We start from the raw sequence: 288,358 nt of genomic DNA, 5'->3' as shown, positions 1-288,358 counted from the left end.
CACACCCGGGACAATTTACAATGATACTAAGCCAATTAGCCTACAAGCCTGTATGTCTTTGAAGTGTGGGAGGAAAACAAAGATCTCGAGAAAGCCCACACGGTCACGAGGAGAACGTACAAACTCTGTGCAGACAGCACCCATGGTCGCGATCGAACTCCGCTCTCTGGTGCTGTAAGGCAGCAACTCTACGCCACCGTGCCACCTCATAGTTAATGAGAACGGGGAGAAAGTAAAAATAGGTTGAATGTAGGATTAATGTTCATAGTTAGTTAATGGTCAACTCATAAACCCAAGGGCCCGTTTCCATGTTGTATATCTCTATAAGTAGGAGTCTACTTGCCTCCTTAATCTACCTTGCTATAGCCATCGAGCCATAGGGCCATAGGGCCATAGGGCCAGAGACCATACAGCGCGGAAACAGGCCATTCAGTCCAACTAGAGACTAGTCCGTTCATCTACACCAGTCCCTTGTGTTAAATTGTGTTAATTGTGTGTTTTGTTGCTTTTTTTCTGTCATGACTGCAAGGTACGCAATTTCGTTCAAATTATTGTTTGAATGACAATAAAATTCAATTCAATTCAAATATCATGATAGTCCCTGCCTCAACTAACTCCTCCGGCAGCTCGTTCCATACACTCACCACGCATTGTGTAAAAAAGTCACCCATCAGTTCCCTATTAAATTTTTACCCCCTCACCTTAGATCTATATCCTCTGGTTCTTAACTCTCCTACTCTGGGCAAAAGAGTGTGCATTTACTCGATCTATTCCTCTCATAGCCTTGTAAACCTCTGTAAGATCACTCCTCATCCTCCTGCGCTCCAAGGATTAGAGTCCTCGACTGCTCAACCTCTCCCTATAGCTTGGACCCTCAAGTCCTGCGGTGCACAGAGGACTAGCTCGGTTGGCTCAGTTGTAGTGTGGATAGCCAGGCACACGTTTGAGCAATGGTTTGGGTATCAGACTAGTCAGTTCATTGTGAAGAGTGGAAAGCAAGTCAGCCACACACATGACAATAGTCTTGATGCTTAAGATCGACATTCGATGAGAGTGCTGCAGGAAAACAGGGCAGAAAATCTGTATGGGCATTTGATTTCGGTGGCTTGAACCCAATGATAATTGAACAGCTCATCAGTGAATTATAAACACGTCTTTCTCAGTTTTCAAAGAATATGAATGATGGAGACCAGGGTTCAGGATCATGAATAAAACAGTCCAAGAAAGTATATGTGAGAAATTTTCAGTCTGAATATAATTGCCAAGGCTCAGTCTGTAAATAATTGGTCTCAGAAGAAAAAGCTTCAGCATGTAAAAATCATCAGTCATTTGGGAAGAAATCACAGATCCTATGCTTGTTTGTGAAACGTTCACTGATAAAAGGGGAAGATAGAGAATGCAGAATATAGTTCTCAGCATTTGTAGCGCAACATTCCCAGAGACAAAGTGTAATGTCCACAATGGTGTAGAAGAGAATAAGGCTGCGCCCTAGCTTATGGAAGAACTGTTCAGAAGCCGGATAACAGAGGGGAAGAAGCTGTTCCTGAGACTGGTGGTGTGTACTTTCAAGCTTCTGTATCTTCTGCCTGACACGAGTGACCAGGGTGCGACAAGTCTTTGACGATGCTGACTGTTTCACCGAAGCAACTTGATACTTTTGTGGCCCCGCGGCCGAGTTGCAGCCTCACAATGCCAGAGACCCGGGTTCCATCCTGACTACGGATGCTGACTGTACGGGGTTTGTACGTTCTCTCCGTGACCTTGTGGATTTTCTCCGAGTTCTGGTTTCCTCCCACACTCCAAAGGCATACATGTTTGAAGGTTAATTGACTTTTGTAAAATTGTAAATTGTCCCTTGTGTGTAGGATAGTGCTAGTATGCGGGGCGATCGCTCATTGGCGCGGCCTCAGTTGGCCAAAGGGCCTGTTTCCGCACTGTATCTCTAAAGTAATGTCTTTTCATGATCCCATCGACCCTGCTCAATTTCACAATCACTGACACTTCAGATTCAGATTCAGATTCAATCTTTCAGTCATTGTGCAGTGTACAGTACAGAGACAACAAAATGCAGTTAGCATCTCACCCAGAAGAGCGAACATAGAATAATGAGCAGTAAAATATATATATGTATAAACTTGAAGTGTAATCCACAGTAGCCATTGACTTACTGACCCTTTGGGCGTGGGAGAAACTTGGAGAGCCATGTCAAATCCACACAGTCACAATGAAAATCTGCAAACTCTCCACAGAATGTACCAGAGGTCAGGACTGAATCCGAGACACTGGATCTGAGGCAGCACCTTTTAGATGCAGTTTAATTTAGAAATACAGCGATGAAACAGGGCCTTCAGGCCTACCGAGTCCTTGCCGACCAGTGATCCCCATCCACTAGCACTATCCTACACACTAGAGTCAATATACAATCTTTACTGCACCGCACTTTGTGAGTATATTTTGTTTTACTTAACTGTGTACTAAAAGCTATGAATATTCTCAAAAGGAATTTGTGAAAATATTCTTTACTTTAGCACTTCACTTTCGAGATGCATCGTGACATCAGGCCCACCGAGTCCACGCTGACCAGCAATCACCCCGTACACTAACACTATCCTACACACTATGGAAAATTTACAATTTACAGAAGCCAATTAACCTACAAACCTGTAGGTCTTTAGCGTGTGGGAGGAAACCAGGGCACTCACGCAGTCAAGGGGAGAACGTACAAACTCTGTATAGTCAGCACTCGTAGTCAGGATCGAACCCAGGTGTATCACTGCGCCATTATGCCACATAATGTGAATCCATACAACACAATAAGTTATCGAAATATGAACCATTAATGAATAAGAGAGTTGTGGGCCAGTCCCACTGTACGAGGTAATTCAAGAGTTCTCCCGAGTTTCCCCTGATTCGAACTGAGAATTACGGTAATAGCCGCTCGTAGGTACTCGGGGGCTCTCGTGGACACTCTCCGCACTGTTGAAAAAACTTCACGAGCTTACCGCGTTTCCCGAGTACCTGCCATTAGCGTTACGAGCCACTAAGAGACGCCCCGAGCTCCGACGTACCCGCTACGTACATTCTACGTACTTACCACGAGTTCGATTTTTTTTTAAACTCGGGAGAGCTCTTGGGTAAACTCGTACAGTGGGACAGGCCCTTTAACCAAATGCATAATTGATACATTGTATATGAACAGGATTACAGCAATGTCAAAGAGTCAAAGAGTCATGCAATGTGCAAACAGGCCCTTCGGCCTAACTTGCCCACACCGATCAACATGTCCCATTTAAACCAGTCCCACCTGCCTGGGTTTGGCCCATATCCCTGCAAAGTGTTAAAGTTAATTTTGGATGCTGTTCTACAAACTGACTGCCAAGATATTAACTCCACACTGATAAACTTATTATAAACCTGCTGCCATCTATAATTGTAATTATTAGGACATTAAAAGTACTATGTTGGCAAACATATGGCAGGTGGCATTCCTTACTGTTGAGTGCTAATGATCCACATCCACAATCATCGGATTTGTTTGCCTTTATTTTTCTTAGAGTTGCAAAGACCTGAAATAGATTCCACAGCTTCATCTCTATATCCCATCCCTCGAGATTATCGAGCTCTGTACTCTGGTGTGCAATTAAAAACATGACACCTGTTAAAGGAAGCAAAGCCCGTGTTTTGACACCTGATCTCAGTCACAAACAAGTGCTGAGGCTGGGAAGTTTATCATTCCGCTTTCTGGGAATAGGTGCTGCCTTCTACCTGCCCAGAATCCAATAATCCTTGTTATACAGGCCAAAATTACATTTGTCTTCCTCATAACCTGCTGCATCTACATGTTTAAGAAGGAACTGGAAGATGCTGGAAAAATCAAAGGTAGATAAAAAATGCTGGAGAAACTCAGCGGGTGAGGCAGCATCTATGGAGCGAAGGAATAGGCGATGTTTCGGGTCGAGACACATCTTCAGACCTGTATCTTCATGGTCACTTCCTGTGCTCCATGTACTGTTTGTGGACAGCCGGACAATGGCAATTGGACAATGGCATTTAATAGCCTCACAACCTTTGAGATTAGAAAAGATAATATTCGTGTTCATAAATCATAGGAGCAGAATTAGTTCATGTCCATAAATGAACGCACCAGAATTAAGCAATTTTTCCCCATCGAGTCCACTCCGCCATTCAATCTTTTGACTTTAGAGATACAGCAGGGAAACAGGCCCTTCCGCCCACCAAATCCGTGCAGAAGAGCCATCCTACACACTAGGGACAATTTACAATTTTCTTACTGAAGCCAATTAAGTTGAAAACCTGTACGTCTTTGGAGTGCGGGAGGAAACTGAAGCGCCCGGGGAAAACCCATGCGGTCATGGGGAGAACGTGCAAACTCCGTCCGGACAGCACCCGTAGTCAGAATCGAATTTGGGTCTCTGGTGCTGCAAGGCAGCAAATCTACCTCTGTGCCATGCCAACGTGCAACAAATTCTCCTTCCTGCTTTTCTAATCTCCCGTTTTCTGCATGGTTCACTTCCATCACCCTCGCCAACTTAGATCATAAATAATCCCTGTAAAAAAAAAATCTTTCTTCACCATTTCCTTGTGTTTTTGCATGGGCGTTAAAATTGGTGCCTGCTTCCTGACCTTAAAGCAGCCACCAATGTTCCCTCTATTGACCTTATCAGTCAGAACTTTCACACCTCTATCGAATCTCCTCCCTGTCTACTTTGTTCCAAAGAGGTCAAACCCCAGATTATCCAATACAATTTGTAGTTGAAATCCCTCGTCCCTGAACCAAGCTTGGAAATCTTTCCTGTACCACTTCACATCTTTCCCTTAGTGTGGAGAGCGGACGAGGATTCTTTACATGAGTTGGTCTCAACCAGTGTTTCATGCAGGCCCAACATGACTTACCTTCTGTACTCTGTCCTTCTACACATGAACTATAGAATCCCATATAACTTGCTAACTATTCTCTCAACAACTGTATCGTTGGAGTCTGAAGAAGGGTCAGTCTGAAAAAGGCCTGAAGAATCAGTTTGAAGAAGGGTCCTGACCTGAAACATCATCTATCCATGTTCTCCAAAGATGCTGCCTGACCTGTTGAGTTACTCCAGCACTTTGTGTCCTTTTGCGTAAATCAGCATCTGCAGTTCCTTGTTTATACCTCTCAACAACCCTTCAGACTGTTAAAGATTTATGCACATGTAGACCCAGGTCACTCTATTCCCGAATCCTGTCCAATTCTTCCCCAAAGTCCATATTATCTCTCATTATTTGGGCTGAAGAGTATCACTTCATACTTCTCTCATTAAATGTCACTTGTTTACCCATTTTGCCCGAATATCTTTGACTTCGTGCTGTCTGTTACTAATCTGATTCTGCCCGTCATTTGAAAATTTGTACATTTTACCTGCACCTAAAAGACTGACAGAATTATCGGTTAATAGGCTTGGCAAAATTGTTAATTGTTGCTTGTGTGTGTGGGATAGTGCTAGTGCGTGGGGATCGCTGGTCGGCGCGGACTCGGTGGGATGAAGGGCCCGTTGCCATGCTGTATCTCTAAACTAAACACTGACCAGTGATCCCCACACACTAACACGATCCTACACTCACTAGGGACAATTTTACATTTATACCAAGCCAATTAACCCACAAACCTGTACGTCTTTGGAATATGGAAGGAAACCGAAGATGTCGGTGAAAAACCCACACAGGTCACGTGGAGAACGTGCAAACTCCGTACAGACAAGCACCTGCAGTCAGGATCGAACTCAGGCCTCCTGCGCTGTAAGGCAGTAACTCTACCACTGCGCCACTGTGCCGCCCTACAAGTTCTTTATATTGCAAGACTATCAACATGGAGCATGGCCACAAATGTCTCTTTATGTGGCCGCTCTTCATCGCTTTATCTTTTTATCTCTAAACTAAACTAATCTAGGAAGAAATCATTAATATTTATCACAAATTGAGAGGGTGGATTCGGCAAGTTGAGAGCATTGTGTCAGCAGCTGTGAATCTTGAGCATACCTGGATGGGCATCTTTTAATGGATACACTCTGATGGAGTGGATGCGCCACAGATGACAAACACTGCTGGGTGATCTATGGATGCATCTATGGATGGATATCATTGCCATCTGTGCATTGACTGCGGCACCGTGCCGAGAGGAAACCAGATGCAGCTGCAAACTCGAGCACCCGCTCATTCTGACTGATTACGTAACGCAGTTACTACCCATCAGTCACCTAACCCGTGCGCGAGTGTCACTGACTAATGTGTAGGAAGGAACTGCAGATGCTGGTTTCAATTGAAGATAGACACAAAAAGCTGGAGTAACTCAGTGGGACAGGCAGCATCTCTGGATAGAACGGATGGATGACAGTTTCGGGTCGAGACACTTCTTCAAGACTGAATTCCTCTAAACCCAGTGCCTACAAATGCTCATCATAGGTTAACCTCCTCATTCCTGGGATCATTCTTGTAAACTTCCTCTGGATGACTTGTAAACTTCCTCAGATATGGTGGCCAATTGCTCACAATGTCCTACACACACCCTAGTGTGTGTAGGATAGTGTTAGTGTGCCCAAAATTGCTCACAATATTCCAAATGTGGCCTTACCAGCACCTTATAGAGCCTCAGCATTACATCCCTGTTTTTGTATACAAGTCCCCTTGAAATAAAAGTTGCTTTCTACTATTTCTACTACTACTGATTACTGCTAAGAATTTCATCGTTCCGTTGCGGGACATATGACAATAAAACAGTTTGGAGGTACTAATTAGGTCAACGTGGGTCACTTCTGAGAGAGATCAGTATAAACTCAATGGATTAAACATGAACAACTTATCTCTTCTCATTAAGGTTATACCATCCAAAATATTGCGCCACTCCTCCTTAACATTAATTGAAGGATTGTTAATAGTATCTGCAAAGACAAACACACACATATAGACATGTGGATGGATGAGATTTTAGGATGAGATGGATAGATGGACGCGGTCTCCACATTGGAGACCTTCAGACTATCTTTAATTGAACTTTACTGGACTTTATCTTGCACTAAACATTATTCCCTTTATCCTAGAAATGCAACAAAAAAGATTTTCACTGTACTTCGGTATACTTGACAATAAACTAAACTAAACTAAATTTAGTCAGAGCGGTACAGTGGCTCAGCGGTAGAGTTGCTGCCTTACAGCGCCAGAGACCCGGGTTCGATCCTGTCTACGGGTGCTGTCTGAACGGAGTTTGTACGTTCTCCCTGTGACCTGCATGGGTTTTCCCTGGGAGCTCCGGATTCCTCCCACACTCCAAAGACGTACAGGCTTGTAGGTTAATCGGCTTGGTATAAATGTAAATTGTCCTTAGTGGGTGAAGGGTAGCGTTAATGGTCGGGGATCACTAGTCGGCGCGGACTCGGTGGGCCGAAATGCCTGTTTCCCTGCTGTATCTCTAAACTAAACTAGTTCTGTTTGAGGCATGATTTAAAGATGGACAGGAATCCAATTTAACATCTTGCCAACCAACATTTTTAGGCATGATTCCTAGGTAAAAAAAGGAAGGTGAAATGTTGCAATATTGGGTTAAGGAACAATTAGTTGTCTGGAAATATGATATGCTAAAGAATTATCAAAAAAAGGGTTGAAATAAAGAACAAAATAGTGCCAGTTCCAGTGTTGGTAGTTTGCTCAAGGGACCAAGGAATCAGAGGGAGTTTGGAGAGTGAATATTTAGAGACAGTTTTCAAAATGTGCCGATGATAATAGCGGAAGATTCAACCTCTCTGAACAATAATTGTGATAAAAGCATTTATGACAGATGGGCAGGATAGAGAATTCTTAAAAAGTACACAAAGTGACATTTTGGTACATGGCAAGCGAAAAAAGAGATGGGGCTGTTTTCGAGAACATATGTTGGGCAGACGATGGTGGAACTAATTGCACGGCAAAGATAGACTCAGAAAGCTGGAGTAACTCAGCGGGTCAGGCAGCATCTCTGGAGAGAAGGGATAGATGACGTTTTGGGTCGAGACCCTTCTTCAGACATGAAACAGCAATCTGTTGGAAGAAATCATAATTTAACTCAACTTGACGTAGTTTAGTAAAGTGGTAACAATATATCAGAATTGAGAGCTCTCAACTGAGGAATCACTATTTATATTAAAGTGCTGTGATTAGCAAAAGACGAGAGTAAGCAGCTACTTCAAAGTAATCCAGAGAGGGATATTGAGGGTTGCAAAGAGATACTGTATGTTCACTCGAGATACAAAGAAATAAAAAAGCTTTTTTTTCAAAAAAGATGCAATCTGCTAAGGAGAATTTTATTCCACTCACAGGATGTTAGGGCTCTGGATCACACTGCTTGTAGGAATGGTGGGAACAGAAACTTTACTGTGTTTAGAAAGTACATTGAGATACACTTGAACTTCTTTATGCCCCTGTCCCACTTAGGAAACCTGAATGGAAACCTCTGGAGACTTTGCGCCCCACCCAAGGTTTCCGTACGGTTCCCGGAGGTTGCTGGAGGTTGCAGGTAGTGGAAGCAGGTAGGGAGACTGACAAAAACCTCCGGGAACCGCACGGAAACCTTGGGTGGGGGCACAAAGTCTACAGAGGTTTCCGTTCAGGTTTCCTAAGTGGGACGGGGGCATTAGGTTGCAAGACTACCAATACAGAGCTGGAAAGTAGATTATGATGAAAGGTTTTGTCTTCAGTCAAAATGTGATGAATATTTCTTTGATAACACCTGTCTGTAATTAAGAGTGGCACAGCGGTAGAGTTGCTGCCTTACAGCGCCAGAGACCCGGGTTCCATCCTGACTACTGGTGCTGTCTGTATGAAGTTTGTACCTTCTCCCCGTGACCTGCGTGGGTTTTCTCCGGGAGCTCGGGTTTCCTCCCGCAGTCCAAAGACGCACAGGTTTGCAGGCTAATTGACTTGGTAAATTGTAAATTGTTGCTGGTGTGCGTAAGAATATTGTTGGACAGACACAAAAAGCTGGAGTAACTCAGCGGGACAGCCAGCATCTCTGGAGAGAAGGAATGGGTGACGTTTCGGGTCGAGACCCATCTTCACCCTTCTTCAGGAACCCCACGAGACCCACTAAACTAAACTAAACTAAACTAAACTAATCTAAACTAAAAACTAAACTCACAAGAAACTGCAGATGTTGGAATCTGGGCAAAACATAAAGTGCTGGAGGAACTCAGCGAGTCAGGTAGCATCTGGAGAGGGAATGGGTGAGCAACATTTCAGGTCGGGATCTTCAGACTCAGTTATTCTGTCATTACCCACACACCACAGTTGCCTCTGTGATCTTTGCCTTCACCAGGAAACTTCAGTCTGATGTACACTCAGCAAAGATGAATGCTTCTCACTGCAATGAAACAAAGTTTGAGTTTGCTTTGCCACCGTACCTCAGGACCTTGTTGCCAACCTAATGCATAACCAAAGACCCTGTCCATTTTCCATCTATCACAAACAACCTCCAGGGCCTCTCACATACTGATTTACAAGCTGCCATTGCCAGGTGTAGCACCCATTGGAACTAATCAGTGATAATTAACCCCTGTTGGATCCATTTAGTCATTCACTTTCTCAAACCCTAGCGTTTGGCTGTATATTTAAGACCAGGTGGTACACCGAGTGCTTGCTTATCCTATTACCTCAGGTGTTGTTGCCACAAATCATTTTCTCTTTGAGATTCCTTGCAATATTCTTCGAATGGTTTCTATTATTTTACCAAAGCGCCTTCTTCTTTAAAAAAAAGAGAAGCCGTTTCCACTCTAATTTTCTTTTTAGTCACTCCCTCGGGAGCAAAGAACGCTCGCTTCCACTTTGGTTTTGTGGGTTCTGAGGTGGCTGAAGAGGCTGTCGTGTTATAAAACAGTAGCTGCACTGTTTGGGTTTAATGCTAAGCATCTTTTTCGACCACGATCTGAAAATATAAAGAGGCCGGTATGATGGTGCAGCGATGGAGTTGCTGCCTTACAGCGCCCGGAACCCGGGTTCGATCCTGACTACAGGTGCTGTCTGAATGGAGTTTGCAAGTTCCCCCCCGTGAACGCGTGGGTTTTCTCCGAGGTGTTCCGGTTTCCTCCCACACTCTAAAAAGGTCCAGGTATGTAGGTCAAATGGCTTTGGTAAAGATTACAAGTTGTCCCTAGTGTGTAGGATAGAAACATAGAAAATCGGTGCAGATGTAGGCCATTCGGCCCCACGAGCTAGCACCGCCATTCAATATGATCATGGCTGATCATCCAAAATCAGTAACCCCGTTCCTGCTTTCTCCCCACATCCCCTGATTCCGATCGTGCTTGTGTACGTGGATCGCTGGTCGGTGCGGACTTGGTGGGCTAAGTGGGGCCAGTTTCCACTCTGCATTACTAACTAACCTCTCCCAGAGATGCTGCCTGACTCATTGAGTTACTCCAGCATTTTGAGTCTACACTCAATGGGACCTTTGCACCGCCTCAACTAAACTTGCTTTAAAGCAGAGCACGTTGGATTCTCATCAACAATGGTTGATCAACTTCAGCCTCATGTTTATTTAACTGGAGTGGAGCATGGGCTGACGGTAGCTGGTTCACATCAAAAAGAAGTAATCTAAGGATTGAACAATGTTACATTATGTCAAAACCTAATTTTGTTTTTACAGCATTGATGTAGTGACCAAGCATGCTGTAGATTCATCGTATCTCCTCTATAAGTAGGAATAAGGCCACCTGTGGGATAAAGTATTTTTTGTTCCCCTGGTCTGTAAGGAATACGGTTGTTTTCATCATCCACTAATTAACGATCCAAACAATAGTGACAAGAAATTGGTCGAATACAACATTGCAAGCTGTATTATTAGTGGAGATGCTTATTTAGATGAATTAAGGCGATGGCAAAATAATAATCAGAAAATGTAGGCCTATATTCTTTGCCTTTTTTTAAGCAAAATAGACTGAAATTATGCATGAGTCGCAAATCTTTTTTTAATTCAAAACTGCATAGTTAAACATTTGTTTTGGTTTAGTTTAGAGATGCAGCACAGAAACAGGCACTTCCACCCAACGAGTCAACGCCAGCTAGTGATCCCCGCACACTAACACTAGCCTACACACTGGAGGCAATTTACAGAAGCCAATTAGCCTACAAACCTGTACATCTCTGGAGTGTGGGAGGAAACCGGAGCAACTGGAGAAAATCCACACAGGTCACGGGGGAAACGTACAAACTCCATACAGACAGCACCCATGGTCAGGATCAAACCCGGGTCTCTGGCCCTGTAAGGCAGTAACCCTTCCGCTGCGCTAGAACATGTTCTAATAAATAAAATGTTTCAGAACAAAATCTCTCTTTGCCCTCAACAACTAAAATTATTCAAGTAATCTTTTTCTAAAACAAACGATCGCTTCGCCCGACACCTCCGCTCAGTTCGCAATAACCAACCTGATCTCCCGGTGGCTCAGCACTTCAACTCCCCCTCCCATTCCGAATCCGACCTTTCTGTCCTGGGCCTCCTCCATGGCCAGAGTGAGTCCCCCCGCAAATTGGAGGAACAGCACCTCATATTTCGCTTGGGCAGTTTAAAACCAAGCGGTATGAACATTGACTTCTTCAATTTCAGGTAGTCCTTGTTTTCTCCTTCCTTCACCTCCCCTTCCCAGCTCTCCCACATCCCACTGTCTCCGCTTCTTCCTTTCTTTTTCCCACCCCCCTCCCCGGCCCCCGACATCAGTCTGAAGAAGGGTCTCGACCTGAAACGTCACTATTCCTTTGCTCAATAGTTGCTGCCTGACCCGCTGAGTTTCTCCAGCTTTTTTGTCTCCCTAAACTATAAGGAGTGCACCCTAATTTGCTCTATCTAGAAATCAAAAAATGATTTAATCAAACAGATAATTAAATTGTTCACTACACAGGTTCCCTGACTAAGTTGTGATCCAATATATCATAGTGATGTTAAGACCATGATTGTACAAGGTTATGCCCCTGTCCCACTTAGGAAACCTGAACGGAAACCTCTGGAGACATTGCGCCCCACCCAAGGTTTCCGTGCGGTTCCCGGAGGTTTTTGTCAGTCTCCCTACCTGCTTCCACTACCTGCAACCTCCGGCAACCTCCTGCAACCTCCGGGAACCACACGGAAACCTTGGGTGGGGCGCAAAGTCTCCAGGGGTTTCCGTGGAGGTTTCCTAAGTGGGACAGGGGCATTATCCTCTTCACCTGAAAACTAAAATAGGCCTGAACTACTATCTACCTCTTTGCTGATCTAGGACTATCCTTGATCGGACTTAATCCTTAATCTTGCACTAAACGTTATTCCCTTATCGTGTACCTATACACTGCAAATGTCTCGATTGTAATCATGTCTTGTCTTTCTGCTGACTGGAGAGCATGCAACAAAAGCCTTTCACTGTACCTCGGTACACGTGACAATGAACTAAACTAAATTGAATTTTGTTAAGTTTTGCAAGTTTGCAGCTGACAGATTGCCAAGGCTTCTATTGTGATGGGATCTGCTGTGAAATGCCAGAACTAAATTATTCTCCAGACAGCAAAATAAACACACAAAAGAACAGTCAAAGAAGCTACTCTTTACTGCGTTCAATTTGTTCTCTCCTTGGAAAAAGGAACAATAGAAATATAATTTCGTTTTGACATTACTTTTTCTTTAGCAACTCCGGTTTGACAGAATGGTTTCCAGGATTGGGCTTTGAGCTGGTGCAGGCTGGGGGGGCGGAGGTGCAGAGGTCCCACTGAGTGTAGGCACAAAATGCTGAGGCAGCTCAGCGGCTCAGGCAGCATCTCCGGAGAGAAGGCATAGGCGACATTTTCGGGTCGGGACCCTTCACAAGTCTACGAGTTCACAAGTTATAGGAGTAGAAGGCATTCTTTGGAAAGTTCGACCAAAAACATGTCACACACGTGACCACATGGCATAAAGTAATACATTAAAAAAAATCCGTGTGAGAGATGAATCTTATTCGTTGCTATTTTCCTGCCTACAGACCTACAATGCAAGTCTGCTACAGGTATGAACATTCTAGCATTTTGAAAATTCTCGGAGTTTGTAAGATAAAACTGTGTTGTGAAAAAAATGCTTCCATGTGAGGTCACACATGTTTGACCTCTGACCCTAAACAAACATTGTCAGCATAACATAAAAATTTCACTTGATAATCTTTGAATAAAATATGAATCATGTATATAGTACAAAAATAAAACACCTGTAATGCTTTCAGAATTAGAAGACTTGTAATCCACAATTTTTCTCTTTTTTTGGGTTCACACACGTGACTAAGAATGGGCCAGAATTAGGCCATTCGGCCCATTGAGTCTACTCCGCAATTCATTCATGGCTGATCACATTTTCCTGCCTTCTCCCCATAACCCTTGACACCCGTTCTAATCAAGAATTTGTCTAACTCTGCCTTAAAAATATCTACTGACTTGGCCTCCGCAGTATTCCATGGCAATGAGTTCCATAGATTAACTACCCTCTGACTAGGCGAGTTCTTACTCACCTCCTTTCTAAAAGAGGGCCCTTTAATTCTGTGGCTATCACCTCAGGCTTCAGACTGAGAGGCAAGGGAGAGGGAAACTAGAGATATGAAAAGTATCAGAAGATCCTCTCTCACAGTGAGTACAGATGGATCTTAAAGTTAACGTTAGCCTACATGCAAAGGGTTTCCAGAACCTGTTTGGGATCTGCTCTATGATGGTCTATTTTAAATAGAATTATCTCAGGAACAGCTCCTGAGAGCCAAATGACCCGATATCCAGGATAAAGGTGATTTCCTTTGGAAGACCTCGGTCAAATTTCCGATGCGGTGCAAGTGACTGAAAAACTATCACAATCATGTTCAACTACGTAAAAGGCCAGCGTTGAAACAGTACAAGGTGGCTCTCTACGATGAGCAGCGGTAGAGTTGCTGCCTTGCAGCACCACAGATCCTGGTTCGATCCTGACTACAGGTGCTTGTCTGTACGGAGTTTGCACATTATTCCCGTGACCTGCGTGGGTTTTCTTCGGGATCTCCAGTTTATTCCCACACTCCAAAGAAGCACAGGTTTGTAGGTTAATTAGCTTGGTATAAATGTAAATTGTCCCTGGTGTGTGTAGGATACCGTTAGTGTGCGGGGATCACTGGGCAGCTGAAGGACCCGTTGCCGAGCTGTATCTCTAAACTAAACTAAACTAAACTAAGCTCCATATGGTAACTCCCAAATCCATATTATACACCGATATTACAAATAAGCCACTGCTCTTTGGCAATTCAATATCAGTTAGTAACCGGGGTGATGTAAAATCAGATTCAGCTGCTTTATGGAGTACAGAGCATCTCCTTAAGTCAGGTGCCTTCCTGATTTTAACCCAGATAAAAGAAGGCTTATTGAGTGCCATTTTGTAAGCTTTTAGGAAAATTGGCTAAGTCAGCAAGCAGGTGAGCGTACAGCATCTGCCTGTTAAATTATGACATTGTGGAATTAGGTGACAAAGCAAGGGGCAAACAAAAAGCCATTAAGGAAAATCCTCTTGCTTTTAATAAATCTTGCCCGGGCAGGTGTGATGCTGTGTGAGGGATTGAAGAGACAGATGCATAATTAAATATAGGAGCCATGAGACTAAATAAGATTTCAGCAAAGAGGTAGAAAATCACTCTCAATTAGAACTGCACAAAATGGAATTAAATCTTGCTGTAATAAATATTTCTGAGATGAAGTAAACGTTATTTCTTGCACTAAACATTATTCTCTTGCGCTAAATGTTATTCCCTTTATCATGTATCTGTACAGAGTGGACGGCTCGATTGTAATCATGTATTGTCTTTCCGCTGACCCATTAGCACGCAACAATAGCTTTTCATTGTACATCGGTACATGTGATGATAAACATAACTCAACTAAAAATAACATTCAACTGTGGCGCTCGGATTTCACCATCTGATTAGTCAAAAATCCTGATGTTTTGCTCCAGTTCACATTTAGGTGTTCCCATCCACTATCCTTCCCCTTGGCTCTATCTTCATTATCCACCTTTCTTTCTTATCACATTGTACAATATGCACAATGCTGTCTTTGTCTTCTCCACATCACCCCCAGCCTCCCTTACTATCCCCACCCTTCTCTCTCCCACTTGACTCACCTGCCCAGCATCCCCTCCTGCCCCAGATAATGCATGGGTCCTTTGGAGTCTTGGGAAAAATCGCTGAACCTCTTTGGTTTTATAAATCAAAGAGTTGAGTTTTTTGTTTGAGTTTTCCCCTCCCTGACTCTCAGACTGAAGAAGGGTCTTGGCCAAAAACGTCCCCTATTCCTTTTCTCCAGAGATGCTGCCTGTCCCGCTGGGCTACTCCTGCATTTTGTGTCTGTCTTTGAGTTTTTTTGTCATATGCACAAGTGAGGTAGAGGCCCAGTGAAAACCATGCGTGCAGCAGCACCGCAGGCACCTTGAGTCCGACGAACCCACGGAATCCTACATTGTACATAAGTTAAAGATAAATGACACATAAAACTCGGCAAGACAGTAAAGTGAAGAAAGACTGTGCAGAACAGAACAAGACATCAACGCAAAACACAGTTACAAAAAAAAATGTAATCCATGCTAGTACAAGAGTTCAGAAGTGGTTGGAGCAAAATTAGGCCATTCAGCCCACCAAGTCTACTTCGCCATTCAATCATGGCTGGTCTATCTTTCCCTCTCAACCCCATTCTCCTACCTTCTCCCCATAACCCCTGACACCCGTACTAATCAGGAATATGTCAATCTCCGCCTTAAAAATATCTATTGACTTGGCCTCCACAGACTTCTGTGGCAATGAATTCCACAGGTTCACCTCCCTCTGACTGAAGACATTCCTTCTCATCTCCTTTCTAAAGGTATGTCCTTTTATTCTGAGGCTATGGCCTCTGCTCCTAGACTGGAGAGGTGATGTGTAGAGTTCAATTGTAGGTACAGGTCAGTTCAAGAACATGATAGTTATAGGAAAGTAACTGTTCTTGAACCTGGTGCTGTGCAACTTCAGAGTTCTGTATCTTCTACCGGACAGTGGCGGCAAGATGAAGGAATGTCCCAGAGGGTGGTGATCCTTAATGATAGTTGCCACTTTCTTGAGGAAATGCCTCGAGTGGATGCTTGACCTGTCAGTCTCATTTTGCAATGTCCAAATATATCTGCAAACTTATTTTTTTTGGCTCCGTCTCAGTTTCAATCCATTTAATTTATTGTCACGTGTACCGAGGTACAGTGAAAAGCTTTTGTTGTGTGGTTTTTCTTCTTCTTTTTCTTCTTCTTTTTCTTCTTCTTTTTCTTCTTCTTTTTCTTCTTTTTCTTCTTTTTCTTCTTTTTCTTCTTTTTCTTCTTTTTCTTCTTTTTCTTCTTTTTCTTCTTTTTCTTCTTTTTCTTCTTCTTTTCTTCTTTTTCTTCTTCTTTTTCTTCTTCTTTTTCTTCTTCTTTTTCTTCTTCTTTTTCTTCTTCTTCTTCTTCTTCTTCTTCTTCTTCTTCTTCTTCTTCTCCTTCTTCTTTTTTTTTCTTCTTCTTTTTCTTCTTCTTTTTCTTCTTCTTTTCCTTTTTCTTTTTCTTCTTCTTTTTTTTCTTCTTTTTTTTTTTTTTCTTCTTTCTTCTTTTTCTTTTTCTTCTTCTTCTTCTTTTTCTTCTTCTTTTCTTTTTTCTTTTTCTTCTTTTTCTTCTTTTTCTTCTTTTTCTTCTTTTTCTTCTTCCTCCTCCTCCTCCTCCTCCTCCTCCTCGTCCTCGTCCTCCTCTTCCTCCACAGGGTAATACGCAATAGGTCAACTTGTTCTATTTGATCTTATTTGATTGTGCACGCCAGGTTGATTGCATTCATCGAAACAGGGCGGACCACGTGAAGGTTGCAATCTCCCACCCCTGTTGTGTGCTAACCCGGCAGCGGAAAAACATGATTACAATTTAATGCAGAGATACATGATAAGGGAATAGCGCCTAGTGCCTAATAAAGTCAGTAAAGCCCGATCAAAGAGAGCCTGAAGGTCACTAATGAGGTAGGTAGTAGTTCAGGGCTGTTCTCTCGTTGTGGTAGGATGATTCAGTTGCCTGAAAACAGCTGGGAAGAAACTGTCCCTGAATCTGGAGTCTATGATTGTTTTTTGTATTTTATTCTCCTTAGTGCAACGTGCTGTGATCTCTGCCTTACTGATTATCTTTTTCCCACTTCTCCTTTGCTGTGACTTGGGGCTACACCTGGTCTGGGACCCCCATTAGGGAATGGAAACATTCAGTCACTCCGTCACTGGCATAGAATGTGAACGCTCCACATTGCATCACAGATACTCTCTCAGGCTACTCTGAAAGCTCGGGAAACCACCACCAAGAAGGCTAAGGGCAGCATGAACATCAGAGCACCAACACCTCCATGTTTTGTTCCACCTTGATGGATATACATTGCTGGTCTTTCAACACCACTGGACCTAAACATTGGAATACCTTGACCAACTGCATTGAAGGAGTGCTTTAAACCAGAAGGATTGCAACAGGTTATATTCCCTTTATCTTGTATCTGTACACTGTGGACAGCTCGATTGTAATCATGTATAGTCTTTCCACTGACTGGATAGCATGCAACCAAAAGCTTTTCACTATATCTCGGTTCATGTGACAATAAACCAAACCAAACTAAACTGAACTAAACTAAACTAAACTAAACTAAACTAAACTAAACTAAACTAAACTAAACTAAACTAAACTAAACTAAACTAAACTAAACTAACTAAACTAAACTAACTAAACTAAACTAAACTAAACTAAACTAAACTAAACTAACTAAACTAAACTAAACTAAACTAAAGACAAACACAAAAAGCTGGAGTAGCTCAGTGGATTAGGCTGCATCTCTGGAGAAACGTAATAAGTGAGGTTTCAAGTCGAGACCCTTTTTTCAGATTGGACTTCAAACTTCATACTTCAAACTGAACTATATTCAAGGAGATAACTTACCACAACCTCAAAGCCCTCCGTTTCTTCCTCGACCGCAGAATCAATCCCTGTCTACTAATACTCTCCTCCGCCTAGCGGAGCTGGTACCTACCCTCAACAACTTTTCCTTTGACTCCTCCCATAAGAAATAAATCCTATTCCTTCTCTCCATAGATGCTGCCTCGCCCGCTGAGTTTCTCCAGCATTTTTGTCTACCTTCGATTTTTCCAGCATCTGCAGTTCTTTCTTAAACAACCTTGTCGTGGGCAGTTTGACTTGGGACAATAAATGCTGCAAAGAGTCAAGAGTTAGGAGAGCCAAGTGTGTTTAATTGTCATCTGTACTGACAACAGAACAACATTTTTACTTTCCCTTGCCAGTGATGAGAAGATCCCAAAGATGAATTTGAAAGTAATTGCTCCTTGCATTAATGGCTACAATCCAAATTCTAAGCAAGGTTAATCCCAAGATGTAGCTAATTGTCAGGTGGCAGTAAGGGGTGTTAAGATTACTGGTAGCACAGAGCTACAGCTGTTCATTGCCTTCCAGTGACTGCTGATGTACAGTGCGCTCATTTGAGTTTATTTCAGTTTTGTTTATTGTCGCGTATGCTGAGGTACTGTGAAAAGCTTTTGTTGCGTGCTGTCCAGTCAGCAGAAAGACAATATATGATTACAATCGAGCCATTTACAACGTATAGATACATGATACATGATAAGGGAATACATTTTAGTGCAAGGTAAATCCAGTAACATCTGATCAAGTGTTCAAGAAGGAACTGCAGATGCTGGAAGATCGAAGGTACACAAAAATGCTGGAGAAACTCAGCGGGTGCAGCAGCATCTATGGAGCGAAGGAAATAGGCGACGTTTCGGGGCTCATATTCTGCCTGGGTTCCTTGCGTCCGGATGGCATGAACGTTGAATTCTCTCAGTTTTGCTAGCCCTTGCTGTCTCCTTCCCTTCCTTAACCCTCGAGCTGTCTCCTCCCAGCCCCCCGCCCTCGGCCTCCTCCTCCTCCCTTTTTCCTTCCCTCTCCCCCCCTTCCCCCATCAGTCTGAAGAAGGGTTTCGGCCCGAAACGTCGCCTATTTCCTTCGCTCCATAGATGCTGCTGCACCCGCTGAGTTTCTCCAGCATTTTTGTGTACCTAACATCTGATCAAGGATAGTCCGAGGGTTACCAAAGAGGTAGATAGTAGTTGAGCCCAGCACTCTGGTTGTGGTAGGATGATTCAGTTGCCTGATAACAGGTCATTTACGCGTAATTTATGGATTGGATGCTGTGTCGATGCATTGCCTTCGTGGTGAAACAGCCTCTAGTCAGTCAAAGTGCATTTTGTACCTGTCAACTCTGGGCAACTCAAGCCATCCTAAACCAATTCCATCCCAAAGTTGCAGCAGCAATGTACATACTGGCACTTGTCATAAGTTCATAAGTTCATGGGCGGCGTGGTGGCGTATCGGTAGAGCTGCTGCCTCACAGCGCCAGAGACCCGGGTTCAATCCTAACTGCGGGTGCTTGTCTGTTTGGAGTTTGTATGTTCTCACCGTGACCTGCGTGGGTTTTCTCCGGGATCCCTGGTTTCCTCCCGCGCTTCAAAGACGTACCTGTTTGTAGGTTAATTGGCTTGGTATAAATGTAAACTGTTAAATGTAAAATGTAAATTGTTCCTAGTGTGTGTAGGATAGTGTTGGTGTGCGGGGATTGCTGGTTGGTGCGGACTCGGAACTAACTCGACACTCTAAACTAAACTAAACGAAAAAATAAATGATCGGAGCAGAATCAGGCCATTCTGTCCATCTTCGCCATTCAATCATAGCTGATCTATCTTTCCATCTTGACCCCATTCTCCTGTCTTCCCCCTTATAACCCCTGACACCCGTACCAATCAAGAATCTATCTATCTATCTCTGCCTTCTAAATATCTATTGACTTGGCCTCCACAGCCCTCTGTGGCAATGAATTCCACCGAATTGTCAATACCTCTAATTAAAGCTCACACGGGAAGAATGTTTGCTTGTGCAAGGCGTCTGCGGAATTGCGAACATCTAATGGGAACAGCAGGAGAAACTTGCTAAAAAGAGATCAAAGCGCAGATGAAATAACTGCTTGGTGGAAAGTATCTGAAGTGTGAATCAACGATCAACTCATCCAAAACTTGGTGCACGATTCAACTTATTTATATTTGTTCCTGCAGGATGAATTGAGGTGCATTTGTAATCTTGGACTCATTTGAGGACCACGTACAAAAGCTTTGACTCCCTGGGCAGATTGTACATTGTCCTTTCTTACGTTCGCTGGCTGGAGTCCAGCGTCTATGTACCAGCTCCCTGTGTTTGCATGGCTTAATCCTGCTCTCTTGTTTCAGAGGTGTTAGCTGAAGACTTTCATCAGTACTCCCAGCTAAACAAGCAGAGTCCTGAAAGTACTTTTTGATAAGTGCGCAAATACAGAAGAGTGGGCCCTGGTATTTTCACCATTCCTCTGTTCGAAGTTAGCTGGGTGCAAAACATGTAGGAGGGAACTGCGGATGCTGGTTTAAGCCAAAGGTAGACACAAGGAAACCTGAGTAAGTCAGAGGGTCGGACAGCGTCTCTGGAGAAAAGGAATAGGTGAAGAAGGGTCTCGACCCGAAATGTCACCTTTTCCTTTTCTCCAGATTCAGATTCAGATTCAGATTCAGATTCAATTTTAATTGTCATTGTCAGTGTACAGTACAGAGACAACGAAATGCACTCCAGAGATGCTGTCTGGCCCGCTGAGTTACTCCAGCATTTTGTGCCTATCTTGGGTCCGAAACATGGTCCCTGGCGATACCTGTGGGAGGTGGGCAGAGGATGACAATAGTGATGAAGACCCTGATTTCAGTGAAAGTCAAAACTGCTGCAGGTGGTAAAAATTGCACAAGGTCCTCCTCTGCTTCCTACCATCCGCCACATCATCCCCTGTATTCAACAGAGGGTGATACGGTGGCACAGCGGTAGAGTTGCTGCCTTACAGCGCCATTGACCCGGATTCAATCTTGGTGACGGGTGCTTGTCTGTCAGAAGTTTGTACGTTCTACCCGTGACCTGCGTGGGTTTTCCCCGGGTGCTCCGGGTTTGTCCCACACTCCAGAGACGTACTGGTTTGCAGGTTAATTGGCTTGGTAGAACTGTAAAGTGTCTCTCGTGTGTGTAGGAGAGTGTTAGTGTGCGGGGATCGCTCGTTGGCCCGGACTCGGTGGGCCAAAGGGCCTGTTTCCGCGTGGCATCTCTAAACTAAACTAAACTGAAGACCATTCTTCGCAATGTCCAACAATTTCAATGGGGTTCCACCACCGGACACATTTTCCCATTCAGTATTCTGAAGCCACCGACCCCTTCATGATAATGACTTCCGTCCCCAGAAACAATTCCCCATCTCACTTCACCACCTTCCCACACAAACTGCAGAAAGTGCAACACCTGTCTCTTCACCTCTTCCCTTGTCACCATACAGGGACCAGAGGGTATAGGTTTAAGGTAAAGGGGGAAAGATTTCATAGGAAAACGAGGGTCAACTTCTTTACGCAAAGGCTGGTATGGAAAGTATGGAACGAGCTGCCAGAGGATGTACCATCACCGCGTTGAATAAACATTTGGACAGGTACCTGGATAGAATAGTTTGAGTTGAGTTCACTTTGCAAAGAGCGGGAGAGGTTGAACAGAGTGCAATTGTCTGAAGAATGCCCGAAGAAGGGTCTCGACCCGGAACATCGCCTTTTCCTTCTCTTTTCTTTTTCTTTTTTATTTATATAGCACATTTTTAGTCAACTTGCATTGACCCCAAAGTGCTTCACATAATTACATCCACACAGACAGGCAAAGATGGGTGAAGTGTCTTGCCCAAGGACACAACGACAGTATGCACTCCAAGCGGGATTCGAACCAGCTACCTTCCGGTTGCCAGCCGAACACTTAGCCCATTGTGCCATCTGTCGTTCCTTGTCTCCAGAGATGCTGCCTGACCCGCTGAGTTACTCCAGTTTCTTGTGTCAGTCTTTGGTTTAAACCAGCATTTGCAGTTCCTCCCGTTGCAATTGTCCACGTCAGCTGAAGGTTGGACAATTTGAAGGTAATTTGGGCAAGTTTGAGCCGAAGGGCCTGATTCCATACGATATGACTCTTTGACAGAAGTTACTCTTCCAGGTGATCGACTTGCAATCTTTCTAATCTATAATACTACAGTCGGTGCTCACAATGTGACCGCCTCGATAATGGAGAAAGCAAGTAGGCAAGTACGCAAAGTTCTACCTTGAGGAGAACTGGCATTGAACCAGTAGGTTGACCCTGGGCTTTCTGCTGCTTGGCCACTTTCATTCTCTCTCCCACTCCTACTCGGACCTATCTGTCCATGGTCTCACTGCAATGCTGACCTTACGATGCAATACGATACAATATAACTATGCTTATCCCAGGAGGGAGATTGATCTGCCAACAGTCACAAAACACAAAATTCATGAAACATGAAATTAAAGTGTCGAGAGGAAAGGATTGGGGATGTGCAAAGATTGGGACGTGGCGGGGGGCGGGGTGGGGGGGGAGGGGAGTCAGTCTACCCCACGTCAGAAGGGGGAGGAGTTGTACACTTTGATAGCCACAGGGAAGAAGGATCTCCTGTGGCGTTCACTGCTGCATCTTGGTGGAACCAGCATCTAAACCACACTACCAGAGATTTTTTTTATGCCCTATCCCTCCCTCCGTCTTCTTTGCAAATTGAAGCCAACATGTTTTTGATCTTTTCACGTACTGTCAAAGTGTCCTTGACCATCATGCAAACCAGCCTCCCTTTCATTAACTCCATCTACACTTCACCCTGCCTCGGCAAGGCCAGCAGCATAATCAAGGACCGGTCTCACCCCGGTCACTCCCTCTTCTCCCCCCTCCCATCGGGCAAAAGGTATAGAAGTGTGAAAATGCACAGCTCCAGATTCAGGGACAGTTTCTTCCCCTGCTTCTCCCATCTAAGACAGCACCTGAAGTCAGGATCGAACCCAGGCCAGGCCTCTGGTGCTGAGAGACAACAGCTGTGCCATCCCTTTGTGGCACATAAAATGTTCATATTGCTTTATCAAGGTTTTGTTTCTCTTGTACAAACGATAGTAACCTAAAATTCTTGGTAGCAGACTTGGTTACAGCACCCGAGATCCGGGTTCGATCCAAACTACGGTTGCTGTCTGTATGGAGTTTGTACGTTCTCCCTGTGACCGCATTGGTTTTCCCCGGGTAATTATGTTTCCTCCCACATTCCAAAGAGGTGCAAGTTTGTACTTAGTGCGTAGAGAAAAACATTTTTCACACAGAGAGTGGTGAATCTCTGGAACTCCCTGCCACAGAGGGTAGTTGAGGCCAGTTCATTGGCTATATTTAAGAGAGAGTTAGATGTGGCCCTTGTGGCTAAAGGGATCAGGGGGTATGGAGAGAAGGCAGGTACGGGATACTGAGTTGGATGATCAGCCATGATCATATTGAAGGGCTTGAAGGGCCGAATGGCCTACTCCTGCACCTATTTTCTATGTATCTATGATAGTGTCAGTGTATGGGGTGATCGCTGGTCAGTGTGGGCTCGGTGGGCCGAAGGGCCTGTATCTCTAAAGTAAAAAAATGTTCAGGGTTAAACAGAAAAAGGGGGCAAGCTTAGGTTTTCATTGTATCAGGTTTGACCCAGGTTAATCCTGACTACGGGTGCTGTCTGTATGGAGTTTGCATGTTCTCCCCATGACCACGTGGGTTTTCCCCGGGTGCTCCGGTTTCCAAAGACATACAGTTTTTGCTAATAATTAGCTTCAGTAAAGATTGTAAATAATCCCTAGTGTGTAGGATAGTGCAAGTGTGTGGGGATCACTGGCCGGCATGTACTCGGTGGGCCGAAGGGCCTGTTTTCCAGCTGTATCTTCAAAGTACTAAAGACATTTTTTTTCAGGGTTAAACGGAAAAAGTGGGCAAGCGTTGGTTTTCACTGTATCAGGTTTGTTGGTTAAATGGTATCAGTAAAGGTTGTAAATAGTACTTAGTGTGTGTAGGATAGCGTTAGCGTACGTGGATGGCAGGTTGGCGCGGACCCGGTGGGTCGAAAGGCCTGTTTCCACGCTGTATCTCGAAACCAAATATAAAACTAAGAATAACAAATTTTAAATAAACGTAGCTGGTGAGGAATTCAATGCAAACTTTCATCATCATGTATTCTAACTCTGTGGCGGGGGATATAAAGAGGTCGATCAGTGGCGTTGGTGCGGTAGCCAGTGAGTACTCATCCCACGACTCCCTTTCATGTGATTATCTTTGCTGAAAGCCAGGCCCCAGCCAACAGCCAGGAATTTGTATGCGAGCTTTAATGACTCAGATGGTGGTCTTTGGAAGGAGAAATGAAGTAAACAAAAAGCTGAAGTAAAAGAGGGTTACGCAAGTCAATGCCGCTGCTTTCTTTGCCTCCACTGAGTGGAGGGAGATAGAAGGGGAGGGGGGAGGGGACCTGGAAGGTTTTATTTTGCCTCCTTTTTCCTTCAGTTTCCCTCCCAAGCAAGAAAACAAAGCAGCTTTGATAGACAGTTGCTGATTACTTAACTCAATAGTGGTTTTGTTTCTGTGGCTTTTCACCTCTGGGGGTTACAAAGAACAGATTAGGTTTAAGTAATAATTATTTTTAACCGTTTGGTGACGGGAACGTTCTTGGCACCAAGCGCTTGCCTCGGTGAAACAGGCGGATGGACGGCAATCCTCGCCGGACGGCATCCTGGTGCACCGGAGATGGAAGTCAAAGGGGGAAGCCATTTTCCAGCGCACCTGCCCTTCCTCGGTTCCTCAATAGCAGAGTGAAGGAGTTTGGAGTTTACGGGCTACTCTGCGTGCGGGGAAGGAACTGCAGATGCTGGTTTAAACCGAACAGACTCAAAAACGGGGGGGGCACCTCGTTGAAATTTGTGATGGGGGAACCACATTGAAACATACAGAATAGTGAAATAATTCAAGAATAAAGAATAAGAATAAGGAGTAAGCCATTTAGAACGGAGACGAGGAAACACTTTTTCTCACAGAGAGTGGTGAGTCTGTGGAATTATCTGCCTCAGAGGGCGGTGGAGGCCGGTTCTCTGGATGCTTTCAAGAGAGAGCTAGATAGGGCTCTTAAAAATAGCGGAGTCAGGGGATATGGGGAGAAGGCAGGAACGGGGTACTGATTGGGGATGATCAGCCACGATCACATTGAATGGCGGTGCGGGCTCGAAGGGCCAAATGGCCTACTCCTGCACCTGTTGTCTATTGTCTATTGTCTATTGAAAGGCTTGGATAGAGTGGATGTGGAGAGGATGTTTCCATTCGAGGGATAGTCTAGGACTAGAGGTCTTAGCCTCAGAATTAAAGGACATCTTTGAGGAAGGAGATGAGGAGAAATTTCTTTAGTCAGAGGGTGGTGAATATGTGGAATTCTTTGGCAGGAGAATGGGGTTAGGAGGGAGAGATAGATCAGCCATGATTGAATGGTGGTGTAGACTTGATGGGCCGAATGTCCTAATTCTACTCCTTTCACTTATGACCTCGCGAAAAAGTTGGAGTGACCCAGCAGGTCAGGCAGCATCTTTGGAGAGAAGGAATAGGTGACGTTTCAATTCTGAAGAAGGATCGCGACCATCGTGAGCTTCACCTTTCCTTGGTCATCGGTGCCAGCTCTGATTTGTACTGCACCTTCTCATTCCCCTAGTTTCCCTCTCCGCTGACTCCCAGTCTGAAGAAGGGTCTCGACCCAAAACGTCACCTTTTCCTTTTCTCCACAGATGCTGCCTGACCCGCTGAGTTACTCCAGCTTTTTGCATCCGTCTTACACGCGACTCTACTCCTGCGCCGCTGTGCAGCCCTCGATCTTTGTCTTATAGAAAGGAACCATTCTCAAAGAAGGAGCTATTGACCAAAATCCAACATTTCCATACATCTCGTGGATCTATTCCAACAACGACTGGTCTCCCAAAAAAAATAGAAGCCTTATTGAGCAGCTTCCAGCTGGGTAGTTGGGAAAGGAACAACACGAGGGAAACAGAGAGCACCTCATTCCATTCCTAACATGTTCAAACATGATAGGAGCAGAATTAGGCCGTTCAAGTCTACTCTGCCATTCAATCACAGCTAATCTACTTTTCCCAATCTTAATCCCATTTTCCTGCCTTTTCGCCGTAACCCCTGACTCACATCCTAATCAAGAATCTATCTATCTCTGCCTTCGAAATATCCATTGACTTGGCCTCCACAGCCTTCTGTGGCAGAATTCCACCGATTCACGGACTCGGTGGGCCGAAGGGCCAGTGTCCACGCTGTATCTCTAAAACTAAATCTAAAACCAAAACCAGGAGGAGAACAAATCCCCAACACAATTCGAGGGCAAGATAAATGAGTCCCGTGGCAGAGAAATCCAAGGAAATTCAGGCCCATCTCTAAGAATAGCTTATCCATCGTTACCAGAGAACCACTCTAATGCAGCCTCTTTGTTGTCTTTGCACATATTTGGTTTGCCCTCCAATTCTCTCCGCTATTATTGTTGTCTCGCTGTCCTTTCAGGTTGTTCCTGCTTGTCCCTCCCCCATGTTGTTTAACGCCTGCATTACAATAGATTGTGTGCCCACTCTCACCCTTTTGAAAAGCAGCGCAGCTTTAACCAGAATGTGCCTGTAATTCATGTTTATGACGGTGAGGAGCGTATAATGGGAGAGTGAGCCCGCCGGTGAATGCCCCAGTGTTACCATGGCTCTCTTCGCTGCAGGCACTGGTGTTCCCAACTTGGTCCGCAGCTCCCCCAGTCGCCTGACTAATGTTCTCACTTTGTCAGTGAGAGCATCGCTAAAGGCCGGCTACGGTGGCTCAGCAACACCTGAGAGCGCTAGGTTCGATCCTGACTGCGGGTGCTGTCTGCACGGAGTGTGCACGTTCTCCCCGTGACCTGCGTAGGTTTCCTCCGTGTGCTCCGGTTTGCTCCCACACCCCAACGACGTACAGGCATGGGTTCAAGGTGAAGGGGAAAAGATTTAATAGGAATCTGAGGGGTAGCTTTTTCAAACAAAGTGTGGTGGGTGTATGGAACGAGCTGCCAGAGGAAGTAGTTGAGGCTGGGACTATCCCAACATTTAAGAAACAGTTAGACAGGTACATGGATAGGACAGGTTTGGAGGGAAGAGAACAAGCGCAGGCAGGTGGGACTCGTGTAGCTGGGACATGTTGGCCGGTGTGGGCAAGTTGGGCCGAAGGGCCTGTTTCCACACAGTATCACTCTATGACTATGATTGTCGGTTAATTCTCTTTGATAAAAAATTGTGAATTGTCCCTAGTGTGTGTAGGATATTGTTAGTGTGCTGAGCGATCGCTGGTTGGCGCAGACTCAGTGGCCCTGAAGGGCCTGTTCCCACGCTGTATCTCTAAAATCTAAAGTAAAGTCTAAAGTTTTTTGGTCTGTTTGATTTCCTGTGATCAATGTTTTCAAATGATCTCAGTTCCATTTGCTCCTTCTTCTCTGGTCTGAAGAAGGGTCCTGACCCAAAACATCACGTATATTGCCTGCCCGAAGGCTCGTCGGTGGGTGGGACCGGGAGGGAGTTGCTTGAGACGTCGGAGACGAGGAGCAAGGGCCTGTAGGAGGGTGAACCGTGGCTAATGACTCCTAATGCCTTCAAGATCAGCTGCAGGAGGGGGGCCCTGGGACACAAAGATGGCCGGGCGAGGAGAGGGCAGTCGGTTCGCGGGAACTGCTCCCAGTACATCGAGCATTCGACAAAGGCCGAGCGGACTTTGGAATTTTGGAATTGGCGCCAAGACATGACGGTGCCCGCATGTGTAATATATGCAAAAATAATTTCACTGTGCAGTTACATATGTGGCAAATCGAGCACTATTAACCCATTGAAGCGATCCCTCTTGAACCACTCTGTTGCACTGACACAATAAACCCCTCTCCACCCACCCGCCCACACACACACACAATGTACAACCATGTTCATTCTTTTGAACATCATCGGCTCCGTTCAATCATTTGATTCATCGATTGATGATAGACACAGCACGAAAACAGGCCCTTTGGCCCACCAAGTCCACGATCACCCGCCCGCACTACTTCCATGTTATCCCATTTTTGCATCCACGTCATATACACCCAGGGCCAATTGTGCAGAGCATGCGGGTCAAAGGGAGAACGTGCAAACTCCACACAGACAGCACCTAGGGTCAGGATCGAATTTTGGTCTCTGGCGCTGCGAGACCCAGATCTACCGGTTCCACCTATGTGCCGCCCACAGGAAGCCATCATTGATAGCCTCCTTATCCCAACATTGGCATCTCTTCATCAGCCCCCAATCCATTGATCCTCAGCCCTTAGACCAGAAGGAAAAATTACCTTCCCATGGCCTCATCTCCCTTTTATGTGTTCATTCCACCAGGTACTTCATGAGATCCGATTGCACCACTGTGCCACCTAGGGTTGCCAACTGTCCCGTATTAGCCGGGACATCCCGTATATTGGGCTAAATTGGTTTGTGCCCTTGTCCCGTATTTGACTGCTACTATTCGGGTCGAGGGGACTGTCGGATCGGAGCGCCGCGTCCGGCCCAACCTCACGCGTCCCGACGTAGTGCAGCCCATGGAGTGCAACAGCATCGCCTCGCCCGTATCCCGCCAGTTGGCAGCCCGGCCAGCTGTCCGACCTTCGGACCTTCGCTTACCACCGACACCACCACCCTTCCTTCTCACGGCCGATCATCGGTTCATGAGTTGGATGGGGTGCTGGGCCAAAACTTCTCAGCTAGCCCACCGGCTGGGCTTTGTGTGCGGTCCAGCACCCGGGCCAACTCATCAATCACCCAGCCACGGCCGAGTCGGTCAACGAATTGCCGTCGGGAATTTGTAATATATTTTTTTATTAAAGGTAATCAATTACAATGCTTCAAACAACTTTATATCAAATTAATTCAATTTGCATTAAGTAAAACACTAGTAATACTTATCTACTGTTTTTTTAGAAATAATGATAGAGAAAGAATAGAGGAAGAATAAATCATTAAGAGAGTGATTAAATAATAATTTGATTATATATAGGAAAGAAAAGAGAAACGAAAAAAAAAAAAAAAAAAAAAAAAAAAAAAAAAAAAAAAACATTTTTAGTAACCACAATATGTATTATTAATAACACTACTACAAGTGATAGTATCAATAAAGACATATATGTAATTCCAATATAAAAATGAATTATTCTCACCAAATCCCGCAGGGTGCACGTCGAGCTGTGTTGCCAAGAACAGCTACTTCTCTAAATACTGTATATATGGAGACCATATCTGTTCAAAAGAATTATACTTGTCCAATAGGACAAATCTAATTCTTTCCAGATGTAACGTCTCCATCATCTCTGTTGCCCACATTTTGGTTGTGGGGGATAATGTTCCCTTCCAAAATTTCAATATGATTTTTTTTCCAATTATTAAACAGTAATCAAAGAAATTTCTTTGATTTACTGTAAGTGATAGATGTAAATCCGGAATTCCAAATATTATTAGCTTTGGGTTAGGGTCCAATTTAACTTTGATGACTTCAGAAATAACTTTAAAGATTTCTGTCCAGTAATAATTCAATTTAGGACATGTAACGAAACTATGTATTAAATTTGCCTCTGCTTTCTTGCACTTATCACAAATAGCGGAGAGATTCGGAAAAATACTATTTAATTTAGTTTTCGAATAATGTAACCTATATAATACTTTAAATTGTATCAGTATATGTCTGGCGTTTAATGAACACCGGTGTATTCGTTGTAGACTTTCTTCCCAGTTTTCTTTTGTTATAGCCAATCCCATTTCATTTTCCCATGCTTGACGATATACTTCCGTTATTGGATTCTCCTTATCCAAAATGATGTTATATATATAGGCTATTAATTTTTCTGTATTTGGATATAAATTAAACAGATCATCTAACAATCCTGCTTCTTTATTTTTATAATCTTGTGTATTGGATTTAATATAATCTCTAATTTGTAAATACCTAAACAAATGTTGTGGAGACAATCCATAAATATCTTGTAACTCCTGGAATAAAAGAAATTTTCCTTTTCTATACAGATGTTCTATCCTTGTAATTCCTAAATCATCCCATTGTTTAAACCCCCCATCTAATATAGCAGGTTTAAACGATGGATTATTCATAATTGGTAATCTAAATGAGAGATTATCCAAGTGTAGAGTCTTAACTATTTGTTTCCAAATACGTCTATTATTATATATTATTAGGTTGTCTTTATAATATTTTTTTTGTACTTCCGTTGGTGCAAAAATTATCGAACCTACATTGAAAGGTAGACAGTCCTCCTTTTCTATATTTAACCATGTCGGTTCATGATCCATATTTACCCACCAGAAATTCATATTCTTAATCTGAACAGCCCAAAAATAATATAAAAAGTTTGGAAGTGCTAATCCTCCATTTATCTTAGCTTTACATAGATGTTTTTTATTTATTCTGTGATTTTTATAATCCCAAATAAAGCTATTGACAATATTATCAATTTTTTTAAAAAAAGTTTTCGGAAGAAAAAAAGGAATAGCCTGAAACAAATATAACAACTGCGGTAGAAATACCATCTTTATGGCACTTATTCTACCAATCATGGATATAGGCAGTGTTTTCCAATATAAAATATTTTTTCTAAGTTTATCTAATAGTTGAGGATAGTTGGATTTTATTAATGCGTTATGAGTTTTAGTTACGTTAATCCCTAAATATTTAAGTTTGTCTGTAACTACTTTTAATGGGTATTGTTGTAATGTATTAAGATTTATTCCTGTTATTGGCATAATCTCGCTTTTATCCCAATTAATCCTATACCCAGAAAATGCACCAAACTTAGTTATAATGTTTAGCAGGTTGGGAATACTAATTTCCGGTTTTGTAATATAAATCAAAACATCATCTGCATATAAAGAAATTTTATTAATTGTTGTATCAGTATTATAGCCATATATTTCAGGTTCAGATCTAATTTTTTCCGCCAATGGTTCTATCACCAATGCGAACAATAAGGGTGATAACGGACATCCCTGTCTGCATCCCCTAGAGAGTTTGAATTTGGCTGATAAAATTTGGTTAGTCAAAATTCTTGCCATAGGATTCGAGTATAAAATTCTTACCCATTTACAAAATCTATCCCCCAATTGAAACTTTTCCATTATATTAAATAAATACATCCATTCCACCTGATCAAACGCTTTTTCTGCATCTAGTGATATAACCGCTAGTTCCGTATCTCGTATTCTTTTTGAATATATAATATTAAACAAACGTCTGAGATTATGGGATGAGTAACGTTTTGGGATAAAACCTGTTTGATCATAATGTATTAATTTAGAGATCACTAAACTTAATCTCCTAGATAAGACCTTAGTTAATATTTTTTGGTCTGTATTTAAAAGGGCAATCGCTCTATATGATCCAGGATCTTCCAAATCCTTATCTACTTTAGGGATGAGTGTAATTGTGGATTCATTTAAAGATTCTGGTAATTTTCCTTGGTCATATGCATATCTATACATTATTTGTAATCTTGGGGAAATCAGATCTTGAAATTTTTTATAAAATTCTGCACTCAGGCCATCTGGGCCCGCTGCTTTTCCGTTCTTAAGCGAACTAATTGATTCTATAATATCTTTTACTGTTATTTCAGCATTTAACAATTCTCTACCTTCCTGATCTAAGCTATTGATTTGACATTCTTGTAAAAATATTTCCATACTATCTGTTTGTCCTGTTAGTTTTGACGAATAAAGGTTTTTATAATATTGTAAAAATCTATCATTAATATCTTTTGGAGTAATTAATATATTTCCATACTCAGATCTAATTCCGTGTATCATCTTCTCATCTTCTAATTTTCTAAGCTGTCGTGCTAGTAATTTTTGTGGCTTATCTCCAAATTCAAAATACACTTGCTTAGTTTGTTGAAAAAGTTTAATCACTTGATTAGAATATATTTTATTTAATCTATATTTTACTGATGCAATTTTATTACTTAACTCTTTGGAAGGCTGTTTTATATTTTCATTATCTAGACGTTTTATCTCATTTTCTAAATTTTGTTCTATTTTTCGATTTTCTTTATTGAGATGTGCTTGTGCGGATATTATTGCGCCACGCATGAATGCCTTAAATGTGTCCCAAAATAGTGATGGAGAAGTTTCAGGATTATCATTAGTTTCAAAAAATAATTTAATCTGATCCATCACATATTTACAACAGTCATTGTCCTTTAATATCTGAGGGTTAAATCTCCAGGTAGTAGATTTATTAGATATATCTTTTAATTTTATCTTAAATGTTAATGGCGCATGATCCGAGATGATAATATTATGATATTTTGCATCATACGTAAAGGGAAGTAATTTAGAATCTATTAAAAAATAATCTATCCTCGAATAGGTTCCATGTACGGGCGAGAAAAAAGAATATTCTCGTCCGGATGGGTTATCTAACCTCCAGATGTCTTTAATATTAGATGTATTGATAAAAGCATTTATGAATTTACTTGATTTCGAGGCAGCTTTCCTTTTTGCGGATGATCTATCTAGATAATTATCTAAAGTACAATTTAAATCACCTCCAATTATTAAATTGTGTTGAGTGGATATAGGAATATTATTAAATATTTTCTTAAAAAATAATGGATTATCAAAATTAGGGGCATATATATTCATTAAAATTACCTTTTTTGAATATAATTCCCCTGTAATTATTACATATCTGCCTTCTTTATCCTCTATAATAGAACTTTGTATGAAAGGTATACCTTTGCGAATAATTATTGCAACTCCTCTAGATTTATGAATAAATGTAGAATGATACACCTTAGAAATCCATTTAGCTGTTAATCTATGTTGAGCATCTTTTTTAAGATGAGTCTCTTGAAGGAAAATGACATCTGTCTTCAATCTGTTCAACTGAGCTAATACCTTTCCCCTTTTAATTGGTTCATTAATGCCTTTTACATTCCAACTGCAGAAGGTTACTCCATCACCCCCAGTCTTCACCTTTATATCATGCATTTTACTATTAGGGCGGCTTTTTTTGGAGTAGCCTTCTTGACTCACCCAGCTCCCCGTTGCACCCGGACATCAATCCAATGAGAATTTCTTTCCACCTTAATCCACATCTATGTCTTCTTAAACTAAATACACAATATCCTTCACATCTACATTCAAATAATATATAATATAAGATCAATAAAAAACAAAAACAATAAGAAATATCAATAATAAAAAAAAAGTAAAGGGTGTTAATAGGGTGCTCAGAAAAAAAAGAAACTACACTTGTATAGTGTGTAGTATGTGAAGGTGAAAGCCACACTAACGTGGCCATTAATCTACAGACTTCCGTTTTTTTAATAAAAAAAAGATGTTGATTATACCAGCTCCTATCTCAAATGCTATATATATTGGGGTGGGGTACTAACTTTATATACTTAGTACTTAGTAATTATTTCTATTATTCATATTACTATTAGCTAATTACTAATATCAATTGTATTTAATACTATAATATGTAATACTATTATCATGGAATAATTAAATATTTTCTAATAATTAATACAGAACTACTATTAAATGCCCATTATTCCACTTCCTTCTAAGTGAGTATTTCATAACCACAGGTCGATGATAAAAGTTCAGTCCTCTCCTTCTCCCTCGGGTTCTTCCTCCGCATCTTCTCTCTCTTCATCTTCTGGCTTCTGCTGTATGCCTCGGGCGAATTTCAATGCTTCAGTATGCTTAACGAAACGATATTCCTTGTCATCATAAGTTACTCTCAGTATTGCTGGGTACATCAAGCCATATCTCAGATTCTTAGTATTCTGTACATTCCTCAGAATACCTTTTGTTTCTTTAAATAGAGCTCTTTTCTTGGCCACTTCTGCAGGAAAGTCTCTAAAAATACTGATGTTGTCTCCCTCGTATTTCAGGTTTCTCTTTTTTATTATTATCTTCATCATTTCTTCGAAGACATGGTCAAAGGCCACTTTTACAATCATTTGTCTGGGCGGTGAACCTATCCCAGGGGCCCGTCTTAGAGCCCTATGTGCACGGCTCAACAGGGGTTCATGATCCAAATTCAAAATATCCATTAAAAGTTTTGCAACAAATTTTCGAGGATCTTGACTCCCCTCACGACCTTCGCTCAGACCAACTATACGCAAATTTTACGGCGTTGGCGTCCCTCCAGATCGATACATTTCTCGTTTGTTTTATGTAATAATTCTAAGAGGCGTTTGTTCTCGGCACGGAGTTTTTCGGTCTCCTTAGTATTCACTTCAGCAATTTTAGTTAGCTCTTTAATTGCTTCGCCTTGTTGGTCTAGCGAAATTATAGTAGGATCTATCTTGTCATCCAGCTTTCTTTCCATCCCAGCAGCTATTTCCTTTACATCCTCAATTTGAGTTTGTAACTCGGCATTAGCCTTTTCCTTCCACTCATCCATCATACTTTTTACCGTCGTTATAACTTGTTTTATTAAGTCTTCTTTATCTTCTTTATTTTTCTCGTGAGACACCAGCATATCCGCTTTTAAACTTTTTATCTCCTCCATATACTCCTTCCTCTGCTTCTTTATCTCCTCCATATACTCCTTCCTCTGCTTCTTTATCTCACCTAGAATGGTAGTCTTAAGTTCCTCCATTTCAGCTTTCCTCTGTGAGATATCTTCTTGAGAAGCAGAAGCAGCAGCAGCTCCAGAGCTGAGGCCAGTTTCCCTTCTCGTAGATTTTTTTCCAGCGGTGGGGGTGGGGGAGCGCTGGGTCATAATTTCTTCTTAAAATCGCGCGCCTGATGACGTCACGCACCTTTTAAACGCTACCGGAGCCGTTCACAATCGATCTCCTGTGGTAAGTGCGTTTGTTTGACCCTTTTACCCCCGTTTTAAATACAGTTTTTTTCGGAGCTGTAATGGCGCGATTCCACTCACATCGTGGCGCCAACCGGAAGTCGCCGTCGGGAATTTGGCCCTTATTTTGACCTTTTGTCCCTTATTTAGGAGCGAGAAAGTTGGCAACACTGGTGCCGCCCCGAAACGGTTTCTCGTCCCACTGATACGGCCTGACCTGCTGAATATTTCCAGCCTTTTCTGCTCTTATTAAAGTAATAACCATCATCTGGTAACTGTTGTTTATGGATATGTTCGGGGTACATTTAAAAACTGGTTTGGATTATGATATGCCGCTCGACAAGTTCCACTGCCCTGTTCCCAACCCCATGCTCTGTGAGGAGAATGCTACAGACTCAACTGCACAACAGAATCACAGACCCACTTGTTGACTTGCTGAAACATTTCAGAGAGCAATCAAGAGATAAGAAGGCAGCTTTAAGACTGGGGTCATCCCCAGGGCAAGCCAGGGAAGGTTAGAAGATTTCCTTCCCACCAGACAGAAAGACTTTAGAACAATCAGTACTTCTCCCTGTTATCCACCTGCAGAAGCCAATTAACCCACAAACATCCCTTATGTCTTTGGGATGTGGGAGGAAACCGGAGCACCAGGAGGAAACTCACACTGTCACAGGAACAGCATGCAAACTCCACACAGACTGTCCCCGAGGTCAGGATCGATCCTCCTGTTGCAGCCTGACCTGTTGAATATTTCCAGTCTTTTCATAAGGTCAGAAGGAATAGGAGTGGAATTAGAACATTCAGCCCATCAAGCCTACTCTGCCATTCAATCATGGCTGATATATCTCTCCCTCCTAATCCCATGCTCTTGCCTTCTCCCCGTAACCTCTGATACATGTACTAATCAAGAATCTCTCTGTCTCTGCCTTAAAAAATATCCACTGACTTGGCCTCCACAGCCTTCTGTAGCAAATAACTCCACAGATTCACCACCCTCTGACTAAGGACATGTTTCCTCCTTCCTATTTAATTCTGAGGCTATGACCTCTGGTCCTAGACTCCCCCACGAATGTAAACATCCACTCCACATCCACTCTGTCCAAGCCTTTCACTATTCTGTATGTTTCAATGAGGTCCCCCCTCACTCTTCTAAACTCCAGCGAGTACAAGCCCAGTGCCGACAAATACTCATCATAGGTTAACCTACTCATTCCTATTCTGCTCTGGTAACTGTAGTTCATGGCTATGTTCAGGGTCCATTTAAAAATGGGTTTAGATTATATGACATGACCCATGATAGATTCTTCTACCCAGACAGCACAGTTGAGTTGAGACTGACTGCCCTTGATAAAGGATATTCTGTCATAGATCCACATCTATCTATTTGCCTTTGCAAGAAGCACACAAAAGAATCTATGAATATTGCAGAAGTGAAAGGCTCTTTTCAAAATTATGTCTTTTTTTTTTTGCAACAAAACACTTTCTGTGACATTCATCATTACTTTGTTATATTAAATAATTCAAGCTTCCATCCATTGATCAAGCAATTAAGGTTTAGGGAACATTTGAATGGTACTTGGAATTGGAGCTACTGCAGAGCATATTAGGAGGCAATTTTACATTGTATTGAATATGGAGCAATGTACTTTAACTGAGTTATAGGGTCATAGAGTCAGAGAGTGATACAGTGTGGAAACAGACCCTTCAGCCCAACTTGCCCACACCGGCTAACATGTCCCAGCTACACTAATCCCATCTGCCTACGTTTAGTCCATATCCCTCCAAACATGCCCTATCCATGTACCTGTCTTAAATGTTGCGATAGTCCCTGCCTCAACTACCTCCTCTGGCAGCTTGTTCCAGCACCCACCACCCTTTGTGTGAAAATGTTACCCAGCAGATTCCTATCAAATCTGTTCCCCTTCACCTTAAACCTATGACCTCTGGTCCTCGATTGACCTGCTCTGGGCAAGAGACTCTGTGCATCTACCCGATCTATTCCTCTCATGATCTTATACACCTCCATGAGATCACCCCTCATCCTCCTGCGCTCCAAGGAAAAGAGTCCCAGCCTACTCAATCTCTCCCTACAGCTCAGACCTTCTAGTTCTGGCAACATCCTGTGGATTGGTGGGTAGATAATGTTATCCCACTTTTTAAGAAAGGCAGGAGAGAGAAAACAGGGAATTATAGACCAGTTAGCCTGACTTCAGTGGTGGGGAAGATGCTGGAGTCAATTATAAAAGATGAAATAGCGGCACATTTGGATAGCAGTATCAGGATAGGTCCAAGTCAGCATGGATTTACGAAGGGGAAATCATGTTTGATTAATCTTCTGGAATTTTTTGAGGATGTACCTAAGAAAATGGACAAGGGAGAGCCAGTGGATGTAGTGTACCTGGACTTTGAGGATGTACCATCTCCACTGGCGGGAGGTTGGGGGTCATTTTCCTACACAAGCCATAGGTGACTGGGCAATCTGAACCCAAGCACCAAGTTGTAAGCGGCTGAAGGTGTGCATCCCTCGGGACAGCCCCCACTCTCCCACGGCCACTCTCCGAGGGCGGTGGGTCGGGTGGAGCGGAGGTGTGGGACAATGTTCATCCCTCCACAGTGATGTGATGGACGCGGGGGTCTGGACTAATCGCTGACAAGTCCAGCCCCCCGGGAACGTCATGTCCGTTATTTAAATTTTTGTTGAGCGGCATTCGGTTCGTTAGCTAGCAGGCGACGCCGCCTTTTGGGTAGGTGGCGTTTCAGCAGAGCGGCCATTTGGTGAGTTTGCTTTTAGGCGACACAGCCTTTCGGTTAGTTGGCATTTTGGCTTTGTTTCCATTCGGTTATTTGGCGTTTCGGCTTCGTTTCCATTCGGTTATTTGGCTTCCAATTCTTTGCTTCGGCTTCTCGTCCTTCGGCGCCACGTCCGCACACGTTTCGGCCCATCGAGTCAGTGCCGACCAGAAATTAACCCGTACACTAGCACTATCCTTCACAATAGCCACAATCAACAATTTTACCGAAGCCTATTAACCTACAAACCTGTACGCCTTTGGAGTGTGGGAGGAAACCGGAGCATCCGGAGAAAAATCCGGAGAACGTAAAATCTCCATGCAGACAGCACCCATAGTCAGGATTGAACCCGGTTCGCTGGCACTGTGAGGCAGCAACTCTACCGCTGCACCACAGTGCCAGCCCAAATATCAGATTTCCAGCAAGCCTAATAATTTACCAGTCCTGACCCGGAAACGTAGCCAAGCCTTTTTCTCCAGAGATGCTGCCTGACCCGCTGAGTTACTCCATCACTTTGTGTCTATCTTAGGTATAAACCAGCATCTGCAATTCCTTTCTACACATCAAAATTTGCTTTCCGATTATTAAAACTCTTAGCTGCTTTTATTTTTGGTGTGATGCTAATTTGTTTTGTGTCTTGTGGCTACACAGACTGAAACAGGCGGTATAATTGTAGGGCGTCTATTCGCCTTGCTGCAGGGAGTATGCAGAAGTTACAAATCTGTGCAGTTAAATGAAAGGCTGTTTCTACTGTCAGATTCGAGACTAACTAGCGTTTTGTCCCCTTTCACAACAGAGAGAGAATCGGGGCCAAGTTGGCAGATGAATGGAATATCTGTTTGACCACTCAGACACATCTCAGATCAGACCAGTACATTCTTTCGTTTTTACTAGCTGAGAAAGTAAACTGTACAATTTTGGTTGTCTGAATTTTGCTTTGTTGTGTCGAAGACATTTTGCAGGTGCCGTCATGTGAAGCTCTGCACAAAGCCAAATCTGATCATCCACTTCTCTGCACACAGAACAATACGCTAACCCTCATGTAAAGAACACATTTAAACCCACGTTTTTTTTTTTAAGGTGCAGATTCCTCAGCCTTTTTGCTGGCTCGAGTATTCTTGCTTTGATTAAGTGGGGTGACCTTTAGTTTAGTTTCATTTAGAGTTACAGCGTGGAAACAGGCCTCACGGCCCACCGAGTCCACGCCGACCATCAATCACCCACCCACGCTCGTCCCGTGTTGTCCCATTTTCTCATCCTCTCCCTGCGCACAAGGAACAACTTACAGAGGGCCAATTAACCTACAAACCCCCATGACTTTGGGATATAACCATATAACCATATAACAATTACAGCACGGAAATAGGCCATCTCGGCCCTACAATTCCGCGCCGAACAATTTTTTTTTTCCCTTAGTCCCACCTGCCTGCACTCATACCATAACCCTCCATTCCCTTCTCATCCATATGCCTATCCAATTTATTCTTAAATGATACCAACGAACCTGCCGCCACCACTTCCACTGGAAGCTCATTCCACACCGCTACCACTCTCTGAGTAAAGAAGTTCCCCCTCATGTTACCCCTAAACTTCTGTCCCTTAATTCTCAAGTCATGTCCTCTGGTTTGAATCTTCCCTATTCTCAAAGGGAAAAGCTTGATCACATCAACTCTGTCTATCCCTCTCATCATTTTAAAGACCTCAAAGTGATGTGGGAGGAAACCGGAGCACCGGGCGAAAAAGCCCACATGGTCACGGGGAAAACGTAGAAACTCCTCACAGACAGCACCTGAGGTCAGGATCGAACCCGGGTCTCTGGCGCTGTGAGGCAGTAAACTAGACCGGTGCCCACTGTGTCACCTTGTTCACACAATTCTAGTCATAAGTGGCCAGTTATTTGGGATACCAGGAACTGCAGAAGCTGGTTTACAAAACAAGACATAAAGTGCTGGAGTAACTCAGTGGGTCAGGCAGTATTTCTGGAGAGCGGTAACACGAAAAACGGTCACGACCCGAAATATCCCCTTTGCTTGTTCTTCAGCATGAATAATCCCAGCACTTTGTGTCATTTTAACCATTCACTTTCCCATCTTGGTCCTCACTTCCAATCCAATTTGCAAGCCCAAACTACTAACAAGTGTCTCGACCCGAAACGTCACCCGTTCCTTCTCTCCAGAGATGCTGCCTGTCCCGCTGAGCAAGTTCCTTCTATTGTCTGCCACCTTGTGTGGCTTTTAACGATCTTAAGCCCTCTATTCCCATAGGTAATGCGTTGTATTTGACTGTTGACATGCATCTATCATTTGACAAGCTGAATCGTAAGGCAAATATTGAATCAGATTAGCAATGCAGAACAAACACTTGGAAACAAATGAACTTCAGGTGGATAGGAACTGAAAATGGCAGCACTACGGGGCTGGTAATCACCTGAGCCTTTGAACTTCCAGAGGAATGTGCACTCCCAGAAATATATCCTCTGCAGTTCCACTTGGGGAAAGGTCAGGAGGAAAAGGGGTGGGTGGGTTGGAAAGAGGTGATTTTAGTTATGAATGCAATTCCAAAATGGCTGTGTTGCCCCTCGTACATCTTTCCCGAGCTTGCTCCAATTCCACAATATGAAAACGAAAAATAATGGAAAAGGCACCGTCTACGGCACGAGGAACAGTTCCACTCCCTCTTCCCTCTTCTCCCATCAGGCAAGAGGTGCGGAAGTGTGAAAACGTGCACCTCCAGTTTCAGGGACAGTTTCTTCCTAACTGTTTTCAGGCAACTGAACCATTCGAACAACTACTAGAGAGCGGTCCTGGGCTACTATCTACCTCCTTGGAGACCTTCAAGACTATCTTGGATCAGACTTTACTGGACTTTATCTTGCACAAAACATTATTCATGTTATTCCCTTGATCCTGTACCTGTACACTGTGGGTGGTTCGGTTGTAATCATCGCCGCTGAATTGATAGAACACAACAAAAGCTTTCACTGCACATGTAACAATAAACTAAACCAGATCTGAAAATGAGGAGGCACATTGGTCTAAGTAGCAGGTGGACTGGGGGGTGCAATGGGTGGAAGATAGGGAACAGCCAGCGTTGGGCTGAAATTATATCTCTCTTTCCACAGATGCTGCCTGATCCGCTGAGTTTTTCCCAGCATTTCCTGTTTTAGTTTTGTATTTCCATCATCTGCAGGTTTTTTTGTATAGGTACTCCGACTGATGGTTCAGCACCTCATTTAATCCGGACAACATTACGAGAGTATTTGTGTGTGTGTGTCTGTGTGTGTGTCCGTGTGTGTGTGTGTGTGTGTGTGTGTGTGTGTGTGTGTGTGTGTGTGTGTGTGTGTGTGTGTGTGTGTGTGTGTGTGTGTGTGTGTGTGTGTCCATGTGTGTGTCTGTGTATGTGTATGTGTCTGTGTGTGTGTCTGTGTGTGTTTGTGTATGTGTCTGTGTGTGTGTCTGTGTGTGTGTCTGTGTGTCTGTGTGTGTGTTTGTGTGTGTGTCCGTGTGTGTCTGTGTATGTGTCTGTGTGTGTGTCTGTGTCTGTGTGTGTGTGTGTCTGTGTGTGTCTGTGTGTGTGTCTGTGTGTGTGTGTGTGTCTGTGTGTGTGTGTGTGTGTGTGTGTGTGTGTGTGTGTGTGTGTGTCTGTGTGTGTCTGTGTATGTGTCTGTGTATGTGTCCATGTGTGTGTCTGTGTCTGTGTCTGTGTGTGTGTCTGTGTCTGTGTCTGTGTGTGTGTGTCTGTATGTGTCTGTGTATATGTCTGTGTATGTGTCCATGTGTGTGTCTGTGTCTGTGTATGTGTCTGTGTATGTGTCTGTGTATGTGTCTGTGTATGTGTCTGTGTGTGAGTTCATAAGTGATAGGAGAAGATTAGGCCATTCGGCCTATAAAGCCGACTCTGTCATTCAATCATTGCTGATCTATCTCTTCCTCTCAACCCCATTCTCCTGCCTTCTCCCCCATTCCCCCTGACACCCACGTCAATCAAGAACCTAACTATCTCAGCCTTTAAAATATCCGCGTGTTTTGTGTGTATGTGTATCTGCGTCAGTGTTTAGTTTAATTTAGAGATACTGCACGTAAACAGGCCCTTAGTCCCACCGAGTCCGCACCGACCAGCGATCCCCACACACTAACACTATCCCACACACACTAAAACAATTTACATTGTTATACCAAGTCAGTTAACCTACAAACCTGCACGGAGTGTGGGAAGAAACCGAAGATCTCGGAGAAAACCCACGCAGGTCACGGGGAGAATGTACAAACTCTGTACAGACAGCACCCGTAGTCGGGATGGAACCTGGGTCTCTGGCACTGTAAGTGCTGTAAGGCAGCAACTCTACCGCTGCGCCACCGTGTGTGTGTGTGTGTGTGTGTGTGTGCGTGCGTGTGCGTGTGCGTGTGCGTGTGCGTGTGTGTGTGTGTGTGTGTGTGCGTGTGCGTGTGCGTGTGCGTGTGCGCGTGTGTGCGTGTGTGCGTGTGTGCGTGTGTGCGTGTGTGCGTGTGTGTGTGTGTGTGTGTGTGTGTGTGTGTGTGTGTGTGTGTGTGTGTGAATATAAATTGAGGACAGAAATGGGCTAAAGAGTGACTTTCCTTGTATAAAATAATTTTCCAGGAAACAAGAGATACAATTGTGCCCCCATCCAAATAACAGCGAACTTGATTCCAATACTGGGTTGATGTCACACTTGTTAGAATAATATGTAATGTCCATGATTAATTTAAACAGACGTTGAATTTTACTACCAGACCTAAATTTCTGGATAATAATTAAAATGGCAAACTAACAATGCATCAATATCAGTTTAGTTCAGTTTAGTTTATTGTCACGTGTACCGAGGTGCAGTGAAAAGCTTTTGTTGCGTGCTATCCAGTCAGCAGAAAGACAATACATGATCACAATCGAGCCGTTCACAGTGTATAAGGGAATAACGTTCAGTGCAGCAAAGTCCGATCAAGAACAGTCCAAGGGTCACCAATGAGGTAGATAGTAGTTCAGCACTGCTCTCTGGTTGTGGTAGGATGATAGTTGCCTGATGGCAGCTTATATAGCTGTTATGCAGCTTATATAGCTTATCGCAATATATAGCTGTACTCTTCACGATTTACTGGCAATGGGATTTGATGGATAGACCATCCTCGGTATTGAGAGCAGAGCCACCTGTGGTTCGGTAACAAGATTGTCTGAAGGATTAAGTGGCTTGAAATGCTCAGCTGGGGCTAAACCAAGTGGAACAAATACCCAGCGCCATGAAGGAAAGAACTAAACTGCTTCCTTGTTTAAAGCAAGTAGCGACAGCGGTGATCACCCCAGGTGTTTCACAAATATCTGCAGCAAACTTCTCTTCACACAAGAAGATAGACAGAAAATGATGGAGTAACTCATGCGGGACAGGCAGCCTCTCTGGATAGAAGGAATGGGTGACGTTTTTCGGGTCGAGACCCTTCTTCAGACTGAGAGTCAGGGGAGAGGGAGACACGGAGATAAGGAAGTGCAAGGTGTGAAAAGGATACATCAATGGGGATGAGGCTCAAGGAAAATGCAGAATAGGTCGTTGTTATCTAGGAGAAGCTGACAACGAAGCATACAGAGATAAAATTTAATCAGGGGGACAGTCAGGCTGGACCGGAGAACTATGAAGGGGGAGGGATGGAGAGAGAGGAAAAGCAATGGTTACTTGAAGTTAGTGAAGTCAATATGCATACCACTGGGGTGTAAATTCTTGGAGGGGAGGTTGCTCCTCAAACTGCGGAGCATCCTGGACAATACAGCTCACCCCCTCCGTGACACACTGGTCAACCTGAGGAGCTCTTTCAGCAACAGACTGGTTCCACCAAGATAGCCACAGGAGATCCTTCTTCCCTGTGGCTATCAAACTGTACAACTCCTACCCCTTCTGTCATGGGGTAGCCTAACTGCCCCCCCCCCCCCCCCCCCCCCACCTCCTCAATCTTTGCACAACCCCACTCGTCACTTTAATTTCATATTTCATGTATTTCGTGTTTTTATGACGGTTGGCCGATCAATTTCCCTCCTAGGATAAATAAAGTTCTATTGTATCGTAGCGTAAGCTGCCCACACAATGCCTGTACGTTGAAGGACACAGCATCGTAAATAAAATGGTAAATCATTCTTCACTTACCTCTAACCTGGCAATGCAATGATATAAACTATGTCAAAAGAAATGTTGCAATATGCTATTTTAACCGTATGTCATTTTAATAAAAATGAGCCTTAATACATCCTATTGTTGTCCAAGCAAATAAAGTCTTACCGCATTTTTTTAATCAAGCAAACACTCTTTATGCAAATATTTTCTTGGATATCTGAGATGTTCTTTCAATGCTTAGTTCTTTCCAACTGAGCAGTTGATGAATTCTTTGTGTGCTGAAAAAGTGACTGCATATCACAGAGTTCAAATAAATCGCTTGGACTTTCGAAGGGGCAAATTCTTTCTTCGCTTTCCCTTTGCTGCCTTGGTACAGAGCCTGCATCATCGAGGCTGTTGGAGGTCCTTTCATTCAGAGGCAATAAAAACGTTATTTACTAACAGCAACGCCAGCTTTGACGTGATTCCATGCCCTCTGGAACAGAGGGAGCTGATAGAATTCATAAGAAGGACAGAATCCTATTTTCTGTGTGTGTAACTGTTAAACCCGTTACATTCAAGTGGGGAATAGCAACCCTGGACAGGTTGGTGATCAGAAGGAGAGAGTGAAAGTGAGAGGGAGGGAGAGGAAGGGGAGAGGGAGAGGGAGAGGGGAGAGGGGGAGAGGGGAGAGAGGGGGAGAGGGAGAAGGGGGAGAGGGGGAGAGGGGGAGAGGGGAGAGAGGGAGAGAGGGAGAGGGGGAGGGGAGAGAGTGGGAGAAGGGGGAGAGAGGGAGAGGGGGAGAGGGGAGAGGGGGAGAGGGAGAGAGGATGGGTGAGAGGGAGATAGGGAGAGGGGTAGAGGGGGAGTGGGGGAGTGGGGGGGCGGGGGAGGGAGAGAGGGAGAGAGGGGGAGAGTGGGAGGGTGGGAGAGAGTGAGGGGGAGAGGGAGAGAGGGAGAGGGAGAGAGGGAGGGGGAGAGGGGGAAGGGGAGAGGGTGATAGGGATTGAGGGAGAGAGGGAGAGAGAGAAGATATAGTAAGTGGGGAGAAAGAAAGAGAGGAGGGGGAGAGAGAACGAGAGAAGAGACAAAGGAGTGAGAAGAAAGATATGAGAAAGAGAGGGAAGATAGGAAGAAAGAATAAGAGAGTGGAGAATGAGAGAGAGAGAGACAGATAGAGGGGGAAAAAGAGAGGAGAATGATATTTGGGAGAAAGATAAAGGAGAGAGAGAGAAAGGGAAGAAAAGTGAGAGGAGAGGGAAGAAACAAAATGAGAAGAGAAAGAGAAAGGAGAGACAAGAAAGATAAAGAGAGAGAAAATGGAGAGAGGGGAGAGAGAGAGTGACTGGCACAAGAGTTTACAAAGGGCATGAGCTTTGCTCCCCTTCAAAGCAGAGGATTTTTTCTTGTGATTATTTTTGTAATTTAACAACAGTACCAATAATATGTATTCTAACCCAGGGGGACAACAAGTACTTCTATAGAACAATAATTCACAAGTTTACAGGAGTGGTGCCTGAGTGGATAAAGGTGCTGGCAGCAATGAAAGCCAGCCTTACTAACCAATCATAAAATAAAAACAGAAAAGGCTGCAGACACTCACTAGGTCAGACAGCATCCATGGACTGAGTTAACATGTCAGGTTGGCTTTCTATTTCTTGCTTAAGCATTTCAAATTTTGTTTTAATTTTCATAGTATTGAATAGGCTCCAATTGTGTCTGTTATCTATATGGAGTAATCATGGAGGCTGATTGGTCATCTTATGGTGATTGGAGGTCTATAAACTCATGAGAGGGGGGGGGGGGGGAGATGGATAGGGTGAAAGCACAGAGTATTTGTACCCAGGGGGGGGGAATCAAAAACAAAGGGACAAAGGTTTAAATGGAGAGGGGCAAGGACTAATACAAACCTGAAGGGAAACCTTTTCAGAGAGGGTGGTGGGTATATGGAAGGAGCTACCAGAGGGGGCAGTTGAGGCAAGTACGATAACAGTATTTGAGCCATATTTAGACAGTATATCGATAGGGAAGGTATAGAGGGATATGGGCCAAAAGCAGGCAAATAGGACTAACTTCGATGGGACATCTTGATCTGCATGAACGGGTTGGGCTGTAAGGTCTGTTTCCAAGCTGTCAAATCGCGGACTATATGACTCTGTACTCATGTCATATTGTCAGTAAATTTTATTTCTGTATTTCAAGGTTTGTATGATAATCGGCCTCTGTAAATTGTCCTTAGTGTGTAGGATGTAGATGTGAAAATGGGATGACATAGAATTAGCGTGAATGGCTGATTGAGGGCCGACATGGACTCAGAAGGGCTGAAGGGCCTATTTCCAAGCTTTATCTTTCAATTCAATTCAATACATTTCCTATTATTTGAGTGATTTTTCATGAGGCTGTGGAGGCCAAGTCAATGGATAGATTTAAGGCAGAGATAGATAGGTTCTTGATTAGTACGGGTGCCAGGGGTTATGGGGAGAAGGTAGGAGAATGGAGGGAGAGATAGATCAGTCGCGATTGAATGGTGTAGACTTGATGGGCCGAATGGCCTAATTCTATTCCTATCACATGACCTTATGAACTTGTGAAATTGCTTACAAAAGGTGTTGCAATATTAATACAAAATGGCGTGACTCTAATATCCACTAACAGGAAAGTCCGGGCAAAGGAGTGTTCGCCTTTCATCTGCTGAATTCAGGCCTTTCGGAATGGATGAGTCCCCATTGTTGCCCAAAGAAAAATAGGTTTGTTGAGGTCGCAAAGTAATTACAATTGGACATTCCACGATCGACTGGTGCACATAATTCAACATTGCACCAGCAGTTTCCCCCGGAGAGGCCTCAGGATGGCTTGGAGAAGGAAATGTAAACGTTACTCTTGTGGATCATGCCACATTATTCCTGTGCTTCTCAGTTCCCGCGGCAACACCACATCAAAATGTCTGCCCAGACCTTCACGAACAAAGGTATGTTATTTAACTCTTATCCTCTTTAAATGTACACAAAGGGGAACAAGACACCCCATCAAGTAAACATTTCATTACTAATTGTAAATATGTTACCCATGGATGTCTGTGTTCTGCGCTTCCACCATGGTGGAAACAATAGCATTCCATTTGAGGCAATAAAAAGTGACACATATGCAAGTTACAGCCAGGGTCTCCCAATCATTTCAGATGTGCGAACTCCGACAAAAAAAAGTGCCGACTCTTTCGCCTCCAGCTAATCAAAATTCGCCCCAGAATCGATCTAAATTTCATCTACGCTTCCGATCAATAAATGTGTTTGTGAAATATCCATGTAAGCACCATACTCATTATCCACAACCGAATTTCAATGAGATTCAGAGCTAGTCTAGTTTAGTTTAGAGATACAGCCAGAAACTGGCCCTTCGGCCCACCGAGCCTGCGCCAACCTGCCATCCCCGTACACCAGCACTCTCCTACACACTGGGGACAATTTACAATTTTTGCAGAAACCAATTAACCTACAAACGTCGCCTATTTCCTTCGCTCCATAGATGCTGCTGCACCCGCTGAGTTTCTCCAGCATTTTTGTGTACCTTCGATCTTCCAGCATCTGCAGTTCCTTCTTGAACAACCTACAAACCTGTACGTCTTTGGAGCGTGGGAGGAAACCGGAGCACCCGGGGAAAACCCATGCAGTCACGGGGAGAACGTATAAACTCTGTGCAGGCAGCACCCATAGTCAGGATTAAACCCCGGGTCTCTGGTGCAGTAATGCACCTGTCCCACTTAGGAAACCTGAACGGAAACCTCTGGAGACTTTGCGCCCCACCCAAGGTTTCCGTGCGGTTCCCGGAGGCTTTTGTCAGTCTCCCTACCTGCTTCCACTACCTGCAACCTCCGGCAACCGCCTGCAACCTCCAGGAACCGCACGGAAACCTTGGGTGGGGCGCAAAGTCTCCAGAGGTTTCCGTTCAGGTTTCCTAAGTGGGACGGGGCATATTAGGCAGTAACTCTACCGCTGCGCCACCGTGCCGCCCATTTCTGACCATTTGTTATTTTATATAGAAGAGAGATTAGGAAAGCTGACAATTACATTTGCCGAAAATTACTGAGTATAATATGTACTGTCAATCTATTGAGGGACTTTCAATAGCATTAGTTATGAATACCTCAGGATTATCAGCAAGGCTCTGGGCCTGTACTCGCTGGAATTTAGGAGGATGAGGGGGATCTCATCCAAACCCACTAAATAATGAAAGGGCTAGATAGAGTGGATGTGGAGAGGATGTTTCCAGGAGTGGGAGAGTCTAGGACCAATGGTCACAGCCTCAGAATACAAGGATGTACTTTTAGAATGGAGATGAGGAGGAAGTTTAGACTTTTACTTTAGACTTTAGAGATACAGTGCAGAACAATGATCGCCCATGCACTAGTTCTATCAACACACTGGGGACAATTTACACCGGGGGCAATTAACCTGCAAACCTGCACGTCTTTGGGATGTGGGAGGAAACCGGAGCACCCGGAGGAAACCCAAGAGGTCACAGGAAGAACGTGCAAACTCCGTACAGACAGCACCCCTGGTCAGAATCGAACCCGGGTCTCTGGTGCTGGAATGTTCAATGGTTGTCACGTGTACCAGGTGCAATGAAATACATTTTGTGTATACAGATCCACAAAACTATCCCCGTACATGTACTCGCTAGAATTTAGAAGATTGAGGGGGGATCTTATAGAAACGTACAAAATTCTTAAGTGGTTGGACAGGCTAGATGCAGGAAGATTGTTCCCGATGTTGGGGAAGTCCAGAACAAGGGGTCACAGTTTAAGGATAAAAGGGAAATCTTTTAGGACTGAGATGAGAAAAAAAAATTTACACAGAGAGAGTGGTGAATCTCTGGAATTCTCTGCCACAGAATGTAGTTGAGGCCAGTTCATTGGCTATATTTAAGAGGGAGTTAGATGTGGCCCTTGTGGCTAAAGGGATCAGGGGGTATGGAGAGAAGGCAGGTACAGGATACTGAGTTGGATGATCAGCCATGGTCATATTGAATGGCGGTGCAGACTCGAAGGGCCGAATGACCTACTCCTGCACCTATTTTCTATGTTTCTATGTTTCTACATAGACACAATCACCCCTGTTGGTGTAGTATGCACAGAACAGCATACTGAGTCCATATACAAGAGGCGCCATTTTGCAATCTTCTTTTGTGTCCATCTTCCATGTTTCAAATGTTGACATCGCTTTCATCGTCTGTCCTGAAAATGGACGCAAGCTTCCGACGACAATCAGTGCGAGCCATCACTTGTTGCAATAGATGATGGTGGTAACAGAATTAGCTCGGGATACTTCCGATTTCCAGCCCCGCGACGTGGACGCCTCTGCTATGGGGGGCCGCCATTTTGCAATGTATATGTGATATCATGAGAGATGTCTAGTTTTATGGCCTACTATTCTTTGACTGTATTGAAGACGTGTGTGGAAAAGCAACATCTTGCCTCATGACAGCTTTGTTTTGTAGCAGTTTCATTGTCCGGGGAATTGTATTTAGTTTACATAAACCAATATGTTGTTACACAACCTCTCCTCCATCACGGGGGAGATTGGTTGTAAGCTTTTGCGTGGGTGAGGCTCAGTAAGATGAAGAACAGGTGTTGCATCGAAACTCAGTTATCTGAGATTACTGAATGTCATGATGATCCCTTAGCCTTGAGTGGTATTTGCGATGAAGCCACGACCAAATCCATCAAAGGTGCAGCCTGATTGCAAGAAGATATCCAGGTAATTTGTTATTTGAGTGAGAGGAGGACATCGGTGAAGGTTGAAACGACTCCACTTATCATGTAATGCCCCTGTCCCACTTAGGAAACCTGAACGGAAACCTCTGGAAACTTTGCGCCCCACCCAAGGTTTCCGTGCGGTTCACGGAGGTTTTTGTCAGTCTCCCTACTTGCTGCCACTACCTGCAACCTCCGGCAACCACCTGCAACCTCCGGGAACCGCACGGAAACCTTGGGTGGGGCGCAAAGTCCTGAGTCAGGCAGCATCTCTTCATAAGGGTCTCGACCCGAAACGTCACCTAATTCTTTTCTCCAGACATGCTGCCTGTCCCTGCCCCACTGAGTTAGTCTAGTTTTTTGTGTCTAACAATAGAATTGTTGTTGATCTCAGCCTTGACTTCAATGGTCACTATTTTCAATATTCACATTGGTTGGATCTAACACAATGGATTTAGTGAAATACAAACTTTTATGAAAGCATTGAGTTTTCCACATGACTTGCACTGTTGTTCCTTAACAGGGCATTTTGCTTCGTAGGCATGTTTGCCAGCATGCTAAAACCACTACCTGCCTTACACACACTGTCAATTGTTACTTTACTTTAGACTTTAGAGATAAAGTGTGGAAACAGGTCCCTTTGGCCCACCGAGTCCATGCCAACAAACTATGGTCCCTTTGGCCCACCGAGTCCATGCCAACCAACTATGGTCCCTTTGGCCCACCGAGTCCATGCCAACAAACTATGGCCCTGCACACTAGCACCATCCTATACAGTAGGGTCAATTTACAATTTACAGAAGCCAATATTGTGAGTCTGTGGAATTCTCTGCCTCAGATGGCGGTGGAGGCCAGTTCTCTGGATACTTTCAAGAGAGAGCTAGATGGGGCTCTTAAAGAGAGCGGAGTCAGGGGATATGGGGAGAAGGCAGGAACGGGGTACTGATTGGGGATAATCAGCCATGATCACATTGAATGGCGGTGCTGGCTCGAAGGGCCGAATGACCTACTCCTGCACCTATTGTCTATTGTCAATTGTCTATTGGGAATACTCAGAACTGCATCTAATCAGAGAGAAAATACATACAACATTTTAAAAAGAAGATGCATTAACAAAGCATACAAGCCCATTCATAAATATCAATCATGTCAACATCATCAATTACCTTAAACTCTTCATTTGTATTAGTTTAGTTTAAAGATACAGATGGGAAACAGGCCCTTCGGCCCACCGAGTCCGCACAGACCAGTGATCCCCGCACACCAACACTATCCTACACACACTAGGAACAATTTACATTTATACCAAGCCAATTAACCTAGGCTTAATGGCCTACCCCTGCACCTAATGTCTATTGTCTATTAGTAGTCGGGACCTGCGTGGATTTTCTCCTTGATCTTCGGTTTCCTCCCACACTCCAAAGAAGCACAGGTTCGTTAGGTTAGTTGGCTTGATAAATGTAAAAATTGTCCCTGGTGTGTGTAGGATAGTGTTAATGTGCGTGGATCGGACCCGGTGGGCCGAAGGGCCTGTTTCCGTGCTGAATCTCTAAACTAACCTAAAGACGTTTCAGGTCAGGAAGGTGTGCAGATGCTGGTTTACGACATCGATAGACACAAAATGTTGCAGAAACTCAACGGTCAGGCAGCATCTGTGGGGAAGAGGTATAGGTGATGTTTCGAGTCGAGACACTTCTTCAGACCGACATTGTCATCTCCTCTTCGCTAAAAATCGCTAACATTTGTTTTGTCATTTGACCTGGTAATTGACTGCAGAAGCATATGGTGACATTAGGATCCTACATCCATAATCTTGAGCAGAAGGTGCTCTTTATAATAGATGGATATTATCTGGAATATTGCCTTGACCGCATGGGCTTTATCTGCCTTACACAAGCTTATCACAATGACCTTCATTAAATAAATTGAAAAAGGTTTAAAATATCAGACAATAATCAGACTCTACTCGGGTGAAGATGAGACCTGTTGTATAATCTGTCACAAAACATGGCTTATTTCTGTACATCTGTTAATAGACACAAAAAGCTGGAGTAAAAAGAAGGGTCTCGACCTGAAACGTCACCCATTCCTTCTCTCCAGAGATGCTGCCTGTCCCGCTGAGTTACTCCAGCTTTTTGTGTGTATCTTCGGTTTAAAGCGGCATCTGCAGTTCCTTCTTGCACATTTCGTCTGTCGACCTGGTGATTGATATAATACGATGTGAGCGTGAGAGCATTACCCATCTCACCGACTGACAACCACCTGCATATCATCTATCTCCCGCAACCCCGCTCTGCAAGGTGAAAGTTCAGCAGCCCGGCAGGTGATCATTGTTGCCTTTCACCTGTTGTTATTTGAGCCGCCTCGTTTGTTTATTGACCGACTCCAAGGCTCGTTATTTATTCACCGCTAACTCTCAAGGGGTTTCCATTCTCCATGCAGGTGAACCCATGCTAACTGATGCCAACCCACCTGAGAGCTAACACTTTAATAATATTACCTTAAAGGTAAATACGGGCGGCGCAGCGGTAGAGTTGCTGCCTTAAGGGCCTGTCCCACTGTACGAGGTAATTCAAGAATTCTCCCGAGTTTAAAAAAAATCAAACTCGTGGTCAGTACGTAGAATATACGTAGCGGCTACGTCGGAGCTCATGGATGTCTCGTAGCGGCTCAAAGGGAATGCAATAACTCGTGACGTTTTTTCAGCACTGTGAAAAATGTCCACGAGAGCCCCGAGTACCTACGAACGGCTATTACCGTAATTCTCAGAGTTCGAATCAGGGGAAACTCGGGAGAACTCTTGAATTACCTCATACAGTGGGACTGGCCCTTTACAGCACCAGAGACCCGGGTTCGATCCTGACTGCGGGTGCTGTCCGCACAGAGCTTGTACCTTCTCCCCGTGACCTGCGTGGGATTTCTCCGGGTGCTCCGCTTTGCTCCCACGCTCCATAGACGTACGCCTTTGTAGGTCCATTGGCTTTGGTAAGTTTAACATGTGCAGGATAGTGTAAGTGTGGTCGGCGCGCACTCGCTGGGCCAAAGGGCCTGTTTCCACGCTGTGTCTCTAAAACTAAAAACTAAACTAATAAGCAGAATAAAGAGCGTGGCAGGATATGAAGGATTATCACAGGCAGGTTATGCCAACCCACCTAGTTAAGGATCTGTGTGCGGTAATTTTTTTCTCAAAAATAAACTTTATTCAGAATAAAATATATGTACAAAACAAGAATGGTGCAGAAATGCTCACGACATTCTCAGCGGCCAAACACACATTCATTAGCATTGTATTTGGTGGTATTCGCAACACTATCATTATACCAGGCACTCATGTGCCCCCCTGGGGAGATATCCCTTCCCTTGTTTGAGGGGCGTCTCCACCACACCCTGCCCCCCCCCCCCCCCCACCCTATATCCAGCATCGGAAGGACCCTAGACTGTGGTCTTCACCCACTGAGCCTTGCCGTTGGCTGCACCGAGCTTCAGTGCGTCCCTCAGCACGTACCCCTGCAATCTGCAGCGGGCCAGTCAGCAACATTCCCCGATGGACATCTCGCTCCACTGGTAAAGATTGTGTATTGAATGGTGGTGCAGGCTCGAAGGGCCGAATGGCCTACTCCTGCACCTATTTTCTATGTTTCTATGTTTCTATGTCCCTAGTGTGTGTAGGATAGTGTTAGTATGCGGGGATTGCTAGTCGGTGTGAACTCGGTGGGACGAAAGGCCTGTTTCTGAGGTGTATCTCAAAACTAAACTAAATTAACCTAAACTAAAGGATGAATGCCAGTCTGCTGCCCTTAGGAATGGTTTCTACAGTATGCAATGCTTCCAGACAATAATACTACTGCTTGGTCATTGTAAGGGTGGATAAAACTAAGGTTCAAACTAAAATCAATAAATAACTTCACAAAGCTGTATTAAAGATGCCCAGTACATCAAACATTCACTCCAATAAAGTTCGGTCATATCGTATCGGAGGGATAATTAGAGTGTGGGAGGAAACTGGAGCACCCGGAGAAAACCCATGCAGTCACCCACAGAACGTGCAAACTCCATACAGACAGCACCCGTAGTCAGGATCGAACCCGGGTCTCCGGCGTGGTGAGGCAGCAGCTGTGACACTATGCAGCGATTGGGCAGATCAGTGGAATATTTTGGTGAATTGATTGCTGGACTGATCTGAGAATTTGTTAATATATGGATCACAAAAAAACACCTGCTCATTGTATTAAAAGGCTCTTGTCAGATTTTGAATTACTGCCTAAATGCACGAAATGTTCTCGTGCCAAATGAGCAACCTCCGCTCAGCCAAAAGCACAACACTGAGAGACGTGGGTATCTAAAGCAAAAAGGGGAAGTGCTGGAAACACCCAAGCTGTGAGTCAGCACTTGTGGTCAAAGCACACGTAGTCTTGTGTCGAATACAGACCCTCCCACACAACATGTTTCACTAGAGGGTCCACACCTGTAACTGCGACACGCGCCTCTTCTCTGCCAAGATTATCTGATGAGTACCCAACATATTTCTTTCTTGAAGATAGACACAAAAAGCTGGAGTAACTCAGCGGGCCAGGCAGCATCTCTGGAGAAAAGGAATTGGTGACTTGTTGGGTTGAGACCCTTCTTCAGACTCGACCCGAAATGTCACCTATTCCTTTTCTCCAGATGCTGTCCGACTCGCTCAGTTACTCCAGCTTTTTGTGTCTACTTTCGGTTTAAACCAGCATCTGCAGTTCCTTCCAACATACTTCTTTCTTGTCTTGACTCTCAACCTTCTCGTCTAACGTAGCAATTTCCAGCTATTAGTTTACCTCGTAAATTATTTGCTATAACACAATGGTTTCTCAGTATTCAGCACGCGCACTATTTATCTTTATTTACCGAGTTTTGAATGACGGGCTCGAAGAGGGCAGTGCACGCTGGTAACCGGGTAAATGGGCCCACGAAATTGCAGAGATTTGTGGATGCAGCCCAGACCATCACGCAAACCAACCTCCGTTCCATTGACTCCATCTACACTTCACCCTGACTTGGCAAGGCCACCAGCAGAATCAAGGAGTGATCTCACCCCGGTCACCCCCTCTTCTCCCCTCTCCCATCGGGCAAGAGGCACAGAAGTGTGAACCTCCAGATTCAGGGACAGTTTCTTCCCAGCTGTTATCAGGCAACTGAACCATCCTATCACCAACTAGAGTGCGGTCCTACCATCCACCTCATTGGAGACCTTTGGACAATTTTTAATTGGACTTTATCTTGCACTAAACAGCATTCCCTTTCCCCTATATCTGTACACTGCGGATAGCTTGATTGTAATCATGTACAGTCTTTCCGCTGAATGGATAGCTGGCAACAAAAAAGATTATCACTATAACTCGGTTGGATGCACGTGATCATAAACTAAACAAATCAAAATTAAAATGGTTCAGGTTTGTTATCAATCCAGCGGGCTCTTTTGCTGTGACTTATTTATCTGCAGAGAAGACCTCGGGAATACTTAAGGGTCTGTCCCACTTGGCCGTCATTTGCGCGTCACGCAGATGGCGAGCGAAGATTTTGTACATCACAAAATCCTGCGACGCCGAGCGCGGCCACGCGTCACAGCCTATAACATCATGCAACATGCGCACGTAATACGCACGTAAATGATGTCGCGTAAATTACGCGCAAATGATGGCCAACTGGGACAGGCCGTTTACATTGTGGTTTCCCATCTGATTGATCAGTTTTCATAAGGATTCTATCCGTAAAGAAGAAAAATATTGCAACTACTTAGTACCCATCATAACCTCATTTCAACAATGATGATCAACGAAAAGCACTTTTAAAGTGTGGTCACATTTGTAATATGGGATTAGCAGTTAGCAGTTTTGGCGGAGAAGATGTTACTCTTTTTCGGGGCACAAGCGTCCCGATGCTTTGGCCCGAGCCCGTCATACTTGTACGGGGCGAGTTCCATCCCCCATGCCGGTTTCCAGTATAGTTCATGCTTGCTGTTTCAGTAGCGGGTTTTGGGTTTTACGGGGTAGGGGTGCTAGCCCTACGCCTTGTCCTGTATCCGGGCTTGGGACTGGAACTGGTTTGGGGTGTCCATAACCAGAGGTGGATTAACGGTAGCCAATTTGTACAGAACAATCTGAAGAAGGGTTCCAACCCAAGCGGCCCACACCGACCCAACAATATCCCAGCTACATTAGTCCCACCTGCCTGCACTTGGTCCTTATCCCTCCAAACCTGTCCTATCCATGTACCTGTCTAACTGTTTCTTAAATTTTGGCATAGTCCCAGCCTTAACTACCTCCTCTGGCAGCTTGTTCCATACATCCACCACTCTCTGTGAAAAAGTTACCGCTCAGATTCCTATTAAATCTTTTCCCCTTCACCTTGAACCTATGTCCTCTGGTCCTTGATTCCCCTACTCTGGGCAAGAGATTCTGTGCATCTACCCGATCTATTCATCTCATGATTTTATACACCTCTATAAGATCACCCCTCATCCTCCTGCACGCCAAGGAATAGAGACCCAGCCTACTCAACCTCTCCCTATAGCTCACACCCTCTAGTCCTGGCAACATCCTCATAAATCTTCTCTGAACCCTTTCAAGCTTGACAATATCTTTCCTATAACATGGTGCCTGGAACTAAACACAATACTCCAAATGCGGTCTCACCAACATCTTATACAACCGCAACCGCTGCACCACAGAGAGCATACTAACGTATGGCATCTCTGTGTGGTATCTCAGCTGCACGGAGGCGGAGAGGAGAGCTCTTCAGCGCGTCGTCAACAGAGCGCATCGGGACAGAGCTACCAGCCTTGGAGGGCATCTACCACACGCGGTGCCTCAGGAAGGCCCTCAACATCCATAAGGACTCATCACACCCCTGCCACGGTCTGTTTCAACTACTTCCCTCCGGCAGACGTTACAAGGCCTTCTATGCCCGAACCTCCAGACTCAGGAACAGTTTTATCCCAAGAGCTATAGCGGCTCTGAACCGGCCCTAATGAGTGCCCCCCCACCCACCCCCTTTGGACAGTCTCCCTCAGATGGTCATGTCAATCAATTCAGCTTGCTTATTTATGTATTGTATTTATTTACCTTTCTTGTACATCGGTGGAGCTGCACACTAAATCTCGCTGCACTGACGTGCAATGACAATAAAAGATATTATTATTATTATTATTATTATTATTACATGACCTCCAAACTCGATACTCAAGTTTAGAGACTCACGAATTGTCAAGAATTTGGTTTCATTTCCTCTGAATGAATGAATGAATGAATACGTTTATTGTCAATAACTCTGTCCCTGTTGTGATCAACTATCAGACTGGGATTAGAATTTGGGACCTTTCTAATCCACTCACTCATAAAAGTCACTGGACCATAAACTAACGTCCACCATCATCATAGAATTAAAAAATAGCTGGCATTAATTTCACATTCCAATACCCCAACATGATTGCAGTTAAAAAGAATAGGTCCTGGTTTCTTCCTCTATTTCCTGAAACTTATCTTTCGGCCAGAAATAAATGAGCTGTTTGATAAGCGGAATAAAAGAATGTCACACTGTTCTGACTAACCCTTCTGTGCCATTATATCAGTCAAAGACTGCATGTGCAGGCATGTCAGAGCGATAGGTGTAGGATTACTAACTGTATTTAGCATACAGAAGATTACTGCTTGGGGATTATAGAACTGTCAACAAAATCAAAATAGTTGGCCTGACTTTGTGGAATTCTACCGTTCAATCTCAATTCTGAACTGTCCAGAAACTTTATTGAATCAGTCCTACCATGAGTTCATAGGTAACAGAGTTATTACTCTTTAACATTTAGTTAGCCTAACTAGTCATATGAAAACTCCATTAATTTCTCCCCCGGGTTCATTTTGTTGCCGATGAAGGTCAATCATTAAATGTTGTTAGTTAAGTGTAGTTTAGTTTAGAGATACAGCGGGAAACAGGCCCTTCGGCCCACTGAGTCCGCACCGACCAGCGATCCCCGCACACTAACACTATCCTACATACACCAGGGACAATTTTACATTGACACCAAGCCAATTAATGTACAAACCTGTACGTCTTTGGAGTTTGCGAGGAAACTAAGGAGCTCGGAGAAAGCCCACGCAGGTCACTGGGAGAACGTACAAATTCCATACAGTCAAGCACCCGCAGTCAGGGTACCCCCTCAGATTCCTATCAAATCTATTCCCTTTCACCTTAAACCTACAGTACGTCCACTGGCCTTCGATTCGCCTACTCTGGGCAAAAGACTCTGTGTATCTACCCAATCTTTTCCTCCCATGATGTCTCTCAGATGGTTATTAATCTCTGCGACCCTTCCTCAAAGTGGATGGTAGCAGGGTGCATCAATATTTTTAAGGCAGAGGTAGATAGATATTTGATAAGAAAGAATGTAAAAGGCTACTGTAGGTATACAATAATATGGAATTGAGTTTACCACCAGACTTCCCTTCTTCTTCTTGTGTATGGCGTGCGCAGCCTAAAGTTGTAGGTCAACTTGTTCTATTTGATCTATTTGTTTGTGCAGGTCAGGTTGATTGCATTAGTCGAAACAAGGTGAACCATGTGAAGGTTGCAATCTCTCACCCCACTTCTTCCCTCATATCAGGCTTCTGAACAGTCCTTCCATGAGCCAGGATACTATCTGATTCACCTCTACTCCATTATGGACATTGGACTTTGTCTGTCGAACTGATGCGCTACAATGCTGAAAAATATAGTGTGCACTCTGTATCTTCCCTTTTGCTCCATCTATTGTCCTCAATGTATCGATTATATTTGATTATGGCATATCTGATCTGTTTGTATAGCAAGCAAAACAACCCCTTTCACTGTACCTCATTACACATGACCTAAGTAATAAACCTAAACGAATGTATACACTGACTGATTACTACTCCAGCATTTCCGACTGCCATGGTGCTATGGATTATAATTCATTTGGATATCCCAATGGAAAATACTTATTGAAATATGATAATATCGCCTACATCATTTGTGAAAGAAGATATGCTAATTGACACAGTCATTAAAAGATTGAAGTAAATGAATACTGAGAAAAACTCTGCACTATTTCAAGCTGAACAATGACTTTAGGACAACAGGACACAGGTATAAACTAGTAACAGTCGAGTTGTTTACTGCTGTGGGGTAGTTGTTATAGAGTGACACAGCGTGGAAACAGGCCCTTCGGCCCAACGGCCCAACTTGCCCACACCGACCAATATGTCCCATCTATACTACTCCCACCTGCCTGGATTTGGTCCATATCCCTCCAAACCTGTCCTATCCATGTATCTAAATGTTCCTTAAATGTTTGATAGTTCCTGCCTCAACTTCTGCCTCCAGCAGCCCATTCCATACGCCCACCACCCTTTGTGTAGACTCTTGACTCACTGGTGTTTCCTTGAGTTAGGCCCATATGTGAGGTCATGTGTTTTAGGAAATCAAACTCCCGAAGGAGATATAGGGTACATGGCAGGCGATCTTGGGGTGGAAGTTCATAGCTCCCTTTGAAGACACAAGTGGATAGAGCAGTCAATTGTACACTTACCTTCAACGGCCTAGGTAAGGAGTATAAGAATTTGGACGTCATGTTGCAGCAGTACAAAAACATTGGTTAGACCATGCTTGGACAGTGTTGTGTACAGTTCTGATCACCACAGTACAAGAAGCATGTGGTAGCAATGGAGAGAGTGCAGAATAGATTCACGAGGATGTTGCCTGGAATGGAAGGCTGTCGTTACAAGGATAGATGGTTATTTTCTTACTGGGATGTAGGAAGCGGAGAAGTGATCCTTTAGAGTTTTTTTTAACAAATATTTTGAGGGTCTCAGATTAGATAAATAGTCAGTCTTTTTTCTAGGGCAGAGAAGTCTGGATCTCGAGGGCATAGGTTTAAGGTGAGCGAGGAGATAATTGAAGAGGATCTGAAGAGTATCCACGCAGAGGGTGGTGATTAGATGGATCCAGCTACCAGAGGTGGGGCAGCACGGTGGTACAGCGGTCGATTTGCTGCCCAGAGATCCAGGTTTGATCCTGACGACAGGCGCTGCCCGTACGGAGTTTATATGTTCTCCCCGTGACCTGCGTGGGTTTTCTCCTTGAGCTCCGGTTTCCTAACATACGCCAAAGACATACAGGTTCATAGGCTAATTGGCTTAGTAAACATAGAAACATAGAAACATAGAAAATAGGTGCAGGAGGAGGCCATTACGGCCCATCGAGCCAGCACCGCCATTCATTGTGATCATGGCTGATCGTCCCCTATCATTAACCTGTGCCTGCCTTCTCCCCATATCCCTTGACTCCACTAGCCCCTAGAGCTCAATCTAACTCTCTCTTAAATCCATCCAGTGACTTGCCCTCCACTGCTCTCTGAGGCAGGGAATTCCACAAATTCACAACGCTCTGGGTGAAAAAGTTTTTTCTCACCTCAATCTTAAATGACCTCCAATTTATTCGAAGACTGTGGCCCCTGGTTCTGGACTCGCCCAACATTGGGAACATTTTTCCTGCATCTGGCTTGTCCAGTCCTTTTATAATTTTATATGTTTCTATAAGATCTCCCCTCATCCTTCTAAACTCCAGTGAATACAAGCCTAGTCTTTTCAATCTTTCCTCGTATGACAATCCCGCCATCCCAGGGATCAATCTCGTGAACCTACGCTGCACTGCCTCAATCACAAGGATGTCCTTCCTCAAATTAGGAGACCAAAACTGTATGCAATACTCCAGATGTGGTCTCACCAGAGCCCTATACAACTGCAGAAGAAATTGTAAATTGTCCCTAGTGTGCGTAGGAAAGTGTGAGTGTGCGGGGGTCACTGGTTGGCGCAGACTCGGCAGGCCTCTTTCCACGCTGTTTCTCTAACCTAAACTAATCTAAACAGAGGAAGCGGCAGATGCAGATACAATTAAATCAATTGGACAGGTACTTGGAAAGGAAAGGAGCAGAAGAATACGGGCCTGATACAGGAAATAGCAAGATTAAACGAGAACTTACCAGTTTGAAGTTTGATCTGTATTTTATGAGGAGTTACGATGAGGGATTACGTGAAGAACCCGCTCAGTGCGCAGGCGCGGCATACTTCCAAGCAGCGGTGTGGAATCACAGATAGACACAGTTATTTGAAGTAAACATAGTAAAGATAAGGAGACATCAATTTATTAGTTTGATCCATATAATGAGGGTGGGAGCGGAGGGCACGTAATCCCTCATCGTAACTCCTCATAAAATACAGATCAAACTTCAAACTGGTAAGTTCTCGTTTAATCTTACTATTTTACTTCGGAGTCACGTGAGTGACTACGTGAAGACTTCAAAGCTCTGTGATTTCAAACCGTGTAACAGTTCATACTTCACTCGCTGCCGAAGTCATTCGAGGGAGGAAGTATGTTATCGTAATCAACCATGAATCTGTTTGTAAAAACAATAATGGTGTTATTAACAACAACAAGACCAATTGCTCCCCCGGGCTTAAATTATATATTTTTTGCAGATTCTTTTTCTGCAAACGATACAGGTTCTGTCAGTGGTTTGTTATAAAAGTTTGGAACGTATACTCCCTAGACCACCCTGCAGTAGCCAGGATGTGGTCCATAGGCTCGTCCATCCTCTTAGTTACTGACGTGGAAGCTGTTCTGGTGGAATAAGATTTTATACACGTTAGTATTTACTCCAACAACTCCCAGTACCTGCTTGAGCCACTAGAGATAGTTTAGCTCGTCACCCGACCATGAGGTTTCCTGTGGCTGACCCATAAGGCTTTTTCCTCTCCCTCGGTATTCCTTATTGTGTCGATCTCTAAGTGGGTCATGACACATAAAACGTGGTTCAGGTGGGTATGCCCGGAATTTCATGACTGGACCTGATGTTCCTGGTCTGTTCTGTTTGGCCAACCCTTGAATGGGCATGTGACACTATCTGGTGTTATAACCATGTTGTCCCATCGCAGTAGATGGGAGAGCTGGCTCTTTGTGTTGATGTAAGGCCACCAGCATGTCCATCTTCAGGGTAGGCTGTTCCAGGGTGAGTGACCTGGCTGGTGATCATCCCCTAAGGTATGTCAGGATTTCACTGACATCCCAATTTGGGTGTACCTATTTCTGGGGAATGGATTGATATACCTCTCCTGTATCTGATCACCAGTGAGCGGTACCCAAGTTGAGTAGGCTAACAGAACATGTCCTTCATTGTGGTGAAGACCTGCCAGGAGCTCCAGTACAGTTTTTTGTTATAGTTGAATGTGTAATTCCTTTTTTGGAAACAGTGTACCATTTCTTGATGCTCCTCAGGTATGTTCCCTAGGATATGCGACGGAATGCTGTCATCAGGTTGATAGTGCTCCTGATCCAAGCACAGCAATGGTCTTCCCAATTCTGCAATTCTTTTAATGACCATGTCGAGGATCACTGGGAACCATGCTTGTGGACTTGGTCCACTGTAATTTGCGTAGTACCCGACTGATGAAGCCGTAGTACCTATTGAAGAGGTAGAAGGAAAGGAAAACATAGAGATTAGGTTCCCCCCACCCCTCAATACGCGGTAATGTCTCCATTGCCGCTGCCTTGAGATTGGTTTCATGTGACGTAAGTTAGTACGTGGTGATTTAATTGGATATAAGGAATCGATATCTGGTGTCCATATTGCTTAGTGATTTCAGCAAATATTTTTGGTTTAAATGTATGTTTACAGTATTTAGCTCACCTGATAGGTGAGTTACTGATGGTCAAACATGTTTGACGACATACGGTTTCCAATTGTTAATAAATTGTCCCCTAATATCGATGTTCTCCGCCCAAGTGGTTTGGTATATGCCACCACTGATGTTGTTATCTTATAAACGAACATGCAAATTTGGTGGATTACTGAGCAAATGCTTCACTAGAATTAAGTAAGTTAATATATAACATGTTTAAGTCAATTCATATTGGCATTAAGTATTACAAGCTCAGTAACACATCAGGACACATAAGATGTTACTCAAAACAGGTGGAAGTGTACAACCATAATCCTTCCTGCCGATAAATTCCATGATAACACTACAGATTAATCCATTTGCCCCCATATTACAGGTATGGAGATAGTTTTGAACACTAGTATCTCAGCTCATAGGAAAGGTACAAAGTTCAGTAGCTGGTAATGCTGCTATATCCCAATTACTTTGCCACGTAGTTGATTGGTGGTTAATGCACCATGACTGATAGTCTTAATGAATACCAGATAACAACGTTGTGGATGGTCAACGTAAATATCTGGATATATATTTTGTGCACCGTTCCCAGAGGCACTGCAATACTGGGTCGATGCGTGGAGTGGACGGAGCAAGCCCCTATTCCATCTCCCTGTTCCAAAATTCAATTTAATATATGGTCCCTAGATAAGGGACGTATCAGATTATTAAACTGATAAGAACAGATACTACACTTGATCTTAGCCAAAAGGCCGAGAAGCGATGCAGCTAAAGCTGTATCCAAGGATAGTTTGTCGTTAATATATAGACATGCCATGACGGAATGTTTCTAAGTGTCAGGGCTAGTTGATTCTGGATAACTTTGACTTAAATGCCGCAACGCTCATCATGGTTACTCCATCCAGGTAATTGCGGTATATCCGAAACTTATATGAGAAGGTACTGATAGTGTGCATCTTCAAGGTCGATGTCTACCATAAAGTATCCTTGGATCCATGGTAGTAGTTACAAATCCCATGAATGGGTATACCTGGTGAAATACTCAAGTGGTTTATCAACGATGGTGCGACATTCACCATCGTGGGAGGGTAGACCACTTGGGGTGCTTGCTGAATTGGTGGCAAGATATTATTCTATTCCCCTTGTATTTATTTTTTGGTATATAACTACCAAGAGTGATAGCTTCCTAACCAGGCGTGATTCATCCACCCCTTGTTAGTACAACCCTTAACCTTTATGTGATGGTAGGAACCATACTTATCTGTCTTCATTGTTGTTTTCTTCGGTTTCTGGTTCCTTGTTCTTGTAGGGACGATGTTTGTTGGGGGGTGGCACATTTTCCCCTGGGGCCTGCTCTGGGCCGTGGCCTAAAATGCTACAGGTTTGGCATGCAGGCCCCGAGCTTTCACCAGTACCATGAGGTAGACGCCCCTGGTGGACACGTAGAGGTACTGCTGTCTGGTTTAGTGTGGTGCTCATTCCAGACTCTGCCCTCTTGTGCCGAATAGTTTGAACACTTCGTCCAGTTTTTTAGGACTGGTTTGGTAAGTGCCAGGTAGCAGGATCTGTGCTTATGAGGTCGGCGTTCTCATAGTCCTGTTAATTTCATAGATTGAGGGCAGGTTTGTGAGTTCATTTCAGAAGTTATGAGGTATACCGTTGAACAGTAGGGTCAGGTGTTTTGCCATACTACCCTGCCCTTCTAGAATGAGCAGGTGGACATGATAGCCGACGTCAGGGTACCAAATGCATTTTTAAATATTTAGGTTAAATGCGCTGCTCAATGTATCCCCCAATAATGGCGGGCACTTTGAGTAAATGCAATTTAGGGGAGGCGTGATAAAACCAACGCCTCATGGCTACCTGTCTTGGAGAGGTTTTTTGGAAAAGACAGGTAGTAAGCTGGCCATCAGTTGAGACTGAAAAGCCATCTCGCTAGTGGTGGAGCCACATAGCGGCCACACCCAGCAGCTCTTCCTGATCCTGTACCTCAAGCATACTCCCGATATTGTTCAGCCAGTGACCCCTCTTCATGACCAGCCCAGCCACTGGTCACCCCAAAGCTAACCACACTAAGGAGGAAGCGATGGGCAGTGCCTAGGCACTGTGGAGGGTATGCCTGAACCCTCCAGCGAGACTGCCCCTCACGTAGCGTGTCTCGCAGGAGCTCCTGCTCCAGGAGCCGCTCCAGCGGCTCAGGCGGCTGTCTCTCTCCCATGCGGGTGGAGAGACGTCCCCTCCGACAAGTCGGAAGCCACCGGCCGGATGCCTCTTCGGATGGCTGAACATCCAGCCCGCAGCTCAGGCACTAGCGGGACTGGCTTCGGCGCGGTGTGGGGATAGCGGAACGCCCGGTTAAATGTTCCTACCGCCTTCTTCTGGAGCTTTTGTGCCTTGTAGTAGCGAGAGCGCCCCTCAAGCAGCGCGTCTCGCAGGCACCTGCACCGAGAGCCGCTCCAGCGGCTCAGGCGGCTCTCTCTCCCCCCGTGCGGGTGGAGAGACGTCCCGTCCCAAATCGGGAACACCTGCCGGATGCCTCTTCGGGTGGCTATACATCCAGCCCGCTATCGGGCTGGGCTCGGCACGGTGTCGGGGAATAGAGGAACACCGGGTCGCTCCTACCGCCTGTTGCTGCCCCCCTTCCCCCCGACGGGAAACGTTCCTCCTCGAACGGGGGACAGTTTTGTTCCAGAGCCTTTTTCTCTGCCTGTAAAACACAAGCAGAAAAAGGGGCTCCCCTGTAAAAGAAACCCGACCTCAGGATACTTACCTGACGGTCCGTTTCTCTGTTGCGGGAGTGCCTAGCTCCCGCTGCCGCTGTTGCACTGCTGGCGTAATGCCGCGCCTGCGCACTGAGCGGGTTCTTCACGTAGTCACTCACGTGACTCCGAAGTAAAATCAGCACCATCATTGATAGTCACCATGTCAGAATGGACAAGGTGGGATGAAAGTGTCCATTTCTGCACAATACCTTTCCATAATTCTCCATAAGTCTGAAGAATGGTCTCGACCCGAAATGCCACCCGTTCCTTCTCTCCAGAGATGCTGCCTATCCCGCTGAGTTACTCCAGCATTTTTTGTCTATCTTCCATAATTCTATCATTCAGTTATAACTGAAGGAAACGGTAAACACTGCTTTCGTAACAACAACAAATCCTTCTTTCTCACGGCTGGTAACGGCGCTGAGGGGGAAGGGCACAAAGTAAAATGATCAGAGCAAAGGTTGACTAGACTCCGAGGGGTTGGTGTTGGTCTGCATGCAAACTGGAGGAGCAGCACCTCATATTCTGCTTGGGTAGCTGACAACCCAACGGTATGAAAATTAATTCTCCAATTGTAGGTAACCTCTAACAAACACTGCCCCCCCTCCCCCCCCCCCCCCCCCACCCGCTTCTTCCCCACCTGGAAATGCAACCATTTCTCCCCTCCCCCTCTCCCTCCCCTCCCCCTCCCCCTCCTCCTACATTCCCTCCTCTGGCTTCACAAACCACAACTCTTCGATCTCTTCCACCTTCAGCTTTGATCTCGGGTCTATGTTCCAAGCATCTGCCTATCAGCCCCCTCCTCCGCTCATCCTTGCCCACTTATTACCCACCATGCTTTGCCCTGCCTCTCCTCTCTCCCAGCTTTCTTCCTCCCCCTACAATCAGTCTGAAGAAGGGGCAAGACTTGAAGCATCGCCTACCCATATTCTCCAGGGATGCTGCCTGACCCGCTGTGTTACTCCAGTACTTTGTGCCCTGTTGCTGAGTTGGACCAGGCAAAGAGTTAATATTTTAAAAGCCCCAGAGTCAAGCCCTGTCCGCCCGGAGACTGTACATTTGCAGGTTTAAAATGAGGGGTCACAGGCGAAGGTAGCACCTTAAATTCATTAATAGCAGCCTAAAATATTCCCAATGCTAGCAGTGACTGAGTGAACCAGCTGCTCAGGCTGGCTAATCTGGAGTCACATAGATAAGATGAGGCAGGGATGGCAGATTTTTATGTGTACTTTTGGAGATACAGGGTGGAAACAGGCCCTTGGGCCCACCGAGTCCGCGCTGACCAGTGACCCCCAAACACTAGCATTTTCCTACGCACGCTGGGGACAATTTACAGAAGCCAATTAACCCACAACCTACATGTCTTTGGAGTGTGGGAGGAAACCCGAGCACCTGGAGGAAACCCACGCAGGTCACTGGGAGAACGTACAAACTCCGTGCAGACAGCACCCGTGGTCGGGATCGAACCCGCGTCTCTGATGCTGTGAGGCAGCAACTCTACCACTGTGCCACCGTGCCGCCCTCTGGATACATCCCTGTCCTTGAAGGTCATTAGTAAACCAGATGGGCTTTTACAACAATCCACTCGCTTCATCATTAACATCGCTGACAATGGATTCTTAAATTTAATGACCCAAGATTAAATATCCCAGCTGCTGTAATGGGGGTTTCAAATTCATGGACTTTTAAAATTGATCATTGCAACAGCTAATCCCTGGGTGACAATGGATATCCACAAGAATGCTCTTCTAAAATTTCAGGAAACGCAGTATAGGATAGTTCTTTACCAAACAGATATAAATATGAAGCTGTTTTCCTACGTTGACAGGGACATTTCTAACACTGGAACTGCAGATGCTGGTTTCAACCGAAGATAGGCACAAACAGCTGGAGTAACTCAGCGGGACAGACAGCATCCCTGGAGAGAAGGAATGGGTGACGTTTTGTGTCTGGACCCTTCTTCAGACTGAGAGTCAGGGGAAAGGGAAACAAGAGATATAGACGGTGACATAGAGAGATATAGAACAAATGAATGAAAGATATGCAAAAAAGTAATGGTGATAAATGAAACACGCAATTGTTAGCTGTGTGCTGCGGAAAATAAGTAACATTTCCAACACTGTTGTTCCTTGGCCTCGCAGAACAGGTAGCTGGTGCTGGAAATTGTAAAAAGATTGGGATGGGAATGTACTGTAACAACGGTGATAATTGAACTTGATTTAAGTACATTTCAGTTGTTTTTTAGTTTAGATACAGCTGGACTTATGGACTGTGACTTGGATACAGATCAACTATAGAAATGGGTGGAAAAATGGCAGATAGAGTTTAATCTGAGCACAGGAGGATGAGGGGTGATCTAATAGAGGTGTATAAAATCATGAGAGGAATAGATCGGGTAGATGCACAGAGTCTCTTGCCCAGAGTAGGGCAATCGAGGACCAGAGGACATAGATTTAAGGTGAAGGGGAAAAGATTTAATAGGAATCTGCGGGGTAACTTTTTTACACAGAGGGTGGTGGGTGTACGGAACAAGCTGCCAGAGGAGGTAGTTGAGGCTGGGACTATCCCAACATTTAAGAAACAGTTAGACATGTATATGGATAGGACAGGTTTGGAGGGATATGGGCCAAACGTGGGCAGGTGGGACTAGTGTAGCTGGGACATATTGGCCGGTGTGGGCAAGTTGGGCCGAAGGACCTGTTTCATTGCTGTTTCACTCTATGACTCCATGAGTGTGTGGTGTTGGACTTTGGGAGGTCAAATGAAGGAATATTGGTGATGGCATGACTCTCAACAACATTGGTGTACTCGGGGATCTTGAGGTTCAAGCCTATAGTTCCTTGAAAGTGGCAACGCAAGGAGATAGAGTGGTTAAAAAAAAGGCATATGGTATGCTATCCATCATTGATCGAGGCATTGAGTTTCAGAGTCAGGAAGTAAGGATGCAGCTCTATAAGACTTTGGTTAGGCCACATCAGGGGTATTGCACGCATTTTTGGTCACCCTATTAGAGTAGGGTTGGTGAGGGTGTGGAAGAGATGACCAGAATGGTGACACAAGGAACTGCAGATCAAGTTGGACTGAACCAAGGAATTGTAAGATGAGATGAAGCCACGGAATTGTGGAACGCTGCCTAGAGTAGGAGATATTAGCCACAACGGAAGATCCGACAAACTTGGATTGCTTTTTCTGGAATGCCGGAGATTGAGGGAAGGTGTGTAAAGGGCCTGTCCCTCTTGGCGGTTTATTTCACCGACTGTCAGCGTCATTTCAGTGTTGCCAAAAGATTTTGAACATTTCAAAATCCAGCTGCTACAAAGAAAATGTTGCGACATTTGAAAAAAACACCGCGCGCCATACGTCATCACGCCGCAAATTGTTCGGTGACCTGATACGTCATTCAATGATACCGCCAGTCGCTGAAAAAAATCGCCAAGTGAGACAGTCCCTTTACAATTATACAGAATCACGTGCGGCATAGATGGGATAGACAGTCAGGACCATTTTACCCAGAGAGGAAATGCCAAAGGCTAGAGGGCAAAGTTTAACGGAGATGTTCAGGGTCAAGTTAGAGACAGGGGATGGTGGGTACCTGCAACTCCATTGCCAAAGAAGGTGATGGAAGTCGATATGATAGTGGCATATGGGAGGATTTTAAATAGGCGCACGTATATGCAGGGAATGGAGGCGTTCAGAACATGTGCAGGCAGATGAGATTAGTTTATCTTGGCATCATGTTCGGCACAGACACGGTGAGCTGAGGTGCCTGTTTTTGTGCTCTAACTGATGAATGAAATAAGCGATGAAGTCTGAATTTCATATTTGGACAGTTCAGCACATTGCTAGGAATATATTGTACTTTGTACGAGACATCGAGCGGCAAGGTCACATTGAGGGTATTATGTTCAGTTTTGGTCACCTGCTATGGGAAAGATGTTCGATTTACGAGGATGTTGCCAGGACTCGAGGTCTGAGCTACAGGGAGTGGGTGAGTGAGCAGGCTAGGATTATATTCCTCGGAGCTCAGAAGGATGAAGGGTGATCTTACTGAGATGTGAGGAATAGATAGAGTGAATGCACAGTCAAAGTAGGGGATTCAGGGACATAGGTTTAAGGTGAGGGGAGAAAGATTTAACAGGAATCTGAGGGGTAACTTTTTCACACAGAGGGTAGAGGATATATGAAATGAGCTTCCAGAGGAGAAAGTCGAGGCAGGTACCATCACATTTAAAAAAAATTTGGACAAGTACATGGATATGATCTGTAAGTAGGATATGGGCCAAACGCAGGCCGGTGGGACCAGTGTAGATGGGGCATGATGGTTGGCATGGGCAAGTTGGGCCGAAGAACTTATTTGCACAATGTATGACAAAGTACAACCACTGCAGATTATTCGTCTCCAACTTCCTTATTATTATAAACAGTAGCAAAAGAATTGAATAACACCTCACCGTGCGTGAGAACAAGATGCCACACGTGTAGGTAACACCTCAGTTGGTCTGTTTGCACATTGTAATTTTCAGTGTGTTGGAAGGAACTGCAGATGCTGGTTGACACCGAGGATAGACACAAAATGCTGGAGTAACTCAGTGGGACAAGCAGCATCACTGGGGAAAAGGAATAGGTGACGTTTCGGGTCGAGACCCTTCTTCAATTTTCAGTGCTTTTTTTTTGTTAACAAAAATTGTCGGCAAAATTAATAAACATATGTGTCATGTGGCAGGAAAAAATAATCATGTTTAATTTTCTAGAGGTACACTGTACCTTCACAAAAAACACTGGGAATTTAAATGTAAACCTTCATAACTGAAAAATAAAATAACTGCAGATGCTGGGAAACTGAAATTAAAATCTCATGAAATTAAAATCTCATGAAATTAAAATCTCATTTGGGCGACAGATGGCACAATGGGCTAAGTGTTCGGCTGGCAACCGGAAGGTAGCCGGTTCGAATCCTGCTTGGAGTGCATACTGTCGTTGTGTCCTTGGGCAAGACACTTCACCCACCTTTGCCTGTGTGTGAATGTGTGTGAATGTGTGTGAGTGACTGGTGGTGGTCGGAGGGGCCGTAGGCGCAGATTGGCAGCCACGCTTCCGTCAGTCTGCCCCAGGGCAGCTGTGGCTACAGAAGTAGCTTACCACCACCGAGTGTGACTGAGGAGTGAATGAATAATTCGATGTAAAGCGCCTTGAGTATTAGAAAGGCGCTATATAAATCCCATCCATTATTATTATTATTATCTCATGCACATATTTGCACTTTAGGCAGTTTTAGTTTTGCTGTTCTTTTTTACAAATCATGTTTCTCGGGGTATCTAAATTTTATCTAAATTTTATTAGTTGTTTAAGTTATGACATCGGATGGAAGCTGCATACCAAATCTCGTTGCATCTATGTGCAATGACAATAATACATATTATTATTATTATTAAAAATAAATGATAGACACAAATAGCTGGAGTAACTCAACTGGACTGGAAGAATCTCTGGAGAGAAGGAATGGGTGACATTTTGGGTCAAGACTCTTCTTCGTTCAAAAACTTCTTCAGTCTGAAGAAGGGTCTCGACCCGAAACGTCACCCATTCCTTCCCCCCTAGAGACGCTGCCAGCCCCGCTGAGTTACGCCAGCTTTTTGTGTCTATCTTCCGTTTAAAACCAGCATCTGCAGTTCCTTCCTGCACATTAACAACAGATGGGAGGGATTATCAGAAGGCCAGGGAGCATCTGAGGAGAGAGGAACACTGTGTTTGATGACCTTTGCTCAGTACTGAGGAACAATAGGGCAGCAAGGTGGCACAGGTGGTAGAGTTGCTGGCTCACAGCGCCAGAGATTCGGGTTTGACCCTGACCTCGGGTGCTGTCTGTGTGGAGTTTGTACGTTCTCCCTGTGACCGCGTGGGTTACCTCGGGATGCTTCCTTTTCCTTTCCACAACCCAGATTCTTGCGGCATTGTAGTTTAATTGGCCCTCTGTAAATTGCCCCTAGCGGGTAAGGAGTGGATGAGAAAATGTCATGACATCATTGGTCGGCACAGACTCGGTGGGCTGAAGGGCCTGTTTCCATGCTGTATCTATGAACTAAACTAAAGGAGGCAAGCCAATGAAGCTGTTTATTTTGGAAGGGGTCAAAGAGGGCTTATTGAAAGCCCTCTTTTAAAATGTACGCTACATATTCGGACAATGGTCATGACAGGATATTTGCAATGGCACAAGCCATCTACTTAGATTTTATTTGCAAAACATTTTGTACGTGTACAGGAGAATGGAGGGCAATGGGTAGCATTCTAGAATAGAAACCGGCCGGATATTCTTCTTGACCTTTCATTAACAACTTGCGCTTATTTAGTTTTTTTTGTGATATAGCACCGTCATAGCAAAGGATACCCCAGCAACATAGACAATAATCAATAGACAATAGACAATAGGTGCAGGAGTAGGCCATTCAGCCCTTCGAGCTAGCACGCCATTCACTGTGATCATGGCTGATCATCCACAATCAGTACCCCGTTCCTGCCTTCTCCCCATATCCCTTGACTCCACTATCTTTAAGAGCTCTATCTAGCTCTCTCTTGAAACATAATCAAACTAAGTTTATATTCCACTATAGAAGGCCCAATGACCAAAAAATCTAGTTGGAGTTATAGATTTTTAATACACATTTTAAAGGAAAATATGTAGGAATGAACTGCTGATGCTGGTTTCAACCGAAGATACACACAAAAAGCTGGAGTGACTCAGCGGGACAGGCAGCATCTCTGGAGTGAAGGAATGAATGGGTGACGTTTTGGGTCGAGATCCTTCTTTAAGAGGGAGAAAGATGGGGATGGAGAGGCAAAGATGCTTCATAGTAAATTCTTGGCATATATGAACCAGTGGTTTGCACGTTGTCTCTGTGGCAACATGGATTTCCACCCAGTGTCCCATGTTGGTTTCCAAGCACCTGTTGGTCAATGGGGCCATTCCAATATGCAGGTGAGAGGTAACAGCGATGGATGTTGAGGGGAATAAAATGGGCTTCACATAAATAAATGGGTGCTTAATGATCAGCGCTGACTTTAACAGAGTATGTATCCTTGCTAATCCCGAAGAGATAATCTGAAACACAAATAATATTTTAAATGTTCATTAGTAATTTTGAGTGGAACAAGAGAAAAACTGAATCTGGCTAAACATGTTAACTGATGGTGCGGCACGGTGGCGCAGCAGTAGAGTTACTGCCTTCCAGCGTCAGAGGCCTGGGTTCGATCCTGACTACAGGAACAGTCTTCATGGAGTTTGTACGTTCTCCCCGTGACCTGCGTGGGTTTTCCCCGGGTGACCCGGGTTTCCTCCCACATTCCAAAGACTTGCAGGTTTGTAGGTTAGCTGGCTTCAATAAAAATTGTAAATCGTCCCCAATGTGTGTGATCGTGTTAGTGTAAAGGGGATCGCTGGTCAACGCAGACTCGGTGGGCCGAATGACCTGTTTCCGCACTATATCTCTCTCATCTCTAAAAACTGATGGCACTACCCCTTTCAAGGCTGCCTTTGAACTGAAGGAAAAAATGTGTTTTTTTTCCTTTGTAGCTTTCTCATCGCTACCTGCTTCCCAGTGCGTTGTTTGTCCATCGATGATACTTTCTGAAATAAATATATTGAAAAATAATTGTTATGGATATGGAGAATGGGAGCAAATAGATGGAACGGCAATGCAAGATTTAATCATTAAAAGGGAGCAGGCAAACGCTCAGTCAAATTATAGCTCAGATACTAACAGAATCAGGAATGAAGGCAAATAAAATTTAAATTTCTTTATTTATATAGCACATTTTTAGTCAACTTGCATTGACCCCAAAGTGCTTCACATAATTACATCCACACACACAGGCAAAGGTGGGTGAAGTGTCTTGACCAAGGACACACACAGGCAAAGGTGGGTGAAGTGTCTTGCCCAAGGACACAACGACAGTGTGCACTCCAAGCGGGATTCGAACCAGCTACCTTCCGGTTGCCAGCCGAACACTTAGCCCATTGTGCCATCTGTCGCCAATAGCATAACGAAGGGTACACACTGCAGAAACAAAGTGATTTACATTCCCAAACAGGTTTGCTATTTAAAAACAAAATAGTTTCTGAATTGCTGTAATAATGCTGGTTTTCCGCTAACTTTTTAAATTGATTTGAACGTATTTCATTAACAAAAACACATGCTTGTCATAACATGTGTTGGAAGGAACTGCAGATGCTGGTTTTACACCAAATATAGACACAAAATAAGACAATATGAGTCTGAAGAAGGGTCTCAACCCCGAAACGTCACCCATTCCTTCTCTCCAGAGGCGCTGCCTGTCCCGCTGAGTTACTCCAGTATTTTGTGTCTATCTTGAGTGTAAACCAGCATCTGCAGTTCCTTCCTACACAAGGAAAGCATGAGACTGTTAGAGAGGGAACAATAAACACACTGGTGTTACTAGGAAGCTAATTGCTTTGCACCCGTCTAAAAATAACTGGTCTCATAGCAGGTGAGTCACCCTGATGACTCCTTCACTAAGTCCCATGAAGTTTGTTGTGCTCGGGCATTGTATATGGAGGGCTAAATTGTACACTCTGTTTATGCATCATAGAAACACAACAACATCTTAGAGACACAGTCAGATACTAAGCTAATGTGACTTCATTTTACACAACCCTTTGGGTTTAAGTACAGGAAGGAACTGCAGATGCTGGTTTAAACCGAAGATAGACACAAAATGCTGGAGGAACTCAGCGGGACATGCAGCGCCTCTGGAGAGAAGGAATGTGTGACAATAGACAATAGGTGCAGGAGTAGACCATTCGGCCCTTCAAGCCAGCACCGCCATTCAATGTGATCTTGGCTGATCATCCGCAATCAGTACCCCGTTCCTGCCTTCTCCCCATATCCCCTGACACCGCTATCTTCAAGAGCCTTATCTAGCTCTCTCCTGAAAGTATCCAGAGAACCGGCCTCCACCGCCCTCTGAGGCAGAGAATTCCACAGACTCACAACTCTCTGTGTGAAAAAGTGTTTCCTCATATCCGTTCTAAATAGCTTGCCACTTATTCTAAAACTGTGGCCACTGGTTCTGGACTCCCCCAACATCGGGAACATGTTTCCTGCGCAAACGGAAAAAGGGTCTCAACCCAAAACGTCACCCATTCCTTCTCTCCGGAGATGCTGCCTGTCCCGCTGAGTTACTTCAGCATTTCGTGTCTACCTTTGGGTTTAAAGGTGGCTTGCTGCCTCCCTGTTCTGTGGCTTCTGAGGTGACTGATGTGGCCCGTGTGGAACTTGCAGACCATGCAACTATTGGGGAAACGGGTGCTTGGTAGGCTGTTTGGGTAGTTAGTTGGGTAGTTAGTTGGGTGTGTATATGTATATGCAGATGCATGCATATATGTATATGTGTGTGTGTGTATGTATATGCATGCATATGTGTGTATATGTAAATACACACACACTGAACTTTTTTTCTTGTTTATTATACTGTTTACAGTGCACTATGTTCACATTTTCTGTTGTGCTGCTGCAAGTAAGAATGTCATTATTCTATCTGGGACATATGACAATAAAACACTCTTGACTCTTCTGATGCTCAACAATGCTGAGTTTAAATAAAGGCCATTGACTTGTCTTGTTGTCACCAGCCTTTAGAGCTGCTGATTGTAAAGTTGTAAAGCCGTAACACTCCCAGGACACCAACCTTTAACTGAGGTTTCAATTGACCACAGTGGTGCAATTGAAAACAAGTTTACATTGCCAAGAGTAGTAGGTTCCAGGCATGGGAATTGGTGCCCAACCCAGGCGACTATTTGTGTGCTGGCCACAGAAGCAGAACTACAATCACATATCACAATCGCCCCACATTTTAAAATCTCTACTCCTACAGCAACGTTTCTTACTTTAACTATGACATTCCCTTATCGTGTACCTGTCCACTGCGAATGGCTCGATTGTAATCATGTATTGTCTTTCTGCTGGCAGGTTAGCACGCAACAAAAGCTCTTCACTGTACATGTGACAATAAACTAAACTGAACTGAATTGAAGAGGTTTGGTTGCATTGGCCATTTTAGCTATCAACCCAGTCAGTTTCTGCTGGTCAACCAAGTTATCAAAGAGTCAGAGAGACATGGAGCAGGAAACAGGCCCTTCAGACCAACGTGCCCATGTTGACCCATCTGTCCCATCCAAGCCGGTCCAATTTGCTGCACATGGCCAATATCCAACGCAACCTTTCCTATTCATGCACCTGTTCAAAATGTCTCGTCAATGTTGTTATTTTACCTGCCTCAAATACTTCATCTGGCAGCTCGTCCTATAAACTCCCACCCTCTGTGTGAAAAGGGTTGTCCCTCAGGTTCCTTTCTCCTCTCGCCTTAAACCTACATCCTAATATTGTTAATGGTCTTTAAGTGGTTAGAAATGATCTCACTTAAGTCATAACAACAAGTCATGTTGCAGTTGTATAAGACGGTGGGGAGGCTGCATTTAGAGTATTGTGTTCAGTTCTGTGCACCATGTTACAGAAAATATGTTGTCAAGCTGGAAAGGGTACAGAGAAGATTTACAAGGATGTTGCCAGGGATAGAGAGTCTGAGCAATATTATACATCAAGTCTACATTGAGGTAACATTGTTATACATCACATCTACATCGAGGTAACATTGTTATACCTCAAGTCTACAGTATTGGTATTAAGTACCTCTGTGAAATGAAGGTCATTTATAGGAATTAACACAGTGAATCCAAGATGATATATATAGGAATCCTCAACCCAGTCAAGAATCCAAAGTCAAAATGATATCTAGCCTTGCTGTTTCAACTATAATCAGCAGTTATTAATTTGGGCCAAAGTTTTGGTCGCTGTCTAGGAATATTACACAAAACACTATTGCTGAGACAAACCCTGTATTTTGTTTCTAACTAGACCTGCAGGCTGATTGCACCTTTAGACATTATATTTGTCCATTGAAGGAAGTTTGAGGCTCTATAATTTTTGGCGACCTTATATTTTCGCTTGTTGCCCGTTGTTTACTGGTTGCTGGGATGCTGAGGGATTGCAGTGAATATGATACACTCGGCAATCTCTAGCAAATGAATTGAAGGTGTTTGTTCAGTATGTTGACAGCTTGCCTATTGGCATTAAACACTGAGTCATATCAACCAGGAAAGTCCCAGGGTAAATCATCTATCTGCTCTGCATTGATGGAGAGAGAAGGGGGCTAACTTGGCTTTGGTGCTCCTACATTGTTTTCAAGAATAATATAGGTGTGCGATAGGGGCTGAAAGGTGTGCCTAATAAAATCAATGTTTCAACAGGTTTCAATAAGGTCTTAAGTGATAGGAGTATAATTAGGCCATTTGGCACACCAAGTCTACTCTGCCATTCAATCATAGCTGATCTATCTCTCCCTCCTAACCCCATTCTCCTGCCTTCACCCCATAACCTCTGACACCTATACTAATCAAGAATCTATCTATCTCTGCCTTAAAAATATCCACTGACTTGACCTCCACAGCCTTCTGTGGCAAATAATTCCACAGATTCACCACCCTCTGACTGAAGAAATTTCTCCTCATCTCCTTCTTAAAAGAACCTCCGTTAATTCAGAAGCTATGTCCTCTAGTCTTAGACTCTGCCACTAGCGGAAACAACGAGAAGAGGGTTAATTGGATAGAGTGGATGTGGAGAAGATGCCCTAGATAGGGTGGATGTGAAGAGAACATTGTCACTATGGGAGAGTCTAGGACCAGAGGCCATAGCCTCAGAATAAAAGGCCATACCATTAGAAAGATGAAGAGGAATTTCTTCAGTCAGAGGGTGGAATTCAGAATCTGTGGAATTCATTGCCACAGACGGCTGTGGACGCCAGGTCGATGGAGATTGACAGATTCTTGATTAGCACGGGTGTCAAGGGCTATGGGGAGAAGGCAGAAGAATGGGGTTGGGAGGGGAAGATAGATCAGCCATGATTGAATGGCGGAGTAGAATTTAGAGAAAATACATTTACTAACTTGGCACAAATGTTGGCACAAATGTCAAACATTAAGGCTGAAAGCCTCATTGTCCTAAATGTTTGCGTATTATATAGAGAAGCTTAATTAGGAAATTCAGGAGTGCCTGGACATTAGATGGCACAAATATGAAATTACTCCTGAGGTAAAATGGCACGAGGGTGTCTAAGGGGAAAAGACAAGCATCTGTGTGAGAGATAATACATTTTCAGGGCACAAGGAAAGGGCAAATGGGATTGCTCCTCTAGTACCTGGTACAGATTTGATCAGCCAAACGACCAACTCCTATGTTTTATAGGTATAAGTTAAAGACACAGTTCTTTTTTTCATAAATCTAGATGGAAATGCTGCTGAATTGTTTCCAGGCCACCATTTATGTGCACTTAAAGAATCATCAATGATCAATGAGATGCCCAAATGCTGATATTGATTGTGATGGAGCCATTGAGGATTAATGTGCAGGAATGAACTGCAAATGCTGGTTGACACCGAAGATAGCCACAAAATGCTGGGGTAACTCAGCGGGACAGCCAGCATCTCTGGAGAGAAGGAATGGGTGATGTTTCGGGTCTTAAGACGGGTCTCGACCCGAGACGTTGCCCATTCCTTCTCTCCAGAGATGCTGCCTGTCCCGCTGAGTTGGTCCAGCATTTTGTATCTATCTTCTATTAATCGCAGAGATACACATTCTGTACCTTGTGTATGACAGAGAGACACCTGCACTGATGGACCCCGTTTTTTCCAGGGCATCCACAGTTGTTGCAGAAAGGTGCCTTGAAATGCTCTACAGGAATGAAAGATGTTGCTAGGTCCCTATAAAGATGTTTGAGGATGATTCATAAATTAGTGCATGGGACGGAGTCGTGTTGCACCCAATATTATGCACCAAAAATAGTGCAAACCGATTTCTCTCCCATCGCCTCTTGGACTGACCCAATGGAAACCATTTCTGATGGCCGATGAAGGCAAATCACCCCCAATCAGTCCACCCACCTTACCTCTCACCTTCCTGCAAAGAGCTTACTCAACTATGTCCTCAATAACATCAGCCCTAAAGGAAAGAAGAAAAAGGGATTTGTAATAGTTTGAGAAAACTCATGAAGTTGAGAACTTTCTCAACAGGAATATTTTTCAGCGTTTACCAACTTTGAAACTTCATCATCTTATCCTCTTGTCCGTCTCTGATATCTCAGATGTCCTCACATTGCATACATAGAAATCTCTCATGCATCCTCCTGTTACACATCTCAGTTTTTTCGGTGGCCAATATTAACCTGTTCACTGCCAAGTAATTTTTTTCACTATTGGCCATGACCCGACTATACTCAGGGGTGGCACTGAACAGGTTAAATGCCCGCTCAGAACTTAATTCCCTTCCCTCCCAGCAGGCAGAAAAAGAATCAGAAGTGGATTTACAACACAATCTTATCCTGCAAGATGAGCGAGGGCTTTTTAGTAAATTGTAACGGGTTACAGTGCATTTAACCTGGTTGTGTTTCTCCTCAGCTGCAAGCCCACACTGGGGGAAGAATTCAGCCCTTCTACACTCATGTACGATCTGTAGCATGACCTTTTATTACCGCTGGATGTTGACTTTTAATAAAAACAGATTCGTGGATTATTCCCCATGTATATTGACCTATTTATTCTGCAGCTCGAAAAACCTTAAACCAGCATAAGAAAGCTTATTCATTTCCTAAAAGGAAATGACAAGAACAAGGATGTTTAACATGACCAAGAGCAGTGCGCAGCGGTGGCACCAGAGACCCGGGTTCCATTCTGACTACGGCGGGTGCTGTCTGTACGGAGCTGCGTGGGTTTTGCCCGGGAGCTACGGTTTAACCTGCAAACCTTGACGTCTTTGGAGTGTGGGAGAAAACCAGAGCACCCAGAGGAAACAAGGAGAGAGTACAAACTCCGTACAGACAGCATCTGCAGTCAGGATGGAACCCGGGTCTCCGGCGTTGCAAAGGCAGCAACACTACCTCTACATTGCCTCCCTAATCCAGTCTATCCCAGCACCAAGGAATTTCCAGATTCACTGGCTTGTGAAGTGATGAGAAAAATAGTTTTTGTATCGTGTTATAAATGAGTGCACTCTTAAATATATTGGAATCTCCTGCAATCAGATGGCAGCTTTGCTGCACTTGCAGCATATGGAGTGTTTTGTTTTAAAGTGCCGTCGTTGCTGTAACGTGGGCTGCAGTTGATGTGAGCAAAGCAAGCTCTCACAAACAGCGAGGCACTAAAGATTCAGCGGGGATTCAGTGCTTGTGAATCATGTAGTGTGACTGTGAGGGATAAATATCAGGGCCATGAAATCTCTCAATCAAAGAGGGTTTTCCTTTACCATTGCATCTAAAAAGGCTGTATCCCCCCCCCCCCCCCCCCCCCCCCCCCTCCAATAGCGCCAGCTTAAGTGTTTGGAGATGTATCACAATTTACTGACTAAAAAGCTTTGAACAGAGCTGAGACCAGACAGGCTGCTTTTCTAAATAATCATCGATTTGCATGCTGAATTTGAAACGGGTTTGACAGAATTAGCTTGCAGGTCGAATATCCACATTTTTTATTTTAATATCAATTATCCGGTGCTTTTAAACCCTCAGCTGTCAACCTAAATCTTTTAAATATTAAATGCCACCACCCTGACGGATACCACTTCCTTCAGCGCACATTGATATTTTCATAACCTTAACCTCTGCCATGGATCAACTGTTAATTAGAATCAGTTCAATGAATTGGAAAGGTTCTGTGGGAAAGACCTTGCTACGTTTGGGAGGTTTCTGTAATACCAAAGGGGAGAAGTTAGATTGTAACAGAGTAACAGAGTAATGACGGGCGAGCGTGGCACGGTGGCACAGGGGGTAGAGTTTTAAAGACATTTTAAAGACGTACAGGTTTGTAGGTTAATTGGCTTCGGTAAAAATTGTAAATAGTCCCCAGTGTGTCAGTGTGCGGGGATCACTGGTCGGCACGGACTCGTTGGGCCAAAGGGCCTCTTTTGCTGCACTGTTATATATCTAAACTAAATTAAACAAAAACTAAACAAGTAACTAATAGGCCCCTCTGACAGTAGGTCTTGCATGTAGATCTTTATGGGCTGTTATAGGTCTGATGAACATGGTCACTCTTATTCCACTATTTGCCCGGTATGGAATTACAACAGTCTCAGCACACTTTTAAACCACATAAAACATGTCCCCTGCACCATATTGCACCACAACAAAGAAGGAGGCCATTTTGATCCATCTAGTCCATGCCTGCTCTCAGAACAATTCCACTCCCCACTAATCCCCCAGTGACCTATTCCCGTCCTTTACCCAGCAACTGCCCCCAGATTCTGTCACTCATCAATACACCAGGGACAATTTCACACCGGTCAATTGACTCACCAAACCTCACGCCTTTGTGATGACGGTGAAAACCAGAACATGCGGGGAAATCCATGTGGTCACAGGGTGAACATTCGGACTGTGTAATATGTTGTTTTATACCCACCTCAACTGCCTTCTCTGGCAGCTCATTCCATAGACCCACCACCCTCTGTGTGAAAATGTTACCACCTCAGGTTCCTCTTAAATCTTTCCCCTCTCACCTCCTTTAGTTCTTGATTTCCCTACTCTGGGTAAAAAACTTTGAGCATCTATCCTGCTTCTTCCCTCATGACCTTATACGCCTGCAGAAGATCACTCCTCATCCTGCTGTGCTCCAAGAAATAAAGTCCTAGCCAGCCTAGCCTCTTCCTACAGCTCATGCCCTTGAGTCCTTGGATGCCCTCATCACTACTCATGTCTTTCCAGCTTAATAACATCTTACCGACAGTAGTGTGACCAAAACTGAACACAATGTTCAAAATGTGGCCTCACCGACATCTTGTACAACTGTAGCCTGTGTCAGGTTCGTTACTTAAAATTGGAGAATTCAATAGATAATAGACAATAGGCAATAGACAATAGGTGCAGGAGTAGGCCATTTGGCCCTTCGAGCCAGCACCGCCATTCAACGTGTTCATGGCTGATCATCGCCAATCAGTACCCCGTTCCTGCCTTCTCCCCATATCCCCTGACTCCGCTATTTTTAAGAGCCCTATCTAGCTCTCTCATGAAAGCATCCAGAGAACCTGCCTCCACCGCCCTCTGAGGCAGAGAATTCCACACTCACCACTCTCTGTGAGAAAAAGTGTTTCCTCGTCTCCGTTCTAAATGGCTTACTCCTTATTCTTAAACTGTGGCCCCTGGTTCTGGACTCCCCCAACATCGGGAACATGTTTCCTGCCTCTAGTGTGTCCAAGCCCTTAACAATCTTATATGTTTCAATGAGATCCCTTCTCATCCTTCTAAACTCCAGAGTGTACAAGCCCAGCTGCTCCATTCTCTCAGCATATGGCAGTCCCGCCATCCCGGGAATTAACCTTGTAAACCTTGTAAACCATCCAATGTGCATACCATTGGGTGGTAAGTTACCCAAGCAGAATATGAAGTGCCTTTCCACTAGCTTGTGTGTGGCCTCATTCTGGCAATGGAGGTGGCCCTGGACTGAAAGGTCAGTACGGGAATAGATCGGGAGTTAAAATGGTTTTAGTAATCGGGAGATTCAACAGGCTCTTCAAAGAACGAGCACTGAAGAGGAGTCTTGTCCCGAAACGTCACCTATTCCTTTTCAACAGAGATTCAGCCTGTCCCGCTGAGTTACTCTAGCTTTTTGTGTCTGTCTTCAGAGCAAAGTTAAGTTCCTCCTGCACTGCACCTGAGTTTATGGTTGTTTATCGTTTCCTTCCCAGATATGTAACAGTCTTCTGTATTCAGGATTTTATGAACCTAAACATCATCCAGCCCAGAAAGATAGGCCATCACTGGCATGTTTTCATCATAGTTTCATAATAACTGGATTATTAGTACGTTCAGCAGACCTCCAAGAATGAGGAAAGGAAATTAAAAAAAAGACATCTTGAAATTCCTGAACCCCTGAACCTACGCTCAGGATCACTTTACAATAAAATTCTCTATGTTTCTATGTTTCTAAAATTCTATTGCTTAATACATCTAAATCAAGAGGCTGAACAAAAAGTCAGACCCCATCAGCAAACTTAATAAAGCTCAATAATTTTATGTTAAATAAAAAAAGAAAAGTCTTTTTATCTCCTCTTCATGCTTTACTTTTCTACGGGTCTCTCTCGATCACGCTTTCACGCACTTACTATCCTATCTAACTCTCTCTACTTTCCTTCTTTTTAAGGTTTAAAATAAGAAGTGGTACAGGAATTGTATTATGTTATTTTTGGCTTATATCGCTGTAATGTTCATGACTTCTAATAAATAAAATATTAAAAAAAAAAAAAAAAATCTATCTTGAAGGTTCACCCCAGCCTTTTTACCCCAGTTTTACCCCAGTTTTACCCCAGCCAAGATCATATTGAATGAGGCACCACCTCCTGCACCTACACACAACTGACTGACTTCATCCACTTCACCACCAACTTCCATCCGGCACTCCAATACACCTGGACGATTTCCGACACGTCCCTACCATTCCTTGACCTCACCATCTCCATCGCAGGGGACAGACTCCTGACCGACATACACTACAAACCCACTGACTCACATGACTATCTGGACTACACGTCTTCCCACCCTGCCCCCTGTAAAGACTCCATCCCCTACTCCCTGCAGGCTCGAAGGGCCGAATGGCCTACTCATGCACATATTTTCTATGTTTCTATGTTTCTGGCTTATCCGAATGGTTGGGATTTCAGCAGCACCTTGTGTGGTACGCGGCTAAATAAACAGTTAGCCTGCTGAATGCAAAACTTTATAACCCATTGCAAAAGCATGCCATTGGATATCGGCGAGAGTTGCACAGTAATTAGCAGCGTTACAAGCGGTTGTTCCTCTGAAAAGGCATGCGGGCAGAGATTAATAGTTGGCAAGGTCTAATTGTGCTGAGTTATCCATTAGCACTAACCAATGGCTTCCACCTCATTACCGGGAGGCTACTTACGTCCCGTGATGTCACCAGGGCAAGTGTAGACTTGCCAGTGGGAATGTGGCAACTGTTCAACACGCACATTCTGTGTATTTAATGATTAAAAGGGAGCAGGTAAACGCTCAGTCAAATTATAGCTCAGATCCTAAACAGAATCAGGAATGAAGGCAAATAGCATAACAAAGGGTACACACTGCAGAAACAATGCGCTTCACATTCCCCAAACAGATTTGCTGTTTAAAAACAAAATAGTTTCTGAGTTACTTCAGAGTTGTTGCTATAATAATGCTGGTTCTCCGGTAACTTTTTAAAAATTGGTTTGAAAGTATTTCATTAAAAAAAAAACACTCACTTGTAATAAGGTAGTCAAATGTGCTGGAGAAACTCAGCGGGTGCGACATTTGTCTACCTTCGCTTTTCCAGCATCTGCAGTTCCCTCTTAAACAACTCACTTGTAATAATATGTGTCGGAAGGAACTTCAGATGCTGGTTTTACGCCGAAGATAGACACAAAATAAGACTAAATGAGTCTGAAGGGTCTCAACCCCGAAAGGTCACCCATTCCTTCTCTCCAGGGATGCTACCCGTCCTGCTGAGTTACTCCAGCATTTTGTGTCTATCTTCGGTGCAAACCAGCATCTGCAGTTCCTCCCCACACATAGACATGAAATGCTGGACCCGCTGAGTTACTCCAACATTTTGCCCATAATAATGTGTAACATTTGACTTAATCTGTGAATTTTACAGCTCACTGTTCTATTCCGCTTGGTGAATATAATAACCATGATCTGATGTAGGTAAAATTGTACAAATGAGCAGATTACAGAGACTGGATTAAGAGAAGGGCTAGTGTAGTGCCTGCCTGTTAGGCAGCTCATCACTTCCCCCTTGTGGACGGAATAGCAATTCTCTCTCTTATTCTAATTTAGCAATCCATGTGAAGTATGAAGTTCAGCCTTTTCCACCTCCTGAGCATTCTCAAGTCCCAGTGACACTTTTCATACCGGCTGAAAATGCAGCTGATCAGATGAATAGGAGCGTATAATTATGAGGCAAAGGGAGACAGACACAAATCTGAACAGTTCCAAGATTCCTGCAAAAGGTTAAATCAGTCTGGCCGAACCCCTCTACAAGATTAAATAAATAGTAGCTTTTGGTAATCAAATGAGTAGAAACATAGAAACATAGAAAATAGGTGCAGGAGTAGGCCATTCGGCCCTTCAAGCCAGCACAGCCATTCATGGCAGATCATCCAAACTCAGTATCCTGTACCTGCCTTCTCTCGATACCCCCTGATCCTTTTAGCCACAAGGGCCACATCTAACTCCCTCTTAAATATAGCCAATGAACTGGCCTCAACTACATTCTGTGGCAGAGAATTCCAGAGATTCACCACTCTCTGTGTAAAAAATGTTTTTCTCATCTCGGTCCTAAAAGATTTCCCCTTCATCCTTAAACTGTGACCCCTTGTTCTGGACTTCCCCAACATCGGGAACAATCTTCCTGCATCTAGCCTGTCCAACCCCTTAAGAATTTTGTAAGTTTCTATAAGATCCCCCCATTGTCGATAGGAAAATCAATGTTGACAGTTTACTGTGCAAATGTCTGGTTTATGCTTGTTTTCAAGCTTATCTGAAGGGTCATTATGACAGGTTTCAGTATAGGCCTGGTTTCTTCGGTAGTTAAGAAGGGGATCTTATTGGAGGCCTCTCAAGTGCATGATGCAATGAATATAGACTTTGCAAAGAACCATTGGGATTATTTTACATCAGCGTACAATCAAGGTCGTGATATGATTGAACATGGTCCAAGTGAAGCTCTAGTTTTGAACGTGACAAAGGCGTGTTTTTGCCACGGCAGGTTACGTATCGCGTTCATTTTCAAACCAACCCAGCGTTTGTCCGACTGATTCTGCATTTCGTGGGTTGTTTTCGCAGCTGGATCCGACTATTTAGCAGCATTTGACACAGGCCAGACCTGCCAGTCGGCGGTCAGTCGACGAACCTGAGCGGATGAGAAAAATATCTGTAGCACCCAGAAATGAGAGCGGGAGGTAACGGCATGTGTATGCCCAGCAAGAGTCTCATTCTACCACAGGCAGTGACTCGACACAAAATGCACCAACAGACTTTCACTCCTACGACAAAAAAAATGCCTCAAGATTTACAGCTTAAGTCACCGGCGACCTCTATAAATAAATCATTCATAGCCGAAAACCTACCAACCATTTTGTGCCACTTCCTAGAACAGGGATCTAGTAGTCAGGACCCACTGTTCCCGATAAGTAAATAACGTTGGGTGCAAAAGGTTAATTGTACTAATCAAAGCAAAATAATGGTTGTTTACAACATCCAAAATACAGTATCCCTCAGCCCTTCGCTAATCCTGTCTGTTCCACTAATGGAATGCAAAATGGATCTCGCAATGATTATCTTCTATAATGAAACTTGAAAAGCATGCTTTTACTGGTGATAGGTCACTATACAGACATCATTAGTAGTATCAGTTGGGATCAATGCATGTAAATCGTTTAAGGAACACATTTTAAAGTTATATTTTCATATTGGTGAACGGAGCTAGGCGATTGGTAAGCAATCTATTGAAATAACCATAATCATTGGAGCCATATTTCCAATTTGTATGAAACCAGCAGAATACAATTTTGTTAGTGGTGATAAATGTAACATTGATCCCGGAAGTCTAGCAAACCACCTAACTTGTCACCGACGTCGGTTTTGTGGGATGTGGATGTGTTGAAAAGTATGTGCATTTACAGGCCTGAATCAAGCTCATCTTTTAGCTAAGAACAAGCAGATTCTGCTTCTGCTGGCAGAGCTGCTAACTCACATCACCAGAGAACCGGGTTCGATCCTGACCTCGGGTGCTGTCTGTGTGGAGTTTGCACGTTCTCCCCTGTGACCAGGCTCTGTGGGTTTCCTCCGGGTGCTCCAGTTTCCTCCCACATCCCAAAGACTTGCGGGTTTGTAGGCTAATGATCCCTTGGTAAATTGCCCCAAGTGTGCAAATAGTGGGTGAGAAAGTGGGATAACATAGAACTAGTGTGAACGGGTCGATGGTCAGTGTGGACTCATTGGGCTGAAGGGCCTGTTCTATGTTGTATATCTAAGCTAACAGGTGACACTGTGGCGCATCCATTGAATGCATTGCTGCCTTAACAGAACCACAGTCCCGAGCTCAATCCTGGCTACGGGTGCTGTCTGTACGGAGTTTGGATGCTCTCTCCCTCTGACTGCAAGGGTTTCCTCTGGGCTCAACTGGTTTCCTCCCACATCCAAAGGACGTGTGGGTTTGTAGGTTAATTGGCCTCTGTAAATTGCCGCTGGTGTGTAGGGAGTGGATGAGAAAGCGGGATGACATGGAACTAGTGTGGGAAGGAGCTGCAGATGCTGATTTACACCGAAGAAAGACCCAAACTGCTGGAGTAACTCAGCGGGTCAGGCAGCATCTCTGGAGAGAAGGAATAGGGTGACCTTTTGGGTCGAGACTGAGTCAGGGAAGTGGGAGACATAGAGATATGGAAGGGTAAGATGTGAAAACAAGAGATCAATAGAAGGAATAGAAAGGTCGAGACCCTTCTTCAGACTAGTGTGGACGGGTGATCGATGGTCAGCAGTGGGCCGATGGGCCTGTTTCGATGCTGTATCTCTAAAATAAACCAGTACTGGAGAGGAGAAGAATAAGTAAGCACAGTCTGAAGAAGGGTTTCGGCCCGAAACGTCGCCTATTTCCTTCGCTCCATAGATGCTGCTGCACCCGCTGAGTTTCTCCAGCAATTTTGTGTACATTCGATCTTCCAGCATCTGCAGTTCCTTCTTGAACAAGTAAGCACAGTTGTTGTGGAGGAGGAGAGTAACAAATTTACAAAGACAATCAGGTGATAATTTATTACAGCCAGTCCTTTGAGTGTCGACAACTCCAATGGCTTGGCAGGAGGTCAGGAGGAAGCTGCATGATTTGAGCACAAAAGCAAAAAAACTTGAAGGTAAGATGTGAACGTCCCCGTAAAGTGACAGCATAAATGTGCATGACAAGAAAAGTGGCAGCTGTTAAAGATTAAGACTAAAACCAAGAAAAGTTTTACCAGGATGCCAGCCTAGAATGGTCATAAAAGTGAAAAGACTCGTTATACAAATTTAATGAGCCACTGATGGGAAGGGGAATGTGTTGCTGAAGTTAAATTTACACGTGAGAATCACCTCTGATGTTGTGTCTGAGGTTACATTCAGCGTACAGCTGGCAGGCAGAGCAGCAAACAATATCGTGCTGTAAACACATGAAAACACTCAGAATGGATGAAGAATAATCGGTCAAAATGTTCTGAAGGGCAATGTTGCCGTCGGATTTCTGAACGAGGCTTTAATATTATTATTTTAACTGTTAGTATTATTGTTTAGGGATTCAGTGATTTTTAACTTTTGCCCACACATGGCTGATGAACCTGTTCAGCTATCCATTGCATTACTCAGTAGAGGGATTTAGTTTAGTTTAGTTTAAATAAGACAGCATCTCTGGAGAAAAGGAATGGGTGACCTTTCGGGTCGAGGCCCTTCTTCAGACTGAGTCAGGGAAGAGGGAGACATAGAAGTAGCTTACCACCACCGAGTGTGACTGAGGAGTGAATGAATAATGCGATGTAAAGCGCCTTGAGTATTAGAAAGGCGCTATATAAATCCCATCCATTATTATTATTATTATTATAGAGATATGGAAGGGGAAGATGTGAAAACAAGAGATCAAGTTAGAGGGAAATGTAGAATGGATCATTGTTAGTAGACAAAAATGCTGGAGAAACTCAGCGGGTGAGGCAGCATCTATGGAGCGAAGGAAATAGGAAATGTTTTGGGTCGAAACCCTTCTTCAGACCCGAAACGTTGCCTATTTCCTTCGCTCCATAGATGCTGCCTCACCCGCTGAGTTTCTCCAGCATTTTTGCCAACCTTCGATTTTCCAGCATCTGCAGCTCCTTCTTAAACAATGGATCATTGTTGGCTGAGGGGAAGGTGACAACAAGGCACAAAATCAGTCAAATTTAATCAGGAGGACAGTGAAACTAGTCGGAGAACTAGGATGGGTGAGGGATGGAGAGAGAGGGATAGCAAGGAGTTAGAGAAGTCAATATTCAAACCACTGGGGTTTGAGCTGCCCAATTGAAATATGAGGTGCTGTTCCTCCAATTTGCGCTGGGCCTCATTCTGACAGTGGAGGAGGCCCAGGACAGAAAGATCATTGTGGGAATGGGAGGGGAGTTAAAGGGTTTAGCTATGTGTTGGGTCAGTTTGGGACAGTTTAAGTAGAGTCGAACCGTGCTAATCGTTGGGTTTCAGCCCAAGGACAAATCACTCAGCCAGTTTTTTCGTAGAGATACAGTGTGGAAACAGGCCCTTGAGCCCACCGAGTCCATGCTGACCATCAATCACCTGTACACTAGATCTGTTATCTTGCATTCATATCCTACACACTAGGGGCAATTTACAGAAGCTGCACCTCTTTAAAATGTGGGGGGAAACTGGAGCTCCCGAAGAAAACCCACGTGGTCACAGGCAGAATGTACAAACTCCGTTGGACAGCAGCCGTGGTCAGGACGGCATTTTGTGTCTATCTTTGGTCTAAACCAGATTCTGCAGTTCCTTCCTACACATAAATAATAAGGAACTGGGGGAAGGATTAGAGGGGAGATTTGGAAAGCTTTTTTTTTGCCCCAGATAATGAAAAGGCTCTAGAATTCACTGCCTGAAAACATGAGAACTCCATTTAGCCTATACTTGGCAGTGTATTTAAAGAGCTGTGACCAGTCTGTGGAATTCTCTGCCTCAGAGGGTGGCGGAGACAGGTTCTCTGGATGCTTTCAAGAGAGAGCTAGATAGGGCTCTTAAAAATAGCGGAGTCAGGAGATATGGGGAGAAGGCAGGAACGGGGTACTGATTGGGGATGATCAGCCATGATCACATTGCATGGCTTGAAGGTCCTGCACCTATTGTCTATTGTCTATTGTCTATTATGGCGGGGACGACAGATGGCACAATGGGCTAAGTGTTCGGCTGGCAACCGGAAGGTAGCCGGTTCGAATCCCGCTTGGAGTGCATACTGTCGTTGTGTCCTTGGGCAAGACACTTCACCCACCTTTGCCTGTGTGTGAATGTGTGTGAATGTGTGTGAGTGATTGGTGGTGGTCGGAGGGGCCGTAGGCGCAGATTGGCAGCCACGCTTCTGTCAGTCTGCCCCAGGGCAGCTGTGGCTACAGAAGTAGCTTACCACCACCGAGTGTGACTGAGGAGTGAATGAATAATGCGATGTAAAGCGCCTTGAGTATTAGAAAGGCGCTATATAAATCCCATCCATCATTATTATTATTATTCGGGGCTGTAGATCTAGTGTTGGAAGGAGGCATTAGAACAGGTCGCTTTTTTCACTGGGCCAAACAAGATGGACCAAGTGACTTCCAACCCGTACATTTTCTATGTTCCAATGACTAGATGGAGAAGTTAAATGAAAAAGTTGAAAAGAGAGATTAGGAATTGACTGCGTAAAATCCACGCTTTCCCACGTGAACTTGTCTTCCTGTGATCACAGGAACTCCTCTTCAAGGTCAATATTTTTCTTTTTCAGAGTTCAGCGGCACTCTCACCTTTCCCCGCAGCTTGCGTGACGGTTGTCCTACGGGTGATCGAGCTTCCCTCGACTCTGCCACCGTGAAATGAAGCGTCGAGAGGAAAATAGTAGGAGGGGGATTGTGGTATGCACCAGCTCCAGTGGTTAATCAACCAGAATGCCTTCAAATTAATTGCAGCCTCTCAATAAATCTCTCAATGCCGTAACTGCAGCTGGAAAAATGTCCAGTAAAGGAAAAACACAATAATCATTTGTTACGTGGATAGATTTTTTTGATAGAATTCATTTTTTTACGAGACGATTGCTTTCCAAACCATATAATGTTGTACTTACTCTGCACCGATGATTCCAACCAATCAATCAATCAATCAATCAATCAATCAATCAATCAATCAATCAATCAATCAATCAATCAATCAATCAATCAATCAATCAAAAAAAACATTTAGGCACAGTGGCAGAGTTGCTGTCTTATGACAATAAAACGTTGGATAATCAGCCATGATCATATTGAATGGCGGTGCAGGCTCGAAGGGCCGAATGGCCAAATGGCCTACTCCTGCACCTATTTTCTATGTTTCTATGTTTCTAAACACTCTTAATTAGAGTCATCAAGAGTGTTTAGAAACATAGAAACATAGAAAATGTTTACAGATACAGCACAGAAACAGGCCCTTCGGCCCACTGATTCTGCACCGACCAGCAGCCTCTGTGCACTAGCACTATATATAGCATTACATAGCACTATATACACACACACTCACACAGGTTTGTAGGTTAATTGGCTTATATAAATTGCAAATTATCCCTAGCGTCTAGGATAGTACCAGTGTATGGGGCGATCGCTGTTCGGCGGGTCACGGTGGCCCGAAGGGACTGTTTCCACGCTGTATCTCTAAAGTCTGAAATCTAAATACCATACGTACATAGAACAATTGACGCTTCACTATCGAGGCCAATGGAGAGGTTTGCTTTGCAGTGGCACTGTGGAACAACTGATAGTAGATTTAACCATTACTTCTGGTGACACAAGGAATGTGCTGGAATCTTGGCCAAAAGCACAAATTGCTAGAGGAACTCAGTGGGTCAGGCAGCATCTGAAGAGGGAATGGACAGATGGCGTTTCGGGGTTTGGGACCCTTCTTTAGACATGTCGCAGATCTCTGGAACTGTCTGTGTGAAGTTTGCATGTTCGCCCAATGGGTTTCTTTCAGATGTTCTGATTTCCTCCTCACATTTGAATCACTTTCCCTCTGGAAGGCGACTCCGGACCGTCAGAGCCTCCACAGCCAGACATAAAAACAGCTTTATTCCACGAGTCGTAGCTCTACTCAATAACCAAAGGTCTGCATCCTCCTTTTGCTCTGGTTCTTTACATGTTTAATCAATAATGTTTTATTATTAATGTTTAATGTTTCATGTGTCATTCCTAACTGTCTTACGCAGGGATTCTCCCCCTCTACATCGGGGATCTGGGGTGGACGGCACTTCACCGAGGAGTCCCTTGCAACCCGTTTCTCTCGCGGTTCACAGACTCGCCAGCCGCCTGCCACTTTTGCGGGCCGGAAGAGTCTGTGTACCACGTGTGTACATGGAGTGCGTGAGGTTGCAGCCCCTGTTCCATTATCTAAAGGGGCTGCTCCTTGCCTTCTGGCTGCACTTCACACCCAATCATCCTCATCGGACACCCTGTGCGTAGGGGAGTGGGCAGGGCCGAGGATGTCCTGGTTGGGTAGCTCCTGGGCCTGGCCAAGCTGGCCATCCGCGAGTCACGACGCCAGGCGGAAGAGGGCTCTGCCCGAGCCGGCTGCCTGCCCCTTTACCGGGGTCATGTCCGTGCCCAGGTGGTGTTAGAGAGGGACTACACGCTGCCCACGGGCGCCCTGGAGGATTTCCGGGACCGCTGGGCACCGCGGGGGGGGGGGTGAATGAATGCATCCTTGACAAGGATTGTAAGATAGTTGTATAGAAGTGTATCGTTTGTTGTGTATCATGGGGGTGGGTTCTGTTTATTTTTTACTGTACTGTATATATTATTTTAATATTTAAATAAATATTTTTGATAAAATTAAAAAAAAATTAAAATGCACAGGCTTCTTGACGTTCATGTGTAGAAAGGTGTAGGAAACGTCACCCATCCCTTCTCCCCAGAGATGCTGGCTGTCCCGCTGAGTTACTCCAGCATTCTGTGTCTATCTCAATTAAATTTACATCTGCCTATGAATAAACGTGACAGGTCTATAATATTTGCATCTTATAGTTTAATAAATGGTGACAATTCTTGAAGTCACAGAAGGTTTTGGTGTGGTGTAACTAAAGGTGAAAAGGATGCACTTTTAATAATGGAGATGAGGAGGAATTTCTTTCGCCAGAAGGTGGAGAATCTGTGTTCATTGTCACAGAGGGTGGTGGAGGCCATCTTAAAGCGGAGATTGATATGTCCTTGATTAGTAAGGGCGTCAAAAGTTGGGTTAGTTCAGAGATACAGCGCGGAAACAGGCCCTTCGGCCCATTGAGTCTGCACCGATGAGCAATCCCCGCACATTAAACTACCCGACACACATTAGGGAGAATTTTACATTTATACCGAGCCAATTGACCAACAAACCTGAACATCTTTGGAGTGTGGGAGGAAACCAAGGATCTCGGAGAAAACCCACGCAGGTAACGGGGCGAACGTACAAACTCCATACAGACAGCACCCATAGTCATGCTCAAACCCGGGTCTCTGGCGCTGTAGGGCTGCAACTCTACCGCTGTGCCGCCGTGCCGCCCTGTTGCATGACGTTACACTAAGAAGGCAGGAGAGGGAAAGATAGACCAGCCATGATCGAATGGCGGAGCAGACAAGATGGGCCGAATGGTCAAATTCTGCTCCAGCAAGCGAGCGGGCCAAGATCATCTCTGACCCCTCTCACCCTGGCCACAAACTCTTCGAATCAATTCCCTCTGGAAGGCGACTCCGGACTGTCAAAGCTGCCACAGCCAGATATAAAAACAGTTTTTATCCACGAGTAGTTGCTCTACTCAACAGCCAAAAATCTGTAGCCTCCCCTTTGATCTGGGATTTTGTTGGTTCACATGCTTGATCAATGGTGTTTTATCATTAATGTTTTATTATTATTAATGTTTAGTGTTTTCTGAGTCATTCGTAACTGTCACTGTATGTCATTGTTAGGCGTTTCCCCCTCCTGGTGAATGCTATGTACTTACTTCTCTGTTTCTATCCCAAGTACAGGCCTCGTGGCTGTGAGTCTGGAATCGAGGGGTTAAAGGCTCCTGTACCCGATTGGCCCAGCTGCGTCAGGTGACGGGTGACTCATCTGAAGTATAAATACGAGAACTTCCCAGGATTCCTCTCTTCGTCGTGGACTCTGACTGATGAGCAGACTGTTGGTGGGGGCCGAGGAAGCCTGACCACATGGCATAGAACTTTGTGTATTTTCACCATTCCTTGTTATCAGATATTGTATTGGGACGGATAAGGGCTGACCTTAGAGTTTTCGTGTATTTTGGTTTCAGGGTTGTATCTCTTTGGGCAGGTTTTGGAATCTCCGGTTCGACGGCCCATGGTGTGGCTGGCTGGAGCATTGTTAAATTGTTTGTCGGTTTATCCATATCCCTGACTGGGTTGTTTAAATCAGGTTTGAGTTTTGTGTTCCAATGAACAATTAAAACTGTTTTTTGAACCTGAACCTGGTTTTTGACTTGTGTTACGTGGCTCTGAAGTACTTGCATTCGGGAGTCGTAACAGTCATGTTGTTACTTGTGGGCGGAGCACCAAGGCAAATTCCTTGTATGTGAATACTTGGCCAATAAACGTACTTACTTACTTACTTACTATGTATATGGTCTTTTGACAAACTACTTTTAACACAATGTGCTGCAATTTCTTCACAGGAGCTGCGGCTTACAGGAAACAGTGATTCGCCTGAACTTGTTCCAATTTAACGCAGTGTTCACAAATGTGGTCTCCTCTACATTGGACCCAGTCACAGATTGGGTGATGTTCGCTTTGATGAACAAATGTGTTCAGGAGCAAAGGTGACCCTAAGTTTAAACGCTCCCGTCATCTTAATCCTCCAGCCCATTCTGATCTCTGTGCATTTGGCCTCTTGCAACAATCCAATGAAATTTGTGTTAAACTTGTGGAGCGTCATATCATCTTCCAACTTGGCGTGTTACCTCGGGACATGAAAGCAACTTCAACTCGCCTTTCCAGCCTCGTATCTCATGTTTCCAACATTGTTTCTCCTCTTTCCTCTTCTGGTTTTTCAGGTTTCATTCATCTCCTGCGAGTTCCACCTCCTCCAGTCCCGCCTTCCTCCCACTGGCTACACCAGCACTCCTGTCTTTCAGGTGGGTCTCTGCCGATCTCCACCCTCTCACCAAAACCTTCCCCTTTTGTTCTCTTTGCTTCCACCACCCCCTCAGCTCTGCCAACGCAGATTTGTCTGATTCCCAAATTGGTCCCGGTTTTGAATGAAAAGTCGGAGACATGAAATATGAACTTGTGTTTCCCCTGCCCTCTCCGCTGAGTTTTTCTTGCAAAAACACGCAACGTGCAGTATCTCTGTAGGAGAGAACTGCAGATGCTGGTTTAAACCAAAGATAGACACAAAAAGCTGGAGTAACTCAGCGGGACAGGCAGCATCTCTGGAGAGATGGAATGGGTGACGTTTCGGGTCAAGACCCTCCTTCAGACGGTCTGCTAAGTTGCTGAGCTACTCCAGCACTTGGTTTAAGAAGGAACTGCAGATGCTGGAAAATCGAAGGTCGATAAAAATGCTGGAGAAACTCAGCGGGTGAGACAGCATCTATGGATCGAAGGAAATAGGCAGCGTTTCGGGCCGAAACCCTTCTTCAGATTTCAGCCCGAAATGTTGCCTATTTCCTTCGCCCCATAGATGTTACTCCAGTACTTTGTTGTTTTTGCTCAAGATTCCCCAGCATCTGCAGTTCTTTGTGCCATTTTTTTTCCCCAATTTCTAACGCCTGTAGATTTCTTTTCACAATATACAGCATGGAAACAGGCCCTTTGGCCCACCAAGTACAGGCTGACCATCAATCACTCATTCACACAATTTCAACGTTACCCTACTTGCTCATCCACTCATTGCACAATAACGGCAATTTTACAGGGGCCAATTAACCTACAGCCCTGCACGTCTCTGGGATGTGGTGGGAAACCAGAGCATCCTGGAAGAAACCTACATAGTCACAGGCAGAACATGCAGACGCCACAAAGACAGCACCCAAAGTCTGGATTGAACTGGGTCTCTGGTGCTGTAACCGGATGCTCTACCAGATACATCACTGTGCCATCTGCATTGTGCTACTGAAAGGCATTTCGATGTGCCAAGCTCGACATATACATAGGAGCAGAATTTGACAATTCGGCCCATCGAGTGTGCTCTGCCATTCAATCGTGGCTGATCTATCTTTCCCTCCCCTGCCTTCTCAGAGCCACGGCACGAGACAGGGCGGCGCGGTGGCGCAGCGGTAGAGTGGGCCGAAGGGCCTGTTTCCACACTACATCTCCAAACTAAACTAAACTAAAATGGAGTTCTTGACTAAACATTGGAAAGTGTGGGATTGGGATTGGTGGGCGTGTATAACCAGCAGCTGGTCGTGGTATAGCAGCAGCATATTAAACTGGTGTAGCCTTTTCATTTGAGTGTTAGTTATTGGCCACCAGTACTCCACATCCTGCCAGTGATTGCACTAATCAGCAGAGGCCTACATTGAGACTGGCCTGTGCTGCTTAAATTGTGCCTGTGCGATTTGGCAGAAGGATTTCAAAAGGAAACAGCTCTACAGATCACCTCTCCAGTCTTGGACCAGAGGCCATAGCCTCAGAATAAAACTTATCGAACAGTGAAAGGCTTGGATAGAGTAGATGTGGAGAGGATGTTTCCACTAGTGGGAGAGTCTAAGACCAGAGGCCATAGCCTCAGAATATAAGGAGGTTCCTTAAGAAATGAGATGAGGAGAAATCTCTTCAGTCAGAGGTTGGTGAATCTGTGGAATTCATTGCCACAGATGGCCAAGCTAATTGATATTTTTAAGGTAGAGATTGTGACAGCTTCTTGATTAGTACGTGTGCCAGGGGTTATGGGGAGAAGGCAGGGGAATGGAGTTAGGAGGGAGAGGTAGATCAGCCATGATTGAATGGCGGAGTCGACTTGATGGGCTGAATGGCCTAATTCTGCTCCCAGAATTGATGAAGTTATGAACTTGATCGCATTAATGATTTGAGCAATACTCAAGCTTTCAAAAGACCAAACACCAGAGGTTTCAGGCAGTGGATTGGAGCTCAGTTGGAACATGTGGAGCATAGACACATCCAGGGTCCACAGAAGGGCAGGGGGTGCCACAGACAGATGATCAGTAGTTTGTGGAACAACGAACAGCTGAGGCCAGTGGTGCTCTGAGAACATTGAATCAACCCACGAATAAATGTAATGATCTGACGCACTTTGTTACGATGCTTGGATGCGTCTCCCAATGATATACAGCACTAGCCTCATTGGCCTGCTGTTCTCCTAGAACCCCATTATCCAACTACCAGTGACCTCTTTGTCAGTGAGCAAGCTTATGTCTCTCTCTTTGCCCGCACATGCTCATGCTATCGTGGACATTTTTCATCGGGCTAGAAAAACGCCCCGACCTACTTGATGCCTCGAATACCCACGACTAGCATCACGACCTCCTACGTCCTACATACGACCTCCTATGGCCTACATACGACCTCCTACGACCTCGTGATGACCATGCTGCGAGTATGAGTCAAGGGCAAACTCGGCAGAGATCGTGAATTAGGTCGTGAAAGTGGGAGTCAGCAACTCTACCGCTGGGTTTGAATAATGCACTCTACTTGGTAGAATTGCAAATCATCCCTAGTGTGTGCGTCGGATAGTGTTGGCGTGCGGGGATTGCTGGTCGGCGCAGACTCGGTGGGCCGAAGGGCCTGCCTCTGCTGTATCTCTAAACTAATCTAAAGCGGTAACTGAATAACTCCACACAATATTAAACAATGATCACACTGGAGACAGACACAGAATGCTGGAGTAACTCAGCGGGACAGGCAGCATCTCTGGAGAGAAGGAATGGGTGACTTTCCGGGTCGAAAGACCCTTCTTGTTACTTCTCGACCCGAAACGTAACCCATTCCTTCTCTCCAGAGATGCTGCCTGTCCCGCTGAGTTACTCCAGCATTTTGTGTCCAACTTCAAAGTAGATCAGCGTCTGCAGTTCCTTCCTGCAATTAGATCACACTGTAGTTGTACTTGCAGGTTGGGGCCATTTTCAAGATATTGAAAGTAATCTAAGGGACATGCAGCAAATTCTCGCCCTTAGAAGGTAGACACAAAATGCTGGAGTAACTGAGCGGGACAGGCAGCATCTCTGGAGAGAAGGAATGGGTGACGTTTCGGGTCGAGACCCTTCTTCAGACTTAGAATCTAGCCTTCAGAACATTTTATTTTGGGAATCAAACAATTAATAAACACACAATATGATGATCCTCTCTCAGGGTGTAATAGATCTTGCCTCATATGCTTCATAATTAATCAGTTGCCTGAAAAGAATGTAACTGTCACAGAGTCATTAGCGAAACAATGGGTATTTATTCAATAGCTGATTCACTGAACCGCCCAACTACCATAAAAGGCAGAGGCAAAGCAGGCATACTGCACCCCCCCCCCCCCCCCACCCCCCCCCAACACTGACCCAAGACATGCAGGGCAGGACTAATATTACACTATCTGCTTACGGAAAGAGAACCAGCCTTACAGAGCATTAATTTTTCCTCTGTCAACGAGAACAATGGGCAAACGTTGGGAAAGAAAGACTTGCATTTCTGTACTACCGTTCCTGTCATCTCGCTGCGCTTTACTGCCGATGAAGTGCTGCCGAGGGACGTGGTCACCGTTTTAGTTGGAGGGAAACACAGCAACAATATGCACACAACAAGCTCCCACAAGCATCCGATGATAATAACCAGATGCATTTATGTGACATTGATGGAAGGGCTGAATGTTGGCCAGAGCACTGAGCCAGAACTCTTTGTGAAAGGCACGGTGGCGCAGCGGTAGAGTTGCTGCCTTGCAGCATTTACAGCGCCAGAGGTGTATGGGTTCAATCCCGACCACGGGTGCTGTCTGTACAGAGTTTTGCACGTTCTCCCCGTGACCTGCATGGGGTTTTCTCCGGGATCTCCCACACTCCAAAAATGTACAGGTTTGTAGGTTAATTGGCTTGGCATAAAAGTAAAATGATCCCTTGTATGTGCGGAATAGTGTAAATGTGCGGGGATTGCTGGTCGGTGCGGACTCTGTGGGCTGAAGGGCCTGTTTCCGTGCTGTATCTCTAACCTAAACTAAACTAAACACGAACAAGTCTTTTTTGCTTTCCACTCAGAGAGCAGACTGAGCCTTTGTTTTATCAAACAAAGCCACAAAGTGCTGAAGTAACTCAGCGGATCAGGCAGCATCTGTGGAGGACATGGACAGGCGACGCTTCGGGTCGGGACGTGACCTATTCATGTTCTCCAGAGATGCTACCTGACCCACTGAGTTACTTCAGCTCTTTATGTCTTCTTCTGTAAAGTCTGTTCCTGGTCCTAGACTCTCGCACTAGTGGGAACATAGAAACATAGAAAATAGGTGCAGGAGGAGGCCATTCGGCCCTTCGAGCCAGCACCGCCATTCATTGTGATCATGGCTGATCATCCCCTATCAATAACCCATGCCTGCCTTCTCCCCATATCCCTTGACTTCACTAGCCCCTAGAGCTCTATCTAACTCTCTCTTAAATCCATCCAGTGACTTGGCCTCCACTGCTCTCTGTGGCAGGGAATTCCATAAATTCACAACTCTCTGGGTGAAAACGTTGTTTCTCACCTCAGTCTTAAATGACCTCCCCTTAATTCTAAGTCCCCTGGGGGGGGGGAGCGGGGCGGCCTGGCGCGAGGGAGGAGCGGCGGCCTGGCGCGAGGCTGAGACGGTGGCAGTACTCACGTGAGGGCGATTCGGCTCGGGGCTGGAACGATGCTCCAGGGGCTGGGACGGCAGTTCTGGTGGCGGTGGCCTGAGACCGGGGGTTCGGCCGCGGGCCAGCGGCTGCGTCAGCAGGTCTGGTGAGCGGCAGCTTCGACTACCCCGGGCCGCGGTGTTTGAGCCGCAGGACAGGTTTTAACATCGCCCGGGGGGTATCGCCTCAGCGCAGAAGGAGAAGAGGAGGGAAGAGACTGCAGCCCTAAGACTTTTGCCTCCATCACAGTGAGGAGATGTTGGGTGGACTCACTGTGGTGGATGTTAATATGTGTTTATTGTTGTTTTTTATTGTATTGTATTATATGTAATGACTGCTTAAATTTCGTTCAGACTTCGGTCTGGATGACAAATAAAAGGCAATTCAATTCAATTCAATTCAACATGCCTGTGTAGGAAGGAACTGCAGATGCTGGTTTGTACCGAAGATAGACACAATGTGCTGGAGTCATTCAGTGGGTCAGGCGGGTGGGGGTGGGAGGGGGGGGGGGGGGGGGGGGGGGGAGCGAATTTGGCTTTAAATTAGCTTTGCAGAGAACCTTATGTCATAAGTTCATAAGCTCTGGGAGCAGAATTAGGCCATTTGTCCAATCAAGTCACTCTGCCATTCAGTCATGGCTGATCTATATTTCCCTCTTAACTCCATTCTCCAGTCTTCTCCCCATAACCCCTGACACCATGACTAATCAAGAATCTGTCAATCTCTGCCTTAAAAATACCAGATGATTTGGCCTCCACAGCACGGCAATGAATTCCACAGATTCACCACCACCCTGACTAAATAAATTCCTCCTCATCTGCTTTCTAAAGGTACGTCCTTTTATTCTGAGGCTCTGGCCTCTGGTCCTAGACTCTCCCATTAGTGGAAACAGCCTCTCCACATCCACTCTATCCAGGCCTTTCACTATTCGAGCGTCTATGTCACCATCATACTAAGCTGCATAATAACACGACTGCACAACCTCATTTACATGAGTGTGTGAGCCGTGTTAATGAGTTGAGGTGTTTTATGTAGCAAATTAGAAAATTACGAGCTCCGTAGCCCAGTTTTGCAAGTATTTAACGGGTGGAATTAAGGTGAAGAAAGTTTCCAAGGAGAAGTTACACAGGAGAAGACTCAATGGGCTGAATGGCCTAATGCCACTCCTATGCCTCATCATCTGAAAATACTGCACTTTGAGTGGATAGGCGACCTCAACTCTTCAGTAGACACAGTGGGGCGGCACGGTGGCGCAGTGGTAGAGTTGCTGCCTCACAGCGCCAGAGACCCAGGTTCGATCCTGACTACGGACGCTGTCTGTACAGGGTTTGTACGTTCTCCCCGTGACCTGCGTGGGCTTTCACCGGGGAGCTCCAGTTTCCTCCCACACTCCAAAGACGTACAGGTTTGTCGACTAATTGGCTTGGTATAGATGTAAACGGCCCCTCGTCTGCGTGGAATAGTGTTAGTGTGCGAGGATCGTTGGTCGGCGCGGACTCGGTGGGTCGAAGGGCCTGTTTATGCGGTGTATCTCTGAACTAAATGAAGCTAAACCAAGCGAATGTCAAATGGATTGCTTTTTAAAATCTGGTTACGAACTGGATAAATAATGCAGTAGTTAAAAAATATATAACCTTGAGCTGCTCTTTAACAAAACCATTCCATTATGTACGAAATAGCTTAATTTAAGGCTGGTAAAATGGTATTTACGTGCAGCGAGTTATAATCTGTAACGAGCAAACATCATTAGGCTGAGTAGCAGCTTTGTTTCAACTTGTATGTGCCATTTGCTCTTGGAACTTGCCACATTTTAGTTTCTATCTTTTGCAACGACAGATAAACCTGTCCAAAGGTTACATGTGGTGCAAGTCCTGGACAGGCCTGGCTCTGCTTTTATACTGCGTTTCCAGCAGTGTCCACAAACCATTTAAATGAATTGCTGTGCCCTGAAACTCGGATAAGATTAATAATTTATCATGAGACCTCCTGATGGAAGCGTTCCCTTGGAGAAGAATGGATTGGAGAGCTGTATTGTAATCAACGGCTGCAGGTGAGATAAACAACTGAATGGCTGAGGACTGAGTGTTTGTCATCTGAGCACTGCAACCTTGGCAAAGGTCTATGTTAATTTTGAAATATGTATTAGGTAAGTTCATGTTCTAAGGGCAGGCACGGTGCTGTTGCCTTACATCCCTTAAGGGCCTGTCCCACCAGCATGCGACTGCATGCGGCAAGCGCGACCAAACCGGAAGCAGGGGCCGCGCGGAGGTCGAGTAATCCTGTACGAGTTGACGTGAAGTTCGAGCGAAGTCCACGGGAAGTTCGCGCTAGGCGTGCGCAGTCAAGACGGTGCGTACGCCGTCAAGACGCTGCGTACGGTGTCGAGACGCTGCACACGCCCGTCGAGGGGTGCGTACGGCCTCAATGCGGCTGCGGGCCGGCAGGCCGTTGCTCCTCCGCACAACTCCATACGGTTCCAGTGATCGAAGTGGGACCGGCTCCGCGAGGCCGTACGGCTCAAGCGACCACGTTAGGTCGCGCTTGCCGCATGCAGTCGCATGCTCGTGGGACAGGCCCTTTACGGCACCAGAGACCCGGGTTCGATCCCGACTACGGGTGCTGTCTGCACGGAGTTTGTACGTTCTCCCCATGACAGTGTGGGTTTTCTCCGAGAATTTAGGTTTCCTCCCACACTCCAAAGACGTGCAGGTTTGTAGGTTAATTGGTTTGGTATGAATGTAAAAAATTGTCCCTTGGATAGTGTTATTGTGCGAGTTGGTGCGGGCTCGGTGGGCCAAAGGGCCTGATTCCCCGCTTGTATCTCTAAAACATAAAACTAAAACATCCAGGATTTGGCCCGACAAGTCTATTCCGCCATTCAATCATGGCTGATCTATCACTCCCTCCTAACCCCATTCTCCTGTCTTCTCCCCTGACACCCATACTAATCAACAATCTGTCAATTCTCCGCCTTAAAAATATCCACTGACATGGCCTCCGTAGCCGTCTGTGGCAATGAATTCCACAGGTTCACCACCTTCTGACTAAAGAAATTCCTCCTCAACTCATTTCTTAAGGTACGTCCTTTTATTCTGAGGCTACGACCTCTGGTCCTAGCCTCTCCCACTAATATAACCATATAACCATATAACAATTACAGCACGGAAACAGGCCATCTCGACCCTTCTAGTCCGTGCCGAACACGTATTCTCCCCTAGTCCCATATACCTGCGCTCAGACCATAACCCTCCATTCCTTTCCCGTCCATATAACTATCCAATTTATTTTTAAATGATAAAAAACGAACCTGCCTCCACCACCTTCACTGGAAGCTCATTCCACACACCCACCAGTCTCTGAGTAAAGAGGTTCCCCCTCATGTTACCCCTATACTTCAGTCCCTTAATTCTCAAGTCATGTCCCCTTGTTTGAATCTTCCCTACTCTCAGTGGGAAAAGCTTATCCACGTCAACTCTGTCTATCCCTCTCATCATTTTAAAGACCTCTATCAAGTCCCCCCTTAACCTTCTGCGCTCCAAAGAATAAAGCCCTAACTTATTCAACCTTTCTCTGTAACTTAGTTGCTGAAACCCAGGCAACATTCTAGTAAATCTCCTCTGTACTCTCTCTATTTTGTTGACATCCTTCCTATAATTAGGCGACCAAAATTGTACACCATACTCCAGAATTGGCCTCACCAATACCTTGTACAATTTTAACATTACATCCCAACTTCTATACTCAATGCTCTGATTTATAAAGGCCAGCACACCAAAAGCTTTCTTTACCACACTATCTACATGAGATTCCACTTTCAGGGAACTGTGCACAGTTATTCCCAGATCCCTCTGTTCACCTGCATTCTTCAATTCCCTACCATTTACCATGTACGTCCTATTTTGATTTGTCCTGCCAAGATGTAGCACCTCACACTTATCAGCATTAAACTCCATCTGCCATCTTTCAGCCCACTCTTCCAACTGGCATAAATCTCTCTGTAGACTTTGAAAATCTACTTCATTATCCACAACCCCACCTATCTTAGTATCATCTGCATACTTACTAATCCAATTTACCACACCATCATCCAGATCATTGATGTACATGGACAAACAACAGTGGACCCAACACAGATCCCTGTGGCACCCCACTAGTCACTGGCCTCCAACCTGACAAACAACCATCCACCATTACTCTCTGGCATCTCCCATTCAGCCACTGTTGAATCCATCTTGCTACTCCACCATTAATACCCAACCATTGAACCTTCTTAACCAACCTTCCATGAGGAACCTTGTCAAAGGCCTTACTGAAGTCCATATATACAACATCCACTGCTTTACCCTCATCAATTTCCCTAGTAATCTCTTCAAAAAATTCAAGAAGATTAGTCAAACATGACCTTCCAGGCACAAATCCATGTTGACTGTTCCTAATCAGACCCTGTTTATCCAGATGCTTATATATATTATCTCTAAGTATCCTTTCCATTAATTTGCCCACCACTGACGTCATACTAACAGGTCTATAATTGCTAGGTTTACTCTTAGACCCCTTTTTAAACAATGGAACAACATGCGCAGTACGCCAATCCTCCGGCACTATTCCCGTTTCTAATGACATTTGAAATATTTCTGTCATAGCCCCTGCTATTTCTACACTAACTTCCCTCAATGTCCTAGGGAATATCCTGTCCGGAACCTGGAGACTTATCCACTTTTATATTTCTCAAAAGTGTCAGTACTTCCTCTTCTTTGAATCTCATAGTATCCATAGCTACTCTACTTGTTTCCCTTACCTCACATAATTCAATATCCTTCTCCTTGGTGAATACCGAAGAAAAGAAATTGTTCAATATCTCCCCCATCTCTTTTGGCTCTGCAGATAGCTGTCCACTCTGACTCTCGAATGGACCAATTGTATCCCTCGTTATCCTTTTGCTATTAATATAGCTGTAGAACCCCTTTGGATTTACTTTCACCTTACTTGCCAAAGCAACCTCATATCTTCTTTTAGCTTTTCTAATTTATTTCTTAAGATTCTTTTACATTCTTTATACTCCTCAAGCACCTCATTTACTCCATGCTGCCTATAATTATTGTAGATCTCCCTCTTTTTCCGAACCAAGTGTCCAATTTCCCTTGAAAACCATGGCTCTTTCCAATTTTTACTATTTCCTTTCAACCGAACAGGGACATAAAGATTCTGTACTCTTAAAATTTCACCGTTTAAATGTACTCCATTTCTCTTCCACATCTTTCCCATAAAACAAAATGTCCCAATTTACTCCTTTTAAATCCTTTCGCATCTCCTCAAAGTTAGCCTTTCTCCAATCAAAAATCTCAACCCTAGGTCCAGTTCTGACCCTCTCCATAATTATATTGAAACTAATGGTATTGTGATCACTGGTCCCGAACTGTTCCCCAACGCATACCTCTGCCACCTGTCCCGTCTCATTTCCTAACAGGAGGTCCAGCACCGCCCCTTCTCTAGTAGGTACTTCTATGTATTGCTGCAAAAAACTATCCTGCACACATTTTACAAACTTCAACCCATCCAGCCCATTTACAGAATGTGTTTCCCAGTCTATGTGTGGAAAATTGAAATCTCCCACAATCACTACCTTGTGCTTACTACTAATATCTGTAATCTCCTTACATATTTGCTCTTCCAATTCTCGCTCCCCATTTGGCGGTCTATAATAGACCCCTATAAGTGTTGCTACCCCTTTCCCATTTCTCAGTTCCACCCAAATAGCCTCCCTAGACGAGCCCTCTAATCTATCCTGCCAAAGCACTGCTGTAATATCTTCCCTGATAAGCAATGCAACACCTCCACCTCTTGCCCCTCCAATTCTATCACACCTGAAGCAACGAAATCCTGGAATATTTAGTTTCCAATCACAGCCCTCCTGCAACCATGTTTCACTGATCGCCACAACATCATACTTCCAGGTGTCAATCCAGGCTCTAAGTTCATCCACCTTTCTTACAATGCTCCTAGCATTAAAATATACACATTTAAGAAACCCACCCTCTCTTATTCTCTGTTTATTGTCTTTTTCTTCTCTCTCCCCTACATTTTGGGTCAGTGCTACCATTCTCTGCCTCCTGCCTCGCACACTGACTGCTAGCTTTCCCAATTTGAGTCCCTCCCCCCAACCATGCTAGTTTAAAGTCTCCCCAGTAGCCTTTGCAAATCTCCCCGCCAGGATATTGGTCCCCCTCGAGTTCAAGTGCAACCCGTCCTTTCTGTACAGGTCGCACCTTCCCCAAAAGAGGTCCCAATGATCCAGAAACTTGAATCCATACCCACTGCACCAGTCCCTCATCCACTCATTTATCCTCCACCTCGCTCCATTCCTACTCTCACTGTCGCATGGCACAGGCAGTAATCCTGAGATTGTTACCTTTGCAGTCCTTCTTCTTAACTCTATACCTAACTCCCTAAATTCTTCTTTCAGGACCTCTTCTCTTTTTTTACCTATGTCGGAACATCCTCTCCACATCTACTTGATCCAAGCCTTTCACTGTTCGATAAGTCTGAATGAGGTCCTTCCTCATCCTTCTGTGTTGTACCAGTAGTACATTTGTTCATGTAGTAGTGTTGTTTCTTGCTACCAAGGCTATAATCATATCTCGAGGCCCTTGATTAGATTGACTGAAATTTCTTTGAAACATTTTATCAAAATGTTTGCCAGTCTGAAGTTCTCATTATGTATAATTACATAAATCTCTTCATTATCATTGCACAAAGCGATGATATGTTACTCACATTTGTACAGGTTGCATTAAGATTAGCCAAGGACAAGTGCAAAGGGCCTGTCCCACTGTACAAATTAATTCAAGAGTTCGCCCGAGTTTCCCCCGATTCGAACTCGGAGACTTACAGTAATAGGTACTGGGGGCTCTCGTGGACATTTTTCAACGTTGAAAAATCTTCACGAGTCTTCACGAGCGTTTCCCGAGTACCTGCCGTTAGCGTTACGAGCCGCTAAGAGACGTCCCGAGCTCTGACGTACCCGCTACGTACATTCTACGTGCTTACCATGAATTTGATTCTTTTTTTAAACTCGGGAGAGCTCTTGAATTACCTCGTACAGTGGGACAGGCACTTAAGTAAGTTCAAGCCTTTTAATAAGTTTGGCATGTAACAGTCATTCAACAGTGGAACAGCAGGCAGAGCTGCTGCCTCACAGCGTCAGAGTTCACCCGTTCACATGTTGTAGGAGTATGAGGCCATTTGGCCCATCGAGTCTACTCCGTCATTCAATCATGACTGATCGCTAATTCTCAGAGATCTCAAGAGTTCCCGGGTTCGATCTTGACCTCAGTTGCTTTCTGTGTGGTGTTTGCACGTTCTCCCTGGGTTTCCTCCGGGTGCTCTAGTTTTGTCTCACATTCCAGTTAAGACATGCAGGTTAATAGGTTAATTGGCCTCTGTTAAAGGGTGTAGTGTGGGATAACAGAACTGGTGTGAATGATGGTCAGTGTGGAGTCGGTGGGCTGAAGGGCCTGTTTCCATGCTGTAAACGGCTCGATTGTAATCATGGATTGTCTTTCCGCTGACTGCTCAGCAGGCAACAAAAGCTTTTCACTGTACCTCAGTTCATGTGACAATGAACTGAACTATGTGGCTTCATCGATTGGAAGGATTAAGCAGTTCTCGGCCAGTCCTGGAGGTTCAGGTTGTTCTGAAAGATTAATTCACAACTCTGTTAGATCCATAACTTTAACTACCCCCTCAAAGGTAATGACACCCAGCATCCAGGCAGCAGTGGTAGAGTTGATGCCTTACAGCACCAGGAACCCGGGTTCGATGCTGACTACGGGTGCTGTCTATACGTAGCTGCGTGGGTTTTCCCCGGGAGCTCCGGTTTCCTCGACCACTCCAAAGACTCACGGGTTTGCAGGTTAATTGGCTTTGATAAAATTGTAAATTGTCCCTAGTGTGTGTAGGATGGTGTTAATGTGTGAAGAGCGCTGGTTGGCACGGACATGCCGGTTCAAAGGCATGTTTCCACGCTGTATCTCTAAACTCAACAAAAATATAAATACTGCTGAGCAGGCTAATTCCATTTTATTTACTGCACAATTTGAAAATAAACTTTTAAAAACTTACATATATCATATCCATCATCATTACGGAAAGATTTAATCCGAATTCTTCTGGCAAAAAATCCCTCCATTTATTTTCAAACTATCCATGATTCACATCACATGTAGATTTCAATATTTTTTTACCCACATGAAGGAATCATAAGTTCATAGGTTCATAAGCGATAGGAGCAGGATTAGGTCATTCGGCCCATCTACGCCATTCAATCATGGCTGATCTACCTCTCCCCCCTAACCCCATTCTCCTGCCTTCTCCCCAGAACCCCTGACACCCACACTAATCAAGAATCTATCTATGTCGGCCTAAAATATATCCACAATTCCACAATCAATTCCACAAAATGTATAAAATGAATTAGACTTTGATTGCTCTATGAAGAAAATATTCGGCATAATCCTCTAATGACTGTAATTAAATCAATGAATAGGATCATTGATATGCTAAAGTTAATTCAGAAAAATACACCTTATCCTTTAATTACTTTGTGATTTCCACTTTCCTTTCATAAAGTTCATGACGTGCCCATAAAGAGCCTCAATGGCGCAGCGGTAAAGTCGCTGCCTTACGGCGCCAGAGACCCAGGTTCAATCCCGACTATTAGAAAATAGGTGCAGGAGGAGGCCATTCGGCCCTTCGAGCCAGCACTGCTGTCTGTACGGAGTTTGCATGTTTTCTCCGGGCGCTGCTTGTTTCCTCGCACACGCACAGGTTTGTAGGTTAATTGGCTTCCGTGAATTGCCCCTCGTGTGTAAGGAAGGCAGTGTTAGTGTGCGAGATTGATCGCTGGTCCACCAGGGACTCGGTGGGCCCAAGGGCCTTTTTCCACACTCGAAATGCTGGACTGTGGAAACTGAGCACCCGGAGAAAACCCACGCGGTCACTGAGAGAACGTACAAACTCCATACAGACAGCACCAGTAGTCAGGATCGAACCGGGGTCACTGGCGATGTGTAGTAGCAATTCTACCGCTGCACCACCATGCCGCCCAAAATGATGAGCCACTTAGATGAATAAATGCAATTTGTGATAAGAACTGCGACGCTCTCATCTAATACCATCTTGCAGCTATGTTACACTGGCCTGACCTACACTACAAGGGGACTCATCCTTTCCATCTGAAAACCTGGCTTGTATATACTAATTTTTGTTATTCCATGGACAAGGTCTGCCACCTAGTGGCCGGGAAATTCTGTTAAACTTGGTTAAAATTCAAACTCTTCTTCACAGTTCACAATATATCTCCCCACATCCACATTTGGACAATAGACAATAGGTGCAGGAGTAGGCCATTCGGCCCTTCAAGCCAGCACCGTCATTCACTGTGATCATGGCTGATCATCCACAATCAGTACCCCGTTCCTGCCTTCTCCCCATATTCCATGACTCCCTTTAAGAGCTCTATCTAACTCTCCCTTGGAAGCTTCCAAAGAATTGGCCTCCACCACCTTCTGAGGCAAAGAATTCCACAGACTCACAACTCTCAATGTGAATAAGTTTTTCCTCATCTCCATTCTAAATGGCTTATCTCTTATTCTTAAGCTGTGGTCCCTGGTTCTGGACTCCCCCAACATCGGGGACATGTTTACTTCCAATTGGGTACAACTGCTTGCAATTTAGAAAGAGCAGCCAACTCTGTAACAATAGAGGGATCAGCCATGATCACATTGAATGGTGTTGCTGGCTGCAAGGGCTGAATGGCCTACTCCTGCACCTATTGTCTATGTATCTATGAAAACTCTATTACTAGAAGAACTAGGGGCAAGATGGTGCCTTGGTGGTAGAGTTGCTGCCTTACAGCGCCGGAGGCCCGGGTTTGATCCTGACAACGGTGCTGTCCTTACGGCTTTTGTGCGTTCCTCCCGTGACCTGCGTGGATTTTCTCCGGATTTTTCTTCCCACACTCCAAAGACGTACAGGTTTGTAGGTTAATTGGCTTCGATAAAATTGTAAATTGTCCCTAGTGTGTAGAATAATGCTAGTGTATGGGGTGGTCGGCATGGACACAGTGGGCCGAAAGGTGCATCTATAATGCAAAGTCTAAAGTAGAGTAAACTAGTTCTTTAAAAAAAAAATGAGATACAGCGTGGAAACTGGTCCGTGAGCCCACCGAGTCCACTCCGAGCATCGAGCACCCGGTTACTCTGGAGTTGCTGCCTTACAGTGCTTGCAGCGTCAGAGACCCGGGTTCGATCCCGACTACAGGTGTTGTCTGTACGGAGTTTGTGCGTAACCTGTGTGGGGTTTCTCCAAGAACTTCAGTTTCCTCCCACACTCCAAAGACGTACAGGTATGTAGGTTAATTGGCTTGGTGTGCGTGCAAATTGTCTCTAGTGTGCGTAGGATAGTGTTAATGTGCGGGGATCGCTGGTGGGTGCGGACCCGGTGGGCCAAAGGGCCTGTTTCGGCGCTGTATCTCTAAACTAAACTAAACTAAACATGTGTAGGGAGGAACTGCAGATGCTGGTTTAAACACAAGACAGGCTCAAAAAGCTGGAGTAATTCAGTGGGTCAGGTAGCATCTCTGGAGAAAAGGAATAGGTGACATTTTGGGTCGAGAAGCGGTCGTCTGAAGAATGGTGTCGACCCGAATCGTCACCTATTCCTTCTCTCCAGAGATGCTGCCTGACACGCTGAGTTAGTCCAGCCTTTTGTGTCTGTTTAAGGACACATACATCCTATATATCGACAATAGCTCTGCCCTCAACATTACAATCCCATCCAAACTCCTTGTCCTTGGACCTCCACCACCGGATCCTTGCCTTTCTCTCCCACACACCATAATGTGAGAATCATTGACAACACCCCCTCCACAATAATGCTCCACATAAGGATGCGTTCTCAGTCCACTACGCATTCACGAGCGTGTGGCCAAATTCAACTCCAACTCCATCGACAAGTTTGCAGATGACACCACCGTGGCGGGCCAGCCAAGAAAAATGATCCCCACTAGATCCCCACTAGATGGAGTACAGGAAGGAGATGGAGAACTTCACACCATGGAGTTAGAACAACAATGTTAGCAAGGCGAAGGAACCAGTTATCAACTTGGGGAAGCGTGGTGGAGTAGATGCCCCGATCGACATTAATGGTGCCAAAGTGTTGCCAAAGTGGAAAAGGTTGAGAGCTTCAAGTTCATAGAAACATAGAACATAGAAAATAGCCTGCACCGCCATTCAATATGATCATGGCTGATCATCCAACTCAGTATCCTGTACCTGCCTTCTCTCCATAACCCCTGATCCCTTTAGCCACAAGGGCCACATCTAACTCCCTCTTAAATATAGCCAATGAACTGGCCTCAACTACCTTCAGTGGCAGAGAGTTCCAGAGATTCACCACTCTCTGTATGAAAAATGTTTTTCTCATCTCGGTCCTAAAGGATTTCCCCCTCTATCCTTAAGCTGTGACCCCTTGTCCTGGACTTCCCCAACATCGGGAACAATCTTCCTGCATCTAGCCTGTCCAACCCCTTAAGAATTTTGTAAGTTTCTATAAGATCCTCCCTCAATCTCCTAAATTCCTTGGCATAAATATTACCAGTGATCGGTCGTGGGCCAACCGCATCGGAAATGTCCGTGATGTCCAGCAGACCCTGCAGGAATGGCTCGTGACTGGAACAGCTTCCACAACATTGATGACTCCTGCCTTTGACTTGAAGATGGAGAGAAAAACTCTTACCGTCAATTACTCACCTGAAGCCCGCACTTTGACTTCACGACATCCCCTCTCAAAATGGCCAATCCTGCTACAACCTGTCTTCCCTTTTACATGCAGCCAGTGAAACTAAGAAAATTGTGTTTTGTTTCCCCCCCCCCCTCCCCCTTTTCAAACTCCCACTGCCGCTTTGTAAACTGATCCTTGCCGCTTTGTCTACAGATAAAAAAGAAAGTAGGATCATCTCTCATTCGTATACAATCAGGTGAGTGTTGGCCCAATTTGCTTAATCTTATCTCATGTGACAAACTCATCGTCCCAGGATCAATCCCGAGAACCTTTGTTGTATTCTCTTCCATTGTAAAGAGAATAGCATATGATATATAGGTGTAGGAAGGATGCTGGTTTAAACCGAAGATAGACACAAAATGCTGGAGTAACTCAGCGGGACAGGCAGCATCACTGGAGAGAAGTAATGGGTGATGAAGGGTCTCGACCCGAAACGTTGCCCATTCCTTCTCTCCAAAGATGCTGCCTGTCCCGCTGAGTCACTCCAGCGTATAATTCTTCTTCTTGCGTATGGCGTGCACAGCCTAAAGTTGCAAGACAGCTAGCCCTTGCTGTCTCCTCCCATCCCTCAGCCCTCGGGCTCCTCCTCCTCCTTTTTCCTTCCTTCTCCCTGCCACCACCTATCAGTCTGAAGAAGGGTTTTGGCCCGAAACGTTGCCTATTTCCTTCGCTCCATAGATGCTGCTGCACCCGCTGAGTTTCTCCAGCATTTTTGTGTACCTTTGATCTTCCAGCATCTGCAGTTCCTTCTTGAACAACTTGTTCTGTTTGATCTTCTGTTTGTGCACGCCAGGGTGATTGCATTCGTTGAAACAGGGTGGACCACGTGAAGGTTGCAATCTCCCACTCCAGCGTATGAGTTATAGGTCTCAATGTGGACCTGTACAATTAGAGCAAGACATCTCCACTCTTGCGATCAAATCCTCTCGCAATGCCCTGTGTCTTCTTCAATAGTTAACTTGCTCACATCAGTCCACTCGAACATAGTGAACGCCCAACTCGGTGTCTCGGATGCAGACAACGGATGCGCTAAGCAAGTTAAGCGAATGCGTGATGGACATTATTTGACACTATCGAGCACGGTGCAGTACGGTCCATGGGCCGAATGGCCTAATTCTGCTCCTGGAACTTATGAAGTAACAGGATGTTCAGGGTTTTACTTTTGTGCAAGAATATAGATATATGCCGGAAAGATGAGATCCGCTGCTCAAATTAAAGTTCATCTTTTTACTTCTCTCATCAATTCCTTCCGCCTACTTTCAGAACCTTCACGACATACACATTGAAGTCAATAAATGAAGCCATCATCACCATTCTGAATGCCCCCTTCAAGATAAAGTACAGCAGGTCAAGGAGACACTGGTCTCTTGAGCACAAAACAAACTGCTGGGGGAACACAGCAGGTCAGGCAGCATCTGTGGAGAGAAGGAATGGGTGACGTTTTGAAACCTTTCTTCAGTCTGAAGTTTGGTTTGGTTTAGTTTAGTTTAGAGATACAGTGCGGAAACAGGCCCTTCGGCCCACCGAGTCCATGCCGACTAATTATCCCCGCACACACTAACACTATCCTACACACTCGGGACAATTTACAAATATACCCAGAGAATTATGAATCTGTGGAATTCTCTGCCACAGAAGGCAGTGGAGGCCAATTCACTGGATGTTTTCAAGAGGGAGTTTTGGATGATCAGCCATGATCATATTGAATGGCGGTGGTGGCTCGAAGGGCCGAATGGCCTACTCCAACTATTTTCTATGTTTCTATGTTGTTAACCAAGCCAATTAACCTACAAACCTGTAGGTCTTTGGAATGTGGGAGGAAACCGCAGCCCCCAGAGAAAAACAATGCAGGTCACGGGGAGAACGTACAAACTCTGTACAACCAGCACCCGTGGTCCCTGGCGCTGTAAGGCAGCAACTCTACCGTTGCGCCACCGTGCCGCCCCGGCCTTAAGAAGGGTCCTGATCCAAAGTATTATCTCTCCATTGCCTCCCACATAGGCTGCCTGGCCCATTGAGTTCCTCCAGCAGTCTGGAGAGTTAGATTTAGCTCTTAGGGCTAAAGGAATCAAGGGATATGGGGATAAAGCAGGAATGGGGTACTGATTTTAGATGATCAGCCACGATCATATTGAATGGCAGTGCTGGCTCGAAGGGCCGAATGGCCTACTCCTGCGCCTATGTTCTATGTTTCTACGTCTGTTTTTAGCTTATTGCAATTTTTCTAGGTTTTTATTTAAATTCTGGAGGACACAGCTATCTTTGTCTAATTGATTCAACTTTCCGCATGTTATTTATACATAAATATTGAAGATCTATTTTAGCCTCACGCCATCATCATCATTATCTTCAGCAGCTTTCCCTCGCCACTGAAAGTAGTTGGTCATTTAGAAAAATCTCATTAGTAAGGATTAGATTCAAACAATGGGCAGCATGCAAGTCTACTTAACATGAAGCCATTTTTTTTTGCAGCTCTCTGTGATATTAATATGCTAAATATTTGTGGCATCAAATGCGGAGATGCTCACAAGAAAAAAGTCCCTATTACTGAAATTGAAATGAGTTTGAATATAACATAAGGGCTGGAAGTAGGAAATTACATGGTAGACAAAAGTGCTGGAGAAACTCAGCGGGTGTAGCAGCATCTATGGAGCGAAGGAAATAGTCAACGTTTCGGGCCGAAACCCTTCTTCAGTAGGAAATTACATATTGTATATTATGTTTGTATATTAATGATTTGGACGAGGGGATTGAAGGCTTTGGCAAAGTTTGTGAATGATACGAAAATAGGTGGAGAGGCAGGTGGTGTAGAGAAAGCAGGGACTCTGCAGAAGGACTTGGACACGTTGGGAGAGTGGGCAGAGAAGTGGCAGATGGAGGATAGTGTGGAGTCATGCATTTTGGTAGTAGGAATAAAAGCGGAGACTATTTTCTAAATGGGGTGAGAATCCAGAAATCGGAGGCTCAAAGGGACTTGGGCATGCTGGTGCAGGATTCCCAAAAAGTTAATCTGTAAGTCGAATCGGTAGTAATGAAAGCCAACTCAATGCTAGCATTCATTTCAAGAGAGCTTGTATACAAAAACAGGGATGCAATGTTGAGGCTCTATAAGGCGCTGGTAAGGCCACATTTGGAATATTGCGAGCAATTTTGGGCACCATATCTGAGGAAGGATGTGCTGGCCCTGGAGAGGGTTCAGAGGAGATTTACAAGAATGATCACAGGAATGAGGAGGTTAACCTATGATGAGCGTTTGTCGGCACTGGGCCTGTACTCGCTGGATTGACCAGTCCTTGTTCAAAACACAGACTGGCACCATTATCCAACTCGAGGCTGAGGAGCGGTCCCAGCCTGAAGTGTCGTCAATCCTTTCACTCCACAGATGCATTCCACAGACCCATTGAGTTCCTCCTGTATTTCATTTTTTGCTCAAGATCCCAGCATCGACAATTCCTTCCATCTCCAATAAGTACATGGCACTACTTTTCATCACAGATGCTACGTATATTGATTCCCTTAAGTTAGCCACTGCATTGATGTGAGCCCATTAATACTTTATCTGGAAGATAGACACAAAAAAGCTGGAGTAACTCAGTGGGACAGGCAGCATCTCTGGAGAGAAGGAATGGGTGACGTTTCAGGTCAAGACTATTTGCTTTGGTCGGGTGGAGAGGCTTGGACTTTTTCTCCTGGAGAATCGGAGGCTGAGGAGTGATCTTGCAGAAGTAACTAAAATCCTGAGGGATGGAGATGAGATTTTTTTCCCCATAGGGTAAGGGAGACTATAACTAGACAATGTAGACTTAAAGTGAAAGGGGGAAGAATTGAAAGGGAGCAGGGAGGGGCAACTTTTTCACGCAGAGACTGGTGGGTAAATGGATCAAGCGGTCAGAGGAAGCTGTCGAAATAGGTACATTATGTTTAAAAGACCCTTAGTCACAGTCATTCAGCATGGAAACGGGCCATTCAGCCCAACCTGCCCGTGCCTACCTATCTAGATGTCCCATCTACATTAGTTCCACCTGCCCACAGAAGACAGGTTCATGGATAGAAAAGGTTTAGAGGTATCATGACCAAATGTGACTAGATACAGATATGTAGATATCTTGGACAGATATCTTGGGCAGCAAGGGCTTTGTAACTTGACTTGAAATGGTCGTAAATGTTAGATGGTAGAAAATCTAAACTTTGCTACACGCCCAAGAGGGAATGAAAACAGGGTCTTATTGAGACTTGTCGGCGGGACTTAGACAGCTTCATTTGAGAACCCTGAAATCAGTTTTAGACATTTCAAAGGATCCATTCAACTCGACCGACTTCGGGAACTACATCTGCAGGAGCTTCGACCGCACCCGATCGCGGGAACCTTGATCACCCCATTGCGAGGGCTTCGGTCGCCGACTGCGGATATTTCGATCACCCCAACCGCAGAAGAAAAGTTCAAGTTCAAGTTCACATTTATTGTCACATGCGCCATTAATGTACAGTGATATTTGAGTTACCATGTAGCCAGACAATCAAAAACAACACAACACACAATAGAATTTAACATAAACATCCACCACAGTGGAATCAACATTCTTCACTGACCGAAAACAATAACGTTCAGTCAATCTTCCTCCTTTGTTCACCCGTGGTCGGGGCCATGAACCCTCTGTCATCGCCGCTACAGACGGCCTGGTGTACAAGCCCTCTAGTCGGGATGCTCCAAACTCCGACGTCGGAACGGACGCAGCACGTACTCCGTGGCTTGGAGTTCCCGAATCGGCCACTTTCTTACAAGAGACGGAGCGATGAATGAGCGTGTGTGTGGCCCAGACATTGGACCGATGGCTGTGGGTCTCTGCTCTTGTTGTGTGCCCTAGAGATTCTCACACGCTGCTGTGGCGGATTTTTATATTTAATCATATTCATGTAGTTTTGTATCATGGTGCTTTTCTTGGTATGACTTTATGGTCAAATCAAATTTGACTGTACCTTAGGATACACGTGACAATAAAAAAACTATTAAACACATTAGGAGTGAGGGAGCTTCAAGGTTCTCGTACCTAACTGGACACCTCGCCAGACTCCGTGAGGCCACTGGGAGGAGATACCAAGTCCAAAAGGCAGGCCCTTGCACAGACTGTGGCCAAAGTCAACCAACCCATCGTTCAGTTCCAACAGCACCACCAATCACAGTTTTTGTTTTAGAGATACAGCGCGGAAACAGGCCCTTCGGCCCACCGAGACCTACCCGCCCAGCGATCTCCACACACCTACACCACTCTACACACACTAGGGACAATTCACAATTACATCAACAACCCTCTACGTCCTTGGGGGGGGGGGGGGGGGGGGGGGGGTAGGGGGCACCCGAAGAAAACCCACGCGGTCACTGGGAGGATGTACAAACTCCGCACAGACAGCACCCGAGGTCGGGATCGAACCCGGGTCTCTGGCGCTGTAAGAAAGCGACACTACCGCTGCGCCACCGTGCTAGTTCTGCGCACCATATCCCCATCAGCCATTCCCCCATAATCTTCATGAACTGCAAACACTCTCAGACGTCCAGCACTGATGTTAACCTCGCACTAAGAACACCAAGTGCTGGGGTAACTCAGCAGCTCAGGAAACATCTCTGGAGAACATGGATGGATGACGTTTCAGTTGTTCAGACTGAAGAACAGTCATCTGGAAGAGGTCCTCCCCACTCCCAGAAACGGTGGAAGGAATGCACGACCCTAGCTCCACATAACCCCTCCCGCCCCGACCGTGGGGGCAGGGCCTGGACATTCCGCATCCGCCTCATGAACCAACTCGGCCTGCTGGGGTCAAACTGCAGAGGGATGAGAAAATAGACACAACATGCTGGAGTAACTCAGCGGGTCAGGCAGCATCTCTGGAGAACAGGGCTCGGTGACGTTCCGGGTCGACACCCTTCTTCAGACTGAGAGTCGGGGGGAAAGGGAAACGAAAGATATTACAGCGATATGGAACAAATGAATGAAATACAGGCAAAAAGTGGTAAGGGCCGGCATGAGGCTGCAGATGCTGAAATCTTGAGCAAAACACGAAGTACGCAAAGATTTCAGAGTGATACAGTGCGGAAACAGGCCCTTCGGCCCAACTTGCCCACACCGGCCAACATGTCCCAGCTACATTAGACCTCCATAGGAATCTTCTTCACACTAAGGGTGGTGGGTGTATGGAACAAGCTGCCAGATGAGGTAGTTGAGGCAGGGACTATCCCAACGTTTTAGAAACTGTTGTACAGGTGCATGGATAAGACAGGTTTGGTGGGATATGGATCAAACGTGGGCAGGTGGGACTCGTGTAGATGGGACCTGTTGGCCGGTGTGGGCAAGTTGGGCCGGCGGGCCTGTTTCCATACAATATCACTCTATGACTATGACTATGACTACTTGAGGAACTGCACGGATCAGGCAGTATCTCTGTGTCCCAACCGGAAACGTCACCCATCCCGTTTCTCCACGGATGCTGCCCGACCCGCTGAGTTTCTCCAGCACTTGTGTTTTCTTTTAATGGAACAGAAAGCATCGGTCACAAAGTAAAATAGACCTGGAGAAAATCACCAATAATTCGCTCCAGCAACGGCAGGCAAGCAAAGAATTAAGTGTATATGAAGGAACTGCAGATGCTGGTTTATACCGAAGATAGACACAAAATGCTGGAGTAACTCAGCAGAACAGGCATCAACTCTGGAGAAAAGGGATAGTCTGAAGAAGGGTCTCGACCCGATACGTCACCTATTCCTTTTTCTCTCCAGAGATGCTGCCTGTCCCGCTGAGTTACTCCAGCATTTTGTGTCTATCTTCGGTATATACCAGCATCTGCAGTTCCTTCCCACACATAGGATCGATTGTAATCATGTATTGTCTTTCTGCTGGCTGGTTAGCACGCAACAAAAAACTGTTCACTGTTGCTGAATAAACTGAATAGGCAAATGAACGCCAGACATAAGATAGCTGGAGTAACTTAGCGGGGCAGGCGGTATCTCAACAGAGAACGAATAGGTGACGTAAAAGCAGGAACGGGGTACAGATTTTAGATGATCAGCCATGGTCATATTGAAGAGTTTAAGGAAGAACTGCAGATGCTGGAAAAATCGAAGGTAGACAAAAATGCTGGAGAAACTCAGCGGGTGAGGCAGCATCTATGGAGCAAAGGAATAGGTGACGTTTCGGGTCGAGACTCCATCCCCACATCAGTCTGGAGAAGGGTCTCGACCCGAAACGTCACCTATTCCTTCGCTCCATAGATGCTGCCTCACCCGCTGAGTTTCTCCAGCATTTTTGTCTACCTGTGATCATATTGAATGGCGGTGCTGGCCCGAAGGGCCGAATGGCCTACTCCTACACCTACTTCTATGCTTCGGGTGGAGACCAGACATAGGCGTCGGAACAATTATTTGTTTTTAAATTGCAGATTTGATTTGAATTTTCCCAATGTACAACTTATAATGTGACTAATGGTTCTGTAATGCCACGGGGAGCGTTGGGTCAGTTTGGGAGCTGGAATTAGTGTGTTTTCATGCATATGCATAGGTTCGCTTTGTTTTGCCCTTCATCCAAATAGGTCAGCGAAAGTAGCCTCGCCGGGGAAAGGAGCGCTATATAAGTTTATTAGCAGCAGCGTGCGTAAACAGTGTGAATGTTCTAATCGCTTTTGTCATCCAGGCAGTCTGCGTCTCCCGCTGAGTGTTTAAGCCGATTATGAATTTCTTGTGCACGGGAATCAGCTCTTGCTTTTATGAGAACGTGTGCCCGTGCGGACAGGCAGAGTGTGCGGGCATCCAGCACGTCTCGGTCAACGCCGCCTCGCAGCCTCAGCCGCAGCCCCAGCCCCGCCGCGCCGCTCCCATGGCCCCAGCCTGCGCCTCGCCTTTCCTCAAACCCTTCGCCCTGCGCTACTCCGTGGCTTCCAGCCCCCGCGGTCGGAGACGCCACACGCTGCCGGCCAGCGAGTTCCGCAACCTCACCCTGGAGGATGCCATCAGCGTGTTCGAGATCGAGAGAGAAGGTGAGTTGGGAGCAGCGGACCTGTGGCATCTCCGTTCATTCAATTTGTTCAAAGTGTCGTCTATGTGAGAGGAATAGATGCAGAGAGTCTCTTGCCCAGAGTAGGGGAATCGAGGACCAGAGGACATAGGTTCAAGGTGAAGGGATAAAGATCTAATAGGAATCTGAGAGGTCACCTTTTCACACAAAGAGTGGTGGGTGTATGGAACAAGCTGCTTGAGGAGGTAGTTGAGGCTGGGACTATCCCAACATTTAAGAAACAGTTAGATAGGATCATGGAAGGACAGGTTTGGAGGGATATGGACCAAGCGCAGGCAGGTGGGACTAGTGTAGTTGGGACATGTTGGCCGGTGTGGGCAAGTTGGGCCGAAGGGTCTGTTTCCACACTGTATCACTCTATGAGGTACAAGCAGGGGCATCAGAAAGGCAGCAGAGTTTCGGCTACCACAGGAGTGGATAATTCTGATATATACTAATAACGGAGCAATGGAATTCTTACTTGCACGGGCAAAACAGGCTTTTAAAGAGTATTCACGTGGATATTAGTGCCGGCAAGTTGGGACGAACGGCCTGTTTCCACACCGTATCACTCTGACTCTATGACTATAATATCTCTCGTTTGCCCCTTCCCCCTGCCTCTCAGTCTGAAGAAGGGATTCGACCCGGAACGTCACTCGTTCCTTCTCTCCAGAGATGCTGGGTTACTCCAGCTGCTTGTGTCCATCTTCGGTTTTGAACCAGCATCTGCAATTCCTACGTGTGGACATTTAGACGGGTACATGGATAGGACAGGCTTGGACTAGTGTAGATGGGACATGCTCCCACACTGTTCATAACTTCTAGGAGCAGAATTAGGCTATTCGGCCCATTCGGCTGATCTATCTCTCCCTCTCAACCCCATTCTCCTGCCTTCTCCCCACAACCCCTGACACCCATACTAATCAATAATCCGTCTATCTCCGTCTTCAAAAATATCCATTGACTTGGTCTCCACCGCCGTCTGTGGCAATGAATGATTCTACGGCTCTATAACTCAGCTGGTCAGGCAGCGTCTGTGGAGGGGAATGGACAGGCGACCTTTCGGGTCGGGACCCTTCTTCCTGAGTTCCTCCAGGGTCTCGACCCGAAACGTCACCTATTCCTTTTCTCCAGAGATGCTGCCTGACCCGCTGAGTTACTCCAGAATTTTGTGTCTATCTATCCTCCGGCAGTTTGTTCTTTGCTCAAAATTTCAGCATAAACAGTCTCTCGTGTATCTAGTCCCGTTCTTGCCCCGGGATAGATACCTTCATCCATTAAAGTTAGCGCCAATTCCACGGGCGGGCCGTTTCTCTCTCTGTTTCTCTGTTTCTCTCCGTGTCTCTCTGTTTCTCTCTGTTTCTCTTTGTTTCTCTGTGTCTCTTTTTGTCTCTCCGTGTTTCTCTGTTCTCTCTGTGTCTCTCTGTTCTCTCTGTCTCTCAGTCTCTCTGTCTCTTCCTCTCTCTGAGTTACTCCAGCATTTTGTGACTATTTTCGCTGATAATCCTCGACAGCTGTCTCTGTCTGTGTTAGCTGGCTTTAAATTAACTTGGAGACGTAAGGAACTGCAGATGCTGGAGTGCTCAGCAAAATACAAAGTGCTGGAGTAACTCAGCGGATCAGACAGCATCTGTGGAGGGAATATGAAGAGGAGGGGACAGTTCGGGTCGGGATCCCTCTACAGTCGCCTATCCATTCCATCCACCGATGCTGCCTGGTCCGCTGAGTTACTCCAGCACTTTGTGTTGCACCTCACATTAACTTCAACCTTTGCTTGGTGTTAACGGCTTGACTGTCACTGACTGGATTCATAACGTTGAGTAATATCCAGCGGATCCAGACCTCGCAAAACTCAAACTACCCCAGCATCCGTGGATGGAGAAATGGCGCGCCCACATTTCACCAGAACTTCACATTTGCAGCAGGGTCTATTTCGTGTTCATTTTCTCGCTCAAGTGAATAACCCGGTACATTATCTTGCATGATGATGCCCCCACTGCTCTATCATGGAGCACGTATATGGGCAAATTACATTAATGCCGAAATGGGTCGGCAGACAGGCGTTGGTTCGCGTGTTGTACAGTTTTTGTTTGACGGCAATGCTCATGTAGTTAATCCCCGGTTTAAAGACAGGGATCCGCTCCCGAGAATTGCTCGTAACCCGAACCGTTCCCAAGTCGAATATGTGGCCGCCGGATTATACCAATTTTTTTTAAACTAGGGCGTTTAACTCAGTCATGTAGACATCGCCGTGAATCAAGTCCCCGCACGGCACAAACTGCCGGTCGCCGACCCAAACCAGCATTCAAATGTAGCTCCTGTCCTTAAATCGGGTGTTCGTAAACACGGTGGCGCAGCGGTAGAGTTGCTGCCTCACAGCGCCAGGCACCCGGGTTCAATCCCGACCACGGGTGCTGTCTGTACGGTCTCCTCCCCGTCAACTGCGTGGGTTTTCTCCGGGTGCTCCGGTTTCCTCCCACACTCCAAAGACGTACAGGTTAGAGTGGGTCTGTGGAATTCTCTGCCTCAGGGGCAGGTTCTCTGGATGCTTTCACGAGAGAGCTAGATAGGGCTCTTAAAAATAGCGGAGTCAATGGATATGGGGAGAAGGCAGGAACGGGGTACTAATTGGGGATGATCAGCCATGATCACATTGAATGTTGGCTCGAAGGGCCGAATGGCCTACTCCTGAACCTATTGTCTATTGTGGGTGTTTGAGTGTGTGTGTGTGTGAGTGAGTGAGTGAGTGTGAATGTGCAGGGATCGCTGGTCGGTGCGGACTCGGCGGGCCGCGGTGTATCTCCGGAAAATAATAAACCACGGTGAAATGTTGCACTATGAAATATACCAACGTACCAACTCTCACTGTCTCTGTTTTCCTGCCCTCAGCTTTTATCTCTGTCTCTGGAGAGTGTCCTCTGCACATGGACGAAGTGAGACATTTCTTGGAGCTGTGCCCCGACTTGTCCCTGGGCTGGTTTGAAGAGGGGAGGCTCGTCGCCTTTGTAATCGGTTCAGGATGGGACAAGGACAAACTATCGCAGGTCAGATAATTGAATTCCACCACCGTCTTGCCCTGTTCATGAATGTCGCTGTATCGTGTATCAAAGCAGAAATGTTTAGCGCATCAGGTAACTTTGCTCAGACTCAGTGAATAGTATGTGGGGGAGAGGGGAGGGGGGGGGGGGGGCAAGAATTTTACAAAACCAGAGACCCGGAGTCGATCCTGACCTCGGGTGCTGTTTGTGTGGAGTTTGCACGTTCTTCCTGTGACCACGTGGGTTTCCTCCCACATCCCAAAGACAAGCAGGTTTTCCAGAAGCAAAATAAAAAGCAAGTGTTTGTTAATGCCTAATATAGACACAAAGTGCTGGAGTAACTGGGTGGGTCAGGCAGCATCTCTGGGGGAAGAGGATAGGTGACGTTACAGGTCTAAACTAAACCTGGAGGAGGATGGTGATCCGAGTCGTCGACTACCCTTCCCCCTCCACACACGGTGCCTGACCCAGCGAGTTCCACACAGATGCTGCCTGTCCCACTGTTCCGGTGCCAAACCCAACAGTTTGTGTCCATCTTTGGTGTAAACCAGCACCTGCAGTTCCTTCCTACACAGTTCCCCCTGAAGTTTGTTTTAGTTCCTCAACATAGAACGACGTGCAGCATCCCAGGAGCAACGCAGCAGGGGGCAAAAGCGCAGATCTGATGGCAACAAAGAGAAAACTGGAGTAAAAATAACACGTGCTCAACCTCGATGGAAATAAGTGAAGGCGATGGGTTTGGTGTTGAGGCAATTGGTCAGTTGGCGACATTTAAGAGAGAGTTAGATAGAGCTCTAGGGGCTAGTGGAGTCAAGGAATATGGGGAGAAGGCAGGAACGGGTTATTGATAGGGGACGATCAGCCATGATCACAATGAATGGCGGTGCTGGCTCGAAGGGCTGAATGGTCTCCTCCTGCACCTATTTTCTATGTTTCTATGTGGAAGCACAAGTAAACTTGAATGTTGATTGAGTAACGAGCCTAGGAAATGGAGGTGGAGCCATCAAGAGGGTACCCCCCTTCTCCCCTCCCCCATCAGGCAAAAGGTATAGAAGTGCGAAAACGCACACCTCCAGATTCAGGAACAGTTTCTTCCCAGCTCTTATTAGACAACTGAATCATCCCACCACAACCAGAGAGCAGTGCTGAACTACTACCTACCTCTATGGTGACCCTCGGACTATCCTTGATTGGATGTTGCTGGCTTTACCTTGCACTAAACATTATTCCCTTACGTATACACTGTAAATGGCTCGGTTGTAATCATGTATCATCTTTCTGCTGACTGGATAGCACGCAACAAAATAAAACATTTACACTGTACCTCAGAGCACGTGACTATAAACTAAACCAAACTAATGGTGGAGCTATGAGGGTGAACCCCCATCCCAAAGCACCAACCTCATCTCTCTCCCTGCCGTAGATATCCAACTGGCTCAAGATAGACACAAACATCACCCATTCCTTCTCTCCAGAGATGCTGCCTGTCCCTCTGAGTTACTCCAGCATTTAGTTTCTATCTTCAGTGCTAAACAGCATCTGCAGTTCCTTCCTACGCATTCCAACTTGCTCAAGGGTGGACATAAAATGCTGGAGTAACTCAGCGGGTCAGGCAACATCACCAGAGAAAATGAATAGGTAACGTTTTGGGTCGAGACCCTTCTTCAGACTGAATTTTGGGGAGGGGGGGGGGGTGATGGGTGGGGGGGGGGGGGGGGGGGGGGGTGAGGGGGGGTACTCGAAGCAAGGAAAGACCAGAATATATCAGAAGCAGCAACAGATTACCTCAGGCAGGGAGTTGTTTAATGGTTCCTGCAGCATCCATTTGCTTCAGATTTCCAACATCTAGGTTAACTTAGTGCAAACAAGGAGCTACTGATTCTGATTTGCAAAAGAAGACAGGATGCTGGAACAGTCCAGGAGACCATAGATAGGCGACGTTTCGGGTCGGGATGTCTGTAAAAGGGTCACCACCCCAAACGTCGCCTAGCCATCTTCTCCTGAGATGTTGCCCGATGGTGTTTTCTCATCTAGGTTTGTATAGTCTTTATTCTGGTGTTAGTTTTTAAGCCTGCATTTCTAGCAATCTTTACCTTGTTCTGAATTCCACGTTTGTATGTGCCAAAGCTGTTAGAGTTGTAAAACTAAACATACTATCTTGCATTATCTATTCATTCTATTGCATTATAATTTGCAACTTTTGGGAAATAGAAAGCACTGATGAGAAATGAGTACAGAGCAAGTAACATGATGGAAATTAAGTAGTTAGAAACTAGTACTCAGAAATATTACATTTTGGATGCTAATCTAAAAGAAAACTAATACAAACATCGGGAACGTTTCCTGCCTCTAGTGTGTCCAAACCCTTAATAATCGTAGGTAGACAAAAGTGCGGGAGAAACTCAGCGCTGAACATACTGAGCAGCATCTATGGAGCGAAGGAAATAGGCAACGTTTCGGGCCGAAACCCTTCTTCAGACTGATAATCTTATATGTTTCAAGAAGATCCCCTCTCATCCTTCTTCTAATAGAGCATGACAGAAGCATTTGTTTCATGATTAAACCACTTACGTTTGAAATGCACTTAACCCGAGCTACTGACATCATTGGGGATCAAGGATACAGTGTTTTTGACAGCATATCCCCGATGTTGGCGCAAAGCTGAGCAGCTGTAACAGTGCTGGGACCAAGCATTGGCTTACAGGGCTCCTGTTGCATGCATCGGGAGCCCTATCTTTCTGACTATCTACCATGGTCTAGCCAAGATCAGGACTTTGCAGGGTGCTAGGTGCATGATTTTTTAATTCAATATACCACAGCCATCAGGTAACCTGCTCCAGGTACTATGTTATGCTTTCGTATATTCTTAGTCAACTTTCAGATTGGCATTAATTTTTAGAATTTTCTCCTTGTTAAATTAAAAATAGTCAAAATACATCAGGTGTAAAATCACTCATTGACGGTTTTTTTTAATACAGAATAGACTCGATGGCTTAATTCTGCTCCCAGAGGGAGTTAGATGTGCCCCTTGTGGCTAAAGGGATCAGGGGGTATGGAGAGAAGGCAGGTATGGGATACTGAGTTGGATGATCAGCCATGATCATATTGAATGGTGGTGCAGGCTCGAAGGGCCGAATGGCCTACTCCTGCACCTATTGAATGTTTCCATCGGAGGGAGAGTCCAGAAGCAGAGGGTGGACACAAAATGCTGGTGTACCTCAGCAGGACAGGTGTCCCACTGTGTCCTACCCCGCTGAGTTACTCCAGCATTTTTTGACTATCTTCTGTGTGAACCAGCATCTGCAGTTCTTTCCTACACACTAGGACCAGAGGGCACAACCTGAGAGTGAAAGGACATACCGTTAGACAGTCGATGTGAAGGAATTTCTTTAGTCTAAGGGTGGTGAATCTGTGGAATTCATTGCCACAGACACTGCGGAGGCTAAGTCAGTGGGTATTTTTAAGGCAGAGATTGACAGATTCCTGATCAGTAAGGATGTCAGGGGTTATGGGGAGAAGACAGGAGAATGGGATTGAAAGGGAAAGATAGATCAGCCATGACTGAATGGCGGAGTAGACTCGATGTGTCAAATGGCCTAATCCCGCTCCTATGATTTATGGATCAATGTATTTCTGGAAAAAAGAGAGGAAGTGCTGGAGTAACGCAGTGGGCCAGGCAGCATCAACTATTAATAGGTTGCTTGCTATAGAAATATAAATATACGCATAATTGCTCATTCTTGGCATGGTAGAAATTAACGTGAAGTATTCCATTGAATGCAGGATGCCATGACTATCCACGTTCCAGGAGGTTCGACTGTCCACATCCATGTCTTGGCTGTTCACCACAGATGCCGCCAGCAGGGCAAAGGTCCCATCATATTGTGGAGATACTTGCAATACCTACGCTGTCTACCCGCAGTCAAACGAGCTGTTCTCATGTGCGAAGACTTCTTGATTACATTCTACCGGAAAGCAGGATTTAAAGAGCGTGGACCTTCTGACATCGCAGTGGGTTCCCTCACATTTACGGAGATGGAATACGTTCTCGGAGGTGGCGCTTACCTGCGGAGAAACAGTGGTTTCTGAGTCATGTCCAGTCGAGTCACATAGATTAGTCTTTCTCTCCCTCGAAACGGCCGTCTTCAATTTCTCCACATTATTTTTGCCGTTCACATTAAACTTCAGCCTGTAACTTCAACTACGAACAGTCGGTATTCCAGTTTATTTTAGATAGATTAAAACCTGCAAAAAAATCGCAATTAACTAAAATTGTTCATCTGGAGGTGGGTGTTTCTCAACTGTGTCAGGTGTGTATACAGGCAGCAAAATCTAACTTAAATAAGCCTGTCCAATTTATTCCCTATTAAATCTTGCATTAAGTCGCACCTGGCCTCATGAATCATTCCAGCAACTGGAAATTTATATGTTAATTGGCCACTGTAAACGGTCCCAAGTGTGTAGAGAAAACAAGTGAATGAGAAAATGGGATAGAATGAGAAAATGGGATAGAATGAGAGTGATCCAGTGATCGATGGTTGGCATGGACTCAATGGACTGAAAGGCCTTGTTTCCATGCAGAATTACTAAACTGGACTAAACTGCCAAAGAAAGACACAATGTGCTGGAATACTCGGCAGGTCAGGCAGCATCACAGGAGAACATGGATGCGCGACGTTTCAGATCAGGAGCCTTCTTCGGACTGAATGTAGAAGAGGGGAGCATGTTGGAAGAGGCATGGGACAAGGCTTGGCAAGTGATAGGTGGATACAGGTGAGGGTTTTGATCGGCAGATGGGTGGGCATGGGGGGTGGGGGGTGGGTGGAAGGGAGGCAGGATAGTCAGAGAATTGGGTGTGCACCAGAATAGGACACAGAAAACAGTGGTGGTGGTGCGGGGGGGGGGGGGGTTAAAAAGGATGGGGACGCGATGTTACCTAAAATTGGAAGATTTTCAATGTTCATGCATTGGGTTGTAAGATACACAAATAGAATTGCAAAAAAACACTCACATCCTTGGACAAACATTTTTAAATATGGTGTAGGAAAGAACTACAGATAATTATTTTATACGGAAGATAGGCACAAAGTGCTGGAGCAACTCAGCTATTCAGGCTGCATCTCTGGAGAATAAGGATGGGTGACGTTTCCGGTTGTCCATCAAATACAATGAATGTGTAAGAAAGGACTGCAGATGCTGGTTCAAATCGAAGGTAGACACAAAATGCTGGAGTAACTCAGCGGGACAGGCAGCATGGCTGGAGAAAAGGAATGGCCGATGTTTCGGGTCGAGACCCTTCTTCAGACTATGAATAACAAATATAATGAATTATTGGTTCAGGGATTTGAATATTAATCATTGGTTAATGGAGCGGAGTGTATTTGTCTCTCGGTGATTTCTAACGAAACATAGGGGACTAAGGGAAAGTAAGTGTTTGGCACGGACTTGAAGGGCCGAGATGGCCTGTTTCCGTGCTGTAATTGTTATATGTTATATGGTTATATAGGAATTCAGGTCGACATTATTCAATGGTAATGCTCAGTACTTTCAACTAAAACCTTTGATTCCGGCTATTCATTCTACAATGACGTTCCATCAATACAATATCTGAACGCAAGAAACTGCAGATGCTGGAACTTTGTCCAAAAACACAAAATGCTGGAGAACTCGGCCAGTCAGGTAGCATCTATGGAGGGAATTAAGGGGCGGCATTCTGGGCCAGGACCCTTCTTCAGACCGAAGATAGACACAAAATGCTGGAGTAATTCAATGGGACAGGCAGCATCTCTGGAGAGAAGGAATGGGTGTTGTTTCAGTCTGAAGAAGGGTCTCGACCCGAAACGTCACCCATGCCTTCTCTCCAGAGATGCTGCCTGTCCCGCTGAGTTACTCCAGCATGTTGTGTCTATTTTCAATTTAAACCAGCATCTGCAGTTCCTTCCTACACTTCTTCAGACGTTTTCCACTATGTGTGTTTTGATACTTGCTCAAATCCTAGATTTAGTATGGTACCTTTCAAGAAAAGCTTAATAAATTCAGGCTGCCAAACACAGTAGGGTAATGTTAACCTCATCAGTCCAGCCTGAAACCTTTAGAACAATTAGTCAACTATACTATTCCTTGTAGATACAAAAAACTGCAGATGCTGGTTTGTACCAAAGATAGACAAAGTGCTGGGGTAACTCAGAGGGTCAGGCAGCATCTCTGGAGATAAAGGATGGGTGATGTTTCAGGTTGGGACCCTTCTTCCACAAACATCATCCATCCTTTTTCTCCAGAGATGCTGCCTGACCGTAGCGGCGACCTCAAATTGGCCCTGACCACGGGTGAACATGGAGCAAGTGGACTGAACTTTGCTGCCTTCCCTCACAGTGGGAAACATTGATCCCGCTGTGGGTGGATGGTTTTTATGTTTAATGTTAAATTCTATAATGTTGTGTTTATTTATTGGTGTGCTGCAATGGCAACTGAAATTTCACGACACCAATCGGTGTACGTGACAATAAATGTCCTTTTGTCCTTTGCCTGACCCGCTAAGTTACACCAGCACGTTGTGTCTATCTTTCATATTATTCCACGTGTATTTCAGCACTGTAGAATGCTCTATTAACAACCTGTTGAGGTTTAAATAATGTATAATTTGCCTTGATTCAGTTGTGGTAATCATCATATTGCCAAACGTTCTTCTCCGTTTCTTGGTGTTATATGTTGTCTGTGATGTATTCTATACTTAGTGAACTGGTGTATCTCTGTACTTACAATATTTTCAATAAAACAGTTACAATATTACCAGATTGAGATGCTTCGCCTCTACCTTCCTTCCAATTCATAGCATTACATTATTAAAGAAGATTTAATAATGAGATGTTAGGCAAGTGTCCAGAACGGGTCGACATCACATAATTCTCAATTTAATATTAGAGTATAATTTAAACACAGTCAAAATGAATAAGTAGTTAATACATCACCATCAGTGCTTTTTAATAACACAATTTTTGTGAAAGTTTGCAATTTAGTTTGTTCCAGCCTCAATAATACGTGACATCCAGACCTAAAAACACACAACCTTTAAATTAGCACGTCCGTCCCATACTGGAGGCTAATCATACGTGGGCCTTTATTACACTTTTGCTGGTAATAATAAAAGTCCAGAACAAGACCAAATTCTAATATAGACTCAAAATCCATGTAAAGATGCTCAAACAAATCATAGCTATAAACCCCTGTCCCACGGTACGAGTTCATTCCAAGAGCTCTCCCGTTTGCCCTGATTCGAACTCAGAGATTTACGGTAATGGCCACTCGTCGGTACTCGGGGCTCTCATGGACATTTTTCATCATGTTGAAAATCCTTCACGAGTCTTCCCGTACTTACCTGCCGTTAGCGAATCTTCCCGAGTACCTGCTGTTAGCGCTAAGATACGTCCCCGAGCTCCGACGTACCCGCTACGTTCATTCTCCGTGCTTACCACAAGTTTGATTTTTTTAAACATTCGGGAGAGCTCTTGGAATGACCTCGTACCGTGGGACAGGGCTAATACAGATTTCGACCTGTGATTTCAACAGGGAGAATTAAATACACAGGTTGAACAAGCAGTAAATCTATGATGAAATGTCATCAGCTTCCCTGCTGAGTCAAGGTCATTTAAAAGGCAAGTATTTTGAAAAGACTGGGAAAAAAATCAAAAGTATAAAAACACGAACAAAAACACAGGGAGCAAAAAAAAAAACTTCAGATAAAAAAAGGTTTCAAACTTTAGCACACAATTGACGAAGAGTCCCGACACGAAGCGTCACTTGTCCATGTTACTCCAGAGAAGCTGCCTGACCCGCTGAGTTACTCCAGCACTTTGTGTCCTTTTGTGTCAACCAGCCTCCGCAGTTCCTCGTTTCTACATTCTAGGTTTCAAAGATAGGTGGCAATTTATTACACATGAACTGTGGTTTCCTCACAGATGTCATGATAGCAAGGAAAAAGCATAAATATTTTAACTCATTTCTGGTTAATTAATATTTCCAGTGGCTCAACTATTCAGCCGGTCAGTACTTTTCCATCATGTTTTCAAACCAAGTGATCAGAATGATTCTAATCAGAAGTATAGCGGCATGAAATGATCTCAGCTGCTCCCAATCATGTTTTTGACTTCTTGAAACCATAATGCAATTTCTATAGATATTATAAGTCATGATAAAGCAGGAAGCCTGGACTTCCCCAAACGAATGTGCATCTTAAAATTAGCTGTTTACACAGGTATTAATCTCTATGCTTTATGATAGTCGAACAATAATAAGTACATTTGAACATCCAAATACTCTAAACACTGAGTGGTACGGTGTTGCAGCTGTAGAGTCGCTGCCTTACAGTGCCGGAGTCATGGGTTCGATCCCGACTACAGGTGCTGTCTGTATGGAGTTTGTACGTTCTTCCTGTGACCGCATGGGTTTTCTCTGAGACTCCAAAGACGTACAGGTTTTTAGGTTAATTGGCTTGGAATTAAAATAATTAATTGTCCCTTGTGTGCATAGGATAGTGTTAATGTGCGTTGATCGCTGGTCAGCGTGGGCTGGAGGGCCAGTTTCTGTGCTGTATCTCCAGACTAAACTATTAGGAACTAGATGATTTTGGACTCTCAAACTGCGCGGCAGGCCTGGTTCGGCCTCTGTGGAACAGAGAAACCCACCTGAAGAGGGAGGCCACCGTGCCATGGTCAGCCATGATCACATTGAATGGCGGTGCTGGCTCGAAGGGCCGAATGGCCTACTCCTGCACCTATTGTCACATGGGCCTCCTCCTGTCAGAGCGAGGCCCAGCGCAAATTGGAGCAAAGCACCTCATATTTTGCTTGGGTAGGTTGCAGCCCAGTGATATGAATATTGACATTCTCTAACTTCAAGTAACCTTTGCTCTCCCCCTTTCTCCATCCATCCCCCGCCCCTAGTTCTCCGACTAGTCTTACTGTTTCCATGATTAAATTTTATCTTTGTATGCCTCGTTGTCACCTTCCCCAAGCTAACAATGATCTATTCTACATTTGTCTCGAACTTCACCCCGTTTGATCTCTCATTTTCACCTTACATTCCATATCTGTATCTCCCTCGACTCTCAGTCTGATGAAGGGTCTCGACCCGAAACGTCACCCATTCCTTCTCTCCAGAGATGCTGCCTGTCCCGCTGAGTTACTCCAGCATTTTGCGTCCATCTTCGGAGTAAACCAGCATCTGCCGTTCCCTCCTACTCATTCCTGCTTGGTGATTTTGTGGAGGCGAAACTTGAGTTGGCATGCTTCAAAGATGCATTGTAACCTTGAAGGCATTCTAGACTTCATGACATGTCTTGACAATCTCACAATTAAGTGTAGGAAGGAACTGCAGATGCTGGTTTAAACCGTAGATTGACACAAAAAGCCGGGGCAGGCAGCATTTCTGCAGAGAAGGAATGGGTGACGTTTCGGGTCGAGACCCTTCTTCAGGCACTTCAGATCACAATTAAGTGATCACATTCGTAAAATGTTGCACCTTAATACCCAAACATCAAAGGAGAACCTTACCTTCTGGTTGGCTTCAATAACCCACCAAATAATAGCCAATGAACCTTTATTGTTGTCAGAGACATGGTTAGTGTTTATAAATCATCAATTTTAATCACAGATCCAATTTCTGCTGCTTGCAACAGATTGAGTCCCTCAGAATACATCATGATTGGAGTGGTAAACAAGAAACAATACATAGCTAGGATATTTTTTTTAGTTCCATTATTCTGATATTGGGTGCGAAGGTAAATTTAATCCTGATCCATTACGGTTTGAAATTCCATGTCTTTTGACATCTCTACCTGAAACCAGCAGTACAATAATTGTCGGACATTCCAAAGTCAGGAAAACGGCAGATTTCACAATAGTTGGGGAGGGCGTGACAAGGATTAGATTATTTTGAAATAAGAATGATATATGTCAACTTTCATGTGCTTTACAGCAATCTATCCTGGGTGGATGGGGGGGTGGGTGCGTCTTGTAATGTCATCATACCATTTCAAGAGCAAGACAAGAGAAAGATAATGACAATGTTCAAATTTAAAACTGAAGATTCAGTAAGGCTTCCATAATGTATCCTGCAAACCTGCAGTCCAGTCTAACGGTAGCTAAAACACTACCGGCAATCCATCACCACTTTAGCAGTAGTAGACAATACAAGATTTGATTTAGTGCTAAAACTAGTGTAATACAAAATTGGCAGCACAAAACGTTGGTTGAAAAATAATGGGAAAGGCACATAGATCATAGTTGGAGATGGTGTCCACAGTCCCGAGATGTAAATTGAACATCAAGTGCTAAATTCAATTTTTGATTTTAGAAAAGGCAACATCAGGCGAGGATCTGAAGGACGACTTGAACATCACCGCCAATGTGTTGGTGGAGTATATTCTCCGTAGACACCCCGTGATGTAAATACTGCTGACAACCAAATCTGTAACATTGATTGAAGCGCCTTGCGGACCGACTAGTGTAGATGTGCGTTGAGGTCATATTTTTCACAGAATTTATCCGTGAAGGGAATACAAGTCAGGTACTCGCACCACTCGCAGGTTATTGGGTAGACGTAGAACAAGACCACCAGCCCTGCAAACAGCCCCACGAAGGTGACGAGGAAGATCATGATCTGACATCGCTTGCGGTACAAGTCAAATCTCCCAAAGCTGATGTAGGGGAGGAATGCAAACGACAGGAAGAACCCGCTGATGAAGCCGGAGATGTGGGCAAAGTTGTCGATCCACGGGAGGAGGCCGAAGGCAAAGAGGAAGAGGACGAGGCCCACCAGCTTGACGAAGGCCTTCCAAGGCCGTGCGAGGATCTGCCAACTCTGGAAGAGCTCGACAAAAAGGCAGGCGAGGATGCCAAACTGTGATCCCGCTGGTCCAACCTTCAAAGAAAATTGGAAAAGATTATTACTTTACCGTCTTGGCTGATCCGACAATTTAAAACTCTCTGTTTTTTTCACACAGAGAGTGGTGAATCTCTGGAACTCTCTGCCACAGAGGGTAGTCGAGGCCAGTTCATTGGCTATATTTAAGAGGGAGTTAGATGTGGCCCTTGTGGCTAAGGGGATCAGAGGGTATGGAGAGAAGGCAGGTACGGGATACTGAGTTGGATGATCAGCCATGATCATATTGAATGGCGGTGCAGGCTCGAAGGGCCGAATGGCCTACTCCTGCACCTAATTTCTATGTTTCTAAAAAGCAAAACAACATATTGTTAATTTAGCTTTCTGCACTATATGCTTCTTTCCAACAACTTTACATGAGTTCAAACTCAATATGCACTGTTCCAACTCAATTTAATGCCTCCTTACAATTCTTTACACCATAGAGATAGTGTGGAAATAAGCCCTTCAGCCCATCAAGTCTGCGCCGACTATCCTAGACACTAGGGGTAATTTACAATTTACAGAAGCCAATCAACCTACAAACCTGCACGTCTCTGGAGTGTGGGAGGAAACCAGAGCTCCCTGGGAAAACCCACACTGTCACAGGGAGAACGTAAAAACAAACAGCACCTGAGGTCAGGATCGAACCCGGGTCTCTAGTGATGTGAGGCAGCAGTTCTACCGCTGTGCCACCGTGCCACCCAGATGGCCATAAAGGCATCAATGCAAGGTACACAAAAAAGCTGGAGAAACTCAGCGGGTGCAGCAGCATCTATGGAGCGAAGGAAATAGGCAACGTTTCGTCCCGAAACGTTGCCTATTTCCTTCGCTCCATAGATGCTGCTGCACCCGCTGAGTTTCTCCAGCTTTTTTGTGTACCTTTGATTTTCCAGCATCTGCAGTTCCTTTCTTGAACACAAGGCATCAATGCAGTTGGGCAAGTAGACTGTGAGTGAGAGCAGCGATGACATTTTCCATCCCATTAACGCAAGATGGATCAGAAAATCATTCAAGGATAAACATTTAACCTGCTGAACCTGGTGCCCAGGAGGCTTAGTTGTTTACCAGCTTGTAAGTACCAGCCCAATCCACAAAAGGCCAAGAAATCAAGGCTCATTATAATGTTCCATGTGAGAAACAAAACAACCAGAGTAGGTAGCCGATCATTACCGGAGATGACTGCAATATAAAGATGTCAATTTACAGGCCACTCCATTTCTCCTCTCGTTTTACTAATGTCAGATTCAATTAGCCAAATTTGGAGTGCTGTGGGGATAACTACAGTGCACAAAGCCACCAGCCTATTTCAACCTCAGTAGCCTTTGACGTAATCAGCCGTACTGGTGTCAAAGCAACACAATCTAACAGCCATTACAAAATACATTAACAGATGTAATTAGAAGGCAGAGGTTACAAAATTGCGGGGCTCTAGTTTGAAAATTACTCAGACAGCCTCCACCTTACAAAAACGCAGTATGTTGTTGATGTTTACTACCAGCGATTTGCCTTCACTTGCGTAAATAGATGACTCTTTTGCTATTTATGGACTCGGACCGCATTAGAACTAACTTAAAAAAAAGTTCCATTCAAAACCACCTTGCGTGCCTTTTGGTTTCTCTTCCAATATTTTCCACTTAATAAAGTCCAGTTTAGTTTATTGCCACGTGTACCGAGGTACAGTAAAAATCTTTTGTTGCGAGCTAACCAGTCAGCGAAAAGACAATACATGATTACAATCGAGCCATTTACTGTGTATAGATACATGATAAGGGAATAATGTTTAGTGCGAGGTAAAGCCAGCAAAGTCTGATCAAAGATAGTCCGAGGGTCATAGCTGAAGTGAGAAATGTGGCTGTAGGCGTAGAGATTGTAAAGTGTGGAGTGATCGTAATATGTGATGATAGATCTGCTTCTGTGGCTAGCGTGCAAATAATCACCTGGGATGGAAGCAGACACTTAGAATACAGACAGCAAGCGAGCAATTACAGAACAATTAAAGAGTTGCTTTGCAGCTGGGGGTCATCATTAAAGAATTTGGTCTTTGAGCTATGAAGATAATTGCAACAGGAGTCACAGATGAAATTGCTGGATTGCAATGAATGTGGGAGGTGCTGATGGATTGTGAGTATGAATTGCCGTTATCCACGTAATATGAATAGGTGTCATTTTTGTGCATAAACAAGCATCGTCCCCGATATGAGCGGTATGGTTATACTTTAGGGGGAACTAGATGTATTTCCCTCAGTTCTGGTGAGCATATATTTGATCTCTGTGAATTCATCCCTGGCGCTTCATGCCTTTGCAGGTACGTGGTTTCCTGTCATAAAAATACCCTAATCCTGTACTTGGCATAAATCTTAGGTGGTTAAAAGATGCCCAAAGACTACAGCCGTGCTGTGAAAATTTCATCAATTCTACTTCAGCTCGTATTATAATCGCATTCCATAGAAGTGCATTAGAGCCAATCTTACAGCACGGAAACAAGTCCTTTAGCCTAACCCATCCGTGCTAACCAAGATGCCCTTTCTAAGTTAGTCCCATTTGCCCATGTTTGCCCTGTATCACTAAATTTCCCCTATCCATGCACCTGTCCAGGTGCCTGTGAAGTGCTGTTCTATTATCAGTCGTGTAACCAGGGGCACCCACCCGAAGGCCCGTCTGTTGGCGGGACCAGGAGGAAGCTGGAGACGGCGGACGCGAGGAGCAAGGGGCGGTAAGGAGGGTGACCCGGGGTAATGCCCGCAGCGCTGTAAAGGTCGGCTGCAGGAGGCAACCCCGGGACTCAAAGATGGCCGGGCGAGAAGGGGAGAGGGACATCGGTTCGCGGGAACTGCTCCAGTACATCGAGCGCGCGGGCCGACTGGTCTAATGGCGGCAAAAGTGGCGTCGCCTGCAAGTAAAATATTCTTCATAGGCCCCCTTCGGTCATGGCTGTCCATGGGTGTCTCCAGGGTGCTACTCCCTATATGGAGGACGCCTGTGCGTGACTTTGTTTAACGTGGGGAGACTGGTGCACAGACAGCCACCCCATGGTCCTTGACAGATCTGGATCAGGATCCAGTGGCATGGAGTCCAAGACGACCGGAGACCCTTTTCTGCTGCAGCCTTCATCCGCCTTCCCAGCCAATGTGAAGCTCCACTAAGGTCAGCCATCGTCCTCCGCCTGTTCCACCGTTGAGGTCTTGGTTGGATTGCACTTTGTCAGAGACCTCCCCCCTCGACCTTGCCGCCACGGGTGGCCCTACCAGGACCATAGCTCCAGACGGCATCGCTCTCAGGATCACAGGTCCATACAAACTTATCCACCACAACAAGGTGACAATCCACGGATATATATATATATATATATGCACCAAGAATGTCACTGTGCAGTTGCATGTGCGACCAATTAAGCACCAGTGAACCCATTGATCAGCCTCGACTATCTCCTCTGGCAGCTCGTTCCATGCACCCACCACCCTCTGAGCGAACGCCACCAGCAGCAAGGATTTACCAACCTCCGCTCGATAAGGCAAGAATATGGCACTGGCCAGGTTCCCCGTGATCCCACTCAGGATGTAAATGATGGAAATCCGAAGCCACCCTGCCAATTTCTCCAGGTCCCTAAGGATGGTCATTTGGAAGCAGATGGACACAAGGCAGTGCAGAATCCTGTGGGATGAAAAAATAGAAAGGAGTCTGATCACCAAATTATACATTTTGAACATGAAAACAGGATTCAGCTGCTGCCTCTCAAAATCACATATCTGTCTTTGAAGTCGATAAAACAGTACATCGATATTATCAAATTATTGCACATCACGCACACTTACTGAAAACAAATGAGCTAAAGCTCTCCTGAGTCGTCTTCTTGCAAATGAAACATAAACCAAAGGAATAGTTAGATCACGTGGGCCATAATAAGTGGCCAATGCCAGCTCCCAACAAAGTTATCATATTGCCCCTCACCTTACTTTCCCAGAACCATGCAACCCATTTTGTCTCACAGAACCATCAACTCCCTTTTGATTAGTTTGTCATTTGCCTACACCAAGGAAATAATTTCAGGCTTGTTAATTAACCTTCCAGCACAACTTTGGGATGTGGGAGGAAATTGGTACAGCCAGCAGATATTCAAAGGGAGAATAATGAGCAAACTTCGACAACCGAGGTCAGAAACGACCCTGGATCCCTGGAGATGTCTGCTATCTGCATCAGCCCTTGGCCCGCTACCATGTTCGACAGTTATTAGAATGGGGCGGGCATGGTGTGGCAACTGAACCATCCTACCACAGAGAGCAGTGCTGAACTACTATCTATTTCTTTGATGACCCTCGGACCATGTTTGATTGGACTTTGCTGGCTTTACCTTGCACTAAACGTTATTCCCTCATCATGTATCTGTACACTGTAAATGAATCTATTGTAATCATGTATCTGCTGACTGGTTAGCATGAGGCAAAAGCTTTTCACTGTACCTCGGTCCACGTCAAAATAAATTAAACTAAAAACAACTAAACTGTGGTCGACTGTCAAAAGCAACGTCAACCTCAAATTAAATCAAATCCTGCTCAATTAAAAACAAGAAACGGTGGAAACACATAGCTCATCACATAGCAACAGTGGCGATAAAATCCTATTGTCTGAAATCAATCCCTGGCTTTAGTTTTGACTTTGATATCTGGTTTTCAGGGGAATTTTGCGTTAAAATTAATCCTAAACTTCAAAGTTTTAGAACTGGACAGTATTTTGCTCAAATTATTTTCCATGACAGATTAGCATTCTTTAAATAGGGATAATTAATAATTGGATTACAAGCGCATTAAACGTTTCTGTGCGATAGGATGTAAGCCAAGGGTTCTAGGTCAGCCATTGATGCAATAAGTGTGGCGCCAATTTGTATGAAATTAATTACCGAATCAAATATTTTCTATTTATTTGCCTCATTCAAATATTCTCCCAGCAACCGTCCACGTGTAGTTCAGAAGTAGGATCCGTGCTACTAACTTTTGAGTGCATTACACGATGAGAACTCCGTAACGATCAGAATAAAATAACTATCTATTCTTTTCTTCCTTTCATAAGCAAATCCCTCACACAACAATTCTACTGTTAGAAAACACTTAACACCCAACTCTTGGGAGAAGGCTTAATTAAACTTCAAACTTATTTTTCCCTTCGAAATGAAAACTGATTACAAGCCTGCATTTATTTTCAGGTCCCTGTAACCAAAATATCCCATTAGACAGTGAAAGGGTGAGTGGAAGATATTATGATACTCAAGAGCGAGTTAGATACAGCTCTTGGGGCTAACGGAAACAAGGGACATGGGGAGAAAGCAGGGACGGGGTACTGATTTTGGATGATCAGACATGATTATATTGAATGGTAGTGCTGGCTCGAAGGGCCGAAGGGCTGAACGGTCTACTCCTGCAGCTATTTTCTATGTTTCTATGTCTATGTTTCTTTAGCTAGAGCCGCACAGGGCAGCTGAATAGAAAGTAACTGGAGCGCTGCTAGATTTAGTGTTGCTTTTCCATTTACCAAAGAGGTTTACCTTGCCATAAGCTGTGCAAAGCTGATTTTACTTGTGGGTGTGCAGACACGTGCAGGTGAAGCTGATGAAGAAATGCAGGAATTAATAGCCGGGTTGAAGATGACAATTAGACCCACTCTCTGTGAAAGTTTCACGTCACTGACCACCCCAGGATTATCTCGATAGTTTGTGATAAGGCCAGAGAGGTCTGGAATGACAGTGATCTAGCCCCTGGGTTTTATTTACTTTCAGTTTACACAACCATGTGGCAGAAATGCTGTGAATATTATATTTGCTTTCTCGTTACAGTTGCCAGAACAAATCTGTCCATAGATTGTTTAGACCGAAGATAGACCCAAAATGCTGGAGTAACTCGGCCAGACAGGTAGCATCTCTGGATAGAAGGAATGGGTGACACTTCGGGTCGAGACCCTTCTTCAGACCCTCCTATGCATATGGATTGTTTAGATAAGTTTATTGTCACGCGTACCGAGGTACAGTGAAAAGCTTATGTTGCGTGCTAACCAGTCAGCGGAAAGACAAATACAATGCGAGTCTGAAGAAGGGTTTCGGCCCAAAACGTTGCCGATTTCCTTCGCTGCATAGATGCTGCTGCACCCGCTGAGTTTCTCCAGCACTTTTGTCTACCAGCGGAAAGACAATACATGATTACAATTCAGCCGTCCACTGTGTACAGATACATGATACAGGGAATAACGTTTAGTGCAAGATATAGTCCAGTAAAGTCCGATTAGAGATAGTCAGAGGGTCTCCAAATTGTCTCTGGATCTGATGCGTTACAATGCTGAGAACTACATTCTGCACTCTGTATCTTCCCCTTTGCTCTACCTATTGAACTCAAGCTCAATTTGATTGTATTCATGCATGGCACTATCTGACCTGATCAGATAGCATGCAAAACAAAGCTTTTCATTGTACCTCGGTACACGTGACAATAATCCATCTAAACCCAAAATAGGCTTTGTCTCCTCCATGACAAATAAGACCGTAATAACATTGAGCCCATATGCTATCAGCAATTCTCCACTGTTTATGGTACCATTTCTCCAATTTAATTTTATTCTCAGTGTTAAAGGAATGAACACACGAGCAATTTTCATCGCTCTATATTCAACTTTAATTTTTTTGATATTTTAAAAACTACTTTAATGATATCTCAGAGGTGTGGTGGAATAATCCATACTGTTGATAATAAAGGTGTGGATGGGATTTCCAGACTGACGAGCTGAGGCAGGCACGGGGTTGACAAGGTAACGAAAGGTGGAAATAAGTGTCTTGGAAAGGTGTGGCATATGGTGCAATAGTAGACTCAGGAGCAAACATGATGCTTAGGTTGCAACTGGCTCGCTCAGCTTCAAACTCCTGCCAAGGAGAGGCATTGAGGTGCAAGACCAAGGAACGCACTTTACCCTCGAACTCCTGGATCGCACCTTTCGCTTTACATTCAGTTACAGCAAATTCTGCTTGTGTAAACTGAGAGCCGGACAACCGGCAACCGAGGGAGCGCAGCAGCAGAGTTCCAGCGCCTGAGACCCGGCTTCCATCCTGACTATGGGTGCTTGTTTGTACGGAGCTTGTACGTTCTCCCCGTGACCTGGATGGATTTTTGTCTGGCATCTCCAGTTTCCTCCCACACTCCAAAGAAGCATAGGTTTGTAGGTTAATTGGCTTGGTGTAACAGTACATTGACCCTCGTGTGTGTAGGATAGTGTTAGTGTGCGGGGGGATCGCTGGTGGGCTGAAGGGCCTGGTCCCGCACTGCATTTCTAAACTAATCGCTAAACTAAACCGGAATGCCGATTTGGAAACATTTGGAGATACAGAGTGGAAACAGCTGTATTGCCCCGACCATCGATCACCCCGTACACTGACATTATCCTACACACCAAGGACCATTTACAGTGACAGAAGCCAATTAGCCTACAAACCTACACGTCTTTGGAATGTGGGAGGATACCAGAGCACCCGGAGCAAACCCACACGCTCACAGGGAGAACGTGTAAACTGCGTGCAGCCATCACCCGTAGTCAGGATCGAACCTGGGTCTCGGGCGCTGTAAGGCAACAGCTGCACCACTGTGTCACCGTGTTGCCCCCAATTTAAGTTTGTAACTGAGTCTATGTATCTATGATGATGCTGCATGCTACATATTCATTGTGGCTGTACCTTATGCTTATGTATGTGACAATATATCTTGATGTTGGGCCACATGGTCATGGCTTGATGAAGGAAAGCAAGGGGGCAGAACACAAGACACTGCTATCAACAACATTGAAAGGAAGCAGCATGGATAACCAGGAGGCCACAATTGAAGGGACGCTCTCAAAAGGACTGCAGGAGGTTTAGGAGAAGGACAGGAAGAATACAAGGATAGGAATTGGAACTGATCGGGCATGAGATTTCCATCCTTATAACAGTCGATGTGTCCTTGATTAATGTTTATGTTTAAACTATATGTTTAATAAACCCATCATTTCTTAACCTCCTTCAGGTTCATGCAACCTAGTAGCATGTGGTTACTTTAACTAGGACAGTGATCCAGAGATATTGATTATTGGGCTAGAGATATATTCAAATATCAAAACTGCAGAATAGAAATGCAGCTAATAAAATATACTCGGCAACTGGTGAAATGACCAGAAAGTCACAAAGAGCAACAAGTCAATTGTACACTTTCAGGGGAAGGAATATCCACCGCAGACTGGTCTCCATCCGACTCCAGTCCTACAGCAGGCATACAGCGGGCAGCACAGCAGTAGAGTTGCTGCCTTACAGCTCCAGAGACCCGGGTTCGATCCCGACTACGGGTGCTGACTGTACGGAGTTTGTACAGTACATTCTCCCCATGACCTGCGTGGGTTTTCTCTGGGTGCTCCGGTTTCCTCCCACACTCCAAAAGGCGTACAGGTGTGTAGGCTAATTGGCTTGGTAAAATTGCAAATTATTCCTAGAGTTTTAGGATAGCGTTAAGTGCGCGGGGATCAATGGTCGGCACGGACTCGGTGGGCCGGAGTGCCCGCTTCCCCGCTGTGTCTCTAAAGATTCACGACTACGCTCGAAGAAGCTACTTAATTCAAAACAGAGTTCTGAATGGACATTGACATTGCCCTTGCATACAAAGCACATCTCTGGGGATAGAGTGAAATACCTTCCAAAGCTAAAAATATTATACTCCATGAACAGTCAATTGCAGCTTTAGATTGCAGCCTTTCACCAATAACTTTGCCTTTTTTACAAAACTACAGTGCAGAATGAAGTAACAGCAATGTAGAGCTGTGATTCGAAACATTCAAAGCACCTACCCTGCGTGTAGAAAGAGTGAAAGCCAGAGTCTGTAAAACTGATCAGGCACTTCAGGGTTAAGGAATGGTAGAAGTCCACATACATCATCCATACAGGGCACCTGTAAAAACAAGGATACAGTACTCTCAGCTACGGTAAATTAGCAGTAACATAATGTGGTCGCACACCACATAAAACACTCCTCAGGCATAGCTACGTTACTGTTCAATGACAAGAAAAAGAACTAGGAGAAAAACCAGGGCAGAAGGGCCTCATTTTTGCTCTCCCGTTGGCTCAGCCACCATTGCAGGAGCTGGTGGGTAATAAATGTTCTCCCCCCCACTTCAGCGGCTTAACTGCCCACCCTTTACTTACTGATCAAGGGAGCGGCACAGTTAGTGCTTCTCTCTCACAACTCCAAAGACACAATTCAATGCTGACCTTGGGCACTGACTGAGTGGAGTTTGCCTGTTGAGACTGAACAAGCTGCAGGGGACCGGGAAACAAGAGGAGCGATTGAACTAATGGAGACACAAGCAACTGCAGATGCTGGTCTACCCCCAAAATAGAGCTAGTGGGATTGCTCCCCAGGTGTCAGCATGGATTGGAAGGGTCAAATATCCTGCGTTATCATTAGATCAGCCTAACGACTAGCGAAAACCTCTTCCTTTGCATCAATTAGATCAGAACTAAGGAGGAAATTCATCTTATGATGTAATGTGTTTAGTTTTAGTTTAGAGACAGTGTGGAAACAGGCCCACCAAGTCCGCAGCGACCAGCGATCCCCACACATTCACACCACCCTGCACACACTAGGGACAGTTTTACATTCATACCAAGCCAATTTACCTACAAACCTGTACGTGTTTGGAGTGCGGGAGGAAACCGAAGTTCTCGGAGACAACCCACGCAGGTCACGGGGAGAACGTACAGACTCTGTACAGACTAGCATCCGTAGTCAGGATCGAACCCAAGTCTCCGGCGCTGTAGGGCAGTAGCTCTACCCGCTGCACCACTGCCAGTGTTTTATTTATGTCAAATTCAGTCAAAATCAAAACTATCGAAATAACTTTACCAGCACTGACCGTGGGGTTTGGTCTACTGCTTTATTTTTTCTCTTTTCTTGTAAAGAAAGTGGGAAGTGAAGTTAACCAAGTGAGAAAGACCAGTACAACTGTTGCTCTGTATGCTTGTTTGTCTATTAAACAAAGTAGCTTAAAGATTTGGATTTATTTCTGTCTACCGCAAGATTAATTCCAGGCTGCACATTAAGGACATGTGCAATAGTCAGCTCAGACCATCACAGAGATATTGGACACGCCACCAAGGTTGGGTCCTTGATTGTGTAGTGTTTGCAAACCTTACCGTATATTTAAAGTGGGCTTGAAACCTGAAACAGGTTTAGTTTAGTTTATTGTCATGTGTACCGAGGTACAGGGAAGGTTTTTGTTGCTGCGTGCTATCTAGTCAGTGAAAAGACTTTACATGTTTACAATCAATCCGTCCACAGTATACAGGTACAGGATAAAGGGAATAACGTTTAGTGCAAGGCAGAGTCCAGTAAAATCTGATTAAAGATAGTCCGAGGATCTCCAATGAGGTAGATAGAAGGTCAGGACTGTCCTCCAGTTGAAACTAGGATGGTTCAGTTGCCTGATAACAGCCAGGAAGAAACTGTCCCCGAATCAGAAAGTGTGCGTTTTCACACACTGTAAAATGTTCCTGATGGGAGAGGGGAAAAGAGGGAGTGTCCGGAATGAGACTGGTTCTTGATTATGCTGGTGAGCTTGCCAAGGTAACGTGCAGCACAGAGCCACCAGCATTAACACTGATGGGAGATTTTGATCAGTTTGGGCTTTTTCAGTCCAAATTTATCTCCACACCAGATTAGACCAGGCAAGCTTGATAGGAAGGGTGAAAAAAATGACCTATATATCATAGAATCATAGAGTGATACAGTGTGGAAACAGGTCCTTCGGCCCATCTTGCCCTCACCAGCCAACATGTCCCACCTGCACGTCCCACCTGCCCGCGTTTGGACAATATTCCCCAAACCCGTCCTATCCATGTACCTATCTAACCATTTCTTAAATGTTGGGATAGTCCCTGCCTCAACTACCTCCTACCACCCTTTGTGTGAAATAACTGTAGGTCTTCAAGAAACAATGAAAATTATCAATCCAATAAAATGAAAGTTGGCACTGATCACCAGTCCAATGACAATAAAATAAAGCAACTTTAATAAAAATGATTACATATATTTAGATTAGGTTAGTTGAGAGATACGGCACGGAAACGCTTCCTACAGCGGTAGAGTTGCTGCCTTACAGCGCCAGAGACCCAGGTTCGATCCTGACTACGGGTGCTGTCTGTGTGGAGTTTGTACGTTCTGCGTGAGTTTTCTCCGAAATTTCCAGCTTCCTCCCACACTCTAAAGACGTACAGGTTTGTAGGTTAATTGGCTTGGTATCATTGTAAATTGTCCCTAGTGTGTGTAGGATAGTGTTAGTGTGCAGGGATCGCTGGTCAATGCGGACCCAGTGGGCCGAAGGGCCAGTTTCCACGCTGTATCTCTAAACTAAACAAAAGCCAGGAATTCATTGTAGATACAGACCTGAGAGCAGAGAGTGGCTTCTTCATGGAAATAACCTTGCATGAACTCGCAATATTCTCTTGATGTAATCTCACATCTGCAAGAAAAATCTCAATGTCAAAATATGACAAAATGTACTTAAGACCACCCACTGATTTTCCGGCATCTTTGGTTCCAGAGCTTCCTGGATTATCCATTTCTCCGGACCAACAGACGTCATGGCCTCCGAAAGGAGTAAACGGTACTGGGACGGTCCGCCCAGGCCACCGAGGGGCCGAGATACCGGCCTGCAAAGTTGGACTCGGAAACCGGCTATGGGAATGGATCTAGCCGGCTCAGGCTGGGTCGGAGTTCCGGAGTCCCGGCCACAGGGGGTGCAATCCGACCCGCTGATCAGCCGCAAAAGTCCCGATGAGGTTGAGATTGGCCGTCTCACCCAGAAATAGGCGACATATTTTTGGAGTGACCTCTGGGTTGGATTCCAAGTGCACCCTCATAATCTTGTCTGGATTAAATAAAGGAGGTGCCGGTCGGATCACCAGTTGCCGGAAAATCGGTGGTGGACCTGCAATATTCTTCCCAACCAGAATTATACCAAGCGAGTGTTTTAATAAAAGATAAATGCCGATGATATTGGGTTTCCGCGTCCAGGCATCGGTGATGTGACTGGGTTCACACTCACCTCCCCTTTGTGCCGATACAGCAGGGCCGGCCAGTCATGACACAATCCAAGTGTGGAAGGTTAGTGTGGTTTCCAGCAGTACTTTTAGTGCAAATCTGAAAGACAGAATAAAGTTAGAAACGTTCGAAGACCCAGACGGTGCTTGATCTTGAACCTTTAAAGAACATGCCCTGGCTGGGGTGTGCCATTCCATGGGACTGGAATCATCGCCTGGTCACTTTAGACTAGGGTTGTCAACTATCCCGTATTAGCCGGGGCATCCCGTATATTGGTTTGCCCAATACGGGACCTCCCTGATCCCGCATTTGATGGCTACTATTCGGGTCGAGGGGACTGTCGGGTCGGAGTGCCGAGTCTGGCCCCGCCTCACCAGTCCCAACATAGTGCAGCCCATGGAGTGCAGCAGCAGCACCTCGCCCGAGGCCCCGTCAGTCGGCAGCCCGGCCAGCTGTACGATCATCGGACCATCGCTTACCGCTGACACCACCACCCCTCCTTCTCATGACCGATCATTAGTTCATGAGTTGGATGGGGTGCCGGACTTTGCGTGCGGCGTGGGCCAAAACTCTACAGCTGGCCCGCTGGCTGGACTTTGCGTGCAGTCCAGCACCCGGGCCAACTCATCATTCACCCAGCCATGGTCGAGTCGGTCAACGAATTGCCGTCGGGAATTTGTCCCGTATTTTGACCCTTTGTCCCTGATTTGGGAACGAGAAAGTTGGCAACCCTACTTCAGATCATCACAAAACCCACGGCCCACCTTATAACCATCATCAGTAACCTTTGTAAAAGACGATGGTTAGATAATGGGAGTAGCCCGGTAACACCTAGATCACAATGAAGAGGAACATGAGCACATTGAGAAGGTATCCACCACAATTATGGGAACATTCTGACATGAGTCCTTACCTGCCATTTGGTGATGTCATCAGGCCACACATGAGGGGCAACAGAGGCAGGTTCAACACAAACCCTAAAGAAAGAATAAGACAAAGGAAGCAATTGTTAAAGTATACTGAAACAAATATCACCCTTCCAGTATGATGCTGCATATTGGGAGCAGTGCATGGACTTCGGGTGCTGTCGATACGGAGTTTGTACGTTCTCCCCGTGACTCCATTCACTTTCTCCGGTTTCCTCCCACACACCAAAGACGCGCGGATGTGTAGGTTAATTGGCTTCTGTAAATTGGCCCGAGCGTGTCGGATGAAACTAATACATGGGTAATTGTCGGTCGGCGCGGATTTGATGGGGCCATTTCCACGCGTAGGGCCCATTTCCACGCTGCATGCTTGAACTAAATTAACCAAAGTGTGAACAATGCTTCATTCCCATCTCAGAGAACTGAAGTATCCTTCCTTCTACACAATGAACCTTTGCAACATTATGCAGCGGCATTTGAGATGGTGGATTGCGTCAGTGACTGAGGGCAACTTAAACAGAGACTTATCCCCAGTGATCCTGATGCACGGAATTAAAGAATTCTTAGATCTGTCGGAAGGAACTGCAGATGCCGCTTTATAGCGAAAATAGACACAAGATGCTGCAATAACTTAGCGGGTCAGGCAGCATTTCTGGGGGGGTGGTGGGGGGGGGGGGGGGGAAGGAAGGGTGATGTTTTGGGTCGGAACCCTTTTTTGGATTGAAAATAGGGGGAGGGAACTGGAGGTTAGAAAAGACCAGAACAAAGCAGTCTGAAGAAGGGTCCTGACTCAAGACGTCACCCACCCATTTTCTCCAGAGATGCTGCCTAACCCGCTGACTTATTCCAGCTGTTTGTGTCGAGTCTCAGGTCTTTAACTCATTTGTTGCCGTTATTTGATGCAAGCTGCTAAGTTGGAGCTGTGGGTGAAGAATAATTTGTAACCAATTATTTTCAAAGAACGCAGAACCAATACATCACAGAACCTTGTTGTTAGATTTGACATTGGAGCTCAGTCCAAAGAAAAGGGCGCATCTTCTGAGAGGCGTTCTACAATTGGACAACGTAGACCATAGTGATTGGAAGGAAAACAGCAATAGGTTGAGATAAAGAACGTTGGTGCGTGCACAAGTGTTCTGCTGGTTCCTTGAGAGGTAGCACAGGGAATTCCAGAGGGAGAACCAGGGATAGAGCTGAAGTTTAGACGCGTCTTGTTATGGTTGAAGTAACCTCCTGCCTTTTCACCCAGAGAGTTGTGAATCTGTGGAATTCTCTGCCACAGAAGGCAGTGGAGGCCAAAGGAATCAAGGGATACGAGGAGAAAGCAGGAGAAAATCATACTGATTTTGGATGATTCCTCCATGATCATTTCGAATGGCGATGCTGGTTCGAAGGGCCGAATGGCCTAATCCTGCGCCTATGTTCGATGTTTCCACGTCAAATATTATCAGAGCAGGGCAAGAGATTTATGGAGCCGTGAGGTCAGGTCTGCCTCTGATGGGATTCAGTGCATCTCTGCAGGATCGTACATAGACTTGTTCATGGAGTAGCATGCACCAGGTGGGTCAAAGTGTGGTGTGGTGGGAACTAACTAGACCTCTAAAGGAAACCAAGACATTTAAAAAATGGCCATCCACCTTAAAATGCAGGCATAGAGTTTACAGCCTTGAGCCACCATGGCCACGGCCTTGGCAATGAGTGGAGGTGAATGATGCTGGAGGTTGGTGTTTCTTTGTCATTCTAGAGGGAGCACAGATGGCTGACAGGGACATCCTTAAAGTCATAGAGTCATATAGTGTGGAAACGGGCCCTATGACCCAACTTGCCCACGCCATCCAACATGCCCCATCTACACATTTGGTCCATATCCCTCCAATCCCATCCTATCCATGTACCAGTCTAAATGTTTCTCAAATGTTGCGATAGCACCTTCAACTACCTCCGCTGGCAGCTTGTTCCATCCACTGACCACCCTTTGTGTACAAATGTTAAATTCCTCAAATTCCCATTAAATTTTTCCCTTCCTCAACTTAAACCAATGCCCTTTGGTTCTCGATTCCCTATATACTGGGCAAAAGTCCAAGATCGTTTACCCGATCTATTGCTCTCATGATTTTGTACACCTCAAAAAGATCACCCCCTCATCCTCCTGCACTCCAAGGAATAAAGGTTGAGCCCGCTCAACTTCTCCCTATACCTCAGCCCCTTGAATTCTAGCAACATCCTGGTAAATCTTCTCTGAACCCTTTCAAGCTTGACAACATCTATCCTGTAACATGGTGACCACAACTGAACACAATACTCTAAATGTGGCCTTCTTCTGCGAAACTTTGTTACACACTCCTTTAATACCTTGTTATGCCCATGTCCCACTTAGGAAACCTGAACGGAAACCTCTGGAGACTTTGCGCCCCACCCAAGGTTTCCGTGCGGTTCCCGGAGGTTTTTGTCAGTCTCCCTACCTGCTTCAACCACCTGCAACCTCCGGCAACCACCTGCAACCTCCGGGAACCGCACGGAAACCTTGGGTGGGGCGCAAAGTCTCCAGAGGTTTCCGTTCAGGTTTCCTAAGTGGGACAGGGGCATAAGCCTTCAAGCTCTGCACTGTCATGCAAACAGCAGTATTTTCTTATCACGTCATAATTACCTGGGATCCTGATGGCACACCGAGCCGTGACTGCGGGGAGTCCCGTCGCCCAGTAATGGAGCACTAGTGTGATGCGGCCACTTTACCCAGACAGCGAGCCTTGACTGCAAGAGGCCATAGATCCCATTAGTGCATGTCTTGCAACCATCCAAAGTATTAATAAGGTCAACGGGAGAACGCTCCCTTTATTACAGTGTGATCACATTGAGTTTTGGCGGCACAGTAACGGAGCAGTGTGGTAGCTGCCCCACAGCGCCAGAGACCGGGGTTCGATCCCGACTACGGATGCTGTCTGTACAGAGTTTGTACGTTCACACCATGACCTCGTGGGCTTTCTCCAGGTGCTCCGGTTTCCTCCCACACTCCAAAGACGTGCAGGTTTGTAGGCTAACCGACTTCTGTAAATCGTCCGTAGTGGGTAGGATAGAACTCGGAGGGCCGAAGGGCCCGTTTCCACGCTGCATTTCTAGAACTATAATCTACATGTGTGATACACAGCCCAGCTGCATCTGTCTTGACAACAGTGCTTGATACCTCCTCTGTAACCATTGCTAAGGATACACCACAAGGACAGTGACGTCACACACACTCATTAAGAATGTTATATTGCTAGGGCAACCTCACCTTCAGCTCATTAACAAATATGAAATGAAGATTATAACACCCACATATATAATATCCTCCCTCAAAATACTATTCTGGAACTGAAATAGCAAGTCAATGTCAATATCATTTGGAAAAAATAAGACAAAGTGCTGGAGTAACTCAGCAGGTCAGGCAGCATCGCTGGAGTGCGTATAGTTTATGTTTTGGGTCAGGAGCCTTCTTCAGCCTCACCTGCTGAGTTTCTCCAGCACTTTGTCTTTTTTTGTTAACCAGCATCTGCAGTTCCTTGTATCTCGATATTATTTGATACAATTGATAAATGTGAATGCGTTGAAAGCAGCTTCCACACCAGATTACAATATTTACGTTGTACGCCAATTATAATGGCAACTTCATGACTCTCCCCCTCTCCCCCCCTCCCTCTCTCCCCCTCCCAACTAATTTACAGATACCCACACAGTGCACATTCAGACTGGATTTTTATCTTGAAATACTGTGCAATGGGTCAATCATCATTGTCTAAAGGGATTCAGGACCCTTCCTGGTCTGGCATTGCCCGATTGGACATTCACACATCTCACTGACCCCCGCTGGTAAGACTTAAGTAGAAACAAGGAACTATGCAGATGCAGGCTAATACACAAAGAGACACATAGTGCTGGAATAACTCAGGTCAGCATCTCTGGAGAATATGGTTATGTGACGCTTCGGGTTGAGTATGAAGGATCTTGAACCAAAACGTCACCTACCCACGTTCTCCAGAGATGCTGCCTGACCTGCTGAGTTCCTCCAACACTTTGTGTCCTTCTGGTAGAACTTATGCTGGCATTCTTCAGGAAAACAACTAAAATACCGTCTTAACCAGTAAAGAAGCAGCATTGTGCATTCTTACCCTCCTGCTTTTAAATATAATTTTTTTCTGGGAAACATTCACCTACCGAGCAATCTTTCTCTGAGGTTTGAACGCACCCTGACTTGTCGTTTCTCACGCAGCACGCCGATTTATTCTCCTCTTGCCTCTTCTGCGTAATTAAACTGTGCACTTGCGAGTCCTGCCTCATGCACGGAGAGAACTTTGCTCCAAGGTGGATTAAAGACTCCTGCGACAGGAAGAACACACCAGAAATAAGGAACAGACAAAGAAGGAGCTTCGGAGGTCGGCTTACTCGAAAGGACAACGAGCGCTCGAGCAACACAGCAGGTCTGGCATTATCTCTGGAGAACATGGAGAGATGACATTTGGGGTTAGGACTGAAACGTCACCCATCTATGTTCTCCATAGATGTTGCCTGACCCGTTGATTTACTCCAGAACTTTGTGACCTTGTACATATCATAAATAGTCCTTGAATTCAGTACAAAGAGAATTGGAGAGGTTACAAGTGTGGAACTCAGGACTACCAATTTAAAATAGGTCCTTGGGAAAAATAATCTGGAGCATTCCATTAAATCTTCAAGTTTTGTAAGCATACTATGAAAAATGCTTCTTAGTCAGATGACTATAACATTCAACATGTATTTATTTTACTTTACAAAAGAGAGATTTGTAATATTCTTTGTGTTTGATGGTTAACGCACGGACAAAAGAAGGGTCTCGACCCAAAGCATCACCCATTCCTTCTCTCCAGAGATGCTGCCTGTCCTGCTGAGTTAATCCAGCTTTATATGTCTATCTTCGGTTTAAACCAGCATCTGCAGTTCCTTCTTACACAATAAGATTGTTCTCTGAAGAGTGGATGAACTACAAGGAGAGATTAGGAGGAGTTGGGTTTTGTTCCCTGATGATGGTCACAGATGATGGGAGATCACTGGGTTGTGGATTTTGCAACAGCTAAGCCCAGAGGGACTGGGCGTGGATGGGGGGGGGGGGGGGGGGGGGGGGAGAAGGAAGAGAAACTGTCCCGCTGCGTTACTCCAGCATTTTGAGTCCATCTTCAAGTAGAGGAACTATGGCGAAAGTTTAGCTCCAGACATTTTGCAAGTTTTAGTTCATAAGACAGGCAGCTAGGAAGGACTGTTTCTTCAAAACCAGCTGCATTTCAAAGCTGGTCTTCTCACAGAAACATAAAAACATAGAAAATAGGTGCAGGTGTAGGCCATTCGGCCCTTCGAGCCTGCACCGCCATTCAATATGATCATGGCTGATCATCCAACTCAGTATCCTGTACCTGCCTTCTCTCCTTACCCCCTGATCCCTTTAGCCACAAGGGCCACATCTTACTCCCTCTTAAATATAGCCAATGAACTGGCCTCAACTACCTTCTGTGGCAGAGAGTTCCAGAGACTCACCACTCTCTGCGTGAAAAATGTTTTTCTCATCTCGGTCCTAAAGGATTTCCCCCTTATCCTTAAACTGTGACCCCTTGTCCTGGACTTCCCCAACATCGGGAACAATCTTCCTGCATCTAGCCTGTCCAACCCCCTAAGAATTTTGTATGTTTCTATAAGATCCCCCCTCAATCTTCTAAATTCTAGCGAGTACAAGCCGAGTCTATCCAGTCTTTCTTCTTATGAAAGTCCTGACATCCCAGGAATCAGTCTGGTGAACCTTCTCTGTACTCCCTCTAAGGCAAGAATGTCTTTCCTCAGATTTGGAGACCAAAACTGTACACAATATTCCAGGTGTGGTCTCACCAAGACCCTGTACAACTGCAGTAGAACCTCCCTGCTCCTATACTCGAATCCTTTTGCTATGAATGCTAACATACCATTCGCTTTTTTCACTGCCTGCTGCACCTGCATGCCTACTTTCAATGACTGGTGTACCATGACACCTAGGTCTCGTTGCATCTCCCCTCTTCCTAATCGGCCACCTAGTGTTTGCCAAGCAGTGTGTATACCATAGGTACACACTACGAGAATAGTGATAAGCAAATGTAATCAAATACATGATTGCACCAGAAAAAGGAAAATTCAAAGACATAAGGCAAAAAATTAGTACACTTAGAATAAACTCAAAGAATGTGCTTATTTCTCATTAACTGACACTCTACTATTCCATCACACCATACAGAAATTAAATTAAAAGCTTGAGCAGAATTCAAACTCACTTACAGAGTTTGGTCCAATCCAGAAGTTTTCTTGCTGCACAAATTTAACATTTTCATAGACACCTTTATTTCGTAAAATCTGGAGAAAGGAAAATAAAACAATGGACTCCACACACAAAATGGACGTACAGTAAAACCAAGCCAAGAACTAGAACTAACAGTGACAAAAGACGGGTGGAGACATGGACGGTCTTCAACGGCGGCGTTGCTGTGGAGTGGGTAAAGGGAGAGAATCCATGGACCCGGCAACTTTCCACCACCGAGGCTGATCCACACGTTTGTGTGGGGAAGATGTGGCGCAGAACCACAAGTGTCATAGAGTGATACAGTGTGGAAACAGGCCCAACTTGCCCACACATGTCCCATCTACATTAGTCCCACCTGCCTGCGCTTGGTCCACATCCCTCCAAACCTGTCCTCCTATCCTTGTACCTGTCTAACTGTTTCTTAAACGTTGGGATAGTCCCAGTCTCAACTACCTCATCTGGCAGCTTGTTCCATACACACACCCAGGAGAAGACCAAAGGCGCAGGAAAACCCGATTGGTCACAAGTTCACAAGTTATAGGAGTAGAATTAGGCCATTCGGCCCATCGAGTCTACTCTGCCATTCAATCTTGGCTGGTCTCTGCTTCCTAATCCCATTTTCCTGCCTTCTCCCCATAACCCTCGACACCCGTTCTAATCAAGAATTTGTCTACCTCTGCCTTAAAAATATCCACTGACTTGGTCTCCACAGGCCTCTGTGGCAATGAGTTCCACAGATTAACTACCCGCTGACTAAAGAAGTATCTCCTCACCTCCTTTCTAAAAGAGCACCTTTTAATTTTGAGGCTATGACCTCTGGTCCTAGACTCTCCCACTAATGGAAATAACCTTTTGGACCAGTACACGGATAGGACAGTTTTAGAGGAATATATGGGCCAAAATGGACTAGGCATGCGGGACATCTTGGTCAGCATGGATGAGTTGGGCTGAAGGGCCTGTTTCTGTGCTGTATGACTCTCTGGATCTAACCCCGAGTTGAACAGAAGCCGAAGGTAAAGGGTGCAACAGGGAGCAGGCTGCTGAGGTCTGGATTACCACAACGTATACCACCAATCCTGGCTTGAAGAGGAAAATGGAATCGGGTGTACTTCTGGATCTGGATACCAGGCCAATTTTAGAGTCATGTAGAGTCAAAGAGTCATATAGCGTGGAAACAGGCCCTTCGGCCTAACTTGCCCACACTGACCAAAATGTCCCCTCTACACTAGTCCCACCTGCCTGTACTTGGTCCACTTCCCTCTGAACCTGTCCTATCGATGTACCTGTCTAATTGTTTCTTAAACATTACAATAGTATCTGCTGCAAATACTGCTGCTCCGACAGCTCAGTCCATACACTCACCACTCTATGTGTGGTGAATGTTACCCCTCAGATTCCTATAAAATCTCCCCCCCCCCCCCCCCGCAAACCTTTGTCCCCTGGTTCTTGTGTCCCCTACACGGGGCAATAGGCACTGTGTGTCAACCCCATCAATTCCTCTAATTATTTTGTACACCTCTATCACCAGGTTAATTCCCGGGATGGAGGGACTGACATATGATGAAAGAATGGGTAGACTGGGCTTATATTCACTGGAATTTAAGAGGATGAGAGGGTCTCTTATAGAAACATATAAAATTCTTAAAGGATTGGACAGGCTAGATCCAGGAAAAATGTTCCCGATATTGGGGGAGTCGAGAATCAGGGGTCACAGTGTAAGAATAATATGTAGGCTATTTAGGACTGAGATGAGGAAAAACCTTTTCATCCAGAGAGTTGTGAATCTGTGGAATTCTCTGCCACAGAAGGCAGTGGAGGCCAATTCACTGGATGTTTTCAAGAGAGAGTTAGATATAGCTCTTCGGGTTAACGGAATCAAGGGATATTGGGAGAAAGCAGGAACGGTGTACTGATTTTGGATGATCAGCTATGATCATTTTGAATGGCGGTGCTGGCTCGAAGGGCCTACTCCTGGACCTATTTTCTATGTTTCTATAAGATCACCCCTCATCCTCCTGCGCTCCAAGGAATAGAGTCCTCGCCTGCTCAACCTCTCCCTATGGCTCAGATATTATACCAGACAGAAGAGGTAGGGGGCGGTGTGATTGGAGTCTGTGGTTCAGTGCTCTTCAATTCCGGCCTTTTTTTAAATTTTATGTTGCTAAATTATCCAGAGAAGAAAGGATTCTTTTGTTTATGATCAATTACTTACTGAATCTACTGTTTCATGCTGAGAAAATCCTATTGGAGCAATTCCATAGATACACACTGCTAGGATAGTGATGAGAATATGCACAAATGTAACCCAGTACGTGAAAAAAGGCCTGGAAAAGGAAACAGCCGTGAGTAAATAAACCCATTGATTTGAAGCAACAGTCTAAACATTTATCATCATTGCTAATGTGTAAGTTAGCTTCGCATCAAATTAACACAAGACTAGGATGTAGATGAACATGAGGACAATCAATGGATATTTTTAAGGAGGAGATTGCCAGATTTTTGATTAGTAAAGGGCCTGTTCCACTTGCCGATTTTTTTCGGCATCATTGACTGACTTATCAGGTCACCAAAAAATTTGCGCCGTGACTGTTTTTTTCAAGAGTCGCAACATTTTTTTTGGCGCCGCTTGATTTTAAAATGTTCAAAATCTTTTGGCAACACTGATATGACACCAGCAGTCGCCAAAAAAAATTGCTACGTGGGACAGACCCTTAAGGGGATCAGGGGTTATGGGGAGAAGGCAAGAGAATGGTGCTGAGAGGGAAAGATAGATCAGCCATGATTGAATGGGGGAGTAGACTTGATGGGCCGAATGGCCTAATTCTGCTCCTAGAACTTATGAATCGGGGAGGGTGAGTTTAAGAGCAGGACCTCAATATACTTGTGTAGGAAGGAAGTGGAGATGCTGGTGTCTTCCAAAAAGAGACACAAAGTACTGGAGTAACTCAACGGGTCAGGCAGCATCTCTGGAGAAAAGGAATAGGTGCCGTTTCCAGTGTGAACACTTATTTAAACTGAAAGTAGAGGGGGGGAGGGGGAAGAATGAGGTAGGTAAACAGGGCTGACAAGAGATGACAAAGGAAGGATAAAGCCCATAATGGTACATTGTTTGCAGGGGAAGAGATGCTGATTATACTTGTTTGCTTATGATTCACATCAAACGGCAGCTAAATAAAAGACATACTACGTCATGTCAAGTTTATTGTCAATTAGCTGGGATTGGGAGAAAAGAGCCAGTGGAATGTTGCTCCAAGGAGAGAAGAGGATTAGACGTCCTGTTTGGAGACTTCAATCTCTTCCGCCCTGACGTGAGCTATTTGATAATAGTTTGTTGAACAAATAACAATTTAGTTACAATGTACCTACAATTTTGCGATACAGCATGGGAACAAGCCATTCGGCCCACTGAGTCCATGCTTGAAGAACTGCTGCCTCACAACGCCCGATGACCCTGACTGGGTGTGCGATCTATGTGGAGTTTGCACATTCTCTCTGTGACCACATGGGTTGGTTACCTAATGTGCGTAGGGAGTGGATGCGATAGTGGAATAACACAGAGCTAGCGTGAATGGGTGGTCGATGGTGGGCGTGGACCTGATGAGCCGAAGGGCCTGTTTCCATGCTCTCTCTCTCTCTCTATCTAAACCCGTTAGCTTATATACAACATTACCACAAAGACAACTAGCAATGAAGTTAGGAGAATGGTCACTGGGATTACATGGAAAATTAGAAAATAGGAAAAACTAATGTAGAACACTGATGCCCGAGGTAAAATCTGCACTAAAAAAATAGAAGGAATGTCAAGGAATACACCCTTGGATCTATAACAATGACTGTCAGCTGAAACAATAGTCGGTCATGGTTCGATCCTGACTACGGGTGCTGTCTGTACAGAGTTTGTACATTCTCCCCATGACCTGCGCGGGATTTCTCCAAGATCTTTGGTTTCCTCCCACACTCCACAGACGCACAAGTTTGTAGGCTAATTGGCTTGGAATAAAAGTAAATTGTCCCTAGTGCATATAGGGTAGTGTTAATGTGCGGGGATCGCTGGTCGGAGCGGACTCGGCGGGTTGAAGGGCCGCCGAGTTCCGCGCTGTATCTCTAAAGCAAACCTAAACCAAAGTTCCATTATTTACAAGCTGGTGAAACGAGGCAAAACTACATCATCACTAAAATCCGCTATAAATCTTTGATAATTACTATTTACAAACCCAATCCAGAAGGCCCTTACCGATGGTCGTCCATGTTGTCTATTTGTTTCTTCACGTAACTGTCTATTCGCTTGCGGTACGTCCGGTTCGTTAGCTTGCCCACCATCCCCAGCCCGTAGGGTCTCTTTTCCTTCGCGAGCAGCTTCTTGACGGGTATTGCGATGCGCTGCCCTCTTCTCTGGCCATTCACACTGACCACCTCCTGCCTTAAACGTACCTTGGGCAGAGGAGGGGCTCCTTCTTTCTGCTTCCGCCACCCTCGTCCCAATGGGCTGAAGAAGACAATGGATCAACGATTATCCCCTCCGAGTCACCGCTAACGTTTTACATTACATTTACTGGACATGAAAATGGACACAAAAAGCTGGAGTAACTCAGTGGGCCAGGCAGCATCTTCTTCAGACCTTCATGTCTTACATCATTTAGATGAAGCTATTAAAGATAGCGGAGTCAAGGGATATGGGGAAAAGGTTGGTACTGATTGTGGATGATCAGCCATGTTCACAGTGAATGGCGGTCCTGGCTCGAAGGGCTGAATGGCCTACTCCTGTACCCATTGTCTATTGTCTATCATTTGTAGAGTGGCGATTTATCATTTTCATTCTGTGTTAATTTCTACAGCAACTCAATAGTAAGGATTAAAACTCATGGAGTAACTCAGCAAGTCAGGCAGCATCTCTGGAGGACAGGGATAGGCGATGGTTCTTGTCAGGACCCATCTTCAGAGACTGAAGGTCCCAATCTGAAACATCAACTATCCATTCCCTCCAGAGATAGACACAAAATGCTGAAGTAACTCAGCAAGTCAGGCAGCATCTCTGGAGAAAAGGAATAGGTGACGTTTCGGGTCGAGACCTTTCTTCAGACTCTTTTCCTCCAAAGATGCTGCATGGCCCACTGAGTTACTCCAGCACTGCGTGTTTTACTCAGGATATCTGCATCTGCAGTTCCATATGCCTCCATTAGTTAGGTTTGGTCTTTCTCCCTCATGCAGTCACAATTCTCTGCCTCGGAGGCAGGTTCTCTGGATACTTTCAAGAGAGAGCTAGACAGGGCTCTTGAAAATAGTGGTGTCAGGGGATATGGGGAGAAGGCAGGAAGGGGGTACCGATTGTGGATGATCAGCCATGATCACATTGAATGGCAGTGCTAGCTCGAAGGGCCGAATGGCCTACTCCTGCACCTATTGTCTATTGTCTAAGACTGGTACAAAAGCTGCAACTTACAGCATGAGGTGACTTTTCTCGAGTTCGCTTTTGTCCAAGGCGCTGCCGGTTAGATCGGTCTGATCCAGAGAGTTGCTCTCCATCTCCTTGGCGGTAACAGTTTCCGCGGGCTCAAACACCTCATCGGGATACGTGGAGAGCTCTTCGTGTAGAACTCCTTCCTGGCCAAAAGAAATGACAAAATTCAGAGAAAATCTCAGCAAATACAAGGTGATGTGGTAACTGACTGTTAGTTACCACATCATTATGGTCATGTTGAGTTGCATTTCTAAACCAGCTGGTAGAGCCGTTGCCTCACAGCACCAGAGATCCACAGTCGATCTCGACAACCGGTGCTGTCTCTGTGGAGTTTACATGCTCTCCCTGTGACCGTATTGTTTTCCTCTGGGTGCTCTGCTGTCTCCCACTTCCCAAAGATATGTCACAGAAGGTAGTAGAGGCCAAGTCACTGGATGTTTTCAAGAGAGAGTTAGATTTAGCTCTTAGAGCTAATGGAATCTCGGGATATGGGGAAAAAGCAGGAACGGGGTACTGATTTTGGATGATCGGCCATGGTCATATTTAATGGCAGTGCCGACTTGACGGGCTGAATGGCCTACTCCTGCACCTATTTTCTATGTTTCTATATGGGGTTTGGAGGTTAATTGGTCCTCTGTGCATTGCCACTAGTCGATGCAAAAGTGGGATAACACAAAGCTAGTGTGAACAAGCGACGGATGGTTGGTGTGATCTCGTTGGGTCGAAGAATCAGCTTCCATGCCGTATCTTTCATTCAAACCACCTATTTGACCAAGCTTCTTGTTACCTCTGTGCAGTTCATCGTTACATTTTGTTTGATAACAGTACAAAATCCAAAGTGCATCACATCTACTTTACAGGTACCCTATGAATAAATTGACGTAGTACAATTGCACACATTCCAGCACAACATTGCTCGTTCTTGCACAACATTGCTCGTTCTTGCACAAAGCCCACCAGATGGAGACAAACTATGGCTAACGTCAGTGGTATCGTTCCTTTACGCTAACCAGCTGCCAGTCTCAATAAACTGCTCTTCGAAAGATTAACTATTCTGAGAAAGGGAAACTGAAAGGCATTCTGATAAAAGGCACGACATCTTGATGTTACCAGGACTTGAGCTCGAGGGAGAGGTTGGGCAGTCGAGGACTTTATTCCTTGGAGCACAAGAGGCGGAGGAGTGATTTTAATGGAGCGTATAAAATCATTAGAGGAATAAATAGGATGAAGGCACAGTCTTTTAGGGTGGGGTGGGGCGGGTGGGAAGAGAGAATCAAGATCCAGAGGACATAGGTTTACGGTGAGAGGGGAAAAATTTAATAGGAGAGGCAAATCTTTCACACCAGAGAGTGGTGGGTGTATGGAACCAGCTGCCAGAGGAGGTGTCTGGCAGGTACTACAACAATAAGAAAAAGGCATTTGAACAAATACAGAGCAAAGGTTAGAGGGGTATGGGCCAAACACAGGCAGGTGGGACTGGCATATATACTTGGCGTCTTGGCTGGCATGGACAAAATGGGCCGAAGGGCCTGTTTCCATGCTGTACCACGATCTTAGAGTCATAGTCATACAGCATGGAAACAGACCCTTCGGCCCAACATGCCGCATCTACATTAGTCCCACCTGCCTGCGTTTGGCCCATATCCCTCTTGCCCTGGAGACTGCTTGACATGAGCAGTCTGTGCCTATGTAAACTTAAATTAATGTCGACCGCTACTATTAACAATAATCATCAAGGAATGTAAAAAAATCAGTACATTGTTAGGAGTTGAACAAGGTTACATTTGTAGCTTCTATTTTTCAGCATCTCCCTAGTCCAATGCACACAGAGGTTAAAATGCAGGTTGAGAATAAAGCTCTTGCAGAAAGATGAGCTCTTGGGATCGAAACAAGATTATATTCGTTGCTTTTAATTTCTCAGCGCCTCCCAGTCCTACACATCAAACAGTGACGTCGTGGCATGCGTGCAATGGAATTCACCGCAAATCAGGCTATGGTACGCAACCAATCAGTGGAGTATTCCTGACAGTGCAGTCATCTGGTCTGACAAAGCTGCACGCCTAACAAGTGGAATCCATGGTGACTACCTCAGGGCTAAAACACTGGGAAAATCCCCGATATGTTGATATTGAGCATTTCCATGGTAACACACAAGCACTGTGTGTCTCTCTGCAGCTTCGATAAACAAAGTTAAAAAACAACGAAGACTATGGCTTTGGTTTCGATCCCAAGGCACGTAAGGCTGCTGGCCCTGACGGCATCCCCGGGCGCGTGCTCAGGGCCTGTGCTGCGCAGCTGACAGACGTCTGGACTGACATCTTCAACCTGTCACTTGCCCAAGCAGTTGTCCCCACGTGCCTTAAAACCACCTCCATCGTGCCAGTGCCAAAACACTCCACTGCGGCAAGCCTCAACGACTTCCGCCCAGTTGCACTTACCCCTATCATCACCAAGTGCTTCGAGAGGCTGGTCCTGGCACAGCTCAAAAGCTGCCTACCCCCCACACTGGATCGCTATCAGTTTGCCTACCGCAAGAACAGGAGTACGGAGGATGTCATCTCAACGGCACTTCACTCCGCCCTCTCCCACCTCGACAACAGACACTTACGTAAGAATGCTGTTCATCGATTACAGCTCAGCATTCAACACCATTATACCATCTAAACTGATCACCAAACTCGGTAACCTGGGCATTGATCCCTCCCTCTGCAACTGGATACTGGACTTTCTAACCAACAGACCACAGTCTGTTAGGTTAGACAAGCACACCTCTTCAACCCTCACCCTGAACACCAGCGTTCCACAGGGCTGTGTGCTGAGCCCCCTCCTCTACTCCCTCTTCACCTATGACTGCACACCTGTACATGGTACTAACACCATCATCAAGTATGCAGATGATACAACGGTGATTGGCCTCATCAGCAACAACGATGAGTCGGCCTACAGGGAGGAGGTCCAGCACTTAGCAGCATGGTGCGCTGACAACAACCTGGCCCTTAACTCCAAGAAGAACAAGGAGCTCATTGTAGACTTCAGGAAGTCCAGGGGCGGCACGCACACCCCCATCCACATTAACGGGACGGAGGTGGAACGTGTTTCTAGCTTCAGGTTCCTGGGTGTTAACATCTCCGATGACCTCTCTTGGACCCACAATACCTCAACTCTGATCAAGAAGGCTCACCAGCGTCTCTTCTTCCTGAGGAGACTGAAGAAGGTCCATCTATCTCCTCAGATCCTGGTGAACTTCTACCGCTGCACCATCGAGAGCATCCTTACCAACTGTATCACAGTATGGTATGGCAACTGCTCTGTCTCCGACCGGAAGGCATTGCAGAGGGTGGTGAAAATTGCCCAACGCATCACCGGTTCCTCGCTCCCCTCCATTGGGTCTGTCCAAAGCAAGCGTTGTCTGCGGAGGGCGCTCAGCATCGCCAAGGACTGCTCTCACCCCAACCATGGACTGTTTACCCTCCTACCATCCGGGAGGCGCTACAGGTCTCTCCGTTGCCGGACCAGCAGGTCCAGGAACAGCTTCTTCCCGGTGGCTGTCACTCTACTCAACAACGTACCTCGGTGACTGCCAATCACCCCCCCCCCCCCCGGACACTCCTCCCACAGGAAAAACACTATGTCTGTATATATGCTAATGTAAATATTTATTCAAATCATATGCTATGTCGCTCTTCCAGGGAGATGCTAAATGCATTTCGTTGTCTCTGTACTGTACACGGACAATGACAATTAAAGTTGAATCTGAATCTGAAGAGCCCATCTTTCTGCAAGAGAACGGTTTCAGAAGATTCTCAGCAACCTACTTAAAAAAAATAATTGATATTGCTCATTTTATGTGGACAGAAGAGATCGTAGATGTGGGAATCCGAGCAAAATATATGAACAGCTAAAAAAAAAACTCAGTCGGACAAGCAGCATCTGCAGGGGCAAAAGGTTGGTGGAAGTTTTGGGGCGGCAGGGTGGCGCAGTGGTTGAACTGCCGCCTTACGGCACCAGAGATCTGGGTTTGTTCCTGATTACGGGAAGTTGTCTGTGTGGAGTTTGTACGTTCTCCCCATGACCCGCGTGGGTTTTCTCCGGGAGCTCCGGTCTCCTCCCACACTCCAAAGACGCAAAGGTTTGTAGGTTAATTGGCTTTGGTAAAATTGTAAATTGTCCCCAGTGTGTAGAATGGTGCGAGTGTACGGGGTGATCGCTTGTCGGCGCGGACTCTACCGTTGCGCCACTGCCGTCTCCCAATTCAAACCAGTGAGCCTGGGCATGCACAATACAGTTAGTCCCATTTGGCTTTTGGACAGGCACATGGATATGCAGGATGAGAGGGATGTAGATCATGTGCAGGCAGAGGAGATTAGTTTCATTTGGCATCATGTTTGGCACGAACATTGTGGGCCAAAGGGCCTGTTCCTGTGCTGTACATACTCTGTATTCTCTCCCTGAAAACCTGTTTCTATCAAATAATTTAAAACAAGATTGGATCTGTATTTGCCAGCAATTAAGGCAATGCATTCTAAATATTAAGCAAATGATACACTTCAATTGAAAATCTTTCAATGTTAAAAGATTACATAATTGAACAAAAATCATATGCTGGATGTTTGCAGGGGTTCCCAACCTTTTTTGCCCCGTTTACCCCTGGTAACTTTAACAGCACATAACAATGTCATTTCACTTATTTATGAACAACTAAAGATGAACAGATACCGGTATACCAGACGCAAACACAGTCAGTCAATGAGAAAAAAATATGTACAAATCCAGAATCAACAAATTTTTTACCCCCCAGGTAGGTGAAATTTACCCCAGGTTGGGAACCCTTGACTTAGAGGAACCCAATTCCAAATTCCATCTGAGTTTAATTAACATGAACATGATTCCACCAGTCAGTGCTGGGTCGCCATTGCTGCTTAATTTCCGTGCCGAATTCACATCAGATGTTCCTCAAACTTGTTAAAACAGCTGCAAGCGAGAAATGAGGCCTTGGGCCACACGGGGCCTTCGGCCAGCACTAAAACAAATGATGCAATGCTTGTGTTTTATTACATGTAAGGCGGCTCACTCACCCTTGCAAAGAACGAGGTGTCCAACTCATCTGGAAAATCCACTGTTTCTTCTTCCGCAAAACTGGCGGGGGTGAAGCTGCGCCTCTGAGCCCGCCGCGTCGTACCTTCCCTGAGAGAGCGCCCCTGCAAGAGTGGTTGGAAACTCGTGAGTTGCAGTTCAGGTGGGAGGCACGGTGGCATAGCGGTAGGGCCACTGCCTGATCGTGCCAGATACCCGGATTCGATCCTGACTACGGGCACTGTCTGTACGGAGTTTGTACATTCTCCCCGTGACCTGCGTGGGTTTTCGAGATCTTCAGTTTCCTTCCACACTCCAAAGACGTACAGGTTTGTAGGTTAATTGGCTTGGTATAAATGTTAAATTGTCCCGATTGTGTGTAAGGTAGTGTTAATGTGTGGGGATCACTGGTCGATGCCGACTCTGTGGGCCGAAGGGCCTGTTTCTCTAAACTATATTAAGTAACTCATGATTGGGGATACTTCAGCAGTGCTTTCTGAAACCACGTCAAGTTCAATTCAGTAATGTCTGCAAAGGACAGAACATACCAGAGTGATTCAGCAGGTCAGACAGCATCTCTGGAGAACGTGGATGGGTGATGTTTTGTGTCGGGCCCTTCTTCAGACTTCAGGACCATGAAAACCAGAGGACATAGGTTTAAGGTGAAGGGGGGAGGAAAGATTTAATAGGAACCCGAGGAGTAACTTTTTCACACAAAGGGTGGTGAGTGCATGGAACGAGCTGCCATAGGAGGTAATTGTGGCAGGTTTACGAAACATTTAAGAAACATTTTTATGGGCACTTGGCCCATATCCCTCTAACTGGTCCAAATGTTGTGATAGTTTCAGCCTCAACAATCTCCTCCGGCAGCTCGTTACATACACCCACCACTCTTTGCAAGAAAAAGTTACCCCTCAGATTCCTCTCAAATCATCCCCCTTCACCTTAAACGTACGCCCTCTGGTTCTCTATTCCCCTGGGCGTTCACCCGATCTATTCCTCTCATGAATTTATACACCCCTCCTCCTTCTGCGCCCCAGAGTCCTGGCCTGCTCAACCTCTCCCTATAGCTCACACCCTCCAGTCCTGGCAACATCCTTGTAAAATCTTCTCTGCACCCTTTTCCAACAACAACATATTTCCTATAACACGGTGCCCAGAACTGAACACAATACTCTAAATGTGGCCTCACCAACGTATGTTTCATCCCTTTTTAAATTCCAATTAGACAACAAAAAAAAATTTGACAGCACCCGATCCAATTTCTGAGCGTAAGTGTTGAGAGTTTGTTCTCAATTTACTGGAGGTGTGAGATATTAAGCTTGCAATTTATCACAAACACATACAGCTCCAAATCTACTAGACCAAGAACAGGCTGGTTTGGATTTCACAATGCTCGTTGACCCCTTAAACCTGTTCAAATGTCCTGTGCATTAGAAGCACAGGACATTGCCTGATGCCTACTCTGTACGGCTGTATTTCTTTTCCCCCTGCAAGCTGGGATCTGGTTGCAGGGCAGGAATAACAAGGTGTGAACACTTCAGCTAATATTGCGCACATTAGGCTGTGTGCAGGGATCGTGTATACATTGGCACGGGTCCTGATGTATGATGAAAACATCAGGGAAGGATATAAATACAACATAAAGCAGCGTGGTTCCGAAAGGGGGAAAAAGAAGGCATAACACGTAGTCTATGCACACACTTCTCCTTTTAATGGAGACAAGAGGCTGCAGATGCTGCAGTTTGGAACAAAACACAAGGAACTGGAGGAACTTGGTGGCCCGAGCAACATCTGCGGAGTCAAAGGGCCATTAATTTGCACCAGCAGTTTGAATTTTTGTTTCAAAAAGTTGAGTATAGGAGCAAGGAGGTCCTTCTGCATTTGTACAGGGCCCTGGTGAGACCACACCTGGAGTATTGTGTGCAGTTTTGGTCCCCTAATTTGAGGAAGGACATTATTGCTATTGAGGGAGTGCAGCGTAGGTTCACAAGATTAATTCCCGGGATGGCGGGACTATCATATGCTGAGAGAAAGGAGTGGCGTGACTTGTATACTCTGGATTTTAGAAGGATGAGAGGGAATCTTATTGAAACATATAAGATTATTAAGGGTTTGGACACGCTAGAGGCAGGAAACATGTTTCTGATGTTGGGGGAGTCCAGAACCAGGGGCCACAGTTTAGGAATAAGGGGTAAGTCATTTAGAACGGAGAAGAGGAAACACTTTTTCACACAGAAAGTTGTGAGTCTGCAGAATTCTCTGCCTCAGAGAGCAGTGGAGGCCGGTTCTCTGGATACTTTGAATAGAGAGCTTGATAGGGCTCTTAAAGATAGTGGAGTCAGGAGATATGGGGAGAAGGCAGGAACGATCAGCCATGATCACATTGAATGGTGGTGCTGGCTCTAAGAGCCGAATGGCCTACTCCTGCAACTATTGTCTATTGTTTCTCAAATCAAAGGGAAGAATGGAAGTTATATCAGTATTGGTCAATTTAGACACAAAACGCTGGAGTAACTCAGCGGGTCAGGCATCGTCTTTGGAGAACATGGGCATGGGCATGGGCATAAACAATTGTCCTCAGACTGATTGTTTATTTTGGTTTAGATATGCAGCACATAAACAGGCCCTCCGGCCCATCGAATCAGCACCGGCCAGTGATCCCCGCACGCTAACTAACACTATCCTACACACTAGGGACAATTTCCAATTTTTACCGAAGCCAATTAACCTACAAAACCTGCACGCCTTTGGAGTGTGGGAGGAAACCGGAGCACCCGGAGAAAGCCCACACGGTCACGGGGAGAACGTACAAACTCCGTACAGGCAGCACCGGTTGTCAGGAATGAACCCAGCCCGCCGGAGCAGTAAGGCAGCAACTCTACTGCTGTGCCACCGTGCCGCACTGGGTGTTGGGAGTGGAGGAGGGGAAGGAAGAGAGGAGATGCAGGCCAAAGCCTGGCAGGTAATAGATGAATGGAGATGGGGGGGAGAAGGGGCTCCAATTGGTGGCTGGATATATCATCTATCCATATTCTCCAGAATGCTGCCTGACTCGCTGAATTACTTCAGCACTTTGTGTCTTTCATTGTAGAAGGGTCCAGCCTGTCGAAGGCCAAAAGATCACCTATCCATGTTCTCCGGAGATGCTGCCTGACCCGCTGAATTTGCATTACATGCCAATGTGGCAGCAATAATGACTGCATAACCTGAATATTGCTGTCATTATGAATGCATTTAACAAGAATATCGCCATTTCAGACCCTGAACATCCAGCAGCTGAACACCTTTTAAGAATGTTCCTGGCTACCGATCTAGATAGTACAATACTACCAGGCTAATGGCCAGGAAGCGAGCGGGCAAGATCATCTCTGACCCCTCTCACCCTGGCCACAAACTCTTTGAATCACTTCCCTCTGGAAGGCAACTCCGGACTGTCAAAGCTGCCACAGCCCAGACATAAAAACAGTTTTTATCCACGAGTAGTTGCTCTACTCAACAGCCAAAAATCTGTAGCCTCCTTTGATCTGGTATTTTGTTGGTTCACATGCTTCATCAATGGTGTTTTTAATGTTTTATTATTATTAATGTTTAGTGTTTTCTGAGTCATTCGTAACTGTCACTGGATGTCATGTTGTTACTTGTGGGCGGAGCACCAAGGCAAATTCCTTGTATGTGAATATTTGGCCAATAAACTTACTTACATATTCAGATAGTACAATACTACCATTACTTTATCACACAAATGTACAGTAAATGCTCTTGATAGTTCAGTTTAGTTTATGGTCACGTACACCGAGGTACAGTGAAAAGCTTTTGCTATCCAGTCAGCAGAAAGACAATACATGTTTCCAATCGAGCCATTTACAGTGTATAGATACACGATAAGGGAATAACGTTTAGTGCGAGGTTAAGCTAGCAAATGCGGGCAAGGATTGTCCGAGGTTCACCAATGAGGTAGATGGTAGCGCAGCACTGCTCTCTGGTTGTGGCAGGATGATTGTTGACGGATGACGGCACAGTGAAGCAAGGCATTGTAACAAGTTCCACATTGTACTAACCTTTACCAGGGCCGCTGCTGCCCTGAAACTCATTTTGGCCACGGATTCCCTCTTCCTGCGTTTGGGAACACGGTTGTGTCCTGAGCGGGAGCTGGTGAAGGAGCAGAGGGAAGCGGCGCCAGGCGTGATGGGAGTGTGGGGAACGCTGTAGCCATCATTCTCGTCTGCCATCCGGAATGCTCGTCCCCTGGCCAGCGGGTCCACGATCTGCATCAAGTTAAACAGGAATCATGAGCTCAGTGTAGTTGAGAGATACCCACGCGGATATAGGCCCTTCGGCCCACCGAGTCGGCGCCGATCGCCACATACACTAGCACTACCCTACACACACACACACGAGGGATATACTGAAGCCAATTAACCTGCAAGCCTGTTAAGAGTCTTTGGAGTGCGGGAGGAAACCGGAGCACCCGGAGAAAACCCACGCGGTCACAGGGAGAACGTGCAAACTCCATACAGGCAGCCACCTTAGTCAGGATTGAACAGGATGAAAAATCTTTCATCAAACGAATCAGAACCTCATGCACCTGATAATCCCAGTTGATCAAGGCCAATGGAGCCCAGTACCTGAGAGAGCAAAATATCAATGTGCTGGACTTTGCCCGTTTTGTGTTTTCATCCCTGTCTGATAATAATGGTGTTAGCCTTGTATCTAGGAGCAGAATGAGGCCATTCGGCCCATCTAACCTACTCCGCCATTCAATCATGGCTGATCTATCATCTTGACCACATTCTCCTGCCTTCTCCCCATTACCCTGAAACCCATACTAATCAAGAATCTATCTATCACTGCCGTAAAAATATCCTATGACTTGGCCTCCACAGCCTTCTGTGGCAATTAATTCCACAGATTCACCACACAAGTACACCATAAATTGTTCCTAAAGTCACATAGATAAGATACTGTTTCTAGTTTCTCTCTCATATTTCAATTTGCTCTTCCGTACTTGCATGAAATGCCACTTCTCGTGGATCTAAATAGATCTTCCTTCTTGAAAACTGCACAATACTAATTGCAGTCTGGAACTATTAGCAGCCTGACTTGTTTTGAGTTCAATCTTTAAACAAGGTGGTGACAATGAGAACCAAAGATGTCCAGAAGACAACCCAGATTCCAAAGGCAAAACACAACAAACAAAATGTTGCTCAATTGCGCTGTTTAGAGAGACAGCGTGGAAAGAGGCCCTTCGGCCCACCGAGTCTATGCTGAAAAGCTTTCCACTGTACATCGGTACACGTGACGACTGACCTGACCTCTCGATCACCCTTACACTAGTTCTATGTTATCCCACTTTTGCGTCCTACACACTAAGGACAATTTACAGACACCAATTTGCCTACAAACCTGTACATCTTTGGGATGTGGGAGGAAAACAGAGCACCCGGAGAAAACCCACACGGTTACAGGGAGAGTGTACAAACACAGCCAGCTCCTGCAGCCAGGATCGAACCGGGGTCTCTGGCGCTGTGAGGCAGCTGTTTTAACCACTGTGCCTCCCCTTTAAAACAATGTTCAGCTCATCTTGGCACTCAATACAATGTAGACACAAAATGCTGGAGTAACTCAGCGGGACAGGCAGCATCACTGGAGAGAAGGAATGGGTGGCGTGTCAGGTCGTGACCCTTCTTCAGACTCATTGCAATGTTTCAATTGGAAATTCAGGAATCTATGGAAAATCTGAACAGAGGCCATTGGTCCCACTAACCTGTTCATATCTGAGTTCCAGTCTGGGTACTCCCCCTTCTCAACTAGTTATCAACTTCTATTTTTAAAACTAAAAGTTTACTTCCACAAAACTTGTAAACAGTGCAAATCACCTTTCAAAGTTTAAACAAAAATAACGCTCCTTACACTGCCAATTAATTTGTCAGTTGTCCACAATCCATCCCTTTTGGCAACTGAATCAAACAAAGAGTACAACCCTTTGTTTTTCTTGCCCTCATACTTGTTTAGCCTCTTATTTATATTTGTATAAAGGATCTGACTCAACAAGTCTATGTGGAAGCAATTTCCACATTCTTTACATTCTGGCTTAGTTTGGTTTAGTATAGAGATACAGCGCAGAAACAGATCCTTCGGCCCAGGGTTCCACGCCGACCAGCGATCCCCGTGCACTAGCACTCTCCCACAAGCTAGGGACAATTTACCATTTATAGAAGCCAATTAACCTTCAAACCTGTACGTCTTTGGAGTGTGGGAGGAAACCGGAGCTCCCGGTGAAAACCCACGCAGGTCACGGGAAGAATGTACAAACTCCGTACAGACAAGCACCCGTAGTCAGGATCGAACTGGGGTCTCTGGCGCTGTCGGGCAGCAACTCGACCACTGCGCCACCATGCTACCACTGGGTGAAACAGCTTATTTTCTATATACCCTATTTGAGTTATTGTTGACAATCTTATTATTTTAGCTCAAATTTTACTCTGGGGGTGGGGGGGGGGGGGGGGGGGGGGGGGGAGAGGGTTAATAAAAAGGACCATCTTCCTATTCTATTACAATCTTGAACAATTTTAAATATTCCCACCAGTGGCACCTTACCGTTCCTGCCTGTTCACCCTGTCCTGAGACTGTCCCAATTGGGCATCATCCTTACAAATCCCTCATGCTTCCCCCTCTGGTGCCTCTACATTTTAATAAACAAGGTGGCCAAAATGTACACAGTACTTGGAGAGGCTAATCAAGGCCTGAGCCAAGTTCAACCCTCCCTCCAGCAATAAGCCTCAGAGTTTGGTTTGCTTTAGCCCGCGCGGACACTTTAAACTATTCCTTCTAGCTTGTCTTTTCTCCTCGTCCGACTCATTCAGATTCTCTCTCCTCCCCATTCCCCTGCCCTCCAATTAGTGTGCTTGCAACATGGAGGGGATTAAAGCGAGCTGCGACTCTTGTTAACACACTAAACAAAAAGTATGAGTGTTTAAGTGAACGAAGAACAGTCTCACCAGCATGTAATTATTCCTATCTCTCGAGTCCACCGCCCACCTCCCCCATTCTAACAACAATCCCCCTCTTATATACTGCAGCCAGATGATCTCTTATGGAAAGCAGAACCAAGTGATAAAGGCAACAGGAAAGTGATTGCATTGTTCCTGCAGTGCCACAAGATTACACTCTGGATTGAAGACTTCATTCCAACGTATTGACACACTCCGGGGCGGAATCTTTCAAATTGCCAGCAGATAAACACATCACAATCGCCTTTACTTCCCAATTTCCCGCTTCAGAATCGGCTGTAGCCTTAGATACCTTAAGGAAGATCGTATCAAGTGGACGAAAGATTTTTCAGTCATTAATTACCGACTGTTCTTTAATGCTGAAAGCCTGATACACTCACAACCGTTGGAAAATAGGCAGCTATTCGCAGACAGAGAGGAAACATGCTTACAGCTAAACAGTTAAATTGTTAAAACATAACAGCTGGCCAGACTAAAATAAGTGCAATAAAAGGATAGTATGGAAACTATTAAGATTTTTTCTATGCACAAAATGTTCTTATTTAAAGGAAATCATTACTATAAATTAATAGGGCAGAGCAAAGAGCAGCACAAGTCACTGTGAGGATTACTTACAAGTTACAAGTCATTAAAGGATCGCAATAACAAGAAAAAGAGAGTTTAAGAAAAGAAAACAGGATTCAAGACAAAAATGCGCTGGGCTGCAACAGCTTTCCGTTCCCAAGCTGGTCACAAAAAGCTGGTAACTCAGCAGGTCAGGCAGTATCTCTGGAGAGCATCACTTAATGAAAGTAAGCATGCAGGTACAGCAGGCAGTGAAGAAAGCGAATGGATGTTGGCCTTCATAACAAGAGGAGTCGAGTATGGGGGCAAAGAGGTCCTTTTGCAGTAGTACAGGGCCCTAGTGAGACCACACCTGGAGTATTGTGTGCAGTTTTGGTCTCCAAATTTGAGGAAGATCATTCATGCTATTGAGGGAGTGCAGTGTAGGTTCCCAAGGTTAATTCCCGGGATGGCGGGAATGCCATTTGATGAGAGAATGGAGCAGCTGAGCTTGTATACTCTGGTATTTAGAAGGATGAGAGGGAATCTTATTGCAACATATTAGGGTTTGGACACGCTAGAGGCAGGAAACATGTTCCCGATGTTGGGGGAGTCCAGAACCAGGGGCCACAGTTTAAGAATAAGGGGTAAGCCATTTAGAACGGAGATGAGGAAAAACTTTTTCACAGTTGTGAGTCTGTGGAATTCTCTGCCTCAGAGGTCTGTGGAGGCCGGTACTCTGGAAGCTTTCAAGAGAGAGCTAGATAGGGCTCTTGAAGATAGCAGAGTCAGGGGATATGGGGAGAAGGCAGGAACGGGGTACTGATTGGGGATGATCAGCCATGATCACATTGAATGGCGGTGCTGGCTTGAAGGGCAGTATGGCCTACTCCTGCACCTATTGTCTATTTTCTCTAAAGATGCTGCCTGACACGCTGAGTTACTCCAGTTTTTGTGTCTGTCTTCGGTTTAAACCATCATCTCCAGTTCCTTCCTACACAGCTTTCCTTTCCCAACGACTAACCCAAAGCCCTGCCAAGTTTTAGGTGTAGAGGCAACCCTTTAAAAATCCTTTGTTTAAGAAGGAACTGCCGATGCTGAAAAATCGAAGGTAGACAAAAATGCTGGAGAAACTCAGCGGGTGAGGCAGCATCTATGGAGCGGAGGAAATAGGCAACATTTCGGGTCGAAACCGAAGGGTTTCGACCCGAAATGTTGCCTATTTCCTCCGCTCCATAGATGCTGCCTCACCCGCTGAGTTTCTCCAGCATTTTTGTCTACCTTTAAAAATCCTTCTTGTTTAACGGAAAAGATTTGGTGGTTTAGGTTTCGGAAAAAATGAATCCATGGGGGGGAGAAGGGGGCGAGATGGGAGAAACCAAACCACACAAAAACAAACAAACCCTTAGGCAAGAGCAGCAGCAGTAAAATGCAAGGTTTTTGTTGTGTAATCAGTACATTGGCATTATTACAAGCACGTGTAGGATGGAACTGCAGATGTTGGTTTACACCAAAGACAGACACAAACAGCTGGAGCGACTCAGCGGGTCAGGCAACATCAACACAACACTGTCTGTATATGGCATAGCGGTAGAGTTGCAGCCTTACAGCGCCAGAGAACCCAGCTTCGATCCTGACTGCAAGTGCTTGCCTGTACGGAGTTTGTAACATCTCCCCGTGACCTACATGGGTTTCCTCCCACACTCCAAAGGCATACAGGTTTGTAAGTTAATTGTGTAGGAAGGAACTGCAGATGCTGGTTTAAACCAAAGCTAGACACAAAATGCTGGAGTAACTCAGGTAGAAGGTACAGGAGCCTGAAGACTGCAACAACCAGGTTCAGGAATAGCTACTTCCCCTCAGCCATCAGGCTATTAAACCTGGCTCGGAACAAAACTCTGATTATTAGCAACCACTTTCTGTTATTTGCACTACCAGTTTATTTATTCATGTGTGTATATATTTATATCATGGTATATGGACACATTTATCTGTTTTGTAGTAAATGCCTACTATTTTCTGTGTGCTTAAGCAAAGCAAGAATTTCATTGTCCTATACAGGGACACATGACAATAAACTCACTTGAACTTGAATAACTCAGCGGGACAGGCAGCATCTCTGGAGAGAAGGAATGGGTGACGTTTTGGGTCAACTCGATTCTTGTAGGTTACTTGGCTTGGTATAAATATAAATGATTCCTTGTGCGTGTAGGGTCGTGTTAGTGTGCTGGTCGGTGCAGACTCAGTGGTCCGAAGGGCCTTTTTCTACGTTGTTTCGCCAAAATTAAAACTCGTTATCACCTGCCCCACAGCCAACAATGGAACATTGTGGGCTCCATCTTTCCTTGTACATTGCTACTTATAGCACATCTTTCATTCATTTGTTCCATTTACTTTCCATATCTCACATTTCCCTTTCAAACCGAAACGTTACCTATTCTTTTTCTCCACAGATGCAACCTGACCCGCTGAGTTACTCCAGTGTCAACTAAGACACGCATACATTTAGTGTCTATAATTACAAGCCCCACAGTAATAGACAGCTGTAAAACTAGAGCAGAATGCACAGGAATGGACTGGATAGGATTAAAACTGACTGACTGTACAAGGGTGGCAAAGGGCAGAATGATTAGTGTAAAGGTTCCCCAATGGCAGCTGCCCGAGTTGGCTTTGGATCATCAACACACAGAGATGATCAACTACAAAATGCAAACTGAAAATGACACTGCCGAGACAACTTTGCTTTAAAGTTGTATTTTGGTGCAAACAAACTATTTTGAACAGCCACATCCAAATCCCAATGGATCGTCTTTTACATCTTTTTTCACACTGACGCAACAAGGTTTTTCTTCCTGACCCACTGAGTTACATCAGCAAGTTTGGTGTAAACCAGCTTCTGCAGTTCCTTCCTACGCAATGTCTTTCAATAAAATGGCAATGCCTGTTTACACAGAAGCTTACGCCATGTTGAGAACATTAATGTAGTCTCTGATCTGAAATATTAACTGTTGGAATGATGTATTCAAGAGTGAGTTAGATTTAGCGCTTGGGGCTAACGGAATCAAGGGATATGGGGAGAAAGCAGGAACGGGGTACTGATTTAGGATGATCAGCCATGATCATATTGAATGGTGGTGCTGGCTTGAAGGGCCAAATGGTCTACTCCTGCACCTATTTTCTATGATTCTTTTCCAACAGATGCTGCATGACCTGCTGAGTGTTTCTGGCATTTTCTGATGCTTTTCACGTTTTGCACATTTAAAAAATACAGACAAAGGAAGAATTCAACAATAAATATTAATTGCGGGGACGGAGGGGGGAGAAACACTAGTATTTCTCTGAAAGAAAATGCAAAATGCCTTCACTTTTCATTTAGCAGTGACTGAACAATTATCCTACATAAATATAGATTAATAGAACGCCAATGACCTGCACTTTAAGATAACAGTCCCAGCAAACCCAGGGGTTTAAATGCTGTCTGGGTGCAAGACTGGTTGAAAATCCAGCAGAGTATAGAAAAGGGCCACCTATTTGCCATCATCTGCTTCATGTTCCAATCAAAGTTGTAATTCACACTCAGATGCTTCACAGAGAGGGGTGGTAGAATGGCGCAGCTTGTAGAGCCGATGCCTCGCAGCACCAGAGACCTGGGTTCGAACCCGGCCTCGGGTGCTGTGGAGTTTGCTCTGTTTCCCTGTGTCCGCGTAGGCTTCTTCCGGGTGCTCCGGTTTCCTCCAATATCCCAAAGGTGTGCATGTTTGGAGGTTAATTGGCCTCTGTAAATTGCCCCGAGTATTTTGGGGAGTGGATGTGGTAGTGGAATAACATAGAACAGGTGTGAACAGGTGGTCAGTGAGGACCTAAAGGCTGTTTCCAGCTGCATCTATGAATCAACATTGGACACAAAATTCTAATCTAGATCAATAGTATAACTTAAAGAATATCTGACAGGAAGCAATCATTTTAAGCGGGTTTTTTTGCATTTCAGGATTTATGTCCAAAGTGGTCATGTTACAGTTGGATAGGACGTTGGCGAGGCCACATTTAGAGTATTGTGTTCAGTTTTGGCCATCATGCTACAGGAAAGATATTGTCAAGCTGAAAAGGGCGCAGAGGATTTACGAGTATGTTGCCAGGACATGAGGGTCTGAGTGATAGGGAGAGAGGTTGGGCAGGCTAGGACTTTATTCCTTGGAGCACAGCAGGATGAGGGGGTGATCTTAGAGGGGAGTACAAAATCATGAGAGGAATAGATCAGATAAATGCACAGGGTAATTTGCCCAGAGTAGACGAATCAAGAACCAGAGAACAGTGGTTTAAGGTGAGGTAGGAAAGATTTAATAGGAACCCGAGGGAATTTTTTTTTTTTTAACACACAAAGGATGGTGGGTTTATGAGACGAGCTGCCGGAAGATGCAGTTGAGGAAGGTACTATCATAATGTTTAAGAGACATGTGGACAGGTGCATGCATAGAATAGGGGCATTTTGGTCGGCGTGGGCAAGTTGGGCCTGCTTCCATGCTGCATGTCTCTATGACTATGCCTGTAATCTGTGAGAGGAAATTCCCGGGAGCGGGCTTTTCCATACGTCAAGAACATCTGAGGGAAGCGTTGCCACGGTAGCTGATGTTTGCGGCCAGTATAACACTGCGGCACCTCGATGAAATTGGCAGCCAAGTGCGTGGCCTTGAATTACTTGAATCAAAGTAGGTTGCCTTGGATGGAGATCAGGCAGCTCGAATAATCACTGGCCAATTTACTGATCAAAATTCCAGAGCGACTTTGCCAATTAGAAACTAAAACCCGCTGCTACTTGAAACTCACTCAGTTTCCAGCCCACAGTAATCTCAAAACCAGGTGGTGGGCAACAGTTTAGTTTAGAGGTACAGCAGGGAAATAGGCCCTTCGGCCCACCGAGTCCATGCCGACCAGCGACCTCCGCACATTAACAGTACCCCACACACACTAGGGGCAATTTACACTTATACCAAGCCAATTAACCTGCAAGCTTGTACATCTCTGGAGTGTGGGAGGAAAACATAGAAAATAGGTGCAGGAGTAGGCTATTCAGCACGTCGAGCCAGCACCGCCATTCAATATGATCAGGGGTGATCATCCAAAATCAGTACCCCGTTCCTGCTTTCTCCCCATTTCCCTTGATTCTGTTAGCCCTGAGAGCTATATTTAACTCTCTATCGAAAACATCCCGTGAATTGGCCTCCTGTGGCAGAGAATTCCACAGATTCACAACTCTGGGTGAAAACGGTTTTCCTCACCTCAGTCCTAAACGGCCCATCCCTTATAGCCCTGTCCCACGATGCGAGTTCATTCCAAGAGCTCTCCCGAGTTTGAAAAAAAATCAAACTTGTGGTAAACACGGAGAATGAACGTAGCGGGTACGTCGGAGCTCGGGGCAGTCTCTTAGCGCTAACGGCAGGTACTCGGGAAGACTCGCTACCAGCAGGTAAGCACGGGAAGACTCGTGAAGATTTTTCAACATGATGAAAAATGTCCACGAAAGCCCCGAGTACTGACGAGTGGCCATTATCGTAAATCTCCGAGTTCGAATCAGGGCAAACTCGGGAGAACTCTTGGAATGGACGCGTACCGTGGGGCAGGGGTTTTAGTATGGGGGAAGATCGCGGAGAAAACCCACACGGTCACGGGGAGAAGGTACAAACTCCGTACAGACAGCACCCTCAGTCGGAATGGATCCCGGGTCTCCGGCGCTCCAAGCGCTGTAAGGCAGCAACTCTACCGCTGTGCCACCATGCCGCCCGTGCACGGAGACAGTTTAGTCAGCCAGGCGATGGAGAGTGTGCTGCATGTTCCTCTTGGATTCGGTCCAATTTCTGGCTGCTTGGGAATACTTTTGGCCGTTAGCTGGTGGACTCCACCAAACATTCACGGCCTACGTCTGACAATTCTGGGAGCCATTCCAGTCACTGAGGGTCTGCATCAAACTTTTCATTAAACCCCTGATCACATGTTACAGCAGCTCTGAAATACTAGACCAAAAGTGGCTTGTAATGCAACAAAATTAAAAACATGCTTTGTTTCAGTGTTATAGTTTTAGAGATATGTAGTGCATGGAACGGAATGGTTGAATAAGAAATTCAAGAAACCCCTTTAACTTATGTGTACTGGCCAATGAACCCTGTCATTCAATGTTATCGAAGGCCAGATCACCTAGTTACATTCACTCTGCTAAGTCCCTGAGCTCACTCCATGCCAACTAGGTCCACATGTATCAACTGTGACGACACTTCAACAGTACTTCACCGCACATTAAGTGGTGTGGAGTGTCTAGAAAAAGTTTAATGCCATTTCATAGATTTAATCTTTCTTCCAGAATATGTCCATGCAAGTGTTGAACTATCATTTATGCTGTATATGTCCACCAGATTTTCCGGCAACTGGCGGTCCGGCACCTCCTTTAACACGGACAAAATGCACTTGAAATGCCTCCCCCCCCCCCCCCCCCCCCCCCCGGAAGTCCCCCCTGGAAGATGTGGCGCAGAGGCCAGGTGAGGCGGCCGATCTCATAGAAACATAGAAAATAGGTGCAGGAGTAGGCCCTTCGGCCCTTCGAGCCTGCACCGCCATTCAATATGATCATGGCTGATCATTCGACTCAGTATCCTGTACCTGCCTTCTCTCCATACCCCCTGATCCCTTTAGCCACAAGGGCCACATCTAACTCCCTCTTAAATATAGCCAATGAACTGGCCTCAACTACCTTCTGTGGCAGAGAATTCCAGAGATTCACCACTCTCTGTGTAAAAAATGTTTTTCTCATCTCAGTCCTAAAAGATTTCCCCTTTATCTTTAAACTGTGACCCCTTGTTCTGGACTTCCCCAACATCGGGAACAATCTTCCTGCATCTAGCCTGTCCAACCCCCTAAGAATTTTGTAAGTTTCTATAAGATCCCCCCTCAATCTTCTAAATTCTAGCGAGTACAAGCCGAGTCTATCCAGTCTTTCTTCATATGAAAGTCCTGACATCCCAGGAATCAGTCTGGTGAACCTTCTCTGTACTCCCTCTATGGCAAGAATGTCCTTCCTCAGATTAGGAGACCAAAACTGTACGCAATACTCCAGGTGTGGTCTCACCAAGACCCTGTACAACTGCAGTAGAACCTCCCTGCTCCTATACTCAAATCCTTTTAGCTAATCAACCTCATCGGGACTTGGGTGTCAGATCGGTGGGACGAATTTGCCCCGTGGCCGGGGGTCTGGAGCTCCAGCCCGGCTGGAGTCGGAAGATCCGTTCCATGGCCGACTTCCACAACCGATTTTGCGGGCTGGCTTCACGGCCCCCTGACGTCGCAGGCTGACCGTCCCAGTATCGGTCAATTCCTCTCAAAGGCAGTGACCTCTGTTGGTCCGGCAAAACAGAGAATCGAGAAAGGGCTGTGGAACCACGGGAGCCAGAAGAAAAAAAAATGAGGAAAAAAAAAAAAAAATCGGTGGTGGACCTGTTCTGGCTTACAAACTCTCATCTGCTTTCCCCATTTCCCCCTCTGCCGTTTATCTTTAACCTGATGCTCATATTAGTTCTGGATACGATTCCCTTGTGGTTTTACATTCAGAACAAGAGATAGTTATAAAGTTTGAGAACTAATTCGCAGCCTGATTATTTAAACTGCCCTTTATAACTTTCAAAATTGGCAAGCTGCAACCAAAGGAAACTTCCAAACTTCCAGTTGGACGAATACTTAACAAAAATACGCTGAGTTTTAAATGGAGATTATAAAATAGCTAAATTCCCACTGGACCACAGCATCCGACACTGTATTCCTGTGACAGGACATGCCTCTAGGAGACAAATAAATAAATACAGCTCTATAAAACAAGGTCTAACCTTTTTCAGGACTTTGTGTTTATGAATGGTGTAGATAAGATTGAGCAATGGCCTCATTTCGCTGTTTTGAATTCCTACATTATAGATGTCAGTATTGAGCACTGGTAATTTGTTAGGAAACAGTCAGCATTTAGTTTTAGTGCAGGTAGAAGGGATTAACGTATGTGGGTCATCTTGGTCGGCAGGGGCAAGATGGGCCTGTTTGCGTGCTGTGTGACTCGAGAACTCGCCGCTTGTAACGTGGAAAGAGGCTGTAAGCTTGATAGGAAAAGTCTTATCTAAATTTGTAATAGATTATACATAAGCAACAGAATACCAAAGACTCCATGACTGCATGGAGACTCAGAGCCGAAGGACACGCTATCAATGGAAGCTAATTAGGTTTTAAATGATTTATTGGCAATTCCTCAGTGGAAACACGGCACCTGCTGTGCAACAGACGCAGAACGACACAATATCACTATTTAGATGCAGAGAGTCTCTTGCCCAGAGGAGGGGAATCGAGGACCAGAGGACATGGGTTCAAGGTGAAGGGGAAAAGGTTTAATAGGAATCCAAGGGGTAACTTTTTCACACAAAGGGTGGTGGATGTATGGGACAAGTTGCCAGAGGAGGTAGTTGAGGCTGGGACTATCCATTTGTTTAAGAAACAGTTAGACAGGTGCATGGATAGGACAGGTTTGGAAGGATATGGACCCAGCGCAGGCAAGTGGGACTAGTGTAGCTGGGACATTGTTGGCCGGTGTAGGCAAGTTGGGCCGAAGGGCCTGTTTCCATACTATCACTCTATGACACGTGTTAGCTTACTGATGGGACAATAGAAAATATCTCCACATCCTTGGTGCAGGGTTGGCAAAAGTCATACGTAGCTCATTCTGTTGATCACTCTCTCGTGATTCCTAAGCTGTGCGATCCGTTTGAGGACACAATGGAGACCACTGTTGACTTCGATGATCGTTCCCTTGGGATAATCAAATGACCCTGGCCATTCCTTGGCAAGGTGTTAAGTCTCCTTGGCAACTTGGGGCAGCACGGTGGCGTAGCAGTAGAGTTGCTGCCTTACAGGGCCAGAGACCCGGGTACGATCCTGACTACGGGTGCTGTCTGTATGGAGTTTGTACGTTCTCCCCCTGACCTGTGTGGGTTTCCTCCGGGATCTCGAGTTTCCTCTCACACTCCAAAGACGTACAGGTTTGGAGGTCAATTGGCTTGGTACAATTATAAATTGACCATAGTGTGTGTAGGATAGTGTTAGGAAGGTACATGGATAGGACAGGATTGGAAGGATATGGGCCAAACGCACGGAGTTGGGGCTAGTGTCGCTGGGACATGTTGGTTGGTGTGGGCAAGTTGGACCGAATGGCCTGTTTGCCAGCTGTATCACTCTATGACTCTACAAATGAATAACCAAGCCGTCAGTCAAAAATAAAAAGTTCCCTCACTACTATCCAGCTATACACATCAGGCTATTAAATTATTTAAGAAGGAACTGCAGATGCTAGAAAATCGAAGGTAGACAAAAGTGCTGGAGAAACTCAGCGGGTGCAGCAGCATCTATGGAGCGAAGGAAATAGGCAATGTTTCGGGCCGAAACCCTTCTTCAGAATCGGCAACGTTTCGGGCCAAAACCCTTCTTCAGACTGTGAAGAAGGGTTTCGGCCTGAAACGTCGCCTATTTCCTTCGCTCCATAGATGCTGCTGCACCCGCTGAGTTTCTCCAGCACTTTTGTCTACCCAGGCTATTAAATTATTTGATTTTGACATTGTCAGAGCAACAATTAGAGGGTGTCACGGGGGCACTGTTGCTGCTTAAAGCGCCAGAGACCCGGGTTCAATCCTGACTATGGGGTCTTGTCTGCACAGAGTTTGCACGTTCTCCCCGTGACCTGTGTGGATTTTCTCCAGGAGCTCTGGTTCCTTCCCACAATCCAAAGATGTAGAGGTTAATTTGTAGGTTAATTGGCTTGGTATAAATGTAAAATTGTCCCTAGTGTGTGTAGGATCGTGCTAGTGTGCGGGGATCTAGTGGGCAATTACGGTGGCACAGCGGTAGAGTTGCTGCCTTACAGCAAAATGCAGCACCAGAGACCCGGGTTCGATCCCGACTATGATGTATGGAGTTTGTACGTTCTGCCCGTGATCTGCGTGGGTTTTCTCCGAGAACTCCAAAGACGTACAGGTTTGTAGGTTAATTGGCTTGTGCAAACTGGCTTGATAAAATTGGCGTGATAAAATATTAGTTGGCGATATGCAGAGTACTGCCCTGCCGACTACAAAATTCAGAAGGTTCAGAAGGATCGTTGGTCGGTGCGGACTCGGTGGGCCGATGGGCCTGTTTTCACTCTGTATCTCCAAACTAAACTAACAATATTAATATGCTGTTTGCATCGGAACACAAGGCAGTGTTGAATGTAGCTAAATGCTCCCAAAACACCACTGCAACATCTGGTTAAAAGTTTTGATACAGAGATACTGTAGGTTTTCTTTCCCCAAAATTTAAAGATCCCATTGGGCTGCGAGCAATATCATCAAATGTTAAAGCAGAAACCCACATTCACAACAAATTGAAATTTACATTTGACCTTCAAGTAGAAGGTGGTTGTTGGTGTTGGAATCATTGAGAAATAGAAGATAGAGGTTTAGAGATACAGCACGGTAACAGGCCCTTCAGCCCACTGAATCTGTGCCAACCAGCCATCCCTACACACTAGCACTATCCTACACACCAGGGACAATTTACAATTTTTACAAAGCCTATTAATCTACAAACCTGTTCGTCTTTGGAGTGTAGGAGGAGACTGGAGCGCCCAGGGAAAACTAATGCGGTCACAGGGAGAAGGTACAAACTCCGTACCGACAGCACCAGTAGTCAAGATCGAACAAGCGTCTCTGGCGCTGTGAGGCAGCATCTCTACTCCTGCGCCACCGTGCCGCCCACTATTCACCCATCTCCCATTTACCTTTACATTGGCCAATAGCACTAACCATAAATAGATGTCACCATCACAAGGGCTTACCTTCTGCATGCCAAACTGCTGCCCCACATAGAGAGGTGGGGGGGTTTCAGTGCTGGTGAGTGAGATGTTGTCTTGGCTTGGTAGCTCCATCTCACGGATGACATGTGATTTAAGCTTGCCGTACCTCTGGCTGCAGTGTCGCAGGCTCTTCCTCTGCCATTTTTGGGTGGTATCGCTATCCTTGCTAACCCCAAACCAGTCAGCTGTACCTCTGTAGAACAAAATGGTTTGCGATTATTCTGACTATTAATGGATTACAATTGATCAACTCACATTGCAACAGTTTCCACCTTAACTGGGAAGAATGCAACTTAATCATACCATTAATTCCATGAACGTATGCATTTATTTAAAAATTAAGCAGTAAATACATAATATATAATGCCTTACATGGCTTTATACTTATTTTTAAAGTCAGTGCAGAAACAGGCCCTTCGGCCCATGGAGTCTGCACCGACCAATGATCCCCGCACACTAACATTATCCTACACACACTAGGGACAATTTACATTTATACCAAGCCAATTAACCTACAAACCTGTACGTCTTTGGAGTATGGGAGGGAACCAAACGTTTCGGCGGCAGCTTCGGTGGTCCCGGCCTCATAATGACCGGGGAGGCGGTGAACGTTGGAACTACATCACTTGGCACCACTGCGGGTCTTGGCCTCATGGTGGTCCGAAACTTCTATCTTCCATTTCTCAACCGAAATGTCACCTATCCTATGATAAGGACCGGTTTAGAGGGATATGTGCTAAACTCAGCAGATGGGACTAGTGTGGGCAAGGTGGGCCGAAGGGCTTGTTTCACCTCTGTATGGGCCAGTGTGGGCAAGGTGGGCCGAAGGGCCTGTTTCCCCGCTGTATGACTCCAGCATCTCCAGAGATGCTGCCTGACCTGCTGAGTTACTCCAGCACTTTAAGTCCTTCATCGATGCACATGTTGATCGAGGCAATTGCTTGCCAATTTCAATGGCCTCCCGCAGTGTAACGAGAGCCTGTGATCTTAAAGAGACAGTGTGGCCTGATTACAGTGGGAGCACACCGTCCACTATAACCCAAATGCCTTGTAATGAGGTCCGTATTAGTGATGGTAGACTGTGTTAACTTGTACAATCATTCCACTCTTACTAGTGATCTAGGGAGGCACAGTGACACAGTGCTAGAGTCACTGCCTTACAGCGCCAGAGACCCGGGATCTATCCTGACTGTGGGTGTTGTCTATATGGAGTTTGTATGTTCTCCCTGTGACTGTGTGCATTTTCCCCAGGTGCTCCGGTTTGCTCCCACACTCCAAACACGCAAAGCTGTAGGTTAGACACAAAAAGCTGGACTAACTCAGCGGGACAGGCAGCATCCCTTGCGTGAAGGAATGGGTGAAGTTTCGGGTTGAGACCCTTCTTCAGACTGGAGAACCCCTGGTCTGAAGAAGGGTCTCGCCCCGAAACGTCACCGATTCCTTCTCTCCTGAGGTGCTCCCTGTCCTGCTGAGTTACTCCAGCCTTTTGTGCCTATCTTCAGTTGAAACCAGCATCTGCAGTTCCTTCCAACTCAAGGTTAGTAGGTTAATTGGCTTTGGTAAAAAAAAAAAAAATTGTCCCTGGTGTGTAGGATAGTGTTAATGTTCATGGATCTCTGGACAGTGTGGACTCAGTGGGCCGAAGGGCCTGTATCCGTGCTGTATCTCTAAAGTCTAGTGCATGGTATTATTTAACTGGACAGTGCACTAAACAAGAGTTTCTCACTAGGTACACAAAAATGCTGGAGAAACTCAGCGGGTGCAGTAGCATCTATGGAGCGAAGGAAATAGGCGACGTTTCGGCCCGAAATGTTGCCTATTTCCTTCGCTCCATAGATGCTGCTGCACCCGCTGAGTTTCTCCAGCATTTTTGTGTGCCTTCGATTTTCCAGCATCTACAGTTCCTTCTTAAACACAAGAGTTTCTCACTGTATCTCTGTCTGCGTGAGTATAATAAAGCAGAAAGGTGACAGAAAACCTCAGGAAACCCTTGAAAGGTACTAAAGTGATACGTGGCTTCCAATATTCTAGTGGATAATTCCAAGGGGAAAAAAAATGTTGCTTATCCACTTCAACTTTTAATTTGGAACGCGATAAAGATCAAATGCACGAATGAAATATGTCGTGAAGCGGTACAAGATATCAAACGACTACATTTGAACTGTTTCTACTTGTCAAGAAACACGTTTGTGCTCGCCCCTTATCACAAGTGCACTTGTATTTTGTCTTGGAAGCTCCTTTCATGGTAAATCAGAAGTATAACCTATCTTTAACAGAGTACAATGTCACTCTTTGAGATGCAAATCTGCTTTCCCCTTTGGCACAATTGTGCTTGAAACCACTCAGTTAAGTTGATTAAGAAGGAACTGCAGATGCTGGAAAATCGAAGGTACACAAAAAAGCTGGAGAAACTCAGCGGGTGCAGCAGCATCTATGGAGCGAAGGAAATAGGCAACGTTTCGGGCCGAAACGTTGCCTATTTCCTTCGCTCCATAGATGCTGCTGCACCTGCTGAGTTTCTCCAGCTTTTTTGTGTACACTCAGTCAAGTTGTTGGCTGCACGGTGGTCCGACTGTTATCGGACAATTCTACAACTGGAATGATAAAATGCTGCAATTCTTTGATATTCATCTTTCCTACGACCATCAGGCTAATAAACACAACAACCTCCAAATAAGCTCTGAACTACATAGACCTGGGAACATTGGTTTTGTCGTGCGTGCGTGCATGTATATGTGTATATATATACACACACGCTAAACTTTTTTTTCTCGTTTATTATATTGTTTACAATGTACTATGTTTACATATTCTGTTGTACTGCCGCAAGTAAGAATTTCATTGTTCTATCTGGGACACATGACAATAAAACACTGTTGACTCTTGCTCTTCAAATAAAATGATACACAAGGGTTCTGACCCGAGACATCACCTATTCCTTTTCTCCAGAGGTGCTGCTTGCCCTGCCCCACTGAGTCAATCCAGCATTTTGTGTCTATCTTCATAAATTCAGAAGTTTTTGGAGCAGGATTAGGCCATTCGGCCCATCAAGTGTACTCCGCCATTCAATCATGGCTGATCAACCCCATTCTCCTGCCTTCTCCCCATAATCCCTGACACCCATACTAATCAAAAATCTATCAAACTCTGCTTTAAAAACATCCGCTGACTTGGCCTTCACAGCCTTCTGTGTTAATTACTTCCACAGATTCTCAACCGACTGGCTGAAGAAATTCCACCTCATCTCCTTCCTAAAGGAACGTCCTTTTATTCTGAGGCTATGACCTCTGGTCCTAGACTCTCGCACTAGTGGAAACATCCTTTCCACATCCAATCTATCCAGGCCTTTCACTATTCGGTAAGTTTCAATGAGATCCCTGCCTCTCATCCTTCTAAACTCCAGGCTTCTATATAGGCCCAATTTCATCAAGCGCTCATCGTATTGGTCATTCCTGGGACCATTCTCCAACGCCAGCACATCCTTGCTCCGATGTGGGACCGAAAACTGCTGACAATAGTCCAAATGCGATCGGACTTATAGAGCCTCAGCATTACAACCTTGTTTTCATATTCTAGTCCTTTCGAGATAAACGCTAGCATTGCATTTGCCTTCTTTACTACCAATTTGTAAGGTAGCGATTCCTACCGAATCTTCATAACAAACATAATCTCTTGCTAATAAGGTGTTAAGTTCAATACCAGCTTTGACACATACACCTGTTGCTATTTGTTTTCCTTTAATGCTATGCAGTAATCCATGATGTTTTTATATATTGGACTGGATTAGGTTTTGCCGTTTCCCTGAATCTCTCAGTTGGACCGTCTGGTTGGGTTGTTACAGGTATTAATTCCCCCTCAGAACCCAACCTGAGAAGATCATGGCACGTACAAAGTGAAGTTTATCAATAGTTTCGTTTTTTTGTTCAGTTTAGAGACACAGCGCGGGGAGCAGGCCCTTCAGCCCAACCAGCGATCCCCGCACACTAACACTATCCTACACACACTAGGGACAATTTAATATTTCTACCAAGCCAATTAACCTACAAACCTGTCGTCTTTGGAGTGTGGGAGGAAACCCACGCAGGCCACAGGATGAACATACAAACTCTATGCATTCAGCACCCGTAGTCGGGATCAAACCTGGTCTCTGGCGCTGCAAGGCTGTACCTACTGCTGTGCCACCGTCCCACCCTAGGTGGCAAGCATAATGAAGGTAGCTGCATTGCTCAACATAAGACTGATGGGGAATGATAGCAGTCCCTTGAATGAACCCGATTTCTTGCCAATTCTCCATTTCAAAACGGCTTCTCCGATTCTCCCCGTCACTCCGCTCTCTAAATGCAGCATCTTTGTATCGCTTTACAACTTCCCACAGTCCACCACCTACTTACTGACCTCTGCATACTTGATAGCTAAACCCTTACCAAGGAGGATAAACAGAAAAACATTCCAGCTTGGCTGTGGCAACATTAAATCGCGACTTCTGAAAACTCAAGATGAGTGAAACATTTAGTGCAGGAATAATCCATAGGAATCCGTATGTTATTCCAAGAAAATTCCAGTCTGAAGAAGGGTCCCAGCCTGAAACGTCGCACGTCCTTTTTCTCCAGAGACGCTACCTGACCTGCTGAGTTACTCCAGCACTTTGTGTCTATAATCCAGAGGATAGACATTGTCATCCATCCCCATAAACTCACAGTAATAAATACAGTAGGCAAAATTGAATTGTTCATCTAAGAGAGGGCAGAGTCTTGGTGGATCTTTTCATTCCTTCAAGAAATTTGTAAGAGCAGTCAGATGTTACAGCTGTAAATACTGGGTTATTTTCTGTTCTGCACAATCCCACGGGCATTGCCACTTTCATTTCACTGTACATCTTGTACGTGTATGTGACAAATAAAGTTGACTTGACTTATCATCACCCCTTTATTATCGGAACTTTTTTGCATATCTTTCATTCATTGTTCTTTATCTCTCTACATCTCGTTTCCCTTATCGCTAACCAGTCAGAAGAAGGGTTGCAACCCAAAACGTCACCCATTCCTTCTCTCCAGAGATGCTGCTTGTCCCGCAGAGTTACTCCAGCTTTTTGTGTCTATCTTCACTCTCATTGCTGGCGGATTTATTGAAAAATTCTGCATGGAAACAAGCCCTTCGGCCCACTGAGTCAACTCCGACCATCGATCAACTGTTCATACTAGTTCTATTTGTTATCCCACTTTCTCACCCACTCCCTGCACACAAGGGGCAAATGACAGAGGTCAATTAACCTACAAACCCGCAGGCCTTTGGTATGTGCGAGGAAACCAGTCCATCTGAAGGTAATCCATGTGGTTACAGGGAGGACGTGCAAACTCCACACAGACAGCATCCAAAAGTCACGTTCGAACCCGGGTCTCTGGCGCTGTGAGACCTACCGGGTGCACCACCATATTGCTGGTTATAGGCCCTTCGGCCCAGCTAGCCCACGCTGACTAACATGTCCCATCTACAAGCGTCTCACCTGCCTGCGTTTGACCCATATCCCTCGAAACCTGTCCTATCCATGTACCTGTCCAAATGTTTCTTAAACCATGCAACAGTACCTGCCTCAACTACATCCTCCTGCAGCTCATTCCATACACCCATCGCCCTTTGTATAAAAATCTGTACTCCTCAGGCTTCTATTAAATCATTCCCTCATCACCTTAAGCCTATGTCCTCTGGTTCTTGATTCACCTACTCTGGGCAAAAGGCTCCGTGCATTCACCCTATCTATTCCCCTCATGATCTTCACGGTTTTTTACCGAAGTCGATTAGCCAACAAAGCCGTAAATCTGGAGCGTAGGAGAAAATCGGAGCACCCGGTAAAAACACACGCAGGTCACGGGGAGAACATACGAACTCCGTACAGACAGCACCCGCAGTCAGGATTGAACCTGGGACTCTGGTGCTGTAAGGCAGCAACTCTACCACTGTGCCGCCCCTGAATGTCTGGTTGCCGCTTATACTTTGTGACACAGAGTTTAAAAGTTGCATTTGTTGTGACACCCACAAGTTTGTCTTTTTACCCCCGGCAAACTGATAGATTTATACTTTTCTGTCTAAACATTCTGCAATGAGACACACCTGCACCGAGTGCTTGTTCGTGGTCGTATCAAATGTCTGTTATTTTAACGTAAGATTTGACAGATTTTATTTCAGTCTGGTGTGTATCACTGCCAAAGTAGCCGAGAGGAATTTAACCCGAGGGATTTAACCCGATGGTATCTCCCGCAATTAGGCATGTTTTTTTGTTTTTTTTAATTGTAGATGATAAAATTCATTATGAAACTGCCGTCCAGAAGCAAATTACTGCAGAGGTTGGAAATCTGAAATAAAAATGGACAATACTAGAAATACCCAACTGGCCAGACAGCACCTATGGAGTCAGAATTGTATTCACAATTCACTCATCTGCAATTGTCACCGAAAAATATTTCTCCTCTAATGTGTCAAATCACAAAGGAAATTTTCATTATGGCCAAGTAACATAATACTGATCTTTGCATCTTCATAAACGCACACCTCCAGATTTAGGGGCAGTTTCTTCCCGGCTGTTATCAGGCAACTGAACCGTCCCATCAACAACTGGAGAGTGGTCTTGAGCTAACATGTACTTCTTCGGAGACCCTTGGACTATCTTTAATTGGATTTCACTGGACTTTAACTTGCACTAAACGTTTTATCCTTCATCGTGCATCTGTACAATGTGGACGGCAAGATTGCAATCATGTATAGTATTTCTATTGACTGGTTAACACGCAACAAAAGTTTTTCACCGTACCTTGGTACACGTAACTATAAACTAACCCAAGACTAAACTAAACTTCGGCTTGTACTCGCTAGAATTTAGAAGATTGAGGGGGGATCTTATAGAAACTTACAAAATTCTTAAGGGGTTGGACAGGCTAGATGCAGGAAGATTGTTCCCGATGTTGGGGAAGTCCAGAACAAGGGGTCACAGTTTAAGGATAAGGGGGAAATCTTTTAGGACCGAGATGAGAAAAACATTTTTTACACAGAGAGTGGTGAATCTGTGGAATTCTCTGCCACAGAAGGTAGCTGAGGCCAGTTCATTGGCTATATTTAAGAGGGAGTTAGATGTGGCCCTTGTGGCTAAAGGGATCAGGGGGTATGGAGAGAAGGCAGGTACAGGATACTGAGTTGGATGATCAGCCATGATCAGATTGAATGGCGGTGCAGGCTCGAAGGGCCAAATGCCCTACTCGTGCACCTATTTTCTATGTTTCTATGTTTCCAACTGACAGAATACTCCTCCCTGAATGTATATTAGCTGAATCATGACTTTGGTTTATCATTAGTATTCGCCTGAGTAACCTCCATGCCAAATAATTATAAAAATAATGGAGCAGTAGTTGACATGTTGAGCAGAAAATGGCTTCCAAAGTTGCAGTGGGATGGTCTACGCCTGCCTTCGATAGACATTTAGCCCACTAACTAACATTCATTCAGTCTCTCTTCCGAACGGTCACATAAATAGGACATTAGGTCCTTGACTGACTTATGCAACGGACTCCTGCCTGTTTAAAATCCCTCCATGAAATCAGACTTCAAATGTAACAAAGAGCACATGACATCAAACCCTGCTCTGAATTCATGCTCATTCGTGATTGGAGCAGAACCACAGACCATTCGGCCCATCAGATCTACTGCGGGTGCTCCGGTTTCCTCTCACACTCCAAAGACGTCCAAGTTTGTAGGTTAATTGGCTTCTGTAAACTGTAAATTGTCCCCTGGTGCTCAGGGTAGTGTTAGTGTACGGGTGATCGCTAGTCAGCTTGCACTCAGTGGGCCAGTGGGCCTGTTTCTACGCTGTATCTCTAAAGTCAAGATGGGAAAGGGATACATGTCTAAAGCTACAATGGGCCCAGCTGACTGAACGGGTGACGAACAAACTAAAGGTTTGATTTAACTTAAGTTCGCTTAATTGTTCAAATTCTGGATTTTTGAACGACTTTACAAATTGTTTTACATGTAAACATGTTTTAACAGACGTGCCTGAATAGTTGTCAACACTCTCAGCTGCTGGCTGTTGGGTTAAGTAGCTGCTATTAATCACCGCTTCTCCAGGTAGATTAGGAGGGCATTGGGTTTGGAGGGGTTGTCAGTGGCCACATGCAAGAAAATAAAAGAGAACTCTGACCGGGATTAATGAATGGGATTACTCCAAGAGCTGTCACAGACTTAAAAGACCAAATGACTTCCGTGAACAGTTGGGAGGCGGAGATGGGTAGCAGGGACATGATGTAGTCAACAACATTCCTGTCACTACACAAGTTCTTAAGTTGTAGAAACAGAATTAGGCCATTCAGCCCATCGAGTCTACTATTCGATCATGGCTGATCTATCTTCCCATCTCAACCCGATCCCCCTGCCTTCTCCACATAAGAGAGAGATAGATAGGGCTCTTAAAATAGCGGAGTCAGGGGATATGGGGAGAAGGCAGGAAAGGGGTACTGATTCTGAATGATCAGCCATGATCACATTGAATGGCGGTGCTGGCTCGAAGGGCCAAATGGCCTACTCGTGCACCTATTGTCTATTGTCTATAACCCTTAATATCCTTATTCCGCCTCAAAAATACCCAAAGACTTGGCCTCCACAGCTGTCTGTGGCAATGAATTCCACAGATTCACCACCCTCTGACTAAAATAATTCCTCCTCATCTCCTTTCTAAAGGTGCTTCCTTTTCTTCTGAGGCTGTGCCCTCTGATCCTGTGCTCTCCCACTAGTGGAATCATCCTCTCTGCATCAGCTCCATCCAAGCCTTTCACTATTCAGTAAGTTTCAACGAGGTTCCCTCTCATCCTTCTAAACTCCAGCGAGTACAGGCCCAGTGCCGTCAAACGCTCATCACATGTTAACCCAGCCAACCGCATATACCACGGTCAACCTTTTGCATCAGGAGTGTGCCTGCACCCCACAAATAAGCCAATTCTCCTTGTGGAGGTCGACACCTGGAATAGCCCAACCTCTTTTCACCATCTATAAAGCACAGGCCACAACAATGATTAAATTCTTGCCAGGATGAGGAGCACTGCTCCACCAACACTCGGGGGGCAGCTCAAGCGACAGCGAAGCATCACATCCAGACTAGCTCAATGCATTCAATGCACGCTTTGAAAGGGAGAACTTTGATGTGCCTTCCCAAGCCCTCATAACCCCTGATGGTATTACAATCACAGTCAACGGAGGCAGACGTCAGAAGATCCTTCAGTTTTTGCGGGCATCTTCAACCTCGCATTACTGAGGTCTGAGGTTCCCAACTGTTTTAAAAGGGCATCCATAATACTGGTCCCCAAGAGGAGAAAGGAGCCTCGATGACTATCGACCGGTGGCACTAACGTCCGTGGTGTTGAAGTGCTTCGAGAGGTTGGTTATGGCACAGATCCACTCCGGTCTCAAGAACCTGGACCTGCTACAACTTGCCAACTGATCAATGGAGGTTGCGATCTCACTGGCCCTCAACTCTGTACTGGACCACTTGAACAATGAAATATACACACATTCATTTTTGGTCACTCAGTGAACTAAGGCACTTGAAGGTTAACGGTGACTGATGCCCGGACTCAATAAACGTGGTAGCCTTTGAGAAAAGTGCCTTGTGAAAGGAGAGTGGCAAAGCAACATTGTGAAGAGGAGGAAAAACAGAGCATCTGCAGATGGGAGCTAATGTTTACATCAGAGAGTGGTTGGAAGCGGTCCAAACTCTAGCAATGCTAATAATACGACTGATGTGGGCCCAGTATTCCCAGCTGTTCACGAAACCCACTTGGGGACCACAGCGATACACTTCTTATGTTGCAAACTATCAGTGAACACTGGATGCCCTTCACAGTGGGCTGATGCATCAGATCACTTGCCATGCCCACAACACACTGCCCACACTGCCACTCAAGCTTTGCCCCATCAGGAAGTAGATGCTGTAAGGTGGTGCAGCGGTAGAGTTGCTGCCTCAGCGCCGGAGACCCGGGTTCGATCCTGACTATGGGCGCTGTCAGTACAGAGTTTGCATGTTCTCCCCGTGACCGCATGGGTTATCTCTAGGCAATTTTCACTGCACCTCGGTACACGTGACAATAAACTAAACTGAACTGGGTGCTCTGGTTTCCCCTCACATTCCAAAAACGTACAGGTTAGTAGGTTAATTGGCCCTAGCGTGTGGGATAGAACTAATATGAGGATGATTGTTGGTCTGCACCGACTGGGCGGGCCAAATGGCCTGTTTCCACGCTGCGCCTCGAAGCTAAACTAAGTTAACAAGTTTAAATAGGTTAATTGGCTTTAGTAAAATTGTAAATTGTCCCCAGTATGTGTGTAGGATAGTGTTAATGTGCGGGGATCTCTGGTCGGCACAGACTCGTTGGGCCGAAGGGCCTGTTTCCGCGCTGTATCTCTAAATGAAATTAAACTAAGGTAAAAGAACAAAGAACACCAATATTTCAGCATTGAGCTTGAGTTCCGACATCACAATGATGGGCAACTCTTGGGCAACAAGCTCATCTCTTTACAATTAACCCTCAATGATGTTTATTTATTTATTTCTGAACTGCCCAACACCGGAACATTTGCTGAAATACAATGATGAATTCAGCAAAATAATTGTTGTCGATTGATTACTACAGGACTTGAATCAATGGTTGGAGCATGGGCGGAGCTGCGGGGTACCAAGGAGACACGAGCGAGGGCCTCATCTATGATGGGAGACAGGATCCCCGTTCCCTAAAGAATGAGGACTTTAGGAATGAGAAGAATAAAGTACGGAACACCTCATCTTGGGCACAGAGGCGGCATAGACGGAGGAATTGGGAGTAGGGGGATAGAGTCTTTGCAGGAAGCAGGGTGGGAAGAAGTGTAGTCCAGATAGTTGTGGGCGTCAGTGGGTTTGTAATAGACAGTGTAAAGAATGAAGACAATCGGATGTTCCCCACGACCCCAGCACCTCTCGTACCTCTCGTAAAAGAAAAAACCTTTTCACCCAGAATTGTGAATTTGTGGAAATCTCTGCCACGGAAAGCAGCAGAGGCCAATTCACTGGATTAATTTAAAAGAGAGTTAGATAGAGCTCTAGGGGCCTGCGGAATCAAGGGATATGGGGAAAAGGCAGGGACGGGTTACTGATTGTGGATGATCGGCCATGATCACAATAGATGGCGGAGCTGGTTCAAAGGGCCAAATGGCCTCCTCCTAAACCTTTTTTCTATGTTTCTACCCCAGTGCTGCAATGGCCTCACTATGTACCTACATACAATCCAGCAAAATGTTTAATCTGTTTAATGAGCATAGAGTCATGGCCATAGAGTGATACAGTGTGGAAACAGGTCCCTCTGCCCAACTTGCCCACATCGACCAACATGTTCCAGTTACACAAGTCCCACCTGCCCGCGTTTGGCCCATATCCCTCCAAACCTGTCCTATCCATGTACCTGTCTGTTTCTCAAACGTTGGGATTGCCCCAGCCTCAACTACCTCCTCTGGCAGCTCGTTCCATACACCTAACCATCTTCTGTGTGAAAAAGTTACCCCTCGCCTTAAACCTACGACCTTTGGTCCTCGATTCCCCTCCCCTGGGCAAGAGACTCTGTGCATCTATCTATCCGATCTATTTCTCTCGTGATTTAATAACAGTCACATTTTATAGCAGTCAAAATATCGCAGCACATTAAGGAAATGACAGACATGGATAAATAAATATCAGATGTAAAGGCGGCCACATTACTGATAAAACATAGACGACAAAGTTTAAACCAGAACAGAGTGAGATAATTTCAGTGAACGAACGAGACATTTTACGATAAACATCAAGACGACACAAACAGATGTAGTTCACAGTACCTGCTCAATATTAGTGAAGGCATGCCTGCTCAATAACGATATCATGACTCATTCAAGTCCTGGTGTTTGTTTAAAAAGTCTTAATCCATCCAAGTTCCTACTTTAAATCGAGTTTCACTTCGGACATTTTCCCCAGCTGATCCCTACTGACAACACTCTGGTCTTGCTAAGTTGTGCCATTCCCTATTCCAGTTGTTTCCCGCACGACTCTCCAGCCCGACACGGATTACGGGCGGGCGTGACGTTCGAGGGCGGCAGCTATGAAAGAGCTGGCCTCTTAAGGTTTGGAGAGAGCAAAACATGTGTGTGTGTGTGTGTGTGAGAGAGGAGAGGCAAGACCTCGCCTGGGAAGTCACGTGGGCCTCTGACTCGCATGCCAGAGATTTTTGTGGTGAAAACAAAGGGGCATTTTAACCTGCACATCTGTGCTTTTAAACACAGGTGGCAAAATAAGTTCACTTAAACACTCGGTTCATGACACGCAAAAGCAGCATAACACTCGGGCCATCTTTGCTTTTGCTCGATTAAAATTCTTAACGGTTTAGTTTCAGGATTTGAACTGTGTGACAGCTTGGATCCCTTGCCACAGCTGCATGTTTTATCATGTTCATGCAAGGTCTAAACGCAACCAGGTCTTTGAAGAGGAAAATAAAATGCATGCCCAGAAACATCCCACATGCAACGTTGCACAGCTATTAAAAACTGTGGTAAAATGACAGAAGGCATTCAATGATGCTTCAAATGGCAATATTATCTACCAATCGGCTGAAATCCAATTACAACGCTCATTGTGTTGATGCTGATCAAACCAGAAAATAATAGTTATGGTTTTATTGATTGCACACTTTCAGTATTAATGTATATTTTATTCTGCAGCTTCTGGAGTATTGTGTACTCTCAGGGGTAAGATTAGATTTTAAAATAGTGGAAATGTGAAATTTTGGGGTAGAGGGGGGTGGGGGGGGGGGGGGGGGGGGGGGGGGGGGGGTTATTTTCGAGATAATGGAAACAGGCCCTTCTGCCCACCCAGTCCATGCCAGCCATCGATCAGCCGTACCCCAGTTCTATGTTATCCCACCATTACATTCAAATACTCTCGGGGCAATTTAGTCTTCAGGCCAATTAACCTGCAAACCTGCACGTCTTTGGGACGTGGGAGGAAACCAGACGGAGCTCCCAGAGAAATCCCACGCGGTCACAGGTTGAACGTGCAAACCCCACACAGCCAGCATCCGAGGTCAGGATCGAACCGGGGTCTCTAGCGTTGTGCAGCAGCAACTCTATCAGCTGTGCCACTCTGCCGCATTGGGTTTGGGGGGGGGGGGGGGGAAGGGGGAAGAAAAGGGGTTTCAACATGTTCTGAGAAAAGTCGCAGCTATTGACAAAGTTCAGCCACATTCCTGCGGCACAGTGCAATTTACAATGGTTACATTTATATTGGAACAGAAAGCAGTGCGTGTGTGTGCGTGTGCGTGTGCGTGCGTGTGTGTGCGTGCGCGTGCGTGTGTGCGTGTGTGTGTGTGCGCGCGTGTGTGTCTCGTGGTGTGTGTGTGTGTTTGGCGCCGTGTGCGTGTTTACTACTGTTGCGCTGTGTGCGCTCGCGCTGGAGCGTGTTTTGTGTGCGTGTGGTGTTGCGTGTGGTGTGCGCGCAGTGTGTGTGTGCGCCGCTGTTTGTTGTACGCGTGTTGATTGTGGTAGCGTGTGTGAGGCCGCGCGCTTTTTGTGTGTGCGCATGTTGCGGGCCGCGTGTTGTGCATTTGCGCGTGTGTGTGTGTGTGCCTGTGTGGTGCTGTGCGCGCGTGTGTGTGTGTTCGTGTGTGTGTTCGCGTGCTTTTGTGAGTGTGTGTGCGTGCGTGTGTTGTGCGTTGTGGTGTGCGCGTGTGTGTGCCTGTGTGTGTGTGCGTGAAGTTTGTTGTGCGTGTGTGCGCGCGTGTGTGTGTGTGTGCGTGCGTGTGCGTGTGTGCGTGTGTGTGCGTGTGTGTGTGTGTGTGTGTGTGTGTGTGTGTGTGTGTGTGTGTGCGTGTGTGTGTGTGTTACAGCCAGTGTTAATGGCTGCCAATTATTCGCTACAATTTGGTTTCTGTACAACATTGCCATTTAAAGCTTGCTGATAAATAGCGCAAACTTCATGCATAAATGAAGCAGCAATCCAGAGTTGCGCTCTCTTCTGTTCACACATGCGCCAATGCGTTAAATGCCAGTGATTTGTCCCCCGTCCGCCCCACAACTTTATACCATTAGAGTGACAGTCCGCATGCAGTACACGCCAAGCACAAAACAACACCAGTACCTCAGCAAAGATCTGGCAGAGAAAGACTGGTGTCTTTTCGGTGGCCTCCTACCAGCTCTGTGACCTTTTATAGGCATTGTGTTAATTCTTTCAAACCGCACCCTTGGTTCGCAGGAAAGATGAGGCGAAAAAGGAAGAAAATAGACAGATTTAAGCGGAAGACAAAGGACAAAAGAGAATTAACCAGATCACTGCCGACCGTCTGCACACGGAGAAAGATCCAGACTATTTTCCCAGACATTGTACAGTGCAAATGTTTCAGTCAAAAGTCGAGACACAGGTTGACAAGTTTCGTGAAGAATCGTAAACAAAACACTCAGATTGTCAAACTTGGTAATGATAAATGCAGGCCTTTGGACTTGCTTCATGGTTTGGAAAGCACTTGTCTGCTGCATCTTCTGGTTCCAGGTGTCACAGGGAGAGGGGTCTGGACTCATGCAATCAAAACAGTCACAAAAAAGCTGGAGTAACTCAGCGGGCCAGTCAGCATCTCTGGAGGGAAGGAAATTGTGACGTTTCGGGTCGAGACCCTTCTTCAGACTGAGAGTCAGGGGAGGGGGAGACCAGAGATATGGTGGGGCAAGGTGTGAATACGACAGACCCGAAAAACGTCTGCTATTCCTTCTCTCCACAGATGCCGCCTGTCCCGAGTTACTCCAGCATTTTGTGTCAACCTTCGGTGTAAGCCAGCATCCGCAGTTCCTTTCTATCACTTGCCTGGCTTTATCCTGCCCCCAACTCAGTAAAATTGGTCTGGAGGTGGGACCCGACCTGAAATGCCGGCCATCCATGTCCTCCAGAGATACTGTGTGACCCCTTGAGTTACTCCAGCACATTGTTTTGTACGCAAGATTCAAGCATCTGCGGTTCCTTGTGCCTGCAGGCTTCTCCGAGTGGCAAATCAAATGCCTATCTAACAATGTCATAGTCTATCCATATATAGGTGCTCCAATTACTATGGGATAGGCCACCAGCACTTTAATTTTCCTGCAGCTTAATAACTCATCTTACCTCCAAGTGACACATGGATAGATTCCCAACCATGTTTGATGAGCCCCGCCACAAATGGGCACATTGGTTTCCACTGAAGTATGTTGTCAGCCACAATATAATATTGTGTGCCAGTCAAAGTAGAGAGATGTGTAAACGTACAATCACTCAACAGCCAGGGGCATGTCAAATAACCTCGACATTTCACTCACACGGAAATATCACACACTGCCGAATATTTGGATACTTTATTGCCACAAAATGCTGGAGTAACTCAGCGGGTCAGGCAGAGTCTCTGGAGCGAAGGATTAGGTGAAGAAGGGTCTCGACCCGAAAGGTCACCTATTCCTTCGCTCCGTAGATGCTGCCTCACCCGCTGAGTTTCTCCAGCATTTTTATCCACCTTCGATTTTTCCAGCATTTGCAGTTCCTTCTTAAAGATAATCCGGTACTCAGTTCAATCTCCACAAACCAGAATGTGTGACAGCAGATATCCAATGGTGAAAGGGAGGGGTGAGTAACAGAGGGTCTTGAACCTACTCCAGAAACTCTGCCTGACCCGCTGAGTTACTCCAGGTTTTTGCCTCCATCTTCGATTTAAACCAACATCTGCAGTTGCTTCCTACACGCTTTATTCTCACGTATACTTGGGTACAGCGAAATGCTTTGTTTTGTATACATCCCGGTAAGCCCATACAGCATACAAGGGTCGCCATGCTTCTGGCACCAACAATGTCACAAAACATTAACCGAGTGCGCACCGACCAGCGATCCCCCCCCCCCCCCACACATCAACACCGGCCTACTCACACTAGGGACAATTTACACTTATACTAATTATACAAATTCAAGCCAATTAACCCAAAAACCTGTACGTCTTTGGTGTGTGGGAGGAAACAGAAGATCTTGGAGAAAACCCATGCAGGTCACGGGGAGAATGTACAAACTCCGGACAGACAGCACCCATAGTCAGGATCAACCCCGGGTCTCCAGCGCTGTAATGCCCCCGTCCCACTTAGGAAACCTGAACGGAAAACTCTGGAGACTTAGTGCCCCACCCAAGGTTTCCGTGCGGTTCCCGGAGGTTTTTGTCAGTCTCCTTACCTGCATCCACTAACTGCAACCTCCGGCAACCACCTCCAACCTCCGGGAACCGCACGGAAACCTTGGGTGGGGCGCAAAGTCTCCAGAGGTTTCCGTTCAGGTTTCCTAAGTGGGACAGGGGCATAATAAGGCCGCAACTGCGCCACTGTGCCGCCCATAATGTGTGTTTACATATTCTGTTGTGCCGTTGCAAGTATGAATTTCTTTGTTCTATCTGGGACATGTGACAATGAAACACTCTTGACGACTCTTGAACCAGACCGGACGCCGCATGTGACACGAGGCAGCCCCCCCCCCCCCGCGGATCTAACTCCACTCTGCAAATGTTGCACAGAACACCAAGATACTTAAATGCTTTCAATTCGACCAACCAGGAATTTAAAAAAATCTTACTGAAGGAATGGAATTGGATCAAAAACTCCCACAACGTTTCAGTCTCAGCAACTCCCAGGAATAAACAACTAGCTTAGAAAAAAATAAATAGATTCTCTTAAATGTTTAAAGGGAATGAGGCCAAAGAGACAAATTCAAAATGTTAACGAGACTAAGTAAATAGCATAGATGATTTCAGTTTTGTTAAACATGATGAGTCAGAGTCATAGAGACATACAGCGTGGAAACAGGCCCTTCGGCTCAACTTGCCCACACCGACCGACATGTCCCTTCTACACTAGTCCCAACTACCCGCATTTGGTCCACACCCCTCCAAACCTGTCCTATCCATGTACCTGGTCTCGACCCGAAACGTCACCCATTCCTTCTTTCCAGAGATGCTGCCTGTTCTGATTAGTGACTCCAGCATTTTGTGTCTATCTTCGATTTAAATCAGCATCTGCAGTTCCTTCCTACACTAATTGTTTCTTAAACATTGCGATAGTCCCTGCCTCAACTACCTCCTCCGGAAGCTCGTTCCATGCACCCATCACACTTTGTGTGATAGTTACCCCTCAGATTCCGATTAAATCTTTCCCTTTTCATCTTAAACCCAAGTCCTCTGGTTCTCGATTCCCCTACTCTGAGCAAGAGACTTTGTGTGTCTACACGGTCTATTCCTCTCATTGAGTCCCTTTAAACATGTTATCCCCCTCGAAAAGCTGTGCTGAGACCCTTCTTCAGTCTGAGAGTCAGGGGAAATGGAAACGAGCAACATATATATATATATATATATAAACGGTGAGATAGAGAGACATAGAACAAACGAATGAAGGATATGCGAAAAAGGAACGATGATCAAGGAAGGGTAGAGCCCACAATGGTCCATTGTTGTCTGTGGGCTAGGTGATAAAGAGTTATGCAGGCAGTGAAACTCAACAGGACAACAGTGAAACTAGTTGGATGACTAGGGTGGGGAGGGATGGAGAGAGAGGGAATGCAAGGGTTTCTTGAAGTTCGAGGAATCAATATTCATACCACTGGGTTGTCTTTTGGAACTTCCCAGACTACAGTCATTTCTTCCCAAATCCCATTCAAATGCTTTGTGAGATTATATGTACATTCAGAACAGGGTCATCGTTTTGCAGCTACAGGGATTCATTCGTTATCAGGGACAGTGGAGCGCTGAATGAACGTCTAGTTACACTGGGTTTTAATGTAACCACATCGGTAGCAGTTAAAGCGATTAATATAACACTTGGCGATTTTTTTCGGCGACTGTCGGCGTCATTGTCTGACGTATCAGAGTTGCTGAAAGATTTTGAACATTTCAAATCCAGCAAAAAAAAGTTGCGACACTTGAGGAAACACGTGGTCAATACGTCGCCAGGCCGCCACTTTTTCGGTGACCTGATACATCCGTCAATGATGCCAACAGTCGCCAAAAAAAAAATCGGCACGTGGGACAGGCCGTTAAACCTTTAGAGGTCATAGCCTCAGAATTAAGAGACCGTTCTTTTAGGAAGGCGATGAGGAGAAATGTATTTAGTCAGAGGGTGGTGAATCTACGGAATTCTTTGCCACAGAAGGCTGCGGAGGCCGTCAGTGGATATTTTTAAGGCCGAGATTGAATAGATTCTAGTGACAGGCGTACTAATCAAAGTATGCGAACACTACTGAAAATAACAATAATTGGAGTCATAGAGTGATATAGTGTGGAAGCAGGCCCTTCGGCCCAACTTGCCCACACCGGCCAACATGTTTCAGCTGTACTACTTCCACCTGCTAGCATTTGGTCAATATCCCTCCCAACCTGTCCTATCCAATTAATGTATAAATACTGAGAATGTCAGAAGAGTTTTTGCACTGATGATCTTCTTTTGTATATATATTTTTAATTTTGATTGAAGTTTATTTTTTTGGAAAAAAAAGTGCTGGAGTCAGGCGGCATTTCTGGAGAACATGGAGAGATGACGTTTCGGGTCGGGAACCTTCTCCAGTCTTAAGAAGGGTCCAGACTCGAAACGTCACCTATCCATCCATGTTCTCCAGAGTTGCTGCCTGACCCACTAAGTTACTCCAGCACTATTTGTCTTCTTTTGTACGCCAGCATCTGCAGTTCCTCGTTTCTACACTTCGTAACATGTATGGTGCTTGGTTCAACTCACACTGGGTATTGAGAAGGTCTGGGCATGCAATAACACCAACAAAACAACAACATTTGCTGTGCAACACATGTTTGGCACGTGTAGCAACACTGGATTATGACTGCAACCTGAAACTTCTATCCTTGTCCACTAGAGATGATGCCTGATCAAATGAGTTACTCCAGCACTGTGTTTCTAATATAACACAGGCACACTGTTAAAGGCTGTAGTTTTATTCCAAAAGAATCAGAAAGAATGATTGCATGGTGAATCCAACAGGAGTCCAGCCAGAGAGAGACACAAATATCACCTATCCATTTTCTCCACAGATTTAGGCCCTAGAGATACAGCACGGAAAGAGGCCCATCCGCCTGAGACCACATTGACCAGTGATCACCCCGCACACTAATGGCCGGTTCTCACGGTGCAACCTGACGCAAGATGTCACCAGAGTGAAGTGGTCGTGGTCCAGCACGAGTTCCGCACGATATAACGGGGGGTAGATAAAGAGTTCCCACGGTACTCGGCAATTCTGTCATTTGTGCGAGTGACTTGTCCGTCTCCCGATCGTTCCCGTTAATCGTGAATGAACATCGTGGACTGTAGTGTAGTTAATCACGTGGCACAAATGATGTCACTTTTTTTCACACACTATATAAATATCCTCCTTTCGTAGAATTGGCTCATTTGCAGACATGCCTATACAAAGTTGGTTCGAGTACAGGCTGGTTGTTATTTTCATTGACGCGCTGTATGCATTAGCGCAACATGTGCATCGAAAACGCTTGCGTGAAGGCAGAAGGGTGAGATTAATTAAAAAGAGAATTAAGAGGAAGTCTCACTGGGTTAAGCCCATGTTTCAACGGAGACCTCAATTTGGACAATATGATCTTCCCTTTATGTTATCGTCTGCTGAGGCTATTGGGGAGGCAACAGCTACTGGGGAGGCAATCTCAAATCCACTTTGATCACCCTCTCCCTGTTCCAAGGAGCCCACAGGCAGTGGTATCTCTGGCATCTCCTCTTGCCTCTCCACCTGTCTCTCTTGCTGAGTCTCCTCCTCATTTACCTGCATGGCTAAAAACTTTCTGACTTTCTTTGACCCCTTTCTTTGCGCTTTTCTGAGAGGCATCTCTGCAAGTCTTACCGTGAAAATGATTCTCAAACAATGACAATTAGGTGGGACGTCCTCGATGGACACATGGTCCATTGGCGATATTGAGACCACCTTTTTTACTCACCTTATGTCCCCTCTGTCAAGCTTCCGGGTTTACCGTTCGCAGGAGTTCCCACGGTACCCGCAAGAGTCATTACGGATATCGCACGGATATCGCACTGGCATCTGCGTTCATACAATGTTGCAACGCTCACCAAAAAGTGCTCAAGTCACTCTTGGAGAAATTCAAAAATGTTTGAATTTTCTCCCGACCGTACAAAGTTACACGACTACCTGCCGTTAGCGCCACGGAGGTCCTCGGTGGTCCACGAATGCCGTACTGTTATCGCAGGAGGTTCCCACGATGTTAAACTCTTGTTAAGTCTTGCGTCAGGTCGCACCGTGAGAAAGCCCTTTAACACTATCCCACACTGGGGACAATTTACAATTTTTCTGAAGGCAGTTAACCTACAAACCTGCACATTTTTGGAGTGTGGGAGGAAACCAGAGCATCCGGAGAAAGCCCATGCGATCACAAGGAGAATGAGCAAACTCCATACAGACAGCACCCATAGTCGGGATGGAACCCAGATCTATGGCGCTGTAAGGCAAAATCTCTACCGCTGTGCCACCGTGCTGCCTGACCCGCCGAGTTACTCTGGCATTTTGTTTCTAACTCTGGTACAAACCAGCATCCGCCGCTGCTTTTTATTACATGCAGTCCAGCGGAGACCCATGATGGAAATTAAATCACAGATGGGTGGCACGGTGGCGCAGCGGTAGAGTTGCTGCCATACAGCGGCAGAAACCCGGGTTCGATCCCCGATTACGCGTGCCGTCTGTACGGGGTTTGTACGATCCCCCCGTGACCGCGTTGGTTTTCTCCGAGATCTTCTGTCTCCTCCCACACTCCAAAGGCATACAGGTTTGTAGATTAATTGGCTTGGTATAAGTACAGATTTTCCCTAGTGTGCGTGGATCGCTGGTGGGTGCAGACCCGGTGGGCCGAAGGACCCGTTTCCTAGCTGTATCTCCGAACTAAACTGCATTTGGATGAATTAGTCACATCCACTGCGACCACACACACACGAACACCACTGAACAAATTGCGACATCTTCTCACACAGCCACCCTGAATACCACTTGCTGACTCGACAGCTGCATATGGTACTGGCGTTCCAACCGGGATTTGCCTGGACATGTTCGGGAGAGAGTTAGTCATCCTGCTGTTTTTCCCAATGCAGGCAGACACCCGCTGCTGCATGTTAAATCCCAGATGGCCTTAACTTTGATTAATCAATTTGTGCACAGTGCTTCCTTGTTCCCATCAGAGAGGGAGAAACGCCAAACTATACGATTTGCATTCGCCACTTACAAAGTGAATTGAGACAAATATTTTTGAAGTCACGTCACTTTCACTACTTGTTCCTATGGCTGAACAAATTTCAAGAATTTCAATAAACATAGAAAATCGTTGGAGTAGGCCATTCGGCCCTTCGAGCCAGCACCGCAATATGATCAGGGCTGATCATCCAAAAATCGGTACCCCGTTCCTGCTTTCTCCCCATATCCCTTGATTCCGTTAGCCCTAAGAACTATGTTAATATGCTGGTGGGTGCAGGCAAGGAAGGGTCCCGACATGAAACGTCACCTATCCACGTTCTCCAGAGATACTGCCTGACCTGCTGAGTTACTCCAGCACTATTTCTTTTATGAAGCAACATCTACAATTCCTTGGTACACAAAAAAGCTGGAGAAACTCAGCGGGTGCAGCAGCATCTATGGAGCGAAGGAAATAGGCAACGTTTCGGGCCGAAACCCTTCTTCAGACTGATCGGGGGTGGGGGGGGGGGGACAAGAAAGGAAAAAGGAGGAGGAGCCCGAAGGCTGGGGGATGGGAGGAGACAGCAGGGGGACTGAGGAAGGGGAGGAGACAGCAAGGACTAACAAAATTGGGAGAATTCGATGTTCATGCCCCCAGGATGCAGACTACCCAAGCGGAATATGAGGTGCTGTTCCTCCAATTTCCGGTGCTGCTCGCTGTGGCCATGGAGGAGACCCAGGACAGAGAGGTCAGAGACGGAGTGGGAGGGGGAGTTGAAGTGCTGAGCCACCGGGAGGTCAGCTTGGTTATTGCGGACCGAGCGGAGGTGTTCGGCGAAACGATCGCCCAACCTCCGCTTGGTCTCACCGATATAGATCTGCTGACATCTAGAGCAGCGAATGCAATAGATGAGGTTGGAGGAGATGCAGGTAAACCTCTGTCGCACCTGGAACGACTGCTTGGGTCCTTGAACGGAGTCGAGGGGGGAGGTAAAGGGACAAGTGTTGCATCTCTTGCGGTTGCAAGGGAAAGTGCCCGGGGAGGGGGTGGTACGAGAGGGAAGGGAAGAATTGACAAGGGAGTTATGGAGGGAGCGGTCTTTGCGGAAGGCAGATATGGGGGGAGAAGGGAAGATGTGGCGAGTGGTGGGGTCACTTTGGAGGTGGCGAAACTGACGGAGGATTACTTTTTGTATGTGACGCCGCCGACAAGGGAGGTGCCGTGGTAGTCTGGCGCGCCGATCTCTACAAAGCTGAGGCCACGCGCCAACTCTCGGACACCTCCTCCTACTTACCCCTGGACCATGACCCCACTGACGAGCACCAGGCCACCATCTCCAGCACCATCACCGACTTCATCAACTCCAATGCCCTACCCGACCGAGCCTCCAACCTCATCGTTCCCCAGCCCCGCACGGCCCGATTTTACCTTCTCCCTAAAATCCACAAATCTGACTGTCCCGGAAGACCCATTGTCTCTGCCTGTTCGTGCCCCACCGAACTCATTTCCAAATACCTTGACTCCATCCTATCCCCTTTGGTTAAATTCCTCCCCACCTATGTTCAAGACACCTCAGACACTCTCCGTCGTCTCCGCGCATTCCACTCTCTAGGCCCTCACCCCCTCATCTTCACCATGGACGTCCAGTCACTCTACACCTCCATCCCCCACCAGGATGGTCTCAAAGCCCTCCGGTTCTTCCTCGACCAGAGAAGCAACCTATACCCAGCCACTGACACTCTCCTCAGTCTAGCGGAGCTGGTCCTCACCCTCAATAACTTCACGTTCGACTCCTCCCATTTCCTACAAATACAAGGCGTAGCTATGGGCACACGCATGGGGCCCCAGCTACGCCTGCCTATTTGTCGGTTACGTCGAGTAATCCTTGTTCAATACGTACCAGGGCCCCATCTCCGACCTCTACCTCCGCTACATCGACGACTGCTTTGGTGCCACCTCCTGCATCCACACACAACTGACTGACTTCATCCACTTCACCACTAACTTCCATCCGGCACTCAAATACACCTGGACCATTTCCGACACTTCCCTACCATTCCTTGACCTCACTATCTCCATTGCAGGTGATAGACTTCTGACCGACATCCACTATAAACCCACTGACTCCCATGGCTATCTGGACTACACTTCTTCCCACCCTGCTTCCTGTAAGGACTCCATCCCCTACTCCCAATTCCTCCGTCTACGCCGCATCTGCTCCACGGATGAGGCGTTCCACACCAGGACATCTGAAATGTCCTCATTATTCAGGGAATGGGGGTTCCCCTCCTCCACCATAGATGAGGCTCGCACCAGGGTCTCTTCCATACCCCGCAACACTGCTCTCTCTCCCCATCCCCCCCCACTCGCAACAAGGGCAGAGTCCCCCTAGTCCTCACCTTTCACCCCACCAGCCGTCACATACAAAAAGTAATCCTCCGTCAGTTTCGCCACCTCCAACGTGACCCCACCACTCGCCACATCTTCCCATCTCCCCCCATATCTGCCTTCCGCAAAGACCGCTCCCTCCATAACTCCCTTATCAATTCTTCCCTTCCCTCTCGTACCACCCCCTCCCCGGGCACTTTCCCTTGCAACCGCAAGAGATGCAACACTTGTCCCTTTACCTCCCCCCTCGACTCCGTTCAAGGACCCAAGCAGTCGTTCCAGGTGCGACAGAGGTTTACCTGCATCTCCTCCAACCTCATCTATTGCATTCGCTGCTCTAGATGTCAGCAGATCTATATCGATGAGACCAAGCGGAGGTTGGGCGATCGTTTCGCCGAACACCTCCGCTCGGTCCGCAATAACCTACCTGACCTCCCGGTGGCTCAGCACTTCAACTCCCCCTCCCACTCCGTCTCCGACCTCTCTGTCCTGGGTCTCCTCCATGGCCACAGCGAGCAACACCGGAAATTGGAGGAACAGCACCTCATATTCCGCTTGGGGAGTCTGCATCCTGGGGGCATGAACATCGAATTCTCCCAATTTTGTTAGTCCTTGCTATCTCCTCCCCTTCCTCAGTCCCCCTGCTGTCTCCTCCCATCCCCCAGCCTTCGGGCTCCTCCTCCTTTTTCCTTTCTTGTCCCCGCATCCCCCACCCCCCATCAGTCTGAAGAAGGGTTTCGGCCCGAAACGTTGCCCATTTCCTTCGCTCCATAGATGCTGCTGCACCCGCTGAGTTTCTCCAGCTTTTTTGTGTACCTTCGATTTTCCAGCATCTGCAGTTCCTTCTTAAACACATCTACAATTCCTGTTTCTCTCTCTCAAAATATTATGTACAGGATACCAGCATTTTGGGACACCCATTATATTAATGTACATTTGTTTTTTTACATTATTATACTATAAGACATACCAATCCAAGTTTACACTTTATTTTTGAATCTACAAAACCTTAATAATAGAACATCGTGCAATTGTTTTGCAATTGACTGAATCTATAACTGAATCAATTAATAATTGGAGAATATGATCGGCAAGCAGAACTGATATCCGATGTTTGCACCATCCTTACTCTATCTCAACCATGGGCAGCACGATGGCACAGTAGTAGAGATGCTGCCTTGCAGTGTCAGAGATCCGGGTTCCATCCTGACTACGGGTGCTGTCTACGCAGAGTTTGTACGTTCTCCCTGTGACCGCGTGGATTTTCTCTGGGTGCTCCGGTTTCCTCCCACATTCCAAAGACGCGCAGGTTTGTAGGTTAATTGGTTTCAGCAAGTGGTAAAGTTGCCCGAGTTGTGTAGGATAGTGCCAGCGTATGGGGTGATCGCTGGTCAGTGAGCTGAAGGGCCTGTTTTAGCACCGTATGTCTAAATGAGAGCGGGATAGACGGTGAAAAAGGTTGGCATGAATGTAGTGGGGCGAAGGGCTGATGTGCCCGTGCAGGTCTCCATTTAGCTGGCCCATCAATGATGCTATCATGAACCCACTACTTTGTCACCAGGGCAAGAAGGCAATCCAATTAGCTTGAGCTTTGTTAGGTCTTGATGCATTGTGGAGATCTCAATAGACAATAGACAATAGGTGCAGGAGTAGAGCATTCGGCCCTTCGAGCCTGCACCACCATTCAATGTGATCGTGAGTTAAAGCAGAGATGGACATGTGGGGATTAGTCATCTAAAACAGAATGTAGGGTCAAAGAATCACAGGGCATCGACACACCCACTTTGACTTACCAAGTCCATGCAAAGTCCTTTAGGGCAGCGCAGAGGTAGAGTCGCTGTCTAATGGCCGGTTCTCACGGTGCGACCTGACGCAAGATGTCACCAGAGTGAAGTGGTCGTGGTCCAGCACGAGTTCCGCACGATATAACGGGGGGTAGATAAAGAGTTCCCACGGTACTCGGCAATTCTGTCATTTGTGCGAGTGACTTGTCCGTCTCCCGATCTTTCCCGTTAATCGTGAATGAACATCGTGGACTGTAGTGTAGTTAATCACGTGGCACAAATGATGTCACTTTTTTTCACACACTATATAAATATCCTCCGTTCGTAGAATTGGCTCATTTGCAGACATGTCTATACAAAGTTGGTTCGAGTACAGGCTGGTTGTTATTTTCATTGACGCGCTGTATGCATCAGCGCAACATGTGCATCGAAAACGCTTGCGTGAAGGCAGAAGGGTGAGATTAATTAAAAAGAGAATTAAGAGGAAGTCTCACTGGGTTAAGCCCATGTTTCAACGGAGACCTCAATTTGGACAATATGATCTTCCCTTTATGTTATCGTCTGCTGAGGCTATTGGGGAGGCAACAGCTACTAGGGAGGCAATCTCAAATCCACCTTGATCACCCTCTCCCTGCTCCAAGGAGCCCACAGGCAGTGGTATCTCTGGCATCTCCTCTTGCCTCTCCACCTGTCTCTCCTGCTGAGTCTCCTCCTCATTTACCTGCATGGCTAAAAACTTTCTGACTTTCTTTGACCCCTTTCATTGCGCTTTTCTGAGAGGCATCTCTGCAAGTCTTACTGTGAAAAAGATTCTCAAACAATGACAATTAGGTGGGACGTCCTCGATGGACACACGGTCCATTGGCGATATTGAGACCACCTTTTTTACTCACCTTATGTCCCCTCTGTCTAGCTTCCGGGTTTACCGTTCGCAGGAGTTCCCACGGTACCCGCAAGAGTCATTACGGATATCGCACTGGCATCTGCGTTCATACAATGTTGCAACGATCACCAAAAAGTGCTCAAGTCACTCTTGGAGAAATTCAAAAATGTTTGAATTTTCTCCCGACCTTACAAAGTTACACGACTACCTGCCGTTAGCGCCACGGAGGTCCTCGGTGGTCCACGAATGCCGTACTGTTATCGCAGGAGGTTCCCACGATGTTAAACTCTTGTTAAGTCTTGCGTCAGGTCGCACCGTGAGAAAGCCCTTCTACAGCGCTGGAGACCCGGGTTCGATCCTGACTACGGGTGCTGTCTGTACGGAGTTTGTACGTTCTCCCCGTGACCTGCGTGGGTTTTCACCGAGATCTCCGGTTACCTCCCACACTCCAAAGACGTGTAGGTTTGTAGGTTAATTGGCTTGGTATAAATGTAAAAATTGTCCTTAGTGTGTGTAGGGCAGTGTTAATACGTGGGGATCGCTGGTTGGAGTGGACTCGGTGGGCCGAAGGGCCTGTTTCTGCGCTGTATCTCTAAATTAACCTCACACTAACCCAACTCCATCCTTCTTATAGAAGCTAGGCGCAAAAAGCTGGAGTAACACAACGGGTCAGACAGCATCACTGGAGAGAAGGAATAGGTGACGTTTCGGCTCGAGAACCTTTTCCATTCCTATCCATTCTTCTTACATTTCCACCTAAATCACCACACATTCTACCAATGAACTAAACCAAGGATCAAATTCACAGTAGCCAATTAACCAACAACCCAGTGAAAATGCAGTCTTAAATAAAAAACTCCAACTGAAAATGAAGGTACGGTTTATACCTCCACATGATACAAGTGATCGTGAATTATCTTAAATGTACGAAACAAAACCCCGACTAGAGGACAAAAAGAATTGTGTACAAATGGTTCCGATTGGCTGGCTTACAACCCAACGATATGAACGTTGAATTTGTCAATTTTATTTAACTAAACCAACCATCCCTCCCCCACTTCCCTCTTCCTTGTGCCCCACCTGGATCATACCCATTTCTCCCATAATCCCACCCCCCTTTCTCATTTTCCTACCTACCCCCCCCCCCCCCCCCCCCCCATCAACATTCCTTGCAATGGCCTCACGATTCGCATTTTGATTTTCCTTATCTTGCAGTCTTTTGTCCCCCCACCCCTTACCCGTATCCATCTAACACGTGCAGGAAACAACTGCAGATGCTGGTTTATACTGAAGATAGACACAACATTCTGGAGCAACTCAGCGGGTCAGGCAGCATCTCTGGAGAGAAGGAATTTTTGACGTTCCGGGAAGCTACGGTTTCCTCCCACACTCCGAAGACGCCAGTTTTGTAGGTTAATTGGCTTTGGTAAGAATTGTAAATTGTCCCTAGTGTGTGGGATGGTGCTAGTGTACCCAAAACCCAGTAATCTGTCCATTTCTCTCCACAGATGCTGCTGGGCTTGACGAGTTCCTACAGCATTTTGTTTTGCTCAAGATTCCAGCATCTGCAGTCTCTGTGTCCCCAGGGCATCCTGGTAGTTGATCTAGGGTGGAAGACTGTCTTAGGAGGTCCATCTTGTGGCAAGAGTTTGCCATTTCAAGTTACTAAGCAAGCAATATCACCATTGTCCCAAGTATTATGATTGTGTTATATATACATATACACACACACACACACATATATATATATATATATATATATACACACACACACACATATATATATTTACACACACACACACACACACATATATGCTCACATATATATATACATACACACACACACACACACACACATATATATATATACACACACACACACATATATATTTACACATACACACGTATATATGCTCACATACATACATACACACACACACACACACACACACACACGCACACACATATATAGAAATGGAAGATTACTTCCCAAACCAAAATGTCTAACAACTTAACTGATTTTATATCAGAATTTTTGAACATTGTCTTGTAAACTGAATGGTTTTCTCCAAGTCATTTTCAATTCTATTGATTTTTTTAAATTAATTTGCTTCGAGATAGCATGCAACTAACTTGGATTCAGCAGTTAGCTTTCCCATTCACTGCTTTCCCCCCGAATTAATTAAAAAGGAAATGTATGGCACATAAGCCCACTCAATTGTGGCCATCTCATTGTGCATTACCTTTCATTCAATGATTTTTATTTAAATTAGTTTAAGGCTAAAAAAAAGACTAGTTAGTACTCACTTATACATTTTCATTAGTAAAGGAGAAGAGTAGTAACTATTGTCATCGTTTATGGTCAAGCCCAAAGTTGGAATGAATAGAACTGTAACAGGGTGACATATAGAAACTTACAAAATTCTTAAGGGGTTGGACAGGCTAGATGCAGGAAGATTGCTCCCGATGTTGGGGAAGTCCAGGACAAGGGGTCACAGCTTAAGGATAAGGGGGAAATCCTTTAAAACCGAGATGAGAAGAACTTTTTTCACAGAGAGTGGTGAATCTCTGGAACTCCCTGCCACAGAGGGTAGTCGAGGCCAGTTCATTGGCTATATTTAAGAGGGAGTTAGATGTGGCCCTGGTGGCTAAGGGGATCAGAGGGTATGGAGAGAAGGCAGGTACGGGATACTGAGTTGGATGATCAGCCATGATCATATTGAATGGCGGTGCAGGCTCGAAGGGCCGAATGGCCTACTCCTGCACCTAATTTCTATGTTTCTATGTTTCTATCCGGTCCTGTCAGGAACCCGGACTGGTCCGTTCCCAAGTAACGTTCTTCACTTAGGCACCAGATCCATTGCAAACTAAGCTCATGGTCTTCCTTCGCCTTTGCTTCCTTACCAACTCACTCAACATTTTACTAAGATACAGCAGACTACATTTCTAAGGCTCATAGGAACAAGATGAGTTCATAAGTGAAAGGAGCCGAATTAGGCCATTCGGCCCATCAAGTCTACTCCGCTATTCAATCATGGCTGATCCATCTTTCCCTCTCAACCCTATTCGCCCGCCTTCTCCCCATAACCCCTGACACCCGTACTAATCAAGAATCTGGCGATCTCCACCTTAAGATTATCCATTGACTTGGCGACCACAGCTGCTTGTGGCATTGAATTCCACAGATTCACCACATGAGACAAATCTAGTCCACCTTGGCCTTCACTTGTACACCCTGCACCTTTCCCTCCACTCTACCTATTGCACTTGAGTTTGGTTTGATTGTATTTATGTTTGGTATGATGTGATTTTGACTGGATAGTAGAATAGTTAGAATAGTTTCTTTATTGTCATTGTAACATGAACCATGTACAACAAAATTTAAAAATGTCAGCCAGTCAGTGCACCATTCAAACATTTCTAAAAGCTAACGATACATACAAGGTAAAATATTAAAAAAAAGATAAACAACTAAAATAAATATCATGAAAATAGCACGCATAAACACCCAGCCCTACATCCTTCTGTGGATTTCACAGTGTACCACAGTCCCTTAGTATGTATCGTCCCTGCGTTCCTTGGCAGCTACATTTAGTGCCTTTATAGCAGTGGGGTAAAAACTGTTTTTAAGTCTGTTTGTCCTTGTCCTTGTAGATCTGTACCGACTGCCTGACGGCAACAGTTCAAACAGGGAGTGTCCGGGGTGGGAAATGTCCTTTATAATACTCTGGGATTTTTTGATGCAGCGGGAACTGTGTAAGTCCTCCAAGGTAAGTAGAGGGCAGCCGACAATCCTCTGGGTGTTGTCAATGGCCCTCTGGAGCGCTTTCCTCTGAGCCGCTGTGCAGCTGGTGTACCACACGCATACACAGTATGTTAGGATGCTCTCAATGGAGCACCGATAAAAGGACAGCAGCAGTCTCTGGGTGATGTTATTCTTCCTGAGCACCCTCAGGAAGTGCAGTCTCTGCTGGACCTTTTTCAGCAGCGCAGAGGTGTTCATGCTCCACGTCAGGTCCTCCTCAATATGGATTCCCAGGAAGCGGAAATCCGCCACCCTCTCCACACAGTCCCCTCTGATAATTAATGGTACCATGCCCGTTTTATTCTTCCTGAAGTCTATTATTATTTCCTTTGTCTTTAAGGTGTTGAGGAGCAGGTTATTTTCTCCACACCACACTGTCAGCTGCTCCGCCTCATCCCGGTAGGCGTACTCGTCCCCCCCGGAGATGAGCCCCACCACCGTAGTGTCATCCGCAAATTTGACAATGGTGTTGCTGTGGTGGGCGGGGGTGCAGTCATGTGTGTAGATGGTGTAGAGCAGGGGGCTCAGCACACAGCCCTGTGGAGAGCCGGTACTGAGGCTGAGGGCCGTGGATGTGTGATGGCCCACTCTGACTCTCTGGCTGCGACCCGACAGGAAGCTATTTATCCACATGTAGGTGGAGTGTGGAAGTCCCAAGTCCCAAGTCCCCCAGTTTGTCCACCAGTTTGTGGGGAAGGATGGTATTAAAGGCAGAGCTGTAGTCCACAAAGAGCATCCGCACGTAGCTCCCCCGCTGCTCCAGGTGGGACAGTGCAGCATGGAGAGCTGTGGCTACAGCATCCTCTGTAGATCTATTCACTCTATACGCAAACTGGTGGGGGTCAAAGCTTCGGGGCAGGAGTGATGTGATATGACCCCGGACCAGTTTTTCAAAACACTTCATCACCACTGGTGTGAGTGCGACTGGCCGGTAGTCGTTGAGGCTGGAAATGTGGGTTTTTTTGGGCAAGGGGACTATGGTTGCGGACTTCAGACAGGTTGGAACAGTGGACTGGGCCAGAGACTGGTTGAAAATCCTCGTACAGACTCCAGCCAGCTGGTCTGCGCAGTCCTTCAGCACGCGTCCAGAGACGCCGTCGGGTCCAGTAGCCTTCCTTGGATTGATGGCCCGCAACGTGCGCCTCACCTCATGCTCCTCTATCTTGAGGGTTAGGCTGCTGTGGACCATGTGGTGTGATGTGGCTGTCTCGGGTGGCTCCACTTCAAAGCGAGCAAAGAAGAGGTTCAGCTCCTCTGCCAACGAGGCGTCACCTTCAGCAGGTTGGTCTTGTAGTTGGTGAGATACTGGATCACCTGCCACACCTGCCTGCTGTTGTTACTGTCCAGGTGGTCCTCTATCTTCCTCCTGTAGTCTGATTTGGCCTCTCTGATGCCTCTCTTCAGGTTAGCTCGGGCCGTGCTGTATAAAGCCCTATCGCCAGACCTAGCATGCAAAATAGAGCATTTCACTGATACACGAGAAAGCTGAAAGAGATTCGTGGGCTTATAAAGGCACGGTCTCAGTTCCAATGTCAGTACGTTCTGCAAATCGCACAGCAGTTTCTGATCAGGGAAGTTGGCAGCTCTTTCAAGAAGCTGCCTGGAATTAGAATGGAGAAGGGGAGCAACATTATGTAAAGAATCATACACTGGGAGGTGCATAGATTTTGATCGGTTAAGTCAATCACTCCAAGTCAATATAACTCAGCAGGATCTCATCTCTGGAGAGAAGGAATGGGTGACGTTTCGGGTTGAGACCCTACTTCAGACTGAAGAAGAGTCTCGACCCGGAGCTCAGACAGAAGAACGGTCTTGACCCGAAACGTCAACCATTCTTTCTCTCCAGGAGTTGAGTTACTCCAGCATTCTGTGTCTATCTTCGGTGTAAACCAGCATCTGCAGTTTCTTCCTACACATTCCAAGTTAATAGACAGGAATGCCGCCAGAAGGTGGTGACACTCTCTCTGCATGCTGACCCCAGACGAGAATCTACTTTCACCCGATACAATTGTCCTGCACTGTTAAATCTATCAATTCTAGCACTTTTTCTAGTTGTCAATTGTACAGGTATTTCAGATTTTTAATACAGGAAGAACAGAACTTATTGCTATAGTTCAACTTTACCACAGTTCATTTTCAGAAAGGCACATCACAACTAATTTACACTTAAAAAAAACACTTGAAACTTTACATTAAAAATAAAAATTTGTACTTTAACCAAGATCTAACATTGTACCACAGTAACTAAGAAACATTGTGTAGGAAGAAACTGCACACGCTGGTTTAAGTGGCTCAGGCAGCATCGCTGGAGAAAAGGAATAGGTGACGTTTCGGGTCGAGACCCTTCTTCGGACTGAGAGTCAGGGGAAAGGGGAATGACAGGTATAGATAGACCGTGATGTCGAGAGAGATATAGAACAAATGAATCAAAGATATGCAAAACAGGAACGATGGTAAAGGAAACAGGCCATTGTGAACTGTGGGCTAGGTGAAAGTGAGTTACAGACAATGAGACTATGAAACAGAGTTGGGTACATCACTACTAGAAAAGTGCAATCAAATATTCAGTTTGATTGGATTGATGCACTGTGCACCATTGAGATCATTTTAAAGCAGATTTATTTGTGCAGAAAATTAAATCCATGTTTTAAAGTTAGAATACAACATTTTGCATGTGACTGGCGCACGCTGAAAGCATTGGTTTAGTTTACGTCTTGCCACTGACAATGTTTTCACTTAATCAATTAAACCAAAATTGGCGAATAGCCATAGTCTGTTTCCCATTATAGGAACGTTTAAAACCAGAGGGAATGGGCTTAAAGTGCGAGGGAGGACGTTGAAAGAGGTATACGAAGCACAAACTCTTCACAAAGCTGTCAGTATCTGGAATGAACTGCCAGGGGCGGTGGTGATGGCAGGAACAGTATCAACATTTGAGAGGCACCTGGACTGCTACATTAAAGAGCAAGGCCTAGAGAGCTATGGAAATAATGCAGGCAAGTGGGATCAGCATGGTTGGCACAGATGGAAGAGCGTCCATTACCATGGTCTGCAACTTTATGACAATTCACTTCAAAACCAGGCAAAGAACTTCATAATGTAGCATCAACGTGGGGACATGTTCAAATAGAATAAACTTTCTTTCTAAACAGCTGTGAATCAATTCTAAAGCCTGCTTCGTTTCCCATTTGAGATTCCGCTTCGTTCAGTGGTGTGCAAGCACTCGAGAAGCAAATTCATGTGTACAAATGATATTTGTGGGAGGCGTCTTCAGGGTGGTTCAGGTTGTGGAACCGAAGCCCAAAGCAAACACCGACACAAAATGATGACAGAAGTGTGAGGAGATGCTAAACCACATTGTCCACATCACTCGGTGGCACGGTGGTGCAGCGGTGGAGTTGTTGCCTTGCAGCGCCAGAGATGTGGGTTTGATCCTGACTACGGGTGCTGACTGTACGGAGTTTGTACGTTCCCCCCTTGACCGCGTGGGTTTTCTCCGAGATCTTCTGTTTCTTCCCACAATCCAAAGATTGTAGGTTAATTGGTTTGGTATATGTGTAAATTGTCCATAATGTATGTGTAGGACAGCATTAATGTGCGGGGGATCGCTGGTCCGTGCCGACTCGGTGGGCTGAAGGCCCTGCTTCCGTGCTGTATCTCTAAACTAAAACAAAACTAATACGAAACTGAACAAAACTCTGTCCCAGTCTGCTCTGTTTAGAGTTGCCAACTGGCCCGTATTAGCCGGGACATCCCGTATTTTGAGCTAAATTGGGCTAAACGGGACCGTCCTTGTCCCATATTTGACTGCTACTACTGGGGTCGAGGGGACTGTCGGGTCGGAGCGCCGGGGCCGTCCCGACGTGGTGCAGCCCATGGAGTGCAGCAGCAGTGCCTCGCCCGTGACCTTCGCTTACCGCCGACACCACCACCCCTCCTTCTCATGGCCGATCATCGGTTCATGAGTTGGATGGGGCGCCGGACTTTGCGCGCAACGTCGCGTACCCCGGCGCCCGCTGTTGGCCCGCCGGCTGGGCTTTGTGTGCAGTCCAGCACCCGGGCTAACTCATCATTCACCCAGCCACGGCCGAGTTGGTCAACGAATTGGCGTGGGGAATTTGTCCCGTATTTTGACCTTTTGTCCCTTATTTGGGAGGGAGAAAGTTGGCAAGTCTAGCTCTGTTACACACAAGAATTCAGAGCTGAACGCAACTGTAAAAAATCTCGAGCCTTGCCTTACCTTTTGATGGTCTGGGTTATTGAGGTCTGCCTCTGGAAAGTGGGTCGCCTCTGTTCGTTTGGCGGGGATGGTACCCATGTGATCTCCGGCGGCATACTGACACTTCGCACATAGAGTTGGTGCCTTAAAGGCTGTGGACAGAACAGAAGTACAGTTACTGTCATCCACGGAGTCACCGTAACGTTACATACTACACTCTGTGTTTATGTTTACTTTTGTTCTACATGCGGCACTGATTATGGTATGACCACCTGGATAGTATGCAACAGCTTTTTTTTTTTTAAATTGCATCAAAACTTTGCTTTAGAATTTAGAGATACGGGCGGCACGCTAGCACAACGGTAGAGCTGCTGTCTCACAGCACCAGGTTCGATCCTGACTACCAGTGCTGTCTGTACGGAGTTTGCACGTTCTCCCCATGACCTGCATGGGTTTTCTCCGGGTCCTCCCACACTCCAAAGACGTGCCTTTTTTTTAAATTAATTGGCTTGGTATAACTGCAAATTGTCCCTGGTGTGTGTAGGATAGTGTGTGTGGGGATCGCTGGTCGGCGTGGACTCAGTGGGTCGAATGGCCTGCTTCCACGCTGTATCTCTAAACTAAACTCAAGATACAGTGCGGAAACAGGCCCTTTGGCTGAGCAAGTCCACACCAACAAGTGATCACCCCATACACTGTCACTATCCTACACACCAGGGACATGTTACACTTTTTACCGAAACCAATTCTGAAGACTTCTGAAGTTTGAAGAAGGGTTCCAACCCAAAACGTTGCCTGTCCATTTTCTCTAGAGATGCTACCTGACCCATGGGGTTACTCTGGCATTTTGTGTCTATCTTGGGTATAAGTCACCATCTGCAGTTATTTTTTGTTACATTGCCACAGGTGGCTGTGGAGGCCAAGTCAATGGATATTTTTAAGGCAAAGACTGACAGATTCAGGATAGACAAGGATGTCAGGGGTTATGGGGAGAAGGCAGGAGAATGGGGTTGAGAGGGAAAGACAGACCAGCCATGATTGAATGACCTGATGGGCCAAATGGACTAACTCTGCTCTTCCACCTCATGAACTTGTAAATTGGAAAAACCTTGTTTCAGAAACTCTTGCCATGAAATTTCAGGGGCAGGAAAAAGAGAATACTAACTCCGCCGGCTAAAGGACATATTTTCATCCTGTTTCCCTTTCCGATACTCCCCCGAGCAGCCAGCTCCTGCACCGACCGCCAAGCAACAGCAGGAAGTGCCTCTCCTTCATTCTCAGACGTTGGCACCTGTTGGTGCGGCATTCCTCCGCTGGCACTACGGGCGCGATGCACAGACTAGATGAAATGTCCAACTCCTGTTGCTACCCGTCCAAGTTTTTAAATAGTTTGCTGGATGAACTGCAGCCGTGCGCCAAGTATTTTTGGAACTATTTCCAGCCTTGCTCCTGTGGGCTCACGAGGAAACGAAACAGACTTTTGAATATTAGAGAGTGAGAGAGAGGGAGAGAGAGAGAGAGAGAGAGGGGGAGAGGGAGAGAGAGCGAGCCCTGGCTGCCACTCACAGTCAGTTTGAACGGCAGGGACCCTACACAGCAGTAAGGAGCCACGCTGGCTAAAGGCCACGTGTCCTCATGCAGACAACTTTAAACTGCAAACCCGAGCCAGGCGGGGGAGAAAGAGGGAACTAGTCCAAGGGCGTAGCACTGGAAAGAGGAGGACAGAAGTTGAAAACTCTCCTTCTCCGATTCCTACTGAATCCATTGTGTTAGATGTAGGACTTTCGGCACAGCCAGTATACATTGTCAGTCCCACCGTTTCACTTGTACCCTTATGGAATCAAGTTTCTTCATGTCAGAGGAGGAGAGATTAGAGCAACTGCTAGCCCAGTTAAGTTTAGTAAAGTCTAGTTTTAGTTTAGAGATACAGCGAGGAAACAGGCCCTTCGGCCCACTGAGTCCATGCCGACCAGCGTCACCCCGTACACTCTCACTGTGGTCAGGGCCCTTCCGATCCTTAAACATTTTAGAAAGTTGTACGAGGTGTATTTCTAATTATGGGTTCTACCTGCAGGAGATCAAAGAATATAGACAAGCTATTTCCAGCTAAAATTCATGATTAGTGCAGGTGTCAGAGGCTATGGGGAGAAGGGAGGAGAATGGGGTTAGGAGGGAGAGATAGATCAGGAGGAAGAGAGAGATAGATCGAATGGCAGAGTAGACTTGATGGGTCGATTGGCCTCATTCTACTCCAATTACATATGACCTAAAATTTCATCAGTTCAAATCAAGGTGTGCACTCAATTTTAAATGACCCACAAATGTAAGTATTGTCAGGAAGACAACATTCTGAACCTCAATAAGATCACCCATCAGCCTCCTACGCTTGGGGGGGAAAAAAAAAAACATTCTATCCAATCTCACCCTGACTTCCCATCTACCTCATTGGAGACCATCCTTCGCACCACCTTGAATTGGTCTTTAACTTGCACTACATGTTATACCCTTTATTCTGCACGTGTACACTGTGGACAGCTTTATTGCAATGCATAGTCTTTTCGCTGCCTGGATAGCATGCAAACAAAATCATCTCACTGTACCTCTGTACATGTGACAATAATAAACTAAATATGTACAGCACAAAGTTACAAATCTTACAATCATATATAACCATATATAACCATATAACAATTACAGCACGGAAACAGGCCATCTCGACCCTTCTAGTCCGTGCCGAACACATAATCTCCCCTAGTCCCATATACCTGCGCTCAGACCATAGCCCTCCATTCCTTTCCCATCCATATAACTATCCAATTTATTTTTAAATGATAAAAACGAACCTGCCTCCACCACCTTCACTGGAAGCTCATTCCACACAGCCACCACTCTCTGAGTAAAGAAGTTCCCCCTCATGTTACCCCTAAACTTCAGTCCCTTAATTCTCAAGTCATGTCCCCTTGTTTGAAACTTCCCTACTCTCAGTGGGAAAAGCTTTTCCACGTCTACTCTGACTATCCCTCTCATCATTTTAAAAACCTCTATCAAGTCCCCCCTTAACCTTCTGCGCTCCAAAGAATAAAGCCCTAACTTGTTCAACCTTTCTCTGTAACTTAGTTGCTGAAACCCAGGCAACATTCTAGTAAATCTCCTCTGTACTCTCTCTATTTTGTTGACATCCTTCCTATAATTAGGCGACCAAAATTGTACACCATACTCCAGAATTGGCCTCACCAATGCCTTGTACAATTTTAACATTACATCCCAACTTCTATACTATGGTGGCAGCCAGGATTCAGAGAGACCGAAAATGCTGACGCATTTGGTCTGAATGCTCGAACAATGGAATTAGCCATGGACAAGGTCGGATAGAGCAGGTATATCCTAATCAACAAAAGTTGCCAGAATTTGGGAGATGATCCAACAGCGCAGGTGGTGCAGCAGTAGTGTTGCTGCCTTACAGCGCCAGAGACCCGGGTTCGGTCCTCACTACGGGTGGAGTTTGTACGTTCTCCCTGTGATCTTGTGGGATTTCTCCCACACTCCAAAGATGTGCAGGTTTGTAAGCTAATTGGCTTCTGTAAAATTGCAGGATGCGAAACTGGGATAACAGAGCTAGTGTGCGGGTGTTCGATCGTCACCACAGACTCTGGTTTTCTCCGGGTGCTGAGGTTGCCTCCCACAGAGCACAGACGGGCGGAGTTTGTACGTTCTCCCTGTGGCTGCGTGGGCTTTCTCGGGGTGCTCTGGTTTCCTCCACATTCCAAGAACATGCAAGTCTGTAGGCTAATTGGCTTCTGTGAATTGTCGCTAGTGTGTAGGATAAACCTAGTGTTACGGCGATCATCGGTCGGTGCGGACATAGAGGGCTGAAGGACCCGTTTCCACATTGTACCTCAAAATTAAACTGAATGTATGATCGTTAACTCAGTTGACGTAAAAGAGAGTTCTTGGATACAATTCCAACACAACTCATAGTTTAAGTGTACTGCAAGTCTAGACGGATGGAGGAGATAAGAACGGCTTCGAGATAAGTATTGTTCCGCAAAGGATATGCACCAAGGTCATCATATATTGCAGAGTTAATGGGAGGGTTACACACTTAGATTTCAAGAGGGAGGACACTAATATAGGAAAACAGATTGGGTAGGCAATAACAGAATCAAGAAAAGAGACCCAGAAACCCAGAGCTCAGAACCATACATGCAGGAGTAGGCCATTTGGCCCTTCGAACGAGCACCGCCATTCAATATGATCATGGTTGATCATCCAAAACTTAACCCCGTTCCTGCTTTTTCCCCATATCCCTTGATTCCTTTAGCCCCAAGAGCTATATCTAACCCTCTCTTGAAAACATCCACCGAATGGGCCTCCACTGCCTTCCACAGATTCACAACTCTCTGGGTGAAGACGTTTTTCCTCATCTCAGTCCAAAAAGGCCTACCCCTTATTCTTACACTGTGACCCCCTGGTTCTGGACTCCCCCAACGGGGAACATATTTCCTGCACCTAGCCTGTCCAATCCTTCAAGAATGTTATACGTTTCTATTAGGCAGATGCATTGAACTGTGACAGTCAAGATTCATTGCAAAGCACAAGATACATTGCATCAAACAAGCCAGATAAGTCAGATCCTATATTTCATCGGGAAGATCTCAGACATTTTAGTTCAGTTCAGAGATAGAATGTGAAAACAGGTCCTTTGGCCCATCGAATCCATGCCATCCAGCGATCACCCATGTATTAATTTGATGTCCTACACACTAGGGACAATTTGGAGGGAGCCATTCACTGAGTTATCAAATTTGCCAGCTCTCCAGAATAACCCTGAATGATATTTGGTTTAGTTTATAGATGCAGCACGGGAACAGGCCCTTCGGCCCACTGAGTCCGTGCCGACCAGCAATCCCCGTACACTAGCACTGAGTACACTAGCACTGTCTTACACACTAGGGACAATTTACAATTCTTACTGATGCCAATTAATATACAAACCTGTACATCTTTGGAATGTGGGAAGAAACCAGAGCTCCCGGAGAAAATCCACATGATCACAGGGAGAACGTACAAACTCTGTACAGACAGCACCCGTAGTCAGGATCGAACCCAGGCCTCCGGTGGCTATACGGCAGCGACTCTACCGCTGTGCCACCGTGTACATTATACAGATCATCAGCCATTGTACCTTCACAGTGAAAGCTGATGGAAAGGTTGGATATTAAATGAAAGACAACATCTCCAGACATTTGGAAATCCAGCAAGACATCGCTGGGAGGACTATATTCAGTTAGTTGGCACCATTCCTCAGAGAAATGATCAGCTCACAGACACATTCACACGGACACGCGTGTAAAACTGCGTCCACCAGTTTAAATGTGGAGGATGGAACTGCAGGTGGTGGCTTAAACCAAAGAGAGACACAAAAAGCTGGAGTAACTCAGCTAGTCAGGCAGCATCTCTGGAGAAAAGTAATGGGAGACGTTTCAGCTCGAGACCCTTCTTCAGACCAAGAGTCAGGGGAAAGGGAAACGGGAGAGATAGAACAAATGAATGAAAGATATGCATAAAAGTAACAAGGATAAAGGAAAATGATAGCTGTGGCTAACAACTAACAATGTACAACGTGCAGGCACAGGGTCTTAGGGGACGTTTCAGTCTGACGAAGGGTCTTCCCGAAATTACACCCATTCCCTCTCTCCAGAGATGCTGCATGTCCTACTCCAGTATTTTGTGTCTACATTGCATGGAGTGCCAGGATGAGCTGGAAGTGTTCTGAACATTGTTTTAAAGGGGAGGTACAATGGCACAGCGGTAGAGCAGCTGCCTCACAGTGCCAGAGACCCCGGTTCGATCCTGGCTGCGGGTGCTGGCTGCGTTTGTACACTCTCCCCCTGTAACCGCGTGGGGTTTTTTCCCGGGTGCTCTGGTTTCATCCCAACGATGTGCAGGTTTGTAGGCAAATTGGTGTGTGTAAATTATCCTCAGTGTGCAGGACGCAAAAGTAAGGATGATCGAGAGCCAGTCAGGTCAGTCGTTACGTTTTGTGTCTACCGTCGGTGTGAAGCATCATCTGCAGCTCCTTCCTACACTGCCCTGCTCTGTGTTCTCTGCAGGCTGCCTGACCTGCTGGGCTCCTCCCGTGGCCTACTCCCACCCTCTGTGCTTCGGGTGCCCAGGAATGAGAAGAGACGACTCAGCTGTCAACTTTAACCATCTGTGAAAATCGCCCCAGGTCTTCCTATTTATTATTTTTTTGTTGTTTCAGCGAACACACAGGCTCTTAATCAGGGCAGGTTGTGGACGTATGAAACAACGCTCCATACCGGCAAAGAGGGCGGCTCATCCAACGGTGGCTGGTTGGCGGGAATATCTAGCTTGAGCCAAGGCGGTTTCTTCCTCTGCAGGCTGCTCGAGCTGTCTCTCCGTTCGTCAGACATCTTTGTGGATCAGGGCAGAGATCTGCTGGAACAAAAAGCAAACTTCAGCACCTCATTCTGCAGCGTGTGCAGCTGGTAAACAATGCTCGTAAACAAGAATCGGCTCCGCCACACGCGCGGCGGGAATGTCAAACATGGTCAAAACTTCCCTTGTTGATTCACACACGAGGTGCTTCCCTGCTCCTCCGATGCATGGCGCTTTTCACCACGGTGAGGGATGGTTTCATGCAGGGACACGCCAAGACTATGCACAGCCTTGGGGTGAACCAGTGAAACACTCACGCTGCTGTGGATCTCCATGTAGCCTGCACTTCAACACTGCAGGTAGCATACAAACCTACAGCACCCGGTCGACAGCAGGGAAACAACTTAACCATTCATGAGGCACAGGAAGAGAATTGGGCCATTCGGCCCATCGTGTCTACTCTGCCATTCAATCTACCTTTCCCTCTCAACCCCATTTTCCTGCCTTCTCCCTGGAACCTTCGACCCTCTTACTAAACAAGAACACGTCAACCTCAGCTTTAAAAATACCCAATGACTTGGCCTCCACAGACTTGAGATTTCAAAGATACAGCGTGGAAACAGGCCCTTCGGCCCACCTAACACTATCCTGCACACTTGAGATAATGTACCCAATTAACCTACAAAACTATACGTCATTGGAGTGTGGGAGGAAACCGGAGAAAACCCAGGGTCACAGGGAGAACGTACAGACTTTGTGCTTGTACCTGGGTCTCTGGTGAGATAAGCCCCCCCCCCCCCCCCCCCTCCCCCCCCTCCATTCTCCCTCCCACCATTTCCCCCCCCCCCCCCCCCTCATTGTTGTAAACTTCCAAACTAGAGTTTTCACTCTAGCGTTTAGCAAACAAATTAAGTTATCTTAAATTACCTTAGATTAAATAATTGAATTTAGACTATACAGAAGCTTTCTGATGTCAAATGATCTAGTAATTGAAATTAAGTGACTCCCAGTTAGAGGTAATAGTTGTTATTATCACATGCCTTCTACAGGTTCATTCACCAAATTATATCCAAACACATGCAGGAATGCATTCACATTGAATACAGGAATCTATCCTGCGTCACACCAGGGCAACGCCAATTAATCCCTTGGGTTCCCCATCTGTATATCCAACTCCTCTTTCAAGACTACTCCCTCTGCATAAAACATGTTCAAGAATTCATACGTTCCAGGAGCACAATTGGGCCATTCGACCCATCAGGTCCATTCCATCATTCAATCCTGCACTTCACCCAGTAACTCCTGATATCCGTACTAATCAAGAATCTGTCAATCCCCACCTTAAAAATACCCAATGACTTATCTACCAAAGCCATCTGTGACAATCAATTCCCCAGATTCACCATCCCCTGACTAAAGAAATTCCTCCTCATATCTTTTCAAAAGGTTCGTCGTTTTATTCTGAGGCTATGGCCTGATAGACTCTCCCACTAGTGGAAACATCCTCTCCACATCCACTCTATCTAAGCCTTTCACTATTCAGTAAGTTTAATTAACCTCCCCCTCTCCCCACCCTTCTAAACTCCAGCGAGTACAGGGGGGGGGGGTGGGAGAAGGAGTAGAAACTCCATTAACCTTTTATAGCTGTCCTTCAGTCACCATCCTTCTACCCATTTTCTAATCACTGCATTACCTCATCAGCTGTCTATCAGACACAACCATTACTTCACCGTCCACTCTGTCCATTGCACCCCTGCACAAAACCTCCCATTCCTTTTAATGTTTTTAGTTTTAGTTTTCGAGATACAGCAAGGAAATAGGCCCCACAGTCCACGCCGACCATTGATCACCCTTTGGACTGTTTGAGATGCAACTGCTAATTGGGACATCAATCTATCTCTTTGGAAGTCTAATCTGGAGCACAGAATATTAGAGCACAGGAATATGCCCCATCGGCCCACCATGTCGGAGTTAATCACGATGCCAAGACCTATTTTTATCTGCCTGCACATAATCCATATCCCACCATTTCCATACACCTATCCAAAAGCATCTTAAATATGTCGCCACAACCACTGGCCGAGCATTCCAGGTGCCCACCACCCTCTGTGTGTAAAAAAAACTTGCCCCATACATCTCCTTTAAACGTTGTCTATCTTACCTTAAAACTATCTATGTCCTCTAGTCCTTGGCATTACCAACATGGGACACAGCTCTGGCTATCTAACCTATCTGTGCCCCATATAATTTTATACTCCAACCACCCTCTGAGTAAAAGAAGAGGTTGCCTCACACATCGCCCAGAGAACCCATAGAAAACCCACGCGGGTCACGGAGAGCATACAGACTCCATACAGACAGCATCCGTAGTCAGCATCGAACCCAAGGCAGCGACTCTACTGCTGCGCCACCGTGCCGTGATGTCACCACAGTGAACAGCACACAGCACATCCTCACCTTCTCGCAGCTCACTTTACATTTGGACAACCGCCACCATCTCTCGCCAATACTCGAGTACAGCCTCATATTCTCATTCATTCAGCGATTAGTTTTAAGTAACCCTGCTCTTCTGATCAATCAGAATTTTGGAGTCGTTGACTGTATACACCGGTTAAAGCCAGAGCAGCACTTACAGGAAACGAAAGCTGCATTTTGTTGAATCAACTCCAATTTTCCATACACACCTCCCAAGGGAGATGGTGGTGCTTTTTGCCGAAGATAAATAATGTTCCTATAAATTTAGTTGCTCGATGCCAGAGATCATAGCTTGAAAAAGAACATTTATCTGTGGGAAGCTTTGGAGGGAGGGGGAGGCGTGGGGAAGAGTTAACCCTTTGAGCGCTGCAGGTGGATTTACCAACCATGTTGTAATTGGACCCAAAACGCGTGATTTGGGATCAATCCGAGCTTCTGCACAGACTTGGCCTCACTCCTACAAAGCCAAGCCATGTGGGATAAGAGATGCAATTAGGGCCACTCAGTGGCGCAGCTGGTAGAGCTGCTGCTGTACAACACCAGAGACCCGGGCTCGATCCTGTCCTCGGGTGCTGTCCGTGTGGAGTTTGCACATGCTCCCTGTGACTGCTCCGGTTTCCTCCAACATCACAAAGAGGTGAAGGTCGGTAGGTTAATTGGCCTTGAATTCGTGCAAATTGCCCCATAGGGAGAAGGCAGGCACGGGTTACTGATTGTGGATGATCAGCCATGATCATAATGAATGGCGGTGCAGGGTCGAAGGGCCAAATGGCCTCCTCCTGCCCCTATTTTTCCGTTTCTATGTGCTGTACCTGGACTCACACCTATCTCTCCCCTCCCCCTCCTCCCACATTCCTTCCTCTAGCTTCACAACTTGCAATTCTGCAAGCCTTCTGTTTTTATCTCAGGCCTCTGTTCCCAAACATCTGCCTACTGAACCCACCCTCGCCTATGTTCACATTGTCTGCCTCTCCTCTCTTCTAGTTTTCTTGCTCTCCTCCCCCACAATCAGTCTGAAGGAGGGTCCCAACCTAACATGTCACCTGTCGACATGTTCTGTCGACAAGTGGGATAACTTAGAACTAGTGAGAATAGGTGATCGATTTTACTTCAGATACAGCACGGAAACAAGCCCTGTGGCCACGGGAGTCCGTGCCGACCAGCGATTACCCTCTACACTAACACTAAACAACAAGGACAATTTACAATTTTTACCAAAGCCAATTTCATTTTTTTTAGTTTGTTAGATTTAGAGATGAAGCCCGGAAACAGGCCCTTCAGCCCACCCAGTCCGTACTGACCAACCATCCCCACACATTAACACTATCCTACACACACTAGGGACAATTTACAATTACACCAAGCCGATTGACCAACAAACCTCTATATCTTTGGAATTGAGGAGGAAACAGGAGCACCCGGAGAAAACCCACGTGGTTTTATAAATACATAAGGGGGAAAAGGGTAACTCGATAGAGAGCGGGACCTCTCAGGAATCAAAGTTTAAATCCAAGGTCAACACAAAATGCTGGAGTAACTCAACGGGACAGGCAGCACCTTTGGAGAGAAGGAAGTCTGAAGAAGGGTCTCGACGCGAAATGTCATCCATTCCTTCTCTCCAGAGATGCTGCCTGTCCCACTGAGTTACTCCAGCATTTTGTGTCGACCTTCGATTTAAACCAGCATCTGCAGTTCTTTCTTACACACATTGTTGGCCACTGTGGGCAAGTTGGGTCGAAGGGCCTGTTTCCACACTGTATCACCCTATGACTCTAACGTAAAGACTCTGTACAGACAGCCCCTGGGTCTCATGCGCTGTACGGCAGCAACTCCACCATTGCGCCACTATGCTGCCCAAGTTAATGCATAGACTGAAATTTTAACTTGCCCCGACTCCAATAAAACCCAGGCATGCGAGAGAAGTGAAGCAATGGGGACACCACAGAGGTGCAACAAGTCGAGCTGCTGCCCTACAGCACCAGAGACCCAGAGTTCAATCTTGTCCTCGGGTTCTGTCCGTGTGGAGTTTGCACGTTGGAGATTGGTGTGATCAGCCTGTTTCATTGCTGTATCTCTAAACTAAACTAAAATAACACCTGACATTACCTTCCTCGATTTTGCCAACGTCCTTTCTCGACTGACTCCTTTGAGTAGATGACCACAGGGAAGAGTGGGGTTAGTCTTTAAGCCCACAGAGAGGGGTCCAATATAGCCAGAGGGACCGCAACAACGTGCCTGTACCACGCTCTTTCCCCACTGGCCATCATTACTACCAAGGAGCAGGGAACTTTCCCGGCATCAACATCCTGCTCTAGACGTCAAATCAGGTCACAAACTTTTTTAGGTGGCTCGTTACAAGATCTTTTGCTTCAGGAAACAACATGTTACACCACGCTCTCCTCTTTAGAGCCCACTCGCCGTGTTCTGATCCTCGCCTCCATCCACCCTACCTTCAGCTCAGGAAGTGCAAACATTTCCTGAATGACGTTACCCCCTTCCATGCACTGAGTACGAGAGCAGCTTGGTTGTTGGAACATTTCAAACACTAACCTTGTGCTAAACACAACGACCTGGAGAAACTCAACTGGTCAAACTGCATCTCTGGAGGGAATGGATAGGTGATGTTTTGGGTTGGAACCTTTCTTTAGATCGAAGGGACTCTTCTACAGACCCAAAACGTTTCCTCCACAGATGCTGCCTTTCCAGCTGAGTTACCCCAGCACTATTTTGCTCAAGAATCCAGCATCTGCAATTCCTTGTGTCTCCATTAATAGTCATAGAGTTAAACAGTGCAAAAACAGGCCCTTAGGCCCAATTTGCCCACGCCGACCAACATGCCCCATCTACACTAGTCCCATCTGCCTGCATTTGGCTCACCCCCCTCTAAACCTATCCTATCCAAGTACCTGTCTAAATGTTTCTAAAACATTATGATAGTCCCCACCTCAACTACATAGAAACATAGAAAATAGGTGCAGGAGTAGGCCATTCGGCCCTTCGAGCCTGCACCGCCATTCGATATGATCATGGCTGATCATCCAACTCGGTATCCCTTCCCTGCCTTCTCTCCATACCCCCTGATCCCTTTAGCCACAAGGGCCACATCTAACTCCCTCTTAAATATAGCCAATTAACTGGCCTCAACTACCTTCTGTGGCAGAGAATTCCACAGATTCACCACTCTCTGTGTAAAAAATGATTTTCTCATCTCGGTCCTAAAAGACTTCCCTCTTATTCTTAAACTGTGACCCCTAGTTCTGGACTTCCCCAACATCGGGAGCAATCTTCCTGCATCTAGCCTGTTCAACCCCTTAAGAATTTTGTAAGTTTCTATAAGAAACTCCGGAAGCTCGTCCATACATTCACCACCCCTTGGGTAAAAAAAAAAAGTTGCCCCTCAGGTTCGTATTAAACATTTCCCCCTTCACCTTAAATATTGTTATTTATGGACAAGGCCAAGTTGCTGCCTGTTCAACAGAGTACCCAGCCAGGTTGGCCGATTCTCATCTGTACAGCGATTAAATAAAGGTTCCTCCGTCTTAGTCTGAAAACTCCCAACTCTATATATCACTATTGCTCACAACAAAAGTACAAAGACTGTACGACCACACATTCATCCATTTGCTTCATGCAGCGCCACACATGTACATCAATGTTACTTACACAAACTCCTGGCAACTCAAAGCACAAAATCCATTATTTCCGAAGTTCGCAGGAAGTATGATTGAAGTTCAGGAATGGCAACAAAGTGAGGCACCCACCGACAAACGTTGTAAAAATCCTTACCCCCTCGGGAAAAAATATCCGGCAGAATGAACGGAGATATCAGGGGCTGATAGCTGGATGTTGGCTATTCGTTACTGGGTTAGAGACACTTAGTATCACTTCCTCAAAAGATTTCTAAGACACATCTGAATGATTCAGCTAACGTCAGGAATGATTGAGCAATTAGAACAGAACAGGAAAAGGCACTTCAGCCCACAATGTGTTGTGCCGAACACAAATCCAAAATCATAATCTCATCTGCCTACCCCTCCAATCCTTGCTAATGCCCATGCCCACATGATAGATTCTTAAATCCACTATCATACCTAATTTCTACTCTGACTCAAATTATCCTATCTAATATGTATAGGAAAGAAGTGCAGATGCTGGTTTACACCGAAGACAGACGCAAAATGCTGGAGTAACTCAGCGGGACGGGCAGCATCGCTGGAGTGCAGGAATGGGTGATGTTTTCGGGTTACCCCAGCATCTTACATTCATCATATCTCATAATTGACCTGCATTGGACCCACTATTGTTTCACCCTGGTAGATCGTAACTGACTTTCCCTTGACACTGAACACATGTTGTTTCCGATTGTTACGACTATGTAAATGAATGGACCACGAACGACCATGTAAAAGAAGATTCAAACTCTTCTATTCCCTCAATCCCAACCAGTTGGATGCATCCTCAGCACGTTCGACAATTTTGCATTTAATTTGAATATTTCTGTTATTTTCACGTGGGCTGAAAAGCAGCCAATTCTGACTCTTGCTCCTTTCTTGTGAAAAGTCTGAGAAGATTCTAAATGCTGGACTCTTGAGTGTCAGAGTCATACAGTGCGGAAACAGGCCCTTCGGCCCAACTTGCCCACACCGGCCAACATGTCCCATCCACTCCAGACCCGCTTGCCTGCGTTTGGCCCATATCCCTCTAAATCTGTCCTATCCATGTACCTGTCTAATTGTTTCTTAAACGTTGCGATAGTCCCTGCCTCAACAACCTGCTCCGGCAGTTCATTCCATATTTGTGTGAAAAGGTTACCCCTCGGGTTCCTATTAAATCCTTACCCCCTCACCGTAAACCTATGTCGGGTGTCAGGGGTTATGGGGAGAAGCCAAGAGAATGGGGTTAAGAGGGAAAGATAATTCAGCCATGATTGAATGGCGGAGTAGATGACACTTGATGACACTGTGCATCTACCCGACCAATTCCTTTCAAGATGTTGTACACCTCCATAAGCGGTGTTGTGGTAAAGTTTTCTGCCGAATAAATTGGAAATTTAACGAGATAAATTTCCCCTTTTTTTGCACCATGTACATTTACAGTATTACAGAGCTTCAAAATGTGATCACTTTAAATTGAAACTACGCCACTGGTTGGAAGGGGGGGGGGAAAGCATAATATACTTCCTCATCTGCTGTTAGTTTACTTCACTAAATATAGCTTCTTTCTGGAGCACCAGGAACCTTGACTCACATTTTGCAAACTTCCCATGAAACAAAAAACCCACACCACACTATTTCAATTCTAGATGGCGTTCCTGCATTAATGCTTAGAAGTTGCATCTCACCTATTTTCAGTGCACTCACACATTTTTGCCCCAATGCCCATCTACAATGTGGTGGTGAAGTTTTAAAATCTGACGCAGTACAGCCACTGGAGATGGTGCCTGCAGCACTTCAGAAACACAAGGTAACCTCGTTTCATCTATTTATCCGCCACCTAACCCTCCTCGCTCAAAACACTCCCCCAGCCCAGTTATTCTCCTACTAGCTATTTCTGGGAGAACGGCTGAAGACTCTGTTCCAGCCACACAGCTGCTAACATGTGGCTTCCAGTTATAAAGTTGTTCAAAACCCCTCCGGGAGGTACCCTTGCAACAATTTCCTGTAGTTTCCCTCGAGTTGAAGAAAATAACATGATTAATTGCTCCTTTCAGAGAACGCAACAGCAAGCCGCTATTTCCATCATGTCCGAAACACGGGATTTGTGGCCTTCAGTTGGAGGGAGCTTTGCAAGTGGTCTGTGGTTCCACAAACTATTACTGAAAGATTTCATGCAGAAAGGACAAATCGCGTGCAGAAATAAATAAATAGATATTTAAAAATCGGTTCAAAACCTTCAGATGCAGGTTATTTCAGTGCTAGCATTTGTATATCAAGAGGATTGGGATACAAAAAACAGAGATGCAATGCTGAGGCTCTATAAGGCGCTGGGTCAGGCCGCATTTGGAGGCACCAAATCTGAGGAAGGATGTGCTGGCTCTGGAGAGGGTCCAGAGGAGGTTTACAAGAATGATCCCAGGAATAAGTGGGTTAACATATGATGAGCGTTTGACAGCACTGGGCCTGCATTCGCTGGAGTTTAGAAGGATGGGGGAGGGCCTCAATGACATTTACCGAATAGTGAAAGGCACAGAGTGGATGTGGAGAGGATGTTTCCACTGGTGGGAGAGTGGAGGACGTAGCCTCAGAATTAACGGACGTTCCTCTAGGAAGGAGAAGAGGAATTTCTTTAGTCAGAGGGTGGTGAATCTGTGGAATTCATTGCTGTGGAGGCCGTCACTGGATATTTTTAAGGCACAATTAGATAGATTCTTGATTAGTAAGGGGGTCAGGGGTTTATGGGGAGAAGGCAGGAGAATGGGGTTAGGAGGGAGAGATAGATCAGCCATAATTGAATGGCGGAGTAGATTTGATGGATCGAATGGCCTAATTCTGCTCCTATCACCCAGAACAAGTTGTTTGTGTCTATCTTTGGGAAACAATAGCCATCCTAAACACTTTTAAATGTTAATTGTTGAACGCTGAGTGTTAAAGCGAGAAGAAAGTATTAGCAGGCTATGTGATGCAAAAAAGGTTCCATGAAGCGGAACTTAATGCAGCCATTCCACTATTAAAAATATCGTCTATCAAACACCCCTAACTATTAAAACATTAATGAGGCATAAAGCCAGTAAAGAGATTTATTGTAAAAAGGTTCCTGCTGGGCCCATCTTAAGGCAAATGGTTTACTGTCCCATTTCCATGCTCATTAAATTTATAAAGTCACATTAAATATACTTCACGCACCAACTAACGTCAGCAGCTTCACGAATATCACTCGCATTGAGCTAATCATTACAAGGTGGGACCCGTTCACCTTGAGCCTCATGCTCTCGATCTCAGTGTTTGATTGTAACTCCACTAGCAAAATGCCAGTGGATTACTGATTAGTGTCCTTAACAATAGTGAGTAGAGAGAACACATTATTTTCTGTGTGATTTAGTTTAAGAGATACACAGCTGACCCAAGCCCTTTGACCCACCAAGTCTGAGCCGACCAGCCATCCCAGCTCATTAACACTATCCTACACACACTAGGGACAATTAAAATTTTACCAAGCCAATTTTACCACACCATACCAAGCTACAACCCCGCACATCTTTGTAAAAAAAAAGTAAATTGTCCATAGTGTGTATGATTGAGTTTGTGTGCGGGGATCGTTGGTTGGCATGGACTAGATGTACCAAAGGGCCTGTTTCCACGCTGTATCTCTAAACTAAACTAAATACAAAACTGTTTAAGAAGGAACTGCAGATGCTGGAAAATCGAAGGTAGGGAAAAGTGCTGGAGAAACTCAGTGGGTGAGGCAGCATATATGGAGCGAAGGAAATAGGCAACGTTTCGGGTCGATGCCCTTCTTCAGACTGATTTGAGGGTGGGGGGGGACGGGAAGAAGAAAGGAAGAGGCAGAGCCAGTGGGCTGAGGGAGAGCTGAGAAGGGGAGGAGAAAGTAAGGACTACCTGAAATACTGCTGGGGTGCAAACACAAAACTACATCAGAGTTTGGACAGCCAGGATCAGTTTGGACCAGGACTCACCAATTTTACCCACTTTCAAGTTATTGTTAGCTTTAAGATGATTTTAATGGAATCACTTGGATGGCGGTGCTCCATCACATCTGCTGTTACCAATAGCAGGTGCTAGGAAGGCCTCGACCACGAGTGAACATCTGGGAAGAACGGAGTGGAGGCTGGCTGGACTATGGTGCCTTCCTCACCTTGGTGCCACTGTGTTATGTTGTGTCGTGGACTTTCACTGTTTGTGCTTTTTTTTTTTTTTTTTTTAAATTCTATTTTATTTTTATTATGTTTTATTATTTATTATTATTTATTTATTTTTATTTTTATGATACTGCCTGTAAGGGAAATTCATTTTGTTGTCTCTAACTGAGACAATGACAATAAATTTGAATACAATACAATACAATACAATATCAACGTATATGAACGAGAGCCTGACCCTATATAGTAATACTAGATGTAGGAAAGAACTGCAGATGCTGGTTTAAATCAAAGATAGAGACACAAACTGCTGGAGTAATTCAGCGGGACAGGCAGCATCTCTGGAAAGAAGGAATGGGTGACGTTTCGGTTCGAGACCGTTCTTCAGACTGAATAATAATAGTGGATGCTACATTTGAACAATTATCTGTCCAAATTTACAAATTTTCCACTGATTAATACAAAGTAAGACATCACAAAACATCATTAAATGAGTTTGGTGAAGTTGGCGTCAGTTTTTTAAGACTTGTTTTCGAGATACAGCATGGAAACACAGAGTCCGTGTGACCAGTGATCACCCCGTAGACCAGCACATACTGGGGACCATTTACAATTTACAGAGGTCAATTAACCTACAAAATTGCACCTCTTCGGAACGTGGGAAGTAACCGGAGCACCCGGAGGGAACACACGCTGTCACAGGGAGAACGTACAAACTCCGCACAGACAGCACCCGCGGTCAGGATTGAATCTGGGTCTCTGTCGCTGTGAGGCCACAACTCTACGATGCGCCACCGTGTCACCTGCGCAGTTATGGAAATAAAGTGGTTCGATCAGCTGACTGCCAACAGTCTTCTAACATTCTGTAGCATGGTAAAATCCCGCTTCAAGTTGGTTGCCAAAGTCATGCAAATGCCTTGCAGGCAGGAAATGTTTGTTGGCTATTTTTGCATGTTAAAATTTGCATCATTTACATCAAAGGTTCTCATTTCCTCAATGTACCTGCAGAAGAGGCAAAGAGTGTCCACTGTCCACAGATTTTTAGGTTAATTGGCTTGGTATAATTGTAAATTGTCCCTAGTGTGTGTAGGATAGTGTTAGTATGCAAGGACCGCTGGTCAGCACAGACTCGTTGGGCCGAAGGGGCTGTTTCCACGCTGTATCTCCAAACTAAACACGTTGCGAAGGCAAGAACTGAGAAACACAATCCTCCCTTTGGCTTGCTGCCCCATGTGTCACCTGCCTGGTTGCTATTCCAAACAAATTAGCACCAATTCAGAAATAGAAGGCTTGTGCAGAATGGTGCTTGCAAAATACTCCCACCTCACATTTGCCAAAAGCCGCTGGAGGGAATATTGAACATTGCAAGTAATATTCAGATTTTAGTTTCTCTCCTCGCCGAAGACTTTCTCCTTCACAGTGGGCATCCCATCTTGAGATTTCACACTTCCTCTTCATTCATTATGCTTGCTCTAGAGCTCGCCAACCTCTCCTGCTCCGACCTCTGCACCATATAAACATCTTCCACCATATTTGCAGTCACTTTGTCATTTTGCATGGTGTGGTTGGTTGCATCTTACCCCCGAGATGTAGCCATCTGACTCAGCTCTGCACCAGCCTCCACCCTCTTCAATGTCCCTCCTCCCAGCCTCCGCTCCTCCTGCAACAGCTCATAAGTTCACTTGACATCGGAGCAGAATTAGGCCATTCGGCCCATCGAGTCTGCTCTGCCATTCAATCATGCCTCGCGTCCCTAAGTTTATGAAGGGTGTCAGGGGTTATGGGGAGAAGGCAGGAGAATGGGGTTGAGAAGGAAAGATGCTAGAATGGTGGAGTAGAATTGATGGGCAGAATTAGTCCATTCGGCCCATCAAGTCTACTCCGCCATTCAATCCTGGCTGATCTATCTTTCCATCTCAACTCCATTGTCCTGCCTTCTCCCCATAACACTCGACAGCCTCTGGGGAAGCCTCCCTCCTGTCCCATCCCCCCCCCACCCACCAGATCATTCACCACAACCGTCCACCCATCATTCAGCAAACTAGTTTGACAGCTACTGGCCGGCTCAACCTCATTTTCCAGCAGTTGTCCCCAGCCAAGCAGCACTTACCCTCACATCGGGCATCTCTTCATGTGCCGCCTCATCACCACTCCTCTTACGGGCAAAGAAAAATAAACGGTGGGCAACAAGCTAGTCCGGTCACTGCCAGATCTGGGCAGGACACAAGCATGACCGAGTCCAAATTCTTACCTGACGCAAACTAGAGATTATTCCAAACTGATCCCTAAAAATAAAGGTCAGCAAGGTGGCGCAATGGTAGAGTTGCGACCATACAGCACCAGTGACCTGGGTTCAATCCTAACTACCGGTGCTGTCTGGATGGATTGTGCACGTACTCCTTGTGACCACGTAGGTTTTCTCCGGGTGCTCCGGTTTCCTCCCACGCTCCAAAGACGTGCAGGTTTTTGTAAGTGAATTGACCTCTGCAAAATTGCCCATAGTGTGTAGGATAGAACTAGTGTATGGGTGATTGCTGATCGGCACGGACTCAGTGGGCCGAAGGGCCTGTTTCCATGCTTTAGGGGCAATGTACCAGGAAAACAAGATCTGCATTGTGCGACTGTGCCCCTCTACCCAACCTACTCGAAGCTACTTGAGAATGACCAAACATCATCATCCATCACCTCGCAGTCTCCTAGACCCATTCTTACAAATGTGTAGAAAGCAAACAGAACAGTACAGGAACTGACCCTCCCGCCCACTACATCCATGATGCCAAGTTAAACTAATCTCCTCTTCCTGCATGCGATCCATATCCCTCCATTCCCTGCATATCCATGAGAATATCAGCCATGATTGAATGGTGGACTAGACTCGATGGGCTGAATGGCCTAATTCTATTCCTATGTCTTAGATGTGGACTACTAAACCAGACTGCAGGCCCAGCCGACAAGAAGGGGGCTTGAGTTAGTTCAGCTTTTAGTTTCAGTTTTAGAGAAACAGGCCCTTCGGCCCGCCGAGTTCGCGCCGGCCAGTGATCACCCCGTACACTAGCACTACCCTACACACCAGGGACAATTTACACTTCTTACTGAAGCCAAATTAACCTACAAACCTCTACGTCTTTGTCGTGTGGGAGGAAATAGGATCCAGAGAAAACCCACGCGGTCACGGGGAGAACGCACAAACTCCATACAGACAGCACCCGTGGTCAGGATCGAACCTGGGTCTCCGGCGTTGAAAGGCAGCAACTCAATCGCTGTGCCACCGTGCCGCCCGGAGTCTTGAAGACTTTGTCTCGGCCTCTTCAGTGTTCCTCCCAAATCGAGGAAAGCTGGAGGATGGCACCAGCGGGTCACGGCTTCTCACGAGTTGCAAATAGGGTTGCCAACTTTCTCACTCGCAAGTAAGGGACAAAAGGTCAAAATACGGGACAAATTCCCGACGGCTATTTGTTGACCGACTCGGCCGGGGCTGGGTGAATGTTGAGTTGGCCTGGGTGCTGGACTGCACGCAAAGCCCAGCCGGCGAGCCAGCTGAGGAGTGTTGGCCCACGCGACGCCGCACGCAAAGTTCGGCACCCTATCCAACTCATGAACCGATGATCGGCCATGAGAAGGAGGGGTGGTGGTGGTGGTGTCGGTGGTAAACGAAGGTCGGACAGCTGGCCGGGCTGCCGACCGACGGGGCCACGGGCGAGGTGCTGCTGCTGCACTCCATGGGCTGCACTACGTCGGGTAGGGCGAGGCGGGGCCGGACACGGCACTCCGACCCGACAGTCCCCTCGACCCAAGTAGTAGCCGTCAAATACGGGACAAGGGTGATCCCGTACGGGACAAATCAATTTAGCCCAATATACGGGATGTCCCGGCTAATACGGGACAGTTGGCAACCCTATTTGCAAGTTTGTCCCTATATGTTCATGCAGGATGAACAAGTTGCCTTTTAAATAAGGCCCGTGCCCCAGCTTTCCATCAGTCCACTATTCTACCAGTGAGGAGGTTAGTTCCAATGCCAGCGTCAGCAGCCAACACAAACAGCACCAGTGGGATTAGAGCTGGACTAAATGGCAAAATTCCCGTATCTATATTCAGCACGGCCACAAAAGCAGCTTCGCCAGCAACTCTGCAAATGAGGAGAATGTGTCAATTTCATACGAGGTATTTTTGTGCTTCCGTAACATGGGCAAGCACAACAGACCACGTTAACAGCAAAATCCCACACTAGTAGTGGTTAATATAAGCCGATGAGAGATAGCATTAAAGCACTAACTTTTTTCTTGCAAAGCCCCATTCGTGATCGGCATGGCAGTGTTAACGTCAGCTGCTTGAATATTTAGTTTAGTTTATCGTCATGTGGACCGTGGTACTGGGAAACCCTTTTATGTTGCAGGGTAACCAGTCAGCAGAAAGCCTCTACACAATTACAATCCAGCCATTCATGGTGTACAGATACATGGCCGTGCAAGATGAAGTGCAGTTTAGTTTATTGTCAGTCTGAAGAAGGGTCTCGACCCAAAACCTCAACCATTCCTTCTATCCAGAGATGCTGCCTGGCCCACTGAGTTACTCCAGCATTTTGTGTCTATCTTCAGTGTAAACCAGCATCTGCACTTCCTTCCCACACATTTAGTTTATTTATAGTTTATTTATTATTTGTCATGTGTACCAAGGTGCAGTGAATGTCCAGTATAGTCCAATTACAGATATTTAATTCCGAGGGTCTCCAGTGAGGTAAATAGTAGCTCGGGACCGCTCTTAAATTTGAGAATTCCTGCATAATCTTAAAATGTTTTTTTCAAAGAATAGCAAGTTTTGGAGGCCTTGGCTGGAGGCAACAGCGGGAGAGCGCATTCACCCATCATAATTAGGGGGTCAACACTAAGAGCCTCTGACGTAGTACTGATATGTACCAAAAGTACAGCTTGCCAAGGGAAGCAACTGGTTAGAGAGGTTTTACTAAAAAAAATATATAAAGTACACATTTCACAGGATACAGTGTGAAAAAAGTAAGCAGCAAAACCCTGTGGGTGGTACACTAAACCAACGAGCAGGAAACTAATGGACCGCACAACCAAAGAAAATTTACTGCAAGGAAAGACGTCAGTTAGTCCATTGTATCCGTGCCAACTCTGCTATAGCGACACATCACAGGTAGGCAGTGAAGAAAGCTAATGGCATGTTGGCCTTCATTGCGAGAGGATTTGAGTTTAGGAGCAAGGAGGTCCTACTGCAGTTGTACAGGGCCCTGGTGAGGCTGCACCTGGAATATTGTGTGCAATTGCAGTCTACTAATTTGAGGAAGGACATCGTTGCTATTGAGGGAGTGCAGCGTAGGTTCACCAGGTTAAGTTCCGGGTTGGAGGGACTGACATATGATGAAAGAATGGGTCGACTGGGCTTGTATTCACTGGAATTTAGAAGGATGAGAAGAAACATATAAAAATTCTTAAAGGATTGGACAGGCTAGATGCAGGAAAAATGGTCCTGATGTTGGGAGAGACCAGAACCAGGGGTCACGGTTTAAGAATAAGGGGTAGGCCATTTAGGACTGAGATGAGGAAAAACTTCACTCAGAGAGTTGTGAATCTGTGGAATTCTCTGCCACAGAAGGCGGTGGAGGCCGGTTCAGAGAGGGCATCACGGTGGTGCAGAGGTAGAGTTGCTGCCTAACAGCGAATGCAGCGCTGGAGACCCGGGTTCGATCCCGACCACGGGTGCTGTCTGTATGAAGTTTGTACCTTCTCCGCGTGACCCGCTTGGGTTTTCTCCAAGATTTTCGGTTTCCTCCCACACTCCAAAGACGTGCGGGTATGTAGATTAATTGGCTGGTAAGTGTAAAAATTGTCAAAATTATCCCTAGTGGGTGTAGGAGAATGTTAATGTGCGGGGATCACTGGTCGGCGCGGACCCGGTGGGCCGAAGGGCCTGTTTCCGCACTGTATCTCTAAACTAAACTAATTCACTGGATGTTTTCAAGAGCGATTTAGATTTTGCTTTTAGGGCTAACGGAATCAAGGGAGATGGGGGAAAAAGCAGAAACGGGGTACTGATTTCAGGATGATCAGCAATGATCATATTGAACGGCGGTTCTGGCTCAAAGGGCCGAATGGCCTACTCCTGCACTTATTTTTCTATGTTCCTATCATGAATCCCACAATCAATCTCTCCCCAGAGACATGCACCTTCCCTCAATTCCTAGCTGTCCCTCCCAACAGGCGACTGCTTCTTCCCCAGATCCTAATGTTCACACACTGGCCAAGGCTGTTGGGGTTTGAAGAAGGGTCTCGACCCAAAACATCACCCATTCCTTCTCCCCAGAGATGCTGCTGGACCCACTGAGTTACTCCCAGCATTTTGTGTCTATCTTCGGTTTAAATCAGCATCTGCTGTTCCTTCCTACACTGTCGGGATTTATACTTGACATATGCACCCAACACAGGTTCATAAGATATAGGAGCAGAATTAGGCCATTCGGCCCATCTGGTCTACCCAGCTATTCGATCATGGCTGATCTATCTCTCCCCCTAACCCCCATTCTCCTGCCCTCTCCCCAAAACCCCTGACACCCTAGTCAAGAATCTATCTATCTCTTGGTGATCTCTCGACCTGAAACGTCACCTATTCCTTTTCTCCAGAGATGCTGCCTGTCCTGCTGAGTTACTCTAGATTCATCTGAAGATTCATGAGAGTTTATCGTCATTTGTCCCTGTTAGGACAATAAAATTTGTGCTTTGCTTCAGCACAACAGAACATAGTAGGCATGACTACAGAACAGATCAGTGTGTCCATATATCATTATATAAATATATACACACATGAATAAATAAACTGATAAAGTGCAAATAAACAGATAATGGGCTATTAATGTTCAGAGTTTTGTCCGAGCCAAGTTTAATAGCCTGATGGCTGTGGGGAAGTAGCTATTCTTGAACCTAGTCGTTGTAGTCTTCAGGCTCCTGTACCTTCTACCTGAAGGTAGCGGGGAGATGAGTGTGTGGCCAGGATGCTGTGGGTCCTTGATGATGCTGCCAGCCTTTTTGAGGCAGCGACTGCGATAGATCTGTGTTGTAAACCCCCACCTGCAGTCCCTTCCTACACGTCAACCTGATATAATTCATCCCATCTCTGCATAACTGATCAAACCCCCTCAGAACTAAAAACAAAATTACATTTCTTCTCTGTCATCCCTTTCAGTGGAAATGGACACATTCTCTAAAACTGCTCCCAATAGCTGCCATTTGCCAACATCGTGGAATTCATTGCCACAGCCGGCTGTGCAGGGCCAAGACATTGGGTGTTTCTAAGCTGGAGATAGTCAGGTTCCTGATTAGTAATGGTGTCAAAGGTGATGGGGAGAAGGCAGGAGAATGGGATTGATAGGGAAAAATAAATCAGCCCTGACTGCATGGCGAGCAGACGTGATGCAAGTACGGCTTAATTCTGCTCCCATAAACATATGACTTGGCTGTTATTTTGCACTGCATGGTGCAATGCAAGAAAGCAAGTGTGCAAGGCCATTCAGTAGCAACGGCACGCTGTTTTCACCAGAGGTCATGGCTTCAGAATAAAAGGACATACCTTTAGAAAGATGAGGGGGAATCTCTCATCAGAGGGTGGTGAATCTGTGGAATTCATTCACAGACTAGTACGGAGGCAATGGAGAATGTTTAAGGTGGAGATTGATAGATTCTTGATTAGTACGGGTGTCAGGGGTTATGGGGAGAAGGCAGGAGATTGGGGTTAGGAAGGAGAGATAGGTCAGCCATGATTGAACGGCAGAGTAGACTTGATGGGCCGAATGGCCTAATTCTGCTCCGGCAACTTGTGAACTTGCCTCCAGCAGACAAACTTTAGATAATAACAGCTAAACAATAGACAATAGGTGCAGGAGTAGGCCATTCGGCCCTTCGAGCCAGCACCAACCTTCAATATGATCATGGTTGATCATCCACAATCAGTACCCCGTTTCTGCCTTCTCGCCATAACCCCTGGCTCCGCAGTTTTTAAGAGCTCTATCTAACTCTCTCTTGAAAGCATCCAAAGAATTGGCCTCCACTGCCTTCTTAGGCAGAGAATTCCACAGATTCACAACCCTCTGTGTGAAAAAGTTTTTCCTCATCTCCGTTCTAAATGGCTTACCTCTTATTCTTAAACTGTAGCCTCTGGTTCTGGACTCTCCCAACATCGGGAACATGTTTCCTGCCTCTAGCGTGTGCAAACCCTTCCCCTCTCATCCTTCTACACAAGCCCAGCCGCTCCATTCTAATAACATATGACAGTCCCGTCTTCATGGGAATTAACCTCGTGAACCTACGCTGCACTCACTCAATAGCAAGAATGTTCTTCCTCAAATTTGGAGACCAGCGTGGTCTCACTAGGGCCCTGTACAACTGCAGAAGGACCTCTTTGCTCCTATACTCAACTCCTCTTGTTATGAAGGCCAACATGCCATTCACTTTCTTCACTGCCTGCTGTACCTGCATGCTTACTTTCAGTGACTGATGAACAAGGACCCCCAGATCTCGGTGTACTTCCCCTTTTGCTCAACTTGACACCATACAGATAATAATCTGCCTTCCTGTTTTTGCCACCAAACATTTTGGACAACAGGCGCAGAACATCGAGTGCGTATTGCTGGCTGTAAATCTCCCTAGTTGCATGGACCATTCATTTCCTGCCTCCTCAGTTATCTGCACCATCCATAGGGTTTTACCAGCCACTTTCTTCACTCCATGCATGTTTTTGGAGAGCTGAATGCGTACCTTCAGAGGAAAAAAAACCCCAAAGCCTTCCTAACCGTGCGTGTCCTTGCTTCTGTCTCTCTCCACACACACAGTTTCACAACTGTACCTTTGGTAAATATTTATTACCCAGGTCCCAGGAGCTGAGTAGTTCATTAGTGCGATGCTTTAGAATACTCTATTACATAATTCAGCACTGGGGATATTTTGCCAGGAACAAATGTGCTAATTGAATCCGTTTTAAAAGGGGTTATTACTACATTGCTTTCGTTGGACAAGTACCAATGAAGCACTGCAATGCTATTCGCAGAGGGAAAGCAAACAACATGGCTTCTGGTAGGCGCCGACAATATTTTGCTTTTGTTGCCAACAAGGTTTGGTTTTTTAGTAAAAATATATCTTTGCCCTGGGGCAAGAGTGCCATAACAGAGATGTCTCAGAGTAATGACCAAAGAATATACCGTTTAGGTTTTATTGCCTCAGAATAGTGTGGAGGCCAAGTCCAGCCGCTGATTACAATTGGGCAGAAGCAGCCAGGAGCACAGTTTAGGTCACGTGAGGTGGGTGGGGGGGAAGTGTGCCGGAAGGAACTGCAGATGCTGGTTTACACCGAAGATTAGACTCAAAATACTGGAGCAACTGAGGTGGGGGAAGGGGGTGGGCGAGTGGTGGAAGCAAATGGCTACCCCACGTCAATCAATAGCCTTCTTGTGCTGCCTGCCACTTTTCAGGCCGTCATCCGCTGAAGATCAGTCTTTCACTTTGTTTTCTACGATCCTCCACCACTCTTTCTTTAGACTTTAGAGGTACAGCGCGGAATCCCCCTTTATCGCTTGGCGTCGACTTCTGAACGGCCCCACTGGGAGCTGTCAAAGTTTCTGTGTGAGTTCGTAGTGTAATTGGCTTCTGTAAATTGTCCCTCGTGTGTAGGAGAGAACTAGTATGCAGGTGATCGACTGTTGGTGCGGTGGACCGAAGTGGACCGATATCCGCACTGTATATCGAAACTCAAACTAAGATCAGATAATACTCTACATGAATGCTATCAAGTCAATCTCAAGACAATAGGTAAAGGGGAAGATGCAGTGTGTAGAGAATAGTGTTCCCAGCATTATATTGCACCAGTTCCATCAACAATGTTCACTGGGATAGAGGTGAATTGGACAGTACGCTGGCTCATGGGATTCAGACAATACCGAAACTTATGGTACAGAAGACAGCAGATGGGGATAAGGATCAGAGCTGGTTGCAGTGCTCTCCTTTAAGGAACGCAACCAGAGAAGATAGGCTCTAAGAAATAGGAGATAGACTCCAACAGTTAGCCCCTCGAATTACTCTACTCACCAGGTATATGTTCCAAGTATAAATCCAGGCATTTTAGCCTTGCACAACCTCCAGTATTTCATTCATAAATACAGAAGGCAACATCAGGCTACAACTTTCAGAACCCATTCCCCTCAGCCATTGCCAAAGTGATTTACCAGTGCTTTCGATATGGCGCCAAAGTGTGATCACACCAGCTTTAGGAGTGGATCCTATTAACTGCTTTGCATCACATAACTGTATTCGCCCCTTATCACTTTAACATTCCACATACAGTGGAGGTATCTACAGTATCAACGTGCAGTCACCTGAGGTGTTAGATGACCACAGGTCGGCGTAACTCACCCTTTAGGTAAGGAGGAACTGCAGATGCTGGTTTAAATCGACACACTAGGGACAATTTTTACCGCAGCCAATTAAACTGCAAACCTGTACGTCTTTTATTTGTATGGTGACCACAAATACCAATTAGTGCATGTGACAATAAATGTCTCTTGTCTTGACTCTTTCGAGTGTGGGAGGAAACCGTAGCACCCGGAGAAAACCCACGCGGTCACGGAGAGAAGGTACAAACTCTGCACAGATAGCATCCGTAGTCAGGATCGAACCCGGGTCTCTGGCTGGAGTAAGACCATCTCCACTGTTGTACTTGTGTGGGTCAGGCCTCAAAACAAAGCAGCATGAACCAAAAGTTAATGCAGAGTTGGCTCAAATATCACACTCACTCGTCCCCGCCTACTGACAACCCCGATCCCGACAGCGAAGCCCAGACACAGAAGGTGCACGGCCGTGCCGGTGGCTTTGCGCAGGATGCGGTACAGCCAATCACCTTCCAGGTACCAGCGGTAGAAAAAGATTTTTCTGGTGAAACTCACACCAGCATTTTTTTCTACCTTCGATTTTTCCAGCATCTGCTGTTCTGTCTTAAACATTCCAGGTACCGGAGATGACGGAAGTCTGCGGGCCGGATGATTTCGGGTTACGTGCCGGATTCAGCCCGGGGGCCGTAGGTTGCCGACCTCTGTTCTACTGTCTGTCACTAGTGGCATCACTTTAAAGAGCTGTAGCGAGTATTGCGCTCCCTCCATGGAGGACTAACATGTGCCCTCAATCTCCAGGCTTCTTGACCAAGGCCATAACCATTAGCCCAACAAACTGCTCGCTTCCTTGTCACTTTTAAAATCACAATGTTCATCGACCCAAGCTGGCCTCTCATCAGTTGTGCTTAATCCATTCGTACGCAAGCACACTAATTGATCTAGACTTTGAAGGCTATCAAAACGCATTGAGAATTATGATCCCATTATAACATTCCCATTTAAATTCACTGCTAAAGGATAATAGCCATCACAACTGTTCAATAATAATAATAATACTTTATTGTCATTGTAAATACATACAACAAAATTTCAGGCGCACTGCCCTAGCGGAGCTCAGATAAATAATGATGACAAATAATTACAGCAAGAAAAACATCAATCAAGTCAAATCTAAATGTGCAATAGTTCACAATAGTGTTATAGCAGTACAAAATATTGGCTATGGATGGGGGGAGCGTTGTATCCAGTGCAGAGTTCAGAGTGGTGTTAGCCTTAGGGTAGAAACTGTTTATTAATCTTGTGGTGTGTGATTTGATGGGAGTCCCGTCTGCATGTGCAGGAAGGAACTGCAGGTGCTGGTTTATAGTGAAGATAGATACAAAATGCTGGAGTAACTCAGCAGGACAGCGCAGCATCTCCTGAGAAAGGCAATGGGTCTGAATGCATAGCTGACTTGAGGATATTTTAAATAACATGTGGCACAAGATTTGAGCACTGAATGAACAGCTGATGAAAGAATGGATCGACTGGGCTTACATTCACTAGAGGAATTTAGAATGATGAGAGGGGATCTTATAGAAACATATAAAATTCTTAAGGGATTAGACAGGCTAGATGCAGGGGAAATGTTCCTGTTGTTGGGGGAGTCCAAAACCAGGGGTCACAGTTTAAGAGTAAGGGTTAGGCCATTTAGGACTGAGCTAAGGAAAAACATTTTCACCCAGAGAGTTGTGGATCTGTGGAATTCTCTGCCCCAGAAGGCAGTGGAGGCCAATTCACTGAATGTTTTCAAGAGTTAGATATTGCTCTTAGGGCTAATGGAATCAAGGGATATGGGGTGAAAGCAGGAACGGGGTACTGATTTTGGATGATCAGCCATGATCATATTGAATGGCAGTACTGGCTCGAAGGGCCGAATGGGCTACTCCTGCACCTATTTTCTATGTTTCTATGTTTCTTGCATGTAAATTGGCCCCAGTCACATTAAAAAGACTGGGAAAAATATCTGCTCCACTTTAAATAGTTCCACAGAATCTCTTGACCTCCAGTAGAAAAGTTATTGCATCTCTAAAAATAGTTGGACATGGAACGACTCGAAATACACAATGGCTTGGCACGAGAAGGGAAATGCTTCATGTAACAGTGCATGGCACAAGCACCACGACCTGTTAGAGTCTTGGAGTGATACAGTGATGCAGTGTGGAAGTAGGCCTTCAGCCCAACTAGCCCACACCAGCCAACAATGTCCCAGCTATATTGGGGTTTTTTAAGTTGTCAGACGCGAGAAAAGAAGGAAAGAAGTTCCTTTCCATGTGCTGGAAGGAACTGCAGATGCTGGTTTAAACTGAAGATAGACGCAAAAAGCTGGAGTAACTCAGCGGGTCAGGCAGCATCTCTGGAGAGAAGGAACGGATGACGTTTCGGGTCGAGACCCTTCTTCAGACTGAGAGTCAGTGGAAAGGGAAACGAGAGATATAGACGGTGATATAGAGAGATATGGAACAAATGAATGAAAGATATGCAATGAGTAACGATGATCAAGTATAGGTGGAGCCCACAATGGTCCATTGTTGGCAGTGGGCTAGGTGATAACGAGTTGTACAGGCAGTGAAACTCAACCGGACGACAGCGAAACTAGTACGACGACGAGGGTGGCGGGGGGACGGTGAGAGAGGATAAAGGGTTATTGAAAGTTTAGAGAAATCAATAGTCATAGATGGAGCATGTTCAAATGGAGCTGGAAGACAGACAGAACAGAACGCAAGTTCAAGACAATGAAAATCTTCAACAAAAGGTGCAGAGAATGGTTTTTAATTTGAAGGCGAAAAAGGCTGACGCAGCACATTGCAGCTGCCACCAGTATAAATTCAGCACCAGAAATCCCGTGTGAGGTTCAGAAGAAACCCGATGCAAAACGTTAGCCAGAGTTTGGAATAGAGTACGACAAGTAACTGTGCCAATTTATGCAGCCACGTTTTAAGAGAAAGGTCGTTAACAGGCTGATGAAAGGAACAGTCGATTGTATTAAAGGGGTTAGAGAAAGAGTAAAAAAATAATTGTCTGAAGCATAAACACCAACACAGAGTGGGCCAAATTGCTGTCGTCTCCACGTAAATCAAGTTAATTTATTGCTTCTCGTGGTAGATGTACTTGGACATAATCATTTGTTGCAACATCTTGGCAGTCACAAATGACCATTCATCATCTATTTTTACACTAATCCTACTCTAACCCAGTTTACTCTTCCCCCCCCCCCCCCCAGAACCCAATCTCTCTCTCCACCACCGCCTGATGTTCTCGCGTCCACTGCCGACCGCCACCACCCTCCTCTCCAGTTCGCCAGTCCTTGGGGCGTGGCAGGGGCTAGCTCAGGGGCTTCCTTGTCCAGGAGGGTTCCTAGTTCCACGGCAGGTCGGCCAGGCCTGGATGCAGCCTGTCAGGAGATCTTGCCCCATGTTGAGTTGCTGCCTTCCAGCGCCAGAGACCTGGGTTCGATCCTGACCGCGGGTGCTGCCTGTACGGAGTTTGTACCTTCTCCCCGTGGGTTTTCCCTGGGTGCTCCGGTTTCCTCCCACACTCTGAAGATGTACAGGATTGCAGATTAATTGGCTTTGGTAAAATTATAAATTGTCCCCAGCTACGGGAGTAAGATCGACCCGTCAACGGAAGGCTCAAGGCCTCCACCCGCTGGAGGACAAAGAAGGGAAGAGACTGAACTTTATTTCGTCTTCCATCACAGTGAGGAATGTGGAGGAGTCACTGTGGTGGATGTTTATGTTAAAATGCATTTTGTGTGTTCTGTTGCTTTTTATTAGTATAACTAGTATGACTGTATGGCAAATCAAACTCCTCGTATGTTTCAAAATATACTTGGCTAATAAAGTAAGCATGAGTATGAGTAATGAGTAGGATAGTTTTAGTGTACGGGGTAATTGCTGGTCGGCACGAACTCGGTGGGCCGAAGGGCTTGTTTCCACACTGTACCTCTAAAGTCTAAAAGTGAAGTATAAAGAAGGGATGATTACCGCTGCCAATTAACCGATTAACCCTTCCATTGTGGGATGCAGCAGGTAAGTGGAGCATACAAGGTAATCGCATGCGGCAGAGGTTCACCTGCACCTCCTCCAACCTCATCCATTGCATCCGCTGCTCGAGGTGTCAGCTGCTCTACATCGGTGAGACCAAGCGTAGGCTTGGCGATCGCTTCGCCCAACACCTCCGTTCAGTTCGCAATAACCAACCTGATCTCCTGGTGGCTCAGCACTTCAACTCCCCCTCCCATTCCAAATCCGACCTTTCTGTCCTGGGCCTCCTCCATGGCCAGAGTGAGTCCCACCATAAATTGGAGGAGGAGCACCTCCTATTTCGCTTGGGTAGTTTACAGCCAAGCGGTATGAACATTGACTTCTCCAATTTCAGGTAGTCCTTGCTTTCTCCCTCTTTCCCCTCCCCTTCCCAGGTCTCCCACAGCCCACTGTCTCCGCCTCTTCCTTTCTTCTTCCCTTCCTGCCACCCCCTCCCCCCCACCAGTCTGAAGAAGGGTCTCGACCCGAAACATCACCTATTCCTTCGCTCCATTGATGCTGCCTCACCCGCTGAGTTTCTCCAGCATTTTTGTCTACCTGGGAGAATGTCGAAACTGCTTTGTGGCACAGCAATGTTCTGGATCGAACTTTAGTCTCTGGCTCAGGAAGACAGCAGCTCAATTAGTTGTGTCGCTGTGTATTCTCTCAGATACACAGCCTTTCCAACCTGGGATGAAAGCTGCAAGAACTGGCTTGTCAAAACTCCCCTCCAAATCTAAAATACAGGGAGCTTGCTAGTATTATACCAGATCTACAATCATCAGCAAAGAGTAGAGGCAGAACATCCATGCACAGAGCGTGGGGGGCCGTCGAGAGTGGGGGCACTGAGAACAAAGGGGCGACTGGGCTGTGGATGCCAAAAATGACAGGGGGGGGGGGGCTTGTGCCATGTAGCGGCAGGAAGAAGAAGATAGGGCTGTTGTGATAGTGCCTGCCTCAACTACATCCTCCGGCACCTCGTTCCACACACCCACCACCCTTTGCGTGAAAAAGTCACCCCTCAGATTCCTATTAATCTTTCCCCCTTCACCTTAAACCTATGCCCCCTGGTTCACAATACCCCCACTCTGGGCAACAGACTCTGTGCGTCTACCCGATCAGTTCCTCTAATGATTTTATATACCTCCATAAGATCACCCCTCATCCTCCTGTGTCCAGGGAATAGAGTCCCAACCTGCTCAACCTCTCCCTGTAACCGACACCCTCAAGGCCTGGCAACATCCACGTAAATTTTCTCTGTACCTTTTCCAACTTGGCAACATCTGTCCTATAACATGGTGCCCAGAACCAAATGCAATGCCCAGATTTAGTTTTAGTTTAGTGTAGAGATACAGCACGGAAACAGGCCCTTCGGCCCACTGGGTCTGCATCGACCATTAATACTATTCTACACACACTAGGGACAATTTTGCATTTATACCAAGCCAATTGACCTACAAACGTCTTTGGAGTGTGGGAGGAAACTGAAGATCTCAGAGAAAACCCACACGGTCACGGGGTGAACGTACAAACACTGTACAGACAAGCGCCCGTAGTTGGGATCGAACCCGGGTCTCCAGCGCTACAGGGGAACAACTCTACCGCTGTGCCACCGAGAACTGAACAATTGCCCTGAACTAAACACATCTCAAGTCATTTTATGGATTTAGAAAGTGGAGTTTATTTGCAGAACAACCATTAGATATTCACAGCACGTAAACCCGATTTATTATAATAGGTACTGGCGATACATCTGGATTTCTAATTACCAGGGGGCCCAAGCTTGTGCTCCCGACACAATTACACAACTTCCTGTGGCAACATTCAAGGAAGACAAAACCACTGGGAGACCTGCCACAGATCCTGTAACATGCAGCCCATCTCAAGATAGGATTGTGCATTCGGAGTAACAGCTTATCCAAGTTTACTCAGCGATGTTCTGTCTGGTTACTCAAGATAACCGGCTGACGATTAGTCTGCGTGCTTCATCATTGTTTTGTAATCGTGTCGTGACTATACAAACAACATTTGGAATGCTCAAACCCAGCGGGTGGAAATATTGCATGGGGAAGGCTCAGTTAGACTTTAGACACGAGGTGCAGCTCGGAAACAGGCCCCTCGGCCCACCGAGCCCGCACCGACCAGCGATCCCCAGGCACCATCCCACGCACACTTGGGATGACTTCCAATGTTGCCGGAGCCAATGAACCTACAAACCTGCACGTCTGTGGAATGAAACCGGAGCACCCGGGGAAAACCCACACGGTCACAGGGAGAACGTGCAAACTCCGTACAGCCAGCCAACCTGGGTCTCTGGTGCTGCGAAGCTGCAACTCTGCCACTGCGTCACCATGCGACCCGCTGTAGTAACCTTAGGCCACCTGACACACACACAAGCTTAATACAGTTATGCTTTTGCGTTGACAATATCATCGTCTGTCTGTCCTATTGCAGATTTTTGGTTTAAAAAAAGAAGACAGTGCTCGAATAACTCAGTGGGTCAGGCAACGTCTCTGGAAAATATGGATAGGCAATGTTTCCGAACACATCTCGAAACAAAACGTCACCCATCCAAGTCTTCCAGAGATGCTGCCTGACCCACTGAGTTACTCCAGCACTTTGCATCTTTTTTTTGTATACCAGCCAGCATCTGCAGTTCCTTATGCATGTACAATATTGGCCACCCTATCTACACTTCATGAGGAAAGGTGTACTATGGAATTGTGGTTTGAGGTTTGCCTGTGGTGAGCCTCAAAGGACTTAAATACTAAGTGTTTAAGAAGGAACTGCAGATGCTGGAAAATCGAAGGTACACAAAAAAGCTGGAGAAACCCAGCGGGTGCAGCAGCATCTATGGAGCGAAGGAAAAAGGCAGCGTTTCGGGCCAAACATTGCCTTTTTCCTTCGCTCCATAGATGCTGCTGCACCCGCTGAGTTTCTCCAGCTTTTTTGTGTGACTTAAATACTAACGTGTTTTAATGACAATACTCAACGTAAAAGCGTGCAAAGCCCCACACTGAACAAGTTAACTTTTACCACAACAAAATGTAACCAATACACATCTCAGCCTTCAGTGCACTAAATGGAATCGCCCCTCCCCAGAGATAAACATTTACAGATAAAGTGAGGTGGAATCACCCAGGTTGGATTGGTAGTTAACAGTTGTATTATTAGGAATCTGAAAGAGAAATATTATGGGTAGCTCTCCTTTCCCATATCCTCTGTGAAAAAGCCAAATTGATTTACCAACACGAGGAGGAAATGATTTCATATTTCCCCAGTGAAACAAAGAGGCAGTTGCAAAAGTCCCAATGGCAGCAATGGCAATAAGAGTTTGAGGTGAGGAGGGGACTTGCGTCTCACAGGGGACAAAGCCCGCCCATGTTTCCCCTATTACTCTTCCTGCACTTCTTCCAATGAAATACCATCTGTGTCAGAACTACTCCCTGGGCTCCAGTATGTACTCCGTGAACACCTATTCAGCGAGGCAGGGGGACCAAAGATCACCGCTGCGTTCATTTTGCATGTCAAAACTGTGGCCAATATTGGTTGAATATGAATGTATAAAGATGGTTCATTTAAAAAGTGTTCAGCTCACAAGGTTCAGTTTATGCTTTAGTTTATCGCTTAAAGTTACAGCACGGAAACAGGCTCTTTGGCCCACTGAGTTTGTACCAACCAGCGATCCCCCCACATTAACACTATCATACACACACTAGGGACAATTTACACTTAACCTACAAACCCGTAAGTCTTTGAAGTGTGGGAGGAAACCGAAGTCCTCGGAGAAAACCCACGCAATCACGGGGAGAACATGCAAATTCAGTACAGACAGCACCCGCAGTCGGGATCAAACTCAGGTCACGGGCGCTGCAAGCGCTGTAAGGCAGCAACTCTACCGCTGCGCCACCTTGCCACCCTAAACTGACCTCCAAACAACAGCCTCATCTATATATTACTAAAACTCTCATCTTGACCACTTCCTGTCTGCGTTGTAATTAAATTTGGCAGCACCTCTGGTGAGAAGGTGTGGGTGACATTCGGGTTGAGACCCTTCTTCAGACTAGTCCGCGGAAAAAGGGAAACGAGAGATTTCCACGATGATGCAGAGAGATGAAGAATAACGAATGAAAGACATGCAAAAAATGAACGAGGATAAAGGAAACAGGCCACGGTTAGCTGTATGTTGAGTGAAAACGAGAAGCTGGTTCGATTTGGGTGGGGGAGGCATAGAGAGAGGGGGAATGCCGAGGTTACTTGAAGTGAGAGAAATCAATTTCATACCACTGGCCTGTAAGCTGCCCAAGCGAAATATGAGATGCTGTCCCTCCAATTTGCATTTAGTCTCACACCGACAATGGAGGAGACATAGGACAGAAAGGTCAGCGTGGGAATGGGAAGGAGAATTAAAAGGTTTAGCAACTTGGAGATCAGGTAGGTCCAGGCGGACTGGACGAATGTGTTCAGCGAAACGATCGCCCTGTCTACGTTTGGAAATGGACAACCAGCATCCATTACCTTTGTAATTGATTACTTTGAAGTGTTCAGCTCCATTTTCAATAAAAGCCTCGTGAATTTTCCCTGTTATACATATTAATTAGCATTAATATTGCTACCTGGGTATAATGGGGGAGAATAATCCTTTAAGTACCCTTGAGTACATTCGAAAACCATCACCAAGTTAGAGCGTAGAATCGTACAACACGTGCCCTTCAGCCCACGATGGCCATGATGAGCATAACGGTCCTTTAATCCCCTCTCCTCTGGATTTAGACTTTAGCGATACATCATGGAAACAGGCCCTTCGGCCCAACGAGTCCACGCCGACCAGCGAACACCCAGTACACTGACAGTATCCGACTGACACAATTTCCAATTTCACCAAACGTGAATTAACCTGCAAACGTGTACATTTTTGGAAAGCGAGGGGAAACCGGAGCACCCAGAGAAAACCCACGTGGTCACGGGGAGCACGTGCAAACGCCACACAGACAGCACCCGTAGAGTCAGGATCGAAACCGGGTCCCTGGCGCTGTAAGGCAGCAACTCTACACCTCTGTGAGAATTCTGAAACATGGCCACTCTCCCACTGGCCAATATTAGAGTGTGACTGTTCGGTAAAGGCAATAGGATGCGAGCATGTAAAGTCGTTCGAGACAGGAGGTGACCAACCCTGTTTGTAGTCACTGAAGCTGGTCGACTGGGTCTACATGGGTACAGGCCCCAACAATAGTAGGAGTGAAGGGAGGCAGAACATTGAGGCAAAACAAATGAATGGAATTGCCCGTTGATAACTGCAGACATGTACATTCTGTGACATTAGCAGCAGGTGGTGTGTTTTTTGGAATAAATCCAGTATCGCCGAGTGCAATCGTACTTCAAAGGGATTGTACAATTTATTTCACAATACTCATGATCTTACACTGTGTCATCGCTCCCACTGCATCATCATCATGGAAAGACAAACAAAAACTATTTGATCTTGTGGCAATCCCCATACTAGAAATAAATAGGAAAATGAACATCGTCACAGGCCATTGACTCGTTGATCTGCATCATCCTTCATTAACATCACGGGTCATCATCAGTCTGAACCAAACGAAACTAAACTAAATACCAAAGCTGCCATTTCTTAACCAACACTTAACCAGCTGTGAATCTGTCATAACATACAGCAGAAATATGATACTAATGTGTATGACATTATATTATACATGAGGGTGGCACAGTTGGTAGAGCTGCTGTCCCGCAGCTGCAGAGACCCAGATTCGATCCCCACCTCGGGTGCTGTCTGTGTGGAGTCTGCACGTTTTCCCCATAAACATATGGGTTTCCTCCGGGTGCTCTGGTTTCCTCCCACATCCCCCAAAGGCATGCTGGTTTTGTGGGTTAAATTGTCTCTGTATATTGCCCCCTAGTGTATTGGGAGCGGATGAGATAGTGGGATAACCTAGAATCAGTGCAAATGGGCCATTGATGGTCGGCGTGGACTTGGTGGGCCGAAGGGCCTATTTCACTGTTGTATCTCTAAACTAAAAGAAGTTGCAAATAATTCAGTAAATATCCTTTAAAAATTATTTTCTTTCTTCGTGTTCTAGAAAAGTAGAAAATAGGTGCAGGAGGAGGCCATTCGGCCATTCGTGATCATGGCTGATCGTCCCCAATCAATAACCCGTGCCTGCCTTCTCCCCATATCCCTTGATTCCACTAGCCCCTATAGCTCATTCTAACGGTCTCTTAAATCCATCCAGTGACTTGGTCTCCACTGCCCTCTGTGGCAGGGAATTCCACAAATTCACAACTCTCTGGGTGAAAAGTTTTTCCTCAACTCAGTCTTAAATGGCCTCCCCTTTATTCTAAGATGTATCCTGTATTTATTATTTTTTCCTCAGTCAATCCATAGCGGAGATTCTAAAAGCGAAGCGGAGAAAATACTAGATTTGATAGAATTGTCACCTTCCTGATAATTATTCTCTCTCTCGTGCCTAATTACCTCTAACCTTGGGTTTCCTGTATCTGCTGCTAGTGGGGTCCTTTAATTATAAGAGTCCTCATAATTGGCACTGTGACTGCATGGGTTCCGATTTTGCAAGAGACCATCAGAAGACTTCTGCAAACCCTTGTGGTTGTCATCTACCGCTAAACAGATGTCGGGATCAGAATGCACAATTAACCAAGGCTCATTCACAGCAGGCATGACATGTAGCATTCATACTGCAACCTCATTACCACGACTTCAGTGACGAGTTAATTCTAATATACATTATCGCAGATCATCTCCAGTGTGAGAATCGGCGACATTTCGGGTGAGAACCTTTCTCTGTTCTGACCCAAAGCGTCACCTATTCCTTTTCTCCAGAGATTGGGCTGCAGGGTGGCGCAGCGGTAGAGTTGCTGCCTTACATTGACAGGGACCCGGGTTCAATCCTGACTATGGGTGCTGTCTGTGTATAGTTTGTACGTTCTCCTCGTGACGTGCATGGGCTTTCTCCCGGATCTCCGGTTTCCTCCCACACTCCAAAGAAGTACAGGTCTGTGGGTTTATTGGCTTGGTTTAATTGTAAATTGTCCCTAGTGGACGACAGATGGCACAATGGGCTAAGTGTTCGGCTGGCAACCGGAAGGTAGCCGGTTCGAATCCCGCTTGGAGTGCATACTGTCGTTGTGTCCTTGGGCAAGACACTTCACCCACCTTTGCCTGTGTGTGTCCTTGGGCAAGACACTTCACCCACCTTTGCCTGTGTGTGTGGATGTAATTATGTGAAGCACTTTGGGGTCAATGCAAGTTGACTAAAAATGTGCTATATAAATAAAGAAATTTAATTTAGTGTGTGTAGGATAGTGTTAGTATGCGGGGATCGCTGGCTGGCACAGACCCGGTGGGTGGAAGGGCCTGTTTCCGCGCTGTATCTCTAAACTAAAAGATGCTGCCTGACTTGCTGAGCTACTCTATCTGTACACTGCAAGGGCCAGGAAGCGAGCGGGCAAGATCATCTCTAACCCCTCTCATCCTGGCCACAAACTTTTTGAATCACTTCCCTCTGGATGGCGACTCCGGACTGTCAAAGCTGCCACAGCCAGACATAAAGACAGTTTTTATCCACGAATAGTTGCTCTACTCAACACCCAAAAATCTGTAGCCTCCCTTTGATCTAGTATTTGTTGGTTCACATGCTTGATCAATGGTGTTTTATCATTAATGTTTTATTATTATTGTGTAGTGTTTTCTGATTAATTTGTAACTGTCTCTGTATGTCATGTTGTTACTTGTGGGCGGAGCACCAAGGCAAATTCCTTGTATGTGAATACCTGGCCAATAAACTCACTTACTTACTTTTTTTAATCTATTATATCTTCAACAGCAAAGGTCAGGCTTTACTTACTATATACAACCACGATCGTGCCATTAAGTTATAGATGTGGAACCATTAAGATCCCTGTTCACAGACCGTGGGCTCCCGGCTGAATGGAACATGACCTCAACGCACATTTCAGCTATTTCTGATTGGGCCCCATTCCAAACAGATGACAGATTGAATTGACTGCAAAATTTATTGTTGTGAAACATGTATTCAGGAATCCAGTCCATCAAGTAAACTCAAATAACCAGAAACTTGCTGCTGGGCACACAGGCAAGTTGTTCAACAAAGCCTGACTTGAAAGTTAAGCAATGCAGCAACATTAATTAAACTGTGTAGGAAAGAACTGCAGATGCTGGTTTAAATCGAGGATAGATATGCTGGAGTAACTCAGCAGGACAGGTAGCTTCTCTGGGGAGAAGGAATGGGTGACGTTTCGGGTCGAGACCCTTCTTCAGACTGAGAGTCAGAGGAAAAGGATACGAGATATCCCTTTCATTTCCCTCTCCCCTGACTCTCAGTCTGAAGAAGGGTCTCGACCCGAAAATCACCAAGGAAACGCTGTTTTACACCGAAGATGGGAACAAAACGCTGGAGTAACTCAGCGGGTCAAGCAGCATCTCTGGAGAAAAGGAATAGGTGATGTTTCGGGTCGAGACCTTTCTTCACTCTCGATGGTGTCAGCTTTTACATGCACTCACCTCAAGTTCAGGGAACGTGAACTCATGACCTGCTGTGTTTCTTTCTGCGCCAGACTTAAATCGTGGGGAAAACACTGCGGTGGAAGTGATCTTAACATGGATACAAACTTTTACAAGTTTCTACCAGCCTTCTCAGTGCACGAGCTTGCCCCTAAAGACGCAAGCAGTGGGATGGGCCTCAGTGTAACAGGTAGTTTCTCGGTTAGTCACTGCCCAAGAATGCTCCTTTGTAACAGCGATGTGCCTCCCAAGATCACAGGATTTCTTTAGTCACAGGGTGGTGAATCTGTGGAATTAATTGTCACAGACGGCTGTGGAGGCCAGGTCTATAGATGTTTTGAAGGCAGAGATAGATAGATTCTTGATTAGTGCGGGAGTCAGGGTTTGTGGAGAGAAGGCAGGAGAATGGAGTTAGGAGGGCGAGATAGATCAGCCATGATTGAATGGCGGGGTAGACTTGATGGGCCGAATGGCCTAAATTCTGCTCCTATCACCTATGACCTTATGACTGAGGAACACAAGCAGGAGGATGAAGAACTGGAGCAAGGAATGGTAAATAGGTGTATGTGGTAGGTTGTGAACGACTCTTATAGCAAGGGGCAAGATAATGACTGGTTGCAGTAGTAAATAATTCTGGTCGGCTTTATAGTCTGGATAGATCACTGTTTCACGTCACCATAACACGAACTTGCCCTCGGGCCCTAAACATTATTTCCCAGAACCAAACCATTTAATAGTGTGCAGTCATATGGTCCAAGAAGTATTTTGATGGAATTTCAGCAATGCATGCTTAAGTTCACAACTTCGGTTTGTACAGATTGAACAGATATTAAGCTGCAAGTCGCAGATAGACACAAAACGCTGGAGTAACTCAACTCAGATTAACTACCCTCTGACTAAAGAAGTTCCTCCTCACCTCCTTTCTAAAAGAGCACTCTTTAATTCTGAGGCTATGACCGCTGGTCTTAGACTCTCCCACCAGTGGAAACATCCTTTCCACATCCACTCTATCTATGCCTTTCAGTAAGTTTCAGAGGTTCCCCCTCAACCTTCTAAACTCCAGCGAGTAGAGGCCCAGTGCTGTCAAACATCACATGCTAACCCACTTATTCCACACCTGCCAGTATATACTTATTTTGGATTTACTGCAATATCTACCTCTTGCATGTATCATTTTCCATCTCCTCATGTCCCGGCAATACAAGGACTACCTCTCATTCTAATTCACCTTATGTTCAACTGCTCTCTTGGCCTCATCAATCTGCACGGTAGATTTGGAGGAAGGAACTGCAGATGCCGGTTTAAACCAAAAATAGACAAAAAAAAACCTGGAGTATCTCAGTGGGTCAGGCAACATCTCCAGAGAAAAGGAATAGTTGAGGTGCCGGGTCGAGACCCTCCTTTTCTCCAGAGACGCTGCCTGACCCGCTGAGTTACTCCAGCTTTTTGTGTCTATGAACGATAGATTTGTGGTTTACAGGGATATGGGGCAAACGCAGGCAAGTGGGACGAGCATAGATGGGGCACTTTGGTCAGCATGAATGAATTGGGCTGAAGGGCCTGTTGCTAGGCTCCATGACAATACTTCCACACTTTACAAAAAGCGACTAAACCTTCGAGCTGACTTGTTTTCACCCTCAATCCTCTCCCCCACCATCGCTCACATTTCCAACTTGTATCAATGCCATTTAATTTAGTGCTTGCCTAATCCATGATTAATGTTCAACTTTCAGATCAACCATATATTCCTGTTCACATCAGTGATTCAGAGATTGCCCAACAGAACATTTCATTATGGACGCAGTTTCCTCTCAATTGGCTCAATGTTCACTTCATGGCTCATCATCGTCTGACTCAGTCTCGAGTTTCTGGAGATCCTAATTCCTCATCCCAACCCTTGGACAGACACAAAATGCTGGAGTAACTCAGCGGGACAGGCAGCATCTCTGGAGAGAAGGAATGGGTGACGTTCCGGGTCGAGACCTTTCTTCAGACGGGGAGTCAGGGGAGAGGGAAATGAGAGATAGGGAAGGGTAAGGTGCGAAAATGAGAGATCAAAGGGGAGGTGGATCAAGGAAAAAGTAGAATAGATTGTTAGCTTCTTCTTCTTCTAGCGTATGGCGTGCACAGCCTAGAGTTGTAGGACAACTTGCTCTATTAGATCTTATTTCATTGTGCACGCCATGGTGATTGCATTCGTCGAAACAGGGCAGAGTGAAGGTTGCAATCTCCCACCCCATTGTTAGCTAGGGTAGGTGAACTGGGATGGAGAGAGAGGGAAAGCAAGGGTTACTTGAAGTTAGAGAAGTCAATATTCATACCGCTGGGTTGTAAGCAACCCAAGCAAAATATGAGGTGCTGTTCCTCCAATTTGTGTTGGGCCTCACTCTGATAGTGGAGGAGGCCCAGGACAGAAAGGTCAGTGTGGGAATGGGAGAATAGTCTGCTCATCCCAACCCTTGATTGATTTGTGCTGCCTTTTCAATGATCACCCAGTCAAGTCTTACTTTGCCAACACAGCAGTGGATGTTCTTCAAATTCTTCCAGATTCACGCCCCAAAATCCAGTCTCTAGCAGTGCTATGCCAAATCACTAGAGTTTAGAAGGATGAGGGGGTACCTCATTGAAACTTACCAAATAGTGAAAGGCCTGGATAGAGTGGATGTGGAGAGGATGTTTCAACGAGTGGGAGAGTCTAGAACTAGAGGTCATAGCGTCAGAATTAAAGGATGTTCCTTTAGGAATGAGATGAGGAGTAATTTCTTTAGTCAGATGGTGGTGAATCTATGACGGCTGTGGAGGCAGTCAATGGATATTTTTATGGGAGATTGATAGATTCTTGATTAGTACGGATGCCAGGGGTTATGGGGAGAGGGCAGGAGAATGGAGTTGAGAGGGGGAAAATAGATCAACCATGATTAAATGGCAGAGTAGACTTGATGGACCGAATGGCCTAATTCTGCTTCTATCACTTATGAACTAGTGAATTTCTCCCATTCTCCTTTATGGCATGAAGCACAAATAGGAAGCCACAGCTATGAGTCAACAACTTTCACCACTATAGCATCACCTTCCATTCCATCTACCATTAACATTTTTGTAGTTCAAAGACTGATGCAGTAAAGGAGGTCACTAATGGGTGGTGCAGCAGTAGAGTTGCTATCTTACAGCGCCAGAGACCCGGGTTCAATCCTGACAATGGGTGCTGCCTAGATGGAGTTTGTACATTCTCCCTGCGACCGTGCGTGTGGGCTTTCTCCGGGTGCTCCGGTTTCCTCCCACACTCCAAAGACTTATTGATTTGTAGGTTAATTTGCCTCGGTAACAATTGTAAATTGTCCCTACTGTGTAGGATTGTGCTAGTGTACGGGGATCACTGGTCGGCGCACGTGGTGTGTTTCCACGCTTCATCTACAAACTAAACTAGTCTATTAGGTTAACAATGTCAATAGTGAAAAGTAAACCCATTACCATTCACATTTTCTACACCTCCCCCATTCCAGCTTTCTATTCCCCCCCCCCCCCCTCTCCCCTCTACGATGAACACTCTCTTTGTGACTCCCTAGTTCGATCATTCTTCCTCCCTCATCCCCTGCACTCGAAAGATGTAACACACGTTTGCTACAACTATTCCCCTCACCGCCATCTAGGGGCCCAAGCAGTGTTCCAGGCAACACTCGCACCTCTTCTCAGCGGGTCTACTGCATTTGATGCTTTTGGGGTGACCTCCTCTGCATTGAAATATCTCATTGGGTAGACAATAGACAATAGGTGCAGGAGTAGGCCATTCGGCCCTTCGAGCCAGCACCGCCATTCAATATGATCATGGCTGATCATCCACAATCAGTACCCCGTTCCTGCCTTCTCCCCATATCCCCTGACTACACTATCTTTAAGAGCCCTATCTAGCTCTCTCTTGAAAGTATCCAGAGAACCGGCCTCCACCATCCTCTGAGGCAGAGAATTCCACAGACTAGTACGAGTAATAGAGTCTGAGACACCAAGCCAGGTGTACGACCAATTTACTGATCGGATTAAGGAAGTAACTTAAAACTTGCATATGACGTACACAAGTGAACAGCAAATGCTGTATCTGATAGAATATGCAGGACTGGCCATGGATTTTCAGAAAAAACCCATTTCAGGAACTGTACTGTCCCAATAATGTCTCTTAATACAGGAACAACAGCTCCTGAAGTGTTATGCTTGGACGAGAGATTATATTGAGTGGGAGCAAATGGGAAGTGGCTTACTGCATTAGTGTTCTGCTGTCTGCCTGCCTGGGTCAATTGATTCATTCCCCTGGAATGGAACGCAAGTGAGATTTAATGATCTTGGAAGCAAAATCAAATCACAAGCACTTCTAAAAAAAAAAAAACCCACAGAAACTAATAGCAACAATCACTGGTGATGCAGCTTTGAAGCATTCACGGAAATAAAAATCTCCGTTCATTGAAAGTAGGACACAACATATTTTTGTTCCAAAGGGTAGAACATTTGAGAGAAGCTATTTAGTCGAACAGGGCGGCACGATGGCGCAGCGGTAGAGTTGCCGCTTCACAGTGCCAGAGACCGGGGTTCGATCCCGACAACAGATGCTGTCTGTGTGGAGTTTGGATGTTCTCCCCGTGACCGCGCGGGTTCTCTCTTTATGCTCCAGTTTCCTCCCACATTCCAAAGGCATGTGGGTTTCTAGATTAATTGATGAAATCGTTCCCTAGTGTGTAGGATAGAAGTTGTGTATGGGTGATTGGTGTGGACTTGGTGGGCCGAAGGGCCTATTTCTACATTGTATCTCTAAAAAAAAAAAATAAGTAGAAACAGTTCAATTAATTTTACTTACAAAGAAAAACCCACTTTAAATGTCCTTGGAGTTCTTTGCCAAAAATCGGTTGGGAAAGGGTTTTAAATGTATGCGACAGACACATAGATATCGGAACAACTGCTATAGCAACAAAGGGGGAAATATGGGGCAGCTTGAAATATTCCTCAGCTTCTGTGGAAAGCACGTTAAAGACCGCAGGTCTCTTCACAAAATCACTGGGAAGTTACGGCAATGTGTTTCCTGGTACCACCTCATTTTAAGCAGCAGCACACAGCTAAAAATAGCTATCTACACAGAAAGCTTCCACATGCGGTATAAACACCGAGGCCAGGATCAATGTTTAGAAAAGCATAGAGAGCAGTAAAAACTCCAGTGATTAAAATGCAACAACCCAAAGTCTTTGGATTGGAATAAATCAAATTAGAAGGGTCTCGACCCAAAACGTCACCCATTCCTTATCTCCAGAGATGCTGCCAGACCCGCTGAGTTAAGGGCCTGTCCCACTTTCCTGAGTTACTCACGAATTCTCCTGAGTTTTCCCCTTGATTCAAACTCAGAGAATTACAGTAATAGCCAGCTGTAGGTACTCGAGGCTATTTTTTTTAAACTCGTGGACATTTTTCAACATGTTGAAAAAAAAACGTGCTGACTTACCTGATGCCCCGAGTACCTACGGCTTGCATTACGAGCAAAGATCCTATAGCAGAGCTCCAAAGGAGGATCTTTGATTACGAGCCGCTACGAAATATCTACGGACTCCTGCGGCCTCACTACGGACATTCTCCGAGTTTGAATCAAGGGGAAAACTCGGGAGAATTCGTGAGTAACTCGGGAAAGTGGGACAGGCCCTTTACTCCAGCTCTGCGTGTCTGTCTTTGGTTTAAACCAGCGCCTGCAGTTCCTTCCGGTACATTCAGCTCACAGTCCTGTCCACCTTCTCCCAATCAGCAAGGAAATGAAAGCAATTGTCAACATGGGCATCAAGCAGACCAACTTGCTCAAGTTCCACTGGTGGAAGGCTCCCGGGATGTGCCCCCGTAGAGCCGAACAATCGGCGGGCCGCCGAGATCAAGGAGGGACCAGGCAGCGGGGGGCTCGGGGTACAGAGAGGGATCTGGCATGGGGGGGGGGGGGGGGGGCTGCCGAGACCTGGATCGCAACTGCAAGAAGATGCTATACTAAGAACTTCTGAAACTCTGTGGTGACTATGTACGGCCAAGGCAAGGTCTGCTGCACAAATTTACAGGAGCGAATGCAAAAACAAGCAATCTCACTGCACCTAGGCACATGTGGCGATAAAGTTTAATTGAATCACTCATATACATCGTCGCCATTTGTTATCGATGTAGAGTTCGTAACCTGACCATGGAGGCCCGTTGCCCTGGCAGCATTGCAGGATCAGCCTAGCCGAGCGTAGCCGTTGGTGTCCTTCACCGCTCTGTGCCCCCGTCATTTGCAAGTGAAGCCTGGGAGGTGCACACCAGGTCAGCACGTTGGCCCAGCAGTGGAGCAGCTGCCAGAGAGCCGGGTTCCATCCTGACTACGGCTGCTGTCTGTACAGTGTTTGTACGTTCTCCCTGTGACCGCATGGGTTTTCCCCCGGGTGCTCCAGTTTACTCCCACACTCCAAAGACGTACAGGTTCCTTGAGTGTGAGAGAGAGTGAGAGTGAGTGCAAGAGTGAGTGAGAGTGTGAGAGTGCTGGTGTACGGGGTGATCGCTGGTCAGCATGGATTTGATGGCTGAAGGGCCCCGTTTCCATGCTACACCTCTAAACTAAACTCCAGTTATTGCTGACCGACTCACACCAAATACAGATGGAGAAGTTACTAATAAACGCCGACATGCCTAAACCACAATAGTAGTTTCCAGGAAAGCACTGAAGAAATATTCTAATTTATCCGCCAGACCAAAGAATTACCCAGCATAATGCTCAGTCCATCAGGATGCATGTTTGAGGTTAATTAGTGTTGTGTTGTTACTCTTCTGGGAATCTTTGACCACATTCAGTTCCGGTGAAACCAGGAACAAAATCAGATTGATGCTTTCGCTGAAGTGCACCTCATCAACTGCAGTGTGGTCTTGTTTAAAATTTATGGCTTTGTTAACACATCATAAATCTAAAATAGGACGCAGCTCTATAGACAGTTTTGCTTATTATTGTCATGTGTACCGAGGTACTTTGGTTTAGTTTAGAGACGGTCACGGTGGCACAGCTGTAGAGTTGCTGCCTTACAGCGAATGCAGCACCGGAGACCCGGCTTCGATCCCGACTACGGGTGCTGTCTGTACGGAGTTCGTACGTTCTCCCCGTGACCTGCATGGGTTTTCTCCGAGATAGTCTGTATCCTCTCACACTCCAAAGACATGCAGGTTTGTAGGTTAATTGGCTTGGCCCTAGTGGGTGTAGGATGGTGTTAATGTGCGGGGATCGCTAGTCGGCGCTGACCCGGTAGGCCGAAGTATCTCGAAACTAAACCAAACTAAATATACAGTGCGGAAACAGGCCCTTTGCCCCACAGAGTCCACAATGATCAGTGGTCCCCGTACGCTTGCACTACCCTACACACGAGGGACAACTTAATATTTTCATCGAAAATCAATGAACTGACAAAGCTGTACAAGTTTGGGAGCGTGGGAGGAAACTGGAGCACGCGGGGAAAGCCCAAACGATGACGGGGAGAATGGATAAACTCTGTACAGACAGCACCCGTAGTCAGGATTGAACCCGGGTCTCTGAAGCGGTGGGTAGGGCAGCAATTCTACCGCTGTGCCATCCTGAAGCTGAGAGAAGCTTTGTTGTTGCATGCTATCTGGTCAGCGGAAAGACTGCATGTGATTACGTGAATATGCCCAGATACACTATGGCATTGAAGTCACATCACTGCTAATCTGCCAAGCAGCAAACAGATTCTCTCACTGTGTAACCAGTAACATTTTGCCGTTTCAACAGTCACACAAAGAGAGCGACGAGGTCTTCATTCAATAGAATACAGACAAATAATTCCCATCTAATTAATTGTTAGTTAGATAATTATAAACTAACTGCGAACATATTTGACACATCTGCGTACATGACGTGTTAAAAATATATACTTCCATGGAGTTTCCCCCTAGTCTACAATCACACATTTCTCTCTGCAATCGTCTTCAAGTGATAAGGCGAATGAACGTGGTGATAATATTTATTACGGTGGCGCAGCGGTAGAGTTGCTGCCTTACAGTGCTTGCAGCGCCGGAGACCCAGGTTCGATCCCGACTACAGGTTCTGTCTGTACGGAGTTTGTATGTTCTCCCCGTGACAGCAAGGGTTTTCTACGAGATCTTCGGTTTCCTCCCACACTCCAATGACGTACAGGTATGTGCGTTAATTGGCTTGGTGTAGGTGTAAATTGGATAGTGTTAGAGGTCGGCAGACCGAAGGGCTCGCTTCCATGCTGTATCTCCAAGCTAAATTCAACTAAACTAACCAAGGTCAAGTTTATCTGACTGTCGGCGTCTGAGGAATCCCGACCCAAAATGTCATCAATCCGCGTTCTACCTTTTTATCTACCTTCGAGTTTTCCAGCATTTGCAGTTCCTTCTTAAAGATAATCCGGTACTCTGTTCAATCTCCACAAACCAGAATGTGTGACAGCAGATATCCAATGGTGAAAGGGAGGGTCTTGAACCCCCCCCCCCCCCCCCTCTGCGTCATTAACAATCTATGCAGTTGCCAGTATATGCGGGCTGCCAGCAGCTGCAAATGGTCTCCTGTGCAAATGCCATCATCGTTGAAAACATTAGCGACGCAGTGGTGCTAGTTTCCGACGGGAACGGTGACGGACGCCTCACACATCTCTGTCCTCCACTTCCTGCGGACTTCCGCCGCTGGAAGTATAGGATTTTTTGGTCTGTGTGTTTTATCATCATTCGCTACATTGCTATGTACGACAGTGATCGCAACTTCTACTGAAGTGCGGATGGCCGTTGGCTCGCTAGAAGCTCATCCGCCCTTAGACAGGTCTTGCCTTTGGTCCTTCTGGGGGTCCACGGCCCCCTCCTCACCTGGCAAACCAGGTTTAGTCGCCGACTATCTGACCATGGAGCAGGTAGCACGGGATTATCTGGTACCTGTAGCAGGGGGGAACGCCGCCCGACCTGACCTTTTAAGGCGGAATGCAAACAGCAACCCATCGGCAGCAAACCAGCATTCGGGAGTTTACACGTCTTTCAAACCCGAGCGAGGTAAGCCAGCGAACCTTGGTGGCCCACTACGCCCGCGGGCTGAGGATGGAGGCCACGTTACATTACTCTGAACAGACCACATTTAAAGAACTCACAGGTCTCATCATACACTGGTAGAGTTGCTGCCTTACAGCGCCAGAGACACAGGTTCGATCCTGACTATGGGTGCTGTCTGTACGGAGCTTGTAGGTTCTCCCCGTGACCTGCGTGGGTTTTCTCAGAGATCTTCGGTATCCTCCAACACTCCAAAGACGTACAGGTTTATAGGTTAATTGGCCTGGTATAAATGTAAATTGTCCCTAGTGTGTGTGGGATAGTGTTAGTGTGCGGGGATCGCTGGTCGGCGCAGACTGGGTGGACCGAAGGGCCCGTTTCCGCGCTGTGTCACTCAACTAGATAAATCTATAAAGAAATCCTAAGGACCGAGACACATCAGTACTTATGTGAGCCGTCATTAGTTTTTCTCTCCATCTGAAGATGCGACCAAATGGCCGGAGAACGAAGAAGGATGCCGAGAATGGAGAGGGGCCCCAGGGGGAGGCCTGTTGCCACATGCGGCGAGGGCAGTAGATCGGACTGTTCGGCGAACATTAGTAATCTTGTCGGTGTCAAAACGCGGTGACACTCGTGTACTGCCTAGTCGAGGTCTGCTACATGATGTTACCTGGTTGTACACAAAACAAACCAGTTCATCTACCAAGAAAGTATCATTGAATTTCTACAATTGAACACAGACAACATCTGACTCAAACACAAAGAGTCCGAGCCATACGCACCACAGAAACAGGCCCTTCGGCCCAACTCATCCATGCCGCCCATATATCATTATGAAATGAAGAAATTTGGAGAATCTAAATTCTGTTATGTGAAAACAAGATGGGTGTTAAAAAGACACCAGTGCCAAATAGAAGAAACAAAACATCTCGGGAAGTTTTCTATCTGCGACCTCACTGCAAAACTAACGTTGCAGATTTTTCTGTTCAAAACTGTTGAAGATTGGGCAGTGTGTATAATGGTTGCAAATCAAGATTCGACAGATTAAAGTCCTCGGAGCTAATTGTTGTTTTTCAAATGCCAAGTACCTTGGAAAAGCTGTTCTACAAATCTGCTGCTGCTGCTGCTGCTGCATAGGATTAGTCAGAGATGTGACGATGCCATTGCAAATGTGAGAACAGGATTCTTGTTTCATTTCCAGTTGTCTGACACACAAGTGGAAATATTTGTCATCAGAGGTTAATGCAAGTTGTTCGGCCAACTTGTGCTCTTGTTTCAGAAGCTAAGAACATTGTCCTAGGGGCGGCATGGTGGTACAGCGGTAGAATTGCTGCCTTACAGCACCTGAGACCCCGGGTTCGATACTGACCACAGGTGCTGTCTGTATGGAGTTTGTACGTTCTCCCCGTGACCAGCGTGGGTTTTCTCCGGGTTCTCCAGTTTCATCCCACACTCCAAAGACATCAAAATTTGCAGGCTAATTTGCTTGGTATAATTTTTAATTTGTCCCTAGTGTGTGTAGAACAGTGTTAGAGTGTGGGGATCGCTGGTTAGCATAGACTCAGTGGGCTGAAGGGCCCGTTTCCACACCGTATCTCTAAACTAAACATCGGAAGCTATTTTTAAGCATTAGCAAAAACCACTTGGATTAACTTTGGTTTCAGTCTATAACCTGCTGATCAATGAACAAAATAAAATGCTGAGAAATCCCATACTCATGGCAACTATCAGAACATGCAAGTCAGCATCAACAACGTTCTTTTGGATTGCTAAATACCGGTTAAATCAAAAATATCTGCAGCCCCTGAGGAAACACATTCTAACAATTATTGTTAAAGGCAGGTTTTGTTTTAAAACAGATTTTATTTCTGTTATGAGCTACAATACTAGGGTTAAAAGAAGTCTTGCTTTTCATTCATCTCTATGGCACAGACTTCCAAGTGAAAACTACATTGGAACCATTCACTTATTGAAGCCGGTTTGTTATTTGGACGTTTCTCACACACTGAAGAACTTACATTTACACATGAACAGTGTCTCAGCCATAATGTTTCATTCTCCTTCATCCAAAACACCATCGCTAAAAGAATGACATCTATGGCAAACGTACATTGGACAACAAAGATCACCTTCAAAACTTTCTCTGAAAACGTTGCTGGAAGAACAAAAAGGATGCAAGTGTGACTTTCAAGGGGGAGATTTCCAAAAGAAAGTGGAGTAAAATTATGAAGTTTAGTTTAGAAATACAGTGTAGAAACAGGCCCTTCGGCCCAACGATTCCGCGCCGACCCATGATCACCCGTACACTAGTTCTATCCTACACACAATAGGGGCAATTTACAGAAGCTAATTAACCTGCACGCCTTCGGAATGTGGGAGGAAACCAGAGCACCTGGAGAAAACCCACGCGATCACAGGGAGAACGTTCAAACTCCGTGCAGACAGCACCCAAATTCAGGATCGAACCCAGGCCCCTGGAGCTGCGGCAGCAACTCTATCCCTGCACCACACCAAATTATATTAACTCTAATCAGAATTGCAATTGAAGATATTAAACTTGAATTCACCATGTACTTTCCTACCAGCCAAGAGTCGTCAGATGGTCATGTAGTTCCCTCAATTATCCATTCTTCGGAATTCATCCAGAATTCAAGCCAACCTCACAAAGTTACAGATAATTCAGTTATACTCCCAAACAAAACTTGCTTGCACTTCCTACTGAACGCATGCTTGCACACTGCCAACTGGTGACTGATGCAGGAGACAAACTCGATGTGCTTAAACAGCCTTCTCCTTGCCTACCACCATCTTTTACCTCAGTATCACCTCATCTTTAAAAGTTAATTTGATGGTCTTGCTCAAACTTTGGTTGGTCCGTGTAGGACTTAACATCAGATGCTGGATTGCATCGAAGATGGGCACAAAATACTGGAGCAACTGAGCGGGACAGGCAGCAGGTCTGGAGAGAAGGAAGAGGTGACGTTTCGGGTTGTTACCTTTGGCTGATCTGTATAGTTTCACTTCCACAGTTTCAGATTTCCATCAATCATGATTTTCTCTAGGCCCGTGCGGTGTGATGAGTCATTGGCTTTCTGATTCAGTGATCCTGCACTTTGCAAACCCTTTAAAATCTGCAACTGGGAACAGTCAGCTGATACATTCACTGTGACTCAGTGCATCCTGTGTGGGATTGAACAGTCAAACTGATTTTAAAAATGACTGAAATCCAAAACAATAGACAATAGGTGCAGGAGTAGGCCATTCGGCCCTTCGAGCCAGCACCGCCATTCAATGTGATCATGGCTGATCATCCCCAATCAGTACCCCGTTCCTGCCTTCTCCCCATATCCCCTGACTCCGCTATTTTCAAGAGCCCAATCTAGCTCTCTCTTGAAAGCATCCAGAGAACCCGCCTCCACCGCCCTCTGAGGCAGAGAATTCCACAGACTCACCACTCTCTGTGAGAAAAAGTGTTTCCTCCTCTCCATTCTAAATGGCTTGCGGCTTATTCTTAAACTGTGGCCCCTGGTTCTGGACTCCCCCAACATCGGGAACATGTTTCCTGCCTCTGGCGTGTCCAAACCCTTAACAATCTTATATGTTTCAATGAGATATCCTCTCATCCTTCTAAACTCCAGAGTGTACAAGCTCCATTCTCTCAGCATATGACAGTCCCACCATCCCGGGAATTAGCCTTGAAAACCTACGCTGCACTCCCTCAATAGCAAGAATGTCCTTCCTCAAATTAGGGGACCAAAACTGCACACAATACTCCAGGTGTGGTCTCACTAGGGCCCTGTACAACTGCAGAAGGACCTCTTTGCTCCTATATTCGATTCCTCTTGTTATAAAGGCCAACATGCCATTCGCTTCCTTAAAGGCCAACATGCCATTCGCTTTCTTTAAGAACAAAGTGTTGAAAATACTCGGGTTAGGCAGCATCTGTGGAGAGAGAAACGGACTTAACTTTTCAGGTAATTGGCTCTTAAAGGGCCTGTCCCACGTAGGCGATTTTTTAGGCGACTAGATTGTCGCCACATGGTCGCCGGGGAGTCGCTTGTATGGTCGTGAGTAGTCTCCTCAGTCGCCCAAAGAGTCGTAGTGTTTTTCTGGTCACCACTAGATTTTTGTAGATTAACCCTTATTAACCCATGCCATCTATAATCTCCACTACACATACGTGCATGTCACCCTTTACATGGTATTACGGTACTACACAGCTTTACACTAGCCAGGTCAGCCAGCTCGCTCTCTCTCTCTCTCTCAAGCTAGTGGAGCGAGATGAGAATGGCAGGCTGGCTGTTTGAATGCTCCTGTTTGCCCGTGGAATAAACATTGATCTTCACTATGTGTGTCGCTCTGGATCATTCATAAACTATTTTGAAATGTTTAAAATTTTTCAGTGACAGTCGGCGACCATGGGCTGGTCGTAGCTTGTCTTCTCCTGATGTAGGTGCTGTCGCAGGTTGTCGCCAGGATGGCGTAGGTTGCCGCCGGTGCCGACTTTGGTGAATTCCATTGTCGTAGTCACCTAAGTGGGACAGACCCATAACCAATCGTCGGTTCATCGGCAACTTGCACCAACTACGACAGTCGCCTAAAATTTTTTTTTTTTAATTGCCTAGTGGGACAGGCCCTTTAGGTGACTCTTCCCAAGCACAGATTAAAACAAAGAGCTTGCAAATTACAAGACCACTACATCTGAAAGACAATGACTCCGCGAAAAACACAGGCAAAAAAAATTGCATTGAATGAAATCTGAAATTGCAGAAGTGAAAATGTGCAGATCAGCAAACATTTGAACAGAACAAGCAAATTAGGTTTAAAAAGCATTTCAGCAACTTTTAATAAACGTCTAATGGAGTCACCTCCATGTGGTGTGACTACTGATACTCCATAGCTCTCTCAACACAGGGCAAATTTTAGATCATTGCTAACCACATTAAAACGACATTCTGCAGAGTTGGTTAAAAGCTATATTCTCCCCTCTCCTATCGGGCAAGAGGTACCGAAGTGTGAAAACGCACACCTTCTGATTCAGGACCGAAGTGTGAAAACGCACACCTTCAGATTCAGGGACAGTTTCTGCCCAGCTGTTATCAGGCAACTGAACCATCCTATCACCAACTAGGGAGTGGGGCTGAGCTACCATCTACCTCATTGGAGACCCTCAGCCTTTCTTTAAATGGTCTTTATCTTGTGCAAAATGTTATCCCCTTTATCCTGTATCTGTACACTGTGGACAGCTTGAGTGTAATCATGTATAGTCTCTCTGCTGGCTGGATAGCACGCAACGAAGAATCTTTTCACTTCTCCCCTCTGGGGAGAAGGCAGGAAAATGGGGTTGGGAAGCAGAGATCAGACATGATTGAATGGCAGGGTCGACTCAATGGGCCGAATGGCCTAATTCTACTCCCATTACTTGTGAACTTTTGTGAAGATGGTCGACAGAGTCAAGGAAGTGTGGGCATTGATTGGAAAGCAAGGGAGCCAGCATCTAATCCCACTGCAAACCCTTCTGCACAAACACACCCTACTAGTACCCAATGAGGCATTTCAAATGGGGTATTACGTTTGACTTCAGAACCAGAGGTCACCTCGGTTGTGGAGGCAACTTCTGTTCAACAGCTAACACAGAATGAAAGGTCCTTCTTAACCTCGCTACATAACATACCAAGCAGGATGAAACAGCATTCCTTGACATTAAGGCATAATGATCTTATGATTGAGGCATTCAATCCGTTCGGGTACAATATAATGCCCGATCACGGCAATGGGTTAACATACCATAGCAACAATCATGCACAAGTCATAGCTGCCATGGCTCCCTGTCAATTGGCTAATGAGTACATTGAATTGTAAAACTAAATTGAAAGCCAAGGAATAGTTTAATAAATGATGGTCTACTCTTAATTCAAGGCCAGACTGTAAATTATTTCTCTGACTTTGGTTCAAACATCCATCCCCACACCTGCGCCACCCTTCCCCTCATTTCTGAAGACCATGACCTGCAAAGGTGGAACCAATCCAGTTGGAGGTCTTTGAAGATAGTGTGCACAGACTCCTCCACAAAGGGTGGCGGGTGTATGGAACAAGCTGCCAGAGGAGGCAGTTGAGGCTGCGACTATCCCGACGTTTAAGAAACAGTTAGACGAGTACATGGATAGGACAGGTTTGGAGGGACATGGGCCAAACACAGGCAGGTGGGATTAAGTTCGTAAGTTTATTGGCCAAGTATTCACATACAAGGAATTTGCCTAGAATCCGCCCACAAGTAACAACATGACATATACAGTGACAGTTACGAGTGACTCAGAAAAAAATAAACATTAATAATGATAAGACATTAATGATAAAACACCACTGATCAAGCATGTGAACCAACAAAATATCAGACCAAAGAGAGGCTACAGATTTTTGGCTGTTGAGTAGAGCAACTACTCGTGGATAAAAATCGTGGATAGTGTAGCTAGTTGGCTGGAGTGGGCAAGTTGGACCGAAGGGCCCGTTTCCACGCTGTAAGACTATATGACTCTGTGCCTAGAGCAAAAACAGCGTTGGAGGAACTCAGCATGGACATCTGAATAAGGGTCCTGACCGGAATTGCCATCTGTCCTTTTTCCTCTATAGATGCTGCCCAACCTGCCGAGTTCCTCCAGCAAAATTTTCTCTAGATTCCAGCAGCTGCAGTCTCCAGTGTCTCATCTACTCTCTCATCTGGGTCTCACTTTGGAACCTTCAGTCTGAAGGGTCTCGACCCAAAACGTCACCCATTCCTTCTCTCCAGAGGTGATGCCCGAGTCATTCCAGCATTTTGTGTCTATTTTTGGCACCTTCTGCTAACTCACCTCTGATATTTTCATTTCCTTTATTGGTTAGTCATGCATTTATGCAAGTCAAATAAGAAGTGCTTAGTAGTTAAATGTGTGCAGTGATATTTAGGGAAATGCAACGTCCCGTGGTCAGTGCAGGCTTAGTGATTCACAGTGGACAACGCGAGCACCATCGTTAACCGTCTCATTCCTGGATTGGAAGCAGAGAAAAGGCTTCGTTGGGAGGTGTGAAAATGACATTCGACATCAAAATCATTTGATTATAATCAAAGGTTTAGTTGGAATTACGAGAACAAGAATATGGTTCCAGGAAGTAAAGTAGCCTAGTCTACACTGAGTCTCACCACTGTAAAGTTCAGTTTAATTTATTTTATAGTCACATGTACCGAGCTAATGTGAAAAGCTTTTGTTGTGTGCTAACCAGTCAACGGAAAGACAATACATGGTCACAATTGAGCCACGATCGAGAGGCAGCAGAGAGCACTGAATGCAGTAAAAGAGTTTTAGTTTTAGAGATCCAGGGTGGAAACCGGCCCTCTGGCCCACTGAGTCAAAAGCTGACCAGCGATCATCTGAACACGAGGGACAATTTACAGATGCCATTTAACCGACACACTTGTACGTCTTTGGAAAAATGGGAGGAAACCGGAGCAAACCCACGCAGTCGCAGATAGAGCATACAAACTCCGTACAGACAGCACCCACAGTCAGGATCGAACCTGGATCTCATGCTGCAAGGCAGCAACTCCACCGCAGCACCACTGTGCCGCCCAAGTTTTGAATTGTTGGCTCCGACTTCCAACAACGGGTTCAAACTGGAACATTTTGGTCTGCCGTCCGCTCCAGCGTATTACAATCTTTGAAATCTCAGCTTTGACGGCAGTTCTGTGCATTAAAAAATATATATTCTGGCAGACAATGACAATTCCACTTCACTCAAACTGTTGCAAGTCGTTTCCAACTGAGTAATAAAACAATCATAAAATCCTCGAGAGCTACAAGGTGCCATTTCAAATGAAAAAGTACAGAAGCTGCCTTGGGTGCGACTCGATAGTGAAGGGTCAGAAAACAACTTAATCAAGCTCAACAAGTTGGAACATGCAGAGTTTTGTTTTTAAAAGAATGAACATCTTCAGCTATTTTTTTTTTTTTTTTAACAGAGAGATTAAGACCGAGCAGATCTGGCGAGGACTGCTTGATTAAAGTCACTGGCCAAGTGAAATCATCTTTGAAGCCAAGTGCACTGAGATTGGCACAAAGGACTTGGACAAGCCAGACAAAAACTGAATATTTTCCTTCAAAAGACGAAAGTCTTTTGAAGGAAAATATACTGTTTTCGCCTGCCTTGTCCAATTAATTCTATGGAAAGCATTGAGATGGTAAAACTGTATCTGCATGATATTATAGTATTGCTAATTCCCCAAATTGTGTCATATGGTGATAAATTATTACACATCAAGGGTCCTCATGCCCCAATTTTGAACACTGTCCAAGAGGGATTGTTGGACCAAGGTGGTGCAGCGGTAGAGTTGATGCCTTAAGGGCCTGTCCCACGAGCATGCGACTGCATGAGGCAAGCACGACCTAGCGTGGTCGCTTGAGCCGTACGGCCTCGCGGGGCCGGTCGCACTTCAATCGCCGGAGCCGTATGGAGTTGTGCGAAGCTGGTCCCGACATCGCGCGGGGCTCCGAAAAACTGACACTGTCCAACAGTTCCACGCGGCAACGGCCTGCCTGCCGGCCCGCCATACGTCACGCGCGGACTTCGTTCGAACTTCACGTCAACTCGTACGGGGATCACTCGACCTCCGCGCGGGCCCCCGCTTCTGGTTTGGTCGCGCTCGTCGCATGCTGGTGGGACAGGCCCTTAACAGCGCCAGAGACATGGGTTCATGCTGACTACGGGTGCTGTCTGTACAGAGTTTGTACGTTCTCCCCGTGACCGCGTGGGATCTTCCCGGGTGCCCCAGTTTCCTCCCACCAACGTACAGGTTTGTAGGTCAATCTGGCTTTGGTAAAAATTGTAAATTGTCCCAAATGTGGAGGATAGCACGGGTGAACGGGGACCGCTGGCTGGCGCAGACTCGGTGGGACGAAGGGACCCGTTTCCGTACTGAGTCTCCAAAATGATCTAAATTGGTTAGCACACTCAAGGACACAAAGTGCTGGAGTAACTCAGCAGATCGGGCAGCAGCTCTGGAGAACATGGGTGGGTGACCTTTCAGGTCATTGGGTTGTGTTTAAAAACCCAGAACAAATGGAATTGTTCATCTGGCCATTCTGGTTGTGCAATATCTTAAGGCCGTGGCAGATGTTAGCACCATTTTGTAACACCCTCAGTAGGTTTCCTTGAGGACAGCACTGTACTCTCTAGAGTTTAGAAGGTTGAGGGGGAACCTCATTGAAACTTACAGAATAATGAAAGGCATGGATGGAGCGGATGCGGAGAGGATGTTTCCACTGGGTGGGAGAGTCCAGGACCACAGGTCATAGCCTCAGAATTAAAGGGTGCTCTTTTAGAAAGGAGGCAAGGAGGAACTCCTTTATCATGTATATGTCCATTGTGGATGGCTTGATTGCTATCATGCAAGAGTCTTTCCACTGACTGGCTAACACGCAACAAAAGCTTTTCACCATCTCGGTAAATGTGACAATGAGCTATACTGCTGGCACAATCGAGCTATATGTTGACATCCAAAAGTGCCTGCCCGTCCTGGGTTGAGTTCCGTGTTTGCTCCCTGTCCAAGTCTCTCTCCGAGTTGTTTCCATTTGATGAGGCTTGGTCTCAAGTAAAGTATTCTGGCCAAGGTTACACCTGAACCAACTGAAACCTCGTGTGAGGATGTCTAGGAAGGAACTGCAGATGCTGGTTTAAACCGAAGATGGACACAAAATCCTGGAGTGACTCAGCAGGACAGGCAGCACCCCTGGAGAGAAGGAATGGGTGAAGTTTTGGGTCGAGACCCTTGTTCAGACATCGAAGATGTCTACATGCTCTTGGAGAAGGCTGGAGATGGCACAGAGCCAATTTCCACTGTCAGGACTATCCTCGAGATTTTGCAGATGTACCAAGAGAAACCTGACTGGTAAATAGGAGATAAGCATTAACTGTTGGAGTAACTCAGCGGGTCAGGCAGCATCTCTGGAGGAAAGGAATAGGTGATGTTTCGGGTCAGGTCTCTTCAGACTGAGAGTAAGGGGTGAGACTGTGAACATAGAGAAGGTGCATAGTACAAGTGAATGAAAGTTACTCAGATAGAAATGATGATCAAATTAAGTTGGAGCCCACAATGGTCTATTGTTGGCTGTGGAGTGGATGAAAACAAGTTATACAGACTGTGAAATTCAACAGAACAACAGTGAAACTAGTACAGCAACTGGGGTGGGGGAGGGATGGAGAGAGAGGGGATGAAAGAACTACTTGAAGTTAGAGAAGTCAATGCCCAGACTGCTGGGCTGTAGGCTACCCAAGCGAAATATGAGGTGCTGTTCCTCCAAATTGCGTTTGGCCTCACTCTGACAATGGAGGTGGCCCAGGACAAAAAAAGTCAATATGTGAACGAGAAGGGGAGTTAAAAGATTTGGCAACTGGGAGATCGCAAAGGTCAAGGCAGACCGAGTGAGGTAATTGGGACTTTAGGAATCAGCAATGTGACCATGAAGCTTGTGTGAAGTTCATGAGATATCTTTGTACACAGAATGAGTTCCTAATCGAAGCAGATCGGATCAGTCTGAAGAAGGATCTCAACCCGAAACGTCACACATTCCTTTTCTCCAGAGATGCTGCCTGCCCCGCTGAGTTACTCCAGCATTTTGTGTCCATCTTCGATGTAAACCAGCATCTGCAGTTCTTTCCTACACTCCTATTCGAAGTATTTGGATTTGCTGAACCTGATTTTGTTCCCATTCTGGAGCGAGGGAGGGAGTAGATAAAGCAGAGCTCGGCTGATGGCTAAGTTAGTCTATTTAAAATAGTTGGTGCCCATGTCCTTCTGGAGTCCTAGTCACAGGTTTACCTCCCACCTCCGTTTAAGACATTCTTCTAAAACCCGCTTTATCGATCATTGCGTCTGCTTTTGGTCGATTTGCAGTAGCACAATAAGGTATGTGATGCATGCAAGTTGCAGCTTGTGTTCACCTGCTCCCCAGTGCCAGCTGAGCTCGATCAGCTCCCAATTATGTACAGCCACAATCTGACAGATTCTAGATCTTTAATAGGCCTCTATCTTGTATCTATTCTGCACAGCCATGCAATCTTCAGAGATACCTGCGACTCTTGTGGACGGTCTCTGTGTATCTACTATTCCTACACTCTTGTACTTAAATATGATTGTGCTTCTGGAATGCAAGTTTTTTTTTTTTTTAACTGAGCTGTACACATAAGAGGAACACAACCTGTGTATATGTGGCAATAAAGTACCTTTGAAATGGTTAGAGGGTTTATCGCTTGATGTAGCACAAATGGGTCACCTTCCAAGGAGGAAAGCAGCCTTGAAGCACTTTGTGTGGAATGGTACGCACATTTCCTGGGCTAAATGTTGGGGGTGGAACTTTCTGCAAGCCTGCCTTGTCCCTTCCAGCATCCTTCCGGGCCTACAACTGGTTCAGTGTTATCTCCTCCCCTTCATCTAACCACAACTGTGCTCCAAAATACTTTTGCAACTAAAAACCAGTTAAGACGTGTACAGCCTTCGCTCCGAAATAGAAACATAGAAAATAGGTGCAGGAGTAGGCCATTCGGCCCTTCGAGCCAGTTCATCATCCAACTCAGTATCCTCTACCTGCCTTCTCTCCATACCCCCTTATCCCTTTAGCCACAAGGGCCACATCTAACTCCCTCTTAAATATAGCCAATGAACTGGCCTCAACTACCTTCTGTGGCAGAGAATTCCAGAGATTCACCACTCTGTGTGAAAAATGTTTTCCTCATCTCGGTCCTAAAAGATCCTTAAACTGTGACCCCTTGTTCTGGACTTCCCCAACACCGGGAACAATCTTCCTGCATCTAGTCTGTCCAACCCCTTAAGAATTTTGTAAGTTTCTATAAGATCCCCCCCTCAATCTTCTAAATTCTAGCGAGCACAAGCCGAGTCTATCCACTATCAGAAATAGACCTCGGTAAAGCACAATGTCGGAGAAGCAACAGAAATGAGCGTGGAAGTAGAAAGGCAGAGCAACAAGATGAAGCCACAGCAAGTTGGCTGGCCTCCGGATTTCCCCTCGTTTCGGGAGCAGATGAGAAAGTGGCATAACGTAAAACTGGTGCGGACAGGTAGACACAAATATTTGGAGTAAGTCAGTGGGTCGGCCAGCATCTCTGGAGAAAAGGATTTGGGGATTATCGGGTCCAGACCCTCCTGTGCACAGGTGATCGATGGTCGGTGTGAACTCGGTGGGCTGGAGGGCCGGGTTTCCTTGCTGTAACTTTCAACCATTCAATCAAAGGATCCTCTCAAGGTTTCTCATGGGTCAAAACAACTTTGTTTACTCGGTGCGAGGATTTTGATTGCACGGGAGATGTCATCAGTCAAACTGTAATTTTCTTCTCACAGCTATATTATCCACCAATATATATATATACACATACATTTTGGCAGTTCTATATATATATATATACATATATATATAGAACTGCCAAAATCTCATGATGTGGGTCAATTGTGGGACGTAGAGGCACTGAAACCTTAATTTACATCTTCTAGTACTTGTTGTAGGAAGGAACTGAAGATGAACACAAATATTTGGAGTAATTCAGCAGGACAGGCAGCATCTCTGGATAGAAGGAATGGGTGACGTTTCGGGCCGAGACCCTTTGGGTCTCGGCCCGAAACGTCACCCATTCCTTCGCTCCATAGAACGCTGCCTCACCCGCTGAATTTCTCCAGCGTTTTGTCTACCTCCTCCGAGTTACTCCAGCAATTTTGTGTCACACATCCAAGTCTCTCTTCATGTACTTGTTCCTGTGGCTGAAGATAATGGTACCCTTCACTTTCACCACCCTGGATCCTTCATTATGCACGCATACCAACGATTACATCATCTCACTCTCACGTGCCTATTACGGGACCCTCAATCACGACATGCCTCGGAATATTGACTTCAATCCATGGAAAATGAAGAAGCATGGCATGGTTCTCTTAAATGCAAGGACACCTTGTTCTGTTCGAAATCCTTCCAGCTAGAAGCCAGCACTGTGTTATTACACCCATAGCTGCACCCCCCCCCCCCCCACCCTAAATACTCTTTAAATGGAAACCAATTAGCCCTTGGTATTCATGAGCTGTTCAGGATGCCAGAGGGGAAATTTTGTGGGGAAAAAAAGCTTTAACGATGACACTCAGGGAAAGATTGGAGCATTCCACTCTGACTAACACATGAGACATGTTGTTCCTAAGTGCCCAGCCTTCTGCCGGTCGCTTGTGTCTATAATGGAGAGAGTAGCAAAATGCTGGAGCATTTCTGGAGAAAGGGAAGAGGTGATGATGTTTTGGGTTGAGACCCTTCATCAGCTTGAGAGTCAGGGGAGAGGGAAACTAGAGGTGTGGATAGGCGCAAACAAAAAAAGGGGGGGGGAGGGATGGAGAGAGAGGGGATGCAGTGGGTTACTTGAAATTAGATAAATAATTCTTCATACCGCTGGGTTGTAAGCTGCCCAAGTGGAGGGACCGAGGTGCTGTTCCTCCAATGTGTGTTTGGCCTCTGACAGTGGAGGAGGCCCAGGCCAGAAAGGTCAGAATGGGACGAGGAATTGATATTTGGCAACCGGGAGATCACGGTTGCCTACAAACTTCATTTTCAAAGAAAGCTTTCATCATGGATCTCTTGGAAGATGAGACTTTAAGACTGATACATAAATCAGAAAGATTTAGAGGGATCTGGGCCAATCCGAGGCAAATGGGCCTAGCTCAGCTATAACACCTGGTTGGCATGGACATAATGCTTCATGCAAGGTAAATGCCAGTAACATCCGATTAAAAACAGTAGCTCAGGACTGCTCTCTAGTTGTTTGAGTTTGAGTTATTGCCACGTGTACAGAGGTACAGTGAAAAGCTTTTGTTGTGCGCTAACCAGTCAGCAGAAAGACAATACATGATTACAATCCACAGTTTACAGATACATGATGCAGGGAATAACATGAATAACGTTTAGTGCAAGATAAAGCCAGCAAAGTCCAATCAAAGATAGTCCGAGGGTCTCCAATGAGTTAGATTGTCGTTCAGGTCTGCTCTCTGGTTGTGGTAGGATGGTTCAGTTGCCTGATAACAACTGGGAAGAAACTGTCCCTGAATCTGGAGGTGTGCATTTACACACTTCAATAGGGCAAGATACTCAGTAAAAAGGTGGGCAGCAAACAATCAGAAAGCATTGAGCATTGTTCCCAGCACAGGCTTCATGTACTGACAGAGTCAGGGTTCCAGCCACTTGGGGCAACAGGTAAGGTAGGGGTGCCCTGTGTGCGGGTAAGAGACTTTATCCAGGGTCACCATCAGGCTGAAGGCCGATGGTATTATGTTCTACCATCTAAAATGAGGTGAAGGTGGATAACATCACCCCTCAGCTTCTTATATGCCATCTCTCATGGAAACCACTGCCCTCCATTCCAGGTACCAATCCCAGTGTGGACATCAGATCCACTGCAGTCTGTATCTGGACAATATTGTGTAAAAGTCTCCAGGCTGGGCTGGGGGGCAGCTGTCCCTTCATTTAGCAGGGGAACAACAAAAAATAAATAAATGGGCAGCACAGTGGCAGAGTTGCTGCCTTACAGCAGCAGAGACCCTCATTTGTTCCTGACTATGTCTGTATGGAGTTTGTACATTCTCCCTGTGACCCCGTGGGTTTTCGCCGGGTGCTCCGGTTTCCTCCCACATCCCAAAGACATGCAGGTTTGTAGGTTAATTGGCTTCTGTAAATTATCCCCTGTGTGTGGGGTAGAATTAGTGTACGGGTGATCGCTGGTCAGAACTGACTCCATGGACACCATCTCCAAACTAATGTAGAAACTAGGAAATATGCAGATGCTGGTTAATACACAAAAGGACACACAGCGTTGGAGTCGCTAAGTAGGTCAGGCAGCATGTCTGAAGGTCATATGGAATAGGAGTAGAATTAGGCCATTCGGCCCACCAAGTCCACGCCACCATTCAATCATGGCTGATCTATCTCTCCCTCCTAACCCCATTCTCCTGCCTTCTCCCCATAACCTCTGACACCTGTACTAATGAAGAATCTATCTATCTCTCTCTGCCTTAAAGATATGCACTGACTTGGACTCCATGAAGAACATGGATAAGCGATGCTTTGGGTCGTGACCCTTCTTCAGAGCTCAGAATAGTCATTATCTTCGGTAAAATCTGATAGTTGCTGCTCAGAAAGGCCATTCTGGTGCATTGCTCATCAACTTGCAGTTTGCTTCATTTGGCAGGATTATGTTGCTTACTTTTACACCACGCTGTGTTGACTGCGAGAAATCAAACCCCTGCATTTTGCCCTTTGGCCCAGAATAGAATCTTCTCAACCTGCAGTCACTGGCAGCTCTTTTTTTTACATAAAAAAAAGGCAGGCTGGCTTGAGTCAGCATTTCAACAAAGGTCTGCCAGGCTGTCCAAAAGCAGATACAACCAATTATTGCCAGTGACCTTGACAGAACTGGCGAATGCAGTGCTAGTGACCACTGTAATGGCAGGCTTTCATTAATTATGAAGATAGACACACAATGCTGGAGCATCTGTGCGGGTCAGGCAGCATCTCTGGAGAAAAGGAATGGGTGACGTTTCGGGTCGAGGCCCTGCTTCAGACAGAGAGGCAGGGGAGAGGGAGATTGGAGACATGTGGAAGGGTGCAGTGTGAACACCACAGATCAAAGCAGATGATGTTCAAGGAAATGTAGAGTGGTTCATTGTTAGCCGAGGGGAAGGTGAGCGTTGGACGGCACTGGGCCTGTACTCGATGGAATTTAGAAGAATGAGGGGGGACCTCATTGAAACGTACAGAATAGTGAAAGGCTTGGATCGAGTGGATGTGGAGAGGATGTTTCCACTAGTGGGAGAGTCGAGGACGAGAGGTCATAGCCACAGAACTAAAGGACGTTCCTTTAGGAAGGAGATGAGGAATTTTAGTCAGAGGGTGGAATTCTTTGCCACAGCAGGCTGTGGAGGTCAAGTCAGTGGACATATCGAAGGCAGAGATAGATAGATTTTTGATTAGTTCAGGTGTCAGAGGTTATGGGGAGAAGGCAGGAGTATGGGGTTAGGAAGGAGAGATAGATCAGCCATGATTAAATGGCAGAGTAGACTTGATGGGCCGAATAGCCTAATTCTACTCCTAGAACTCATGAACTACCAGGATGTCCAGGGCTTGCTTACTCATGTATTAGAATATAGAAATAATGAAAATGACGCCTAATTCTGCAACCATCACTTATGATCTTATGACCAGCAATGCTTGCTGCTTGTTACTGTAGACATTCAATGTCCCTGTTTGCATTCATTTGTAATCCGCCCCACTTGACTTTGCCATCCGAGAGGCAGATTCCGATCGGCATTTGACAGCTGAACAATTTTTGGAATATTTTCTATGGCGGGTCAGCAGACATTATGAACACCATGTTGTGAAACATGTACCATAAAATGAAAACATTGCATTCATCCTCCTCGTAAGTCTTTCACAGAAAGACAGAGGCCCCACCTGCCCCTCCAGGGCATTTTACCCAAAGACACTCGAGTTGCTTCCAGCGTTGCCGCTGCCTGCAGTGACATTTCAGCAAAGTTTATCAAAACACAGGTCTAGTCAGTGTCTCGATTTACATTTGTGGGACCGTGTGGACAAATACGTCCACAATAATCTGCAAGAGTTGTACAGGGACTCAGCTGGTGCCTCACAGCACCAGAGATGCCAAGAGTCAAAAGTGTTTTATTGTCATATGTCCCAGATAGAACAATGAAATTCACAGCACCAGAGACCCAGGTTCAATATTGACCTCGGGTGCTGTCTGTGTGGTGTCTGCATGTCCTCCCTGTGACTGCATGGGTTCCTCCAACATCCCACAGACTGGCCTCTAAAATCGCCCCCAGTGTGTGGGGAGTAGTATGACAGAACTAGAATGAATGGCCGATCGATGTTCTGTGTTGGCTCGTTGGGCAGAAAGGACGGTTTCCGTGCTAAGTCTCTAAACTAACCAAAGTTTCTTGGACAAAGCTTTTGCCAAAACAAAAGCTGGGATTCATCCCGATCTTGATGATCCAGATCCTAAGCCCCGCATTCCCACTGTCTACTTGGCAGCTGTGAATCCAGCCCTTCTGTAGGCTTGCGAAACGCAGGTTACCAGGAGCATTCAATTCCAGGCACAGCAGGGGTGCAAACAAGCCTGTGTACGCGACATCTTCCCAAACTACGCAAGATACAAAGAACTACAGATATTGGAATCGTGAGTAAAACATAAAAATACTGGAGTAACTCAGCAGGTCAGGTAGCATCTTTGGAGGGAATGCATTTAGGTCAGGACACTTCTTCAGAATCGCCTACCCATTCACTCCAGAGATGCTGAAACAAGGAACTGCAGGTATTGGTTTAGTTTAGAGATACAGTGCAGAAACAGGCTCTTCAGCCCATTGTGTCCACGTTGTCCCACGATCCCCGGACATTAAGACTATCCTGCACACACTAGGGACAATTTACAACTTTACCAAGTCAATTAAGCCGCAAACCTGTACGTCTTTGGAGTGTGTGGGAGGAAACCGGAGCACCCGGAGAAAACCCACGAAGGTCACAAGGAGAACATACAAACTTCGTACAAACAAGCACCCGTGGTCAGGATCCAACCTGGGTCTCTGGCGCTGTAAGGCAGCAATTCTGCCGCTGCTCCACCATGCCGCTCCATGGCTGATCAAGATCCCGCTATAACTATCTCCACCATCTCTACAATACCACTTATTTAGTGGCATCTACAAACTCACCAACCATGCCTTGTACATTCTCTTCCAAACCATTGATATATTTGGCAACAGCAATGGGCCCAGCGCTGATCTGAGGCACACCTCTAAGCACAGGCCTCCAGTCTGAGAAACTATTTTCCACCACCACCTGTGGGTCATACCTGTATAATTTCTCAAAGGGATTTGCTTGCGTCCAGCGAAGTCGTCCAACACAGCGTCACGTCACATCTGCATTTCAATTCTGAAAGAGAACGCAAATACAACAACATATAATTATCTTCAAGGAAGACACCGGCTCATGAAGCACAATAATGCGTTTGCAAAAAGACAACTTCATTTTCAGTTCCAAATTGGCTGCATCTCTAAAAACTGGATAGACTCGGCTTGTACACGCTAGAATTTAGAAGATTGAGGGGGGATCTTATAGAAACGTACAAAATTCTTAAGGGGTTGGACAGGCTAGATGCAGGAAGATTGTTCCCGATGTTGGGGAAGTCCAGAACAAGGGGTCACAGTTTAAGGATAAGGGGGAAATCTTTTAGGACCGAGATGAGAAAAACATTTTTCACACAGAGAGTGGTGAATCTCTGGAATTCTCTCCCGCAGAAGGTAGTTGAGGCCAGTTGATTGGCTATATTTAAGAGGGAGTTAGATGTGGCCCTTGTGGCTAAAGGGATCAGGGGGTATGGAGAGAAGGCAGGTGCAGGATACTGAGTTGGATGATCAGCCATGATCATATTGAATGGCGGTGCAGGCTTGAAGGGCCGAATGGCCTACTCCTGCACCTATTTTCTATGCTTCTATGCTCCAAAGGGTTGGTGAGCAACAAATTTAGACTGGAGCTCCCAGACACTTCATCTCACACAACTTTTTTGGGGTTCCAAGATGGCGCCCAACCTAGGTATTTGCGTGCTAGCCATAGAAGCCGATTGGCAATCACACATTGCAATCGCACCACTCTTTTAAATCTCTGCTCCCATCTATCTATACGCTGTAAATGGCTCGATTGCAACCATGTATTGTCTTTCCGCTGACTGGTTAGCACGCAACAAAAGCTTTTCACTTAACCTCGGTACACGTGACAATAAACAAAACAACCTTGCAAATTGTGCGTTGTTGTATGGCGCCGTTCTATACATTCTGCGTCAGAATTACACGTCATTCTGACGGGTGCAGAGAATCTCTCGCTAGGTGCACAGAGTCTCTTGCCCACAGTAGACGAATCGAGGACCAGAGGACAGGTTCAAGGTGAAGGGGAAAAGATTTGACAGGAATCTGAGGGGTAACTTTTTCCACACAAACAGTGGTGGGAGTGTGGAACAAGCTGCCAGAGGAGGTAGTTGAGGCTGGGACTACCCCAACATGTAAGAAACAGTTAGGCAGGTACAAGGATAGGACAAGTTTGGAGGGATGTGGACCAAACTGTAGGCAGGTGGGACTAGTGTCGCTGGGACATGTTGGCCGGTGTGAACAATTTGGGCCGAAGGGCCTGTTTCCGCACTGTATCACTCCATGACTAATAAGTCATTCTTAAAGGGATAGTTAACAGCCTTCCTTTCCCAAAATATAGGGTCACAGAGGCCAAAGATGCATCCAAACTAGTGTAGACTGATTGGGATCTTGGGATTTTTGCAGTGTAGAGTCCATCAACATAACAAACTGAAACAGTTGCATTGTGTACATTTGCATTACATTCGATCAACAGCACATCGGTTTATATCAAACAATCAAAGTGCTTTGTGCCTTTCCTTGCCACTGGACCCCAACTTCACAACACCATGTTTATTCCCATCCTCGGCTCCTGCGCTCATGGGCCCAGCCCATAGAAATCTCCACAGAAGCAGCAAAGGAATTAATCCAACACAAGAGTCCTTTTGTTCGGCAACTCTTAATAATTCAGAGTGGGATTGCAATTATTCATAGTTTTGCAGCCAACATTGTTGCAGTGGACTGAATGCACAAGCGACCGATTTTCCAGGATGTAATTTACTACCCAGTGCAAGCCATAGCCCATCCAAGAGAAAGCTACAAAAGGAACTGCAAGTGCAGGACTAAAACGTTGTTAAATGGGCCACTGTGGACTCCACCCTTTGAGGTCATCTGTTGCCGGCCGTGTTTTGTTCTGGCCTTCTCTACCTTTCTGTCTGAAGAAGGGGTTCCTTTCCTCCAGAGATGCTACCTGACCCGCTGAGTTACTTCAGCATTCCGTGTTCATCTTTGGTGTAAACCATCATTTTCAGTCCTTCCTATGAACTTAAATGTTACAATTTCTCCTTGTGCTTCTCACCAGAAACTGTCATAAAAGAGTGTAGTCTTCCACATAGCTTTTCTGTGACGTGTATTGGCCAAGGATGTGGATGTAGGGTCGGGAGTGGCAAAGGAAGCAGTCCACTTCTCACCCCACAGTGGGTGCTGTACAGGCAATGACTTCCCACACAATTGACCAGATGTGCGGCCCATCTGGATGGGGGGTGGCACGGTGGCGCAGCGGTAGAGTTGCTGCCTTACAGCATAGCCTTTTACAGTATAGCATTTTGGTCAGACGTAGACCAGCTTGCCATGTACATCGACGCAAGATTGCCACAATCACCGGCTTATTCATCAATGACAACAACACTATTGCCGGAGTTCATAAATTTGGAGATTTGCTGACAAAACCCAGCAACAGATTGTTCTTGATTAACCATAATGAAAATCTAAATAAAGGAGATGCTCTCATCTCCTTTATTATAGAAACATAGAATAGGTGGAGTAGGCTGTTTGGCCCTTCGAGCCAGCTCTGCCATTCAATAGGATCATGGCAGATCATCCAAAATCAGTACCCCGTTCCTGCTTTCTCCCCATCTCCCCTGATTCCTTTAGTCCCAAGTGCTAAATCTAACTCTCAAAAACATCCCGTGAATTGGCCTCCACTGCTAGCTATGGAGGCCGTCAGCTGGCTTTGACGATTGGTTAAGGCCAAGGGTTCAAGTTTTAAAGTAGAAGACAAACAATAAATGTCAAAGTTCGTCCAACAATTCTGATAAATTAACACAAGCAGCAGATTGCTGCAGTTCAAAGTCCAAATTAAATCCATATATCTATTTAGTTACCAAAAGCCAAAGGACAACTCGATACGTGGTCCACGAGCTTTTGCCTCCCCTAAACCAGCATTTCAACGTTCTATTTGTAAAGCACCCAAATGGCAACATGTCGCAACGTGATGCCACAAAGTAATACTATTGTATTGCAAGATTAAGTCCAGTCAAGTCCGATTAAAGATGGTCTAAGTGGCTCCAATGAGGCAGATAGACACTCAGGATCGCTCTTCAGTTGTTGAGAATTGCCCTTAGCTACTATCTACCTCATTGGAGACCCTCGGACTATCTTTAACTTCCCACCGTGGCTGCCTTAGAGTTACTGGAAAGTGCACTTGGACGGAACAGAGATCCTGGAACGATTTGACCGACAAACCAACCCGCTCCGTCCTCATGTTGTCCAGTGGGACCGTGTCATTCAATACAATTCAGCTGCCCTCCTCAAAATAAACTCCGCAATAAATACTGGGCATTCAACACTGCATCAAGTCAGCCTCCACGTGGCCAACAATTCAGCCTCGTGAAATACATGTCAAAAAAGACCACAGCAATCCAGACTTGGGGACAGCATCTTCCCAGCTGTTATCAGACAACTGAACCATCCTATCACCAGCTTGAGAGCGGTTCAGAGCTACTATCTACCTCATTGGAGGCCCTCAGACTATCTTTAATCAGACTTTACAGGATTTTATCTTGCACTAAACATTATTCTCTTTATCGTGCACCTGTACACTGTAAATGGCTCTATTGTAATCATGTATAGTCTTTCCGCTGACTGGTTAGCATACAATAAAATATTTTCTCTGTACCTTGGCATACATGACAAATTAAATTATAACCCTTATCATAACAGACCATAAAAGGGTGGGGGGGGGGGGGGGGGGGGGGTGGTGTCCGTTAATGCCGACTGGCCGCTATAACTGATTAAGGTGCTATCATTGAACAAGTAGTAGAAACAAACAAATGTAGTTGCTGGTTAATACACAAAGTGTTGGAGTCACTCAGCAGGTCAGGCAGCATCTCTGGAGAAAATGGTTAGATGACGTTGCCTGTTTCAGACTCTTGGTACAGAACTGGGCCAGGAATCCAGGCGAGTTGACAGCCTCGGCCTGCTGGCGGCGAAGGGAGAAGAGAGGAGAGGATTGGCGGAGTCGATGGTCGTGGCCCGAGTGCGGGTACGGGTCACGGCATGCGGTGGCGACAGAAGGCCTGGAGGTGCCACAAGCCGGGCGTTGTACAGGCAGCCTTCAGTAGCTCTGCCCAATATAACCAATATAACCAATATATAGAGGTTCAAAGGAGAGTTTACTGTACTGCGAATATAACTATCTTCCTCCTCCAGTAGCTTGCATGTGAATATTTGCATGAACGCTCGATTAATTAAATCAGGATGATCGGCCCACACACTCCCTAGCCATCTATAGGTTAACTTCCTCCTCAGCTTCAGAAGATCAGAATATTCAGGCAGATGATATATAGAAGCATTAACATTACTGTGTTTTCTTTAATTTTTCCAAAGCCAAATCATGAATAACATAATATCTCATCAATGTAGGTAGCTGTTTAATAGAATAATATTATTCTATCAAATACCGTTTAGTGGAATAATAGAAATAGAAATTTATTCTAAATGCAGGTGGTTTATGAAACTGGGCGTTTATTTGCACAGACCCATGGTAGGTGTTCTCTTTGTTATTTATTCATGCCACTGCTGGAACAGTAAACATTCATTGCCCATCCCTAGCTCCGGACAGGTTGCCATCTCATTCAAGCACATGCAGTCCCCGACTTACACAAGGGTTACGTTCTGTGAACCTTTAGGCAAGCCAGATTTTTTTAAATATATAAGCGCGTCAGAATCACCACCCCCATCATGATACAACTCAGACTATGAACTGTCTCAGCGGCGGCCAGCTACGGCTGAGGCACTATCCTTCAGGGCAAGCCCAGCCGCCATTGTTGGCTTAAGTTCCATCTCGCCATTAGGGCATTTCCTGCAGTGTACAGCCTTCTGGGTAAGCATCGCCGCCATTGTTGGCTTGAGTTCCGTCTCGCCATTGGGGCACTTCCTGGGTAAGCACGGCCTTCTGGGTAAGCACGGCCGCCATTTCCGACGAGTTGCCTCTCGCCATTGGGACACTTCCTGGCCTTCTGGGTAAGCACGCCACCATTGCCAACTTGAGTTCAGTCTCGTGGAGGCATTTCCTGTGGTGCGCGGCCTTCTGGGCAAGCACGTCCGATGTAAGCGAGTGATCGTACAGTACTGCAGAAATTAAAGACTGCCTTGGTTGCACGAGGGACAGAGGACAGAATTGTTTAAGTGTAAGTTTACGCAAGTCGCCTATTGCACAAGTTGAGGGGTGTTTTATACAGTTTCATCAAGTGAGAGAGGGCATGGATAGGGGACGGATCGGGTCAGTACTATTCTTCAACCTCTTCACCAAGGGCTGGAAGTGTCATAGGCCCAGACCAGGTAAGACCACGTTTCATTCCTTCAAGTACACGTGTGAATCAGAGGGATTTAAAAATATTTATATATATCTATATCTATCTATCTATCTGGTTGCTTCATTGTCGATGATTTTATGTCAGCTGCTCTGGCTTTCTGGCACATCTTTGCTGAATAAAATTTAGATTTCAAATTTCACAAGCTACTTCAATCAAATCAAATTAATTTTGTTAAATGTGCCTGCATCGCCTGCTATCCAAAGCAATCCACCTGTGGAGAATACAATGTCCAGCAATGAAGGAAGAGCATGGCATTTAATGGACACAGCCACCCTGATCGCCATTGAGTTGCTTTCAGGGCTGCCATTGTTCGGCTGCCCTGACATTAGTGCTGCCTGTCAGACTCCTAGTGCAAAGTGCTTCTCAGAAGATTAATCAACAGCAAACATGCTTAATCCGCACCTCCCACCATAATCCCCAAATCTTCTTTGACAGTTGACTTTGAAGACTACTACTACTCCCATGCACAGAACACAAACCCAAGCTTCTGTCCGGGAAACCCCTTCATTCCTTAGATTCCCATCCATAATAAAAAGCTTTCAATTCACATTCATAATTTTTTTTTTTAAACATTTGTTTTAAAGGCCCTTTGGATGCAGAGAATAACGATTTGATATTATTTTCCTGGGTTGGTGATAAATCACTCATTTTACAAAGATGATCCAAGCATGTGCAGGGACAGAGAATGTGGGGTATTGTGGTATTGAAGTCGTCTGAAGTAAGGTCCCAACCAGAAACATCACCCATCCTTTTTCTCCAGAGATGCTGCCTGACCCACTGAGTTACTCCAGCACTTGGTATCTGACTAAGTGGGAGATTACACAGAAAACGTAAGGTGGAAAGACAAGCTTATATGGCTGCTAAAAGCGCACAGGGTCCGTAGTTTTATGAACAGAGGTAGAGGATAACTCCATAGGAAGATGAATTAACATTTAACATAGAAAATAGGTGCAGGAGTAGGCCATTCGGCCCTTCGAGCCTGCACCGCCATTCAATATGATAATGGCTGAACATGTGCAGGGACAATCGCAGAGAGAAACACTATTTGAAGCCTCAACTGAGGTACTGAGTTCAGTTCTAGATTCGACACTTTTGGAAGGATGTTAAGGCCTTGGAGGGTATTCTT

At 45.7% G+C, this 288,358-nt stretch overlaps 2 protein-coding genes and 1 non-coding gene across 7 annotated transcripts; 1 reads left to right on the top strand and 2 right to left on the bottom strand.

Moving 5' to 3' along the window:
• Positions 1–62,770: 62,770 nt before the first annotated feature.
• On the bottom strand, positions 62,771–62,962 carry LOC116986048. The gene has a single exon (XR_004415399.1). It is a non-coding gene; the product is annotated as a U2 spliceosomal RNA (small nuclear RNA).
• A 55,165-nt stretch (positions 62,963–118,127) lies between these two features.
• Positions 118,128–125,743, top strand: aanat (aralkylamine N-acetyltransferase). Its single transcript, XM_033040992.1, has 3 exons — positions 118,128–118,487; positions 121,394–121,548; positions 125,326–125,743. The coding sequence occupies exons 1-3, from the start codon at positions 118,181–118,183 to the stop codon at positions 125,629–125,631; spliced, it is 768 nt and encodes a 255-aa protein (XP_032896883.1). The 5' UTR covers positions 118,128–118,180; the 3' UTR covers positions 125,632–125,743.
• Positions 125,744–131,119: 5,376 nt separating this feature from the next.
• Positions 131,120–281,888, bottom strand: rhbdf1 (rhomboid 5 homolog 1). 5 transcript variants are annotated; one of them, XM_033040988.1, is made up of 19 exons: positions 281,809–281,888; positions 221,455–221,593; positions 215,153–215,283; positions 194,960–195,061; positions 180,775–180,985; positions 166,398–166,604; positions 162,339–162,461; positions 157,246–157,406; positions 156,040–156,291; positions 154,018–154,129; positions 151,784–151,858; positions 149,669–149,830; positions 148,125–148,228; positions 145,465–145,528; positions 144,556–144,650; positions 143,895–143,970; positions 141,301–141,401; positions 135,960–136,113; positions 131,120–132,459 (listed from the first exon to the last, which is right to left on the bottom strand). In XM_033040988.1, exons 2-19 carry the CDS (start codon positions 221,566–221,568, stop codon positions 132,040–132,042), a joined length of 2,664 nt encoding a protein of 887 aa, XP_032896879.1. In that variant the 5' UTR covers positions 221,569–221,593; positions 281,809–281,888; the 3' UTR covers positions 131,120–132,039. The 5 variants fall into 5 exon arrangements, with proteins under 5 accessions (XP_032896879.1, XP_032896878.1, XP_032896880.1 ...); XM_033040987.1 differs by having other exon boundaries at positions 221,455–221,590; XM_033040989.1 differs by lacking the exon at positions 151,784–151,858 and having other exon boundaries at positions 221,455–221,590.
• Between the last annotated feature and the right edge of the window lie 6,470 nt (positions 281,889–288,358).

Source organism: Amblyraja radiata, chromosome 22 (assembly GCF_010909765.2).
Source record: "Amblyraja radiata isolate CabotCenter1 chromosome 22, sAmbRad1.1.pri, whole genome shotgun sequence".
NCBI classification, from domain to species: Eukaryota; Metazoa; Chordata; class Chondrichthyes; order Rajiformes; family Rajidae; genus Amblyraja; species Amblyraja radiata.
Note: the sequence above shows the minus strand (reverse complement) of the source record. Positions and strands in the feature narration are given on the sequence as shown.

Excerpts from the sequence above, each read along its gene's own strand:
- aanat (XM_033040992.1), top strand. The coding sequence starts at position 118,181 with ATGAATTTCTTGTGCACGGGAATCAGCTCTTGCTTTTATGAGAACGTG. Across the intron at positions 118,488-121,393 it reads GTTCGAGATCGAGAGAGAAG|CTTTTATCTCTGTCTCTGGA; the intron begins GTGAGTTGGGAG and ends TCCTGCCCTCAG. Across the intron at positions 121,549-125,325 it reads ACAAGGACAAACTATCGCAG|GATGCCATGACTATCCACGT; the intron begins GTCAGATAATTG and ends CATTGAATGCAG.
- rhbdf1 (XM_033040988.1), bottom strand. The coding sequence starts at position 221,568 with ATGTCTGACGAACGGAGAGACAGCTCGAGCAGCCTGCAGAGGAAGAAA. Across the intron at positions 151,859-154,017 it reads AGCATGAAACAGTAGATTCA|ATTTTACGAAATAAAGGTGT; the intron begins GTAAGTAATTGA and ends TCCTTTCTCCAG. Across the intron at positions 141,402-143,894 it reads AAGCCACTCTCTGCTCTCAG|GTGCCCTGTATGGATGATGT; the intron begins GTCTGTATCTAC and ends TTGTTTTTACAG.